Here is a 248112-nt window from a genome sequence, read left to right as displayed (position 1 = left end):
CTCCTTCCCATCACATAGCAGTCACTGCTGGTACAGACACACAAGCCTCAGCTCCTTCCCATCACACAGCAGTGACTGCTGGTACAGACACACAAGTCTCAGCTCCTTCCCATCACACAGCAGTCACTGCTGGTACAGACACACAAGTCTCAGCTCCTTCCCATCACACAGCATTCACTGCTGGTACAGACACACAAGTCTCAGCTCCTTCCCATCACACAGCAGTCACTGCTGGTACAGACACACAAGCCTCAGCTCCTTCCGTTCACACAGCAGTCACAGCTGGTACAGACACACAAGTCTCAGCTCCTTCCCATCACACAGCAGTCACTGCTGGTACAGACACACAAGCCTCAGCTCCTTCCCATCACACAGCAGTCACTGCTGCTACAGACACACAGGTCTCAGCTCCTTCCCATCACACAGCAGTCATTGCTGGTACAGATACACAAGCCTCAGCTCCTTCCCATCACACATCAGTCACTGCTGGTACAGACACACAAGTCTCGGCTCCTTCCCATCACACAGCAGTCACTGCTGGTACAGACACACAAGTCTCGGCTCCTTCCCATCACACAGCAGTCACTGCTGGTACAGACACAGAAGTCTGAGCTCCTTCCCATCACACAGCAGTCACTGCTGGTACAGACACACAAGCATCAGCTCCTTCCCATCCCATAGCAGTCACTGCTGGTACAGACACACAAGCCTCAGCTCCTTCCCATCACACAGCAGTCACTGCTGGTACAGACACACAAGCCTCAGCTTCTTCCCATCACACAGCAGTCACTGCTGGTACAGTCACACAAGCCTCAGCTCCTTCCCATCACATAGCAGTCACTGCTGGTACAGTCACACAAGTCTCAGCTCCTTCCCATCACACAGCAGTCACAGCTGGTACAGACACACAGGTCTCAGCTCCTTCCCATCACACAGCAGTCACTGCTGCTACAGACACACAAGTCTCAGCTCCTTCCCATCACACAGCAGTCACTGCTGGTACAGACACACAAGCCTCAGCTCCGTCCCATCACATAGCAATCACTGCTGGTACAGACACACAAGTCTGAGCTCCTTCCCATCACACAGCAGTCACTTCTGGTACAGACACACAAGTCTCAGCTCCTTCCCATCACATAACAGTCACTGCTGGTACAGACACACAAGTCTCAGCTCCATCCCATCACACAGCAGTCACTGCTGGTACAGACACACAAGCCTCAGCTCCTTCCCATCACACAGCAGTCACTGCTGGTACAGACACACAAGCCTCAGCTCCTTCCCATCACACAGCAGTGACTGCTGGTACAGACACACAAGTCTCAGCTCCTTCCCATCACACAGCAGTCACTGCTGGTACAGACACACAAGTCTCAGCTCCTTCCCATCACACATCAATCACAGCTGGTACAGACACACAAGTCTCAGCTCCTTCCCATCACACAGCAGTCACTGCTGGTACAGACACACACGTCTCGGCTCCTTCCCATCACACAGCAGTCACTGCTGGTACAGACACACAAGTCTCAGCTCCTTCCCATCACACAGCAGTCACAGCTGGTACAGACACACAAGCCTCAGCTCCTTCCTATCACACAGCATTCGCTGCTGGTACAGACACACAAGCCTCAGCTCCTTCCCATCACACAGCAGTCACTACTGGTACAGACACACAAGCCTCAGCTCCTTCCCATCACACAGCAGTCACTGCTGGTACAGACACACAAGCCTCAGCTCCTTCCCATCACACAGCAGTCACTGCTGGTACAGTCACACAAGCCTCAGCTCCTTCCGATCACACAGCAGTCACTGCAGGTATAGACACACTTGTCTCAGCTCCTTCCCATCACACAGCAGTCACTGCTGGTACAGACACACAAGCCTCAGCTCCTTCCCATCACACAGCAGTCACTGCAGGTATAGACACACTTGTCTCAGCTCCTTCCCATCACACAGCAGTCACTGCTGGTACAGACACACAAGCCTCAGCTCCTTCCTATCACACAGCAGTCACTGCTGGTACAGACACACAAGTCTCAGCTCCTTCCCATCACACAGCAGTCACTGCTGGTACAGACACACAAGCATCAGCTCCTTCCCATCCCATAGCAGTCACTGCTGGTACAGACACACAAGCACAAAATTATCCCTCTATGCTGAATCCCCATAATAAAACTTAACGTTTATTGATATATTATAAAATAATTCGGCTGATATATATCTTATAAAACTTGCAGTCATTGCTGGTACAGACACACAAGCCTCAGCTCCTTCCCATCACACAGCAGTCACTGCTGGTACAAACACACAAGTCTCAGCTCCATCCCATCACACAGCAGTCACTGCTGGTATAGACACACAAGTCTCAGCTCCTTCCCATCACACAGCAGTCACTGCTGGTACAGTCACACAAGCCTCAGCTCCTTCCGATCACACAGCAGTCACTGCAGGTATAGACACACTTGTCTCAGCTCCTTCCCATCACACAGCAGTCACTGCTGGTACAGACACACAAGCCTCAGCTCCTTCCTATCACACAGCAGTCACTGCTGGTACAGACACACAAGTCTCAGCTCCTTCCCATCACACAGCAGTCACTGCAGGTATAGACACACTTGTCTCAGCTCCTTCCCATCACACAGCAGTCACTGCTGGTACAGACACACAAGCCTCAGCTCCTTCCTATCACACAGCAGTCACTGCTGGTACAGACACACAAGTCTCAGCTCCTTCCCATCACACAGCAGTCACTGCTGGTACAGACACACAAGCATCAGCTCCTTCCCATCCCATAGCAGTCACTGCTGGTACAGACACACAAGCACAAAATTATCCCTCTATGCTGAATCCCCATAATAAAACTTAACGTTTATTGATATATTATAAAATAATTCGGCTGATATATATCTTATAAAACTTGCAGTCATTGCTGGTACAGACACACAAGCCTCAGCTCCTTCCCATCACACAGCAGTCACTGCTGGTACAAACACACAAGTCTCAGCTCCATCCCATCACACAGCAGTCACTGCTGGTATAGACACACAAGTCTCAGCTCCTTCCCATCACACAGCAGTCACTGCTGGTACAGACACACAAGTCTCAGCTCCGTCCCATCACACAGCAGTCAGCTGGTACAGACACACAAGCCTCAGCTCCTTCCCATCACACAGCAGTCACTACTGGTACAGACACACAAGTCTCAGCTCCTTCCCATCACACAGCAGTCACTGCTGGTACAGACACACAAGTCTCAGCTCCGTCCCATCACACAGCAGTCAGCTGGTACAGACACACAAGCCTCAGCTCCTTCCCATCACACAGCAGTCACTACTGGTACAGACACACAAGTCTCAGCTCCTTCCCATCACACAGCAGTCACTGCTGGCACAGACACACAAGTCTCAGCTCCTTCCCATCACACAGCAGTCACTGCTGGTACAAACACACAAGTCTCAGCTCCATCCCATCACACAGCAGTCACTGCTGGTATAGACACACAAGTCTCAGCTCCTTCCCATCACACAGCAGTCACTGCTGGTACAGACACACAAGTCTCAGCTCCGTCCCATCACACAGCAGTCAGCTGGTACAGACACACAAGCCTCAGCTCCTTCCCATCACACAGCAGTCACTACTGGTACAGACACATAAGCCTCAGCTCCTTCCCATCACACAGCAGTCACTGCTGGTACAGACACACAAGCCTCAGCTCCTTCCCATCACTCAGCAGTCACAGCTGGTACAGACACACAAGTCTCAGCTCCTTCCCATCACACAGCAGTCAGCTGGTACAGACACACAAGCCTCAGCTTCCTCCCATCACGCGGCAGTCACTGCTAGTACAGACACACAAGCCTCAGCTCCTTCCCATCACTCAGCAGTCACAGCTGGTACAGACACACAAGCCTCAGCTCCTTCCCATCACACAGCAGTCACTACTGGTACAGACACACAAGTCTCAGCTCCTTCCCATCACATAGCAGTCAGCTGGTACAGACACACAAGCCTCAGCTTCCTCCCATCACGCGGCAGTCACTGCTAGTACAGACACACAAGCCTCAGCTCCTTCCCATCATACAGCAGTCACAGCTGGTACAGACACAAAAGCCTCAGCTCTGTCCCATCACACAGCAGTCACTGCTGGTACAGACACACAAGTCTCAGCTCCTTCCCATCACACAGCAGTCACTGCTGGTACAGACACACAAGTCTCAGCTCTTCCCATCACACAGCAGTCACTGCTGGTACAGACACAAAAGCCTCAGCTCTGTCCCATCACACAGCAGTCACTGCTGGTACAGACACACAAGTCTCAACTCCTTCCCATCATACAACAGTCACTGCTGGTACAGACACACAAGTCTCAGCTCCTTCCCATCACACAGCAGTCACTGCTGGTACAGACACACAAGTCTCAGCTCCTTCCCATCACACAGCAGTCACAGCTGGTACAGACACACAAGTCTCAACTCCTTCCCATCATACAACAGTCACTGCTGGTACAGACACACAAGTCTCAGCTCCTTCCCATCACACAGCAGTCACTGCTGGTACAGACACACAAGTCTCAACTCCTTCCCATCATACAGCAGTCACTGCTGGTACAGACACACAAGTCTCAGCTCCTTCCCATCACACAGCAGTCACTGCTGGCACAGACACACAAGTCTCAGCTCCTTCCTATCACACAGCAGTCACTGCTGGTACAGACACACAAGTCTCAGCTCCTTCCCATCACACAGCAGTCACTGCTGGTACAGACACACAAGTCTCAGCTCCTTCCCATCACACAGCAGTCACTGCTGGTACAGACACACAAGTCTCAGCTCCTTCCCATCACACAGCAGTCACAGCTGGTACAGACACACAAGTCTCAACTCCTTCCCATCATACAGCAGTCACTGCTGGTACAGACACACAAGTCTCAGCTCCTTCCCATCACACAGCAGTCACTGCTGGCACAGACACACAAGTCTCAGCTCCTTCCCATCACACAGCAGTCACTGCTGGTACAGACACAGGTCTCAGCTCCTTCCCATCACACAGCAGTCACAGCTGGTACAGACACACAAGTCTCAACTCCTTCCCATCATACAGCAGTCACTGCTGGTACAGACACACAAGTCTCAGCTCCTTCCCATCACACAGCAGTCACTGCTGGTACAGACACACAAGTCTCAGCTCCTTCCCATCTCACAGCAGTCACTGCTGGTACAGACACACAAGCCTCAGCTCCATCACACAGCAGTCACTGCTGGCACAGACACACAAGTCTCAGCTCCTTCCCATCACACAGCAGTCACTGCTGGTACAGACACACAAGTCTCAGCTCCTTCCCATCACACAGCAGTCACTGCTGGTACAGACACACAAGTCTCAGCTCCTTCCCATCACACAGCAGTCACAGCTGGTACAGACACACAAGTCTCAACTCCTTCCCATCATACAGCAGTCACTGCTGGTACAGACACACAAGTCTCAGCTCCTTCCCATCACACAGCAGTCACTGCTGGTACAGACACACAAGTCTCAGCTCCTTCCCATCACACAGCAGTCACTGCTGGTACAGACACACAAGTCTCGGCTCCTTCCCATCACACAGCAGTCACTGCTGGTACAGAAACACAAGTCTCAACTCCTTCCCATCATACAGCAGTCACAGCTAGTAACTTTTCACAGAGTAATGGCACCTGTATTTACAGCCTCATGTGTTCAGAATGTTAGGTTTTACCTTGCATATGTATAGACAGAAGCTCATTCTGCTCTCACTAATTACTTCAGTCTAAAACCAGCCAATCAGCACCAGTGCTATATCAGCCAATAGGATTCTGGCAAGGAGGGGGATCCTTGATTAGCCATACAATGCCAGGACTGTGTGAGTCTATTGTAAGAAGGGCATGCTGGGAGTTGTTTTATAATGATACCCAGCTAAAGGAAGACCTGGGTCTTATGTTTTCCTGCTGAACTGCAAATCCCATCATACCTGTGTGTACCAGCATGGCAGCAGATGTGTAGAAGAAGAATATGGTGGCAGGATGATTATGACTGGTTGTGGACATGGGCATGCGTCTTACACATCCCTACTGAGAGCTGGTGGGTTTATGGGATGCAGCAGATGGGTGGGTATTTAGAATAGTTGATGGGTCATGGGGGTGCTGATTGAGGAGGCAATGAGAAGATTGAATGTAGGAAGGTTTGCCCAGCTGAAGAGTCCAGCTATAGACAGCCCACCTCATCCTCTGGCTGAAGCCCCGCCCACAGTCCTCCACATGCATCCAGCAGGAGTCACTCCTGAGCCAGCCTGGGTGGAGCAGAAATGACCACGCTTTGGGCAGCAGAGAGAGAGGTGGGCGTGGCAGAAGTAGTGAGAGGAAGTGGAGTGACACAGCAAACAGACTGGCCACAGCAACAGCTCTCAAGGGCCGGATGCAGCATGCGGGACACCATTTGGACAGCCCTGCCCTAACTGACAGTTGTTGGGTCTGAGCATGGTACATGGCACAGGTACAGAGGCATTTTACCAGGTAGAGGAGTCACCTGATAACTTTGTGCATTCAGCTCAAACCTCTTCATGTTTGCTGAATATAAAACAAAGACACAGAGAGAGGGAAATTTCCTTTCCTCAGATCAGTCTGGATGAATGGCAGCCTCTAATATCCCCACATCTGCAGCTCACAGCAGGAAAAGTCCCACCTGCCTGAAACATGGAGCTTCTAGAGGTTCTGGGGACGGATAATCATCCCTGCAGCCCATTATAGAACTGGGGTATTTCTGATTTATTCAGTGCCCCTTGTTGTGTCCTCCATGAATAGGTCTGTGTGAGATCTGATGTGACCCCAAATGTGATTTATGCTGCCACCATTTCCCACACTCTGCTCTTCCCTCCTCACTGGAGTAAATTCTCTTCTGTATAGAATATGAGATATTTGCTTGAAGGATGGCCAAGACATTTCCTGCAATCAGCACAAGTGTCAGACAGGGCATCTAGAACATTTCCCACACTCAGTAAATGAAAAAAGGCCTCTCATTTTTATCAACTGTATTTTTATTATTACATTTTTCACTTTACATTAAACAAAGCTCCATCAGAAAAAGACCACAAAAGAAAAGCTTAGCACCTGCTGTCAATACACATCATATGTAGACTATGCATTCGGTAATGCAGAAAACAGCTGATTTTACAAATCACCTTGCCAAATGCAAACTCACTAAACCTGTTACTGCACCGAAAAGTAAAATTACTAGTGAGGAAAATTACTGACTTACTGTGCGGTATTGTCAAGAAATTGCAATTCACAAAGATTAAAGCATTTGGTAAATCAAGTGAAATTGTTTGATATTAACCACTTGCCGACCGCCCCCAGCCGATGGACGGCGGCAAAGACTGGGCCCAAACGACCGCAATACGCCCATCGGCGGGGGCGGCTGCGGGAGTGGCTATGCGGCGATCGCGTCATTCGTGACGCGATCAGCCGCCGGGGACTGGCTCCGCCCACCGCTCGTAGTAACCCGCCGGCCGTTCGGAAGCGCCGGCGGGTTACTAGCACCCGGATCGCCGCATTTACATTGTATAATAGGCTTTGTAATGTATACAAAGCCTATTATACTGGCTGCCTCCTGCCCTGGTGGTCCCAGTGTCCGAGGGACCACCAGGGCAGGCTGCAGCCACCCTAGTCTGCACCCAAGCACACTGATTTTCCCCCCCCCCTGCCCCCTGATCGCCCACAGCACCCCTCAGACCCCCCCCTGCCCACCCCCCAGACCACTGTTTGCACCCAGTCACCCCCCTAATCACCCATCAATCACTCCCTGTCACTATCTGTCAACGCTATTTTTTTTTTATCCCCCCCCTGCCCACTGCCCCCTCCTGATCACCCCCCACCCCTCAGATTCTCCCCAGACCCCCCCCAGACCCCCCTTCCCCGTGTACTGTATGCATCTATCCCCCCTGATCACCTGTCAATCACCCGTCAATCACCCGTCAATCACCAGTCAATCACCCCCTGTCACTGCTACCCATCAATCAGCCCCTAACCTGCCCCTTGCGGGCAATCTGATCACCCACCCACACCAATAGATCGCCCGCAGATCCGACATCAGATCACCTCCCAAATCCATTGTTTACATCTATTCTCTCCTCTAAACACCCACTAATTACCCATCAATCACCTATCAATCACCCCCTATCACCACCTGTCACTGTTACCCATCAGATTAGACCCTAATCTACCCCTTGTGGGCACCCAATCACCCGCCCACACGCTCAGATTGCCCTCAGACCCCCCTTTATCAATTCGCCAGTGCAATATTTACATCTGTTATTCCCTGTAATAACCCACTGATCACCTGTCAATCACCTATCAATCACCCCCTGTCACTGCCACCCATCAATCACCCCCTGTCACTGCCACCCATCAATCAGCCCCTAACCTGCCCCTTGCGGGCAATCTAATCACCCACCCACACCAATAGATCGCCCGCAGATCCGACATCAGATCACCTCCCAAGTGCAGTGTTTACATCTCTTCTCTCCTCTAAACACCCACTAATTACCCATCAATCACCCCCTATCACCACCTGTCACTGTTACCCATCAGATTAGACCCTAATCTGCCCCTTGCGGGCACCCAATCACCCGCCCACACACTCAGATTGCCCTCAGACCCCCCCTTATCAATTCGCCAGTGCAATATTTACATCTGTTATTCCCTGTAATAACCCACTGATCACCTGTCAATCACCTATCAATCACCCCCTGTCACTGCCACCCATCAATCACCCCCTGTCACTGCCACCCATCAATCAGCCCCTAACTTGCCCCTTGCGGGCAATCTGATCACCCACCCACACCAATAGATCGCCCGCAGATCCGACATCAGATCACCTCCCAAGTGCAGTGTTTACATCTCTTCTCTCCTCTAAACACCCACTAATTACCCATCAATCACCCCCTATCACCACCTGTCACGGTTACCCATCAGATTAGACCCTAATCTGCCCCTTGCGGGCACCCAATCACCCGCCCACACCTCAGAACGTCCTCAGACCCCAGCCATGATCACCTCGCTAGTGCATTGCTTGCATCTATTTCCCCCCTCTAATCACACCTTGAGACACCCATCAATCACCTCCTGTCACCCCCTAGCACACCTACCCATCAGATCAGGCCCTAATTTGCCCCGTGTGGGCTCCTGATCACTCGGCCAAACCCTCAGGTCCCCCTCAGACCCCCTTCCGATCACCTCCCCAGTGCATTGATTGCATCTATTTTCCCCTCTAACCGCCCCCTGAGACACCCATCAATCACCTCCTGTCACCCCCCTAGCACTCCTATCCATCAGATCAGGCCCAAAACATCCTGTCATCTAAAAGGCCACCCTGCTTATGACCGGTTCCACAAAATTTGCCCCCTCATAGACCACCTGTCATCAAAATTTGCAGATGCTTATACCCCTGATCAGTCATTTTGAGAAATTTGGTTTCCAGACTACTCACAGTTTTGGGCCCGTAAAATGCCAGGGCAGTATAGGAACCCCACAAGTGACCCCATTTTAGAAAGAAGACACCCCAAGGTATTCTGTTAGGTGTATGATGAGTTCATAGAAGATTTTATTTTTTGTCAAAAGTTAGCGGAAATTAGATTTTTATTGTTTTTTTCACAAAGTGTCATTTTTCACTAACTTGTGACAAAAAATAAAATCTTCTATGAACTCACCATACCCCTAACGGAATACCTTGGGGTGTCTTCTTTCTAAAATGGGGTCACTTGTGGGGTTCCTATACTGCCCTGGCATTTTAGGGGCCCTAAACCGTGAGGAGTAGTCTAGAAAACAAATGCCTCAAAATGACCTGTGAATAGGACGTTGGGCCCCTTAGCGCACCTAGGCTGCAAAAAAGTGTCACACATGTGGTATCGCCATACTCAGGAGAAGTAGTATAATGTGTTTTGTGGTGTATTTTTACACATACCCATGCTGGGTGGGAGAAATCTCTCTGTAAATGGACAATTGTGTGTAAAAAAAAATCAAAAATGTGTCATTTACAGAGATATTTCTCCCACCCAGCATGGTTATATGTAAAAATACACCACAAAACACAATTTACTACTTCTGAGTACGGCGATACCACATGTGTGACACTTTTTTGCAGCCTAACTGTGCTAAGGGGCCCAAAGTCCAATGAGTACCTTTAGGATTTCACAGGTCATTTTGAGACATTTGGGTTCAAGACTACTCCTCACGGTTTAGGGCCCCTAAAATGCCAGGGCAGTATAGGAACCCCACAAGTGACCCCATTTTAGAAAGAAGACACCCCAAGGTATTCTGTTAGGTGTATGATGAGTTCATAGAAGATTTTATTTTTTGTCACAAGTTAGCGGAAATTGATATGTATTGTTGTTTTTTTTCACAAAGTGTCATTTTCCGCTAACTTGTGACAAAAAAAAAATCTTCTATGAACCCACCATACTCCTAACAGAATATCTTGGGGTGTCTTCTTTCTAAAATGGGGTCACTTGTGGGGTTCCTATACTGCCCTGGCATTTTAGGGGCCCTAAACCGTGAGCAGTAGTCTAGAATCCAAATGCCTCAAAATGACCTGTGAATAGGACGTTAGGCCCCTTAGCGCACCTAGGTTGCAAAAAAGTGTCACACACGTACTCAGAAGAAGTAGTATATTGTGTTTTGGGGTGTATTTTTACACATACCCATGCTGGGTGGGAGAAATATCTCTGTAAAAGGACAATTGTGTGTAAAAAAAATCAAACAATTGTCATTTACAGAGATATTTCTCCCACCCAGCATGGGTATGTGTAAAAATACACCCCAAAACACATTATACTACTTCTCCTGAGTACGGCGGTACCACATGTGTGGCACTTTTTTGCACCCTAAGTGCGCTAAGAGGCCCAAAGTCCAATGAGTACCAAGTTAGCGGAAAATGACACTTTGTGAAAAAAAACAATTAAAATCAATTTCCGCTAACTTGTGACCAAAAAAAAAAAATCTTCTATGAACTCACCATCCTCCTAACGGAATACCTTGGGGTGTCTTCTTTCTAAAATGGGGTAATTTGTGGGGTTCCTATACTGTCCTGGCATTTTAGGGGCCCTAAACCGTGAGGAGTAGTCTTGAAACGAAATTTCTCAAAATGACCTGTGAAATCCTAAAGGTACTCATTGAACTTTGGGCCCGTACTCAGGAGAAGTAGTATAGTATCGCCGTACTCAGGAGAAGTAGTATAATGTGTTTTGGGGTGTATTTTTCCACATACCCATGCTGAGTGGGAGAAATATCTCTATAAATAGACAATTGTGTGTAAAAAAAATAAAACAATTGTCATTTACGGAGATATTTCTCCCACCCAGCATGGGTATGTGTAAAAATACACCCCAAAACACATTATACTACTTCTCCTGAGTACGGCAATACCACATGTGTGGCACTTTTTTGCAGCCTAACTGCGCTAAGGGGCCAAAAGTCCAATGAGCATCTTTAGGCTTTACAGGGGTGCTTACAATTAGGCACCCCCAAAATGCCAGGACAGTGAACACACCCCACAAATGACCCCATTTTGGAAAGTAGACACTTCAAGGTATTCAGAGAGGAGCATAGTGAGTCCGTGGCAGATTTCTTTTTTTTTTGTCGCAAGTTAGAAGAAATGGAAACTTTTTTTTTTTTTTTGGTCAGAAAGTGTCATTTTCCGCTAACTTGTGACAAAAAATAAAATCTTCTATGAACTCACCATGCCTCTCACTGAATACTTTGGGATGTCTTCTTTCCAAAATGGGGTCATTTGGGGGGTATTTGTACTATCCTGGAATTTTAGCCCCTCGTGAAACCTGACAGGTGCGCAGAAAAGTCAGAGATGCTTGAAAATGGGAAAATTCACTTTTGGCACCATAGTTTGTAAACGCTATAACTTTTACCCAATCCAATAAATATACACTGTTTTTTTTTTTTTATCAAAGACATGTAGCAGAATAACTTTCGCGCTCAAATGTATAGGAAATTTTACTTTATTTGAAAAATGTCAGCACAGCAAGTTAAAAAAGTCATTTTTTTGCCAAAATTCATGTCTTTTTTGATGAATATAATAAAAACTAAAACTCGCAGCAGCAATCAAATAGCAGCAAAAGAAAGCTGTATTAGTGACAAGAAAAGGAGGTAAAATTCCTTTAGGTGGTAGGTTGTATGACCGAGCAATAAACCGTGAAAGCTGCAGTGGTCTGAATGGAGAAAAAGGCTCTGGTCCTTAAGGGGCGAAAAGACTGTGGTCCTCAAGTGGTTAACCTACAGCTCTGACCAGCCAGTAACTCACAATCTCCATGTGGTAACATTGTCAGGTGTAGCAGACAGCCAATAGGGAGAGCCACACAGCCCTGCTTCTCACCCCACTTGATCTTATACTCTGCAGGGTGGGACTTCAAGATGGCAGTGGAGGAAGAGACATTTTAAAAGGCTTTTGTGAGCTCCCTCTAGTGGAAGTCTGCATATAGAAAGGGATGCACTGGACAGAAAAGACTACCACATTTGGGAAATTTGAGTGAATTTGAAAAAAGGAGTGTAGAATGCCTTCTTAACTACTTACTGCACCAGGTGCAGTATAATTAAGTCCTGGGAAACTTCACTTGAAGTCCCAGGGCTGTAAATAGTCATCTTCAGCTGCGGGCAGGCGCCGCAGGTTCTCATCACCGCCCATTAGCAGGGAGATGAGTGAATGAGAACACATATGGAGTTAATAATAATAGAGTAGGTCCTGCCATTACACACCATTATATACCACGCACCAATGTTCTGGCTGGTTGTAATCTGGGCGCAGGGGGAAGCTAAGAGATGGCTGTCCCTGTGCTAGGTAAACTAGGGGAATACAACAAATATATTCCCCTACTGATTACCTGATTTGTCCCTTTGGCCCCATAATTTGGGGTCCTGCTATTGCCGGACCTGAATTAAAGTGATTTGGTAGCAGTTCCACCTGCGCCGCCATCGCCATAATTAAAGTGAATCTGAAGTTAAACGTAAAAGAAAAAAAACAGATACTTACCCAAGGAGAGGGAAGACTCTGGGTCCTATAGAGCCTTCCCCGTCCCCTCTTGGGCTCCTCCTTCCCCCGCAGGCTTCTCCGATTTAAAGCTCCAGCCACAGGATACTTTGGCAGTCTTCAGGACCCATCCCTGGAGTCCTGTACAATACTTTATGTGTGGGTATAAGTACAGCATGTGTGCATTGAGTGTGTATGTATGCTGGAGGTGTGTGTAAGAGTAAGTACACACGTGATGATTGCCACACATCAGGGTGTAATGTATGCTGGTGGTGTGTGTAAGAGTAAGTACACGCGTGATGATTGTCACACATCAGGGATCAGGAAATTATACCTTGGGTGACAATTCCATTCAGAGCCCGATGCTGTATAAACACATTGCCTGCACTAGCTTCTAGGCTATGGAGGGGGCGGAGGGAAAACATGTAGTGCACAACTGTTCAGCTTCCCGGGGTCAGGGGGTGTGGGGGAGAGAGGGGCGGAGTGAAAAACAATGCGATTGGGACTGCTCAGGTGTCATTAAGGGTCCGACATACCAGAGCAGTTGCTGTACTCACACTAGATGAGCAAATGATCATTGGACTAAGCAGTCATTATCAGCAGCTTCAGCCAAATTTTATGTAGTGTGTATGTAGCTTAAAGGGACCAAGGCTGAAAAATGATGTCTGTAAGAGCTCTTAATGCAAGGCTCTGTGTAAGTGCTGCGAGCATCAGCAGGTGCTAGGGTTTGATCACCGGTAAATAATTATTAGTCATAAATTTCACCCCTCTCGACTGGCTAAAGTGTTTCCAAGGCTCTGTGGCCACTCCTGCTTGCGTTACCAAGGCCCGCCCCCAGACACTTTATTAGGCTGCAACTGTGAGCTAGGGGCAGGCCATGGCAAGGCAGGTGACGCTCCAGAATACTGCAAGCAGGAACCGCCACCCCAGTTTTGCCAGTGGGGGGGGGGGGGGAGCTTCAGACATCTATTGGTTTATGGGCAGGCAGGTGAGGTATTAAAACTAGCATTCATCTTAATATTAACTTTCATGTTTTATCTTTTTAAACCATGGTATTCCTCACAAATGTAGAGAGCGTGCTGGAGACGCTGCATGGGACTCAGGAGGTGGGGCAAGCGGATTGGTCACTCTTGTACAATGTGGGGGGAGGTGGAATCTGGGAAGCAGGGACACCAGGAAACTTTCACAGGGGTCCCCCAAGGTTTGTAGTTATGTCCCTGCCTTGCATGTATATTTCATGTGGCTTGGAATTTGGTAAAGTAATGCATACAGCGTGTCATATGTAGTCTGGATACCTCTATCTGAGACTTGAAGGGTCATAGGCCGTGGATGGGAGGTATAAAGCTGGTGCAGTTGAGTAATCAGCAGCATCTAAGGGGTGTTCCCCAAGTCACCTAACAAAGGCCCAATTGGAGGGTGATATGCATCGTAAGAGTGTTATAGCAGAGCAGAGTGGTGAATGCAAATGTAAAACTTGGAAAAAGTAATAGATGTAGGGTACTCGGACTATGCAAAGACTTCTGATACAGTTCCCCTCAGTAGCCTAATGCAGAAGCTGAGGATCCAGGGACTAGGATCTGCATGCATAGAGAAATGGTTATAAAAGAAGGCAAAGAGTGGTAGTAAATTGATCATATTAGCAGTGGGGTCCTGCAAGGGTCAGTACTAGGTCCAATCATTTTCAATGTATTTAATACTGATCTAGCAGATAGAATACAGAGTAATGTTGCTATTTTAATACAAGATTATGCAGAACACTAAGCAGGGCAGTGACATTTTCCAACTGGATCAAGTTATTTGGGCACTAGGATCATCAGGTGCCAATATAAATTACTGGTAATCAGGTGCCAATATACATTATTGGTAACTGGGTGCCCATGACTAGGGCTTCTCAGCGGTGTGAATTCTCTCATGGGTGACGAGCTCTGATTTCTGGGCAAAACATTTCCCACACTCAGCACAAGAATAAGTCTTCTCACCAGTGTGACATCTCTTGTGTTTAACAAGCTCTGATTTCTGTACAAAAGATTTCCCACACTCAGTACATGAATAGGGTTTCTCACCAGTGTGACATCTCTTATGTACGATAAGGTTCCATTTCTGTGCAAAACATTTCCCACACTCAGCACATGAGTAAGGCTTCTCACCAGTGTGACATCTCTCGTGTTTAACAAGCTCGGATTTCTGTACAAAAGATTTCCCACACTCAGTACATGAATAGGGTTTCTCACCAGCATGGGATCTCATATGACTAACAAGAGATGATTTCCATGCAAAACATTTCTCACACTCAGTACATGAAAATGGCTTCTCACCAGTGTGAGATCTCTCATGTGTTTCTAGATGTGATTTAAGAACAAAACAGTTCCCACACTCAGCACATAAATAAGGCTTCTCACCAGTGTGATGTTTCTCATGTATGAAAAGATTTCGTTTCTCTGCAAAACATTTCCCACACTCTGCACATGAATATGGCTTCTCACCAGTGTGTGATCTCTCATGTACAACAAGTTGTCCTTTTTGTGTAAAACATTTCCCACATACAGCACATGAATAAGGCTTCTCACCAGTGTGAGATCTCTCATGTATAATGAGGTGTGCTTTAAGTCCAAAACATTTTCCACACTCAGCACATGAAAAGGATTTCTCACCAGTGTGAGATTTCTTATGTCTTACAAGGGTTCCCTTACGTCCAAAACATTTCCCACACTCAGTACATGAATAGGGCTTCTCACCAGTGTGAATTCTCTCATGTGCAACAAGATTTGATTTAGAAACAAAACATTTCCCACATGTAGAACAGGAATAAGCCCCTACAGCAGGGGGAGAGCTGTGCTGGGTATGAGGCCCCTCAGGGTTAGACAGGTGAGGGTAGTCTGGGGGACTATTTGGGGTAGCCAGGATATCTGCAGGAGACTCTTGTCCAATGTCATCATCATCCATTGTACAGTCTGTGGATACAGAGAGATGAGTCTCTGAGAGGTTCCTGATGCCGGGACTCCGCCCTGCAAATAGAGAAACATCATCACTTCCTGTTAGAGAATTCTGAGGGGAGAAACAATTATCATTAGGGATTGTCAGTGAGCTGCTGAGAATTCCAAGTTGACACATAGCGTTGCATATAATTAGCATACAATTAGCACCATCTTGGAGTTATTGGCATGTCACTGGCCATCGCTAGTTATCAGCCTGACAGAGAACTACAGAAGATTGGCTGCCTGTAATGAGCACAATCACATGACAATAACTTTGCCTTGCATCAATGGCATAACTATCGCCCCTGCAGCCCCTGTGACTGTGGGAGGGCCCGGAAGCAGGTAGGGCCCCCTGAAATAACGCCACACATCGATCAGAGCGGCCGGTGTGAGGAAACTGTAAAGCCGGTGTAGTGTTGCAGCTCTGTCCGGCTCTGTGGGGAAGTGGACCACACCATGTTTCATTAGCAGAGGGGTGACCTAGGGCAGGAAGAAATGAAGTTTATATACTGTACTTAGACCAGGCTATTGCCTCATCTAACCTGTCCTCCCGAGCATACTGTGCAGCAGCTCTGTGGCTGGCAACTAGCAGAGGAGGACATTCCTGTCATCCGTCCCCCCTAGTGTTGGTCACTCAGATGCAAATAATTTTCAGTGGATGCAAATTTACATACGTTTTTATGCAAATGCATTCAGCTTAAAAATGAACCAATCAAATCCTGCTGCAGTAAAATTCAACTGGCTCATTTTCAAGCTGCATTAAAATGTGCATATTCTTGCACCAACTTGAAATTATTTGCATCTCACTGACCATCTCTAATCAAAACCCTTGCCAGATCTGTCATTTGTCTATTCACTCCATGCCTGAAATTCCTGCAGTATTGGGGTAACCTCTTGCTCTTGTGAAATTTGAATACTTGCATAATTGTACTCGGCATAGTTGTTTTACCAGAGGGATTTTTTAGCTACTTTTAACTTCAGTCCCCCCTCCCCCCCATCATCACTCACATTCTTACAGCATCTCCTCCACTTACTAGCTTCATGTGATCTATACTGTGCCCAGCAGGGACACGTTTCTTATTCAGCTTCATATGTATTTTCCATCTCTAATGTTTATCACTCACCTGTGCTCATCCCTGTAATAATGTCTTCCTTCTTATATGTCTGCAACACGTCACCCTCCTCCACAGATTGCTGATCACTCCTCACATATGTCTCTTCTTCTTCCTTTTTAATTGTCCCCATCATGTCACTATCCTCCATAGACTGCTGATCACTCCTCACATATGTCTCTTCTTCCTCTTTAATTGTCCCCATCATGTCACCCTCCTCCATAGACTGCTGATCACTCCTCCCATACGTCTCCTCTTCTTCCTCCTTAATTGCCCTCATCATGTCACCCTCCTCCACAGACTGCTGATCACTCCTCACATATGTCTCTTCTTCCTCTTTAATTGTCATCATCATGTCACCCTCCTCCATAGACTGCTGATCACTCCTCCCATACGTCTCCTCTTCTTCCTCCTTAATTGCCCTCATCATGTCACCCTCCTCCACAGATTGCTGATCACTCCTCACATATGTCTCTTCTTCTTCCTTTTTAATTGTCCCCATCATGTCACTATCCTCCATAGACTGCTGATCACTCCTCACATATGTCTCTTCTTCCTCTTTAATTGTCCCCATCATGTCCCCCTCCTTCATAGACTGCTGATCACTCCTCACATATGTCTCTTCTTCCTCTTTAATTGTCATCATCATGTCACCCTCCTCCATAGACTGCTGATCACTCCTCCCATACGTCTCCTCTTCTTCCTCCTTAATTGCCCTCATCATGTCACCCTCCTCCACAGACTGCTGATCACTCCTCACATATGTCTCTTCTTCCTCTTTAATTGTCATCATCATGTCACCCTCCTCCATAGACTGCTGATCACTCCTCCCATACGTCTCCTCTTCTTCCTCCTTAATTGCCCTCATCATGTCACCCTCCTCCACAGATTGCTGATCACTCCTCACATATGTCTCTTCTTCTTCCTTTTTAATTGTCCCCATCATGTCACTATCCTCCATAGACTGCTGATCACTCCTCACATATGTCTCTTCTTCCTCTTTAATTGTCCCCATCATGTCCCCCTCCTTCATAGACTGCTGATCACTCCTCACATATGTCTCTTCTTCCTCTTTAATTGTCATCATCATGTCACCCTCCTCCATAGACTGCTGATCACTCCTCCCATACGTCTCCTCTTCTTCCTCCTTAATTGCCCTCATCATGTCACCCTCCTCCATAGACTGCTGATCACACCTCACATACGTCTCTTCTTCTTCCTCTTTATATGTCCTCATCATGTCACCCTCCTCCACAGACTGCTGATCACTCCTCACATATGTCTCTTCTTCTTCCTCTTTATATGTCCTCATCATGTCACCCTCCTCCACAGACTGCTGATCTCTCCTCACATATGTCTCGTCTTCCTCTTTAATTGCCCTCATCATGTCACCCTCCTCCATAGACTGCTGATCACTCTTCACATATGTCTTTTCTTCTTCCTCCTCCTCTTTAACCACAGTGTTAACATGTGTCGGTTCTCCACCCTAAATTCACAAAGTGAGATATAATTGAAAATGTGACCACAGATAACAGCATACACAAAGGGAAATAATGTGTCACAGTTTGCAGTCTTTGGGGACCCTCTGCTCCACTTACCTGATAATGGTCGGTGATGGTGTGAGCTTCTTGTGGACAATCCTGGGAATAAAGAGGACCTGTACATCTCTCTGGTGGGATTCTGTCACTGGGTCTACCTGTAGGAAACAAACATACTGACTAATTACATTGTCTATATATGTTGGTTAGATGATGGTGGCGATCTAGGAGGACCCTCCATACTGCTCTCTCCTTTACAAAAAATAAAAGTCTCCTCTTACCCAGTGATGTGGGGGGTGGCTGATTCTCCATCATGGTGTCCTTGTAGAGGTCCTTGTGTCCTTCTATATGCTGCCTCTCCTCCATGGAGAAATAGATTGTGACATCCTGAAACCTAATATGAACCTGAAAAATACAATGATACAGTCACCACCCAGACACACCCTTACCTGTAAATGGATAGTATCCCATAATTCCCAGCACTGCTCACCTCTCCTGTCAGCAGCTCCATCATCTTCTTGGTGATTTCTAGAATCTTCCACTTTCTCTCAGATACCAGGGAGTGAGGTGGGGGAATTGTAATGGTCACATGATCACCAGACTTCACTGGCGTATAACTCTGTTAAGAGAGACCAAAAATAATGGCATATCACCTCCCAGAACCCTCCTCACATCTCTAGTCAGGTGTCTGTTTTATTAAAAGAGATAAGAGCGATGTCATGTGACCTCCCAGAATCCTCCTCACCTCTCCAGACAGCAGACAGATGATCTCCAGGGTGAAGTTGAATATCCTCTCAGTCATGTGACTCTGGTCCTCATCCATCCTCAATGATGTGGTCATGTGATCCATACAGGATGCTGCTGCCTCTTGACGGGGAATAAGGGGAGGATAATTTAGTGCCAATAATTTATTGAACACCCCCCCCCCCCCAAAAAAAAAATCTACTGATTTACTGATTAAATACTTACAGCCAAACTACTATGCTATTACTAGGCTACAAGTCAATTGGCTAGTATTGCCTGGAAGTGGGTTGGAAGTACTAAGCGATGGGCTACTATCAAGCACCCACTTCAGTGCCATAAGACACATGCCTGCCAAAGCTGGCCCCAATTCACCTGCCTATCACTCCACATTGCTGTCATGGTAGGGCCATGCAGAGTATCACAGGAAAGCATAAAAATTTGGTTTATAGCTACCTGTGTACTATACTCACAGCGTGCTGCAGTCCTGTCCTCCCTCTGCCTCCTCTCCAGCTGGCCTCCTCTCCTCACACCCACCACCCATTGTTACCATTCCTGTGATGTTACAGCAGTGCTGGTAGTGGTAGAAGGATGAGGATATGAGGAGAGAAGAGGCAGAGTCTGTGTCTAATAGGAGCAGAGGACTGGAGCACACTGACAGCTAGCTATAAACCAATGTAATTCCTTCCTTATACTAATCTGCACGGAGGTGGGGGAAGAAATAGCATTACTGGGATAAGGGGACATTGCATACTGGAGGATAATGGAAATGCTGGGGGACACAGGGAGGATAAGGCTACACTGGGAAAGAAATGGCATCACTGGGATGGGGGACATTACATACTGGTGGATAATGGGCATCCATGGGCATTCAGGATCTTGCACTCTCCTGGTCTTTCCTCTTATCTCACAGATAGGACCTTCAGAGTCACCTACTCCGGCAACACCTCCTCTCCGCGACACCTCAATGTTGGAGTTCCCCAAGGCTCAGTCCTCGGACCTCTCCTTTTCTCTATCTACACTCATGGTCTTAGCCTGCTCCTTTCCTGTTCCTTTGGCTTCCAATATCACCTATACACTGATGATACAAATATATATGCGATTCATCCAACACCAATCCACTCCTACATGTATATAATTAACACCTATAAATATGACTCAGAGTGACTGGGTTGAAAGCAGCAAAGAAAAGGAAGCAGAACCCATCTGCAACCAGGTCTAACTTCAATGAGTCATAAACACCAAAGGATATATATGAATAAAAAATACCATTTATTAATATACTTAAAAAAGAAGTTAGACCTGGTTGCAGATGGGTTCTGCTTCCTTTTCTTTATACACGGATGATACCCAAATCTACATTTCAGCACCTGACTTAGGTACTTTAACAGCTCGTGCCCCGGACTGTCTCAATGCAATCACCTCCTTCATGTCCTCCTGTTTTTTAAAACTCAAAATGGACAAGACTGAAATGGTGATATTCCCACCTTACAATCTAAACGCCCCTGTCTGACATCACTATTTGTGTTGATGGCATTTCAAGATCACCTGTCTACCAGGCTCGCTGCCTAGGTGTAATAATGGACTCAATCCTCTCATTCAAACCACTCATAGACAAAACTATCTGCCTCTTGTTGCCTCCACCTTAAAAACATCTCCGCATCCGCCCTTTTCTCACACAGGATGCTACCAAACTTCTGGTGCATGCCTCGATTATTTCACGACTAGACTATGGCAACTCTCTGCTCTACAACCTCCCTGCCAACCATTTTGCCCCCCTACAGTCCCTCATGAACTCTGCTGCACGACTCATCCACCTCTCCTCCAACTTCTCTGGCCCATTTACCCTCTGTCAGTCCTTTCACTGGCTGCCTATCACACCTCATCCACCTCTCCTCCAGCTTCTCCAGCCCAATTCTCCTCTGTCAGTCCCTTCACTGGCTGCCAGTTACACCTCATCCACCTCTCTTCCAGCTTCTCCAGCCCAATTCCCCTCTGTCAGTCCCTTCACTGGCTGCCAGTTACACCTCATCCACCTCTCTTCCAGCTTCTCCAGCCCAATTCCCCTCTGTCAGTCCCTTAACTGGCTGCCAGTTACACAAAAGACACAATTTAAAATCCTTACTCTCGCCTACAAAGCTCTTCACAGCCTAGCTCCTTCCCATCTAAATCAACTTATTTCCAGATACCGTCCTACACGCAATCTCCGCTCTATTAACCATATCCTTCTGTCTTCTTCCCTGGTCACTACTTCTCACTCCCACTTACAATACTTCTCTCAGTCCTCTCCCCTCCTCTGGAATGCTCTCCCTCAACACATCCGCCACTCACCCACACTTACTCTTTTTAGGCACAATCTGAAAACTCACCTCTTCAGGCAAGCATACTCTCCTACCTAGGACACCGCCCACTGACCACCATTTCTACCATCTCATACACAACTTCTCCTTACCTACGGTCTCATTTCTTAAACCTTTAGACTAAAGCCTGGTACACACCATGCAATTTCCCACCAGATAGATGGGGCGAATAGGTAATTTCCAACAGGGCCAAACTGATTTCTGATCGTTTTTCTGATCGATTTGCAAAGAAGTGAACAGAAAATCGATCATAAATCCGATCAGATCTTTCAGAAATGATCTATCTGATGGGAAATTGCATCGTGTGTACCAGACTTAAGGCCTTCTGGCCAAGGCTCTCATCCCATTTAGTCTTACAATGTTGTGTAATGTGTGTGCACGCCTCCCACCTGTGTAATAATCTGTAGTTGATTTGTTCACTGCATCAGCGGTAATCCACCATTGTCTTGTATTAACTATTGTATTATTATACCCTGAATGCTGTTGTACAGCACCACGGAAGATGCTGGTGCTATATAAAATCAATTATATTAATAATAATGGCAATGCTGGGGGACACGGGGGAAGGGGGAATGGATATACTGAGAAATAAATGGTATTACTGGGGCGGGGAAGAAATTACATTACACTGGTGTGGGGGACATTACATACTGGAGGATAATGGCAATGCTGGGGGACACAGGGAGGACATGGCTATACTGTAAGGATTTGTAGTCTTGTCTCTGTGATGTGACTGTACTGAATTATTACTAGGAAGGTGAGATGCCGGCACTGGAGGGACATGGCTATATTCCATATACATCTTCTCTTGTCTCTGTGATGTGACTGAATTATTACTAGGAAGGTAAGATGCCGGCACTGGAGGGACATGGCTATATTCCATATACATCTTCTCCTGTCTCTGTGATGTGACTGCATTATTACTAGGAAGGTGAGATGCCAGCACTGGAGGGACATGGCAATATTCTATATACATCTCCTCTTGTCTCTGTGATGTGACTGAATTATTACTAGGAAGGTGAGATGCCAGCACTGGAGGGACGTAGCTATATTCCATATACATCTTCTCTTGTCTCTGTGACGTGACTGAATTATTACTAGGAAGGTAAGATGCCGGCACTGGAGGGACATGGCTATATTCCATATACATCTTCTCTAGTCTCTGAGATGTGACTGAACTGAATTATTACTAGGAAGGTGAGATGCCAGCACTGGAGGGACGTGGCTGTATTGCATATACATCTCCTCTTGTCTCTGTGATGTGACTGAATTATTACTAGGAAGGTAAGATGCCGGCACTAAAGGGACATGGCTATATTCCATATACATCTTCTCTTGTCTCTGTGATGTGACTGAACTGAATTATTACTAGGAAGGTGAGATGCCGGCACTGGAGGGACATGGCTATATTCCTTATACATCTTCTCTTGTCTCTGTGATGTGAATTATTACTAGGAAGGTGAGATGCCAGCACTGGAGGGACATGGCTATATATTCCATATACATCTCCTCTTGTCTATGTGATGTGACTGAACTGAATTATTACTAGGAAGGTGAATTGCCGGCACTGGAGGGACATGGCTATATTCCATATACACCTTCCCTTGTCTCTGTGATGTGACTGAATTATTACTAGGAAGGTGAGATGCCAGCACTGGAGGGACATGGCTATATTCCATATACATCTTCTCTTGTCTCTGTGATGTGAATTATTACTAGGAAGGTGAGATGCCGGCACTGGAGGGACATGGCTATATTCCATATACATCTTCTCTTGTCTCTGTGATGTGAGTTATTACTAGGAAGGTGAGATGCCGGCACTGGGGGGACATGGCTATATTCCATATACATCTTCTCTTGTCTCTGTGATGTGACTGAATTATTACTAGGAAGGTGAGATGCCATCACTGGAGGGACATGGCTATATTCCATATACATCTACTCTTGTCTCTGTGATGTGACTGAATTATTACTAGGAAGGTAAGATGCCAGCACTGGAAGGACATGGCTATATTCCATATACATCTTCCCTTGTCTCTGTGATGTGACTGAATTATTACTAAGAAGGTGAGATGCCAGCACTGGAGGGACATGGCTATATTCCATATACATCTTCTCTTGTCTCTGTGATGTGAATTATTACTAGGAAGGTGAGATGCCAGCACTGGAGGGACATGGCTATATTCCATATACATCTTCTCTTGTCTCTGTGATGTGAATTATTAATAGGAAGGTGAGATGCCAGCACTGGAGGGACATGGCTATATTCCATATACATCTTCCCTTGTCTCTGTGATGTGACTGAATTATTACTAGGAAGGTGAGATGCCGGCACTGGGGGGACATGGCTATATTCCATATACATCTTCTCTTGTCTCTGTGATGTGACTGAATTATTACTAGGAAGGTGAGATGCCAGCACTGGAGGGACATGGCTATATTCCATATACATCTTCTCTTGTCTCTGTGATGTGACTGAATTATTACTAGGAAGGTAAGATGCCAGCACTGGAAGGACATGGCTATATTCCATATACATCTTCTCTTGTCTCTGTGATGTGACTGAATTATTACTAGGAAGGTGAGATGCCGGCACTGGAAGGACATGGCTATATTCCATATACATCTTCTCTTGTCTCTGTGATGTGACTGAATTATTACTAGGAAGGTGAGATGCCAGCACTGAAAGGACATGGCTATATTCCATATACATCTTCTCTTGTCTCTGTGATGTGAATTATTACTAGGAAGGTGAGATGCCAGCACTGGAGGGACATGGCTATATTCCATATAACTCTTCTCTTGTCTCTGTGATGTGACTGAATTATTACTAGGAAGGTGAGATGCCAGCACTGGAGGGACATGGCTATATTCCATATACATCTTCTCTTGTCTCTGTGATGTGAATTATTACTAGGAAGGGGAGATGCCGGCACTGGAGGGACATGGCTATATTCCATATACATCTTCTCTTGTCTCTGTGATGTGAATTATTACTAGGAAGGGGAGATGCCGGCACTGGAGGGACATGGCTATATTCCATATAACTCTTCTCTTGTCTCTGTGATGTGACTGAATTATTACTAGGAAGTAGGGATGCTCATTCGGATTCCGCGGAAATGCAATTTCCGAAATTCCGATCGGAAATTGCATTTACGCATCGGAATGCGGAAATCGGTAATGCAAGTGCGGTAGGCGGATTTCCTCCGGAAATCGCGGAAATTCCACCCGACTTTAACATTGATTTTCTCAAAAACTATAATGTCTTTTTGAAAACTTTTTTTGCATCTTGTTCAGAAGATTCAGTGTAATAAACCCTGGAAATTTGGTGTTTCTAGGACTTAAGGGGGCTTTGCTATCAACCGCTAAAGTCGGCGGATATTTACTGTAATGAAAAATGCAGAAAATCTGCATCTACCTATTTTCTGCATTTTAATTACAGTAAAAATTCGCCGACTTTAGCGGTTAATAGCAAAGCCCCCGTAAGTCCTAGAAACACCAAATTTTCAGGGTTTATTAAACAGAATCTTCTGAACAAGATGCTAAAAAAAAGTTTTCAAAAAGACCCTATAGTTCTTGACAAAATCAATGTTAAAGTAGGGCGGAATTTCCGCGATTTCCGGCGGAAATTCTGCATTGGAATGCGGAAATTGGTAGCGGAAAGCGGAATCGGTAATTGGCAATGGCGGAATGCGGATTTACCGTGGAATCGGAAATTGGCATTTTCGACCATCCCTACTAGGAAGGTGAGATGCCAGCACTAGAGAGACATGGCTATATTCCATATACATCTTCTCTTGTCTCTGTGATGTGGCTGAATTATTACTAGGAAGGTGAGATGCCAGCACTGGAGGGACATGGCTATATTCCATATACATCTTCTCTTGTCTCTGTGATGTGAATTATTACTAGGAAGGTGAGATGCCGGCACTGGATGGACATGGCTATATTCCAATTACATCTTCTCTTGTCTCCGTGATGTGACTGAATTATTACTAGGAAGGTGAGATGCCGGCACTGGGGGGACATGGCTATATTCCATATACATCTTCTCTTGTCTCTGTGATGTGACTGAATTATTACTAGGAAGGTGAGATGCCAGCACTGGAGGGACATGGCTATATTCCATATACATCTTCTCTTGTCTCTGTGATGTGACTGCATTATTACTAGGAAGGTGAGATGCCGGCACTGGAGGGACATGGCTATATTCCATATACATCTTCTCTTGTCTCTGTGATGTGACTGAATTATTACTAGGAAGGTGAGATGCCAGCACTGGAGGGACATGGCTATATTCCATATACATCTTCTCTTGTCTCAGTGATGTGACTGAATTATTACTAGGAAGGTGAGATGCTGGCACTGGAGGGACATGGCTATATTCCATATACATCTTCTCTTGTCTCTGTGATGTGACTGCCTTATTACTAGGAAGGTGAGATGCCGGCACTGGAGGGACATGGCTATATTCCATATACATCTTCTCTTGTCTCTGTGATGTGACTGAATTATTACTAGGAAGGTGAGATGCCAGCACTGGAGGGACATGGCTATATTCCATATACATCTTCTCTTGTCTCAGTGATGTGACTGAATTATTACTAGGAAGGTGAGATGCTGGCACTGGAGGGACATGGCTATATTCCATATACATCTTCTCTTGTCTCTGTGATGTGACTGAATTATTACTAGGAAGGTGAGAGGCCGACACTGGAGGGACATGGCTATACTCCATATACATCTTCTCTTGTCTCTGTGATGTGAATTATTACTAGGAAGGTGAGATGCCGGCACTGGAGGGACATGGCTATATTCCATATACATCTTCTCTTGTCTCTGTGATATGAATTATTACTTGTAAAGGTGAGATGCCAGCACTGGGGGGACATGGCTATATTCCATATACATCTTCTCTTGTCTCTGTGATGTGAGTTATTACTAGTAAGGTGAGATTCCAGCACTGGGGGGACATGGCTATATTCCATATACATCTTCCCTTGTCTCTGTGATGTGACTTAATTATTACTAGGAAGGTGAGATGCCAGCACTGGAGGGACATGGCTATATTCCATATACATCTTCTCTTGTCTCTGTGATGTGACTGAATTATTACTAGTAAGGTGAGATGCCGGAACTGGAGGGACATGGCTATATATTCCATATACATCTTCTCTTGTCTCTGTGATGTGACTGAGTAATTACTAGGAAGGTGAGATGCCAGCACTGGAGGGACATGGCTATATTCCATATACATCTTCTCTTGTCTCTGTGATGTGACTTATTACTAGGAAGGTGAGATGCCAGCACTGGAGGGACATGGCTATATTCCATATACATCTTCTCTTGTCTCTGTGATGTGACTGAATTATTACTAGGAAGGTGAGATGCCGGCACTGGAGGGACATGGCTATATTCCATATACATCTTCTCTTGTCTCTGTGATGTGACTGAATTATTACTAGTAAGGTGAGATGCCAGCACAGGGGGGACATGGCTATATTCCATATACATCTTCTCTTGTCTCTGTGATGTGACTGAATTATTACTAGGAAGGTGAGATGCCGGCACTGGAGGGACATGGCTATATTCCATATACATCTTCTCTTGTCTCTGTGATGTGACTGAATTATTACTAGGAAGGTGAGATGCCAGCACTGGAGGGACATGGCTATATTCCATATACATCTTCTCTTGTCTCTGTGATGTGACTGAATTATTACTAGGAAGGTGAGATGCCGGCACTGGGGGAACATGGCTATATTCCATATACATCTTCTCTTGTCTCTGTGATGTGACTGAATTATTACTAGGAAGGTGAGATGCCAGCACTGGAGGGACATGGCTATATTCCATATACATCTACTCTTGTCTCTGTGATGTGACTGAATTATTACTAGTAAGGTGAGATGCCGGAACTGGAGGGACATGGCTATATATTCCATATACATCTTCTCTTGTCTCTGTGATGTGACTGAGTAATTACTAGGAAGGTGAGATGCCAGCACTGGAGGGACATGGCTATATTCCATATACATCTTCTCTTGTCTCTGTGATGTGACTTATTACTAGGAAGGTGAGATGCCAGCACTGGAGGGACATGGCTATATTCCATATACATCTTCTCTTGTCTCTGTGATGTGACTGAATTATTACTAGGAAGGTGAGATGCCGGCACTGGAGGGACATGGCTATATTCCATATACATCTTCTCTTGTCTCTGTGATGTGACTGAATTATTACTAGTAAGGTGAGATGCCAGCACTGGAGGGACATGGCTATATTCCATATACATCTTCTCTTGTCTCTGTGATGTGACTGAATTATTACTAGGAAGGTGAGATGCCAGCACTGGAGGGACATGGCTATATTCCATATACATCTACTCTTGTCTCTGTGATGTGACTGAATTATTACTAGTAAGGTGAGATGCCGGAACTGGAGGGACATGGCTATATATTCCATATACATCTTCTCTTGTCTCTGTGATGTGACTGAGTAATTACTAGGAAGGTGAGATGCCAGCACTGGAGGGACATGGCTATATTCCATATACATCTTCTCTTGTCTCTGTGATGTGACTGAATTATTACTAGGAAGGTGAGATGCCGGCACTGGAGGGACATGGCTATATTCCATATACATCTTCTCTTGTCTCTGTGATGTGACTGAATTATTACTAGTAAGGTGAGATGCCAGCACAGGGGGGACATGGCTATATTCCATATACATCTTCTTTTGTCTCTGTGATGTGACTGAATTATTACTAGGAAGGTGAGATGCCGGCACTGGAGGGACATGGCTATATTCCATATACATCTTCTCTTGTCTCTGTGATGTGACTGAATTATTACTAGGAAGGTGAGATGCCAGCACTGGAGGGACATGGCTATATTCCATATACATCTACTCTTGTCTCTGTGATGTGACTGAATTATTACTAGTAAGGTGAGATGCCGGAACTGGAGGGACATGGCTATATATTCCATATACATCTTCTCTTGTCTCTGTGATGTGACTGAGTAATTACTAGGAAGGTGAGATGCCAGCACTGGAGGGACATGGCTATATTCCATATACATCTTCTCTTGTCTCTGTGATGTGACTGAATTATTACTAGGAAGGTGAGATGCCGGCACTGGAGGGACATGGCTATATTCCATATACATCTTCTCTTGTCTCTGTGATGTGACTGAATTATTACTAGTAAGGTGAGATGCCAGCACAGGGGGGACATGGCTATATTCCATATACATCTTCTTTTGTCTCTGTGATGTGACTGAATTATTACTAGGAAGGTGAGATGCCGGCACTGGAGGGACATGGCTATATTCCATATACATCTTCTCTTGTCTCTGTGATGTGACTGAATTATTACTAGGAAGGTGAGATGCCGGCACTGGGGGGACATGGCTATATTCCATATACATCTTCTCTGGTCTCTGTGATGTGAGTTATTACTAGGAAGGTGAGATGCCAGCACTGGGGGGACATGGCTATATTCCATATACATCTTCTCTTGTCTCTGTGATGTGACTGAATTATTACTAGGAAGGTGAGATGCCAGCACTGGAGGGGCATGGCTATATTCCATATACATCTTCTCTTGTCTCTGTGATGTGACTGAATTATTACTAGGAAGGTGAGATGCCGGAACTGGAGGGACATGGCCATATTCCATATACATCTTCTCTGGTCTCTGTGATGTGAGTTATTACTAGGAAGGTGAGATTCCAGCACTGGGGGGACATGGCTATATTCCATATACATCTTCTCTTGTCTCTGTGATGTGACTGAATTATTACTAGGAAGGTGAGATGCCAGCACTGGAGGGGCATGGCTATATTCCATATACATCTTCTCTTGTCTCTGTGATGTGACTGAATTATTACTAGGAAGGTGAGATGCCAGCCATTATCTATGGCACATGTAGGGAGGGCACTAGAAAACTGGCAAACAAGTCATAGCAGCAGGTACAGGAAAAACTTGGAAGTTGGGGGGAGCAAAATAAGGATACACCTCCTTTGTATAAATGTTTCATCCACTGTGGGTATATATGCCCCAGCTGACACATCAATGTTGTCTAGGCCAAAAGAATCTGATGCTTAGCCAGCCACCGGTGTGGAAAAAACACATTTATTGATCAGAAATAATGGTGAGCATACAAACAATCAAAATCAATGCCTATTATGTAACTGTCAGCGCAAACAGACACCTACAGATAATGCACAACAATGTATACTCAATAAGTTCGCTCGTTACAATGCATTCACATCATTGGTGTATGCTGACATTAAAGGGAACCTGAGTTGGGGCCACAGTAAAAACAATATACATACCTGGGGCTTCCTCCAGCATGATTGCTCCCACACTGTCCTCTTCTAATTCTCCGTTCACCCACAATCGGTCCCAGAAGTCCTCCAGTCCCGCGCCAACTGCGCATGCACTGCCTGGCCACGCACACCACGTTCACATCACCGGGAGCGTTCTGCACCATACTACTGCGCAGGCACAGAACCCTCCTGGCGACTGGAGCGTGACGGGGGAGTGCGGCTGGCTAGACTGCGCCTGCGCCAACTGGAGGATTTCCAATACCAGTTGGGGGAAAACGGGGAGTCAGAAGAGGACGGTGTGGGAGCGATAAGACCGGAGGCGCTGAAGGAAGCCCAGGTATGTATATTTTTTTTGCTGTGGCCCCATCTCAGGTACACTTTAAATAAAAAAAAATCAAATGTAAGTAGGTGAATAAATTAATTAAAATAACAGCGCTGTTACACATTACCAAGTCAAACCTCCTCAACAATCACACATGCCGGCCAGTCATACAGATGGCCCCACCAAGGAACCAATGCAGTATACTGGAAAGCTGAATTTGTAAAGCTGCATCTAACTTCCCCGACTTTCCGCTTGGGAACGATTCTTATAAAAAGGCAACAGTTCTCCAGCTCAGATATTCCAATAAAGTTGAGCAGACCATATGGCTGTATAAGTACAAATTGCAGAGCAGCCAGGAACAAGGATGCATAAGCACACAAAGCTGTAACAGCAGCAGCAGCAGTCAGGCTCCACAAAGCAGCGTGGTGTCTGGCACATATACTAACAGACCAATCGGTTTCCAGGTCCTAAGCCACCTGTAGCTGTGTAAAGCTTACAGTGTCCTTTGGCTGGTCAATGTTGGTCTGATGGGTGGGGGGGACCCCTATATCACCTCTGTGGCCTTGTTCACCTCATCCTCCTGTATATCCCAGTTATTTGCTGCTGCTACCACTACAGCTGGCGGTTCCTGTAGCAAGTGACTGGCCCCAGGTTTGGTCAAACAGCTGCGGATGGAGGTCTCATAGTAGGCCTGAAAGATAAATCGAATTTAAATCGAAATCGCGATCACCAAGATCACAATTTCGGAATCGTCAAAGCGGCAATTATCGCGATCACGTCATTTCCACATGGGGGAAGTTTGAAGAAGTGTGCTTGGCAAAACTCCGGGTTCCTGTATGTCACATGACATACAGAAAGTATTCCGTGCATTAGAAGCTATGTCCAGAACTGATGCAGCTTGGGGGACAGAGGAGACACAGAGAGAAAGAGCGGGCACAGAGACACAAAGGGGGCAAGAGAGAGACCCAGAGGAGGCATAAAGAGGCAAAGGGGGCACAAAGAGACAGAGAGGGAACAAACAGGCAAAGAGGGGGAAAAAAGCTTGATTGGAAGGAAACCATGAATCGAATCGAAATCGCAATTTCAGACAGAAATCGCTCAATTCAATTTTTTCCTAAAATCGTTCAGGCCTATCTCATAGTCACGCTAGACAGCGTTGGTGGCAGGGAGACAAATGGGCAATCGCCGCACCGCTGTGAGTACAAGGGAACCACCACCATGGCTAGCAGTCTGTGTGCATAGTGAAGCTTGAGTGCAGCCAATCAGCAGTGGGGACAGATCAGAGGGAAGCGGCCGACCGAATGGATGGCAGGAGGACGGTGTGCAGACACCAGCTAGTTTATATACAGTAGAATCTCTTTATAGTAAACCTCTGGATATAGTAAACTACATTTCCTGGTCCTTTGGAGTTTACTATAAAGGGATTCTACTGTAAGAGTCTCTTGAATTCGCAGTTGTATAAAAGTCTCTTGTATGGCAATTACTGCAAGGGGGGTAATCAGGATAGTGACAGATGTACTATGACCTCTTCTGTTACAAAGTATGTCCACCTCGACCTCTGCTCTGCTCACTATATAACAACAATTACCTCTCCCAACCGTGTCTCCTCTCCACCTGGTACAACTTCTCCCCCTGCTGTTACATCATTTCCTTTCTAGGGGTTACTATCTTGTTATCCGTGCGTTCCACCTGGCTGAAGTGAGATCGCCATCTTGTGGTACATAGGCTAACTGCAAGCTCTGTTTGTGGAATATCCCGCACTTAGCTATCATCATCATCATCATCATCATTATTATTATCATTATTATTATCATTATTATTAGATTGATGCCTGTTGGGCACAGGCATGTCAGGAGAAAGTGTGTATTTACACTGGTTATGTGTAATAGGAGTAGTAGAGATTAGAAACAAGGTCTTGTAAGGATTACACAAACATGTAACCAATATCAGTGCAGTGACAGAGCAGACGATGGTTTTATAATGTATAGTTACTATACAATACTGTTGGACCAGTACACATGAGAGTAGGTTTGTAAAGGCGCCATTCATTACTCAGTTTGTGGTATCGATATCTGGCAGATTTGAACATAACGATGATACAACAAGATCTTACTCAAATGGGTGTGCAGTGGTAGATTTCCTGACAACTGAAGGACCTCCAGCTGGTCTCCTCCATGTAAAATGTGGTCACCTGGGCCGTGGTGAGTATTGCAGGCCCACCTGTCCACTGGCTTGCATCCTCCTGTGTACTGCATCTTTCTGCATTGCCAATGGGGGTGCCTGTACCACATGAACCACCACATGTGCTGATGTCCCGTAGCTGCAACGGTGTCACAGGTACAGGCACCCCAGTGGCAACGGAGAAAGACATGGGATATAACAGGAGGCACACAAGTGAACAGGTGAGCAGTGGCATATCTAGGTAAGACAGCGCCAATGGCAAATACTAAAATTGCCCCATCCCCCCCCCCCCCCCACACACACACACACCTACACCTACAATCAACAGCATCCTGTATAACCTTTTTGGACAGGGTAACCCCTTCATGCAAAAAGAACAAACACGCACACACAAATACCAGAATGTGACAGTCACTATGAAATAAATTGGGCTATCCTTCTGATCCTCTGCCTCTAATACTTTTAGGCAGGGAACATACTTGACTGTTTTCATATGCGTTTTCTGCACAGAAAAACTGAGAACTCATGTTAATCAAAGGGCTAGTTCACACTTAACCACTTCACCCCAAAGCGGTTTTTACCCTAACGGACAAGAACAATTTTCACCTTTTAGTGCTCATCCCTTTCATTTGCCAATAGCTTAATCACTACTAATCACAATGAAATGATCTACATCTTGTTTTTTTCACCACCAATTAGGCTTTTTCGGGTTGATATTTGTTTTCAGTAATTACTTTATTTTCTATGCATTTTAAAGGGAAAAACAAGGGAAAAAAATGAAAAAATACACCATTTTTCTAATTTTATCACCTATAGTTTTAATATAAACACTGCTACTGTACATAAAACTCACACATTTTATCTGCCTATTTGTCCTGGTTATCACATTTTAATAATGTCCCTAGTACAGCGTTGGCTATCCTATGGCACGCGTGCCACTTCCGGCACGCAAGGCCATCTCTGTGGGCACGCATGCTGCCCCGTCGCCAAGTCCCGGGCGGCAGTCAGTGTTGACAACCGCCCGTAACAGGAGGAGAGCTGCAGCGCAGTGGAGGGAGAGCAGTGGGCAGCGGTGGAGAAGGGGGGCCATCTCCCCCCCCCTTCCCTCACCTTAGGGCTCTCCCTCCCTCGCTCGTCCCTCCGGAACTAAGTGCTGTGGCGTTTGGCAGCGGGCGGAACTTACCTCCGTCTCGCTCCAGCACTGGAAGTTCTGGTGCCGCAGCCGCTGCTCTGGTCTGGATTAGACCAGACTAGCGGCAAATCATCCCGCACCTGCGACGAGACCAGACAGAGTCACGCAGGCAAGTTCCGCCCGCTGCCAAATGCCACAGCACTTAGTTCCGGAGGAGAGAGCGAGGGAGGGAGAGCCCTAAGGTGAGGGAAGGAGGGGGGGGGGAGATGGCCCCCCTTCTCCGCCGCTGCCCACTACTCTCCCTCCACTGCGCTGTTCTCCTCCTGCTGGGGGGACACCTGGCTACCTATTCTGGGGACATATACTAGGGATATATACACCTGGCTACATATACTGGGCACATTACATATACTGGGGACATATACCCCTGGCTACATATACTGGGGACATATACCCCCTGACTACATATACTGGGGACATATACCCCCTGACTACATACAGTGGGTTGCAAAAGTATTCGGCACCCTTGAAATTTTCCACATTTTGTCGTATTACTGCCACAAACATGAATCAATTTTATTGGAATTCCACATGAAAGACCAACACAAAGTGGTGTACACATGAGAAGTGGAACGAAAATCATACATGATTCCAAACATTTTTTTACAAATAAATAACTGCAAAGTGGTATGTGCATAATTATTCGTCCCCCTTTGATCTGAGTGCAGTCAGTTGCCTACAGACATTGCCTGATGAGTGCTAATGACTAAATAGAGTGCACCTGTGTGTAATCTAATGTCAGTACAAATACAGCTGCTCTGTGATGGCCTCAGAGGTTGCCTAAGAGAATATTGGGAGCAACAACACCGTGAAGTCCAAAGAACACACAAGACAGGTCAGGGATCAAGTTATTGAGAAATTTAAAGCAGGCTTAGGCTACAAAAAGATTTCCAAAGCCTTGAACATCCCACGAAGCACTGTTCAAGCGATCATTCAGAAATGGAAGGAGTATGGCACAACTGTAAACCTACCAAGACAAGGCTGTCCACTTAAACTCACAGGCCGAACAAGGAGAGCGCTGATCAGAAATGCAGTCAAGAGGCCCATGGTGACTCTGGACGAGCTGCAGAGATCTACAGCTCAGGTGGGAGACTCTGTCCATGGGACAACTATTAGTCATGCACTTTACAAAGTTGGCCTTTATGGAAGAGTGGCAAGAAGAAAGGCATTGTTAACAGAGAGCATAAGAAGTCCCGTTTGCAGTTTGCCACAAGCCATGTGGGGGACACAGCAACCATGTGGAAGAAGGTGCTCTGGTCAGATGAGACCAAAATGGAACTTTTTGGCCAAAATGCAAAACACTATGTGTGGCGGAAAACTAACACTGCACATCACTCTGAACACACCATCTCCACTATCAAATATGGTGGTGGCAGCATCATGCTCGGGGGGTGCATCTCTTCAGCAGGGACAGGGAAGCTGGTCAGAGTTGATGGGAAGATGGATGGAGCCAAATATAGGGCAAACTTGGAAGAAAACCTCTTGGAGACTGCAAAACACTTGAGACTGGGGCGGAGGTTCACCTTCCAGCAGGACAATGACCCTAAACATAAAGCCAGGGCAACAAAGGAATGGTTTAAAACAAAACATATCTATGTGTTAGAATGGCCCAGTCAAAGTCCAGATCTAAATCCAATCTGAATCTGTGGCAAGATCTGAAAACTGCTGTTCACAAACGCTGTCCATCTAATCTGACTGAGCTGGAGCTGTTTTGCAAAGAAGAATGGGCAAGGATTTCAGTCTCTAGATGTGCAAATCTGGTAGAGACATACCCTAAAAGACTGTCAGCTGTAATTGCAGAAAAAGGTGGTTCTACAAAGTATTGACTCAAAGGGCTGAATAATTACGCACACCCCACTTTGCAGTTACTGATTTGTAAAAAATGTTTGGAATGATGTATGATTTTCGATCCACTTCTCACGTGTACACCACTTTGTATTGGTCTTTCACGTGGAATTCCAATAAAATTGATGCATGTTTGTGGCAGTCATGTGACAAAATGTGGAAAACTTCAAGGGGGCCGAATACTTTTGCAACCCACTGTATACTGGGCACATTACATATACTGGGGACATATACCTCTGCCTACATATACTGGGACATATACCCCTGGCTACATATACTGGGGACACTGGCTGTTTGTCATTATGTGCATTTACTGCTGAAAAGCTGTCTCTTATTATGTGCATTTACTGGTGAAAAGCTGTCTCTTATTATGTGCATTTACTGCTGAAAAGCTGTCTCTTACTATTTCTCTACCCTCCATCTGGCTGACTATCCTCCCTCCAGCCCCCCGTGGCTGTCTCTGTCCCCCCTGGTGTGGCTGTGTCTCTCTCTCTCTGCGTGGGGCAGAGAGAGAGAGACACAGCCACACCAGGGGGGACAGAGACAGCCACGGGGGCTGGAGGGAGGATAGGGATAGTCAGCCTGGTGTGGCTGTCTCTCTGTCCCCCCCTGGTGTGGCTGTCTCTCTGCCCCCCCCCCCCCCCGGGTGTGGTTGTCTCTCTCTTTGTCCATTCTGGTGTGGCTGTCTCTCTCTCTCCCCCCCTTATGTGGCTGTCTCTCTCTCTCTCCCCCCCTTATGTGGCTGTCTCTCTCTATCCAACCTAGTGTGGCTGTCTCTCTATGTTCCCCCTGGTGTGGCTGTCTCTCGCTATTCTCCCTGGTGTGGCTGTCTCTCTCTCTGCCCCCCCCCCCCCCCCCCCCGTGGTGTGGCTGCCTCTCTTTCTGTCCTCCTTGGTGTGGCTGTCTCCTATTTTCTGGTGAAAAGCTGCACTCATTGCGTTTATTTTCTGGTGAAAAGCTGCACTCATTGCATTTATTTTCTGGAGAAATGTTGCCCACATTGCGTTATTTTCTGGTGAAATGTGGCCTACTGCAATAATTTTCTGGTAAAATGTGGCCCACTGCATTTATTTTCTGCTGAAATGTTGCCCACATTGCTTGATTTTTTGCTGAAATGTTGCCCACATTGCTTGATTTTCTGCTGAAATGTTGCCCACATTGCTTGATTTTCTGCTGAAATGTTGCCCACATTGCGTTTACTTTCTGGTGTCTGGGGTAACTGTTGCTGCATTTATTGTTTAATGGTCATAGTTGGCTATATTTGCTGCTTTGGGGTTACGGCGGGTATACTAATAAATAGCATCACACAGATTCTGCACACCCATGATGTGAATCCTCGTTTCACCACATCATGGAGGAAACACTGCTTTCTTATGCAGTTACATCATTACATTAGCTCCGCCCATACAATGTCATGACCACGCTCATTTTTTGGCGCGGTGCAACCCCCTCCACCCCCCCCTCCCCCATTGGCACTCGGTGATAAAGAAGTCGATGTTGGGTCGCAGTTTGCGCACTCGGCCTTTGAAAGGTTCGCCATCACTGGTATATAGTCTTTCTTATCTGTTCAGCCATTGGGGAAAATTCAAATGTGAACGTAATCCTACTTTTCTCCTCGTTTCCCTTTCTTTTTGGAGTCAATAACATTCTTCTCTCCTGCCTCCGGGCTCTGGGTTTAGCTCTCTCCAAACGCTCCTCATCATATCCTCTTTGTATAAATCTTGAGGTTAAGTCCTCAGCCTGGGTATCAAAATCAACATCCTTACTGTTATTTCGCCTTAAACGTAATTATTGGCCATAGGGTATGGCCTCGATCACATGTCCCAGATGAAAGCTGTGTGCGTGGAGAACCGAGTTGGTGACCGTGGCCTTCCTGTATCCCTTACTTATCAAGGTATTGTTCTCCACCCCCAGCTTAACGTCTAGGAAAGTGATCTCCTGTTCACTTAACTCCGAAGTAAACTGCATGTTTACTGTATTGGTATTCAAATATTGCATGAAAGATTCAAATTGATCATTTGACCCCGACCATACCACCAGGACGTCGTCCACATATCTCGACCATTGCCTGACATGCCTCCGGAAAGGAATAGAGTCCGAAAGCACGGCAGACTCCTCCCACACCCCCAAAAAGAGATTTGCATAGGAGCATGCCACCGGGGTCCCTATAGCTGTCCCCGAGATCTGCTGGTACCACCTGCGGTCAAACAAAAATGCATTATTCGTCAATAAGAATTCAAGACATTCTAAAATGAATTCCACATAATCCGCATCTTTATTAGTGCGAGACAGATAGTGTCTGACCGCTGCTATACCCAGTTGATGCGGGATACGGCTGTACAGACTGACCACGTCAATTGTAGTCAGTCTGTCACCAGGGACCCAGGTGGCATGCTCCACCAACCGCAACACCTCAAGGGTGTCCCTTAAATAAGAAGGGACCCCCTCCAATAGGGGGCGCAGGAGATGGTCGAGGTATCTGGACAGCCTTTCCGTGAGGAATCCACAACTGGACACTATAGGCCGTCCCGGGGGCATGGTCAGTGATTTGTGAAGTTTTGGAATATGATACCACACTGGTCAACGGAGAAAAGATGGTAAAAGATCGTTGGCCAATTTTTTGGGGAGGAAACCTTTTTCCACACCCTGATGTAGCAAAGTGCGTAACTTATTTTGGTAGCGAACCGTAGGGTCAGACAGTAATGGGAGATAGGTATCCCCGTCTCCCAACTGTCTTAATGCCTCATCTCGGTATTGTGCTACCGACATGATCACTAGGTTTCCTCCCTTATCTGCCTTTCTCAGGACTATTTCTTGATTATTCCTAAGCCATGTCAACACTTTCCACTCGTCTCGGGTTAAATTAGACTCTACCTCCTTATAAATTTCAGCCTTAATATCTCTCAAAAAAACGTTCAAGAGTAGATCCAGAGGTTGTCGGAAACGATTGGACAGATCTACAAGCTCTAAAGGATTTTACATCTCCTAGTTTGAGTTTTTGTGTCTCTACATTTGCTTGATCAAAAGTGGTATTGGACTCTTCTTCCAGATCTAGTAATATCTGCAAGATCTCCTCATCCGTGGGGTTCGATTGAATCTGTGAAAAAAATCCCAAGGTATCAGTGTCATTACCCCCTGTCATTTGAGGAACCCAGCAGAATTCATCGTTTGTGTTTGTCAGCTCCCCCTCATTGAATGTCTGCACTAGGGCAACATCACCCTGGTGAACATCAACACTCGTTATCATTGGGGGTGTATTTACATTTAATCGACTGAGATTAGCAAATTTGTGTGCAATGACCAATTTACGCACAGATTTGAAAAGGTCTATTGTGAAGGAAACAAAAATCAAATTCTTTTGTCGGACAAAAATTGAGTCCTTTCTTCAATAAGGTCTCACATTCTATGGGAATATCTATTCCTGAAATGTTTATGATCCGTAAATTGTCATCCTCATTGGCGCTACACACTTCCGATTTATGTTGTTGCGTATCCTTTATTATTAGTTCATTGTTTTCCGCTTCATTTTTACTGGTTTCATTGCACCGGATCCATCCCAGCTGACTGCTTTTAATCTTTTGGCCAGACTTTCTTCTTCCTCCTCGTCGGACTCTGCCCCTAGGGGCAGACACCCCTACACATTTTTGAGATTGGTCCTTCTTGGGGTCCTGTTCCTCCTCTTTCTTTTTCTTATCTTTGTTTTTAGAATTCTTTTTTGGATTCTGTTTTTTTGCTGGAATCTTTTTTCCTTTCGCTTTATCGTTATCACTATCTGATCCTGAGTCTGTGGTCCAGTATCCTTTAGCTCTGGGATTTCGTCTTACTGGTATAGAGGGCCCCGAATTAAAGATTTTATTTCTATCAAAGTCCTCTTTATCTCTGTAGAACTTCCTTAATTTTCTTGTTTTAATCTCATCTTGTATCCTCAGTATTTTTGTTTCAATCTTGGCATTCACTACATCGTATCTCTCTGATGTTACCAATATTTTATAGTTATTTTTAATATCCTGTAGTTCGTCCGATACTTTATTATACTCTTTGACTGTTCGGGCCAATACGATATCCTGTAATCTTTTTACATAGTCGAGATGAGCTGTAGTCCAATCTTCGACAAATTCAGGGTCTTCTCTATACTCGGAAGGCTCCTTATATGATCTGAACCCTCTAGCCACTATGCCTTCTCTTTTGTATCTTTTTAAGGTGGCCACGGTCCAAAATAACTTGGTTTCCTGTTCGCTCAATTTTCCCAGTCTCTGTTCCAAAACCTTCGCACCCACCTCCTTGTTTGCTTGTGTCGATTCAGCAGTATTAGAGAAGAATTTGTTCAAATCTTCTCGTCCTTCTGCTACTTTTTCGCTCACTAGGTTACATAAATCGAGATCAATCTCGAAATCTTCACTTGGTAATTCCTCATTCACAATGGTATCTTGCTCATTGCTAGCTGATGTCATTATGGGGTGCTCAACACACTAAAACACAGCAAAAGTATATACACATAGAATTTCACTTCAAGAGGAAGAAAAAAGTTTGTGTGTGGCACATCCCATCAATTATGAAACTTCATTGAGCAAAAAGGAATTGTCACAATGCAAAACAATCTTTCCAACGTCCTATGTAATGTGCTTGCTACTTAGTAGTCAATTCATGCCAACCAGACGTGTGCACAGCTTACCAAAGAAGAAACTCACAGCAATATCTGATTCCAAGAAGAAAGCAAAAAGCGTGCACCTTCCGTCAAAATAGTGAGGTTTAATGGCAGATAAGACAACCTATAAAATTGTGCAAGCACTTCATATGTCCCCAGTATATGTAGCCAGGGATATATGTGCCCAGTATATGTAGCCAGAGGTATATGTCCCCAGTATATGTAGTCAGGGGTATATGTGCCCAGTATATCTAGTCAGGGGGTATATGTCCCAGTAAATGTAGGCAGGGGTATATGTGCCCAGTATATGTAGCCAGGTGCATATGTCCAAGTATATATAGACAGGGGTATATGTGCCCAGTATATGTAGCCAGGGGTATATGTGCCCAGTATATGTAGCCAGGGGTATATGTGCCCAGTATATGTAGCCAGGGGGATATGTGCCCAGTATATGTAGCCAGGGGTATATGTGCCCAGTATATGTAGCCAGGGGGATATGTGCCCAGTATATGTAGCCAGGGGGATATTTGCCCAGTATAGGGGATATGTGTCCAGTATATGTAGCCAGGGGGATATGTGCCCAGTATATATAGCCAGGGGGATATGTGCCCAGTATATGTAGCCAGGGGGATATGTGCCCAGTATATGTAGTCAGGGGTATATGTGGCCAGTATATGTAGCCAGGGTGTATATGTCCCAGTATATAGGCAGGTGTATATGTAGCCAGTACATGTAGGCAGGGTTATATGTCCCAGTATATCTAAGCAGGTGTATATGTAGCCAGTATATGCAGGGAGGTGTATACGTGCCCGGAATAGGTAGCCAGGTGCCCCCCCCCCCCAGGAGGGAGCAGCGCAGAGAAGAGGGAGAGCCGTGGGCAGTGGTGGAGAAGGAGGGCAATCTCCCCCCCCCCCCTTCCATCACCTTAGGGTGCTCTCCCTCCCTCGCTGTCCCCTCCGGAACTAAGTGCGGTGGCTGGCAGAGGGGCGGAACTTACCTTTCCGTGTCTCTGTCCCGTCTGGTCTGGTCGCCGGCGCGGGATGATTTGCCACTACTCTGGTCTGATCCAGACCAGAGCAGCGGCCGCAGAACCAGAACTTCCGACCGGCGCTTGGAGCGACACAGAAGGTAAGTCCCGCCCGCTGCCAAGTGCCAAACACCGCCACACTTAGTTTTGGAGGGGAGAGCGAGGGAGGCAGAGCACCCTAAGGTGAGGGGGGGAGATGGCCCCCTTCTCCGCCGCTGCCCCCAGCTTTCCCTCCACTGCACTGCTCCCCTCCTGTTATGGGCGGCTGTCAATACTGACAGCCGCCCGGGACTTGGGGGGCTCATACCGGGATAGCGGGAGAGCCCCCCAAAATCGAGAGAATCCCGACAACCGTTGGGGACTATGACTCTGTTTTTCACTTCAGTGCACCCACCTACCTACGTAAGCGCACGCAGTGTCACTGTGCCTGTCCGGTGCCTGTCTGTGTGTGACAGGTGCACATTGTAATACCCATCACTGCATATACCTACTACTACCTGTTGTTCACTTCAGTGCACCCACCCACCTACGTGAGCGCACGCAGTGTCACTGTGCCTGTCCGATACCTGTCTGTGTGTGACAGGTGCACATGTAATGCCCATCACTGCATATACCTACGACCTCCTGTTGTTCACTTCAGTACACCCACCTACCTTGGTGAGCGCACGCAGTGTGATATACCACTCCATGCATACCTGTTAACTGCACCTGTGTGACTGACTGCACATTGTATTAGTCAAGTCAGTGCATACCTTTCACTTAATTCCCCCCAATATGGACAAAACAAAAGGCAGAGGCAGGCCACCTGGCAGGTCTGTTCAAGGTCGCGCTGTTGTGATTTGGTGCGGCCCGCGACCAAAGTACAGTGTTCATACAGTGTTCAGAAGAAGGCACGTGCCATCAACCCCCAATATTGTCAAGACATAGTTGACTATTTAACACAGAACACCTCATCTTTCTCAGCTTACGCACGGAAGCGTGACATTTCTTCCTCCTCCTGCTATGATTCTGGCACCCCACTTAACACTCAGTCGGCCGCCACCACCAAAGTGCCATCACCCCAGGGCTCAGCAGTGTGGAAATTTTTGTGTGTGTCTACCTCAGATGAGAGCAATGCCATCTGTACTCTCTGCCTCCAAAAATTGAGCCGTGGAAAGACCAAGACCCGCGTAGGGAAAACTACCTTACGAAAGCACATGATTACAAAGCACAAACTGCAATGGGATGACCACCTGAGGGAAAGCAGCACACAAAAGAAAATTCACACACCGCAGTGGAAGATATGCAATTATTTCTCAAAAAAGGTGATACCCAAACTGTACCATGATGTTGAAAGGCAAGTGGTGACATCTCTGGCACACAGCGTTGGGTCGAGCGTCCATCTGATCACGTGGTCTGCAAAGCACGGTCAGACCTGCCCGAAGACAATGTCAGTCCCCACACACAGCATCTCTGCCTGCACGCCATGTGACTGCCTGCCCGAAGACTAAGTTGCTCCCTACACAGCATCTCTGCCTGCACGCCGCTTGACTGCCTTCTCCGCCACCACCAACAGGGTCCAGGACTCCAAGCGGATTCCTGAATTTTTAAGGCCGCTGCTAGCAGCGGCCGCTATAATAATTATTCTGGTGCATGTACATGTCTGCCTAATTTTTCTGGCTTCACTGCAGATGCAACAAAAGAAAAGGCATGTACATGTGCCAATTCCCCTTCGTGATCATTACCTTGCCGTGGTGAAGAGGCTTGCGTATCACAATGAAGCAATGACCGCCGGCTATATGAGTGTCTGGGGGGGGGGCACACCCAAGATAATAAGGTCGTGGCTTCATTGTGGACAGACCAAATTTGATCAGCTGGACAGTCACTGTTCTGTCATTCAGCTACCTCAGCCCGGCGACCATATGGGCTTGAAAACCGCCACGGCCTGCACTCTGGCCATGGTGCGCACCAGTCTAGCATGGCCGTCACTACACAAACAGCTGTTTGCGGTGCATTACACAGTGAGTTTGGTGTGTCAGTGTGAAGCAGTACTCTAATTACACTCCCTGATAGACGTATACACATGGAAGATGTTTTAAAGCACTTTAGGCCTGCAATTTAGCATTCAATGTGATTTCTGCCCTTAAACTGCTGCTTTGCGTCAAATCCAGATTTTTCCCCGGGACTTTTGCTGAGTGTATCCCACTCCGCCATGCCCCCCTCCAGGTGTTAGATCCCTTGAAACATCTTTTCCATCACTTTTGTGGACAGCATACATTTTTCTAGTTTTCCAAGTTCACCTCCCCATTGAAGTCTAATGCAGTTTGCGGACCGAAAATCGGAGGTTCGGGCCATCCCTAGTACAGATGCACAAGCCTCAGCTCCTTCCCATCACACAGCAGTCACTGCTGGTACAGTCACACAAGCCTCAGCTCCTTCCCATCACACAGCAGTCACTACTGGTACAGACACACAAGTCTCAGCTCCATCACACAGCAGTCACAGCTGGTACAGTCACACAAGCCTCAGCTCCGTCCCATGACACAGTAGTCACTGCTGGTACAGACACACAAGTCTCAGCTCCTTCCCATCACACAGAAGTCACTGCTGGTACAGACACACAAGTCTCAGCTCCTTCCCATCACACAACAGTCACTGCTGGTATAGACACACAAGCCTCAGCTCCTTCACATCACACAGCAGTCACAGCTGGTACAGACACACAAGCCTCAGCTACTTCTCGTCACACAGCAGTCACTGCTGGTACAGTCACACAAGCCTCAGCTCCTTCCCATCACACAGCAGTCACTACTGGTACAGACACACAAGTCTCAGCTCCATCACACAGCAGTCACAGCTGGTACAGTCACACAAGCCTCAGCTCCGTCCCATGACACAGTAGTCACTGCTGGTACAGACACACAAGTCTCAGCTCCTTCCCATCACACAGAAGTCACTGCTGGTACAGACACACAAGTCTCAGCTCCTTCCCATCACACAACAGTCACTGCTGGTATAGACACACAAGCCTCAGCTCCTTCACATCACACAGCAGTCACAGCTGGTACAGACACACAAGCCTCAGCTACTTCTCGTCACACAGCAGTCACTGCTGGTACAGTCACACAAGCCTCAGCTCCTTCCCATCACACAGCAGTCACTACTGGTACAGACACACAAGCCTCAGCTACTTCCCATCACACAGCAGTCACTGCTGGTACAGTCACACAAGCCTCAGCTCCTTCCCATCACACAGCAGTCACTACTGGTACAGACACACAAGTCTCAGCTCCATCCAATCACACAACAGTCACTGCTGGTACAGACACACAAGCCTCAGCTCCTTCCAATCACACAGCAGTCACTGCTGGTACAGACACACAAGCCTCAGCACCTTCCCATCACACAGCAGTCACTGCTGGTACAGACACACAAGCCTCAGCTCCTTCCCATCACACAGCAGTCACTACTGGTACAGACACACAAGTCTCAGCTCCATCACACAGCAGTCACAGCTGGTACAGTCACACAAGCCTCAGCTCCATCCCATCACACAGCAGTCACTGCTGGTACAGACACACAAGTCTCAGCTCCTTCCCATCACACAGCAGTCACTGCTGGTACAGACACACAAGCCTGAGCTCCTTCCCCTTCCCATCACACAGCAGTCACAGCTGGTACAGACACACAAGTCTCAGCTCCTTCCCATCACACAGCAGTCACTGCTGGTAATGACACACAAGTCTCAGCTCCTTCCCATCACACAGCAGTCACTGCTAGTACAGACACACAAGTCTCAGCTCCTTCCCATCACACAGCAGTCACTGCTGGTACAGACACACAAGTCTCAGCTCCTTCCCATCACACAGCAGTCACTGCTGGTACAGACACACAAGTCTCAGCTCCTTCCCATCACACAACAGTCACTGCTGGTACAGACACACAAGCCTCAGCTCCTTCCCATCACACAGCAGTCACTGCTGGTACAAACACACAAGTCTCAGCTCCTTCCCATCACACAGCAGTCACTGCTGGTACAGTCACACAAGCCTCAGCTCCTTCCCATCACACAGCAGTCACTGCTGGTACAGTCACACAAGCCTCAGCTCCTTCCCATCACACAGCAGTCACTGCTGGTACAGACACACAAGTCTCAGCTCCTTCCCATCACACAGCAGTCACTGCTGGTACAGACACACAAGTCTCAGCTCCTTCCCATCACACAACAGTCACTGCTGGTACAGACACACAAGCCTCAGCTCCTTCCCATCACACAGCAGTCACTGCTGGTACAAACACACAAGTCTCAGCTCCTTCCCATCACACAGCAGTCACTGCTGGTACAGTCACACAAGCCTCAGCTCCTTCCCATCACACAGCAGTCACTGCTGGTACAGTCACACAAGCCTCAGCTACATCTTATCACACAGCAGTCACTGCTGGTACAGACACACAAGCCTCAGCTCCTTCCCATCACACAGCAGTCACTGCTGGTACAGTCACACAAGCCTCAGCTCCTTCCCATCACACAGCAGTCACTACTGGTACAGACACACAAGTCTCAGCTCCATCACACAGCAGTCACTGCTGGTACAGTCACAAAAGCCTCAGCTCCATCCCATCACACATCAGTGACTGCTGGTACAGACACACAAGCCTCAGCTCCTTCCCATCACACAGCAGTCACTGCTGGTACAGACACACAAGTCTCAGCTCCTTCCCATCACACAGAAGTCACTGCTGGTACAGACACACAAGTCTCAGCTCCTTCCCATCACACAACAGTCCCTGCTGGTACAGACACACAAGCCTCAGCTCCTTCACATCACACAGCAGTCACAGCTGGTACAGACACACAAGCCTCAGCTACTTCTCGTCACACAGCAGTCACTGCTGGTACAGTCACACAAGCCTCAGCTCCTTCCCATCACACAGCAGTCACTACTGGTACAGACACACAAGTCTCAGCTCCATCCAATCACACAACAGTCACTGCTGGTACAGACACACAAGCCTCAGCTCCTTCCAATCACACAGCAGTCACTGCTGGTACAGACACACAAGCCTCAGCACCTTCCCATCACACAGCAGTCACTGCTGGTACAGTCACACAAGCCTCAGCTACTTCTCATCACACAGCAGTCACTGCTGGTACAGACACACAAGCCTCAGCTCCTTCCCAGCACACAGCAGTCACTACTGGTACAGACACACAAGTCTCAGCTCCATCACACAGCAGTCACAGCTGGTACAGTCACACAAGCCTCAGCTCCATCCCATCACACAGCAGTCACTGCTGGTACAGACACACAAGTCTCAGCTCCTTCCCATCACACAGCAGTCACTGCTGGTACAGACACACAAGCCTCAGCTCCTTCCCCCTTCCCATCACACAGCAGTCACAGCTGGTACAGACACACAAGTCTCAGCTCCTTCCCATCACACGGCAGTCACTGCTGGTAATGACACACAAGTCTCAGCTTCTTCCTATCACACAGCAGTCACTGCTAGTACAGACACACAAGCCTCAGCTCCTTCCCATCACACAGCAGTCACTGCTGGTACAGACACACAAGTCTCAGCTCCTTCCCATCACATAGCAGTCACTGCTGCTGGTACAGACACACAAGCCTCAGCTCCTTCCCATCACACAGCAGTCACTGCTGGTATAGACACACAAGCCTCAGCTCCTTCCCATCACACAGCAGTCACTGCTGGTATAGACACACAAGCCTCAGCTCCTTCCCATCACACAGAAGTCACTGCTGGTACAGACACACAAGCCTCAGCTTCCTCCCATCACACAGCAGTCACTGCTGGTACAGACACACAAGCCTCAGCTCCTTCCCATCACACAGCAGTCACTGCTGGTATAGACACACAAGCCTCAGCTCCTTCCCATCACACAGCAGTCACTGCTGGTATAGACACACAAGCCTCAGCTCCTTCCCATCACACAGAAGTCACTGCTGGTACAGACACACAAGCCTCAGCTTCCTCCCATCACACAGCAGTCACTGCTGGTACAGACACACAAGCCTCAGCTCCTTCCAATCACACAGCAGTCACTGCTGGTACAGACACACAAGCCTCAGCTCCTTCCCATCACACAGCAGTCACTGCTGGTACAGACACACAAGCCTCAGCTCCTTTCCATCACACAGCAGTCACTGCTGGTACTGACACACAAGTCTCAGCTCCTTCCCATCACACAGCAGTCACTGCTGGTACAGACACACAAGCCTCAGCTCCTTCCAATCACACAGCAGTCACTGCTGGTACAGACACACAAGCCTCAGCTCCTTCCCATCACACAGCAGTCACTGCTGGTACTGACACACAAGTCTCAGCTCCTTCCCATCACACAGCAGTCACTGCTGGTACAGACACACAAGCCTCAGCTCCTTCCAATCACACAGCAGTCACTGCTGGTACTGACACACACATCTCAGCTCCTTCCCATCACACAGCAGTCACTTCTGGTACAGACACACAAGCCTCAGCACCTTCCCATCACACAGCAGTCACTGCTGGTACAGACACACAAGCCTCAGCTCCTTCCTATCACACAGCAGTCACTACTGGTACATACACACAAGTCTCAGCTCCATCACACAGCAGTCACAGCTGGTACAGTCACACAAGCCTCAGCTCCGTCCCATCACACAGCAGTCACTGCTGGTACAGACACACAAGTCTCAGCACCTTCCCATCACACAGCAGTCACTGCTGGTACAGACACACAAGTCTCAGCTCCTTCCCATCACACAACAGTCACTGCTGGTACAGACACACAAGCCTCAGCTCCTTCCCATCACACAGCAGTCACAGCTGGTACAGACACACAAGCCTCAGCTACTTCTCATCACACAGCAGTCACTGCTGGTACAGTCACACAAGCCTCAGCTCCTTCCCATCACACAGCAGTCACTACTGGTACAGACACACAAGTCTCAGCTCCATCCCATCACACAGCAGTCACTACTGGTACAGACACACAAGTCTCAGCTCCTTCTCATCACACAACAGTCACTGCTGGTACAGACACACAAGCCTCAGCTCCTTCCCATCACACAACAGTCACTGCTGGTACAGACACACAAGTCTCAGCTCCTTCTCATCACACAACAGTCACTGCTGGTACAGTCACACAAGCCTCAGCTACATCTTATCACACAGCAGTCACTGCTGGTACAGTCACACAAGCCTCAGTTCCTTCCCATCACTCAGCAGTCACTACTGGTACAGACACACAAGTCTCAGCTCCATCACACAGCAGTCACAGCTGGAAGAGTCACACAAGCCTCAGCTCCGTCCCATCACACAGCAGTCACTGCTGGTACAGACACACAAGTCTCAGCTCCTTCCCATCACACAGCAGTCACTGCTGGAACAGACACACAAGTCTCAGCTCCTTCCCATCACACAACAGTCACTGCTGGTACAGACACACAAGCCTCAGCTCCTTCCGATCACACAGCAGTCACAGCTGGTACAGACACACAAGTCTCAGCCCCTTCCCATCACACAGCAGTCACTGCTGGTACAGACACACAAGTCTCAGCTCCTTCTCATCACACAACAGTCACTGCTGGTACAGACACACAAGCCTCAGCTCCTTCCCATCACACAGCAGTCACAGCTGGTACAGACACACAAGCCTCAGCTACTACTCATTACACAGCAGTCACTGCTGGTACGGACACACAAGCCTCAGCTCCTTCCCATCACACAGCAGTCACTACTGGTACAGACACACAAGTCTCAGCTCCTTCCCATCACACAGCAGTCACTGCTGGTACAGACACACAAGTCTCAGCTCCTTCTCATCACACAGCAGTCACTGCTGGTACAGACACACAAGCCTCAGCTCCTTCCCATCACATAGCAGTCACTGCTGGTACAGTCACAAAAGCCTCAGCTCCTTCCCATCACACAGCAGTCACTACTGGTACAGACACACAATTCTCAGCTCCATCCCATCACACAACAGTCACTGCTGGTACAGACACACAAGCCTCAGCTCCTTCCCATCACACAGCAGTCACTGCTGGTACAGACACACAAGTCTCAGCTCCATCACACAGCAGTCACAGCTGGAACAGTCACACAAGCCTCAGCTCCGTCCCATCACACAGCAGTCACTGCTGGTACAGACACACAAGTCTCAGCTCCTTCCCATCACACAACAGTCACTGCTGGTACAGACACACAAGCCTCAGCTCCTTCCGATCACCCAGCAGTCACAGCTGGTACAGACACACAGGTCTCAGCTCCTTCCCATCACACAGCAGTCACTGCTGGTACAGATAAACAAGCCTCAGCTCCTTCCCATCACACAGCAGTCACTGCTGGTACAGACACACAAGCCTCAGCTCTTTCCCCCTTCCCATCACACAGCAGTCACAGCTGGTACAGACACACAAGCCCCAGCTCCTTCCCATCACACAGCAGTAAGCTGGTACAGACACACAAGCCTCAGCTCCTTCCCATCACACAGTAGTCACTGCTGGTACAGACACACAAGCCTCAGCTCCTTCCCATCACACAGCAGTCACTACTGGTACAGACACACAAGTCTCAGCTCCATCCCATCACACAACAGTCACTGCTGGTACAGACACACAAGCCTCAGCTCCTTCCAGTCACACAGCAGTCACTGCTGGTACAGTCACACAAGCCTCAGCTACATCTTATCACACAGCAGTCACTGCTGGTACAGTCACACAAGCCTCAGCTCCATCCCATCACACAGCAGTCACTACTGGTACAGACACACAAGTCTCAGCTCAATCACACAGCAGTCACAGCTGGTACAGTCACACAAGCCTCAGCTCCGTCCCATCACACAGCAGTCACTGCTGGTACAGACACACAAGTCTCAGCTCCTTCCCATCACAAAACAGTCACTGCTGGTACAGACACACAAGCCTCAGCTCCTTCCGATCACACAGCAGTCACAGCTGGTACAGACACACAAGTCTCAGCTCCTTCCCATCACACAGCAGTCACTGCTGGTACAGATACACAAGCCTCAGCTCCTTCCCATCACACAGCAGTCACTGCTGGTACAGACACACAAGTCTCAGCTCCTTCCCATCACACAGCAGTCACTGCTGGTACAAACACACAAACCTCAGCTCCTTCCTCCTTCCCATCACACAGCAGTCACAGCTGGTACAGACAAACAAGCCCCAGATCCTTCCCATCACACAGCAGTAAGCTAGTACAGACACACAAGCCTCAGCTTCTTCCCATCACACAGTAGTCACTGCTGGTACAGACACACAAGCCCCAGCTCCTTCCCATCACACAGCAGTCACTGCTGGTTCAGACACGCAAGCCTCAGCTCTTCCCATCACACAGCAGTCACAGCTGGTACAGACACACAAGCCTCAGCTCCGTCCCATCACACAACAGTCACAGCTGGTACAGACACACAAGCCTCAGCTCCTTCCCATCACACAGCAGTCACTGTTGGTACAGAAACACAAGCCCCAGCTCCTTCCCATCACACAGCAGTCACTGCTGGTACAGTCACACAAGCCTCAGCTCCTTCCCATCACACAGTAGTCACTGCTGGTACAGACACACAAGCCCCAGCTCCTTCCTATCACACAGCAGTTACTGCTTGTACAGACACACAAGCCTCAGCTCCTTCCCATCACACAGCAGTCATTGCTGGTACAGACACACAAGTCTCAGCTCCTTCCCATCACACAGTAGTCACTGCTGGTACAGACACACAAGCCTCAGCTTCCTCCCATCACACAGCAGTCACTGCTGGTACAGACACACAAGTTTCAGCTCCTTCCCATCACACAGCAGTCACTGCTGGTACAGAAACACAAGCCTCAGCTCCTTCCCCCTTCCCATCACACAGCAGTCACAGCTGGTACAGACACACAAGTCTCAGCTCCTTCCCATCACACAGCAGTCACTGCTGGTAATGACACACAAGTCTCTGGTCCTTCCCATCACACAGCAGTCACTGCTGGTACAGACACACAAGTCTCAGCTCCTTCCCATCACACAGCAGTCACTGCTGGTACAGACATACAAGCCTCAGCGCCTTCCTGTCACACAGCAGTCACTGCTGGTACAAACACACAAGTCAAAACTCCTTCCCATCACACAGCAGTCACTGCTGGTACAAACACACAAGTCTCAGCTCCTTCCCATCACACAGCAGTCACTGCTGGTACAGACACACAAGCCTCAGCTCCTTCCCATCACACAGCAGTCACTGCTGGTACAGACACACAAGCCTCAGCTTCCTCCCATCACACAGCAGTCACTGCTAGTACAGACACAAGTCTCAGCTCCTTCCCATCACACAGCAGTCACTGCTGGTACAGACACACAAGCCTCAGCTCCTTCCTGTCACACAGCAGTCACTGCTGGTACAGACACACAAGTCTCATCTCCTTCCCATCACACAGCAGTCACTGCTGGTACAGACACACAAGTCTCAGCTCCTTCCCATCACACAGCAGTCACTGCTGGTACAGACACACAAGTCTCAGCTCCTTCCCATCACACAGCAGTCACTGCTGGTACAGACACACAAGCCTCAGCACCTTCCCATCACACAGCAGTCACTGCTGGTACAGACACACAAGCCTCAGCTCCTTTCCATCACACAGCAGTCACTGCTGGTACAGACACACAAGCCTCAGCTCCTTCCCATCACACAGCAGTCACTGCTGGTACAGACACACAAATATCAGCTCCTTCCCATCACACAGCAGTCACAGCTGGTACAGACACACAAGCCTCAGCTCCGTCCCATCACACAGCAGTCACTGTTGGTACAGAAACACAAGCCCCAGCTCCTTCCCATCACACAGGAGTCACTGCTGGTACAGTCACACAAGCCTCAGCTCCTTCCCATCACACAGCAGTCACTGCTGGTACTGACACACAAGTCTCAGCTCCTTCCCATCACACAGCAGTCACTGCTGGTACAGACACACAAGCCTCAGCTCCTTCCCATCACACAGCAGTCACTGCTGGTACAGACACACAAGTCTCAGCTCCTTCCCATCACACAGCAGTCACTGCTGGTACAGACACACAAGCCTCAGCTCCTTCCCATCACACAGCAGTCACTGCTGGTACAGACACACAAATATCAGCTCCTTCCCATCACACAGCAGTCACAGCTGGTACAGACACACAAGCCTCAGCTCCGTCCCATCACACAGCAGTCACTGTTGGTACAGAAACACAAGCCCCAGCTCCTTCCCATCACACAGCAGTCACTGCTGGTACAGACACACAAGCCTCAGCTTCCTCCCATCACACAGCAGTCACTGCTGGTACAGACACACAAGTTTCAGCTCCTTCCCATCACACAGCAGTCACTGCTGGTACAGAAACACAAGCCTCAGCTCCTTCCCCCTTCCCATCACACAGCAGTCACAGCTGGTACAGACACACAAGTCTCAGCTCCTTCCCATCACACAGCAGTCACTGCTGGTAATGACACACAAGTCTCTGGTCCTTCCCATCACACAGCAGTCACTGCTGGTACAGACACACAAGTCTCAGCTCCTTCCCATCACACAGCAGTCACTGCTGGTACAGACATACAAGCCTCAGCGCCTTCCTGTCACACAGCAGTCACTGCTGGTACAAACACACAAGTCAAAACTCCTTCCCATCACACAGCAGTCACTGCTGGTACAAACACACAAGTCTCAGCTCCTTCCCATCACATAGCAGTCACTGCTGGTACAGACACACAAGTCTCAGCTCCTTCCCATCACACAGCAGTCACTGCTGGTACAGACACACAAGTCTCAGCTCCTTCCCATCACACATCAGTCACTGCTGGTACAGACACACAAGTCTCAGCTCCTTCCCATCACACAGCAGTCACTGCTGGTACAGACACACAAGCCTCAGCTCCTTCTCATCACACAGCAGTCACTGCTGGTGCAGACACACAAGTCTCAGCTCCTTCCCATCACACAGCAGTCACTGCTGGTACAGACACACAAGTCTCAGCTCCTTCCCATCACACAGCAGTCACTGCTGGTACAGACACACAAGCCTCAGCTCCTTCTCATCACACAGCAGTCACTGCTGGTGCAGACACACAAGTCTCAGCTCCTTCCCATCACACAGCAGTCACTGCTGGTACAGACACACAAGTCTCAGCTCCTTCCCATCACTTAGCAGTCAGCAGGTACAGACACACAAGTCTCAGCTCCTTCCCATCACACAGCAGTCACTGCTGGTACAGACACACTTGTCTCAGCTGGTACAGACACACAAGTCTCAGCTCCTTCCCATCACACAGCAGTCACTGCTGGTACAGACACACAAGTCTGAGCTCCTTCCCATCACACAGCAGTCACTTCTGGTACAGACACACAAGTCTCAGCTCCTTCCCATCACACAACAGTCACTGCTGGTACAGACACACAAGCCTCAGCTCCTTCCGATCACACAGCAGTCACAGCTGGTACAGACACACAAGTCTCAGCTCCTTCCCATCACACAACAGTCACTGCTGGTACAGACACACAAGCCTCAGCTCCTTCCCATCACACAGCAGTCACTGCTGGTACAGATACACAAGCCTCAGCTCCTTCCCATCACACAGCAGTCACTGCTGGTACAGACACACAAGTCTCAGCTCCTTCCCATCACACAGCAGTCACTGCTGGTAGAAACACACAAACCTCAGCTCCTTCCCATCACACAACAGTCACTGCTGGTACAGACACACAAGCCTCAGCTCCTTCCCATCACACAGCAGTCACAGCTGGTACAGACACACAAGCCTCAGCTACTTCTCATCACACAGCAGTCACTGCTGGTACAGACACACAAGTCTCAGCACCTTCCCATCACACAGCAGTCACTGCTGGTACAGACACACAAGCCTCAGCTCCTTCCCATCACACAGCAGTCACTACTGGTACAGACACACAAGTCTCAGCTCCATCCCATCACACAACAGTCACTGCTGGTACAGACACACAACCCTCAGCTCCTTCCCATCACACAGCAGTCACTGCTGGTACAGTCACACAAGCCTCAGCTACATCTTATCACACAGCAGTCACTGCTGGTACAGTCACACAAGCCTCAGTTCCTTCCCATCACTCAGCAGTCACTACTGGTACAGACACACAAGTCTCAGCTCCATCACACAGCAGTCACAGCTGGAAGAGTCACACAAGCCTCAGCTCCGTCCCATCACACAGCAGTCACTGCTGGTACAGACACACAAGTCTCAGCTCCTTCCCATCACACAGCAGTCACTGCTGGTACAGACACACAAGTCTCAGCTCCTTCCCATCACACAACAGTCACAGCTGGTACAGACACACAAGCCTCAGCTCCTTCCGATCACACAGCAGTCACAGCTGGTACAGACACACAAGTCTCAGCTCCTTCCCATCACACAGCAGTCACTGCTGGTACAGACACACAAGTCTCAGCTCCTTCTCATCACACAACAGTCACTGCTGGTACAGACACACAAGCCTCAGCTCCTTCCCATCACACAGCAGTCACAGCTGGTACAGACACACAAGCCTCAGCTACTTCTCATTACACAGCAGTCACTGCTGGTACAGTCACACAAGCCTCAGCTCCTTCCCATCACACAGCAGTCACTACTGGTACAGACACACAAGTCTCAGCTCCATCCCATCACACAACAGTCACTGCTGGTACAGACACACAAGCCTCAGCTTCTTCCCATCACACAGTAGTCACTGCTGGTACAGACACACAAGCCCCAGCTCCTTCCCATCACACAGCAGTCACTGCTGGTTCAGACACGCAAGCCTCAGCTCTTCCCATCACACAGCAGTCACAGCTGGTACAGACACACAAGCCTCAGCTCCGTCCCATCACACAACAGTCACAGCTGGTACAGACACACAAGCCTCAGCTCCTTCCCATCACACAGCAGTCACTGTTGGTACAGAAACACAAGCCCCAGCTCCTTCCCATCACACAGCAGTCACTGCTGGTACAGTCACACAAGCCTCAGCTCCTTCCCATCACACAGTAGTCACTGCTGGTACAGACACACAAGCCCCAGCTCCTTCCTATCACACAGCAGTTACTGCTTGTACAGACACACAAGCCTCAGCTCCTTCCCATCACACAGCAGTCATTGCTGGTACAGACACACAAGTCTCAGCTCCTTCCCATCACACAGTAGTCACTGCTGGTACAGACACACAAGCCTCAGCTTCCTCCCATCACACAGCAGTCACTGCTGGTACAGACACACAAGTTTCAGCTCCTTCCCATCACACAGCAGTCACTGCTGGTACAGAAACACAAGCCTCAGCTCCTTCCCCCTTCCCATCACACAGCAGTCACAGCTGGTACAGACACACAAGTCTCAGCTCCTTCCCATCACACAGCAGTCACTGCTGGTAATGACACACAAGTCTCTGGTCCTTCCCATCACACAGCAGTCACTGCTGGTACAGACACACAAGTCTCAGCTCCTTCCCATCACACAGCAGTCACTGCTGGTACAGACATACAAGCCTCAGCGCCTTCCTGTCACACAGCAGTCACTGCTGGTACAAACACACAAGTCAAAACTCCTTCCCATCACACAGCAGTCACTGCTGGTACAAACACACAAGTCTCAGCTCCTTCCCATCACACAGCAGTCACTGCTGGTACAGACACACAAGCCTCAGCTCCTTCCCATCACACAGCAGTCACTGCTGGTACAGACACACAAGCCTCAGCTTCCTCCCATCACACAGCAGTCACTGCTAGTACAGACACAAGTCTCAGCTCCTTCCCATCACACAGCAGTCACTGCTGGTACAGACACACAAGCCTCAGCTCCTTCCTGTCACACAGCAGTCACTGCTGGTACAGACACACAAGTCTCATCTCCTTCCCATCACACAGCAGTCACTGCTGGTACAGACACACAAGTCTCAGCTCCTTCCCATCACACAGCAGTCACTGCTGGTACAGACACACAAGTCTCAGCTCCTTCCCATCACACAGCAGTCACTGCTGGTACAGACACACAAGCCTCAGCACCTTCCCATCACACAGCAGTCACTGCTGGTACAGACACACAAGCCTCAGCTCCTTTCCATCACACAGCAGTCACTGCTGGTACAGACACACAAGCCTCAGCTCCTTCCCATCACACAGCAGTCACTGCTGGTACAGACACACAAATATCAGCTCCTTCCCATCACACAGCAGTCACAGCTGGTACAGACACACAAGCCTCAGCTCCGTCCCATCACACAGCAGTCACTGTTGGTACAGAAACACAAGCCCCAGCTCCTTCCCATCACACAGGAGTCACTGCTGGTACAGTCACACAAGCCTCAGCTCCTTCCCATCACACAGCAGTCACTGCTGGTACTGACACACAAGTCTCAGCTCCTTCCCATCACACAGCAGTCACTGCTGGTACAGACACACAAGCCTCAGCTCCTTCCCATCACACAGCAGTCACTGCTGGTACAGACACACAAGTCTCAGCTCCTTCCCATCACACAGCAGTCACTGCTGGTACAGACACACAAGCCTCAGCTCCTTCCCATCACACAGCAGTCACTGCTGGTACAGACACACAAATATCAGCTCCTTCCCATCACACAGCAGTCACAGCTGGTACAGACACACAAGCCTCAGCTCCGTCCCATCACACAGCAGTCACTGTTGGTACAGAAACACAAGCCCCAGCTCCTTCCCATCACACAGCAGTCACTGCTGGTACAGACACACAAGCCTCAGCTTCCTCCCATCACACAGCAGTCACTGCTGGTACAGACACACAAGTTTCAGCTCCTTCCCATCACACAGCAGTCACTGCTGGTACAGAAACACAAGCCTCAGCTCCTTCCCCCTTCCCATCACACAGCAGTCACAGCTGGTACAGACACACAAGTCTCAGCTCCTTCCCATCACACAGCAGTCACTGCTGGTAATGACACACAAGTCTCTGGTCCTTCCCATCACACAGCAGTCACTGCTGGTACAGACACACAAGTCTCAGCTCCTTCCCATCACACAGCAGTCACTGCTGGTACAGACATACAAGCCTCAGCGCCTTCCTGTCACACAGCAGTCACTGCTGGTACAAACACACAAGTCAAAACTCCTTCCCATCACACAGCAGTCACTGCTGGTACAAACACACAAGTCTCAGCTCCTTCCCATCACATAGCAGTCACTGCTGGTACAGACACACAAGTCTCAGCTCCTTCCCATCACACAGCAGTCACTGCTGGTACAGACACACAAGTCTCAGCTCCTTCCCATCACACATCAGTCACTGCTGGTACAGACACACAAGTCTCAGCTCCTTCCCATCACACAGCAGTCACTGCTGGTACAGACACACAAGCCTCAGCTCCTTCTCATCACACAGCAGTCACTGCTGGTGCAGACACACAAGTCTCAGCTCCTTCCCATCACACAGCAGTCACTGCTGGTACAGACACACAAGTCTCAGCTCCTTCCCATCACACAGCAGTCACTGCTGGTACAGACACACAAGCCTCAGCTCCTTCTCATCACACAGCAGTCACTGCTGGTGCAGACACACAAGTCTCAGCTCCTTCCCATCACACAGCAGTCACTGCTGGTACAGACACACAAGTCTCAGCTCCTTCCCATCACTTAGCAGTCAGCAGGTACAGACACACAAGTCTCAGCTCCTTCCCATCACACAGCAGTCACTGCTGGTACAGACACACTTGTCTCAGCTGGTACAGACACACAAGTCTCAGCTCCTTCCCATCACACAGCAGTCACTGCTGGTACAGACACACAAGTCTGAGCTCCTTCCCATCACACAGCAGTCACTTCTGGTACAGACACACAAGTCTCAGCTCCTTCCCATCACACAACAGTCACTGCTGGTACAGACACACAAGCCTCAGCTCCTTCCGATCACACAGCAGTCACAGCTGGTACAGACACACAAGTCTCAGCTCCTTCCCATCACACAACAGTCACTGCTGGTACAGACACACAAGCCTCAGCTCCTTCCCATCACACAGCAGTCACTGCTGGTACAGATACACAAGCCTCAGCTCCTTCCCATCACACAGCAGTCACTGCTGGTACAGACACACAAGTCTCAGCTCCTTCCCATCACACAGCAGTCACTGCTGGTAGAAACACACAAACCTCAGCTCCTTCCCATCACACAACAGTCACTGCTGGTACAGACACACAAGCCTCAGCTCCTTCCCATCACACAGCAGTCACAGCTGGTACAGACACACAAGCCTCAGCTACTTCTCATCACACAGCAGTCACTGCTGGTACAGACACACAAGTCTCAGCACCTTCCCATCACACAGCAGTCACTGCTGGTACAGACACACAAGCCTCAGCTCCTTCCCATCACACAGCAGTCACTACTGGTACAGACACACAAGTCTCAGCTCCATCCCATCACACAACAGTCACTGCTGGTACAGACACACAACCCTCAGCTCCTTCCCATCACACAGCAGTCACTGCTGGTACAGTCACACAAGCCTCAGCTACATCTTATCACACAGCAGTCACTGCTGGTACAGTCACACAAGCCTCAGTTCCTTCCCATCACTCAGCAGTCACTACTGGTACAGACACACAAGTCTCAGCTCCATCACACAGCAGTCACAGCTGGAAGAGTCACACAAGCCTCAGCTCCGTCCCATCACACAGCAGTCACTGCTGGTACAGACACACAAGTCTCAGCTCCTTCCCATCACACAGCAGTCACTGCTGGTACAGACACACAAGTCTCAGCTCCTTCCCATCACACAACAGTCACAGCTGGTACAGACACACAAGCCTCAGCTCCTTCCGATCACACAGCAGTCACAGCTGGTACAGACACACAAGTCTCAGCTCCTTCCCATCACACAGCAGTCACTGCTGGTACAGACACACAAGTCTCAGCTCCTTCTCATCACACAACAGTCACTGCTGGTACAGACACACAAGCCTCAGCTCCTTCCCATCACACAGCAGTCACAGCTGGTACAGACACACAAGCCTCAGCTACTTCTCATTACACAGCAGTCACTGCTGGTACAGTCACACAAGCCTCAGCTCCTTCCCATCACACAGCAGTCACTACTGGTACAGACACACAAGTCTCAGCTCCATCCCATCACACAACAGTCACTGCTGGTACAGACACACAAGCCTCAGCTCCTTCCCATCACACAGCAGTCACTGCTGGTACAGTCACACAAGCCTCAGCTACATCTTATCACACAGCAGTCACTGCTGGTACAGTCACACAAGCCTCAGTTTCTTCCTATCACACAGCAGTCACTACTGGTACAGACACACAAGTCTCAGCTCCATCACACAGCAGTCACAGCTGGAACAGTCACACAAGCTTCAGCTCCGTCCCATCACACAGCAGTCACTGCTGGTACAGACACACAAGTCTCAGCTCCTTCCCATCACACAACAGTCACTGCTGGTACAGACACACAAGCCTCAGCTCCTTCCGATCACCCAGCAGTCACAGCTGGTACAGACACACAGGTCTCAGCTCCTTCCCATCACACAGCAGTCACTGCTGGTACAGATAAACAAGCCTCAGCTCCTTCCCATCACACAGCAGTCACTGCTGGTACAGACACACAAGCCTCAGCTCCTTCCCCCTTCCCATCACACAGCAGTCACAGCTGGTACAGACACACAAGCCCCAGCTCCTTCCCATCACACAGCAGTAAGCTGGTACAGACACACAAGCCTCAGCTCCTTCCTATCACACAGTAGTCACTGCTGGTACAGACACACAAGCCTCAGCTCCTTCCCATCACACAGCAGTCACTACTGGTACAGACACACAAGTCTCAGCTCCTTCCCCCTTCCCATCACACAGCAGTCACAGCTGGTACAGACACACAAGCCCCAGCTCCTTCCCATCACACAGCAGTAAGCTGGTACAGACACACAAGCCTCAGCTCCTTCCCATCACACAGTAGTCACTGCTGGTACAGACACACAAGCCTCAGCTCCTTCCCATCACACAACAGTCACTGCTGGTACAGACACACAAGCCTCAGCTCCTTCCGGTCACACAGCAGTCACTGCTGGTACAGTCACACAAGCCTCAGCTACATCTTATCACACAGCAGTCACTGCTGGTACAGTCACACAAGCCTCAGCTCCTTCCCATCACACAGCAGTCACTACTGGTACAGACACACAAGTCTCAGCTCAATCACACAGCAGTCACAGCTGGTACAGTCACACAAGCCTCAGCTCCGTCCCATCACACAGCAGTCACTGCTGGTACAGACACACAAGTCTCAGCTCCTTCCAATCACACAGCAGTCACTGCTGGTACAGACACACAAGTCTCAGCTCCGTCCCATCACACAGCAGTCACTGCTGGTACAGACACACAAGTCTCAGCTCCTTCCCATCACACAACAGTCACTGCTGGTACAGACACACAAGCCCCAGCGCCTTCCTGTCACACAGCAGTCACAGCTGGTACAGACACACAGGTCTCAGCTCCTTCCCATCACACAGCAGTCACTGCTGGTACAGACACACAAGCCTCAGCTCCTTCCGATCACACAGCAGTCACAGCTGGTACAGACACACAAGTCTCAGCTCCTTCCCATCACACAGCAGTCACTGCTGGTACAGATACACAAGCCTCAGCTCCTTCCCATCACACAGCAGTCACTGCTGGTACAGACACACAAGTCTCAGCTCCTTCCCATCACACAGCAGTCACTGCTGGTACAAACACACAAACCTCAGCTCCTTCCCCCTTCCCATCACACAGCAGTCACAGCTGGTACAGACAAACAAGCCCCAGATCCTTCCCATCACACAGCAGTAAGCTAGTACAGACACACAAGCCTCAGCTTCTTCCCATCACACAGTAGTCACTGCTGGTACAGACACACAAGCCCCAGCTCCTTCCCATCACACAGCAGTCACTGCTGGTTCAGACACGCAAGCCTCAGATCTTCCCATCACACAGCAGTCACAGCTGGTACAGACACACAAGCCTCAGCTACTTCCCATCACACAGTAGTCACTGCTGGTACAGACACACAAGCCTCAGCTCCTTCCCATCACACAGCAGTCACAGCTGGTACAGACACACAAGCCTCAGCTCCGTCCCATCACACAGCAGTCACTGTTGGTACAGAAACACAAGCCTCAGCTCCTTCCCATCACACAGTAGTCACTGCTGGTACAGACACACAAGCCTCAGCTCCTTCCCATCACACAGCAGTCACTGCTGGTACAGACACACAAGCCTCAGCTTCCTCCCATCACACAGCAGTCACTGCTGGTACAGACACACAAGTTTCAGCTCCTTCCCATCACACAGCAGTCACTGCTGGTACAGAAACACAAGCCTTAGCTCCTTCCCCCTTCCCATCACACAGCAGTCACAGCTGGTACAGACACACAAGTCTCAGCTCCTTCCCATCACACAGCAGTCACTGCTGGTAATGACACACAAGTCTCTGGTCCTTCCCATCACACAGCAGTCACTGCTGGTACAGACACACAAGTCTCAGCTCCTTCCCATCACACAGCAGTCACTGCTGGTAGAGACACACAAGTCTCAGCTCCTTCCCATCACACAGCAGTCACTGCTGGTACAGACACACAAGCCCCAGCGCCTTCCTGTCACACAGCAGTCACTGCTGGTACAAACACACAAGTCAAAACTCCTTCCCATCACACAGCAGTCACTGCTGGTACAGACACACAAGCCTCAGCTCCTTCCCATCACACAGCAGTCACTGCTGGTACAGACACACAAGTCTCAGCTCCTTCCCATCACACAGCAGTCACTGCTGGTACAGACACACAAGCCCCAGCGCCTTCCTGTCACACAGCAGTCACTGCTGGTACAAACACACAAGTCAAAACTCCTTCCCATCACACAGCAGTCACTGCTGGTACAGACACACAAGCCTCAGCTCCTTCCCATCACACAGCAGTCACTGCTGGTACAGACACACAAGCCTCAGCTCCTTCCCATCACACAGCAGTCACTGCTGGTACAGACACACAAGCCTCAGCTTCCTCCCATCACACAGCAGTCACAGCTGGTACAGTCACACAAGCCTCAGCTTCTTCCCATCACACATCAGTCACTGCTGGTACAGACAGACAAGCCTCAGCTCCTTCCCATCACACAGCAGTCACAGCTAGTACAGACACAAGTCTCAGCTCCTTCCCATCACACAGCAGTCACTGCTGGTACAGACACACAAGCCCCAGCTCCTTCCCATCTCACAGCAGTCACTGCTGGTACAGACGCACAAGCCCCAGCTCCTTCCTGTCACACAGCAGTCACTGCTGGTACAGACACACAAGTCTCAGCTCCTTCCCATCACACAGCAGTCACTGCTGGTACAGACACACAAGCCTCAGCTCCTTCCCATCACATAGCAATCACTGCAGGTACAGACACACAAGTCTCAGCTCCTTCCCATCACATAGCAGTCACTGCTGGTACAGACACACAAGCATCAGCTTCTTCCCATCACACAGCAGTCACTGCTGGTACAGACACACAAGTCTCAGCTTCTTCCCATCACACAGCAGTCACTGCTGGTACAGTCACACAAGCCTCAGCTCCTTCCCATCACACATCAGTCACAGCTGGTACAGACACACAAGTCTCGGCTCCTTCCCATCACACAGCAGTCACTGCTGGTACAGTCACACAAGCCTCAGCTCCTTCCCATCACACAGCAGTCACTGCTGGTACAAACACACAAGTCAAAACTCCTTCCCATCACATAGCAGTCACTGCTGGTACAGACACACAAGTCTGAGCTCCTTCCCATCACACAGCAGTCACTGCTGGTACAGACACACTTGTCTCAGCTACTTCCAATCACACAGCAGTCACTGCTGGTACAGACACACAAGTCTCAGCTCCTTCCCATCACACAGCAGTCACTGCTGGTACAGACACACAAGCCTCAGCTCCTTCCAATCACACAGCAGTCACTACTGGTACAGACACACAAGTCTCAGCTCCATCCCATCACACAACAGTCACTGCTGGTACAGACACACAAGCCTCAGCTCCTTCCCGTCACACAGCAGTCACTGCTGGTACAGTCACACAAGCCTCAGCTACATCTTATCACACAGCAGTCACTGCTGGTACAGTCACACAAGCCTCAGCTCCTTCCCATCACACAGCAGTCACTACTGGTACAGACACACAAGTCTCAGCTCAATCACACAGCAGTCACAGCTGGTACAGTCACACAAGCCTCAGCTCCGTCCCATCACACAGCAGTCACTGCTGGTACAGACACACAAGTCTCAGCTCCTTCCCATCACACAACAGTCACTGCTGGTACAGACACACAAGCCTCAGCTCCTTCCGATCACACAGCAGTCACAGCTGGTACAGACACACAAGTCTCAGCTCCTTCTTATCACACAGCAGTCACTGCTGGTACAAACACACAAGCCTCAGCTCCGTCCCATCACACAGCAGTCACTGCTGGTACAGAAACACAAGCCTCAGCTCCTTCACATCACACAGTAGTCACTGCTGGTACAGACACACAAGCCCCAGCTCCTTCCTATCACACAGCAGTCACTGCTGGTACAGACACACAAGCCTCAGCTCCTTCCCATCACACTACAGTCACTGCTGGTACAGACACACAAGTCTCAGCTCCTTCCCATCACACAGTAGTCACTGCTGGTACAGACACACAAGCCTCAGCTTCCTCCCATCACACAGCAGTCACTGCTGGTACAGACACACAAGTTTCAGCTCCTTGCAATCACACAGCAGTCACTGCTGCTACAGACACACAAGTCTCAGCTCCTTCCCATCACACAGCAGTCACTGCTGGTAATGACACACAAGTCTCTGGTCCTTCCCATCACACAGCAGTCACTGCTGGTACAGACACACAAGTCTCAGCTCCTTCCCATCACACAGCAGTCACTGCTGGTATAGACACACAAGTCTCAGCTCCTTCCCATCACACAGCAGTCACTGCTGGTACAGACACACAAGCCCCAGCGCCTTCCTGTCACACAGCAGTCACTGCTGGTACAAACACACAAGTCAAAACTCCTTCCCGTCACACAGCAGTCACTGCTGGTACAAACACACAAGTCTCAGCTCCTTCCCATCATATAGCAGTCACTGCTGGTACAGACACACAAGCCTCAGCTCCTTCCCATCACACAGCAGTCACTGCTGGTACAGACACACAAGCCTCAGCTTCCTCCCATCACACAGCAGTCACTGCTAGTACAGACACAAGTCTCAGCTCCTTCCCATCACACAGCAGTCACTGCTGGTACAGACACACAAGCCCCAGCTCCTTCCCATCACACAGCAGTCACTGCTGGTACAGACACACAAGTCTCAGCTCCTTCCCATCACACAGCAGTCACTGCTGGTATAGACACACAAGTCTCAGCTCCTTCCCATCACACAGCAGTCACTGCTGGTACAGACACACAAGCCCCAGCGCCTTCCTGTCACACAGCAGTCACTGCTGGTACAAACACACAAGTCAAAACTCCTTCCCGTCACACAGCAGTCACTGCTGGTACAAACACACAAGTCTCAGCTCCTTCCCATCATATAGCAGTCACTGCTGGTACAGACACACAAGCCTCAGCTCCTTCCCATCACACAGCAGTCACTGCTGGTACAGACACACAAGCCTCAGCTTCCTCCCATCACACAGCAGTCACTGCTAGTACAGACACAAGTCTCAGCTCATTCCCATCACACAGCAGTCACTGCTGGTACAGGCACACAAGCCCCAGCTCCTTCCTGTCACACAGCAGTCACTGCTGGTACAGACACACAAATATCAGCTCCTTCCCATCACACAGCAGTCACTGCCGGTACAGACACACAAGCCTCAGCTCCTTTCCATCACACAGCAGTCACTGCTGGTACTGACACACAAGTCTCAGCTCCTTCCCATCACACAGCAGTCACTGCTGGTACAGACACACAAGCCTCAGCTCCTTCCCATCACACAGCAGTCACTGCTGGTACGGACACACAAGTCTCAGCTCCTTCCCATCACACAGCAGTAACTGCTGGTACAGACACACAAGCCTCAGCACCTTTCCATCACACAGCAGTCACTGCTGGTACGGACACACAAGTCTCAGCTCCTTCCCATCACACAGCAGTAACTGCTGGTACAGACACACAAGCCTCAGCTCCTTCCCATCACACAGCAGTCACTGCTGGTACAGACACACAAGTCTCAGCTCCTTCCCATCTCACAGCAGTCACTGCTGGTACAGACACACAAGTCTCAGCTCCTTCCCATCACACAGCAGTCACTGCTGGTACAGACACACACGTCTCAACTCCTTCCCGTCACACAGCAGTCACTGCTGGTACAGACACACAAACCTCAGCTCCGTCCCATCACACAGCAGTCACTGCTGGTACAGACACACAAGCCTCATCTCCTTCCCATTACACAGCAGTCACTGCTGGTACAGACACACAAGTCTCAGCTCCTTCCCATCACTCAGCAGTCACTGCTGGTACAGACACACAAGTCTGAGCTCTTTCCCATCACACAGCAGTCACTGCTGGTACAGACACACAAGCCTCAGCTCCTTGCAATCACACAGCAGTCACTGCTGGTACAGACACACAAGCCTCAGCACCTTTCCATCACACAACAGTCACTGCTGGTACGGACACACAAGTCTCAGCTCCTTCCCATCACACAGCAGTCACTGCTGGTACGGACACACAAGTCTCAGCTCCTTCCCATCACACAGCAGTCACTGCTGGTACAGACACACAAGCCTCAGCTCCTTCCCATCACACAGCAGTCACTGCTGGTACAGACACACAAGCCTCAGCTCCTTCCCATCACACAGCAGTCACTGCTGGTACAGACACACAAGTCTCAGCTCCTTCCCATCTCACAGCAGTCACTGCTGGTACAGACACACAAACCTCAGCTCGGTCCCATCACACAGCAGTCACTGCTGGTACAGACACACAAGCCTCATCTCCTTCCCATTACACAGCAGTCACTGCTGGTACAGACACACAAGCCTCATCTCCTTCCCATTACACAGCAGTCACTGCTGGTACAGACACACAAGCCTCAGCTCCTTCCAATCACACAGCAGTCACTGCTGGTACAGACACACAAGCCTCAGCACCTTTCCATCACACAACAGTCACTGCTGGTACGGACACACAAGTCTCACCTCCTTCCCATCACACAGCAGTCACTGCTGGTACAGACACACAAGCCTCAGCTCCTTCCCATCACACAGCAGTCACTGCTGGTACAGACACACAAGTCTCAGCTCCTTCCCATCTCACAGCAGTCACTGCTGGTACAGACACACAAACCTCAGCTCGGTCCCATCACACAGCAGTCACTGCTGGTACAGACACACAAGCCTCATCTCCTTCCCATTACACAGCAGTCACTGCTGGTACAGACACACATGTCTCAGCTCCTTCCCATCACACAGCAGTCACTGCTGGTACAGACACACAAGCCTCATCTCCTTCCCATTACACAGCAGTCACTGCTGGTACAGACACACAAGCCTCAGCTCCTTCCCATCACACAGCAGTAACTGCTGGTACAGACACACAAGTCTCAGCTCCTTCCCATCACTCAGCAGTCACTGCTGGTACAGACACACAAGTCTGAGCTCTTTCCCATCACACAGCAGTCACTGCTGGTACAGACACACAAGCCTCAGCTCCTTCCCATCACACATCAGTGACTGCTGGTACAGATACACAAGTCTCAGCTCCTTCCCATCATACAGCAGTCACTGCTGGTACAGACACACAAACCTCAGCTCGTTCCCATCACACAGAAGTCACTGCTGGTACAGACACACAAGTCTCAGCTCCTTCCCATCTCACAGCAGTCACTGCTGGTACAGACACACAAACCTCAGCTCGGTCCCATCACACAGCAGTCACTGCTGGTACAGACACACAAGCCTCATCTCCTTCCCATTACACAGCAGTCACTGCTGGTACAGACACACAAGCCTCATCTCCTTCCCATTACACAGCAGTCACTGCTGGTACAGACACACAAGCCTTAGCTCCTTCCAATCACATAGCAGTCACTGCTGGTACAGACACACAAGCCTCAGCACCTTTCCATCACACAGCAGTCACTGCTGGTACGGACACACAAGTTTCACCTCCTTCCCATCACACAGCAGTCACTGCTGGTACAGACACACAAGCCTCAGCTCCTTCCAATCACACAGCAGTCACTGCTGGTACAGACACACAAGCCTCAGCACCTTTCCATCACACAGCAGTCACTGCTGGTACGGACACACAAGTTTCACCTCCTTCCCATCTCACAGCAGTCACTGCTGGTACAGACACACAAGCCTCATCTCCTTCCCATCACACAGCAGTCACTGCTGGTACAGACACACAAGTCTCTGGTCCTTCCCATCACACAGCAGTCACTGCTGGTACAGACACACAAGTCTCAGCTCCTTCCCATCACACAGCAGTCACTGCTGGTACAGACACACAAGTCTCAGCTCCTTCCCATCACACAGCAGTCACTGCTGGTACAGACACACAAGCCCCAGCGACTTCCTGTCACACAGCAGTCACTGCTGGTACAAACACACAAGTCTCAGCTCCTTCCCATCATATAGCAGTCACTGCTGGTACAGACACACAAGCCTCAGCTCCTTCCCATCACACAGCAGTCACTGCTGGTACAGACACACAAGTCTCAGCTCCTTCCCATCACACAGCAGTCACTGCTAGTACAGACACACAAGCCTCAGCTCCTTCCCATCACACAGCAGTCACTGCTAGTACAGACACACAAGTCTCAGCTCCTTCCCATCACACAGCAGTCACTGCTAGTACAGACACACAAGCCTCAGATCCTTCCCATCACACAGCAGTCGCTGCTGGTACAGACACACAAGCCTCAGCTTCCTCCCATCACACAGCAGTCACTGCTGGTACAGACACACAAGCCTCAGCTCCTTTTCATCACACAGCAGTAACTGCTGGTACAGACACACAAGTCTCAGCTCCTTCCCATCACTCAGCAGTCACTGCTGGTACAGACACACAAGTCTGAGCTCTTTCCCATCACACAGCAGTCACTGCTGGTACAGACACACAAGCCTCATCTCCTTGCAATCACACAGCAGTCACTGCTGGTACAGACACACAAGCCTCAGCACCTTTCCATCACACAGCAGTCACTGCTGGTACGGACACACAAGTCTCAGCTCCTTCCCATCACACAGCAGTCACTGCTGGTACAGACACACAAGCCTCAGCTCCTTCCCATCACACAGCAGTCACTACTGGTACAGACACACAAGTCTCAGCTCCTTCCCATCTCACAGCAGTCACTGCTGGTACAGACACACAAGCCTCAGCACCTTTCCATCACACAGCAGTCACTGCTGGTACGGACACACAAGTCTCAGCTCCTTCCCATCACACAGCAGTCACTGCTGGTACAGACACACAAGCCTCATCTCCTTCCCATTACACAGCAGTCACTGCTGGTACAGACACACAAGCCTCAGCTCCTTCCAATCACATAGCAGTCACTGCTGGTACAGACACACAAGCCTCAGCACCTTTCCATCACACAGCAGTCACTGCTGGTACGGACACACAAGTCTCACCTCCTTCCCATCACACAGCAGTCACTGCTGGTACAGACACACAAGCCTCAGCTCCTTCCCATCACACAGCAGTCACTGCTGGTACAGACACACAAGTCTCAGCTCCTTCCCATCTCACAGCAGTCACTGCTGGTACAGACACACAAACCTCAGCTCGGTCCTATCACACAGCAGTCACTGCTGGTACAGACACACAAGCCTCATCTCCTTCCCATTACACAGCAGTCACTGCTGGTACTGACACACATGTCTCAGCTCCTTCCCATCACACAGCAGTCACTGCTGGTACAGACACACAAGCCTCATCTCCTTCCCATTACACAGCAGTCACTGCTGGTACAGACACACAAGCCTCAGCTCCTTCCCATCACACAGCAGTAACTGCTGGTACAGACACACAAGTCTCAGCTCCTTCCCATCACTCAGCAGTCACTGCTGGTACAGACACACAAGTCTGAGCTCTTTCCCATCACACAGCAGTCACTGCTGGTACAGACACACAAGCCTCAGCTCCTTGCAATCACACAGCAGTCACTGCTGGTACAGACACACAAGCCTCAGCACCTTTCCATCACACAGCAGTCACTGCTGGTACGGACACAGAAGTCTCAGCTCCTTCCCATCACACAGCAGTCACTGCTGGTACAGACACACAAGCCTCAGCTCCTTCCCATCACACAGCAGTCACTGCTGGTACAGACACACAAGTCTCAGCTCCTTCCCATCTCACAGCAGTCACTGCTGGTACAGACACACAAACCTCAGCTCGGTCCCATCACACAGCAGTCACTGCTGGTACAGACACACAAGTCTCAGCTCCTTCCCATCTCACAGCAGTCACTGCTGGTACAGACACACAAACCTCAGCTCGGTCCCATCACACAGCAGTCACTGCTGGTACAGACACACAAGCCTCATCTCCTTCCCATTACACAGCAGTCACTGCTGGTACAGACACACAAGCCTCATCTCCTTCCCATTACACAGCAGTCACTGCTGGTACAGACACACAAGCCTCAGCACCTTTCCATCACACAGCAGTCACTGCTGGTACGGACACACAAGTTTCACCTCCTTCCCATCACACAGCAGTCACTGCTGGTACAGACACACAAGCCTCAGCTCCTTCCCATCACACAGCAGTCACTGCTGGTACAGACACACAAGTCTCAGCTCCTTCCCATCTCACAGCAGTCACTGCTGGTACAGACACACAAACCTCAGCTCCGTCCCATCACACAGCAGTTACTGCTGGTACAGACACACAAGCCTCATCTCCTTCCCATTACACAGCAGTCACTGCTGGTACTGACACACATGTCTCAGCTCCTTCCCATCACACAGCAGTCACTGCTGGTACAGACATTCAAGTCTCAGCTCCTTCCCGTCACACAACAGTCACTGCTGGTACAGACACACAAGTCTCAGCTCCTTCCCATCTCTCAGCAGTCACTGCTGGCACAGACACACAAGCCTCAGCTCCATCCCATCACACAGCAGTCACTGCTGGTACACACACAAGCCTCAGCTCCTTCCCATCACACAGCAGTCACAGCTGGTACAGACACACAAGTCTCAGCTCCTTCCCATCACACAGCAGTCACAGCTAGTAACTTTTCACAGAGTAATGGCACCTGTATTTACAGCCTCAGGTGTTCAGAATGTTAGGTTTTACCTTGCATATGTATAGACAGAAGCTCATTCTGCGCTCACTAATTACTTCAGTCTAAAACCAGCCAATCAGCACCAGTGCTATATCAGCCAATAGGATTCTGGCAAGGAGGGGGATCCTTGATTAGCCATACACTGCCCGGACTGTGTGAGTCTATTGTAAGAAGGGCATGCTGGGAGTTGTTTTATAATGATACCCAGCTAAAGGAAGACCTGGGTCTTATGTTTTCCTGCTGAACTGCAAATCCCATCATACTTCCAGGCGCCATCATAACTGTGTGTACCAGCATGGTAGCAGATGTGTAGAATAATATGGCGGCAGGATAATTATGACTGGTTGTGGACATGGGCATGCGTCTTACACATCCCTACTGAGAGCTGGTGGGTTTATGGGATGCAACAGATGGGTGGGTATTTAGAATAGTTGATGGGTCATGGGTGGAGCTGATTGAGGAGGCAATGAGAGGAGTGAGTGCAGGAAGGTTTGCCCAGCTGAAGAGTCCAGCTATAGACAGCCCACCTCATCCTCTGGCTGAAGCCCCGCCCACAGTCCTCCACATGCATCCAGCAGGAGTCACTCCTGAGCCAGCCTAGGTGGAGCAGAAACGTCCAGGCTTTGGGCGGCAGAGAGAGGTGGGCGTGGCAGAAGTAGTGAGAGGAAGCGGAGTGACACAGCAAACAGACTGGCCACAGCAACAGCCCTCAAGGGCTGGATGCAGCCTGCGGGCCACCATTTGGACAGCCCTGCCCTAACTGACAGTTGTTTGGTCTGAGCATGGCACATTGCACAGGTACAGAGGCATTTTACCAGGTAGAGGAGTCACCTGATAACTTTGTGCATTCAGCTCAAACTTCTTCATGTTTGCTGAATACAAAACAAAGACACAGAGAGAGGGAAATCTCCTTTCCTCAGATCAGTCTGGATGAATGGCAGCTTCTAATATCCCCACATCTGCAGCTCACAGCAGGAAAAGTCCCACCTGCCTGAAATATGGAGCTTCTAGAGGTTTTGGGGACTGATAATCCTCCCTGCAGCACATTATAGAACTGGGGTATTTCTGATCTATTCAGCGCCCCCTGTTGTGTCCTCCATGAATAGGTCTGTGTGAGATCTCTGATGTGACCCCAAATGTGATTTATGTTGCCACCATTTCCCATACTCTGCTCATCACTCCTCACTTGAGTAAATTCTCTTTTGCATAGAATATGAGATATCTACCTGAAGGATGACCAAGCTATTTCCCACAATCAGCACAAGTGTCAGACGGGACACCTAGAACATTTCCCACACTCAGTAAATGAAAAAAGGCCTCTCTTTTTTTATCAACTGTATTTTTATTATTACATTTTTCACTTTACATTAAACAAAGCTCCATCAGAAAAAGACCACAAATGAAAAGCTTTAGCACTTGCTGTCATTACACATCATATGTAGACTATGTATTCGGTAATGCAGAAAAAAGCTGATTTTGCAAATCACCTTGCCAGATGCAAACTCACTAAACCTGTTACTGCACCGAAAAGTAAAATTACAGACTACTGAGGAAAATTACTGACTTACTGTGCAGTATTGTCAAGAAATTGCAATTCACAAAGATTAAAACATTTGGTAAATCAAGTAAAATTGTTTGATATTAATCTACAGCTCTGACCAGCCAGTAACTCACAAACCCCATGTGGTAACATTTTCAGGTGTAGCAGACAGCCAATAGGGAGAGCCACACAGCCCTGCTTCTCACCTCATTTGATCTGATACTCTGCAGGGTGGGACTTCAGGATGGCAGAGGAGGAAGAGACATTTTAAAAGGCGTTTCTGAGCTCCCTCTAGTGGAAGTATGCATATAGAAAGGGATGCCGGGGATGCACTGGGCAGAAAACCCCCCGACTTACAGTTTCCTGCCTGACCTACTCCACAGCTGGGGAGACTTGCCAAGCAGGGCTTGGTGAATTAAAGCATGTCTTTTATTGTCAAACTTCTACCGCATTTGGGAAATTTGAGTGAATTTGGAAAAAGAAGTGAAGTACGCCTTCTTCACTACTTACTGCACCAGGTACAGTATAATTATGTCCTGGGAAACTTAACTTGAAGTCCCAGGGCTGTAAATAGTCATCTTCAGCTGCGGGCAGGCGCCGCGGGTTCTCGTCTCCACCCATTAGCAGGGAGATGATTGAATGAGAACACAGATGGGGGTTAATAATAATAGAGTAGGCCCTGCCATTACACACCATAATATACCATGCACCTATGTTCTGGCTGGTTGTAATCTGGGCGCAGGGGGAAGCTGAGAGATGGCTGTCCCAGTGCTAGGTAAACTAGGGGAATACAACAAATATATTCCCCTACTGATTACCTGATTTGTCCTTTGGCCCCATATTTTCGGGTCCTGCTATTGCCGGAACCTGAATTAAAGTGATTTGGTAGCAGTTCCACCTTCGCCACTATCGCCATAATTAAAGTTAATCTGCAGTGGAATGTAAAAGAAAAAAAACAGATACAGGGAAGACTCTGGGTCCTATAGAGCCTTCCCTGTCCCCTCTTGTGCTCCTCCCTTCCCTGCAGGCTTCTCCGATTTAAAGCTCCTGCCACAGGATACTTTGGCAGTCTTCAGGACCCATCCCTGGAATCCTGTACAATACTTTAAGTGTGGGTATAAGTACAGCATGTGTGCATTGTGTGTGTAATGTATGCTGGTGGTGTGTGTAAGAGTAAATACACACGTGATGATTGCCACACATCAGGGATCAGGAAATTACACCTTGGGTGACAATTCCATTCAGAGCCCGATGCTGTATAAACACATTGCCTGCACTAGCCTCTAGGCTATGGAGGGGGCGGAGGGACAACAAGTAGTGCACAACTGTTCAGCTTCCTGAGGTTGGGGGGGGGGGGGGAGGAGTGGAAAACAATGTGATTGGGACTGCTCAGGTGTCATTAAGGGTCCGACATACCAGAGCAGTTGCTGTACTCACACTAGATGAGCAAATGATCATTGGACTAAGCAGTCATTATCGGCAGCTTCAGCCAAATTTTATGTAGTGTGTATGTAGCTTAAAGGGACCAAGGCTGAAAAATGATGTCTGGAAGAGCCCTTAATGCAAGGCTCTGTGTAAGTGCTGCAAGCATCAGCAGGTGCTAGGGTTTGATCACCTATAAATCATATGTCAGAAACTTCACCCCTCTCGACTGGATAAAGTGTTTCCAAAGCTCTGTGGCCATTCCTGCTTGCATTACCAAGGCCCCCCCCCCCCCCCAGCTACTTTATTAGGCTGCAGCTGTGAGCTAGGGGCGGGCCATGGCAAGGCAGGTTGCATTTCAGAATACTGCAAGCAGGAACAGCCACCCCAATTTTGCCAGGCGGGGGGGGGGGGGGGGGCAAAGTTTCAGACACCAAACGGTTTATGGGCAGGCAGGTGAGTTATTAAACCTAGCACTCTTCCTAATGTTAACTTTAATGTTTTACCTTTTTAAACCATGTTATTCCTCACAAGTTTAGAGAGCACACTGCAGACCCTGCATGGGACTCAGGAGGTGGAGCAAGGGGATTGGTCATTCTTGTACAATGTGAGGGGAGGTGGAATCAGGGAAGCAGGGACCCCAGGAAATTTTCACAGGGGTCTCCCAAGGTTTGTAGTTATGCCCCTGCCTTGCATGTATATTTCATGTGGCTTAAAACTTTATAAAGTAATGCATGCAACGTGTCATATGTAGTCTGAATACCTCTGAGACTTGAGGGGTCGTAGGCCGTGGATGGGTGTTACAAAGCTGGTGTGGTTGAGTCATCAGCAGTATCTAAGGGGTGTTCTCCAAGTCACCTAACAAAGGCCTGATTGGAGGGCGATATGCATCATAATAGTGTGTTATAGCAGAGGCAGAGCAGAGTAGTGAATGCAAATGTAAAACTTGCAAAAAGTAATAGATGTAGGGTACTTGGACTTTGCAAAGACTTCTGATACGGTTCCCCTCAGTAGCCTGATGCAGAAGCGGAGGACCAGGGACTAGGATCTGCATGCATAAAGAAATGGTTATAAAAGAAGGCAAAGAGTGGTGGTAAATTGATCATATTAGCAGTGGGGTCCTGCAAGGGTCAGTACTAGGTCCAATCATTTTCAATCTATTTATTAATGATCTAGCAGATAGAATACAGAGTAATGTTGCTATTTTCAATACAAGATTATGCAGAACACTAAGCAGGACAGTGACATCTTCCAACTGGATCAAGTTATTTGGGCGCTTGGATCATCAGGTGCCAATATAAATTATTGGTAATCAGGTGCCAATATACATTATCGGTAATCGGGTGCCCATGACTAGGGCCTCTCAGCAGTGTGAATTCTCTCATGGGTGACAAGCTCTGATTTCAGGGCAAAACATTTCCCACACTCAGCACAAGAATAAGTCTTCTCACCAGTGTGATATCTTGTGTTTAACAAGCTCTGATTTCTGTACAAAAGATTTCCCACACTCAGTACATGAATAGGGTTTCTCACCAGCATGGGATCTCATATGACTGACAAGAGATGATTGCCATGCAAAACATTTTCCACACTCAGAACATTAATAGGGCTTCTCTCCAGTTTGAGATCTCTCATGTCCAGCAAGTTGTCTTCTCTTAATAAAACATTTCCCACATGCAGCACATGAATAAGGCTTTTCACCACTGTGAGATCTCTCATGTACAACAAGTTGTCCTTTTTGTGTAAAACATTTCCCACATACAGCACATGAATAAGGCTTCTCACTAGTGTGAAATCTCTCATGTCTTATGAGGTGTGATTTAAATCCAAAACATTTTCCACACTCAGCACATGAAAAAGATTTCTCACCAGTGTGAGATTTCTTATGTCTTACAAGGGTTCCCTTACATCCAAAACATTTCCTACACTCAGTACATGAATAGGGCTTCTCACCAGTGTGAGTTTTCTCATGTCTTACAAGGTTTCCTTTACATCCAAAACATTTCCCACACTCAGTACATGAAAAGGGCTTCTCACCGGTGTGAGATCTCTCATGTGTTTCTAGATGTGATTTAAGAACAAAACAGTTCCCACACTCAGCACATGAATAAGGCTTTTCACCACTGTGATGTTTCTCATGTATGACAAGATTTCGTTTCTCTGCAAAACATTTCCCACACTCTGCACATGAATATGGCTTCTCACCAGTGTGAGATCTCGCATGTACAACAAGTTGTCCTTTTTGTGTAAAACATTTCCCACATACAGCACATGAATAAGGCTTCTCACCAGTGTGAGATCTCTCATGTATAATGAGGTGTGCTTTAAGTCCAAAACATTTCCCACACTCAGCACATGAAAAGGATTTCTCACCAGTGTGAGATTTCTTATGTCTTACAAGGGTTCCTTTCTGTCCAAAACATTTCCCACACTCAGTACAGGAATAGGGCTTCTCACCAGTGTGAGATCTCTCATGTGCAACAAGATTTGATTTAGAAACAAAACATTTCCCACATGTAGAACAGGAATAAGCCCCTACAGCAGGGGGAGAGCTGTGCTGGGTATGGGGTCCCTCTGGGTTAGACAGGTGAGGGGAGTCTGGGGGACTATTTGGGATAGCCAGGATATCTGCAGGAGGCTCTTGTCCAGTGACATCATCATCCGTTGTACAGTCTGTGGAAACAGAGAGATGAGTCTCTGAGAGGTTCCTGATGCCGGGATTCTGCGCTGGAAATAGAGAAACATCATCACTTCCTGTTAGAGAATTCTGAGGGGAGGAACAATTATCATTAGGGATGGTCAGTGAGCTGCTGAGAATTCCAAGTTAACGCATAGCGTTGCATATAATTAGCATACAATTAGCACCATCTTCTAGTTATTGGCATGTCACTGGCCATTACTAGATATCAGCCTGACAGAGAACTACAGAAGATTGGCTGCCTGTAATGAGCACAATCACATGACAATAACTTTGCTTCAATAGCATAACCTTGCATCAATGGCATAACTATCGCCCCTGCAGCCCCTGTGGCTGTGGGAGGGCCCGGAAGCAGGTAGGGGCCCCTGAAATAACTCCACATGTCGATCAGAGCGGCCGGTGTGAGGAAACTGTAAAGCCTGTGTAGTGTTGCAGCTCTGTCCGGCTCTGTGGGGATGTGGACCACACCATGTTTCATTTGCAGAAGGGTGACCTAGGGCAGGTAGAGATAAAGTTTATATACTGTACTTAGACCAGGCTATTGCCTCATCTAACCTGTCCTCCCGAGCATACTGTGCAGCAGGTCTGTGGCTGGCAACTAGCAGAGGAGGACATTCCTTTCACCAGCCCCCCCCCTAGTGTTGGTCACTCAGATGCAAATAATTTTCAGTGGATGCAAATTTACATACCGTACATTTTTATGCAAACGCATTTAGCTTGAAAATGAAACAATCAAATCCTGCTGTGGTAAATTTCAACTGGCTCGTTTTCAAGCTGCATTAAAATTTGCATAATCTTGCACCAACTTGAAATTATTTGCATCTCACTGACCATCTCTAATCAAAACTCTTGCCAGATCAGTCATTTGTCTATTCACTCCATGCCTGAACTTCCTGCAGTATTGGGGTAACCTCTTGCTCTTGTGAAATTTGAATACTTGCATAATTGTACTCAGCATAGTTGTTTTACCAGAGGGACTTTTTAGCTACTTGTCACTTCAGTCCCCCCTCCCCATAATCATCACTCACATTCTTACAGCCCCTCCCCCACTTACTAGCTTCATGTGATCTATACTGTGCCCAGCAGGGACATGTTTCTTATTCAGCTTAATATGTATTTTCCATCTCGAATGTTTATCACTCACCTGTGCCCATCCCTGTAATAATATCTTCCTTCTTATATGTCCTCATCATGTCACCCTCCTCCATAGACTGCTGATCACCCCTCACATATGCCTCTTCTTCTTCTTCTTTACTTGTCCTCATCATGTCACCCTCCTTCATAGACTGCTGATCACCCCTCACATATGTCTCTTCTTCTTCCTCTTTATATATCCTCATCATGTCACCCTCCTCCATAGACTGCTGATCACTCCTCACATATGTCTCTTCTTCTTCCTCTTTATATATCCTCATCATGTCACCCTCCTCCATAGACTGCTGATCACTCCTCCCATACGTCTCCTCTTCTTCTTCTTCACCTGTCCTCATCATGTCCCCCTTCTCCATAGACTGCTGATCACTCCTCACATATGTCTCTTCTTCTTCCTCTTTATTTGTCCTCATTATGTCACCCTCCACCACAGACTGCTGATCACTCCTCACATACGTCTCCTCTTCTTCCTCTTTACTTATCCTCATCATGTCACCCTCCTCCATAGACTGCTGATCACTCTTCACATAGGTCTCTTCTTCCTCTTTACTTGTCCTCATCATGTCACCCTCCTCCATAGACTGCTGATCACTCTTCACATATGTCTCTTCTTCCTCTTTACTTGTCCTCATCATGTCACCCTCCTCCACAGACTGCTGATCACTCCTCACATATGTCTCCTCTTCTTCCTCCTCTTTAACCACAGTGTTAACATGTCTCGGTTCTCCACCCTAATTTCACAAAGTGAGAGATGATGTAAAATGTGACCACAGATAACAGCATACACAGAGGGAAAGAATGTGTCACAGTTTTGAGTCTTTGGGGACCCTCAGCTCCACCTACCTGATAATGGTGGGGGATGGTGTGATCTTCTTGTGGACAATCCTGGGAATAAAGAGGACCTGTATATCTCTCTGGTGGGATTCTGTTACTGGGTCCACCTGTAGGAAACAAACACACTGACTAAATACATTGTCTATATACAGTATGTTGGTCAGATGATAGGGGATCTAGGTGGACCCTCCATACTGCTCTCTCCTTTACAAGAAATAAAAGTCTCCTCTTACACATTGATGTGAGGGGTGGCTGATTCTCCATCATGGTGTCCTTGTAGAGGTCCATGTGTCCTTCTATATACAGCCACTCCTCCATGGAGAAATAGATTGTGACATCCTGAAACCTAATATGAACCTGAAAAATACAATGATACAGTCACCACCCAGACACATCCTTACCTGTAAATTGATAGTATCCCATAATTCCCAGCACTTCTCACCTCTCCTGTCAGCAGCTCCATCATCTTCTTGGTGATTTCTAGAATCTTCCACTTACTCTCAGATACCAGGGAGTGAGGTGGGGGAATTGTAATGGTCACATGATCACCAGACTTCACTGGCGTATAACTCTGTTAAGAAAGACCAAAAATAATGTCATATCACCTCCCAGAATCCTCCTCACATCTCTAGTCAGGTGTCTGTTTTATTAATAGAGATAAGAGTGATGTCATGTGACCTCCCAGAATCCTCCTCACCTCTCCAGACAGCAGACAGATGATCTTCAGGGTGAGGTTGAATATCCTCTCGGTCATGTGACTCTGGTCCTCATCCATCCTCAGTGATGTGGTCATGTGATCCATACAGGATGCTGCTGCCTTTTGAAGGGGAATAAGGGGAGGATAATTTAGTACCAATAATTTACTGAAAACATACCCCCCCCCCCCCCCCCACACACACACACACCCCTCCCCCCAATCTACTGATTTACTGATTGGATACTTACAGCCAAACTACTAGGCTATTACTAGGCTACAAGTCAATTGGCTAGTATTTCCTGGAAGTGGGTTGGAAGTACTAAGCGATGGGCTACTTTCAAGCACTCAAAACCACCACTTCAGTGCCATAAGACACATGCCTGCCAAAGCTGGCCCCAATTCACCTGCCTATCACTCCACATTGCTGTCATAGTAGGGCCATGCAGAGTATCACAGGAAAGCATAATAAGTTGGTTTATAGCTACCTGTGCACTATACTCACAGCGTGCTGCAGTCCTGTCCTCCCTCTGCCTCCTCTCCAGCTGGCCTCCTCTCCTCACACCCACCTCCCACTGTTACCATTCCTGTGATGTTACAGCAATGCTGGTAGTGGTAGATGGATGAGAATATGAGGAGAGAAGAGGCAGAGTCTGAGGCTAATGGGAGCAGAGGCCTGGAGCACACTGACAGCTAGCTATAAACCAATGTAATATCTTCCTTATACTAACCTGCATGGAGGCGGGGAAGAAATAGCATTACTGGGATAAGGGGACATTGCATACTGGAGGATAATGGCAATGCTGGGGGACACAGGGAGGATAAGGCTACACTGGGAAAGAAATGGCATCACTGGGATGGGGGACATTACATACTGGTGGATAATGGGCATCCATGGGCATTCAGGGTCTTGCTCTCTCCTGGCTTTCCTCTTATCTCACAGATAGGACCTTCAGAGTCACCTACTCCGGCAACACCTCCTCTCCGCGACACCTCAATGTTGGAGTTCCCCAATGCTCAGTCTTCGGACCTCTCCTTTTCTCTATCTACACTTATGGTCTTAGCCTGCTCCTTTCCTGTTCCTTTGGCTTCCAATATCACCTATACACTGATGATACCCAAATCTACATTTCAGCACCTGACTTGAGTACTTTAACAGCTCATGTCCCTGAATGTCTCAATGCAATCGCCTCCTTCATGTCCTCCTGTTTTCTAAAACTCAAAATGGACAAGACTGAAATGGTGATATTTCCACCTCATGATGGATCGCCCCTGCCTGACATCACTATTTGTGTTGATGGCATTTCAAGATCACCTGTCTACCAGGCTCGCTGCCTAGGAGTAATAATGAACTCAACCCTCTCATTCAAACCACTCATAGACAAAACTATCTGCCTCTTGTTGCCTCCACCTTAAAAACATCTCCGCATCCGCCCTTTTCTCACACAGGATGCAACAAAACTTCTGGTGCATGCCTCGATTATTTCACGACTAGACTATTGCAACTCTCTGCTTTGCAACCTCCCTGCCAACCATTTAGCCCCGCTACAGTCCATCATGAACTCTGCTGCACGACTCATCCACCTCTCCTCCCACTTCTCCAGCCCATTTAGCCTCTGTCAGTCCCTTCACTGGCTGCCAGTTACACCTCATCCACCTCTCCTCCAGCTTCTTTAGCCCAATTCCTCTCTGTCAGTCCCTTAACTGGTTGCCAGTTACACAAAGGACACCATTTAAAATCCTTACTCTCGCCTACAAAGCTCTTCATAGCCTAGCTCCTTCCCATCTAAATCAACTTATTTCCAGATACCATCCTACACGCAATCTCCGCTCTATTAACAATATCCTTCTGTCTTCTTCCCTGGTCACCTCTTCTCACTCCCGCTTACACTACTTTTAGGCACAACCTGAAAACTCACCTCTTCAGGCAAGCATACTCTCCTACCTAGGACACTTCGCCCACTGACTGCCATTTCTACCATCTCATACACAACTTCCCCTTACCTGCTGTCTTATTTCTTAAACCTTTAGACTAAAGCCTGGTACACACCATGCAATTTCCCACCAGATAGATGGGGCGAATGGATTATTTCCGACAGGTCCGAACTGATTTCCGATCGTTTTTCTGATCGATTTGCATAGAAGTGATCAGAAAATCGATCAGAAAAATGACCAAAAATCCGATCAGATCTTTCAGAAATGATCTATCTGATGGGAAATTGCATGGTGTGTACCAGACTCAAGGCCTTCTGGGCAGGGCTCTCATCCCATTTAGTCTCACAATGCTGTGTAATGTGTGTGCATGCCTCCCACCTGTGTAATAATCTGTAGTTGATTTGTTCACTGCATCAGCGGTAATCCACCATTGTCTTTTACTAACTAAAGTATTATTATACCCTGAATGCTGTTGTACAGCACCAAGGAAGATGCTGGCGCTATATAAATTAATAATAATGGCAATGCTGGGGGACACAAGGGGGGGGGGGGGGAGGGAGGAGGAGGGCATGGCTACACTGGGAAAGAAATGGCATTACTGGGGTGGGGGACATTATATACTGGAGGATAATGGCATTGCTGGGGGGAAACAGGGAGGACATGGCTCTAGTGGGAAAGAAATGACAATAACAGGGTGGGTGACATTACATACTGGAGAATAATTGCAATGCTGGAGAATAATGGCAATGCTGGTGGACTCAGGGGAGATATGGCTATACAGTACTGGAAAAGAAACGGCATTACTGAGGTGGGAAACATTACATACTGGAGGATAATGGCAATGTGGGGGACACAGGAAGGACATGGCTATACTGGATGGACATGTAGACTTGACTGAATTATTACTAGGAAGGTGAGATGCCGGCACTGGAGGGACATGGCTATATTCGATATACATCTTCTTTTGTCTCTGTGATGTGACTTATTACTAGGAAGGTGAGATGCTAGTACTGGAGGGACATGGCTATATTCCATATACATCTTCTCTTGCCTCTGTGATGTGACTGAATTATTACTAGGAAGGTGAGATGCTGGCACTGGAGGGACATGGCTATATTCCATATACATCTTCTCTTGTCTCTGTGATGTGACTGAATTATTACTAGGAAGGTGAGATGCCGGCACTGGAGGGACATGGCTATATTCCATATACATCTTCTCTTGTCTCTGTGATGTGACTGAATTATTACTAGGAAGGTGAGATGCCGGCACTGGAGGGACATGGCTATATTCCATACACATCTTCTCTTGTCTCTGTGATGTGACTGAGTTATTACTAGGAAGGTGAGATGCTGGCACTGGAGGGACATGGCCATATTCCATATACATCTTCTCTTGTCTCTGTGATGTGAGTTATTACTAGGAAGGTGAGATGCCAGCACTGGAGGGACATGGCTATATTCCATATACATCTTCTCTTGTCTTTGTGATGTGACTGAATTATTACTAGAAAGGTGAGATGCCGGCACGGGAGGGACATGGCTATATTCCATATACATCTTCTCTTGTCTCTGTGATGTGAATTATTACTAGGAAGGTGAGATGCCGGCACTGGAGGGACATGGCTATATTCCATATACATCTTCTCTCGTCTTTGTGATGTGACTGAATTATTACTAGGAAGGTGAGATGCCGGCACTGGAGGGACATGGCTATATTCCATATACATCTTCTCTTGTCTCTGTGATGTGAATTATTACTAGGAAGGTGAGATGCCGGCACTGGAGGGACATGGCTATATTCCATATACATCTTCTCTTGTCTCTGTGATGTGACTGAATTATTACTAGGAAGGTGAGATGCCGGCACTGGAGGGACATGGCTATATTCCATATACATATTTTTTTGTCCCTGTGATGTGAATTATTACTAGGAAGGTGAGATGCCAGCACTGGAGGGACATGGCTATATTCCATATACATCTTCTCTTGTCTCTGTGATGTGACTGAATTATTACTAGGAAGGTGAGATGCCAACACTGGGGGGACATGGCTATATTCCATTTACATCTTCTCTTGTCTATGTGATGTGAATTATTACTAGGAAGGTGAGTTGACAGCCATAATCTATGGCACATGTAGGGGGGCCACTTGAAAACTGGCAAAAAAGTCTCAGCATAGCAGCAGGAACACGGAAAACTTGGAAGTTGGGAGAGCAAAATAAGGATAGACCTCCTTTGTATAAGTGTTTCATCCACTGTGGGTATATATGCCCCGGCTGACACATCAATGTCGTCTAGGCCAAAAGAATCTGATGCTTAGCCAGCCACCGGTGTGTAAAAACAAAACACATTTATTGATCAGAAATAATGGCGAACATACAAACAATCAAAATCAATTGCTATTATATAACTGATAGCGCAACCTCCCACCTCCCTCCTACCCTTCTACTTATTCCCTCCTCCCTCCTACCGGAGGGAGGAGAGTCTCTTCTGCCAGGGAATTATACTATTTTAAAAACAGTATACATCATACCATAGCTGGGAATCAAACCCAGATCTCACTGTGTGGTGGGCAAGTCACCCTAAGCACTGTACCACTACAGTAGTAAGTGAAGCTGGCCTAAAATTTACAATTTATGCTCAATGCAATAGAACCATTAGGTTGCTTAAAGGAGAACTGTAGTGAGAGGTATATGGAGGCTGCCATATTGATTTCCTTTTAAGCTATACCAGTTGCCTGGCAGCCCTGCTGATCTATTTGGCTGCAGTAGTGTGAATCACACCAGAAACAAGCATGCAGCTAATCTTGTCAGATCTTACAAAAATGTCAAACACCAGATCTGCTGCATGCTTGTTCAGGGTCTAGGGCTAAAAGTATTGGAGGCAGAGGATCTGCAGGATAGCCAGGTAACTGGTATTGCTTAAAAGGAAATCAATATGGTAGCCTCCATATACCTTTCACTACAGTTCTCCTTTAAAGGGAACCTTAAGGGCCCATTCACACTTGAGTGGGAATCGCACGATTCTCGCTCACGGCAAACCGCTAGCGGTTCTGCAAGAACCGCTACACAATGTAGCGAATGGCAGTGTTCTCACTGCCGCGGTTGCGGTTAGCGATAACCGCAACCGCGCTGCATGCAGCGGTTTGCCGGCGACGAGCGTTCCGCGATTTGTGATCGTGATTAGCGTGCAAAGCACGCTAATCGCGATCGCTCCAAAACCGCTGCAGTGTCCAGTGATTTTTCTGCGATAATCGCGGGAAAAATCACTCCCGCATGTTCTGCGGTTCTAAGTGTGAATGGGCCCTAACTGAGAGTGATATGGATGTTTCCTGTAAACAATACCAGTTGCCTGGCAGTCCAGCTGATCTTTGTGACTGCAATAGTGGCTGAATCACACCCTGAAACAAGCATGCAGCTAATCCAGTCTGACTTCAGTCAGAGCACCTGAACTGCATGCTTGTTCAGGGACTGTGGCTAAAAGTATTAGAGACACAGGATCAGCAGGCGATTCAGGCAACTGGTATTATTTTAAAAGGAAAAATCCATATCCTTCTCCGTTTAGGTTCCCTTTAAGGATTTGTAGTATAAAAGCCAACTCACATTGGCTGGGATTTGAACCTGGGTCTCACTGTATGGTGGGCAAGCACACTAACCACTATACCAACTGAAGCTGGCCTAAAATTTACTATTTATGCTCAATACAAGAGAAAAAGTAGACAAGACAAATAACATTTATATCACACTTTTCTCCGGGTGGACTCAAAGGACCAGAGCTGCAGCCACTAGGGCATGCTCTATAGGCAGTAGCAGTGTTAGGAAAAGAGAGATATGAATCTACCTGGCTATCTGGGGTTCTCTTTGGACAACTGTTGAACACAAAAGTGAAGGCCATGTCTGGCTAAATATCTGTAAGCAGTGGCTGCATGGTGTAATGGATAAGGGCGCTGCTTCTGACAAAGGAGACCAGAGTTCAAATCTCAGCTTTGTCTGTTCAGTAAACCAGCACCTATTCAGTAGGAGACCTTAGGCAAGTCTTCCTAACACTGCTATCTTGTCTAATTTTTCTCTTGACAACTGTTGAACACAAAAGAGAAGGCCATGTCTGGCTAAATATCTGTAAGCAGTGGCTGCATGGTGTAATGGATAAGGGCGCTGCCTCTGACAAAGGAGACCAGAGTTCAAATCTCAGCTCTGTCTGCTCAGTAAGTCAGCACCTATTCAGTAGGAGACCTTAGGCAAGTCTTCCTAACACTGCTATCTTGTCTAATTTTTCTCTTGACAACTGTTGAACACAAAAGAGAAGGCCATGTCTGGCTAAATATCTGTAAGCAGTGGCTGCATGGTGTAATGGATAAGGGCGCTGCCTCTGACAAAGGAGACCAGAGTTCAAATCTCAGCTCTGTCTGTTCAGTAAGCCAGCATCTATTCAGTAGGAGACATTAGGCAAGTCTTCCTAACACTGCTACTGCCTATAGAGCATGCCCTAGTGGCTGCAGCTCTGGTGCTTTGAGTCCGCCAGGAGAAAAGTGTGATATAAATGTTATTTGTCTTGTCTACTTTTTCTCTTGTATTGAGCATAAATGGTAAATTTTAGGCCAGCTTCATATGGTACAGTGGTTAGTGTGCTTGTCCACCACACAGTGAGACCCAGGTTCAAATCCCAGCCAATGTGAGTTGGCTTTTATGCTACAAATCCTTAAAGGGAACCTAAACGGAGAAAGATATGGATTTTTCCTTTTAAAATAATACCAGTTGCCTGAATCGCCTGCTGATCCTGTGTCTTTAATACTTTTAGCCACAGCCCCTGAACAAGCATGCAGATCAGGTGCTCTGACTGAAGTCAGACTGGATTAGCTGCGTGATTCAGCCACTATTGCAGTCACAAAGATCAGCTGGACTGCCAGGAAACTGGTATTGTTTACAGGAAACAGCCATATCACTCTCAGTTAAGGTTCCCTTTAAAGGAGAACTGTAGTGAAAGGTATATGGAGGCTACCATATTGATTTCCTTTTAAGCAATACCAGTTACCTGGCTATCCTGCAGATCCTCTGCCTCCAATACTTTTAGCCCTAGACCCTGAACAAGCATGCAGCAGATCTGGTGTTTGACATTTTCGTAAGATCTGACAAGATTAGCTGCATGCTTGTTTCTGGTGTGATTCACACTACTGCAGCCAAATAGATCAGCAGGGCTGCCAGGCAACTGGTATAGCTTAAAAGGAAATCAATATGGCAGCCTCCATATACCTCTCACTACAGTTCTCCTTTAAGCAACCTAATGGTTCTATTGCATTGAGCACAAATGGTACATTTTAAGCTAGCTTCACTTACTACTGTAGTGGTACAGTGCTTAGGGTGACTTGCCCACCACACAGTGAGATCTGGGTTTGATTCCCAGCTATGGTATGATGTATACTGGTTTTTAAAATAGTATAATTCCCTGGCAGAAGAGACCCTCCTACCTCTGGTAGGAGGGAGGAGGGAATAGGTAGAAGGGTAGTGAGCAATTAAAATCTCCCTAGCAGAGTGTGTACCAGCTGTCCCATAATTAATTAGTGTAGGCAGACAACTGAGTCAAATGGTATAAAGGACCTAGCTTGGAGGGTGGGTGGGTTCTCGAGCAGTGTGTTTGACAATAACATGTCTGGTGATATGGAGGGTCAAAATTTTGCTCAATAGAGCATTATGGGGCGAATCGAACTTTCGCAAAAGTTCGCCTGATGCAGGCGAACGCGAACCCCCAAAGTTCGCCTGGAACCGTTCGGCCCAACTCTACTGCTGAGGCTCTTCTGCCCCTGCTGCCTCCAGCATGTCTCGGCTGTTACAGGGACAGTGTGTGCTGCTGAGGCTCTGCACTTCTGCTATCCCAGCCATCTGCCCCTGCTGCCTCCAGCATGTCCCAGCTGTTACAGGCACAGTGTGTTCTGGTGAGGCTCTGCACTTCTGCTATCCCAGCCATCTGCCCCTGCTGCCTCCAGCATGTCCCGGCTGTTACAGGCACAGTGTGTGCTCCTGAGGCTCTGAACTTCTGCTATTCCAGCCATCTGTTATGGTGAAAGACCCCTTGTTGTGTCACACCTGTCCCCCCAGAGCTCTCCAGTCTTTACAGATGGGTCTTGTGTTCTCCCTGGCCTTGTGGCTGCTCTGCTGAGTTCCTCTGTACTCTATACCTACACAAGGGCACCACCCCACCCCCTGCAGTATCACCCATCACATTGTGGCCATACTGAAGGGTATCCCTGCTCCCTGCTGCTTCCTGTGACTCAGCTCTACAGTCCGGGTAGTGTGAAGGTCAGCAACGGCATCTGGTATTTGTGGCAGAAGCTTGTGGAGTGGATGGGGGTGAAGGGAGGTCACCCTCTGTTGGGATGGGGAACAAGCCTGTGTCTTCATGTCCCTCTCACCCCCTGCTCCACCCGGGGGAGGTCTCCTGGCTGCCCACAGGCTGCTCTGTCAGGTGCTCACAGGGAGCCATATACTGACATATAACCATGTTTGTATGACCACATTATATTACAACTAGTATTCCAGATTAAGCTGTCAGCTGCCTCTGCATAAGTACATGGATTGTCCATAGTCTTGTTAAAAACCAGGGATTCCTAGTTACATACTGCAGAAACTTGGTAACCTAATTAGCTGCTCATCAGCGTAATACTGTATCTGGCCAATCCTACACTAGCTGGCAGCATGCCTTTGTACTATGCCCAGAGATTAAAGGTCCACACCAACCTCCTGTCATGCCCTAAACCAGGGGTAGGGAACCTTGGCTCTCCAGCTGTTAAGGAACTACAAGTCCCACAATGCATTGCAGGATTCTGACAGCCACAGTCATGATTAATAAAGGCAAATGCATGCTGGGATTTGTAGTTTTATCACAGCTGGAGAGCCAAGGTTCCCTACCCCTGCCCTAAACAGTGCTGTCCAACTTTGTGGACTTGCTGTGGAGAGGGTGGAGCAGCAATGTAAAGGCTTCGGGCGGCAGCGAGAGGTGGGTGTGGCAGAAGTAGTGAGAGGAGTGATACAGCAAACAGACCGGCCACAGCATTACCTCTCATGGGCTGGATGCAGCCTGCGGGCCACCATTTGGAGAGCCCTGCCCTAACTGACAGTTGTTTGGTCTGAGCATGGAACATGGCACAGGTACAGAGGCAAGTAGAGGAGTAACCAGATAACTTTGTGCATTCAGCTCAAACCTCTTCATGTTTGCTGAATATAAAACAAAGACAGAGAGAGACAGAGAGAGGGAAATCTCCTTTCCTCAGATCAGTCTGAATGAATGAATGGGAGCTTCTGTGACGCCGTCGATATGACATATCAAATGCGTCATGGAGTTACGAACGCTAGTTTCTTCGCAAACCAACCAAACTGACATTTGTTGGTTTAAAATCCCCTTTTTTTCTCTTACTCTATGGCTGCTAACAAACCCTGGCTCTTTGGTAGCTTCTAATTACAAAATCTTTCACCTACATGGGACCGGGTGTTTCCTGGCCTTATGTGGCCCCCTAGAGAGTTTATAAGCTCATCCACCAGATGAAGGGTAGATATCAGTTGACAGAAGCTCATAAATGGCAGCTTTCTCCAGTCTGATCGGCCCCAGTCTCAGCAGGAGATCTGACACCTAGGCTGCTGCCTGAGCTTCAAAAAACTTCTGACCTTAGGAAAACCTTTCTGTGATCTCACAAATATGAAATCCATCTTTTGTCATAAAGATGACTTTCCAAATAGGCAACGGCCTTTAGAACCCGCTTATTATGAAATTCGGAACCAACCACACAATTGGATGTTTCTGAACTCAAGGTAAGCCCTGCCAAAGCAGAGATATGCATTTTGGGGTCACCGTTCACTCTAAACCACCCAAGTTTGATATCATTGTTATCGTTAAATTCTGATCAACCTGAAAATGTTATTAGATTTACCCTTACCTGTATGGTTTGAAGATTAGCACACCTATCATGACTCAGCCATATTTTGGTGTTCATGCGAGGGGCGGGTAGATCCCCTATTCCAAAGAGGTGTGTGATCCACGCCCCCTAACCCCTCCTTGCTGGACTGGGGGCTATAACCAGAGAGAGCCCAGAAAGCTCTGGGTCCTTTACTTTGAATCTGACGCCTAGGAACATCCTGGCAACCCGCAAGGACACGGGCCAAAACCTCCATCTTGGAACTTTTTCACAAAGGCCTAAGGCCGCATGGCAATCGGCCATTCTGGACTTTGATTGCCTCATGGACTACCAATAACGGTATTTGAACTGTATATTCGGACATTCTGTTTCTTTTCATCTCTTCTCTCTGTCAAATCAATCTGTTCTAAAATAAGCTGTGTGTATGTAGTTTAGAAATAAACTAACGATTTTTATCATTCAGTTGTGTGCCTTTTCTGGTCATCTGATTGCTGCTATAACGAAAATCAATTAACCCTTCGCACTCTCACATGCAAATGCTCAAACAAATGCATTCACAGATTCACTCATCCAGGCACAACTGTTCTCCCTACAGCTAAATTAAAAGCCGGGGTTTTAGTTCACAGAAGAATGCATTCTTATGCTTAGTCACCTATACTGCGTTGAAGTACCCAGGTAAACATAGGTGTCCTAACTCTGGCCCTGTAACATGCATAGTGCAGACATGCAAACACATTCATTGCATCAAACCTATCAATGGATTAGGAGCACACATCCTGACGTCCTCTCCTGGGACAGACAGTGCATCTTACCAATCGCACAAGGGAGCTAACGTTATGTGTCCATGTGCACCATGCGCATACACCAGCATAAGCTGTGTGCATGCTGACAAACATACAGGGGAAGGAGGGAGTGCACTGAATTAGACCCTAGCCACAGGGGTCAATGATAAGAATAAAAATACATATATCCAGGCACATCGCCTCTAGTTAGGACATTAAATAAATTATTAGGGAAAGGGAGGTGCTGAAGGGGGTGTGGCTAGAAACAGCAAAAATCAATTAACCCTTCGCACTCTCACATGCAAATGCTCAAACAATATATAGTATATGTGACTAAGCATAAGAATGCATTCTTCTGTGAACTAAAACCCCGGCTTTTAATTTAGCTGTAGGGAGAACAGTTGTGCCTGGATGAGTGAATCTGTGAATGCATTTGTTTGAGCATTTGCATGTGAGAGTGCGAAGGGTTAATTGATTTTTGCTGTTTCTAGCCACACCCCCTTCAGCACCTCCCTTTCCCTAATAATTTATTTAATGTCCTAACTAAAGGCGATGTGCTTGGATATATGTATTTTTATTTTTGCTGCTATAACGAGTCTGCCCTCTGAAGAGTCTGTCATACTACCGCATTGTTTTATGATTTGCTTATAATTGTTGATTTGCTAGCTAGGTTGCAAATAACCGTTTCTTCCTTCTAGGATTAGCTAGTACCAGATTTCCTGTGCGAAATCGATAACTTTAGTTTCTCGATTGTATCCAATCGAGATTGCATCATAAATGGACCCAGTAACCTTTCTTTAACGTCACATTGCTCACAGTCCATAAGCCGTCGGAAGTGACTATTCCCCGAACGGTGACTGGAGCATGTCGAACGTGATTGGGCTGGCTACCGTATTATGATAGCGGGAGTCTCTTTCCTCCCTACAGAACGCGAGAGAGTGGTGGCAGTGTATTTACCCGATTTCCAGCGCGAAATCGATATTTTTAGTTTACCGATTGTATATACAATCAGAATTGTACATGTATGGGCACCTCCAACCAATCGTAACCGTTTACTACGCACACAGTGAATTTGCCTCCAGCAGTCTCTAGTGCATGAGACCTGCATGGCAACAGTGGCCTAGTAATACGGGATTGGTGGATGTTTGTCCCATTACATATTGTCGGCAGCTGCGCGACCAATCTTTGTCAGTCTGTTCACCGTATTTCCTGCGCATGCTAACGGGAGCAGATTAGACGGGATTGGCACGCTCCGTCGCCTTTTCTTTCTTCCCTCTGACGATCCAGCAACTGGTCTCGTTGTCCGTCTGCGCCGTGCTTCCTGCGTACGCTAACGGGAGCAGATCTCGACGGGATCGCGGGGCTGGATTGTCACATTGGTTGGCAGTGGTGGTGATAGCACACCCCAAAACCAGGCATAGCCAGCTTTTGGGAAATCAGAGCGCAAAGATCTGACAAACTCAGTCTTTTCAACCAGAATAATAAGACAGTGGTCACTAAGTATCCTGTCTTGCAGAACCGAATTTCTAAGCACAAAACGGTACACATTGATAGCGAATAGATTGGTCTACATTTCCTAACCTTTTCTTTTGCTATATCCTACTCTTTCTTGTACTCTTCTCTTCTGAATGTCTGATTCAGTTCAGGTTCACCAGAATTGGTTTGTTCCTGACTTGCATGCCCTCTGCGAATCGCACAGCATTGCTGCTTGCAGCACAAACAAGGCTGAGCTGGTGGCATAACCCCAGAGATGGAATCCTTGTCGCCACCTTGCTTAATGCCTCTATTCGCTGCAATCCTGATACCCCCGGAGTGGTTGGCAAACCTGACCAGTGAGGATCTGCGCATATACCAGGAGCAGGAGGCAGAGGAGCTCCAGCGTGAAGCAGAGCACCAAGAGTGGCTGCGCCAGTTTGATCTCCAGGCCAAAGAGCGACGGCTCCAGCGTGAATTGGAGTTGGCCCAGCTAACCCAATCGAATCAGCACTCTTCACTATGTGTTTCGGTGGAGCGATGCGAACCTCTACCCGTGTCCCCCACAGCGGAACTTCCTGTCATGGAAGAGGACACAGAATGAGACTTTCCTGTATGCACCTCTGAGAGGGCGTACCATCAGGTTCCTGTACCGGACAGCCAGATAACCCTGGTGCTGGACAGTCACAGAACACTGTCCCAGGACTTGGAAGGAGGTAAGCCTACTGCATTCGCTCCTCCTGGTCCGGTGGGCTTTGTGCCACCGAAACCTGCAGCTGCTGCTATTGCTGCATCCCAGTCTGACACACCTGCCATTCGCACGTGTAATCTTTGTGGCTCGACTGGCCACCTACAGTTCTTCTGTCCCAAGAGGGAGAGAACGACCGTCCCTAGCCCGAAGATGGCTAGCAACCCTGATCCGTCACCTGCATCACCCTCTGCACTGCCTGTCAGCGTGTCAGAGATGCTCTACGGTTCCGGAAATCGTCGCAGTGCTCCCGTGGACAACCAGATCATCTTTTGCTCCGGTAGCAGATATTTCCTTGGTCTGTTCCGACTTTGCCACAGAGGAAGATATTCTCCCCCACAAGCTGCTCACCCTGACTGGAGTCAGGCCCAACCGACACAACCCTGTTATTCCAGGCCCCGAGAAGGCCGGATGGTGGGTGGGTTTTCCAGTGTGGGCTGTTGCTGAGTTTCCCTCTCCTCCTGTGCTTGGCACTGATCTAGGCACGCTTGTGTGCCCTTCGGAATTTTCTACTGATATGCAGGAGTTCCCAGCAGGACTCCCTGACCACCAGGTACTGTACAAGCCTTTGGGAAACCAGGGAGATGCCAACCCCTTACCTGCTATTGCTACTGTACCTAACGCCGCTGGGCGGGAGGTACCCTCAGATTTACATGTACCAGCAACTGACTGTCTTTTATCTCTTTCTGCACCTGTTATTGCTAATGAAATTGCATGTGTCAGTGATAATTGTGATAGAAACGCTGTACATTCTTTAGCCATTACATGCTCTATGGCCAGCTGCATGAACTCAAAACTGACAGCAGGGATTCCCTCTGACAATTCTGACTTTCAAGCGGGTGACACTCATGCTAAAAATGACATGACATGTTATGCAAATGCTCTTGATAATGTTGTGCATGTTTGTGAGAGTACGCTGGATGACGCTTTCAGTGTCACCGTTAGTCTGGACTCAGGACTATCTGGAGAAGTCTCGACTTCCCCTGATAGCTCTGATCCCCAGACCAATGTCAATATTGATGTGATTTTGATTTACCCAAAAGGTGATGTTTATTGTGGTGTACCTGTGCAAACAGTCACACACAGTACTGCTGGTAACCTGAGCTCAGAGCCTGCAGGCATTCCTGTCAGCTCTGACCCCAGAGAGTTTGGTTTTCAGCAGCTGACCTCAGATCGCTCTAGGCAGCTGGCTGAGATTTGTAGTCCCACCTCCGTGAGGATACTACAGAGAGACTCCAACCTGCAGGCGCTTAGTGGCCAGACAGCTAAGACGCCCGCAGTGGAAGCTCCACTACAGGTGTACAGGGAGAATAGTAACTACCCCAGTGAACCCATTCCCCATATAACTGACACCCCAGGTAAAAGCACGGTCCATGTGGATCTGTTGGAAGCCCAGTCAGACAGAACGCAGTTAGTTCTGGGAGAGCACGGCCAATTAGAACAGGAAGACACAGGTCCCCTGTCAGGCTTGATAGCTCCCACACGAGAATTGGCGGATGATGTGAAAGTCACCCCCCACCTCTCGTACTCCCAGAAGGCCTTGCTGAAGCGCACTGCGCCCCCACAGCGAAATCTTCGCAGCAACCCTGGGCATGATACAGCAGTTCACAGAAGGGACCCGGGGACTCCCAAGCCCTTATGGCAGATCCCCTACAGCGCCTCTCCGGAGGTGCAAGCAAAAGTAAAGATGAAGTATGAGGAGATGTTACAGATGGCTGTCCTCCGCAAATCCTCTAGCTCACAGACCACCAGGTTCTGTGAGGCCTATAGGATGCCGGACGACATCCCAAGAACCATTGCGTATCCCATGACTCCCCTCGGTGATCTGTTCGATTGGCTGGCATCCGCCAACTACCTAACGATCACAGATCGGAGCTACGGATACTGGCAGATTCCAACCGTGCCCGAGGCACGCCTGGAATCCACATGCACCCTGCCCTTGGACTTAAAAGCCTCGATGCGGATGTCTTTGGTAGGAGGAATGCCCCAGCCACCTTCCAACAGGCCTGGAACGACCTGTTGAAGGGCAAGCACGGTTGTACAGTCACATACCCGGATGAAATCCCTGTGTTCCACCCGACATGGGAGCAACACTGTGATCACTCGTCCCTGGTACTAGGACAGCTGTCGGCTGACAATCTGACCGTTGAACCAGACGCAGATCAGATTGTCATGACAGAGGTACAGGCCTCTCTGGGAACAGCGGGATACTATAGGACGTTTGCGAAGCCCTGTAGCCTCCTGGCTAAACCACTGACCAACCGGAAAAGGGCAACCCCCAAGGTCATGTGGAACACGGGCTTTCCCGCTGTAATGAGCCCAAGCAGCAAGTTGGTATTGCTTCAGTCAAGGTCCTGCTAACCTATCCTTCCCCAATCTTGGAAGGGGGAGAGATGTGAACGCCGTCGATATTATATATCGAATGCGTCATGGAGTTACGAACGCTAGTTTCTTCGCAAACCAACCAAACTGACATTTGTTGGTTTAAATTCCCCTTTTTTTTCTCTTACTCTATGGCTGCTAACAAACCCTGGCTCTTTGGTAGCTTCTAATTACAAAATCTTTCACCTACATGGGACCGGGTGTTTCCTGGCCTTATGTGGCCCCCTAGAGAGTTTATAAGCTCATCCATCAGATGAAGGGTAGATATCAGTTGACAGAAGCTCATAAATGGCAGCTTTCTCCAGTCTGATCGGCCCCAGTCTCAGCAGGAGATCTGACACCTAGGCTGCTGCCTGAGCTTCAAAAGACTTCTGACCTTAGGAAAACCTTTCTGTGATCTCACAAATATAAAAATCCATCTTTTGTCATAAAGATGACTTTCCAAATAGGCAACGGCCTTTAGAACCCGCTTATTATGAAATTCGGAACCAACCACACAATTGGATGTTTCTGAATTCAGGGTAGCACACCTATCATGACTCAGCCATATTTTGGTGTTCATGCGAGGGGCGGGTAGATCTCCTATTCCAAAGAGGTGTGTGATCCACGCCCCCTAACCCCTCCTTGCTGGACTGGGGGCTATAACCAGAGAGAGCCCAGAAAGCTCTGGGTCCTTTACTTTGAATCTGACGCCTAGGAACATCCTGGCAGCCCGCAAGGACACGGGCCAAAAACCTCCATCTTGGAACTTTTTCACAAAGGCCTAAGGCCGCATGGCAATCGGCCATTTTGGACTTTGATTGCCTCATGGACTACCAATAACGGTATTCGAACTGTATATTCGGACATTCTGTTTAATTTCATCTCTTCTCTCTGTCAAATCAATCTGTTCTAAAATAAGCTGTGTGTATGTAGTTTAGAAATAAACTAACGATTTTTATCGTTCAGTCGTGTGCCTTTTCTGGTCATCTGATTGCTGCTATAACGAAAATCAATTAACCCTTTGCACTCTCACATGCAAATGCTCAAACAAATGCATTCACAGATTCACTCATCCAGGCACAACTGTTATCCCTACAGCTAAATTAAAAGCCGGGGTTTTAGTTCACAGAAGAATGCATTCTTATGCTTAGTCACCTATACTGCGTAGAAGTACCCAGGTAAACATAGGTGTCCTAACTCTGGCCCTGTAACATGCATAGTGCAGACATGCAAACACATTCATTTTTACCCTTACCTGTATGGTTTGAAGATTAGCACACCTATCATGACTCATTGTTCATGCGAGGGACGGGTAGATCTCCTATTCCAAAGAGGTGTGTGATCCACGCCCCCTAACCCCTCCTTGCTGGAGTGGGGGCTATAACCAGAGAGAGCCCAGAAAGCTCTGGGTCTTTTACTTTGAATCTGACGCCTAGGAACATCCTGGCAGCCTGCAAGGACACGGGCCAAAACCTCCATCTTGGAACTGTTTCACAAAGGTCTAAGGCCGCATGGCAATCGGCCATTCTGGACTTTGATTGCCTCATGGACTACCAATAACGGTATTTGAACTGTATATTCGGACATTCTATTTCTTTTAATCTCTTCTCTGTCTCAAATCAATCTGTTCTAAAATAAGCTGTGTGTATGTAGTTTAGAAATAAACTAAGGATTTTTATCGTTCAGTCGTGTGCCTTTTCTGGACATCTGATTGCTGCCATAACGAGTCTGCCCTCTGAAGAGTCAGTCATACTACCGCATTGTTTTATGATTTGCTTATAATTGTTGATTTGCTAGCTAGGTTGCAAATAACCGTTTCTTCCTTCTAGAATTAGCTAGTACCAGATTTCCTGTGCGAAATCAATAACGTTAGTTTCTCGATTGTATCCAATCGAGATTGCATCATAAATGGACCCAGTAACCTTTCTTTAACGTCACATTGCTCACAGTCCATTAGCCGTCGGAAGTGACTATTCCCCGAACGGTGACTGAAGCATGTCGAACGTGATTGGGCTGGCTACCGTATTATGATAGCGGGAGTCTCTTTCCTCCCTACAGAACGCGAGAGAGTGGTGGCAGTGTATTTACCCGATTTCCAGTGCGAAATCGATATTTTTAGTTTACCGATTGTATATACAATCAGAATTGAACATGTATGGGCACCTCCAACCAATCGTAACCGTTTACTACGCACACAGTGAATTTGCCTCCAGCAGTCTCTAGTGCATGAGACCTGCATGGCAACAGTGGCCTAGTAATACGGGATTGGTGGATGTTTGTCCCATTACATATTGTCGGCAGCTGCGCGACCAATCTTTGTCAGTCTGTTCACCGTACTTCCTGCGTATGCTAACGGGAGCAGATTAGACGGGATTGGCACGCTCTGTCGCCTTTTCTTTCTTCCCTCTGACGATCCAGCAACAGGTCTCGTTGTCCGACTGCGCCCGTACTTCCTGCGTACGCTAACGGGAGCAGATCTCGACGGGATCGCGGGGCTGGATTGTCACATTCTAACATCCCCACATCTGCAGCTCACAGCAGGTAAAATCCCACCTGCCTGAAATATGGAGCTTCTAGAGGTTTTGGGGACTAATAATCATCCCTGCAGCCCATTATAGAACTGGGGTATTTCTGATTTATTCAGCGCCCCCTGTTGTGTCCTCCATGAATAGGTCTGTGTGAGATCTCTGATGTGACCCCAAATGTGATTTATGCTGCCACCATTTCCCTCACTCTGCTCATCACTCCTCACTTGAGTAAATTCTCTTCTGCATAGAATATGAGATATCTGTCTGAAGGATGGCCAAGACATTTCCTGCAATCAGCACAAGTGTCAGACGGGACACCTAGAACATTTCCCACACTCAGTAAATGAAAAAAGGCCTCTCTTTTTTTTAGCAACTGTATTTTTATTTTTACATTTTTCACTTTACATTAAACAAAGCTCCTTCAGAAAAAGACCACAAAAGAAAAGCTTCAGCACTTGCTGTCAATACACATCATATGTAGACTATGCATTCGGTAATGCAGAAAACAACTGATTTTACAAATCACCTTGCCAGATGCAAACTCACTAAACCTGTTACTGCACCGAAAAGTAAAATTACCGACTAGTGAGGAAAACTACTGACTTGTGCGGTAATGTAAATAAATTGTAATTCACAAAGATTAAAGCATTTGGTAAAACAAGTAAAATTGTTTAACATTAACATACAGCTCTGACCAGCCAGTAACTCACAATCGCCATGTGGGAAGATTTTCAGGTGTAGCAGACAGCCAATAGGGAGAGCCACACAGTCCTGCTTCTCACCCCATTTGATCCGATACTCTGCAACGTGGGACTTCAGGGCGGCAGAGGAAGAAACATTTCAAAAGGCTTTTCTGAGCTCACTGTAGTGGAAGTATGCATATCGAAAAGGGATGCCGGGGATGCATTGGACAGAAAAGACCCCGACTCAGTTTCCCTCCTGACCTACTCCACAGCTGGGGAGACTTGCCGAGCAGGGCTTAGTGAATTGAAGCATGACTTTAATTATGAAACTTCTACCGCATTTGAGAAATTTTAGTGGATTTGGAAAAAGAAGTGTAGTACGCCTTCTTAACTACTTATTGCACCAGGTGCAGTATATTTACGTCCTGGAAAACTTCACTTGAAGTTCCAGGGCCACAAATAGTCGTCTTCAGCTGCAGGCAGCCACCGCGGGTTCCCACGTGTGTACTCCTTACTGCCCGTTAGCAGGGAGATGAATGAATGGAAACTGCAGGCCGGTTTTGCCAGGGGGGGTGGGGGGGTGAAGCTTCAGACATCTAATGGTTTATGGGCAGACAGGTGAGTATTAAACCTAGCACTCATCTTAACCTTAATATTAACCTTAATGTTTTACCTTTTTAAACAATGGTATTCTTCAGGAGTGTAGAGAGCACACTGGAGAAGCTCCATGGGACTCAGGGGGTAGAGCAAGGGGATTGGTCACTCTTGTACAATGGGCAGGGAGGAGGTGGAATCTAGGAAGCAGGGGCCCCAGGAAATTTTCACAGGGGTCCCCCAAGGTTTGAAGTTACGCCCCTGCCTTGCATGTATATTTCATGTGGCTTGGAACTTTATAAAGTAATGCATGCAGCGTGTCATACGTAGTCTGGATACCTCTATCTGAGACGTGAGGGGTCATAGGCCGTGGATGGGTGTTACAAAGCTGGTGTGGTTGAGTCATTAGCAGCATCTAAGGGGTTTTCCCCAAGTCACCTAACAAAGGCCTGATTAGAGGGTGATATGCTTAAACAGACAGAAGGTGAGCAGACATATTAATGCAAAAAATATTTGCTAATATAGACACAAGTGTGTTTTGGAAAGGGGGGGCAAGGTCCTCGACCTGGTGAATAACTATAAATAGATATGCAATAAGAATATTAGGCGTAGACAAATGACTGGCGTGTGAGACCAAAAAGTATATGCAAAAAAAACTCACTTTATTGAACCAATGTCAAAACAATAAAAACAAATAAAAGCAAGGCAGGACCATGCCCAGCCCAAACGCCCCTAATATAATGTGATAATTGCCATAAGCCCCCCAATAAGGCAATATAAACTGCACAATAAAATTGTTTATGCGGTTAGCGTATAGAGAATATTGCGTATGCCTGCTGAGGGGCAGCGATACAATATTAACAGCATCCAAATAATTAGGTAATGCAAATAAGTAAAGACTGGTGCTGCACTGTCACAGCTCCACAGGAGCAAACGCAATTGAAATGAACTGATTAGATAATAATCAAACAATGCCTCCTGAACTAAGCATCCATAATAGGTGCAAAAAGTTAGACTACTAATAAAATATGTGAATAACAATAAGACCTCCTAGAGGATGGTGATAAACGTTTGATACAAACAATGCTTGATAATGCAAATGCTGTGAATAATCCGCCAAATTGATAAAAAGTGAAAGTGAGATAACACGAGGAGAGGCAAAGAGCAGGAAAAAAGCGGCAGGGCTTACCAAGTACAAGAGTGTAAGTAGGACTGGGGACGGCTGTGAGGGCGCAGGAGTTATTCACATATTTTATTAGTAGTCTAACTTTTTGCACCTATTATGGATGCTTAGTTCAGCACCAGTCTTTATTTATTTGCATTACCTAATTATTTGGATGCTGTTAATATTGTATCGCTGCCCCTCAGCAGGCATATGCAATATTCTCTATACGCTAACCGCATAAACAATTTTATTGTGCAGTTTATATTGCCTTATTGGGGGGCTTATGGCAATTATCACATTATATTAGGGGCGTTTGGGCTGGGCATGGTACTGCCTTGCTTTTAATTGTTTTGATTGTTTTGACATTGGTTCAATAAAGTGAGTTTTTTTGCATATACTTTTTGGTCTCACGCACCAGTCATTTGTCTACGCCTAATATTCTTATTGCATATAGGGGGGTGCTCTTTTTTCTTCTTTTATATATTTATAGAGGGTGATATGCATCATAATAGTGTGTTATAGCAGAGGCAGAACAGAGTGGTGAATGCAAATTTAAAAATTGGAAAAGCAATAGATGCACTTGGACCATGCAAAGACTTTTGATATTGTTCCCTTCAATAGCCTGATGCAGAAGCTGAGGATCCAGGGACTAGGAGAAAATATTATTACATGGATAGAGAAATGGTTATAACAGAAGGCAAAGAGTGGTGGTCAATGGATCATATTTAAAATGGGAAACTGCTAGCAGTGGGGTCCCACAAGGGTTAGTACTAGGTCCAATCCTTTTCAATCTATTTATTAAATGATCTAGCAGATAGAACACAGAGTGTCAATACAAGATTATGCAGAACACTAAGCAGGGCAGTGACATTTTCCAACAGGATCAAGTCATTTGGGCGCTAGGATCATCAGATGTCTACTAGATGTCAATATAAATAATCGGTAATCGGGTGCCCATGAATAGGCCTTCTCACCAGTATGAAATCTCTCATGTGTGACCATCTCTGATTTCTGGGCAAAACATTTCCCACACTCAGCACAAGAATAAGTCTTCTCACTAGTGTGAGATCCATCATGTTTGAGAAGACTTTGTTTATGTACAAAGTATTTCCCACAATCACTATATGAATAGGGCTTTTCACTTTTGGGAGATCTCATGTATGACAAGGTCCGATTTCCGTACAAAACATTTCCCACACTCAGCACATGAATAGGTTTTCTCGCCAGTATAAATTCTGTTATGTATGAAAAGTTTTGATTTCTGTGCAAAAACATTTTCAAATTTCCCACACTCAGTACATGAATAGGGTTTCTCATCAGCAGGATATCTCATATGACTGACAAGAGATGATTTCCATGCAAAAACATTTCCCACACTATGCACATGAATAAGGCTTCTCACCAGTGAGATCTCTCGTGTCTGAGGAGGTGCCCTTTAATTTCAAAACATTTCCCACACTCAGCACATGAAAAGGGTTTCTCACCAGTGTGAGATTTTTTATGTGTTACAAGGGTTCCTTTCCGTCCAAAACATTTCCCACACTCAGCACATGAAAAGGGCTTTTCACCAGTGTGAGATTTCTTATGTCTTACAAGAGTTTCTCTATGACCAAAACATTTCCCACACTCAGTACATGAATATGGCTTCTCACCAGTGTGAGTTCTGTCATGCATGACAAGGTGTCCTTTCTGTCTAAAACATTTCCCACATTCAGCACATGAATAAGGCTTTTCACCAGTGTGAGATCTCTCATGTTTGACAAGGCTTCCTTTCGCTCCAAAACATTTCCCACACTCAGCACATGAATAGGGCTTCTCACCAGTGTGAGTTCTCTCATGTGTGACAAGGTTTCCTTTCTGCCCAAAACATTTCCCACACTCAGCACAGGAATAGGGCTTCTCACCAGTGTGAGATCTCTCATGTGTGACAAGCTTTGCTTTCTGCCCAAAACATTTCCCACACTCAGTACAGGAATAGGGCTTCTCACCAGTGTGAATTCTCTCATGTGCATCAAGATGTAGTTTAGAAACAAAACATTTCCCACATGTGGAACAGGAATAAGACCTTCCAGCAGGGGGAGAGCTGTGCTGGGTATGAGGCCCCTCTGGGTTAGACAGGTGAGGGGAGTCTGGGGGAATATTTGGGGTAACCAGGATATCTGCAGGAGACGCTTGTCCAGTGTCATCATCATCCGATGTACAGTCTGTGGACACAGAGAGGCGAGTCTCTGAGAGGTTCCTGATGCCGGGACTCCGCACTGCAAATAGAGAAACATCATCACTTCCTGTTAGAGAATTCTGAGGGGAGGAACAATTATTAGTAGGGATGGTGACAACTCCAGTTGATGCATAAAATTAGCATACAATTAGCACCATCTTGGAGTTATTGGCATGTCACTGGCCATCACTAGTTATCAGCCTGACAGAGAACTGCAGAAGATTGGCTGCCTGTAATGAGCACAATCACATGACAATAACTTTGCCTTGCATCAATGGCATAACTATCGCCCCTGCAGCCCCTGTGACTGTGGGAGGGTCCGGAAGCAGGTAGAGGCCCCTGAAATAACGCCACACATCGATCAGAGCGGCCGCTGTGAGGAAACTGTAAAGCCGGTGTAGTGTTGCAGCTCTGTCCGGCTCTGTGGGGATGTGGACCACACCATGTTTCATTAGCAGAGGGGTGACCTAGGGCAGGTAGAGATGACGTTTATATACTGTACTTAGACCAGGCTAGTGCCTCATCTAACCTGTCCTCCCGAGCATACTGCAATCAAAACCAGCGTTGTTGCACCAATGGGTTTGGCGTGCAGAGACCACCCCTGGAGTCACAGGGAATCCACAGCAATCATCAAAGGTCCGCACCATCCAATATTCAAGTTTCAAGTTTCTTTATTTATAGCTCTTGTAAAAAGACATGATTAAAAACAAATCTGCATGATGATGACGCACAGGCGTTTCGATACTTCTTTCTCAAATCATTGCAGCATCTGACAATACATTGCACACCACACACATCTTATATAGGTCTCAAGTGGACCTGATGGAAGACTTACAATTTGCATATTCATGAGTGAACTCTATCATAGACTGTGAACACTGTCTTTGGATTTTCACAAACAATTCATTATGCATAATTAAAAACCCAATTTCCAACTTTAATTCACATTTCAAACATTAAAAACCCCTCTCCAATGTCTTATTTGCTGTTTTTTAGCTCCACGGGAGAAAATTGTCATAATGTGGGACATTCAGCCAATCAACAATCCGCCTACAACGTCCGCCTAAGACTGCATAACTACGCAATAAAATACGCGTATACACGTACATCATGTCCAATCGTAATCCTGCCTACAACGTCCGCATAAAGACTGTGGACGCGTCACATGCGTACATATGTACGCGTCCAGTCACAAAAGGCATAAAAGCCGTCCGCACAACGACATGAAAACGCGTAAAAGACGCGTAAAAAATGCAAAGGAACACGCAAAAAACGCGAAAAAAGCGCATCAAAAAACCGTAAAGTTCTAAAAAACGGCACATTGACTGAAAATTGTCTCCACACATAACAACCATCTCTCAACTAAACCTCCATCTATTCAACTCAAGATACGTTATATAATAAGTTTACAAATATCGTATTCACGATTTAACCCCTTGGGTTCCAAAGTATCAAGTCTTTTTATCCCAAAATACTCCCTTTTTAACAACTCCTTTAGTCTGTCACCTCCCCTCCTCTGTGGTGGTACCCCCTCCAAAACCTGTACCCTCAATTGGGACACACTGTGTCCAAATTTACAAAAATGTTCGGAAACAGTCAGTTCCAAATTCTTAGTCCTAATATTCGACTTGTGCGAAGCAATTCTGTCCCTGAGGCACTGGGTGGTTTGACCCACATACCCAGTGCCGCAGGGACATTTCAGCAAATAGACTACATATCTCGATTCACATGTATAGTATCCATTAATTTTAAAATTTGACCCTCTACTTGGATGTGTGAATGTGTCCCCTTTAACAATGTGACCACAGAGGTGACACCCAAGACAGGGAAACGTTCCCTTTCTGGCAGTCACCCCTGCAGTCTCCGTACCAATATCCCCTCTAACCATCCTATCCCTCAAAGATGGTGCTCTCTTGAAGGACAGGAATGGATGCACATGAAATTCACGTATTGTGGGCAATCCTTGTTTTAACATTGGCCAGTGTCTATTGATTATAGCACCTATTTTCTCAGACAATACATTGTAGGTAGTAACCAATGGGATTCTTTCCCTAATATCTGCCCTTTCGTTTCTCAGTGTGGTTTTCTGTACCCCAAATCTTCCTCTGCAAGCTCTCATATCAAAATCTTTTTCCAAACATATGGCTGGATAACCCCTGGCCAGAAATTTATATTTCATTTCTTTCACCCTTTGTTCTCTCAACTCCGGGTTACTTACGATTCTTTCCACTCTCTGGAATTGACCCTTGGGGATATTTAATTTAACCTGAGGGGTATGAAAGCTGGCAAAGTGAAGAATTGAGTTCCTATCTGTCGGTTTCACAAAAAGATCTGTCTCTAATCTACCCTCCTTTTTGACCACCCAAGTGTCCAGGAAGCTAACTCTCTCATAATCACAATGAACTGTCAGGACAATTTCGGGACATTTTACATGCAACTCTTCAACGAAGGAGTCTAGGCTCGAACGTGGCCCCGCCCACAAACAGAAAATATCGTCAATATATCGACGCCAAAAAAGGGCATGTTTACAAAAAACGTTACTCGAAAAAACAAAAGCCTCCTCAAATAAACCCATAAATAAATTAGCATAGGATGGGGCCACGTTCGAGCCCATTGCCGTACCCCTTCATTGTACATAAAAAGAATCTCCAAAAAGAAAATAATTTTTTCTCAATACAATTTCCAACAAAGTAATCAAAAACTTTCTTTCAGCAACAGAGAAATCAGTATAAACCTCTAAATAGTATCTAATTGCCTCCACACCCCCTTCATGGGGTATGGACGTATACAAAGCACCAACATCCATAGTTACAAGTAATACTTCCTGTTCTACATTCTCGATTTGTCTAATATCCTGCAAAAAATGTCCCGTATCCCTAATATAGGAATCTAGTGTAAGAACAATTGGCCTCAATATCTTATCTAAGAATATGGAGATGTTAGAAAAAACAGAATCTATACTAGACACTATGGGCCTCCCAGGGGGATCTTTCAACCTTTTGTGAATCTTGGGCAAAATATATATAATTGGGACCCTTGGAAATTTCTTAATCAAAAACTTTTTCAAATCACTGTCAATCAGACCCTGACCTTCTGCCGACATAACAGTTTCTTCAACTAATTTCTGAATGTCTCTAGTGGGATCACATGATAATTTTTCATATACATCACCATCCTGTAGTTGTCGGATAATTTCTTTCTTGTAGTCCTGAGTGTCCATTATAACGACTGCTCCACCCTTATCAGCTGGCTTTATTGTGATTAATTTATTCTTAGATAGTGAATTTAAGGCAACTTTTTCATCCCTTGTCATGTTCCATGGAATATTCTTGATCTTTTTAGATTCAAAAAGTTCCTGTAATTCTTTCACATCCTGATTCACCTTGTTAGCGAAACTATCAATTACGCCATGTGATGTAGGAAGAAAGGCACTGTTGTTCCTTAGGCCCCATTCCTTCAATTTAATACACTCGCCAGAGAATGATGATGAATAGGACAAAAATTGGTTGACTCCAAAGAAATACTTTAACTTTAACGCTCTGTAAAATCTAGCTAGTTCCACGTCGAGTAGGAAAAAAATCGGGATAATTGGTCGGACAGAAGGACAGTCCGTAGTTCAACACCTTGTGTTCCACTTCGGTCAGGCAGTGAGAGGATATGTTCACCACTAGGTCTACAGGGATTATTTCCGATTTCTCAATTCCATTTTCGAATTGTTTTTCTTTTTTTCTTTGCTTTTGCCTTTGGTATCTTTTTCCTCCCCTCCGCTTGCACTGTCCGACTGCAGTGACTGTTCGTCTGTCGTGGTTAAAAAATCAGTCGAGGAATGTCCTGTATTATCACCCGGAGGACGGGGAACTGGGGTTTTTTTAGGTTTCTGTGGTTTTACAGGCCGTGGGCGTCTAGGATAAACACCTTCCCCACTCCTTTGCCTCCTCAAATAAACCCATAAATAAATTAGCATAGGATGGGGCCACGTTCGAGCCCATTGCCGTACCCCTTCGTTGTACATAAAAAGAATCTCCAAAAAGAAAATAATTTTTCTCAATACAATTTCCAACAAAGTAATCAAAAACTTTCTTTCAGCAACAGAGAAATCAGTATAAACCTCTAAATAGTATCTAATTGCCTCCACACCCCCTTCATGGGGTATGGACGTATACAAAGCACCAACATCCATAGTTACAACAGACCTTGGATGGAACATTAAAGGAATATGAAAAATCAGTGGAGGAGGTAAAGAGGAGTAAATTCCATCGAGATATCCAAGATTATCTGACGGGTTATGTATACAGATGGCAAAGGAGTGGGGGAGGTGTTTATCCTAGACGCCCACGGCCTGTAAAACCACAGAAACCTAAAAAAAACCCAGTTCCCCGTCCTCCGGGTGATAATACAGGACATTCCTCGACTGATTTTTTAACCACGACAGACGAACAGTCACTGCAGTCGGACAGTGCAAGCGGAGGGGAGGAAAAAGATACCAAAGGCAAAAGCAAAGAAAAAAAGAAAAACAATTCGAAAATGGAATTGAGAAATCGGAAATAATCCCTGTAGACCTAGTGGTGAACATATCCTCTCACTGCCTGACCGAAGTGGAACACAAGGTGTTGAACTACGGACTGTCCTTCTGCCCGACCAATTATCCCGATTTTTTCCTACTCGACCTGGAACTAGCTAGATTTTACAGAGCGTTAAAGTTAAAGTATTTCTTTGGAGTCAACCAATTTTTGTCCTATTCATCATCATTCTCTGGCGAGTGTATTAAATTGAAGGAATGGGGCCTAAGGAACAACAGTGCCTTTCTTCCTACATCACATGGCGTAATTGATAGTTTCGCTAACAAGGTGAATCAGGATGTGAAAGAATTACAGGAACTTTTTGAATCTAAAAAGATCAAGAATATTCCATGGAACATGACAAGGGATGAAAAAGTTGCCTTAAATTCACTATCTAAGAATAAATTAATCACAATAAAGCCAGCTGATAAGGGTGGAGCAGTCGTTATAATGGACACTCAGGACTACAAGAAAGAAATTATCCGACAACTACAGGATGGTGATGTATATGAAAAATTATCATGTGATCCCACTAGAGACATTCAGAAATTAGTTGAAGAAACTGTTATGTCGGCAGAAGGTCAGGGTCTGATTGACAGTGATTTGAAAAAGTTTTTGATTAAGAAATTTCCAAGGGTCCCAATTATATATATTTTGCCCAAGATTCACAAAAGGTTGAAAGATCCCCCTGGGAGGCCCATAGTGTCTAGTATAGATTCTGTTTTTTCTAACATCTCCATATTCTTAGATAAGATATTGAGGTCAATTGTTCTTACACTAGATTCCTATATTAGGGATACGGGACATTTTTTGCAGGATATTAGACAAATCGAGAATGTAGAACAGGAAGTATTACTTGTAACTATGGATGTTGGTGCTTTGTATACGTCCATACCCCATGAAGGGGGTGTGGAGGCAATTAGATACTATTTAGAGGTTTATACTGATTTCTCTGTTGCTGAAAGAAAGTTTTTGATTACTTTGTTGGAAATTGTATTGAGAAAAAATTATTTTCTTTTTGGAGATTCTTTTTATGTACAACGAAGGGGTACGGCAATGGGCTCGAACGTGGCCCCATCCTATGCTAATTTATTTATGGGTTTATTTGAGGAGGCTTTTGTTTTTTCGAGTAACGTTTTTTGTAAACATGCCCTTTTTTGGCGTCGATATATTGACGATATTTTCTGTTTGTGGGCGGGGCCACGTTCGAGCCTAGACTCCTTCGTTGAAGAGTTGCATGTAAAATGTCCCGAAATTGTCCTGACAGTTCATTGTGATTATGAGAGAGTTAGCTTCCTGGACACTTGGGTGGTCAAAAAGGAGGGTAGATTAGAGACAGATCTTTTTGTGAAACCGACAGATAGGAACTCAATTCTTCACTTTGCCAGCTTTCATACCCCTCAGGTTAAATTAAATATCCCCAAGGGTCAATTCCAGAGAGTGGAAAGAATCGTAAGTAACCCGGAGTTGAGAGAACAAAGGGTGAAAGAAATGAAATATAAATTTCTGGCCAGGGGTTATCCAGCCATATGTTTGGAAAAAGATTTTGATATGAGAGCTTGCAGAGGAAGATTTGGGGTACAGAAAACCACACTGAGAAACGAAAGGGCAGATATTAGGGAAAGAATCCCATTGGTTACTACCTACAATGTATTGTCTGAGAAAATAGGTGCTATAATCAATAGACACTGGCCAATGTTAAAACAAGGATTGCCCACAATACGTGAATTTCATGTGCATCCATTCCTGTCCTTCAAGAGAGCACCATCTTTGAGGGATAGGATGGTTAGAGGGGATATTGGTACGGAGACTGCAGGGGTGACTGCCAGAAAGGGAACGTTTCCCTGTCTTGGGTGTCACCTCTGTGGTCACATTGTTAAAGGGGACACATTCACACATCCAAGTAGAGGGTCAAAATTTAAAATTAATGGATACTATACATGTGAATCGAGATATGTAGTCTATTTGCTGAAATGTCCCTGCGGCACTGGGTATGTGGGTCAAACCACCCAGTGCCTCAGGGACAGAATTGCTTCGCACAAGTCGAATATTAGGACTAAGAATTTGGAACTGACTGTTTCCGAACATTTTTGTAAATTTGGACACAGTGTGTCCCAATTGAGGGTACAGGTTTTGGAGGGGGTACCACCACAGAGGAGGGGAGGTGACAGACTAAAGGAGTTGTTAAAAAGGGAGTATTTTTGGATAAAAAGACTTGATACTTTGGAACCCAAGGGGTTAAATCGTGAATACGATATTTGTAAACTTATTATATAACGTATCTTGAGTTGAATAGATGGAGGTTTAGTTGGGAGATGGTTGTTATGTGTGGAGACAATTTTCAGTCAATGTGCCGTTTTTTAGAACTTTACGGTTTTTTGATGCGCTTTTTTCGCGTATTTTGCGTGTTCCTTTGCATTTTTTACGCGTCTTTTACGCGTTTTCATGTCGTTGTGCGGACGTCTTTTATGCCTTTTGTGACTGGACGCGTACATATGTACGCATGTGACGCGTCCACAGTCTTTATGCGGACGTTGTAGGCAGGATTACGATTGGACATGATGTACGCGTATACGCGTATTTTATTGCGTAGTTATGCAGTCTTAGGCGGACGTTGTAGGCGGATTGTTGATTGGCTGAATGTCCCACATTATGACAATTTTCTCCCGTGGAGCTAAAAAACAGCAAATAAGACATTGGAGAGGGGTTTTTAATGTTTGAAATGTGAATTAAAGTTGGAAATTGGGTTTTTAATTATGCATAATGAATTGTTTGTGAAAATCCAAAGACAGTGTTCACAGTCTATGATAGAGTTCACTCATGAATATGCAAATTGTAAGTCTTCCATCAGGTCCACTTGAGACCTATATAAGATGTGTGTGGTGTGCAATGTATTGTCAGATGCTGCAATGATTTGAGAAAGAAGTATCGAAACGCCTGTGCGTCATCATCATGCAGATTTGTTTTTAATCATGTCTTTTTACAAGAGCTATAAATAAAGAAACTTGAAACTTGAATATTGGATGGTGCGGACCTTTGATGATTGCTCCCGAGCATACTGTGCAGCAGCTCTGTGGCTGGCAACTAGCAGAGGAGGACATTCTTTTCATCCACCCCCCCTAGTGTTGGTCACTCAGATGCAAATAATTTTGAGTTGATGCAAATTTACATACATTTTTATTAACCATTCAAATCCTGCTGAGGTAAAATGTGACTGGTTCATTTTTAAGCTGCATTAAAATTTGCATAATCTTGCATCAACTTGAAATTATTTGCATCTCACTGACCATCAAAATTCTTGCCAGATCAGTCATTTGTCTATTCACCCCATGCCTGAAATTCCTGCAGTATTGGGGTAACCTCTTGCTCTTGTAAAATTGGAATATTTGCATAATTGCACTTGGCATAGTTGTTTTACCAGAGGGACTTTTTAGCTACTTTTAACTTCAGTCCCCACTCCCCCTCCCCCCAATCATCACTCACATTCTTACAGCCCCTCCCCCACTTACTAGCTTCATGTGATCTATACTGTGCCCAGCAGGGACATGTTTCTTATTAAGCTTAATATGTATTTCCTAATGTTTATCACTCACCTGTGCCCATCCCTGTAATAATATCTTCCTTCTTAGATGTCTCCAAAACGTCACCCTCCTCCATAGACTGCTGATCACTCCTCACATACATCTCTTCTTCTTCCTCTTTAATTGTCCCCATCATGAGAACCTCCTCCATAGACTGCTGATCACTCTTCACATATGTCTCTTCTTCTTCCTTTTTAATTGTCCCCATCATGAGAACCTCCTCCATAGACTGCTGATCACTCCTCACATATGTCTCTTCTTCTTCCTTTTTAATTGTCCCCATCATGAGAACCTCCTCCATAGACTGCTGATCACCCCTCACATATGTCTCTTCTTCTTCCTCTTTAATTGCCCTCATGATGTCACCCTCCTCCATAGACTGCTGAATACTCCTCACATATGTCTCTTCTTCCTCTTTATATGTCCTCATCATGTCACTCTGCTCCATAGACTGCTGATCACTCCTCACATACGTCTCTTCTTCCTCCTCTTTAACCACAGTGTTAACAAGTCTCGTTTCTCCACCCTAATTTCACAAAGTAAAAGAGATCATTTAAAATGTGACCACAGATAACAGCATACACAGAGGGAAATAATGTGTCACAGTTTGCAGTCTTTGGGGATCCTCTACTCCACCTACCTGATAATGGTCGGGAATGGTGGGATCTTCTTGTGGACAATCCTGGGAATAAAGAGGACCTGTACATCTCTCTGGTGGGATTCTGTCACTAGGTCCATCTGTAGGAAACAAACACACTGACTAATTACATTGTCTATATATGTTGGTTAGATGATGGGGGATCTAGGTGGACTATCCATACTGCTCCTTCCTTTACAAGAAATAAAAGTCTCCTCTTACCCAGTGATGTGAGGGGTGTCTGATTCTCCATTATGGTGTCCATGTAGAGGTCCTTGTGTCCTTCTATATGCTGCCTCTCCTCCATGGAGAAATAGATTGTGACATCCTGAAACCTAATATGAACCTGAAAAATACAATGATACAGTCACCACCCAGACACACCCTTACCTGTAATTGGATAGAATCCCATAATTCCCAGGACTGCTCACCTCTCCTATCAACAGCCCCATCATCTTCTTGGTGATTTCTAGAATCTTCCGCTTACGCTCAGATACCAGGAAGTGAGGTGGGGGAATTGTAATGGTCACATGATCACCAGACTTCACTGGCGTATAACTCTGTTAAGAGAGACCAAAAATAATGTCATATCACCTCCCAGAATCCTCATCACCTCTCTAGTCAGGTGTGTGTTTTATTAATAGAGATAACAGCGATGTCATGTGACCTCCCAGAATCCTCCTCACCTCTCCAGACAGCAGACAGGTGATCTCCAGGGTGAGGTTGAATATCCTCTCGGTCATGTGACTCTGGTCCTCATCCATCCTCAGTGACGTGGTCATGTGATCCATACAGGATGCTGCTGCCTTTTGACGGGGAATAAGGGGAGGATAATTTAGTACCAATAATTTACTGAAAACATCCCCCCTCCCCTCAATCTACTGATTGGATACTTACAGCCAAACTACTAGGCTATTACTAGGCTACAAGTCAATTGGCTAGCATTGCCTGGAAATGGGTTAGAAGTACTAAGCGATGGGCTACTTTCAAGCGCCCAAAATCACCACTTCAGTGCCATAAGACACATACCTTCCAAAGCTGGCCCCAACTCACCTGCCTATCACTCCACATTGCTGTCATGGTAGGGCCATGCAGAGTATCACAGGAAAGCATAAACATTTGGTTAATAGCTACCTGTGTACTATATTCACAGCGTGCTGCAGTCCTGTCCTCCCTCTGCCTGCTCTCCAGCTGGCCTTCTCTCCCCACATCCACCTCCCACTGTTACCATTCCTGTGATGGTACAGCAGTGCTGGTAGTGGTAGATGGATGAGGATATGAGGAGAGGCAGAGACTGAGGCTAATGGGAGCAGAGGACTAGAGCACACTGTGACAGCTAGCTATAAACCAATGTAATTCCTTCCTTATACTAATCTGCATGGAGGTGGGGGAAGAAATAACATTACTGGGATAGGGGGACATTACATACTGGAGGATAATGGCAATGCTGGGGGACACAGGGAGGATAAGGCTACACTGGAAAAGAAATGGCATCACTGGGATGGGGGACATTACATACTGGTGGATAATGGGCATCCATGGGCATTCAGGGTCTTGCTCTCTCTTGGCTTTCCTCCTATCCCACAGATAGGACCTTCAGAGTCACCTACTCTGGCAACACCTCCTCTCCGCGACACCTCAATGTTGGAGTTCCCCAAGGCTCAGTCCTCGGACCTCTCATTTTCTCTATCTAAACTTATGGTCTTAGCCTGCTCCTTTCCTGTTCGATTGGCTTCCAATATCACCTATACACTGATGATACCCAAATTGACATTTCAGCACCTGACTTACAGTAGGTACTTTAACAGCTCGTGTCCCTGACTGTCTCAATGCAATCGCCTCCTTCATGTCCTCAAGTTTTCTAAAACTCAAAATGGACAAGATTGAAATGGCAATCTTCCCACCTGACAATTCAATGCCCCTGCCTGACATTACTATATCTGTTGATGGCATTTCAAGATCACCTGTCTACCAGGCTCATGGCCTAGGTCTAATAATGAACTCAACCCTCTCATTCAAACCACTCATAGACAAAAGTATCTTCCTCTTGTTGACTCCACCTGATAAACATCTCCACATCCGCCCTTTTCTCACACAGGATGCTACCAAACTTCTGGTGCATGCCCCGATTATTTCACGACTAGACTACTGCAACTCTCTGCTTTGCAACCTCCCTGCCAACCATTTAGCCCCCCCTACAGTCCATCATGAACTCTGCTGCATGACTCATCCACCTCTCCTCCCACTTCCCGATGCCAAAACCCCTCTGTCAGACCCTTCACTGGCTGCCAGTTACACAAAGGATACAATTTAAAATTCTTACCCTCGCCTACAAAGCTCTTCACAGCCTAGCTCCCTCCCATCTAAATCAACTTATTTCCAGATACCAACCTACACGCAATCTCCGCTCTATTAACGATATCCTTCTGTCTTTTTCCCTGGTCACTACTTCTCACTCCCGCTTACAAGACTTCTCTCGATCCTCTCCCCTCCTCTGGAAAGCTTTCCCTCAACACATCCACCACTCATCCACACTTACTCTTTTTAGGCACAATCTGAAAACTCACCTCTTCAGGCAAGCATACTCTCCTACCTAGGACACCACCAGCAGATCACCATCTCATACAAAACTTCCCCTTACCTACTGTATTATTTCTTAAGCCTTTAGACCAGGCATGGGCAAACTTGGCCCTCCAGCTGTTATGGAACTACAAGTCCCACAATGCATTTGCCTTTATGAGTCATGACTGTGGCTGTCAGACTCCTGCAATGCATTGTGGGACTTGTAGTTCCGTAACAGCGGGAGGGCCAAGTTTGCTCATGCCTGCTTTAGACTGTAAAGCCTGGTACACACCATGCAATTTCCCGCCAGATAGATGGGTCGAATAGATAATGTCCTGATTGATTTTTCTGATTGATTTGCAAAGAAGTGAACAGAAAATCGATCAGAAAAATGATCAGATCTTACGGAAACTATCGACTCATCTATCTGATGCGAAATTGCATGGTGTGTACCAGACTTAAAGGGAACCAAAACTGAGAGGGATATGGATGTTTCCTTTTAAACAATACCAGCTGCCTGTCAGTCCTGCTGATCTCTTTGGCTGCAGTAGTGACTGAATCACACACCTGAAACAAGCATGCAGCTAATCCAGTCTGGCTTCAGTCAGAGCACCTGATCTGCATGCCTGTTCATGGGCTGTGGCTAAAAGTATGAGAGACACATGATCAGCAGGAGAGTCAGGCCACTGGTATTATTTTAAAAGGAAAAATCCATATCTTTCTCAGTTTAGGTTCCCTTTAAGGCCTTCTGGCCAAGGCTCTCATTACATTTAGTCTCACAAAGCTGTGTAATGTGTGTATCCCTCCCACCTGTGTAATAATCTGTAGTTGATTTGTTCACTGCATCAGCGGTAATCCATCACTGTCTTGTATTAACTATTGTATTATTATACCCTGAATGCTGTTGTACAGCACCACGGAAGATGCTGGTGCTATATAAATCAATAATAATAATGGCAATGCTGGGGGACACGGGAAGGGGGGACATGGCTATACTGGGAAAGAGATGGCATTACCGGGGTGCGGGACATTACAAACTGGAGGATAATGGCAATGCTGGGGGACACAACTATACTGGGGAAAAATGGTATTGCTGAGGTGGGGATATTATATACTGGATGATAATGGCAATGCTGGGGGATACAGGGGGGGACATGGCTATACTGGATGGATTTGTAGTCTTGTCTCTGTGATGTGACTGAATAATTACTAGGAAGGTGAGATGCCGGCACTGGAGGGACATGGCTATATTCCATATACATCTTCTCTTGTCTCTGTGATGTGACTGAATTATTACTAGGAAGGTGAGATGCCAGCACTGGAGGGACATGGCTATATTCCATATACATCTTCTCTGGTCTCTGTGATGTGACTGAATTATTACTAGGAAGGTGAGATGCCAGCACTGGGGGGACATGGCTATATTCCATATACATCTTCTCTTGTCTCTGTGATGTGACTGAATTATTACTAGGAAGGTGAGATGCCAGCACTGGAGGGACATGACTATATTCCATATACATCTTCTCTTGTCTCTGTGATGTGAATTATTACTAGGAAGGTGAGATGCCAGCACTGGAGGGACATGGCTATTTCCATATACATCTTCTCTTGTCTCTGTGATGTGACTGAATTATTACTAGGAAGGTGAGATGCCAGCACTGGAGGGACATGACTATATTCCATATACATCTTCTCTTGTCTCTGTGATGTGACTGAATTATTACTAGGAAGGTGAGATGCCAGCACTGGAGGGACATGACTATATTCCATATACATCTTCTCTTGTCTCTGTGATGTGACTGAATTATTACTAGGAAGGTGAGATGCCAGCACTGGAGGGACATGGCTATATTCCATATACATCTTCTCTTGTCTCTGTGATGTGAATTATTACTAGGAAGGTGAGATGCCAGCACTGGAGGGACATGGCTATACTCCATATACATCTTCTCTTGTCTTTGTGATGTGACTGAATAATTACTAGGAAGGTGAGATGCCAGTACTGGAAGGACATGGCTTTATTCTATTTACATCTTCTTTTGTCTCTGTGATGTGACTGAATTATTACTAGAAGGTGAGATGCCGGCACTGGAGGGACATGGCTATACTCCATATACAACTTCTCTTGTCTCCGTGATGTGACTGAATTATTACTAGGAAGGTGAGATGCCAGCACTGGAGGGACATGGCTATATTCCATATACATCTTCTCTTGTCTCTGTGATGTGAGTTATTACTAGGAAGGTGAGATGCCGGCACTGGAGGGACATGGCTATATTCCATATACATCTTCTCTTGTCTCTGTGATGTGACTGAATTATTACTAGGAAGGTGAGATGCCAGCACTGGAGGGACATGACTATATTCCATATACATCTTCTCTTGTCTCTGTGATGTGAATTATTACTAGGAAGGTGAGATGCCAGCACTGGAGGGACATGGCTATTTCCATATACATCTTCTCTTGTCTCTGTGATGTGACTGAATTATTACTAGGAAGGTGAGATGCCAGCACTGGAGGGACATGACTATATTCCATATACATCTTCTCTTGTCTCTGTGATGTGACTGAATTATTACTAGGAAGGTGAGATGCCAGCACTGGAGGGACATGACTATATTCCATATACATCTTCTCTTGTCTCTGTGATGTGACTGAATTATTACTAGGAAGGTGAGATGCCAGCACTGGAGGGACATGGCTATATTCCATATACATCTTCTCTTGTCTCTGTGATGTGAATTATTACTAGGAAGGTGAGATGCCAGCACTGGAGGGACATGGCTATACTCCATATACATCTTCTCTTGTCTTTGTGATGTGACTGAATAATTACTAGGAAGGTGAGATGCCAGTACTGGAAGGACATGGCTTTATTCTATTTACATCTTCTTTTGTCTCTGTGATGTGACTGAATTATTACTAGAAGGTGAGATGCCGGCACTGGAGGGACATGGCTATACTCCATATACAACTTCTCTTGTCTCCGTGATGTGACTGAATTATTACTAGGAAGGTGAGATGCCAGCACTGGAGGGACATGGCTATATTCCATATACATCTTCTCTTGTCTCTGTGATGTGAGTTATTACTAGGAAGGTGAGATGCCGGCACTGGAGGAACATGGCTATACTCCATATACATCTTCTCTTGTCTCTGTGATGTGACTGAATTATTACTAGGAAGGTGAGATGCCGGCACTGGAGGGACATGACTATATTCCATATACATCTTCTCTTGTCTCTGTGATGTGAGTTATTACTAGGAAGGTGAGATGCCGGCACTGGAGGGACATGGCTATATTCCATATACATCTTCTCTTGTCTCTGTGATGTGACTGAATTATTACTAGGAAGGTGAGATGCCAGCACTGGAGGGACATGACTATATTCCATATACATCTTCTCTTGTCTCTGTGATGTGAATTATTACTAGGAAGGTGAGAGATGCCAGCACTGGAGAGACATGGCTATATTCCATATACATTGTCTCTTATCTCTGTGATGTGAATTATTACTAGGAAGGTGAGAGATGCCAGCACTGGAGAGACATGGCTATACTCCATATACATCTTCTCTCGTCTCTGTCATGTGACTGAATTATTACTAGGAAGGTGAGATGCCGGCACTGGAGGGACATGGCTACACTCCATATACATCTTCTCTCGTCTCTGTGATGTGACTGAATTATTACTAGGAAGGTGAGATGCGGCTAGAGGAAGCCCCAGGTATGTTTATTTTTTGTTGTGGCCCCATTTCAGGTACAGTTTAATTCAGTCAAAATCAATTGTAAGTAGGTGAACAAATTAATGAAAGTAATAGTGCTGTTACACATAAACATGCCAACCTCATCAACAATCACACATGCCAGTCATACAGATGGGCCCACCAAGGCACCAATGCAGTATACTGGAAATCTGAAACTGTAAAGCTGCATCTAACTTCCCCGACTTTCCGCTTGGAAACGTTTCTTTTAAAAAAGCAACATTTCTCCAGCTCAGATATTCCAATAAAGTTGAGCAGACCATATGGCCGTATAAGTACAAATTGCAGAGCAGCCAGGAACAAGGATGCATAAGCACACAAAGCTGCAACAGCAGCAGCAGTAGCAGCCAGGCTCCACAAAGCAGCGTGGTGTCTGGCACATATACTGACGGACCAATCGGTTTCTAGGTCCTAAGCCACCTGTAGATGTGTGTAAAGCTCACAGTGTCCTTTGGCTGGTCAATGTTGGTCTGATGAGGGGCCTCCTATATCGCCTCTGTGTCCTCCTTCACCTCATCCTCCTGTATATCCCAGTTATTTGCTGCTGCTGCCACTACGGCTGGCGGTTTCTGTAGCAAGTGACTGGCCCCAGGTGCGGTCAAACAGCTGCAGATGGAGGTCTCAGAGTCACGCTAGACAGCGTTGGTGGCAGGGAGACAAATGGGCAATCATCACACCACTGTGAGACCAAGGGAACCACCACCATGGCTAGCAGTCTGTGTGCATAGCGTAGCTTGAGTTCAGTCAATCAGCAGTGGGGACAGATCAGAGGGAAGCGGCCAGCAGTGTGGATGGCAGGAGGATGGTGTACAGACGGCAGCTAGTTTATATACAGTAGAATCTCGTTATAGTAATCATCTGGATATAGTAAACTACATTTCCTGGTCCTTTGGAATTTACTATAAAGGAATACTACTGTAAAAGTCTCTTGAAGTCGCAGTAGTTATATAAAAGTCTCTTGTACGGCAATTACTGCAAGGGGGATGATCAGGATAGTGACAGGTATACCATGACCTCCTCTGTAACAAAGTATGTCCACCCCGACCTCTGCTCTGCTCTGCTCTGCTCTGCTCACAATATAACAATAATCACACAATTACCTCTTCCAACATGTCTCCTCTTCTCCTCGTGCAACTTATCCTCCTGCTGTTACATCATTTCCTGTCTAGGGGATAATAGCTTGTTGTCCGTGCGTTCCACCTGGGAGAAGTGAGATCGCCATCTTGTGGTAAATAGGCTAACTGCAACCTCTGTTTGTGGAATATCCCGCACTTAGCTATTATTATTTTATTATTATTATCATCAGATTGATACCTATTGGGTACGGGTATGTCGGGAGAAAGTGTGTCTATACACTGGGAAAGTTTAATAGGGGTAGTAGACAAGGGGCTTGATTCACAAAAGGGTGCTAACATAGTTCGCACGCCTAAAAGCTTTGCACATGCTAACTAGGGTGCTAAGTAGTTAGCACGTGCAAACTTACCACTGTAGTTAGCACATGCAAACTACTTAGCAGCACCATAGTTAGTACATGCAAACTACTTAGCACCGTAGTTAGTACATGCAAACTACCTAGCACCGTAGTTAGCACATGCAAACTACCTAGCACCGTAGTTAGCACATGCAAACTACTTAGCACCGTAGTAAGTACATACAAACTACTTAGCACCGCACTAACTAGGGTGCTAAGTAGTTTGCATGTGCTAACTATGGTGCTAAGTACATAACTCCCAACTGTCCCTCTTTTTGAGGGACAGTCCCTCTTTGGGAACCCTGTCCCTCTGTCCTCCTCATTTATCTCTCTTTCAGGACTCAAATATGTAAATATACAGTGGGTTGCAAAAGTATTCGGCCCCTTTGAAGTTTTCCACATTTTGTCATATTACTGCCACAAACATGCATCAATTTTATTGGAATTCCAAATGAAAGACCAATACAAAGTGGTATACATGTGAGAAGTGGATCGAAAATCATACATCATTCCAAACATTTTTTTACAAATAAATAACTGCAAAGTGGGGTGTGCGTAATTATTCGGCCCCCTGAGTCAATACTTTGTAGAACCACCTTTTGCTGCAATTACAGCTGCCAGTCTTTTAGGGTATGTCTCTACCAGCTTTGCACATCTAGAGACTGAAACCCTTGCCCATTCTTCTTTGCAAAACAGCTCCAGCTCAGTCAGATTAGATGGACAGCGTTTGTGAACAGCAGCTTTCAGATCTTGCCACAGATTCTCGATTGGATTTAGATCTGGACTTTGACTGGGCGATTCAGATATGTTTTGTTTTAAACCATTCCATTGTTGCCCTGGCTTTATGTTTAGGGTCATTGTCCTGCTGGAAGGTGAACGTCCGCCCCAGTCTCAAGTCTTTTGCAGTCTCCAAGAGGTTTTCTTCCAAGTTTGCCCTGTATTTGGCTCCATCCATCTTCCCATCAACTCTGACCAGCTTCCCTGAGCATGATGCTGCCACCACCATATTTGACAGTGGGGACGGTGTGTTCTGAGTGATGTGCAGTGTTAGTTTTCCGCCACACATAGCGTTTTGCATTTTGGCCAAAAAGTTCCACTTTGGTCTCATCTGACCAGAGCACCTTCTTCCACATGGTTGCTGTGTCCCCCACATGGCTTGTGGCAAACTGCAAATGGGACTTCTTATGCTTTCTGTTAACAATGCCTTTCTTCTTGCCACTCTTCCATAAAGGCCAACTTTGTACAGTGCATGACTAATAGTTGTCCTATGGACAGAGTCTCCCACCTGAGCTATAGATCTCTGCAGCTCGTCCAAAGTCACCATGGGCCTCTTGACTGCATTTCTGATCAGCGCTCTCATTGTTCGGCCTGAGTTTAGGTGGATGGCCTTGTCTTGGTAGGTTTACAGCTGTGCCATACTCCTTCCATTTCTGAATGATCACTTGAACAGTGCTCCGTTGGGTGTTCAAGGCTTTGGCAATCTTTTTGTAGCCTAAGCCTGCTTTAAATTTCTCAATAACTTGATCCCTGACCTGTCTTGTGTGTTCTTTGCACTTCACGGTGTTTTTGCTCCCAATACAACCTCTGAGCCCCTCACAGAGCAGCTGTATTTGTACTGACATTAGATTACACACAGGTGCACTCTTTTTAGTCATTAGCACTCATCAGGCAATGTCTATAGGCAACTGACTGCACTCCGATCAAAGTGGGCCGAATAATTATGCACACACCACTTTGCAGTTATTTATTTGTAAAAAATGTTTGAAATCATGTATGATTTTCGTTCCACTTCTCATGTGTACACGACTTTGTGTTGGTCTTTCACGTGGACTTCCAATAAAATTGATTCATGTTTGTGGCAGTAATGTGACAAAATGTGGAAAACTTCAAGGGGGCTGAATACTTTTGCAACGCACTGTATGTATTTTTCTACTGAAAAACTGTCTTTAATATACTCAAAATCTTATCTAGATCCTTTAAGTTGATATAGTTCTTATTTTCTAATGTTAGTAGAGGAAAATGAACCAGGATAGAAAGAGCAAGTGTGGTTTGAATAATAAAATAACATATTTTTCCTATGAAAACGTTGTTATGCGTGACTAGGGGTGTGCCTGTGGCGGGGGCATGATCAGGGGTGTGCTAGAGCTAGTGTTGGGCGAACAGTGTTCGCCACTGTTCGGGTTCTGCAGAACATCACCCTGTTCGGGTGATGTTCGAGTTCGGCCGAACACCTGACGGTGCTCGGCCAAACCGTTCGGCCACATGGCCGAACTAAGAGCGCATGGCCGAACGTTCCCCGAACGTTCGGCTAGCGCTGTGATTGGCCGAACGGGTCACGTGGTTCGGACCCGAACGCGCTCTGATTGGCCGAACGGTCACGTGGTTCGGGTAAATAAATACCCGAACCACGTCATATCTCCGCCATTTGTCTGTGGGTTTAGCTTTGGGTAGGCAGGCAGGGTAGTTCGTGCTCCAGCCACGCTAGCCAGGGTCCCCCCCAGTCATTGTGTGTCGCAGCTGGGAACAGTAGTACACCGCTCGCTCAGCCACACTATATATAGCATTGTTTACTGCCACTGTGTACCTCGCTCAGCCACACTATATAGCATTCTGTGTACTGTTCTGTGTCTGCTGGGAACAGTAGTACACCGCTCGTTCAGCCACACTATATAGCATTCTGTGTACTGTTCTGTGTCTGCTGGGAACAGTAGTACACCGCTCGTTCAGCCACACTATATAGCATTCTGTGTACTGTTCTGTGTCTGCTGGGAACAGTAGTACACCGCTCGTTCAGCCACACTATATAGCATTCTGTGTACTGTTCTGTGTCTGCTGGGAACAGTAGTACACCGCTCGTTCAGCCACACTATATAGCATTCTGTGTACTGTTCTGTGTCTGCTGGGAATAGTGGTACACCGCTCGTTCAGCCACACTATATAGCATTCTGTGTACTGTTCTGTGTCTGCTGGGAACAGTAGTACACCGCTCGTTCAGCCACACTATATAGCATTCTGTGTACTGTTCTGTGTCTGCTGGGAACAGTAGTACACCGCTCGTTCAGCCACACTATATAGCATTCTGTGTACTGTTCTGTGTCTGCTGGGAATAGTGGTACACCGCTCGTTCAGCCACACTATATAGCATTCTGTGTACTGTTCTGTGTCTGCTGGGAACAGTAGTACACCGCTCGTTCAGCCACACTATATAGCATTCTGTGTACTGTTCTGTGTCTGCTGGGAATAGTGGTACACCGCTCGTTCAGCCACACTATATAGCATTCTGTGTACTGTTCTGTGTCTGCTGGGAACAGTAGTACACCGCTCGTTCAGCCACACTATATAGCATTCTGTGTACTGTTCTGTGTCTGCTGGGAATAGTGGTACACCGCTCGTTCAGCCACACTATATAGCATTCTGTGTACTGTTCTGTGTCTGCTGGGAACAGTAGTACACCGCTCGTTCAGCCACACTATATAGCATTCTGTGTACTGTTCTGTGTCTGCTGGGAACAGTAGTACACCGCTCGTTCAGCCACACTATATAGCATTCTGTGTACTGTTCTGTGTCTGCTGGGAACAGTAGTACACCGCTCGTTCAGCCACACTATATAGCATTCTGTGTACTGTTCTGTGTCTGCTGGGAATAGTGGTACACCGCTCGTTCAGCCACACTATATAGCATTCTGTGTACTGTTCTGTGTCTGCTGGGAACAGTAGTACACCGCTCGTTCAGCCACACTATATAGCATTCTGTGTACTGTTCTGTGTCTGCTGGGAACAGTAGTACACCGCTCGTTCAGCCACACTATATAGCATTCTGTGTACTGTTCTGTGTCTGCTGGGAACAGTAGTACACCGCTCGTTCAGCCACACTATATAGCATTCTGTGTACTGTTCTGTGTCTGCTGGGAATAGTGGTACACCGCTCGTTCAGCCACACTATATAGCATTCTGTGTACTGTTCTGTGTCTGCTGGGAACAGTAGTACACCGCTCGTTCAGCCACACTATATAGCATTCTGTGTACTGTTCTGTGTCTGCTGGGAATAGTGGTACACCGCTCGTTCAGCCACACTATATAGCATTCTGTGTACTGTTCTGTGTCTGCTGGGAACAGTAGTACACCGCTCGTTCAGCCACACTATATAGCATTCTGTGTACTGTTCTGTGTCTGCTGGGAACAGTAGTACACCGCTCGTTCAGCCACACTATATAGCATTCTGTGTACTGTTCTGTGTCTGCTGGGAACAGTAGTACACCGCTCGTTCAGCCACACTATATAGCATTCTGTGTACTGTTCTGTGTCTGCTGGGAACAGTAGTACACCGCTCGTTCAGCCACACTATATAGCATTCTGTGTACTGTTCTGTGTCTGCTGGGAATAGTGGTACACCGCTCACCCGCCACTGTATAGCATTGTGCTCTGTGTCGCTGCTGGGAATAGTGGTACACCGCTCACCCGTCACTGTATAGCATTGTGCTCTGTGTCGCTGCTGGGAATAGTGGTACTGTATAGCATTTCTGTACTGCCACTGTACTGCTGCCAGTCAGCGTGTACTGTAAGGATAAGTGAAATGAGGAAGAAATCCGGTGAAAGAGGGAGGGGCAAGGGAAGAGGTGTTTCCCCTGACGGTTCACGTACAGGCCACAGGGGAGCACCCAAGAAAACCCACTCAATACCGCCCATGTTGTCCAGGACAACAACCCTCACAAATCCAAAAGAACAGGACCAGATAATTACTTGGATGACCTCTCAAGCGTCCAGCAGTGGGTTAAGCAGCACCAGCACATCACGCACGAGGTCCGAGTCCTCAGCCAGTTACAAGGAGCCAGTGGGCACAAAGCTGACACAACCGGCAGCGACACCACGCACACAACTGCCAGATAACCAGTCCGATGAATTACCTCAGGACACAATGGGGTATTCGCAGGAGCTATTCCCAGCCCAACAAACTTCCACCTTTCAAAGGTCAATGGAGGAACAGCCAGAAATGTTGTGCCTGGATTCACAACCGTTAACTGTGGGAAATGCACCGCGCACTGAAATACAAGGCGAGTCCGAAGAGGACTCGGAAACCCAAATCCCAGAGCAATTTGGGCAGGAGGGGTTGCAATTGCAGGAGGTCGGCCGACAAGATCTGGAAGACGACGTTGGAGTGTGCTGCGCAGAGGTTGTTGTGGGGAGCTCTACTCCACGGCGGCGGCCCACAATGACATATGACGAGTTTGAGGAGATGGAAGAGGAGGGTATGGACAATGTGGACAGAGACCCAGATTTTGTTTGTGAACGAGAACATCGCCGTCGTAGCAGCAGCACAGATGAGTCTGTTGAAGAACCCACTGCTGCACGAGCTCGCCTTGTGCCACAAGGTAGGCGGCGCGCAATTTCAGGCACCACAAGCGTGGAAGTTCAAGTGAGAGGCAAAAGAGGAGCAAACAGAAATCGCCAGCAAGGAGGCAGGTGCTCCAAAGTCTGGGCTTTCTTTGAAGACTGCACTGAGGATGTTACCATGGCGATTTGCAAGGTGTGCAAGACCCGCCTGAGCAGGGGGAAAAGTATTAACAACCTCTCCACCACCAGCATGAGCCGTCACATGCTATCCAAACATCCCACTCTTTGGGCAAACGCGTCAGGACAGGGTACCAGAAACAACACTGCCTCCCTTGGGTTCACCAGACCCGCCTCAGCAGCAGCAGTAGCCCAGCCATTGCGTGGTTCACAACATTCACAAACATCAGACGACGCTGACACTGTCACTTTCCGGAGTAGTGCTCTTGAGGTCTCCCAGTGTTCTTCAAACACAACAACCAACAGCCCTTCCGTGTGCAGCGCTACGGTTCAGTTGTCTGTGTCGGAGATGTTTGAGCGCAAGAGGAAATTGCCAGCAAATGACCCCCGGGCCGTGGCAGTAACAGCCAGCATAGCCAAGCTTCTGGCCTGCGAAATGCTGCCATATCGATTGGTGGAGACAAACAGCTTCAAGGGCATGATGTCAGTGGCCATCCCACGTTACGTGGTTCCCAGCCGCTACCACTTTGCACGCTCTGCAGTGCCTGAGTTGCATGAGCACGTGGTCAGCAAAATAACCCGAAGCTTGAAGAATGCCGTTGCCTGCAAGGTTCACCTCACCACTGACACCTGGACGAGTGCGTTCGACCAGGGTCGATACATCTCCCTTACCGCGCACTGGATGAACCTTGTGGAGCCTGGCAGCGATTCCTCACCTGCTACGGCACGGGTGTTGCCCACGCCACAAACAGCTGCACCGCCGTCCCTCACACTGGATAACAGCAGCACCTACCTCTCTGACTCCTTCTCCTCCAACGCATCTCAAAGCTGTACCTCATCCGGAAACGCTAACCCAGCAGCAGTAGGATCGTGGAAGCAGTGCAGCACAGCTGTTGGCATGCGTCAGCAAGCGTTGCTGAAGCTAATCTGCCTTGGGGATAAGCAGCACACAGGGGAGGAAATTTGGAAGGGAATAAAGGAACAGACGGATTTGTGGCTGGCACCGCTGGACCTGAAACCGGGCATGGTTGTGTGTGATAATGGGAGTAATCTCATTCGCGCTTTAAGGTTGGCTAAGCTGACACACATCCCTTGCCTGGCGCACGTGATGAACCTAGTAGTTCAGCGGTTCCTGAGGACATACCCAGGCGTGGCCGATCTTCTGTTGAAGGTGCGTCGAGTGGCCAAACATTGTAGAACTTCCAGTACTGCTTCGGGGGCACTCGCCAAGATGCAGGAGCGCTTCAATCTCCCCCACCATCGCTTGCTGTGTGATGTCCCTACGCGCTGGAATTCTACGCTGCACATGCTAGCCCGCTTTTGCGAGCAGAAGAGTGCAGTGGTCCAGTACATGACGGCGCAGTACCGAGGCGCATCCGGCCAGCTGCCAAGCTTCTGTGGATCCGATTGGGCCAACATGTTGGACCTCTGCCAAGTCCTCCAAAATTTTGAGCAATCCACGTTGCTTGTGAGCAGTGACAACTCTTCAGTCAGCATTACCATACCACTGCTGTGTTTACTGAAGAGGTCGATGTTAAAAATCAAGGAAACAGCTGTCATGATGCAACTGGGGGAATCTGAAGGAGAAAACGATCAGCGTGATGGTACCAACATCAGGCCATCCGCCTCAGGGAACGCTGGCCCCAGCAGCTATGACGAAGAAGAGGAGGAGGAACAGCTGGAGTTGGAGCAGGAGTTTCATGCCACCACTGACGAGGGCCAGAGCGGTGCACGTTGGACTTCCACAATTCAACGCGAATGGTCAGCAGAAGCAGACCAGGAGGAAGGTGACGACTATGATGCATCACAACAACTATCACAACGCTCACAAGAGGATGATGAGGATTCTGGTGGGACTCTGGCACACATGGCTCAATTCATGCTAGACTGCATTGAACGTGACCCACGCATTGTGCGCATTCTGGACAACACCAATTACTGGGTTTATACCCTTCTGGATCCACGGTACAAACACAATGTTCCAAAACTGCTTGAAGACAGAGTCAGACAGGTCAAAATGGAAGAATACCAGCAGGCCCTTGTGGAGACTTTAGAGAGGAGATTGACATCCTCCCCCTCCTCTAGCCAGTTGTACGCAGACAGACTGACTTCCGCAAACCCAGGACGACCAGGAGGGCAGCAAACAACGCAAGCCGCAGCTAGTACCCAAAAGGGAATGGTATCGGCAGTGTCCTTGGAGTGGGAAAATTTTCTGACACCCATGCAGCAGCAGCCCACTGAACAGCAAGCGTGCAGATCCACCTCCAACACCGATCGCCTGGAGAAGATGGTCAAGGACTACATGTCAGATGACGTAGCTGTGTCTAACAATCCATCTGCACCCTTCAACTATTGGGTATCGAAGCTAGACACCTGGCACGAACTGGCAATGTACGCAATAGAGGTGCTGGCTTGCCCGGCAGCGAGCGTTATGTCGGAACGCTGTTTCAGTGCTGCCGGAGGCATCGTCACAGATCGGCGTATCCGCCTCTCCACAGAAAATGCAGACCGTCTGACTCAAATTAAAATGAATCAATCCTGGATTGGAAACGACTACGCAACACTCCAGGACCCCAACCAAGTAACATGACCAATGAACATCTGGGATGGTTTAGCGTTTCCGGTCCCTGTTTATTGAACCTCTCATCTGTATTACACTTATGACTGCATGGCGGCAAAAGCATTGCTATATCCGCACGCTTTTTGTCCTCATGCAAGGCCTGTGTTGTTGTGTCTCAAAAAGCTTGGCCTTCTCCTCCTGCGCCTGCTCCTGTTCCATCACGTCTGCTGCTGCTGGGTTAGCATTTCCAGTCCCTGTTTATTGAACCTCTCATCTGTATTACATTTATGACTGCATGGCGGCAAAAAGCATTGCTATATCCGCACGCTTTTTGTCCTCATGCAAGGCCTGGGTTGCGTCTCAAAAAGCGTGGCCTTCTCCTCCTGCGCCTCCTCCTGTTCCATCATGTGTGCTGCTGCTGGGTTAGCGTTTCCAGTCTCTGTTTATTGAACCTCTCATCTGTATTACATTTATGACTGCATGGCGGCAAAAAGCATTGCTATATCCGCACGCTTTTTGTCCTCATGCAAGGCCTGTGTTGTTGTGTCTCAAAAAGCTTGGCCTTCTCCTCCTGCGCCTGCTCCTGTTCCATCACGTCTGCTGCTGCTGGGTTAGCATTTCCAGTCCCTGTTTATTGAACCTCTCATCTGTATTACATTTATGACTGCATGGCGGCAAAAAGCATTGCTATATCCGCACGCTTTTTGTCCTCATGCAAGGCCTGGGTTGCGTCTCAAAAAGCGTGGCCTTCTCCTCCTGCGCCTCCTCCTGTTCCATCATGTGTGCTGCTGCTGGGTTAGCGTTTCCAGTCTCTGTTTATTGAACCTCTCATCTGTATTACATTTATGACTGCATGGCGGCAAAAAGCATTGCTATATCCGCACGCTTTTTGTCCTCATGCAAGGCCTGGGTTGTTGTGTCTCAAAGCGTGGCCTTCTCCTCCTGCGCCTCCTCCTGTTCCATCACGTGTGCTCTGTGCTGCTGCTGGGTTAGCGTTACCGGTCCCTGTTTATGGAACCTCTTCTCTTTATTACATTTATGACTGCATGGCGGCAAAAAGCATTGCTATATCCGCACGCTTTTTGTCCTCATGCAAGGCCTGGGTTGTTGTGTCTCAAAGCGTGGCCTTCTCCTCCTGCGCCTCCTCCTGTTCCATCACGTGTGCTCTGTGCTGCTGCTGGGTTAGCGTTACCGGTCCCTGTTTATGGAACCTCTTCTCTTTATTACATTTATGACTGCATGGCGGCAAAAAGCATTGCTGCTATATCCGCACGCTTCTTGTCCTCATGCAAGGCCTGGGTTGTTGTGTCTCAAAAAGCGTGGCCTTCTCCTCCTGCGCCTCCTCCTGTTCCATCACGTGTGCTCTGTGCTGCTGCTGGGTTAGCGTTACCGGTCCCTGTTTATTGAACCTCTTATCTTTATTACATTTATGACTGCATGGCGGTAAAAAGCATGCTATCCGCACGCTTCTTGTCCTCATGCAAGGCCTGGGTTGTTGTGTCTCAAAAAGCGTGGCCTTCTCCTCCTGCGCCTCCTCCTGTTCCATCACGTGTGCTGCTGCTGCTGCTGGGTTAGCGTTACCGGTCCCTGTTTATTGAACCTCTTATCTTTATTACATTTATGACTGCCTGGCGGTAAAAACCATGTTACCTGTGCAAAGAAACATGACATTTTCAGCATTTAAAAGACAATTTTTCCTTTGAAACTTTACAATCAATTTTCTCAAAAACTATAAGCTCTTTTTGCTAAATTTTTTTTTCCTCTTGTACCCACTCCCAAGGTGCACATACCCTGTAAATTTGGGGTATGTAGCATGTAAGGAGGCTTTACAAAGCACAAAAGTTCGGGTCCCCATTGACTTCCATTATGTTCGGAGTTCGGGTCGAACACCCGAACATCGCGGCCATGTTCGGCCTGTTCGGCCCGAACCCGAACATCTAGATGTTCGCCCAACACTAGCTAGAGCGTGATTAGGGGTGTTTCAAGAGTGTGGCCTAAGTGTCCCTCTTTCTTATCTCAAAATGTTGGGAGATATGGCTAAGTAGTTTGCATGTGCTAACCACGGTGCTAAGTAGTTTGCATGTGCTAACTACTTAGCACCCTAGTTACCACATGCAAAGCATGTTAGCACATGCAAAGTGCCTTTTCACTGGCGTGCTAACACTTAGCACCCTTTAGTGAATGGAGGCCAAGGTCTTGTAAGGATTACACAAAAAATTATCCAATTAACCAATATCAGTGCAGTGACAGAGCAGACAATGGTTTTATAATGTAAAAACAATAATGTTGGACCAGTACACAGGAGAGTATTCTTGTAAAGGTGCCATACATTACTCGATTTGTGGCATTGATATCTGGCAGATTTGATCAGAACGGTGATGCAACATGCCGGCTGATCATCATTTTGATTGATTTGTGGCATACTGGAAAGATCTTGCTCAAAAGGGTGTTCAGTGGTAGATTTCCTGACAAGTAGCACCTCCAGCTGGTCTCATCCATGTAAGTCTGTGGTGAGAAAAAAAAGGGAAATCTTGTGCTGCTGACACAGAGGCACATTTGGAGAGTAAATGTGCGTACCCACTGGCAGCTCCTAAATGCCTGGATGATTGGCAGACTTGAAAAGGAGACAAAAAGGGAAAGGAGCGCTCAGTACTGTGATATCACTTCAATGTAAAAACACGCAAATAAAATTACACTTACAAAGTGTTAGATGGTAATCGCCTGTAGTAGGGCAAAAGCCCTGAGATGGTCCCAGGGGGCAGCCTCCCTCTCGCTGTGGTGGTGGACATTTGTCAAATGGTGGTGGAACGTGTGTCTGGGCCCCTCGCTGGACTTCCTGATGAAGACGTCCAGATCTGACAAAGACGTGGACACGTCGAATTGCATAGTGACATCACTGCTACTCGGAAGTCCAGTGGGGGTCCCAGGCTCGCGGTCCACCACCATCTGACGAATGTCCGCCTAAGCAGGCCACAGCAAAAGGAAGGCTGCCCCTCAGGGACTATCTCAGGGCTTTAACTCTACTGCAGGTGATTACCATGGTGAGTATTGCAGGCCCACCTGTCCACTAGCTTGCATCTTCCTATGTCCTGCATCCTTCTGCATTGCCAATGGGGGCGCCTGCACAATGTGAAACCACCACATGCACTGATGTCATGTAGCCCAGCAAAAAAGATGATGACCAGCACCGGCTGTTTTTTAAAAATGCAGGATTTTATTCACGTTAACAACTGTGAATAAACATAGCTCTGGACATCCGGCAACTTCCAGGATGTAACTATAGCTCTGAGTATTATAAGCTCTTTGATGCATGCAGGTATTCAAGGACCTAAAACAGCAGTAGGATGGGTCCCCATTGCAGCCAGGTCTGCCCACATAAACGGACGCCGTTTCGAACGGTTGCACTGTTCTTTGTCAAGTGAATCACATGCTATTCACTTGACAAAGAACGGTGCAACCGTTCAAAATGGCGTTTTTTGGTTGCACGGGAAGAGGAGACGGGAGCAGAGGAGACCACTGAGGAGGACTGGCTGCCTGAACAGGCCTCAGTGTCGGCAGGAGTGGCACTGGCAAAGGGGGTTCTGGTGGTGCTTTTAGTCAGAACACTGCAAGCGCCAGCTTCCTTCAGCTTCTTGAACGCCTCATGCTCGTGAAGTTGGCCAGGTGGTTGATGAAGCTGGAGGTGCCATAGTTGGAGGGGTTGCAACCTCTGCTCAGCTTCACCTGGCACACGTTACAAATGACGAACTTGCTGTCCACTGAGGGCAGATAAAAAAAACTGCCAGATTGGGGATTGTAATTTTCCCTTACGCCCTGATTGGGCTGATGCTGCTTTTTTTTATCCCTGCGGTGGTTTGGCCTGGGGTTGAGTGCAGGGATGGTCGCTGGATTCCACGGAATTAGGATTTCCGAGATTCAGTACGGCATTCGGTGATCCCGGTTCCGTTGCGTCGGAACAGAATTGCTATAGCGCTATGGTGGAATTTCCGCTGAAAAATATGAAATTCCGCGGAATGCAAAAACTTTTTCTGCCAGCAAACGGATTTCTGCCTAAAAATAAGAATTTCTGCTCGCCAGACTTAGAATTTCCACACAAACCTCCCCTCCTTCCTCCTTTCCTCCTCCTCCAGAGGGGGAGGATCTTGTCTTCCAGGGAATTGTAGGATGTCAAAAGCCAGCTCACATACATTGGCCAGGAATCGAACCCAGGCCTACCGCTTGGAAGGCAGCTATCCTCACCATTATACCACCAACACTACACACTACAATGCTGCATGCTGAAGCCAGCCTAGCATGTACCATTGTGATATACCCAAGAGAAAAATGAGCTTACTTAGGGAATTGTAGCATGTCAAAAGCCAGCTCACATACATTGGCCACGAATCGAACCCAGGCCTACTGCTTGGAAGGCAGCTATCCTCACCATTATAACACCAACACTACACACTACAATGCTACATGCTGAAGCCAGCCTAGCATGTACCTGTAACGATTGTGGAACTTCCTCCGTGATCAGCGCACAATGCGTGCGCTGATACGGCGGAAATCCTCCACAAGCGTATAATTGCAGGAACCCAGCAAAAGGTGCTACGCACCCGTAGAGGGAAATTCCTGTCGGCAGATGGCGTTGTGGAGTGCAGAGGAACCAATCCTCTGTACCTCCACAAATGCCAGACAGGAAATGTACGAAGTGCAGAACGCAATCGCAAGAGGAGCGATTGCGAATGAGAACGAGCAAAGGGACAGGTTGTATGTGTGTGCACCAAACTAGTCGCCAACCCGTGACGGTGCACACACCACAGCAGATATGAAGTAGGAACGCGATCGCGAGAGGTGCGATCGCCAGACGTGACACAAGGTTATAGCAAGGCAGAGCACGAGAGTAGCAAAGGCACAGCAAATCATACAATGAGGAGATATGGAAAATAACAAACGCTAGCTAAACGCGAACACCGCACTCATTCGCAACAGTGTGCGCGTTTATGCGCGGTCTCCACGTGATAAGCACAATAGAGACAAGCACGCCTAACTAACCATCGACAGACAAACATGAAACAGAGGACGCGAGCGCTTGCTTAACGGTTACCTCACCGAGCCTCCAGCAAGCGTTCGTAGCAGACAAGACAGACACACGAAAACAGGGACAAGCGAGAGATAGGATCCACAGCACTAGCGAAAGTTGCTAGCGCGATCCAGGAAGACAGAACAGAAGGATCCACAGCACCAGCGCAGGATGCCAGTGCGATCCAGGTAGACAGAACAGAAGGATCCACAGCACTAGCACGAAGCGAGTGCGATCCAGGCAGACAGAACAGAGTAGCAGACTAGAAGGATCCACAGCACTAGCGCAAGGCGAGTGCGATCCAGGAAGGCAGAACAGAAGGATCCACAGCACTAGCGCAAGGCGAGTGCGATCCCGGAAGATAGAACAGAAGGATCCACAGCACTAGTGCAGGATGCTAGTGCGATCCAGGTACAGATCAGAAGGGGCTACCAGTAACAACCGCTGTTCCGGTTTGCACCCAGACACACAGAACGATTTCCTGTCGACCACCGCTGGGACAGGACAATCGCAACAAACAAAACAGATAAGCAATCCTAACTGCACTAAGGAAACATGCCCAGTGCAGTTTCCAGGGATTACTATAAGCTGATCTTCAAACAAAGAGCAAGGCTGACACTCCTTCAGGAGTGTTACACAGGAAGGAATCCTTGTGACCAGCCAAGCATTGTGGGAAACACATAGTACTTATAGTACACGCCTCTAATGAATGTGGCCAGGCAATTTGCATGACAACGTATGCAAATTCCATAGCAAGCACAAGCTGCAAAACTGACAGAAGCTCTCCTTTCCAGAGTCCTGCAGCATGCAAACCAAAACAATGGTCAAAAAGCTGCCTGCCTGCACAGGCAGCTGAGCAGATCATTACAGTACCATTGTGATATACCCAAGAGAAAAATGTGCTTACTTAGGGAATTGTAGGATGTCAAAAGCCAGCTCACATACATTGGGCAGGGATCGAACCCAGGCCTACCGCTTGGAAGGCAGTTATCCTCAACATTATACCACCAACACTACATGCTGAAACTTCTTCCTCCCTCCAAAAGACACACATACATCCCCATAAAATCATTCAACAGCAACTGCGTGCACAGTCTTTGTAGCACACAGTCTCTTTGGCACAATCGGTTAGCACATTCAGCTGTTAACCGAAAGGTTGGTGGTTCAAGCCCACCCAGGCATGGTGTTGCCTTCTGTGTTCAACAGTTGTCCGAAGAGAACCCCAGATAGCCATGTAGATTCATCTCTCTCGCTCTCTCTAGTAGGGATGGTCACCGCTTTCTGCGGAATTGTATTTTCCACAATTTTGGGCGGAAATTGGTCATTCCGTTCTGTTTGGTCGGAACGGAATTGCTTTTTCAAACCCGCGGAATTCCGAAATTGCCTGTGAAATTCTGCCGGTATCCATTGATGGTTTTAAGCTGAAAATAAAAGTTCAATGGGAGAGAGGGGGGGAGAGAGAGAGAGAGAGAGAGAGAGAGAGAGAGAGAATTTTTCTCTTGGGTATATCACAACGGTACATGCTAGGCTGGCTTCAGCATGTAGCATTGTAGTGTGTAGTGTTGGTGGTATAGTGGTGTGGATAGCTGCCTTCCAAGCGGTAGACCTGGGTTCGATTCCTGGCCAATAAATGTGAGTTAGCTTTTGACATCCTACAAATCCCTAAGCAAGCTCATTTTTCTCTTGGATATATCACAATGGTACATGCTAGGCTGGCTTCAGCATGTAGTGTTGGTGGTGGTGTAGCCGTGAGGAGAGCTGCCTTCCAAGCACTAGACCTGGGTTCGATCCCTGGCCAATGTATGTGAGCTGGCTTTTGACATCCTACAATTCCCTGGACGACAAGATCCTCCTCCGGAGGAGAAGGAGGGAAGGAGGAAGAAGAAAAAGGACCAGGGGAATAGCCAACAGGTGCTATGGGCTACCAGTTAGCATAAACAAGGTTTTATTTGCGATTACTTTATTTTTTCCACCAGAATGCGGAATTCTGTGGAATTTTGCAAAATTCCGGCAGAAATGTCATAGCGACGGAATTTAGCTCTGGCGGAATCCGCAAATTCCGGCGGAACGGAATTTGCTCTTTACGATCATCCCTAGTTGAGTGGTGCAGCTGGTGGTAGTGGTAGAAGATTCCATGCCCACTGCTGCTCCTGCCAATGTCAGCGATGCTGATCCTCCGTGCCAGACCCACAGATGCCTCCTCCTCTTCAGACTCAGAGCCAACATCCCCCTCCTGTGGATGGTAGTCACGGTCCTTCATCTAGTCATCATAATTATCACCAGTATTATACTCCCCCTCCTCAAACAATTGCTGGGATGTTGATGACCCCCCAAACTCCTCTTCTACTGACACCTCAGCCCCCCCTCCCAACAATAACCATCACCATCTTTGACTCCTCCGCAAACCCCAGTGTGGGCAGAATGTCCTTGTCAAAGTCAGTGGTGGTAACAGCCCTGATTGCACTCACGGTGTCTGGACTACAGAGTGCGCTGACTGAGCCTAGACTGTCCGCTGGGGTCGACATGATGACCGACACAAGTTTGTGTGATGATGATGATGTCACCAGATGGATGTGGGGCACTTTATTGAAATCGGGGTAATTGGTGTTAGACTTGAATGAATCTGCAACACAGTGTGCACACTAAAGGTCTGTCACACACACTGACACTGAGTCAGCAGCACAGCAGAACTGCAGTAATCTGTACTAGTAAGCTAACACAGACACTGTACTACTCTAACAACTAGCACTGCAGTACTAAATAACTTCACAATTATACAGTTATCCTATTCCCTAAACTACACTGTAGCTAAGGCAATAGCACAGGCCTGGCCTGTGTGCACAAACAGCACACACACAGACACAGACACCTAACTAGCAGAGCTGCTGCAGGCTGCAGCAGAGACTGTCACAGACTAGTGTTGGGCGAACACCTAGATGTTCGGGTTCGCGAACGTTCGCCGAACATCGCCGCGATGTTCGGGTGTTCGCGCTGAACTCCGAACATAATGGAAGTCAATGGGGACCCGAACTTTCGTGCTTTGTAAAGCTTCCTTACATGCTACATACCCCAAATTTGCAGGGAATGTGCACCTTGGGAGTGGGTACAAGAGGAAAAAAAATATTTGAAAAAGAGCTTATAGTTTTTGAGAAAATTGATTGTAAAGTTTCAAAGGAAAAACTGTCTTTTAAATGTGGAAAATGTCATGTTTCTTTGCACAGGTAACATGCTTTTTGTCGCCATGCAGTCATAAATGTAATACAGAGAAGAGGTTCCAGGAAAAGGGACCGGTAACGCTAACCCAGCACCAGCAGCAGCACACGTGATGGAACAGGAGGAGGCGCAGGAGGAGAAGGCCACGCTTTTTGAGACGCAACCCAGGCCTTGCATGAGGACAAAAAGCGTGCGGATATAGTAATGCTTTTTGCCGCCATGCAGTCATAAATGTAATACAGATGAGAGGTTCCATAAACAGGGACCGGAAACGCTAACCCAGCAGCAGCACACGTGATGTAACAGGAGGAGGCGCAGGAGGAGAAGGCCACGCTTTGAGACACAACAACCCAGGCCTTGCATGAGGACAAGAAGCGTGCGGATAGCATGCTTTTTACCGCCATGCAGTCATAAATGTAATAAAGATGAGAGGTTACATAAACAGGGACCGGCAACGCTAACCCAGCGGCAGCAGCAGCACACGTGATGGAACAGGAGGAGGCGCAGGAGGAGAAGGCCACGCTTTGAGACACAACAACCCAGGCCTTGCATGAGGACAAGAAGCGTGCGGATAGCATGCTTTTTACCGCCATGCAGTCATAAATGTAATAAAGATGAGAGCGAGGTACACAGAGTGGCAGTAAACAGAATGCTATATAGTGTGGCTGAGCGAGCGGTGTACTACTATTCCCAGCAGACACAGAGTGGCAGTAAACAGAATGCTATATAGTGTGGCTGAGCGAGGTACACAGAGTGGCAGTAAACACAATGCTATATAGTGTGGCTGAGCGAGCGGTGTACTACTATTCCCAGCAGCGACACAATGACTGGGGGGACCCTGGCTAGCGTGGCTGGAGCGCGAACTACCCTGCCTGCCTACCCAAAGCTAAACCCACAGACAAATGGTGGAGATATGACGTGGTTCGGGTATTTATTTACCCGAACCACGTGACAGTTCGGCCAATCAGAGCGCGTTCGGGTCCGAACCACGTGACCCGTTCGGCCAATCACATCGCTAGCCGAACGTTCAATGCGCTCTTAGTTCGGCCATGTGGCTGAACGGTTTGGCCGAACACCATCAGGTGTTCGGCCGAACTCGAACATCACCCGAACAGGGTGATGTTCTGCAGAACCCGAACAGTGGCGAACACTGTTCGCCCAACACTATCACAGACACACACACACACTAACAAACTAAAATCACAATACAACAAACTAGCTAAACAACGACAGAGTGTTATAGTACAGGTGTGAATGTGCAAAAACGCTGGGTTTAACACAATACAATGCACTTGCTTTAACCAAACAGCACTGGAGTGTCTCTCTCAGTGTGCAGTCAGCAAGGACGAGTTCCCTCAACATGGCCGTCTCTTTATACATGCATGTATTTGTATTGTATGTCCTGTTCTTTTTCACACTCGCCCTGTACTTGCCAACCCCAATTCCGGGCACGGCCCAATTGTGCTTGGCGAACTAAAAGATTCTGATTCAATTGGCAATGGGGGTTAGGTGAGGCCTGACAGCCGTTTCGCGTGCTAACGCGTCATCAGAGGCACTAACTGTGGCCTCACCTAACCCCCACTGCACGCTGCTGTTTGTGATGTCCATTGGAACCAAATAAAGGTGTGTTTAAGGGCACAGTGCCTCTCTTTCTTTTCCTGAAACATTGTCACTTGCATTATATACAGCCCTATCAGTCAGTGTCACTGTTCCTGTCTGTGTGTGACAGGTGCACATGTAATACCCATCACTGCATATACCTACTACCTGTTGTTCACTTCAGTGCACCCACCTACCTACGTAAGTGCACACAGTGTCACTGTGCCTGTCCGGTTCCTGTTTGTGTGTGACAGGTGCACATTGTAATACCCATCACTGCATATATATACTACTACCTGTTGTTCACGTCAGTGCACCCACCCACCTACGTGAGCGCACGCAGTGTCACTGTGCCTGTCCGATACCTGTCTGTGTGTGACAGGTGCACATGTAATGCCCATCACTGCATATACCTACTACCTGTTGTTCACTTCAGTGCACCCACCCACCTACGTGAGCGCACTCAGTGTGATATACCACTCCGTGCATACCTGTTAACTGCACCTGTGTGACTGACTGCACATTGTATTAGTCAAGTCAGTGCATACCTTTCACTTCATCCCCCCCAATATGGACAAAACAAAAGGCAGAGGCAGGCCACCTGCAGGTCTGTTCAAGGTCGTGCTGTCGTAATTTGGTGCAGCCCACGACCAACATACAGTGTTTAGAAGAAGGCACGTGCCATCAACCCCCAATATTGTCAGGACATAGTTGACTATTTAACACAGAACACCTCATCTTTCTCAGCTTCCGCACGGAAAAGTGACATTTATTCCTCCTCCTGCTCCGATTCTGGCACCCCACTTAACACTCAGTCGGCTGCCACTACCAAAGTGCCATCACCCCAGGGCTCAGCGGTGTGGACATTTTTTTGTGTGTCTACCTCAGATGAGAGCAATGTCATCTGTACTCTCTGTCATCGAAAATTGAGCCGTGAAAAGACCAAGACCCGCATAGGGACAACTACCTTATGAAGGCACATGATTACAAAGCACAAACTGCAATGGGATGACCACCTGAGGGAAAGCAGCACACAAAAGCAAATCCACACACCGCAGTGGAAGATATTATTATTATTATTTAGTATTTATATAGCGCCGACATATTACGCAGCGCTGTACAGTGTATATATATATGGTCTTGTCACTAGCTGTCCCTCAAAGGAGCTCACAATCTAATCCCTACCATTGCCATATGTCTATATTATGCAGTGTAAGTACTGTAGTCTAGGGCCAATTTTAGGGGAAGCCAATTAACTTATCCGTATGTTTTTGGAATGTGGGAGGAAACCGGAGTGCCCAGAGAAAACCCACGCAGACACGGAGAGAAGATACAAACTCTTTGCAGATAGTGCCCTGGCTGGGATTCGAACCAGGGACCCAGCGCAATTATTTCTCAAAAAAGGCGATACCCAAACTGTACCGTGATGTTGAAAGGCAAGTAGTGACATCTCTGGCACACAGCGTTGGGTTAAGGGTCCATCTGACCACATGGTCTGCAAAGCACAATCAGGCCTGCCCGAAGACTAAGTCAGTCCCCACACACAGCATCTCTGCCTGCACGCCGTGTGACTGCCTGCCCCAAGACTAAGTTGCTTCCCACACAGCATCTCTGCCCGCAGGCCACTTGACTGCCTTCTCCGCCACCACCAACAGGGTCCAGGACTCCAAGCGGATTCCTGAATTTTTAAGAGGCCGCTGCACTGCAGATGCAACAAAACAAAAGGCATGTACATGTGCCAATTCCCCTTCGTCATCATTACCTTGCTGCGGTGAAGGGACTTGTGTATCACAATAAAGCAGTGACCGCCGGCTATATGAGTGTCGGGGGGGGGAGGGGGGGGGGGGGTGGTACACCCAAGATAATAAGGTCATTGCCTCATTATGGACAGACCAAATTTGATCAGCTGGACAGTTACTGTTCTGTCATTCAGCTACCTCAGCCCGGCGACCATATGGGCTTGAAACTGCCACGGCCTGCACTCTGGCCATGGTGCGCACTAGTCCAGCATGGCCGTCACTACAGAAACAGCTGTTTGCGGTGTATTACACAGTGAGTTTGATGTGTAAGTGTGAAGCAGTATTCTAATTACACTCCCTGATTGATGTATACACATGCAAGGTGTTTTAAAGCACTTTAGGCCTGCAATTTAGCATTCAATATGATTTAAGCCCTTAAAACACTGCTTTGCGTCAAATCCAGATTTTTGCCCCGGGACTTTTGGCATGTATCCCACCCTGCCATGCCCCCCTCCACATGTTAGACCCCTTGAAACATCTTTTCCATCACTTTTGTGGCCAGCATCAATTTTTCTAGTTTTCCAAGTTTGCCTCACCATTGAAGTCTAATGCGGTTTGTGGACCGAAAATCTGAGGTTCGGGCCATCCCTAGTACAGACGCACAAGCCTCAGCTCCTTCCCATCACACAGCAGTCGCTGCTGGTACAGTCACACAAGCCTCAGCTCCTTCCCATCACACAGCAGTCACTGCTGGTACAGTCACACAAGCCTCAGCTCCTTCCCATCACACAGCAGTAACTGCTGGTACAGACACACAAGCCTCATCTCCTTCCCATCACATAGCAGTCAGCTGGTACAGACACACAAGTCTCAGCTCCATCCCATCACACAGCGGTCACTGCTGGTACAGACACACAAGTCTCAGCTCCTTCCCATCACACAGCAGTCACTGCTGGTACAGACACACAAGTCTCAGCTCCTTCCCATCACACAGCAGTCACTGCTGGTACAGACACACAAGTCTCAGCTCCTTCCCATCACACAGCAGTCACTGCTGGTACAGACACACAAGCCTCAGCTCCTTCCCATCACACAGCAGTCACTGCTGGTACAGACACACAAGCCTCAGCTCCTTCCCATCACATAGCAGTCAGCTGGTACAGACACACAAGCCTCAGCTCCTTCCCATCACACAGCAGTCACTGCTGGTACAGACACACAAGTCTCAGCTCCTTCCCATCACACAGCAGTCACTGCTGGTACAGACACACAAGCCTCAGCTCCTTCCCATCACACAGCAGTAACTGCTGGTTCAGACACACAAGCCTCAGCTCCTTCCCATCACACAGCAGTCACTGCTGGTAGTCACACAAGCCTCAGCTCCTTCCCATCACACAGCAGTCACTGCTGGTACAGACACACAAGTCTCAGCTCCTTCCCATCATACAGCAGTCACTGCTGGTAGTCACACAAGCCTCAGCTCCTTCCCATCACACAGCAGTAACTGCTGGTACAGACACACAAGCCTCATCTCCTTCCCTTCACACAGCAGTCACTGCTGGTACAGACACACAAGTCTCAGCTCCTTCCCATCACATAGCAGTCAGCTGGTACAGACAAACAAGCCTCATCTCCTTCCCATCACACAGCAGTCACTGCTGGTACAGACACACAAGTCTCAGCTCCATCCCATCACACAGCAGTCACTGCTGGTACAGACACACAAGCCTCATCTCCTTCCCATCACATAGCAGTCAGCTGGTACAGACACACAAGCCTCAGCTCCTTCCCATCACACAGCAGTAACTGCTGGTACAGACACACAAGCCTCAGCTCCTTCCCATCACACAGCAGTCACTGCTGGTACAGACACACAAGTCTCAGCTCCTTCCCATCACACAGCAGTCACTGCTGGTACAGACACAGAAGCCTCAGCTCCTTCCCATCACACAGCAGTCACTGCTGGTACAGACACACAAGCCTCATCTCCTTCCCATCACATAGCAGTCAGCTGGTACAGACACACAAGCCTCAGCTCCTTCCCATCACACAGCAGTCACTGCTGGTACAGACACACAAGTCTCAGCTCCTTCCCATCACATAGCAGTCAGCTGGTACAGACACACAAGTCTCAGCTCCATCCCATCACACAGCAGTCACTGCTGGTACAGACACACAAGCCTCATCTCCTTCCCATCACACAGCAGTCACTGCTGGTACAGACACACAAGCCTCATCTCCTTCCCATCACACAGCAGTCACTGCTGGTACAGACACACAAGCATCAGCTCCTTCCCATCACACAGCAGTCAGCTGGTACAGACACACAAGCCTCAGCTCCTTCCCATCACACAGCAGTAACTGCTGGTTCAGACACACAAGCCTCAGCTCCTTCCCATCACACAGCAGTCACTGCTGGTAGTCACACAAGCCTCAGCTCCTTCCCATCACACAGCAGTCACTGCTGGTACAGACACACAAGTCTCAGCTCCATCCCATCACACAGCAGTCACTGCTGGTAGTCACACAAGCCTCAGCTCCTTCCCATCACACAGCAGTCACTGCTGGTACAGACACACAAGTCTCAGCTCCATCCCATCACACAGCAGTCACTGCTGGTAGTCACACAAGTCTCAGCTCCATCCCATCACACAGCAGTCACTGCTGGTAGTCACACAAGCCTCAGCTCCTTCCCATCACACAGCAGTCACAGCTGGTACAGACACACAAGTCTCAGCTCCTTCCCATCATACAGCAGTCACTGCTGGTAGTCACACAAGCCTCAGCTCCTTCCCATCACACAGCAGTCACAGCTGGTACAGACACACAAGCCTCATCTCCTTCCCATCACACAGCAGTGACTGCTGGTACAGACACACAGGTCTCAGCTCCTTGTCATCACACAGCAGTTACTGCTGATACAGTCACACAAGCACAAATGCTTACTACCAGTTCAGGCATTTTCTTACCTCTATCTGGCCAGCAGGCGCCAGTCAGCCAATCAGGTGTACTGTCATACACCCTTTGCCTGCCATACCGATCTAGCAGGATCTGCACAAATTAGCATTCAGGTGGGAGGCTTGGTTGGAAGCAATCATTGATTACATCTTTTACAGGGACCACCGCGTGTAGGCATCTCTCACACAGTCCCCTCCCTAACCACTCACCTGTCAACCGCATCCTGGTAGCTGCAAAAACAGAAATTTAAAATCACAAACACTGGTTCGCACAACAGCCGGGGGCCCCAGCCTCTCTCACTTGCTGGGGCCCCCAAACCACCATGCAATACCCAGAGGGAAATGTGGGCGAGCCCTGGCTCTCTCACCTCCAAGGACTTCACCCCCATCACCTCCAAACTGAATGCAAACTGCAACACGCACAAATGCTTACTACCAGTTCATGCATTTTCCTACCTCTATCTGGCCAGCAGGCGCCAGTCAGCCAATCAGGTGCACTGTCATACACCCTTTGCCTGCAGGCATTATGCAGCTCTCAAAGCAGCCGTTCCAGGTTAGTGATAGGAAGTCCGGATCTTTTTAAGGATTCGGATCATTTGAATCGGATCATTGAAAAGATCCGGATCTTTGACCCAAATCATTTTACTAGGGAAGCAGACTGGGTGAAATGACTAGCAGGACAGGACTTTCCCTGCACTGTACATTCTGTATGTTCCTGTTTCTTCCAGACAGACATCCACTATGAACCGAATATTTCATTGTGATGATCCGGATGATTCGACTCACAAAAAAGATCCGGATCAAATGAACGATTCCTTCATGATCCGGACAACACTACAGTCCCACCAGGAGTCTCTGCAGTGCAGTGAATATTAATTAGCCATGTGGCTGGCCGCAGAGGAGGAGGGGAGACCTCCTCCTCCAACATTACTGAGCATGTGCAAGCAGTCTAACGCTGCTTAGCTCAGTATTACGTACAGCATGCAGCACTTTGTTTAAATGTGCTGCGTTACAATGTAACGCAACGTGGGCACTGTGAACAGCACAATTGATTTTACAGTGCTGTGAGTTAGGCTGCGTTACTGGCTGCTGTAACGTGGGACTTTAACGTCCCACTGTGAAACCAGCCTAAAAATCAGTTTTGATTATTTTTAATCAAAACTCAGTGACCACAGCTTTCTACTTCATAAGTACTCCCTTTTAGTAGGTAGGTGCTCTTTTTCCTGGGTAGTCTCAGAGGAACACCCCCCTAAATTTAGCAGTCCACCATGGCAAAAAATGGGTATTCCGCTGAAGAGGCCGCCGAGATTCTGGCCCAGTGGGGCGAGTGCGACTGGGAAGCCTTATCCGACGAAACATCCGGGTCAGAATACTAACCAGTGAACAGCAGTGGCTCTCTGACCGATAGCAATGATGAGGTTGAGGTCCCAGCTAGAGCCAGGCGTACCACTCCCCATATCACTGGACCGCAGGTGGTGCAGGATCAGACTCAAGGGCAGCAGAGTGGTGCTAGCGCTGATCCGAGATTCCTTGGTGAGGCATGCACCAGCAGCGTAGCATCTCCTGGACCTAGCACCAGTACTACCATAGACCCTGGTGAAGTGGCGAGCACCAGCATGGTAGTAGAAACTGGTTTGGTGGCACGTGCATTACGACCTGAGTCACAGCCACCAGCAAAACGGGTCCGTACTACCCATAGTCTGCCAGAGGTGCTGGCAAACCCCCAATTGGCAATCCCCTGGTTCCGCCGCACTCGTACTGCCCCCTTTCACAGCCCAGTCTGGAGTCCAGGTGGAGACAGATAATCTAGGATCGGCCCTAGATTTTCTCATCTGTTCTGCACCGTGGATCTCTACGACTTAATTGTGGCTGAGACCAACCATTATGCCACACAATACGCAACCGCCAATCCGAGAAGCTACCATGCCCAACCTTTTCGGTGGAAAGCACTCCAAGTTTCCAAACGTAACACTTTTTGGGCCTTCACCTTAACATGGGTCTAGTCAAAAAGAATGTATTGCGGTCTTATTGGTCTACGCACCCAGTACATCACATGCCAATGTTCTCTGCTGCCATGTCCAGGTCACAATTTGAAAACATCCTGCGCTTCCTGCACTTCAGTGCCAATACAACCTGTCATCTAAGAGGCCACCCTGCTTATGACCAGTTCCACAAAATTCATAGACCACCTGTCATCAAAATTTGCAGATGCTTATACCCCTGAACAGTCATTTTGAGGCATTTGGTTTCCAGGCTACTCCTCATGGTTTAGGGCCCCTAAAATGCCAGGACAGTTTAGGAACCCCACAAGTGACCCCATTTTAGAAAGACAACACCCCAAGGTATTCCGTTAGGAGTATGGTGAGTTCATAGAAGATTTTATTTTTTTGTCACAAGTTAGCGGAAATTGTTTTTTTTTTCACAAAGTGTCATTTTCCATTAACTTGTGACAAAAAATAATATTTTCTATGAACTCACCATACTCCTAACGGAATACCTTGGGGTGTCTTTCTAAAATGGGGTCACTTGTGGGGTTCCTATACTGCCCTGGCATTTTAGGGGCCCTAAACCGTGAGAAGTAGTCTGGAAATCAAATGCTTCAAAATAACCTGTGAAATCCTAAAGGTAGTCATTGCTTGTTGGGCCCCTTAGCCCACCTAGGCTGCAAAAAAGTGTCACACATGTGGTATCGCCATACTCAGGAGAAGTAGTATAATGTGTTTTGGGGTGTATTTTTACACATACCCATGCTGGGTGGGAGAAATATCTCTGTAAATGGATAATTGTGTGTAAAAAAAAAAAAATATTTGTCATTTACAGAGATATTTCTCCCACCCAGCATGGGTATGTGTAAAAATACACCCCAAAACACATTATATTACTTCTCCTGAGTATGGCGATACCACATGTGTGACACTTTTTTGCAGCCTAGGTGGGCTAAGGGGCCGAACGTCCTATGAGTACCTTTAGGATTTTAGAGGTCATTTTGAGGCATTTGGTTTCCAGACTACTCCTCACTGTTTAGGGCCCCTAAAATGCCAGGGCAGTATAGGAACCCCACAAGTCACCCCATTTTAGAAAGAAGACACCCCAAGGTATTCCGTTAGGTGTATGATGAGTTCATAGAAGATTTTATTTTTTGTCACAAGTTAGTGGAAAATGACACTTTGTGAAAAAAAAAAACAATAAAAATCAATTTCCGCTAACTTGTGACAAAAAAAAAAATCTTCTATGAACTCACCATACTCCTAACGGAATACCTTGGGGTGTTGTCTTTATAAAATGGGGTCGATTGTGGGGTTGCTATACTGCCCTGGCATTTTAGGGGCCCTAAACCGTGAGGAGTAGTCTGGAAATCAAATGCTTTAAAATGACCTGTGAAATTCTAAAGGTGCACATAGGACATTGGGCCCCTTAGCGCACCTAGGCTGCAAAAAAGTGTCACACATGTGGTATCGCCGTACTCAGGAGAAGTAGTATAATGTGTTTTGGGGTGTATTTTTACACATACCCATGCTGGGTGGGAGAAATATCTCTGTAAATGGACAACATTGCGTAAAAAAAAAAAAAAATCAAAAAATTGTCATTTACAGAGATATTTCTCCCACCCAGCATGGGTATGTGTAAAGATACACCCCAAAACACATTATACTATTTCTCCTGAGTACAGCGATACCACATGTGTGACAGTTTTTTGCTGCCTAGGTGCGCTAAGGGGCCCAAAGTCCTATGAGCACCTTTAGGCTATACAGGTGTGCTTACAATTTAGCACCCCCCAAAATGTCAGGACAGTAAACACACCCCACAAATGACTCCATTTTGGAAAGAAGACACCCGAAAGTATTCAGAGAGGGGCATGGTGAGTCCATGTGCAGATTTCTTTTTTTTTTTTTGTCACAAAGTGTCATTTTCTATGAACTCACCATGCCTCTTAGTGAATACTTTGGGATGTCTTCTTTCCAAAATGGGGTCATTTGGGGGGTATTTATACTATCCTGGAATTTTAGCGCCTCATGAAACATGACAGGTGCTCAGAAAAGTCAGAGATGCTTTAAAATGGGGAAATTCACTTTTTGCACCATAGTTTGTAAACGCTATAACTTTTACCCAAACAAAAAAAAAATCCAATAAGTGTGTATTTATTGATCAAAGACATGTAGCACAATACATTTGGACAATAATGTACATAGAAATGTTACTTTATTTGAAAAATGTCAGCACGGAAAGTTAAAAAAAATCATTTTTTTGACAAAATTCATGTCTTTTTTGATGAATATAATAAAAACTAAAAATGACAGCAGCAATCAAATAGCACCAAAAGAAAGCTGTATTAATGAAAAGAAAAGGAGGTAAAATTAATTTAGAAAGTAGGTTGTATGACCGAGCAATAAACTTAAACTGCAGTGGTCTGAATGGGAAAAAAAGTGTTTGGTCCTTAAGGGGTTTTAAGGCTGCAGTCCTTAAGTGGTTAAAGCTTCAGCCGCAGGATACTTTGGCAGTCTTCAGGACCCATCCCTGGAATCCTGTACAATACTTTATGTGTGGGTATAAGTACAGCATGTGTGCATTGTGTGTGTAATGTATGCTAGTGGTGTGTGTAAGAGTAAGTACACATGTGAAGATTGTCACACATCAGGGATCAGGAAATTATACCTTGGGTGACAATTCCATTCAGAGCCCGATGCTGTATAAACACATTGCCTGCACTAGCCTCTAGGCTATGGAGGGGCGGAGGGACAACAAGTAGTGCACAACTGTTCAGCTTCCTGGGGTTGGGGGGGGGGGGGGGCGGAGTGAAAAACGATGCGATTGGGACTGCTCAGGTGTCATTAAGGGTCCGACATACCAGAGCAGTTGCTGTACTCACACTAGATGAGCAAATGATCATTTGACTAAGCAGTCATTATCGGCAGCTTCAGCCAAATTTTATGTAGTGTGTATGTAGCTTAAAGGGACCAAGGCTGAGAAATGATGTCTGGAAGAGCCCTTAATGCAGCCCTTAATGCAAGGCTCTGTGTAAGTGCTGCAAGCATCAGCAGGTGCTGGGGTTTGATCACCTGTAAATCATATGTCAGAAACTTCACCCCGCTCGACTGTCTAAAGTGTTTTCAAAGCTCTGTGGCCACTCCTGCTTGCATTACCGAGGCCTGCCCCCAGCCACTTTATTAGGCTGCAGCTGTGAGCTAGGGGCGGGCCATGGCAAGGCAGGTGGTGCTTCAGAATACTGCAAGCAGGAACCGCCACCCCAGTTTTGCCAGTGGGAGGGGTGGAGCTTCAGACACCAAACGGTTTATGGGCAGGTAGGGGAGTTATTAAACCTAGCACTCTCAATCTTAAATATTAACTTTCATGTTTTATCTTTTGAAACCATGGTATTCCTCACAAGTGTAGAGAGCAAGCTGGAGACGCTGCATGGGACTCAGGAGGTGGAGCAAGCAGATTGGTCACTCTTGTACAATGGGTGGGGAGGTGGAATCTGGGAAGCAGGGATGCCAGGAAATTTTCACAGGGGTCCCCCAAGGTTTGTAGTTATGCCCCTGCCTTGCAGGTGTATTTCATGTGGCTTGGAATTTGGTAAAAAATGCATGCAGTGTGTCATATGTAGTCTGGATACCTCTATCTGAGACTTGAAGGGTCATAGGCCGTGGATGGGAGGTACAAAGCTGGTGCGGTTGAGTAATCAGCAGCATCTAAGGGGTGTTCCCCAAGTCACCTAACAAAGGCCTGATTGGAGGGTGATATGCATCATAAGAGTGTTATAGCAGAGTGGTGAATGCAAATGTAAAACTTGGAAAAGTAATAGATGGACTATGCAAAGACTTCTGATACAGTTCCCCTCAATAGCCTGATGCAGAAGCAGAGGATCCAGGGACTAGGATCTGCATGCATAGAGAAATGGTTATAAAAGAAGGCAAAGAGTGGCGGTAAATTGATCATATTAGCAGCGGGGTCCTGCAAGGGTCAGTACTAGGTCCAATCATTTTCCATCTATTTATTAATGATCTAGCACAGTGCTGTCCAACTTCATGGGCATGGAGGACAATTTTTTTTTCAGACCCCATGGTGGAGGGCCAAAGGTTCTTGCTGGAGCCCCCCCAAGTTAGATAGTGACAGGTGCCCCCCCAAGTTAGATAGTGACAGGTGCTCCCCCCCCCCAAGTTAGATAGTGACAGGTGCCCCCCCCCCCCAAGTTAGATAGTGACAGGTGCCCCCCAAGTTAGTGACAGGTGCCCCCCAAGTTAGATAGTGACAGGTGCCCCCCAAGTTAGATAGCGAGGTGTCCAGTACCCGTTACCTTAGATCACCGCTGTCCTCTCCCGTGTCCCCGCTGGCGCTGCCTCAGCTCAGACCTCACAGATCACGGCGACTGAAGCAGGCAGAGTGCACATGGCACCCACACGGAGGAACTTCACATGCGGAAGTGACTAATGATGTCACTTCAGCATGTGACGTACTCCGTGTATGCGGGTACTACCATGCGCACTCTACTCTCTTCAGTCGCCGCGATCTGTGAGGTCTGAGCTAAGGCAGCGCCAGCCGGGGGACACAGAAGAGTGCACCATATGAGGTTGCAGGCATGGCGCCTGCCTGCAGCTCAGGGAGACGAGCAGGCCGCAGCAGGAGGCCTGGAGGGCCGGATGCGGCCCGCGGGCCGCCAGTTGGACAGCGCTGATCTAGCAGATAGAATACAGAGTAATGTTGCTATTTTCAATACAAGATTATGCAGAACACTAAGCAGGGCAGTGACATTTTCAAACTGGATCAAGTTATTTGGGCTCTAGGATCATCAAGTGCCAATATAACTTATTGGTAATCAGGTGCCAATATACATTATCGGTAATTGGGTGCCAATGACTAGAACTTCTCAGCAGTGTGAATTCTCTCATGGGTGACAAGCTCTGATTTCTGGGCAAAACATTTCCCACACTCAGCACAAGAATAAGTCTTCTCACCAGTGTGACATCCCTCGTGTTTAACAAGCTCTGATTTCTGTACAAAAGATTTCCCACACTCAGTACATGAATAAGGTTTCTCACCAGCATGGGATCTCATATGAATGACAAGAGATGATTGCCATGCAAAACATTTTCCACACTCAGAACATGAAAAGGGCTTCTCTCCAGTGTGAGATCTCTCATGTCCAACAAGTTGTCCTTTTTGTGTAAAACATTTCCCACATACAGCACATGACAAGGATTTCTCACCAGTGTGAGATCTCACATGTCTTACAAGGTTTCCTTTACATCCAAAACATTTCCCACACTCAGTACATGAAAAGGGCTTCTCACCAGTATGAGATCTCTCATGTGTTTCTAGATGTGATTTAAGAACAAAACATTTCCCACACTCAGCACATGAATAAGGCTTCTCACCAGTGTGAGATCTCTCATGTCTTATGAGGTTTGCTTTAAGTCCAAAACATTTTCCACACTCAGCACATGAAAAGGATTTCTCACCAGCGTGAGATATCTCATGTCTTACAAGGGTTCCTTTATGTCCAAAACATTTCCCACACTCAGCACATGAATAGGGCTTCTCACCAGCGTGAATTCTCTCATGTGCAACAAGATTTGATTTAGAAACAAAACATTTCCCACATGTAGAACAGGAATAAGCCCCTCCAGCAGGGGGAGAGCTGTGCTGGGTATGGGGTTCCTCAGGGTTAGACAGGTGAGAGGAGTCTGGGGGAATATTTGGGGTAGCCAGGATATCTGCAGGAGACTCTTGTCCAGTGTCATCATCATCCATTGTACAGTCTGTGGAAACAGAGAGACGAGTCTCTGAGAGGTTCCTGATGCCGGGACTCTGCGCTGCAAATAGAGAAACATCATCACTTCCTGTTAGAGAATTCTGAGGGGAGGAACAATTATCATTAGGGATGGTCAGTGAGCTGCTGCGAATTCCAAGTTGATGCATATAATTAGCATACAATTAGCACCATCTTGGAGTTATTGGCATGTCACTGGCCATCGCTAGTTATCAGCCTGACAGAGGACTGCACAAGAATGGCTGCCTGTAATGAGCACAATCACATGACAATAACTTTGCCTTGCATCAATGGCATAACTATCGCCCCTGCAGTCCCTGTGACTGTGGGAGGGCCCGGAAGCAGGTAGGGGCCCCTGAAATAACGCCCCACATCGATCAGAGCGGCCGGTGTGAGGAAACTGTAAAGTCGGTGTAGTGTTGCAGCTCTGTCCGGCTCTGTGGGGATGTGGACCACACCATGTTTCATTTGCAGAGGGGTGACCTAGGGCAGGTAGAGATGAAGTTTATATACTGTACTTAGACCAGGCTATTGCCTCATCTAACTTGTCCTCCCGAGCATACTGTGCAGCAGCTCTGTGGCTGGAAACTAGCAGAGGAGGACATTACTGTCATCCGCCCCTTAGTGTTGGTCACTCCAATGCAAATAGTTTTCAGTGGATGCAAATTTACATACATTTGTATGCAAATTTATGCAGCTTGAAAATGAACCAATCAAATCCTGCTGGGGTAAAAATCAACTGGTGCGTTTTCAAGCTGCATTAAAATTTGCATAATCTTGCATCAACTTGAAATTATTTCCATCTCACTGACCATCTCTAATCATGCTTGCATAATTGTACTTGGCATAGTTGTTTTAGCAGAGGGACTTTTAGCTACTTTTCACTTCAGTCCCCCCCCTCCCCCAATCATCACTCACATTCTTACAGCCCCTCCCCCTCTTACTAGCTTCATGTGATCTATACTGTGCCCAGCAGGGACATGTTTCTTATTCAGCTTATTATGTATTTTCCAACTCTAATGTTTATCACTCACCTGTGCTTATCCCTGTAATAATGTCTTCCTTCTTATATGTCCCCATCATGTTACCCTCCTCCATAGACTGCTGATCACTCTTCACGTACGTCTCTTCTTCTTCCTCTTTAATTGTCCTTATCATGTCACCCTCCTCCACAGACTGCTGATCACTCCTCACATACGTCTCTTCTTCTTCCTCCTCTTTAACCACAGTGTTAACATGCCTCGGTTCTCCACCCTAATTTCACAAAGTGAGATATAATGTAAAATGTGACCACAGATAACAGCATACACAGAGGGAAAGAATGTGTCACAGTCTGGAGTCTTTGGGGATCCTCTGCTCCACCTACCTGATAATGGTCGGGAATGGTGAGATCTTCTTGTGGACAATCCTGGGAATAAAGAGGACCTGTACATCTCTCTGGTGGGATTCTGTCACTGGGTCTATCTGTAGGAAACAAACACACTGACTAAATACATTGTCTATATATGTTGGTCAGATGATGGGGGATCTAGGTGGACTATCCATACTGCTCTCTCCTTTACAAGACATGAAAGTCTCCTCTTACACAGTGATGTGAGAGGCGGCTGATTCTCCATCATGGTGTCCTTGTAGAGGTCCTTGTGTCCTTCTATATACAGCCACTCCTCCATGGAGAAATTGATTGTGACATCCTTAAACCTAATATGAACCTGAAAAAAATTATGATACAGTCACAACCCAGATACACCCTTACCTGTTAATGGATAGTATCCCATAATTCCCAGCACTACCCACCTCTCCTTTCAGCAGCTCCATCATCTTCTTGGTGATTTCTATAATCTTCCACTTACTCTCAGATACCAGGGAGTGAGGTGGGGGAATTGTAATAGTCACATGATCACCAGACCTCACTGGAGAATAACTCTAAGAGAGACCAAAAATAATGTCATATGACCTCCATGAATCCTCCTCACCTCTCTAGTCAGGTGTGTTTTATAAATAGAGATAAGAGCGATGTCATGTGACCTCCCAGCATCCTCCTCACCTCTCCAGTCAGCACAGAGATGATCTCTAGGGTGAGGTTAAATATCCTCTCAGCCATTTGACTCTGGTCCTCATCCATCCTCAGTGATGTGGTCATGTGATCCATACAGGATGCTGCTGCCTTTTGATGGGGAATAAGGGGAGGATATTTTAGTACCAATAATTTACTGAACCCCTCCCCCCCCCCCCTTCCCCATCTACTGATTTACTGATTGGATACTTACAGCCAAACTACTAGGCTATTACTAGGCTACTACTGGTCAATTGACTAGTATTGCCTGGAAGTGGGTTGGAAGTTCTAACCGATGGGTTACTTTCAAGCACCCCTAATCACCCCTTCAGTGCCATAAGACAGCAATTTCACATTGCGGTCTATCACATGCCTGCCAAAGCTGGCGCCCAATTCACCTGCCCTGCCCATCACTCCGCATTGTTGTCATGGTAGGTGTGACAATATCAGTTAATGTGGAACTTTTTAGTGACTGCTCGCATATTGTGACTTGCTGTGAGATGGAAAGTTCTGGATGGTCTATTTAAACTTCTTGATGTCAGGGCCAGATTACCTGAGAATGGTCCAGAGTTTTCCCCATTGTTTTCTTATCTGTGTTGGCTGCCAGACAACAGCTGTGTACACAACTAGCCCACCCAGTTACTCCTACCCTCTTCCCAGAGGCTCATATTGCAGTTTATGCTGGGAATACACCATAAGATTATTTTGGCAGATAGATGGTTCGATAGATAATTTCCGACAGGTCCGATCTGATTTCGATCGTTTTTCTCATGGAAGAGAATGGAAATAGAATGGAAATTCGATTGGAAAATCGATCAGACACTAAATCTGCTGAAAAATCTCATTGTGTATTCCCAGCACAACAGACTAGCACACCTGAGAATGTTCCAGAGGTTTCCAATTGCCTGAAATTGGATGAATCTTCTGGAAGCACAGCTGGCCTAGCCAGTCCCTCCTATTCTCCACCCACAGGCCTCTGGTGTAGCATGGTGAATATAAGGACTGCAGTGCTGGAGGAGGGTGAGGAAGAATGCGTATGAACAGGAGAAGCATCTGAGTTGCTGGTGGACCTTGTCGGGAGAGGCAAGCTGCGGCGCCCTTCTGACCACACTGCGGAGACAGTGAGAATGGATATGAGCAGGAGAAGAGTCTGATTTGCTGGTGGATGGTGTAAGGAGCGGTAAGCTGTGGCGCCCTTATGACCACATCGCAAAGGAGAAGCAGCAGGAGGCTGTTATTGGAGGACATTCCCTGGATTGCTTTGGTTGGAGGGTAATTTCTGACCCTGGATGGAACAACTTCACCTTTCCCTCAGACAGCCCTGGAAGACTCTTGTCATTTTAGCTGCCCTGTGGCTTGGACTGGACTGCTGACATAATTAAAATACTTCCCTGCTGAAGCACATGGGATTTTCTTGCCATTGAAGGTACTGTGGACTTTGTTAGGTTGCAGAGTTTAGATTCCTCTTTTACTATATAATTTTACTACGTTGTTCACCTTGCTGTGTTATAGTCATCCTGTAGCTGAATAAACCGCTTAACCTGAAAACTACCAGCATGTGCTCAGTGCTGATCAACCTCTCACAGCCCTTGCTGTGACAGTAGGGCCATGTAGAGTATTGCAGGAAAGCATAATAAGTTGGTTTATAGCTACCTGTGCACTATACTCACAGCGTGCTGCAGTCCTGTCCTCCCTCTGCCTCCTCTCCAGCTGGCCTTCTCTCCTCACATCCACCTCCCACTGTTACCATTCCTGTGATGTTACAGCAGTGTTGGTAGTGGTAGATGGATGAGGATTTGAGGAGAGAAGAGGCCGGGACTGAGGCTAATGGGAGCAGAGGACTGGAGCACACTGTGACAGCTAGCTATAAAGCAATGTAATATCTTCCTTATACTAACCTGCATGGAGGTGGGGGAAGAAATAGCATTACTAGGATAGGGGGACATTTCATTCTGGAGGATAATGGCAATGATGGGGACTGGGATGGGGGACATTACATACTGGTGGATAATGGGCATCCATGTGCATTCAGGGTCTTGCACTCTCCTGGGCTTTCCTCGTATCTCACAGATAGGACCTTCAGAGTCACCTACTCCGGCAACACCTCCTCTCCGCCACACCTCAATGTTGGAGTTCCCCAAGGCTCAGTCCTCGGACCTCTCATTTTCTCTATCTAAACTTATGGTCTTAGCCTGCTCCTTTCCTGTTCCTTTGGCTTCCAATATCACCTATACACCGATACACCGATGATACCCAAATCTACATTTCAGCACCTGACTTGAGTACTTTAACAGCTCATGTCCCAGATTGTCTCAATGCAATCGCCTCCTTCATGTCCTCCTGTTTTCTAAAACTCAAAATGGACAAGACTGAAATGGTGATATTCCCACCTCACAATTTGAATGCCCCTGCCTGACATCACTATTTGTGTTGATGGCATTTCAAGATCACCTGTCTACCAGGCTCGCTGCCTAGGAGTAATAATGGACACAAACCTCTCATTCAAACCACTCATAGACAAAACTATCTGCCTCTTGTTGCCTCCACCTTAAAAACATCTCCCGCAGGCGCCCTTTTCTCACACAGGATGCAACAAAACTTCTGGTGCATGCCCCGATTATTTCACGACTAGACTATTGCAACTCTCTGCTCTACAACCTCTCTGCCAACCATTTAGCCCCGCCCCAGTCCATCATGAACTCTGCTGCACGACTCATCCACCTCTCCTCCCACTTCTCCAGCCCATTTACCCTCTGTCAGTCCTTTCACTGGCTGCTGGACACACCTTATCCACCTCGCCTCCCACTTCTACAGCCCAATATGCCTCTGTCAGTCCCTTTGTTGGCTGCCAATCACACCTCATCCACCTCTCCTCCAGCTTCTCCAGCCCAACTCCCCTGTGTCAGTCCCTTAACCGGTTGCCAGTTACACAAAAGACACAATTTAAAATCCTTACTCTCGCCTACAAAGCTCTTCACAGCCTAGCTCCTTCCCATCTAAATCAACTTATTTCCAGATACCATCCTACACGCAATCTCCGCTCTATTAACAATATCCTTCTGTCTTTTTCCCTGGTCACGTCTTCTCACTCCCACTTACAATACTTCTCTCAGTCCTCTCCCCTCCTCTGGAACACCCTCCTTCAACACATCCGCCACTCACCCACACTTACTCTTTTTAGGCACAACCTGAAAACTCACCTCTTCAGGCAAGCATACTCTCCTACCTAGGACACCACCAGCGGACCACCATTTCTACCATCTGATACACAACTTCTCCTTACCTACTGTCTTATTTCTTAAACCTTTAGACTAAAGCCTGGTACACAACATGCAATTTCCCACCAGATAGATGGGGCAAATAGGTAATTTCCAACAGGTCCAAACTGATTGTTTTTCTGATCGATTTGCAAAGAAGTGAACAGAAAATCGATCAGAAATCCGATCAGATCTTTCAGAAATGATCTATCTGATGGGAAATTGCATGGTGTGTACCAGACTTAAGGCCTTCTGGCCAAGGCTCTCATCCCATTTGGTCTCGCAATGCTGTGTAATGTGTGTGCATGCCTCCCACCTGTGTAATGTGTAGTTGATTTGTTCACTGCATCAGCGGTAATCCACCATTGTCTTGTGTTAACTATATGTAACGATTGGTGTCAGCACACAGAGAGAATCTGATCATTGATGATCTGCAGAATCATCAACGATACAGATGTGTACCTGATTATGGATGATCTGCAGAATAACCAATAATACAAGTATGACTAACCTCTGGACACCTAATGAAGTGTAAGTGTTTGGTGTAACTGTAGGCTATCTCCCGTAAGGCGGGAGACACAGGCAGCGCGGCCAGGAACCACCTGAGGAGCAGATGGCCCTTGGCTGTGCAGGAACTATCTCCTAAGAGAGGAAATAGAGATAATCTGGCAGCCAGGGATTCCCTGGTAAACTGGGAATCAGACTGTACTGCAGCCACAGGACTCCTATGGGATAGAGCCCCTGGCTGTACTGCAGGAAGGACTCTCTGAGGAGCAGGAGGTCCTTGCAGCTAACTGACACTTGGTGGAATAGTGTCACGGGTAGTACAGACAGACTGAACACTCAAGGGATGAGTGACAGCCTGAAAGGTCGGTTGGGCAGGCCAGGTCGGCAACACACGAGCAGATAAGGTACAGAGACAGAAGGCTGATTCGGTAACCGGGTACAGGCAGGGTTTGGCAACAGGTAGGCAGATATGCAGAGGTACCGAATCAGAAAGCAAGAGAGAGGTCGACAGAGCAAATAGTCATAACAGATATAAAGCACAGTCCTAGTCTGGGGTGTGAGGTCCATGGTCTCGACACCCAGGAACTAATCTAAATTATAACACAGCAATGACACAGTGATCCTAAGCTTGGGTGTGAGGTCCTTGGTCACAACACCCCGGAACTGTTCTGAAGTATAACACAGTAATGACACAGTGATCCTAAGCTTGGGTGTGAGGTCCTTGGTCACAACACCCCGGAACTGGTCTAAAGTATAACACAGTAATGACACAGTGATCCTAAGCTTGGGTGTGAGGTCCTTGGTCACAACACCCCGGAACTAGTCTGAAGTATAACACAGTAATGACACAGTGATCCTAAGCTTGGGTGTGAGGTCCTTGGTCACAACACCCCAGAACTGGTCTAAAGTATAACACAGTAATGACACAGTGATCCTAAGCTTGGGTGTGAGGTCCTTGGTCACAACACCCCGGAACTGGTCTAAAGTATAACACAGTAATGACACAGTGATCCTAAGCTTGGGTGTGAGGTCCTTGGTCACAACACCCCGGAACTGGTCTAAAGTATAACACAGTAATGACACAGTAATCCTAAGCTTGGGTGTGAGGTCCTTGGTCACAACACCTGGAACTGGTCTAAAGTATAACACAGTAGTAATCTGGCTAAGTGTGAATTCCCAGGTCCACCTGGTTCTAACACACTGTCTGATCTGACTGAGGTCTGAGTGCTCACACGTAAGTATTCGCAACGGCAGACAACCAGAGACTGACCAGCAAGATCTATATATACTGGAGCGATCCTCCGCGCTGCCCTGCGCCACTCAGCCAATCAGTAACCACGCTGGGATCAGCTGATCGACCTGATCAGCTGATTGCTCTCCTACTGGCATAAAGGGCTTGCCTTCTAGCGCGCGCGTGCGTAGCTCTCCATCTGTGTGCACTAGAAGGGCTAGGCAAACCAGCCGCATGCTGCTGTGCGGAAACCGCCGGTCTGAACGCGGAGACAGATCGCGCGGCGGCACCTCCGCAATCCATTACACTATAGTATTATTATACCCTGAATGCTGTTGTACAGCACCACTGAAGATGCTGGTGCTATATAAAATCAATTATATTAATAATAATGGCAATGCTGGGGACACAGGGGGGAATGGCTATACTGAGAAATAAATGGTATTACTGGGGCGGGGAAACATTACATTACACTGGTGTGAGGGACATTACATACTGGAGAATAATAGCAATGCTGGGGACACAGGGAGGACATGGCTATACTGTAAGGATTTGTAGTCTTGTCTCTGTGATGTGACTGAACTGAATTATTACTAGGAAGGTGAGATGCCGGCACTGGAGGGACATGGCTATATTCCATATACATCTTCTCTTGTCTCTGTGATGTGACTGAATTATTACTAGGAAGGTGAGATGCCGGCACTGGAGGGACATGGCTATATTCCATATACATTTTCTCTTGTCTCTGTGATGTGACTGAATTATTACTAGGAAGGTGAGATGCCAGCACTGGAGGGACATGGCTATATTCCATATACATCTTCTCTTGTCTCTGTGATGTGAATTATTACTAGGAAGGTGAGATGCCAGCACTGGAGGGACATGGCTATATTCCATATACATCTTCTCTTGTCTCTGTGATGTGACTGAATTATTACTAGGAAGGTGAGATGCCAGCACTGGAGGGACATGGCTATATTCCATATACATCTCCTCTTGTCTCTGTGATGTGAATTATTACTAGGAAGGTGAGATGCCAGCACTGGAGGGACATGGCTATATTCCATATACATCTTCTCTTGTCTCTGTGATGTGAATTATTACTAGGAAGGTGAGATGCCAGCACTGGAGGGACATGGCTATATTCCATATACATCTTCTCTTGTCTCTGTGATGTGACTGAATTATTACAAGGATGGTGAGATGCCAGCACTGGAGGGACATGGCTATATTCCATATACATCTTCTCTTGTCCCTGTGATGTGACTGAATTATTACTAGGAAGGTGAGATGCCGGCACTGGGGGGGACATGGCTATATTCCATATACATCTTCTCTTGTCTCTGTGATGTGACTGAATTATTACTAGCAAGGTGAGATGCCAGCACTGGAGGGACATGGCTATATTCCATATACATCTTCTCTTGTCTCTGTGATGTGACTGAATTATTACTAGGAAGGTGAGATGCCGGCACTGGGGGGGACATGGCTATATTCCATATACATCTTCTCTTGTCTCTGTGATGTGACTGAATTATTACTAGGAAGGTGAGATGCCAGCACTGGAGGGACATGACTATATTCCATATACATCTTCTCTTGTCTCTGTGATGTGACAGAGTTATTACTAGGAAGGTGAGATGCCAGCACTGGAGGGACATGGCTATATTCCATATACAGCTTCTCTTGTCTCTGTGATGTGACTGAATAATTATTAGGAAGGTAAGATGCCGGCACTGAAGGTACATGGCTATATTCCATATACATCTTTTCTTGTCTCTGTGATGTGATTGAATTATTACTAGGAAGGTGAGATGCCGGCACTGGAGGGACATGGCTATATTCCATATACATCTTTTCTTGTCTCTGTGATGTGACTGAATTATTACTAGGAAGGTGAGATGCCAGCACTGGAGGGACATGGCAATATTCCATATACATCTTCTCTTGTCTCTGTGATGTGACTGAATTATTACTAGGAAGGTGAGATGCCGGCACTGGAGGGACATGGCTATATTCCATATACATCTTCTCTTGTCTCTGTGATGTGACTGAATTATTACTAGGAAGGTGAGATGCCAGCACTGGAGGGACATGGCTATATTCCATATACATCTTCTCTTGTCTCTGTGATGTGAATTATTACTAGGAAGGTGAGATGCCAGCACTGGAGGGACATGGCTATATTCCATATACGTCTTCTCTTGTCTCTGTGATGTGAATTATTACTAGGAAGGTGAGATGCCAGCACTGGAGGGACATGGCTATATTCCATATACATCTTCTCTTGTCTCTGTGATGTGAATTATTACTAGGAAGGTGAGATGCCAGCACTGGAGGGACATGGCTATATTCCATATACATCTTCTCGTCTCTGTGATGTGACTGAATTATTACTAGGAAGGTGAGATGCCAGCACTGGAGGGACATGACTATATTCCATATACATCTTCTCTTGTCTCTGTGATGTGACTGAATTATTACTAGGAAGGTGAGATGCCAGCACTGGAGGGACATGGCTATATTCCATATACATCTTCTCTTGTCTCTGTGATGTGACTGAATTATTACTAGGAAGGTGAGATGCCGGCACTGGAGGGACATGGCTATATTCTATATACATCTTCTCTGGTCTCTGTGATGTGAATTATTACTAGGAAGGTGAGATGCCAGCACTGGAGGGACATGGCTATATTCCATATACATCTTCTCTTGTCTCTGTGATGTGACTGAATTATTACTAGGAAGGTGAGATGCCAGCACTGGGGGGACATGGCTATATTCCATATACATCTTCTCTTGTCTTTGTGATGTGACTGAATTATTACTAGGAAGGTGAGATGCCAGCACTGGAGGGACATGGCTATATTCCATATACATCTTCTCTTGTCTTTGTGATGTGACTGAATTATTACTAGGAAGGTGAGATGCCAGCACTGGAGGGACATGGCTATATTCCATATACATCTTCTCGTGTCTCTGTGATGTGAATTATTACTAGGAAGGTGAGATGCCAGCACTGGAGGGACATGGCTATATTCCATATACGTCTTCTCTTGTCTCTGTGATGTGAATTATTACTAGGAAGGTGAGATGCCAGCACTGGAGGGACATGGCTATATTCCATATACATCTTCTCTTGTCTCTGTGATGTGAATTATTACTAGGAAGGTGAGATGCCAGCACTGGAGGGACATGGCTATATTCCATATACATCTTCTCGTCTCTGTGATGTGACTGAATTATTACTAGGAAGGTGAGATGCCGGCACTGGGGGGACATGGCTATATTCCATATACATCTTCTCTTGTCTCTGTGATGTGACTGAATTATTACTAGGAAGGTGAGATGCCGGCACTGGAGGGACATGGCTATATTCCATATACATCTTCTCTTGTCTTTGTGATGTGACTGAATTATTACTAGGAAGGTGAGATGCCAGCACTGGAGGGACATGGCTATATTCCATATACATCTTCTCGTGTCTCTGTGATGTGAATTATTACTAGGAAGGTGAGATGCCAGCACTGGAGGGACATGGCTATATTCCATATACATCTTCTCTTGTCTCTGTGATGTGACTGAATTATTACTAGGAAGGTGAGATGCCAGCACTGGAGGGACATGGCTATATTCCATATACATCTTCTCTTGTCTCTGTGATGTGAATTATTACTAGGAAGGTGAGATGCCAGCACTGGAGGGACATGGCTATATTCCATATACATCTTCTCTTGTCTCTGTGATGTGAATTATTACTAGGAAGGTGAGATGCCAGCACTGGAGGGACATGGCTATATTCCATATACATCTTCTCGTCTCTGTGATGTGACTTATTACTAGAAAGGTGAGATGCCAGCACTGGAGGGACATGGCTATATTCCATATACATCTTCTCTTGTCTGTGTGATGTGAATTATTACTAGGAAGGTGAGATGCCAGCACTAGAGGGACATGGCTATATTCCATATACATCTTCTCTTGTCTCTGTGATGTGACTGAATTATTACTAGGAAGGTGAGATGCTGGCACTGGAGGGACATGGCTATATTCCATATACATCTTCTCTTGTCTCTGTGATGTGACGGAATTATTACTAGGAAGGTGAGATGCCGGCACTGGAGGGACATGGCTATATTCCATATACATCTTCTCTTGTCTCTGTGATGTGACTGAATTATTACTAGGAAGGTGAGATGCCAGCCATAATCTATTGCACATGTAGGGGGGCCACAGGGTACAGGGTACAGGGAAAACTTGGAAGTTGGGGGAGAAAAATAAGGATAGACCCCCTTTGTATAAATGTTTCATCCACTGTGGGGATATGCCCCGGCTGACACATCAATGTTGTCTAGGCCAAAAGAATCTAATGCTTAGCCAGCCACCGGTGTGGAAAAAATCCACATTTATTGATCAGAAATAATGGTAAGCATACAAACAATCAAAAGCAATGCCCATTACATAACTGATAGCGCAAACAGACACCTATAGATAATGCACAACAATGTATACTCAATAAGCTTACTCGTTAAAACACATTCACATCATTGGTGTATGCTGACATTAAAGGAAACCTGAGTTGGGGCCACAGACAAACAATATACATACCTGGGGCTTCCTCCAGCATGATTGCTTCCACGCTGTCCTCTTCTAATTCTCCGTTCATCCACAATCGGCCCCAGAAGTCCTCCAGTCCCATGCTAACTGCGCATGTGCTGCCTGGCCACGCGCACCACGTTCACATCACCGGGAGCGTTCTGCGCCATACTATTGCGCAGGCACAGAACGCTCCAGGCGACTGGAGCGTGATGGGGGAGTACGGCTGGCTAGACTGCGCCTGCACCAACTGGAGGATTTCCAAGGCCAATTGGGGGAAAACGGGGAGTCAGAAGAGGGCGGTGTGGGAGCGATAAGACCGAAGGCGCTGAAGGAAGCCCCAAGTATGTATATTTTTTTGTTGTGGCCCCATCTCAGGTACACTTTAAATCAATCAAAATCAAATGTAAGTAGGTGAATAAATTATTTAAAATAACAGCGCTGTTACACATAAACATGCCAACCTCCTCAACAATCACACATGCCGGCCAGTCATACAGATGGGCCCACCAAGGAACCAATGCAGAATACTGGAAAGCTGAATTTGTAAAGCTGCATCTAACTTCCCCGACTTTCCGCTTGGAAACGATTCTTATAAAAAGGCAACAGATCTCCAGCTCAGATATTCCAATAAAGTTGAGCAGACCATATGGCCATATAAGTACAAATTAGTACAAATTGAAAAGCAGCCTGGAACAAGGATGCATAAGCACACAAAGCTGTAACGACCGCAGCAGTAGCAGCCAGGCTCCACAAAGCAGCATGGTGTCTGGCACATATACTGACGGGCGAATCGGTTTCCAGGCCCTAAGCTACCTGTAGATGTGTGTAAAGCTCACATTGTCCTTTGGCAGGTCATTGTTGGTCTGATGAGGGGCCCCCTATATCACCTCTGTGTCCTCGTTCACCTCATCCTCCTGCATATCCCAGTTATTTGCTGCTGCCACTACAGCTGGCGGTTTCTGTAGCAAGTGACTGGCCCCAGGTGCGGTCAAACAGCTGCGGATGGAAGTGTCAGAGTCACGCTAGACAGCGTTGGTGGCAGGGAGACAAATAGGCAATCACCACACCACTGTGAGACCAAGGGAACCACCACCATGGCTAGCAGTCTGTGTGCATAGCAAAGCCTGAGTGCAGCCAATCAGCAGTCGGGACAGATCAGAGGGAAGCGGCCAGCAGTGTGGATGGCAGGAGGACTAAGTGGCAGACGCCAGCTAGTTTATATACAGTAGAATCTTGTTATAGTAAACACTGATATAGTAAACCTCTGGATATAGTAAACTACATTTCCTGGTCCTTTAGAGTTTACTATAAAGGAATTCTACTGTAAGAGTCTCTTGAATTCGCAGTTGTATAAAAGTCTCTTGTATGGCAATTACTTCAAGGGGGATGATCAGGATAGTGACAGGTGTACTATGACCTCCTCTGTAACAAAGTATGTCCATCCCGACCTCTGCTCTGCTCACAATATAACAACAATCACACAATTACCTCTCCCAACCGTGTCTCCTCTCCACCTGGTACAACTTCTACCCTTGCTGTTACATCATTTCCTGTCTAGGGGTTAACAGCTTGTTATCCGTGCGTTCCACCTGGGAGAAGTGAGATCGCCATCTTGTGGTAAATAGGCTAACTGCAACCTCTGTTTGTGGAATATTCCCCACTTAGCTATCATCAACATCATCATCAATATTATTAGATTTATGCCTGTTGGGCACGGGCATGTCAGGAGAAAGTGTGTATTTACACTGGGGAAGTGTAATAGGAGTAGTAGAGGTTAGGGAGAAGGTCTTGTAAGGATTACACAAAAATGTAACCAATATCAGTGCAGTGACAGAGCAGACAATGGTTTTATAATGTATACTATACAATACCGTTGGACCAGTACACAGGAGGAGAGTAGGTTTGTAAAGGTGCCATTCATTACTCAGTTTGTGGTATCGATATCTGGCAGATTTGAGCATAACGATGATACAACAAGATCTTACTCAAATGAGTGTGCAGTGGTAGAATTCCTGACAACTGAAGGACCTCCAGCTTGTCTCCTCCATGTAAAATGTGGTCACCCAGGCCGTGGTGAGTATTGCAGGCCCACCTGTCCACTGGCTTGCATCCTCCTGTGTACTGCATCTTTCTGCATTGCCAATGGGGGTGTGGGGGTGCCTGTACCACATGAACCAACACATGTGCTGATGTCCCGTAGCTGCAACGGTGTCACAGGTACAGGCACCCGATTGGCAACGGAGAAAGACATGGGACATAACAGTAGGCACACAAGTGAACAGGTGAGCAGTTGCATATCTAGGTAAGACAGCGCCAATGGCAAATACTAAAATTGCCACACACACACACACACACACACACACACACACACACACACACACACACACACACACACACACACACACACACACACACACACACACACACACACACACACACACATCCTGTTTAACCTTTTTGTACAGGGTAACCCCTTCATGCAAAAAGAACACACACGCACACACAAATACCAGAATGTGACAGTCACTATGAAATAAATTGGACTATCCTTTGGATCCTCTGCCTCTAATACTTTTTCATATGCGTTTTCTGCACAGAAGAACTGAGAACTCCTGTTAATCAAAGGGCTAGTTCACACTTAACCACTTCACCCCAAAACGTTTTTACCCTAACGGACAAGAACAATTTCCCCCTTTCAGTGCTCATCCCTTTCATTTGCCAATAGCTTAATCACTACTGATCACAATGAAATGATCTATATATCTTGTTTTTTTTCACCACCAATTAGGCTTTTTGGGGTTGATATTTTCAGTAATTACTTTATTTTCTATGCATTTTCAAGTGAAAAACAAGGAAAAAATAAAAAAAATACACTATTTTTCCAATTTCATCCCCTATAATATTATTATTATTATTATTATTTAGTATTTATATAGCGCCAACATATTACGCAGCGCTGTACAGTGTATATATATCTTGTCACTAACTGTCCCTCAAAGGAGCTCACAATCTGATGGAACGTTACGTTTATTACAATACGATGAGGCACTTAATCAAAGAGACCAAATCCCATATCTTCATCGGATTCCTCAGACTCCTCCTTAACTTCCTCTTTCTTTTCAGCTGCTGGAGCAGCTCCACCACCTGCAGCTGGAGCTGGTGCAGAACCAGCAGCAGACACAGCACCCCCAGATGGTACTGAGCACAATTTGGAAAGACCTGCACTGATAAGGTCGTCTACGTTTTTTCCACCAAATTCAGACACCACCTTCTTCATGCGCTCATCATCGGCATCAATTCCTACGCTGGACAGAATTTTCTTGATGTCTTTTTCTGAGGGGTTGCCATTACCACCAAGGGTGGCAAGCAGGTAAGCGGCCACGTAACGCATTTTTAAGTCTATGACAGACACGAAACGTTGTGCACGCTACTCTTCTTAGATTCCGAGAGGGTTTTAATACAAACACTGCTACTGTACATAAAACCCACACATTTTATCTGTCTATTTGTCCTGGTTATCACAACATTTTAATTATGCCCCTAGTACAAAGTATGGTGACAATATAGTATTTGGAAATAAAGGTGTATTTTTTTTTTGGTGTTTTTCCCCCCTTTTTTCATGTGCTCATGTACAGGAATGCACGTGCACGTGCACAGCGGCAGCAGCACTGTCCGACTTATAAAAATGTCCTGGAGCCATTAAGAGGCTCTAGCAGGACGTTTTTATAAGTCAGCTTGTCATTAAGTGGTTATTGTGTTTTTCTAGCACGGAAAAAAACCTGACATTCTGCATGATAATTCTGCACATTTTGTTTTCTGTATCACACAGTTTTCTGTATCAATTACATTAGCTGTTGTGAAAAAAATGCACACGTTTTTCTGCATAGAAACACACTTGGGGCTTGATTCACAAAGCGGTGCTAACTGTTAGCACGCCTGTGAAAACCCCCTTAGCACGTCTAAACGAGCTTTTCGTGCGTAAAACTTTACGCGCACAAAACTTTATGCGCGTAAAACTTTACGCGCGCACTGCACAGAGCGCAGGGCGCTCCGCGCGAACTGCCCATTAAAGACTATGGGACTTAGCGCACGTAAAGTTTTGCGCGCGCAAAGTTAGCGCGCGATCTGATTGAGAAATCCGGTGCTAACCTACTTAGCACCCTGGTTAGCACGTCTAATGACTTTAGACGTGCTAAGTAGGTTAGCAGTAGCACCGCTTTGTGAATCAAGCCCTTGGTGTGCAGAAAAAGGCGAGCTGAAAACTGAAAGACAAGTGCGACTCCTGCCTAAGCCATAGACCCTGAACAAGTATGTAGATCAAATATCTCTGATAGAGATGGCCTGAACCTCCGATTTTCGGTTCGCGAACCTCCGCGAAAGTTCGGTTCGCGTAAACATTAGCATGATGGAAAACATGTTTCAAGGGGTCAAAAATCTGAGTTTTTGCACGGATGAGAGGGATAGATGCCATAAGTCCCGGGGAAAAATTTGGATTTGACGCAAAGCAGCATTTTAGGGGCTGAAATCACATTGAATCCTAAATTGCAGGCCTAAAGTGCTTTAAAACAGCTGTTTGTGTAGTGACGGCCGTGCTGGACTGGTGCGCACCATGGCCAGAGTGCAGGCCGTGGCGGTTTTCAAGCCCATATGGTCGCCGGGCTGTGGTAGCTCAATGATAGAACAACAGGGATATTTATTTATGTTTGTATATTATGTTACTACTACTTCTACTTTAGGGTAGAGATCATTATCTTCCCAATTGACGCTGTCCCACAGCTTTGAGGCATTTTTTACATATTTGATAGTGGGGTCTTAGCCCCGGGGTATGCGATCAAGGGGATTTCATTGAGAGGTGTACAGGGATATTTATATATGTTTGTATATTATGTTACTACTACTTCTACTTTAGGGTAGAGATCATTATCTTCCCAATTGACGCTGTCCCACAGCTTTGAGGCATTTTTTACATATTTGATAGAACAACAGTGACTGTCCAGCTGATCAAATTTGGTCTGTCCACAATGAAGCAACAACCTTATCATGGGTGTGCCCCAGCCCACTACTAATAATCAAAAAGACACTATGCTGCCGCTCTGGGTATACAAAAGTTTAAACACCTTTATTCCTGTCACATAACAGTATCAGAAACGTACAAAAAGCATCACACCTGCCCTAAAAACACTTCTAAAACTGGTGCGGAGCGCTCCTTGCAAGCACCAATTGCAACCAACCACATACATACCATACACTCTGGTACCGGTACCACATATCCGTTATCTTCAGAGTGTGGAAACAGGTGTTGCTGCCTTAGAGTGTTGCAGAAAGGCCTCAAGCCGGGCCAGCACTGGCATAAACAAACATTCAGTTACACAGACCGCTGTAATGACAGACACGCTGTCTCCTGTGTCTTACCACCCGATCACCTGGCGCATATCCTCCAGTCATCAGTGGTCTTTTCCTGAGTGTGCTGTGTCCTTTCTCATCACGTTACTGGACTGTTAGCCCGAGGTCCCGCTGCAGGCAGCCTGCCACGCTGCTCATCCGCCTCCTAACTCTCCAGGTTCCATCAGAGGAAATCACTTCCGTGTGCTCCACAGCTCTACCCACCACACAAAGGGCCTGATTCACAAAGCGGTGCTAACAGTTAGCACGCTGGTGAAAAGCCCTTTATCACGCCTAAACTCAGTTTAGGCATGATAAGTTTAGGTGTGATAAGTTTAGGCATGATAAGTTTAGGTGTGATAAGTTTAAGCGCCAACTGGGTTAGCACCGCAGTGCATAGCTGATCAAAAGTTTTGCGCTAGCAAAGTCTGGTGCGCTTCGCCAAGAGTTTAATGGCGCTGCTTTGCGTGCGGGACTTTGCGCGCGATCTAAACGTATCTAAACTTATCATGCCTAAACTTATCACGCCTAAACTGGGTTTTCACTAGCGTGGTGTAATGGTTATCACGCCTAAAGTCTCTAACTGGGTTAGCACCGCTTTGTGAATCGAGCCCAAACTGTCAAGGGGAGCTGGGTGGTTACAATGCCGCGCGGCCGGCCAGTTGAGCGCTCAGAACGCATGGGGTGTAGCCCCGCCCACCGACGCATTGCGCCCGCCCACTGCGAGCTTCGTCAGGATGCGTGGCGTGCCGAGCAGGGAGAAGCTTTATGCGTACGTTTGTACGTCTCTCCTTTAAGGATTTCACAAAAATGTTCTGCAACAGCACTCCTGTATTCCCCATTAGGTTTCTTGCCACAGTTTATGTTACTCAGATGTTCGATGATCCTCTTTTTTAGTTTTCGAGTCGTCATGCCGACATATAGTAGAGGACAGGAACATCGGATAATGTATACTGTCCACTCGGTATTACAAGTTTGGGCGAGAGCCAGTCAGGCTTCTTTCCTCTGCTATAGAGGATATAATTATAAATGAGAATCTCACAAAAGCTCTCTCAACAATCTACCAAAGCATAATTTTAATTACTGAACCTCACGTTACAGTTTATAAGCAACCCTGGCTCACAATGATACCCACGTTAGACGATGAGGATTGGGAAGATACGTTAATAAAGCCTTTTGAGTATTTGATATCAACCAGAGACAAATTAATTCAATTTAAAATCATCCATCAGGCTTATCTGACCCCATATAAATTAAGCAAGTTTAACAGGGAGGGCTCCAGCTCATGCTGGCGCTGCGGGCTTGATAGAGCTGAATTTTCTCACGTATTCTGGGATTGTCCCCCGATTGCCGATACTTGGAGGGAAGTATGTGATTTTGTAAGCTCCATCACAAAGACTCATATTACACCCGAACCCATGACCTGTTTGTTAGGTAATGTGCAAATTCTTGCCACCTCTAGACCTCAGAGAAATCTGATTGGCCTACTGCTATTTTATTATAGGAAAGCAATTGTCCTGAAATGGAAGCAACCGGCCCCTCCATCCTGCCACTATTGGAAACAACTGGTCAATAATTCCCTTCATCTATACAAGGCCGCCTATACAGCAAGGGGTTGCCCATCAAAGTTTATAAAGGTGTGGGGGCTCTGGACCTCTAACAGAGACACTGCATAATTATACATGAATACCTTCTCTTCCATTTCTGTGATAGTTCTTATTTTTTAGTCTGCTAATAGATACAGAATTTAATCGCTGTGTTAGGATATAATACCTTACTCCTGCCATGAGCGTCTTATGTAAAAAGGGTTATGTCTCCGACTCCTGTCAAACCCACAATGTACATAAAAAATCGGTCACCAGATTTTTTTTGCTCCCTAATGATGTTCTTTATGTAAATATGTGACAAATGGAATTACTGTACATTCCTTCTTGTGGATTTACCCTGTCTCCTCACCTGCGTGTGCTGGAGGTCAGGGCTGTTTTTGTAAAGTTTGTTAACTTTTGTTTTATCTTGAAAATTTCAATAAAAAGAATTATAAAAAAAAAAAAATAAAACTGCGGATGACCCATTGTTTATTTTTATGTGGTGCTTGGAACGTTTTTCCCGTTTCCACAAACTCACATACCAAACATCCACCACATCTGTACATACCCTTGCCTGTGAACTCTCTCAGCCACGTCCCCTGTGGCAAGATATCAGAATGCATTAAGTGGTCCCACAGATTAGGTGCCCTCCGGGCCACCATCTGCGGTCTCTGTCCCACCAAGGGGCCCACTGTTAGGTCCACCTGTAGAATCGGCCAATGCTTGACCAGGACCTCTCGTATCTGAGACCAATTAGAACTAAATGGGGAAATAAATTTGGGACATGTCTCCCTCTCCCATGTATCTCTTTCTCGTCTCCCCCCCCCCCCCTGTAGTAAGTCGCTACGCGGGGTCTCCAGGGCCCTCTCAGCACCGAAGCACAACACCTCATGCCCATAACCCCGATCCTTGAACCGATTGTACATTTGTGTGGCCTCCCGTCTAAAATCCGCATCATTGTAGCAGTTTCTTCGGATCCGAAGAAACTGCCCTGTAGGTATACCCTTTATCAGATGTTTCGGGTGATGGCTGGTGGCGTCGAGGAGAGTATTACCAGCTCTTGGCTTGCGGAACGTAGTGGTCTGCAATCCAGTTCCATCCTTCACTATCCACAGATCAAGGAAGGAAATCTCCTCCCCGCTGACAGTATATGTGAGGTGGATGTTTCTCTGGTTCAAATTGAGCTGATTAAGAAATGTTTCCAACTCAGATACACCTCCCCTCCACACCACCAGCACATCATTAATAAAATGGAGCCACACTTTCACATCGAATTCCGGGCGTGTGTATACATCCATCCGTTCCCACATGCCAAGATGTAAGCAGGCATAGGCAGTTGCGCACGACGCTCCCATTGACATACCGCGCACCTGCCTACAGTGGGTGTCATTGAACAAGAAGCAGTTGTGCTCCAGCACATATCTCATTGCATCAACTACAAACTGATTGTCAGGGTACACATCTCCAAGAAAGAATTCTATTGCCCCTAAACCTACCTCATGGGGAATAGACGTATAAAGGCTTACTATGTCTATCCCCACCAAGATGTCATCAGGTGCAATTATCAGGTCATTCAGAAGGCGTAGGACATCATTTGAGTCCTGTACATATGAGGGGAGGGATGTAACTAATCTCCTGATCTTTCCATCAATCCAGATAGATATTTTTTCAGTTGGCCCATTGATTGCACTCACTATTGGCCTTCCAGGGGGTCTATTGAAGTTCTTGTGAACCTTCAGGATCAAGTAAAATACTGGGACCCTATAGATATCCACCTTCAAGTAATTTTTCTCCTGGCTGTTAAGCACCCCTTCTTCTCCCGCATCATCGACCCAATCGTTCACCCCAGCTGCTATTCTTTCATATGGGGGACCACGTAGTGCCTGATACGTATTTGTATCTGAGAGCTGACGATTAGCTTCTTGCATATTCAATTCTCAGGACCATAGGACCACATTGGCCCTCTTGAGCTTATCGAGTGCCACTCTTTCGCCCTTTGTAAGATTATCTCTTACTGATTTTTTCCAAGACAATTTTTTCAAATCACATGATGCCAGCTCCAGTAATATTCCCAGAGCTGGTACTGATTGAATTGAGGGCATATAGTTAGACCTGGAGCGACACTCCACATGCTCAATTTGGCCTTCCTCAGAAGTTCCCTGACTCCGATATTTTATGACCTCAGGTTGAGTCTCATCTTTCAACACCTCCAAAATCCGCAATGTCTCTAGATCTCTTAGACTCCGTTGTAACGTCCCATTAGATCTAACCCCTGATGGATTATTGGTGGAAGTGATGTTTTCATTTCCATCCCCCTCCCCTCTATCCCTACCAAGGGTATCCTTTAAACAGATCTTTCGTACGAAAAGCTGTAGGTCCTTTTGGACCAGAAAATAATCTCCCCCTTGAACCGGGGAAAACGAAAATCCCTTCCTAAGGAGGGAAATGTGGTCCGGGCCGAGAGGAAAATCTGAAAGGTTGATAACATTTAAGGCAGTCTCAGTGATCGGGTCTTCAGACAATGTTTGGTTAGGGTGATACATCACCTCCCCGACATTGGCCGATTGATCCCAGACCATCTTGTTTCCTATTTGCGTTTGCCCTGTCTCGGTGGTTGAACACGCAATATAGGATTCAAAGGCTGCCCTTTCTTCCTGTTTCTGCCTTTCCTGTTTCCTTTTCCTTGTTTCCTTTTTATTTCTTCGTCGCTTTCTACATCGCTTCCGTCTAAAAAAACAACAGATTTTCCTGAGGTCGATGATTCGGGTGAGTCCGGGCGCTCTCCAGCCCCTCCAGTTCTCCCCGGTGTTCTAGGTCTACTACCAGATCGAGATCTCGGTTTCCCTGGTAGATATAGAAAATACTCTCCCTCCTTCCACTCCTGTATATCGTTCAAATATTTTGCCTGTTTGTCTTTTTTAATCTTTTTCTGTGTACGTTCAACTTCCCTTTCCAGCAGTTCATTCAGTTTTACAAAAACAGGATTTTCTATGTGTGCGTCTAACCCCTTTATGCTGGTGTCAACCGCATCTTTGATTTCCTGCAACTGAAGTTTCTCTTCCTCAATGATCAAGCCTAATACCACAAAACCATGCGCTATACTTGCGGCTTTCCATTTTGAAAGGAAACGGTCATTGCGCAGATGCTCTGCGTGGATAATTCTGCACAATGCCCCAGCCCCCCGAGACACTCATATAGCCAGCGGTCATTGCTTCATTGTGATACGCAAGCCCCTTCACCGTGGCAAGGTAACGATCACGAAGGGGAATTGTACATGTACATGCCTTTTGTTTTGTTGTTGCAGCTGCAGTGCAGCCAGAAAAATTAGGCAGGCATGTACATCCACCAGAAAAAATATTATAGCGGCCTTAAAAATTCAGGAATCCGCCTGGAGTCCTGGACCCCATTGGTGGAGGAGAAGGCAGTCAAGCGGCCTGCAGGCAGAGATGCTGTGTGTGGGGACTGACTTAGTCTTCGGTCGTGCAGTAGCCCTCCGTGATCCATTCCTCATTCATTTTGATAAAGGTCAGGTACTGAACACTGTCGTGACTTAGGCGACTTCTCTTCTCAGAGATGCTGTGTGGGGACTGGGAGCGACTTAGTCTTGGGGCAGGCAGTCACATGGCGTGCAGGCAGAGATGCTGTGTGTGGGGACTGACTTAGTCTTTGGGCAGGCCTGACCGTGCTTTGAAGATCACGTGGTCAAATGGACCCTTGATCCAACGCTGCGTGCCAGAGATGACATCACTTGCCTTTCAACATCATGGTACAGTTTGGGTATCGCCTTTTTTGAGAAATAATTGCATATCTTCCACTGCGGTGTGTGGATTTGCTTTTGTGTGCTGCTTTCCCTCAGGTTGTCATCCCATTGCAGTTTGTGCTTTGTCATCATGTGCCTTCATAAGGAAGTTGTCCCTAAGTGGGTCTTGGTCTTTCCACAGCTCAATTTTTGGTGGCAGAGAGTACAGATGGCATTGCTCTCATCTGAGGCAGACACACCAAGAAAATGTTTACACCGCTGAGCCCTGGGGTGATGGCACTTTGGTGGTGGCAGCCGACTGAGTGTTAAGTGGGGTGCCAGAATCAGAGCAGGAGGAGGAAGATATGTCACGCTTCCGTGCGGAAGTTGAGTAAGATGAGGTGTTCTGTGTTAAATAGTCAACTACGTCCTGACAATCTTGGGGGTTGATGGCACGCGCCTTCTGAACACTGTACTTTGGTCCAGGGCTGCACAAAATCACGACAGCACGACCTCGGACAGACCTGCCGGGTGGCCTGCCTCTGGCTCTGCGTGTTTTCCCATATTAGGGGGGATGAAGTGAAAAGTATGCACTGACTTGACTAATACAATGTGCAGTCACACAGGTGAGTGAACAGGTATGCAGTGACTGGTATCAATACAATGTGCAGCTGTCACACACACACAGGTAGCGTGAACAGGTGAAGTGACACTGAGTGCTAGGTAGGTGGGTGCACTGTGAACAACAGGTAGGTATATGCAGTGATGGGTCTTACAAATGTGCAGCTGCCTGGGTACCGTGAACAGGTACAGTGACTGGTGGTATTAAATATGCGTGCGCTCACGTAGGTAGGTGGGTGCACTGAACAGGTAGGTATATGCAGTGACGGGTATTACAAGTGTGCACCTGTCACACACACAGGTACAGCCGTGAACAGGTGCAATGACAGGTGGTATTAACAATGCGTGCGCTCACGTAGGTAGGTAGGTAGGTGCACTGAACAGTGAACAGGTGCAGTGACAATTATAACACAATAAAAGCCTGACAAACTATTAAATATCTATAGATACTGAGCTACAAATATAATGCATTTTAACTATTGAGGTATACTGTACAAGAGAGACGTTGTTAAAACTGGCAACAGATGCCAGCAGGATAATGGTTAAAGTGTAGAGTGTCATAAATAAAAGTAAGTAAACACAGCACACTGAGATGAGGCTGAGGAATGTGTGAATGCCAAAGAGGAGAATGAATGGGAGATCCTGTAACCTCCAGACCAAAAGCATCTGCTGCTATCTCAGGGGACTGAGACATGATCCGTGGTAGGGAGAGAGGGAAAAATTTGGAGCACAATTCTCAATATCTTTGAATGTACAGGATCTTCTTAAAAAATTAGCATATTGTGATAAAGTTCATTAGTTTCTGTAATGTACTGATAAACATTAGACTTTCATATATTTTAGATTCATTACACTACAACTGAAGTAGTTCAAGCCATTTATTGTTTTAATATTGATGATTTTGGCATACAGCTCATGAAAACTCAAAATTCCTATCTCAAAAAATTAGCATATTTCATCCGACCAATAAAAGAAAAGTGTTTTTAAAACAAAAAAAGTCAACCTTCAAATAATCATGTTCAGTTATGCACTCAATACTTGGTCGGGAATCCTTTTGCAGAAATGACTGCTTCAATGCGGCGTGGCATGGAGGCAATCAGCCTGTGGCACTGCTCAGGTGTTATGGAGGCCCAGGATGCTTCGATAGCGGCCTTACGCTCATCCAGAGTGTTGGGTCTTGCGTCTCTCAACTGTTTCTTCACAATATCCCACAGATTCTCTATGGGGTTCAGGTCAGGAGAGTTGGCAGGCCAATTGAGCACAGTAATACCATGGTCAGTAAACCATTTACCAGTGGTTTTGGCACTGTGAGCAGGTGCCAGGTCGTGCTGAAAAATGAAATCTTCATCTCCATAAAGCTTTTCAGCAGATGGAAGCATGAACCCACTTTTGAACCAGAAACAGCGGCAGAGGCGCCTGACCTTGGCTACAGAGAAGCATCACTGGACTGTTGCTCAGTGGTCCAAAGTACTTTTTTCGGATGAAAGTAACTTTTACATGTCATTCGGAAATCAAGGTGCCAGAGTCTGGAGGAAGACTGGGGAGAGGGAAATGCCAAAATGCCTGAAGTCCAGTGTCAAGTACTCACAGTCAGTGATGGTCTGGGGTGCCATGTCAGCTGCTGGTGTTGGTCCACTGTGTTTTATCAAGGGCAGGGTCAATGCAGCTACCTATGAGGAGATTTTGGAGCACTTCATGCATCCATCTGCTGAAAAGCTTAATGGAGATGAAGATTTTATTTTTCAGCACGACCTGGCACCTGCTCACAGTGTCAAAACCACTGGTAAATGGTTTACTGACCATGGTATTACTGTGCTCAATTGGCCTGCCAACTCTCCTGACCTGAACCCCATAGAGAATCTGTGGGATATTGTGAAGAGAAAGTTGAGAGACGCAAGACCCAACACTCTGGATGAGCTTAAGGCCGCTATGGAAGCATCCTGGGCCTCCATAACACCTGAGCAGTGCCACAGGCTGATTGCCTCCATGACACGCCGCATTGAATCATTTCTGCAAAAGGATTCCCGACCAAGTATTGAGTGCGTAACTGAACATAATTATTTGAAGGTTGACTTTTTTTGTTTTAAAAACACTTTTCTTTTATTGGTCAGATGAAATATGCTAATTTTTTGAGATAGGAATTTTGAGTTTTCATGAGCTGTAAAACAATAAAAGGCTTGAACTACGTCAGTTGTACTATAATGAATCTAAAATATATGAAAATCTAATGTTTATCAGTACATTACAGAAACTAATGAACTTTATCACAATATGCTAATTTTTTTAGAAGATCCTGTAGATATATGACAAAGACTGAGACAGCCAGGTTGCTGGATGATTGTTACTCCCTTAGACTCAGGAATGCTGTCAGAAGCACTGCCCCCCCCCCCCCCCCCCGTTGTTTGAAGAGGGAGAGCACCTGGGGCACGGGCCATGCCTGCACCCTTCCAGATATGCGTCTGCAGGTGAGACTGCAATACTCACCACAGCCTCCCTGTATAGTTGGCATGCCCGTTTCTTGGGCGTGCGTGGCGTGCCGCCGCCCGGGGCGCTGTTGGGAAGGTGGCGCTGTAATGGAGGGGGGAGCCGGAGCCGCGGGGAGGGCAGCCCGACCTCTCCCTTCCTCTCCTGGGCTGCTCTCCGTGCTCCCCCCTCAGATGCATACTCAGGCAGGAAGCGCCGCTGTTTACAACTCACCTCCCTGGCTCCAAGCGCTGCTCTCTCGTCGCAGGTCTCCTCTCTGTATACACGCTGATACACACGCTGCTGGAAGCAGCGTGTGTATCAGAGTGTAGGCAGAGAGGAAAAGACCGGCGGCGAGAGACGAGCAGCGCTTGGAGCCAGGGAGGTGAGTTGTAAACAGCGGCGCTTCCTGCCTGAGTATGTGTCTGAGGGGGGAGCACGGAGGGCGGCCCAGGAGAGGAAGGGTCGGGCTGCCCTCCCCGCGGCTCCGGCTCCCTCCTCCATTATGGGGGACAGCTACCTATCTAACCTATCCTGGGGGCACCTACCTAATCTAACCTACGCTGGGGGGCAGCTACCTAATCTAACCTATGCTGGGGGGGCACCTACCTAATCTAACCTACACTGGGGGCAGCTACCTATCTAACCTATACTGGGGGGGGCACCTACCTACCTAATCTAACCTACGCTGGGGGGCAGCTACCTAATCTAACCTATACTGGGGGGCAGCTACCTAATCTAACCTACACTGGGGGGCAGCTACCTATCTAACCAACACTGTGGGGCAGCTACCTATCTAACCTATACTGGGGGGCACCTACCTAATCTAACCTACACTGGGGGGCAGCTACCTATCTAACCTATACTGGAGGGGGCACCTACCTAATCTAACCTATACTGGGGGGCAGCTACCTAATCTAACCTACTCTGGGGGGCACCTGCCTAATCTAACCTACACTGGGGGGCAGCTACCTATCTAACCAACACTGTGGGGCAGCTACCTATCTAACCTATACTGGGGGGCACCTACCTAATCTATCCTACACTGGGGGGCAGCTACCTACCTTATCTAACCTATACTGGGGGGCAGCTACCTATCTAACCTATACTGGGGGGCACCTGTCTGATCTAGCCTATACTGGGGGGGGGGAGCTACCTAATCTAACCTATACTGTGGGGCAGCTACCTATCTAACCTATACTGAGGGGCACCTACCTATCTAACCTATACTGGGGGGCAGCTACCTATCTAACCTATACTGGGGGGGGGGGGCAGCTACCTATCTAACCTATACTGGGGGGCACCTGTCTAATCTAGCCTATACTGGGGGGGAGCTATCTAATCTAACCTATACTAGGGGCACCTACCTATCTAACCTATGCTGGGGGCAACTATTCTGGCTACCTATATTAGAGGCACCCACCTAGCTAACCTGTACTGGGGCACCTACCTATCTAACTTATACCGAGGGCGCCTGTCTATCTAACCTATACTGGGGCAACTATACTGGCTACCTATACTGGAGGCACCTACCTGGCTAACCTATAGCGGGGGCAACTATATTGGCTCACCTATGCCTGGCTACCTATACTGGGGGACCTATAGCTGGCTACCTATACTGGGGTACCTATTCTTGGCTACCTATACTGGGGGGACCTATACTAAGTGCAACTAGACCTGGCAAACCTATACTGCGAGCACCCATACCTTGCTCCGGGGGGAGGGATCCGGGGGGGGGGGGCGCAATTTTTACACCTTCGCCCTGGGTGCATTTTAGCCTAGAAACTGCACTGATAGTTGGAGAGACCTGGGGGCCTTGCAGGCATAGGTGGCTCCACAGATTTCCAATAGATTTTATGCTGAAATCTGTTGGAAATCTGTTTGTAGTGTGTGGCAGGTAACAGAACCCTGAAAACAATACTATTGGAAAGTACACAGGAGGGTGGATGTGTGAAGATTTTATTATTATTTAGTATTTATATAGCGCCAACATCTTCCGCAGCGCTATACAGAGTATATTGTCTTGTCACTTATGTTTCCCTCAGGGGCTCGCAATCTAATTCCTACCATAACCCTATGTCCATGTACAGTATGTATCATGTAGTATATGTATCATAGTCTAGGTCCAATTTGGGGGGGGGGGGGAAGTAATTAACTTATCTGTATGGCAGGTGGCTGGACAGTGTAATGGTTAAGGGCTCTTCCTCTGACACGGGAAACCAGGGTTCGAATCTCGGCTCTGCCTGTTTAGTAAGCCAGCACCTATTCAGCAGGAGACCTTGGGCAAGTCTCCCTAACACTGCTACTGCCTATAGAGCGCGTCCTAGTGGCTGCAGCTCTGGTGCTTTGAGTCCGCCAGGAGAAAAGCGCTATATAAGTGTTTGTCTTTGTCTTTTGTATGTTTTTGGAATGTGGGAGGAAACTCGAGTGCCCAAGGGAAACCCACACAGGCACAGGGAAAGCATACAAACCTGTGAGAAAACGCGGAAACACCGCCGCATGCACCTCTAGCAGGGAGGCAGGTTCTGCGTCCAGCACGGCAGCTGATGCAGCTGCTCACTCGTCTTTGTGTCTGCCTGAACGCGGAGGAACCGCCGCATGCGCTGGTGGCATGGCGGCGGATTCCGCGTGCAGCGCAGCGGGCATTTCACAACAAAGTTCTGGTATGGCTGGGAGCTGTAGTCCACATAGGTTTAGGTGGACGCGCGTGCATGCGCTGGGAGGAAGAGCTTTATGTCAGTCAGTGGGGGATCAGCTGACCAGGCTGGTCAGCTGACGCCAGAAACGGTTGCCATTGGTCCAGCACTTGGGGGAGGCGCTGGAGAGCGCTGAACTATATATACTGGTGGCTGGGCATTTGCTGGTTGTCTGCCGTTGCGATCACTACGTGGTAGCACTCAGACCTTTTGTCAGTATCTGTGTTATTTGCTAGACCAGTTTCCAAGGTGTTGATGACCAAGGAGCTCACACCTTAGTCTAGGAATCCTGTTATTAACTGTGTTATTATCTAGACCAGTTTCCAAGGTGTTGATGACCAAGGAGCTCACACCTTAGTCTAGGAATCCTGTTACCATCTGTATTATTATCTAGTCCAGTTCCGGGGTGTTGATGATCTAGGAGCTCACACCCAAGTCTAGGCTCTTCTGATCTCTGATTAGGTACTTCGCTATATCTGATACTCTGTTGCCAAACTCTGCTAGTCTTAGGATTCCGCATCTGTCTCCTGTCTCTGTACTTTATCTGTCTGTGTGTTAACGACCTGGCCTGTCCGACCTCGAGAACTATCTTCCCTGCTGGGAGATAGTTCCCAGTCCTGTCAGTGACACTTCACCTTTGGTGTCACTCACTCTCTGATCCTTCCCACTTTCAGCCTGGCTCCGCCCCTTGGGGAGCATCAGACCAGTGGAAGGAACCTGTTCTCTAAGCAGTATCTAGTACTGCCTAGCACCCTCTACGCGGGTGCTCTCCTCAAAGTATACGGTTGCACCAAACACTCATACTACTCAGGTGTCCAGAGGTTAGAGATATATCTGATTATCAGTGATACTGCAGATCATCAATAATCGGGTATATATCTGCATTCTCGGTGATACTGCAGATCACCGGTAATCAGATCCTCTCTGTGTTACACCGATCGTTACAAAACCCTTTGTAGATTGTGCCCTGGCTGGGATTTGAACTGGGGACTGCAAGACGAAAGTTCTAACCATAAGCTGTGGAGTCAGAGTCGAGGAATAAAAACAATTTTGGCTACCTGGAGTCAGAGGTTTCATAAACTGAGGAGTCGGAGTCAGTTTTGGATGATTTTTGTACCAACTCCACAGCCCTGGTAAGTATTAGACTAAGGAGTTAGAGTTGAGGAGGAGTCGGTCAGGGGTTTCATAAACGGAGGCGTCGGAGTTGGATGATTTTTGTACCGCCTCCACAGCCCTCTTCCTAACCACTACGCCACCAGGCTGCCATACACTTTACAATTGTTTTGCCCAATTAGAAATTCAATTAGGCAAAAACATGTTTTTTGGGAAAAAAGGGGTTATCTTGCTTGAACTTTGCTTGAAATTCCACACTTCTGAAAGCACTTATCATGCTATGCTGCAGACCGTGTTGTGTGTACACATTGGCCTTGAAATGCTATAATTCCTCTCCGATGTAGACATGCTAATGTGCTGCTAGTAGTAAAATGACAGCTGCTGTGATATCTGGTAACTGGAAAAACATCCTTCCAACATCCTAAGGAGAAGCAAGTTTGTTTACAAGCCTGAAATGACATTATCTTCAGTTTATGCGATGAATCAGGATAGGCAGTGGCAGAAGGAGTTCAAGGTGACCGTCGCGTGTGGTGAAATCTGCGAGTGAGGTGAAAGCAGGTGGCGGCCCGATGTCGCAAGTTATTCTTTTTTAAATGATTTTATGATGTCTGGATTAAGTGGCTTATTGCTTATAGGTATGTACCAAAATGCAGTAATGTATAAATTGAGGCTTGCCTGTTTTTGGGCAAAAAATAGTGGATTTTTGTGTTTATGATCGACATTACGATCAATATCCTTATCAAAATACAGAACCACAATGTGTGTCTCAGGGATGTTGATTGTAATGTCAAAGTTGTATAATGTATGACTGGCTTAAAAGTAGGGGGTGGGGGTTGTAGCAGATTCAAGGTTAGGACTTGTTTAGTAAGTATATGAAAGACATAAAAGACCTATTGCACAAATGGCAACAGAATTACGGCAAGAGCAGGGAATTAGCAGACACACAAGTCTCAGGTTCTTCCAATCACACGGCAGTCACTGCTAGTACAGACACTAGTCTCAGCGCCTTCCAATCACACACAGCTGTCACCTGATACAGATACACAAGTCTCAGCTACTTCCCATCACACAGCAGTCACTGCTGGTACAAACACACACGTCTCAGCTCCTTCCCATCACACAGCAGTCACTGCTGGTACAGACACAGAAGTCTCAGCTCCATCCCATCACACAGCAGTCACTGCTGGTACAGACACACAAGTCTCAGCTCCTTCCCATCACACAGCAGTCACTGCTGGTACTGACACACAAGTCTCAGCTCCTTCCCATCATACAGCAGTCACAGCTGGTACAGACACACAAGTCTCAGCTCCTTCCCATCACACAGCAGTCACTGCTGGTACAGACACACAAGTCTCAGCACCTTCCCATCACACAGCAGTCACTGCTGGTACAGACACACAAGTCTCAGCACCTTCCCATCACACAGCAGTCACTGCTGGTACAGACACACAAGTCTCAGCACCTTCCCATCACACAACAGTCACTGCTGGTACAGACACACAAGTCTCAGCTCCTTCCCATCACACAGCAGTCACTGCTGGTACAGACACACAAGTCTCAGCACCTTCCCATCACACAGCAGTCACTGCTGGTACAGACACACAAGCCTCAGCTCCTTCCAATCACACAGCAGTCACTGCTAGTACAGACACACAAGCCTCAGCTCCTTCCCATCACACAGCAGTCACTGCTAGTACAGACACACAAGCCTCAGCTCCTTCCCATCACACAGCAGTCACTGCTAGTACAGACACACAAGCCTCAGCTCCTTCCCATCACACAGCAGTCACAGCTGGTACAGTCACACAAGTCTCAGCTCCTTCCCATCACACAGCAGTCACTGCTGGTACAAACACACACGTCTCAGCTCCTTCCCATCACACAGCAGTCACTGCTGGTACAGACACACAAGTCTCAGCTCCTTCCCATCACACAGCAGTCACTGCTGGTACAGACACACAAGCCTCAGCTCCTTCCCATCACACAGCAGTCACAGCTGGTACAGTCACACAAGTCTCAGCTTCTCCCCGTCACACAGCAGTCACTGCTGGTACAGACGCACAAGTCTCAGCTCCTTCCCATCACACAGCAGTCACTGCTGGTACAGACACACAAGTCTCAGCTCCTTCCCATCACACAGCAGTCACTGCTAGTACAGACACACAAGCCTCAGCTCCTTCCCATCACACAGCAGTCACAGCTGGTACAGGCACACAGGTCTCAGCTCCTTCCCATCACACAGCAGTCACTGCTAGTACAGACACACAAGCCTCAGCTCCTTCCCATCACACAGCAGTCACAGCTGGTACAGGCACACAGGTCTCAGCTCCTTCCCATCACACAGCAGTCACTGCTAGTACAGACACACAAGCCTCAGCTCCTTCCCATCACACAGCAGTCACTGCTAGTACAGACACACAAGCCTCAGCTCCTTCCCATCACACAGCAGTCACTGCTGGTACAGGCACACTAGTCTCAGCTCCTTCCCATCACACAGCAGTCACTGCTGGTACAGACACACAAGCCTCAGCTCCTTCCCATCACACAGCAGTCACTGCTGGTACAGACACACAGGTCTCAGCTCCTTCCCATCACACAGCAGTCACTGCTGGTACAGGCACACTAGTCTCAGCTCCTTCCCATCACACAGCAGTCACTGCTGGTACAGACACACAAGTCTCAGCTCCTTCCCATCACACAGCAGTCACTGCTGGTACAGACACACAAGCCCCAGCTCCTTCCCATCACACAGCAGTCACTGCTGGTACAGACACACAAGTCTCAGCTCCTTCCCATCACACAGAAGTCACTGCTGGTACAGACACACAAGTCTCAGCTCCTTCCCATCACTCAGCAGTCACTGCTGGTACAGACACACAGGTCTCAGCTCCTTCCCATCACACAGCAGTCACTGCTGGTACAGACACACACGTCTCAGCTCCTTCCCATCACACAGCAGTCACTGCTGGTACAGACACACAAGCCTCAGCTCCATCCCATCACACAGCAGTCACTGCTGGTACAGACACACAGGTCTCAGCTCCTTCCCATCACACAGCAGTCACTGCTGGTACAGACACACAGGTCTCAGCTCCTTCCCATTACACAGCAGTCACTGCTGGTACAGACACACAAGCCTCAGCTCCTTCCCATCACACATCAGTCACAGCTGGTACAGACACACAAGCCTCAGCTCCTTCCCATCATACAGCAGTCACTGCTGGTACAGACACACAAGTCTCAGCTCTTCCCATCACACAGCAGTCACTGCTGGTACAGACACACAAGCCTCAGCTCCATTACACAGCAGTCACTGCTAGTACAGACACACAAGTCTCAGCTCCTTCCCATCACACAGCAGTCACTGCTGGTACAGACACACAAGTCTCAGCTCCTTCCCATCACACAGCAGTCACTGCTGGTACAGACACACAAGCCTCAGCTCCTTCCCATCACACAGCAGTCACTGCTGGTACAGACACACAAGCCTCAGCTCCTTCCCATCACACAGCAGTCACTGCTGGTACAAACACACAAGTCTCAGCTCCTTCCCATCACACAGCAGTCACTGATGGTACAGACACACAGGTTTCAGCTCCTTCCCATCACACAGCAGTCACTGCTGGTACAGACACACAGGTCTCAGCTCCTTCCCATCACACAGCAGTCACTGCTGGTACAGACACACAAGCCTCAGCTCCTTCCCATCACACAGCAGTCACTGATGGTACAGACACACAGGTTTCAGCTCCTTCCCATCACACAGCAGTCACTGCTGGTACAGACACACAGGTCTCAGCTCCTTCCCATCACACAGCAGTCACTGCTGGTACAGACACACAAGTCTCAGCTCCTTCCCATCACACAGCAGTCACTGCTGGTACAGACACACAGGTCTCAGCTCCTTCCCATCACACAGCAGTCACTGCTGGTACAGACACAGGTCTCAGCTCCTTCCCATCACACAGCAGTCACTGCTGGTACAGACACACAAGCCTCAGCTCCTTCCCATCACACAGCAGTCACTGCTGGTACAGACACACAAGCCCCAGCTCCTTCCCATCACACAGCAGTCACTGCTGGTACAGACACAGGTCTCAGCTCCTTCCCATCACACAGCAGTCACTGCTGGTACAGACACACAAGCCTCAGCTCCTTCCCATCACACAGCAGTCACTGCTGGTACAGACACACAAGTCTCAGCTCTTCCCATCACACAGCAGTCACTGCTGGTACAGACACAGGTCTCAGCTCCTTCCCATCACACAGCAGTCACTGCTGGTACAGACACACAAGTCTCAGCTCCTTCCCATCACACAGCAGTCACTGCTGGTACAGACACACAGGTCTCAGCTCCTTCCCATCACACAGCAGTCACTGCTGGTACAGACACACAAGTCTCAGCTCTTTCCCATCACACAGCAGTCACAGCTAGTAACTTTTCACAGAGTAATGGCACCTATATTTACAGCCTCAGGTGTCCAGAATGTTAGGTTTTACCTTGCATATGTATAGACAGAAGCTCATTCTGCTCTCACTAATTACTTCTATCTAAAACCAGCCAATCAGCACCAGTGCTATATCAGCCAATAGGATTCTGGCAAGGAGGGGGATCCTTGATTAGCCATACAATGCCAGGACTGTGTGAGTCTATTGTAAGAAGGGCATGCTGGGAGTTGTTTTATAATGATACCCAGCTAAAGGAAGACCTGGGTCTTATGTTTTCCTGCTGAACTGCAAATCCCATCATACTTCCAGGCGCCATCATAACTGGGTGTACCAGCATGGCAGAAGATGTGTAGAAGAATATGGTGGCAGGATGATTATGACTGGTTGTGGACATGGCCATGCGTCTTACACATCCCTACTGAGAGCTGGTGAGTTTATGGGATGCAGCAGATGGGTGGGTATTTAGAATAGTTGATGGGTCATGGGTGGAGCTGATTGAGGCGGCAATGAGAGGAGTGAGTGCAGGAAGGTTTGCCCAGCTGAAGAGTCCAGCTATAGACAGCCCACCTCATCCTCTGGCTGAAGCCCCGCCCACAGTCCTCCACATGCATCCAGCAGGAGTCACTCCTGAGCCAGCCTGGGTGGAGCAGAAACGTCCAGGCTTTGGGCGGCAGTGAGAGAGGTGGGCGTGGCAGAAGTAGTGAGAGGAAGCGGAGTCACACAGCAAACAGACTGGCCACAGCTCTCAAGGGCCGGATGCAGCATGCGGGCCACCATTTGGACAGCCCTGCCCTAACTGACAGTTGTTTGGTCTGAGCATGGCACATGGCACAGGTACAGAGGCATTTTACCAGGTAGAGGAGTCACCAGATAAACTTTGTGCATTCAGCTCAAACCTCTTCATGTTTGCTGAATACAAAACAAAGACACAGAGAGAGGGAAATCTCCGTTCCTCAGATCAGTCTGGGTGAATGAGAGCTTTGAATATCCCCACATCAGCAGCTCACAGCAGGAAAAGTCCCACCTGCCTGAAACATGGAGCTTCTAGAGGTTCTGGGGACTGATAATCATCCCTGCAGCCCATTATAGAACTGGGGTATTTCTGATTTATTCAGCGCCCCCTGTTGTGTCCTCCATGAATAGGTCTGTGTGAGATCTGATGTGACCCCAAATGTGATTTATGCTGCCACCATTTCCCACACTCTGCTCTTCACTCTTCACTGGAGTACATTCTCTTCTGCATAGAATATGAGATATCTGCCTGAAGGATGGCCAAGACATTTCCTGCAATCAGCACAAGTGTCAGACGGGACACCTAGAACATTTCCCACACTCAGTAAATGAAAAAAGGCCTCTCTTTTTTATCAACTTCATTTTTATTATTACATTTTTCACTTTACATTAAACAAAGCTCCATCAGAAAAATACCACAAAAAAAAAGCTTTAGCACTTGCTGTCAATGCACATCATATGTAGACTAGGCATTCGGTAATGAAGAAAACAGCTGATTTTACAAGTCACCTTGCCAGATACAAAGTCACTAAACCTGTTACTGCACCGAAAAGTAAATTTACCAACTAGTGAGGAAAATTACTGACTTGTGCGGTAATGCCAAGAAATTGCAAGTCACAAAGATTAAAGCATTTGGTAAATCAAGTAAAATTGTTTGATATTAATCTACAGCTCCGACCAGCCAGTAATTCACAAACTCCATGTGGTAACATTTTCAGGTGTAGCAGACAGCCAATAGGGAGAGCCACACAGCCCTGCTTCTCACCTCATTTGATCTGATACTCTGCAGGGTGGGACTTCAGGATGGCAGAGGAGGAAGAGACATTTTAAAAGGCTTTTCTGAGCTCCCTCTAGTGGAAGTATGCATATAGAAAGGGATGCCGGGGATGCACTGGGCAGAAAACCCCCCGACTTACAGTTTCCTGCCTGACCTACTCCACAGCTGGGGAGACTTGCTGAGCAGGGCTTGGTGAATTGAAGCATGTCTTTTATTATCAAACTTCTACCGCATTTGGGAAATTTTAGTGAATTTGGAAAAAGAAGTGTAGTATGCCTTCTTAATTACTTACTGCACCAGGTACAGTATAATTAAGTCCTGGGAAACTTCACTTGAAGTCCCAGGGCTGTAAATAGTCGTCTTCAGCTGCGGGCGGGCGCCGCGGGTTCTCGTCTCCGCCCATTAATAGGGAGATGATTGAATGAGAACACAGATGGGGGTTAATAATAATAATAATAGAGTAGACCCTGCCATTACACACCATAATATACCACGCACCTATGTTCTGGCTGGTTGTAATCTGGGTGCAGGGGGAAGCTGAGAGATGGCTGTCCCTGTGCTAGATACACTAGGGGAATACAACAAATATATTCTCCTACTGATTACCTGATTTGTCCTTTTGGCCCCATATTTGGGGTCCTGCTATTGCCGGCACCTGAATTAAAGTGATTTGGTAGCAGTTCCACCTGCGCCACTATCGCCATAATTAAAGTGAATCTGAAGTTAAACGTAAAAGAAAAAAAACAGATACTTACCCAAGGAGAGGAAAGGCTCTGGGTCCTATAGAGCAGGGGTCCCCAACCACCGGGCCGCGGGTCTGGCCTCTCGCCCCTCCTCCCCCCGCGGCCGCCGCTCCTGTCACCTTATGAGCTGGCGGCCGCTTCCTGTCACAGATTCGCCGTAGCTGCTCTTCTCTGTGTGCATCTCCTATTACAGCAGCGCTTCCGGTGCGGCTGCTGTAAGGAGGGAAGGAGGCGGGGCAGCGGCTTCCTGTAGTGGCGATTGCCGTTACCATGGGAACCGCTGCCCCGCCTCCTTCCCTCCTTACAGCAGCCGTGCGACGCGCTGCTGTAAATAGAAGATGCTGCACGGAGGAGAGCGGCTACGGGAATCTGTGACCGGAAGCGGCCGCCAGCTCATAAGGTAACAGGAGAGGCGGCCGCTGGGGGAGTGGGCTACACTGGGGCACTATACTAGCTATAATGGGGCACTATACTAGCTATACTGGGGCACACTGGGCACTATACTAGCTATACTGGGGCACTATACTAGCTATCCTGGGACACTATACTAGCTATACTGGGGCACTATACTAGCTATACTGGGGCACATGGGGCACTATACTAGCTATACTGGGGCACACGGGGCACTATACTAGCTATACTGGGGCACTATACTAGCTATACTGGGGCACATGGGGCACTATACTAGCTATACTGGGGCACTATACTAGCTATACTGGGGCACATGGGGCACTATACTAGCTATACTGGGGCACACGGGGCACTATACTAGCTATACTGGGGCACTATACTAGCTATACTGGGGCACATGGGGCACTATACTAGCTATCCTGGGGCACATGGGGCACTATACTAGCTATACTGGGGCACACTGGGCACTATACTAGCTATCCTGGCGCACTATACTACCTATACTGGGGCACATTGGGGCACTATACTAGCTATCCTGGGGCACTATACTAGCTATCCTGGGGCACTATACTAGCTATCCTGGGGCACTATACTAGCTATACTGGGGCACATTGGGGCACTATACTAGCTATACTGGGGCACATGGGGCACTATACTAGCTATCCTGGGGCACACTGGGCACTATACTAGCTATCCTGGGGCACTATACTAGCTATACTGGGGCACATTGGGGCACTATACTAGCTATACTGGGGCACTATACTAGCTATGCTGGGGCACACTGGGCACTATACTCGCTATACTGGGGCACTCACTATATTAGCTATGCTGGGGCACTATACTAGCTATACTGGGTCACTATACTAGCTATACTGGGGCAACTATACTTGGTCACTTTGATACGAATTATACTGGGGCACTATACTAGCTGTACCGGGGTAACTAGACTCCCTATACTGGGGCAACTGTGCTTGCTGTGCTGCCGCGAATACCCCCCCCCCCTCCCCCCACAGAAAATTTTGGCCGGTTACCGGTCCCCGGGCCGAAAAAGGTTGGGGACCCCTGCTATAGAGCCTTCCCTGTCCCCTCTTGGGCTCCTCCCTCCCCCGCAGGCTTCTTTGTTAAAGCTCCAGCCGCAGAATACTTTGGCAGTCTTCAGGACCCATCCCTGGAATCCTGTACAATACTTTATGTGTGGGTATAAGTACAGCATGTGTGCATTGTGTGTGTAATGTATGCTGGTGGTGTGTGTAAGAGTAAGTACACACGTGATGATTGCCACACATCAGGGATCAGGAAATTATACCTTGGGTGACAATTCCATTCAGAGCCCGATGCTGTATAAACACATTGCCTGCACTAGCTTCTAGGCTATGGAGGGGCGGAGGGACAACAAGTAGTGCACAACTGTTCAGCTTCCCGGGGTCAGGGGGTGTGGGGAGGGGCGGAGTGAAAAGCAATGCGATTGGGACTGCTCAGGTGTCATTAAGGGTCCGACATACCAGAGCAGTTGCTGTACTCACACTAGATGAGCAAATGATCATTGGACTAAGCTGTCATTATCGGCAGCTTCAGCCAAATGTTATGTAGTGTGTATGTAGCTTAAAGGGACCAAGGCTGAAAAAGGATGTCTGGAAGAGCCCTTAAAGAGACACTGAAGCAAAAAAAAAATTATGATATTATGATTTGTATGTGTAGCACAGCTAAGAAATAAAACATTAAGATCAGATACATAGATACATCAGTGTAATTGTTTCCAGTACAGGAAGAGTTAAGAAACTCCAGTTGTTATCTTTATGCAAAAAAGCCATTAATCTCTACGACTTTCAAAGTCGTGGAGAGGGCTGTCTTCTGACTTTTATTATCCCAACTGTAAGTGAACAGTTTTCTTTTTATCTGCTAGAGAAGAGGTCATTAGTTCACAGACTGCTCTGAAAGAATCATTTTGAATGCTAAATGTTGTGTAATCTGCACATATTATAGAATGATGCAATGTTAGAAAAAACACTATATACCTGAAAACCAGGGTCTCTTTAATGCAAGGCTCTGTGTAAGTGCTGCAAGCATCAGCAGGTGCTAGGGTTTGATCACCCGTAAATCATTATAAGTCATAAACTTCACCCCTCTCGACTGGCTAAAGTGTTTCCAAGGCTCTGTGGCCACTCCTGCTTGCGTTACCAAGGCCCCCCCCCCCCCAAACCCCCCCCCCCCCCCCCGGCTACTTTATTAGGCTGCAGCTGTGAGCTAGGGGCGGGCCATGGCAAGGCAGGTGGCGCTTCAGAATACTGCAAGCAGGAACTGCCACCCCAGTTTTGCCAGTGGGGGGCGGAGCTTCAGACATCTAATGGTTTATGGGCAGGCAGGTGAGTTATTAAACCTAGCATTCATCTTAATGTTAACTTTCATGTTTTATCTTTTTAAACCATGGTATTCCTCACAAGTGTAGAGAGCGTGCTGGAGACGCTGCATGGGACTCAGGAGGTGGAACAAGCAGATTGGTCACTCTTGTACAATGTGGGGGGAGGTGGAATCTGGGAAGCAGGGGCCCCAGGAAATTTTCACAGGGGTCCCCCAAGGTTTGTAGTTATGCCCCTGCCTTGCATGTATATTTCATGTGGCTTGGAATTTGGTAAAGTAATGCATGCAGCGTGTCATATGTAGTCTGGATACCTCTATCTGAGACTGGAAGGGTCACAGGCCGTGGATGGGAGGTACAAAGCTGGTGCGGTTGAGTAATCAGCAGCATCTAAGGGGTGTTCCCCAAGTCACCTAACAAAGGCCTGATTGGAGGGTGATATGCATCATAAGAGTGTTATAGCAGAGCAGAGTGGTGAATGCAAATGTTAAACTTGGAAAAGTAATAGATGTACTCGGACTATGCAAAGACTTCTGATACAGTTCCCCTCAATAGCCTGATGCAGAAGCGGAGGATCCAGGGACTAAGATCTGCATGCATAGAGAAATGGTTATAAAAGAAGGCAAAGAGTGGTGGTAAATTGATCATATTAGCAGTAGGGTCCTGCAAGGGTCAGTGCTAGGTCCAATCATTTTCCATCTATTTATTAATGATCTTGCAGATAGAATACAGAGTAATGTTGCTATTTTCAATACAAGATTATGCAGAACACTAAGCAGGACAGTGACATTTTCCAAATGGATCAAGTTATTTGGTGGCAATATAAATTATTGGTAAACAGGTGCCAATATACATTATCGGTAATTGGGTGCCCATGACTAAGGCTTCTCAGCAGTGTGACATCTCTCATGGGTGACAAGCTCTGATTTCTGTACAAAAGATTTCCCACACTCAGTACGTGAAGAGGGCTTCTCACTAGCATGGGATCTCATATGACTGACAAGAGATGATTGCCATGCAAAACATTTTCCACACTCAAAACATGAATAGGGTTTCTCACTAGTATGGGATCGCATATGACTGACAAGAGATGATTTCCATGCAAAAGATTTTCCACACTCAGAACATGAAAAGGGCTTCTCTCCAGTGTGAGATCGCTCATGTCCAGCAAGTTGTCCTTTTTGTGTAAACCATTTCCCACATACAACACATGAATAAGGCTTCTCGCCAGTGTGAGATCTCTCATGTGTTTTTAGATGTGATTTAAAAACAAAACATTTCCCACATACAGCACATGAATAAGGCTTCTCACCAGTGTGAGATCTCTCATGTGTTTTTAGCTGTGATTTAAGAACAAAACATTTCCCACACTCAGCACATGAATAAGGCTTTTCACCAGTGTGATATTTCTGATGTATGACAAGATTTTGTTTCTCTGCAAAACATTTCCCACACTCTGCACATGAATATGGCTTCTCACCAGTGTGAGATCTCTCATGTATAACAAGTTGTCCTTTTTGTGTAAAACATTTCCCACATACAGCACATGAATACGGCTTCTCACCAGTGTGAGATCTCTCATGTAGAATGAGGTGTGCTTTAAGTCCAAAACATTTTCCACACTCAGCACATGAAAAGGATTTCTCACCAGTGTGAGATATCTTATGTCTTACAAGGGTTCCTTTACATCCAAAACATTTCCCACACTCAGTACAGGAATAGGGCTTCTCACCAGTGTGAATTCTCTCATGTGCAACAAGATTTGATTTAGAAACACAACATTTCCCACATGTAGAACAGGAATAAGATCCTCCAGCAGGGGGAGAGCTGTGCTGGGTATGGGGCCCCTCTGGGTTAGACAGGTGAGGGGAGTCTGGGGGAATATTTGGGGTAGCCAGGATATCTGCAGGAGACTCTTGTCTAGTGTTTTCATCATCCGTTGTACAGTCTGTGGATACAGAGGGACGAGTCTCTGAGAGGTTCCTGATGCCGAGACTCCGCGCTGCAAATAGAGAAACATCATCACTTCCTGTTAGAGAATTCTGAGGGGAGGAACAATTATCATTAGGGATGGTCAGTGAGCTGCTGAGAATTCCAAGTTGACGCATAGCGTTGCATATAATTAGCATACAATTAGCACCATCTTGGAGTTATTGGCATGTCACTGGCCATCACTAGTTATCAGCCTGACAGAGAACTGCAGAAGATTGGCTGCCTGTAATGAGCACAATCACATGATAAAAACTTTGCTTTAATAGCATAACCTTTCATCAGTGGCATAACTATCGCCCCTGCAGCCCCCGTGACTGTGGGAGGGCCCGGAAGCAGGTAGAGGCCCCTGAAATAACGCCACACATCGATCAGAGCGGCCAGTGTGAGGAAACTGTAAAGTCGGTGTAGTGTTGCAGCTCTGTCCGGCTCTGTGGGGATGTGGACCACACCATGTTTCATTTGCAGAGGGGTGACCTAGGGCAGGTAGAGATGAAGTTTATATACTGTACTTAGACCAGGCTAGTTCCTCATCTAACCTGTCCTCCCGAGCATACTGTGCAGCAGCTCTGTGGCTGGCAACTAGCAGAGGAGGACATTCCTTTCATCCACCCCCCCTAGTGTTGGTCACTCAGAAATAATTTTCAGTGGATGCAAATTTACATACATTTGTATGCAAATGTATGCAGCTTAAAAATGAACCAATCAAATCCTGCTGGGGTGAAATGCAACTGGTTCGTTTTCAAGCTGCATTAAAATTTGCATAATCTTGCACCAACTTGAAATTATTTGCATCTCACTGACCATCTCCAATCAAAACTCTTGCCAGATCAGTCATTTGTCTATTCACTCCATGCCTGAAATTCCTGCAGTATTGGGGTAACCTCTTCCCCTTGTGAAATTGGAATACTTGCATAATTGTACTCGGCATAGTTGTTTTACCAGAGAGACTTTTAACCACTTTTCACTTCAGTCCCCCCTCCCCCCCCCCCCCCATCATCACTCACATTCTTACAGCCCCTCCCTTACTTACTAGCTTCATGTGATCTATACTGTGCCCAGCAGGGACATGTTTCTTATTCAGCTGAATATGTATTTTCCATCTCTTATGTTTATGTATGGTTCGTTTTCAAGCTGCATTAAAATTTGCATAATCTTGGGGGGCGTGGCCTGGATGGCAGACTGAGAAGACGCATGGTGTAGAGCTCCGCTGCCCTGCTCGGCTAATATTCAAAAGTTACCTAGCAAACCCCTTGCCCTTCCCAAGGTGGCCACTAATGATCCAATCTTTTTCATCCAATCTTACCATTTCTATGTAATATAAGGTAACTGCCTGAAGTATCCATTCAGTATAGTCACTCAGTTTACCCTTATACTACATAGATTTGGTAAGATTGGATGAAAAAGATTGGATCATTAATGGCCACCATTACTAAAACTTTCCTCACAGCTTATACTCAGCCCAGAGAAGAAGCTTGCTGACTGGTGTGACCCTCCGACAACGGATTCAGCAGTAAACTGCTTCAGCACGTCTGACTGGGACGACACACCGGGCCCATCCCGTGGGAGACCCTCCTCACCGCGCTTTGCTCCATACAGCATACCAATGTCGCAGAGAAATAAATCAAACAAGGACAAAGAGAAGAACAAAGCTGCAGATCCCCCTTCTGCTGCTTCGACCACACAAAGGGCTAAACCTAAACAACATATGGAAGACATTACTGAGGAAGATATGGAGGAACAGGAGGGGACACCAGAAGCTACACCGCCTTACATTGCGACGCTGATGGAGGCGATTCAAACTTGTCAAACTGCACTGACAATGAAGATTGATCATGTAGACACTGGTCTGAGTCTTCTTAGACAAGATATGAGCAAAATGAGAGAGAGTTGCTGAAGTGGAGAGACGTACCTCTGAAAATGAGGATCGGGTCAACGAACATCACCGCGCCATCCCCGCTGTACAGAAGCGTCTTACAGCTCTAGAAGACAGATCTGAAGATGCAGAGAACAGGAACAGAAGGAACAATCTCCGTCTGCTGGGCCTCCCGGAGGGCACAGAAGGGAATGATGTCCCAGCCTTCATAGAATCTCTCCTCAGACAGCTTCTCCCTCAAAAATAACTTTTCACCGTTCTTCGTTGTTGAGAGAGCCCATAGAATGCCCGGGAAGATGGGTCCCCCTGGAGCTTTACCAAGGGTCCTGATATTTCGAGTTATGAACTTCAGGGACAGAGATGCCATTCTGACTGCAGCCCGGCCTTTTTCTTATGGTTAGGTGCTCAGATGTATTTATATTTATAGATGACTTTAATCGATAGTGAAGAAGCAGTAGAATACTGGACTAACTACACTGCAGCTCCGGTATGCACAAAGAAATAACTCTTGTTTTCAACATGCACCGTGTGCTGAAGGGTCTATATAACTCTACTGTTAAATGTGTGGGGGAGTTGGGAATAAACTGTGGGCTCTTCATTAATAACTCAGACTGTACTCAACACTATAAAATGGCGCCCCGTGCTACCAGAACTTCGTCACCGCCCCTTCTTTTGGCGCCCTCACATAGCGGGGACAACTGGATGCTTTCTCTCTACAATATGCCTTCATTCCCCAAGCACTCACTCGGAAGCGCACTGGATCATATAACTCATGTTCTGCAGATGGTGTTACAGCCTGTTATGTGTACGAGCTCCTTCACTGCGCCATCGATGCGGTTTTCTTATACTATGCAAATGTATATTTAGTACCTACACATTATTTCATATTGGTCATATAAATGAGCTGATGAATGTGAAATAGATTCTTATGTTTTGCTACTGGTCCGTGGTGTGCAGCTGAGCAGATTGAGTTATAACTGTCCCCGTGTGGGAGGAGGGGGAAACTTCCCTATGTGACTAGCTCTGCTTAGCTGCTTCAGCGCGGGTCTACTTAAAATAGAAAGAATCAGGGGGGCATGTCCGGCGGCCATCTCGCATAGATGCATAACTTGAGAGCTCCTCTCTCCCAGCTCAAAGAAACGGCTCAAAGCGGCAGCCCACGGCGAAACCAGTACCCCACACGAGCAGACAACATGGAGGTCGATCCGGAGACCTCAAAAAAGAGGAAGAAGGGGATTAAGAAACCCCAGAAGCTGACCGAGTATTTCCCTCAGCGGGGATCGCGCTCAGTCACACACAGCCAAGATGGCGGCGGCGCTCAGAGCACAGCGGAGACGCGAGCAGCAGCAGGGGCAGCGGCTTCACCGTTTAATCAGGACGAGTTTCCTCCGCTCTCAAACCCATCTCTACCAGCCTCCCGAGGTGACTCTTCACCAGAGATCCACTCACCTTCTACCAGCAGCCCGCAAAAATCGAGGCCCAGGCTCTCAGACCCACAGGCCAGCTTGCAGGTATGTGACACAGAGGGAGGGGAGGAAGCTAACCCAGCAGACCCAGCGCACCAGATAGCCAGCATCCCTTCAACTGAACAAATAGTCACACAAACATACCTAAAAGACATGCTTCTCTCACTACAACAATCCCTGATCATAAGTATGAATCACTTCTCCACAAACCTGCAGAGATCCGTTGATTCCTTAGGGGAAAGAGTCTCACTGAATGAAGACAGGTTGAGTGCATTAACAACAGAGCACAATAAGATGGTGGACACTATGGAAACCCAGGAATCAGAGAATAAATGGGTCCAAATGAAACTGGCCGACCTAGAGGACCGCAGCAGACGCTGCAACATCAAGTTCAGAGGGATCCCTGAAAATGTGGGCTCATCTGAACTGAAACCGTATCTGATTAAAATGATGAAAATGATCGCGCCTGACCTAAACGATCACGCGACTATCCTAGAACGAGCACACAGGATCCCCAAACCAAAATCCCTACCCGACTCTATCCCGAGAGATGTTTTGGCAAAAATTCATAATTATGAGACTAAAGATATAATCCTTGATGCTCTAAGGAAAACCAGAGCGCTACCTGAACCCTTCACTAAAGTACAACTCTTTCCAGATCTTTCACAATATACCCTCCAATTCCGCAAAGCTCTACAGCCAATCACCAGAGCCTTCAGAAGCCACCTAATCCAATATAAATGGGGCTTCCCCACTAAACTGATCGTCAACAGAGGAGGTTCCACACACATCATTACATCCCCAGAAGCAGGGCTGCGTCTCCTAAACCAATGGAACATCAGACCTGAAGATAAACCTGCTGAAAGATCTACACCTAAACTTTAAAAGTCAAGCAAATTGCCGATGGGCAGGCAACCAGCTACTTAGCTGGGAAAGACCCTGCTCTCCAGACCCCATACGGACAAAACTGTCTGACCTTTACTTAAATGATTGGAGGCTATCCCCAAGAGAGGAACTTAGCCTCCCTGCCTCCGCTATTATTGCGGTTATTGTTCTTAGAGCAATAAGGAAAAAAAGACAGACTGGCACTAGTTGCGGGTAGGGAGGTCAAGGGTTAACCTGGATGATGTACTTCATCTTGCAGCGTGCTCCCGAGAACAAACAATGATGTATGGGATGAAGAGAGAAAACGAGGCACTGAAGCAATTAAAAGTGTACCTTTAATCCTAGGTTGCAGACACAGCGGGGTGTACAGTGGGGGTGAGGGGGAGGCCCCCTCACCCCCACTGTACACCCCGCTGTGTCTGCAACCTAGGATTAAAGGTACACTTTTCATTGCTTCAGTGCCTCGTTTTCTCTCTTCATCCCATACACGGTTATTGTTCTTAGTTTTTCAAGTTATTGCATGCTAATTGCACAATGTCTAAGTTTGTTTATTCTGTTACCAGTTGATGTTTCGGCATATCTCGATATACTCTATATCTTAAAGCTGCAGTCTTGGCTAAATAACAACTTGCCATTATGGATCATTTCTGGAACGTAATCAATGAGCATTAAAATCTGTTCGATTAACACCAAGGGACTAAACTCGCCACAAAAGAGACACGCTCTGTGGAAAGAGACGACCAGAAGCAAAGCAGATATCCTCTTTGCACAAGAAACTCACTTTGCAGAAGGCAGAGCTCCGCACTGTTCCCACAGAGACTTTCCCCAAATTATTCAATGCAATTTTAAAAAGAAAAAAAGAGGTGTCTTAGTAGCATTGCATAAACGTCTTTCTGCTACAATTTTAGACTCCATCTCTGATCCCCAGGGTAGATTCTTGATTGTGATTTGTACAATTGATGCTGAAAATTTAACACTGGTTAATGTTTACGCACCAAATACAGGCCAATTATCCTTTATACGTTCCGTATTAAGAACAGTAAAAAAAACCCAAAGAGGTACGCTAGTGATTGGAGGCGACTTTAACATATGTGCATCTTCCACCTTAGATCATGTCTCAGGTAAGACCTATAAACCTAAAACTATCCAAAACCTCCTTCATCAAGAGCAACTGTTTGACCCATGGAGAGCCTTACATAGTACAGAAAAAGATTTCACATTTCATCACCAGTACATGGCTCCCTCTCGAGAATTGATTATTTTCTCCTAAACAAATTTGCCCTTCAGAGAATTATCAAAGCAGATATTGGAGTGATATCATGGTCCGACCATGCCCCAACCTTCATAACTCTCAAATTACATTCACCACTCTCAGGGAAAGGGTTATGGCGACTAAACAATTCGCTTCTAACCTCTCCTGAAAATATATCTCTAATTAATGAACAATTAAACTACTACTTTCGAGAAAACGAAACAGAAGATATAGATATTACTTACATTTGGGGCGCCCACAAAGCAGTAGTAAGGGGCATGTTAATCAAAATGGGAGCAATTCAAAAAAGGAAAAGAAACGAAAAATTAGATGACCTGTGTAATAAGATACAAGCTCTGGAAAAACAGTTGCTCTTACCGCAACCAGCAACCCATTTGGCAAAGGATCTTTTCACCCTGAGACATGATCTAAGACTACTTCTATCTCAAGAATATGCTTTTAAGATACGTCAATCTAAGAGGATATTCTACTCACAGAGTAACAAAGCTAGCCCCTTACTAGCAAAATTATTAAAAAATAGACAAGTTAAGAGTCAAATCCATAACATTACACATCCTACCAATCACAAAAGCTACACCAACCCACAGCAGATAGCAGATGTTTTTAGTGAATTTTATCAAACACTCTATAACCTAAAGGATGATCCCCTAACCTCCCAACCTAATAATGATATTATTTCTGCTTTTCTTGACAAAATAGCCCTACCCAAACTCTCCAAATCAGATCTCGCCAACCTCAACCTCCCAATAACTAACTCAGAAATAAATAAGTACATTATGTCCTCCAAATTGAATAAAGCCCCAGGACCAAACGGACTAACTAATGAATATTATAGAACCTTCAGAAACTCCCTAACACCCAGAATGCAGACCCTTTTCAATACATTTATTCAAAGAGGCACACTTCCCCAAGAACAACTTCAGGCTACAATATCAGTCATTCACAAACCAGGGAAAGACCCTACTAACCCAGCCAACTATTGCCCAATCTCCCTATTAAATAACGATACTAAACTTTACGCAAAAATTATAGCAGCAAGGCTAACAGAAATTATGCCCTCCCTCATAAATCCGGACCAAGTAGGCTTTGTGAAAGACCGCCAAGCCTCAGATGGAACGAGACGTATGATAGATCTGATATATCATATGGACAGATCCCTAGGACCTTCTCTGTGTCTAGCTTTAGACTCAGAGAAGGCCTTTGATAGGGTCCATTGGGGCTTTCTAGATGCTGTCCTCTCAAAGTTTGGTATAGAGGAAAATATCAAATCTGCCATAATGGCTCTATATTCACACCCCTCTGCCCAGGTGAATGTGTCTAACTTCCTATCAAAACCTTTTGCAATTACTAACGGTACGAGACAGGGGTGCCCGCTATCCCCCCTGATCTTTGTGCTAGTGATGGAAACATTTGCAGAAACCACTCGCTCCAACTCACGTATCAAAGGAATAGACATTGGCAGACAAGCGTATAAAATAGCACTATTCGCAGATGATGTGATAATATCAGTCTCAAACCCAGAACAATCCCTTAAAGAGATAACATCTGCCATACTGCAATTTTCCAAGGCTTCCATGTATAAGATCAACGAAAACAAATCTACAATATTAGGCATCCACATACCCACACACACTCAGAAAAGATTAGAGGAGAAATTCCCATTCACCTGGGCAAAAACACATATACCCTATCTAGGAATAAATCTCCCGTCCAACCCTAAGGACCTTTATAAACTTAACTACCTACCCTTCCTAAAAAAACTCCCAGATGACCTCTCAAAAATCTCACAATACGAAATATCCTGGGCCGGCAGAGTTGCGGCCTTAAAAATGCAAATCCTTCCCAAAATCCTGTATTTATTCCGAACTATAAACATTCCAATTCGGAAAAAATTCTTCCATAACATAAAAACCATAATAGCAAAATTTGTCTGGAAAGGCCGTAAACATAGAATTTCCTCTGAAACACTTCAAATACCAAAATCGCTTGGAGGATTTGGCCTCCCTTGCCTTGAATCATACTTCTACGCTACCCTATTAGAAGTTTCTAAATCCTGGTGGTCTGAGATTCCAACTAAATCCTGGATACAAATTGAAAAACTCTTAACCGGCACCCCCATAGAATGGGCTATACCTTCGATACTTTTAGACTATAAAATCCCTAAACAATCCTGCCCAACGATCCAAAGCTCCATCTTAGCATGGGAACTCTTTAAAAAATACGTACCACTCGACCCCGACTCTATCACTATTAAGCTCAACATAAAAATACTATCTCTCATGATAACAGACCTCAACCTCTCAAAATGGATACCAGCAGGAATAAAAAATATAAACGACCTCTTTATCTCAAAAAAACTGCTTAGTTTTACAGACCTTCAAAAAAAATACAACATTCCAGACTCAGAAAAATTCACATATATGCAAATTTCCCACCTAATCAAAACCAAGAACATTACTCCAATTCAACTTCCTAGACAAATAGCCGTTCAGCTGCAATCCAAATCCCAATCAAAAGGAGCAACCAAAATATGGTATAAAATATTAACCACCCTGGCGTTCTATTAAGATCGCCAGGGCGGCTGCGGGAGGGTTTTTTTTAAATAAAAAAAAAACTATTTCATGCAGCCAACTGAAAGTTGGCTGCATGAAAGCCCACTAGAGGGCGCTCCGGAGGCGTTCTTCCGATCGCCTCCGGCGCCCAGAATAAACAAAGAAGGCCGCAATGAGCGGCCTTCCTTGTTTTGCTTAGATCGTCCCTATAGCGACGAGCGGAGTGACGTCATGGACGTCAGCCGACGTCCTGACGTCAGCCGCCTCCGATCCAGCCCTTAGCGCTGGCCGGAACTTTTTGTTCCGGCTACGCTGGGCTCAGGCGGCTGGGGGGACCCTCTTTCGCCGCTGCTCGCGGCGGATCGCCGCAGAGCGGCGGCGATCAGGCAGCACACGCGGCTGGCAAAGTGCCGGCTTCGTGTGCTGCTCTTTATTTGATGAAAATCGGCCCAGCAGGGCCTGAGCGGCAGCCTCCGGCGGTGATGGACGAGCTGAGCTCGTCCATACCGCTAAGATGGTTAATAGCAAAAAGAGTCCCCTTAATAAATACATACATTAGCAGTTGGACTTTGGATTGTAACTCTCCTATCACACATCAACAAATAATAGAAGCTTTCACATATATAAAAACCCATACTAAATGTATCACTTACTGGGAAACTTTGCAAAAATTAATAATGAAATGGTACTACACTCCGGTACGCTTAGCACACTTTTCTCCAGAGAAATCCCCACTCTGCTGGAGAGGTTGCCACCAACAGGCGACCCTACTCCACATAATGTGGGAATGCCCCCGAGTCCAATCCCTCTGGAATCTTGCTACACAATTAATTCAAGAAACCACCTCACTCCAATTGGATCTCAAACCTCAAATGGCAGTCCTTCATATTGCGATTAGCCAACTCCCAACCCAATATAGAAGCACAATCTCACAAATTCTACTCGTCACTAGACAAGCAATAGTCAGTAACTGGGGCACCAGCGACCTTCCAAATTACTTAAAACTCAAAATGAACTTGGAATATTTACAAGAAATGGAAGCCCATCTCCATAAGATCTAACCAATTTTAAAATAAATAGCCCCTATTGGTGTTAAATCTTATATTCCTCTCAAATGTTCCCAGCCGAGACCTCCCCCCCCCCCACCATCCAGCTCCTTACCCGAGATATCGAGAAAATGCCAGCCCTTTATTCTCTCTACACTCTTTTCCTTCTCTTTAGTAGTTTTAGTATCTCACTCCACCTGACTAGGAGATAGGACATGTTCAGCTGTACGAGATATCCATATAAGTGACAGCTCTGCCTAATTTATCCCCACATAGGAACACCTGCCCTATGGGCTCTGCTGGTGATTCCTCTTTAACCAAACTATTCCACCATTGGTCTAATACTCAATTCTCCACCCTCTGACTTATTAGTTCTGAACCAATCGACATATGATGGCCCTGCCTGTCGATGGTACAGACTAGATACTGAACTAGACCCACTCAAGAGGCCTCCTTAATACCAAACCTAACAATGTCCCCTACAGCTGAACAATCTCAAAATCTGATGTAACAGGAAAGGAAGGTATTCCTTATTTAGTCAACCTCACTTCCATATCAGCACAGACCCCCCCTTGGGAGTCAGCTAAAGCTAAACAATCCGATCAAGACAAGTTATAACCACACCTCCTTTCACAGAAAGACAAAAGTTCCGTCCTATAGCACATGTTCTATGCTATGTACTATCTTTTGTATCTTATATGAAGCACATATTTTGTAAAGCATAATGTTCATTATATATGCTGTACTTCTTACAAAATGTTTCAATACATTTTTAAATTGGAAAAAAAAAAAATAGAAAGAATCAGTGTGCTGAGAGGTTTATAAAATAGATGCTATGTACATGTTTTATTTTGTCCAGATTGTTGGATGGAGGGTAATAATCTATATAGATATTATGCAGTGTTTCTATAAGGCTTGGTGCCAATCTCTATCTCTGTGCCTTTTCCTCCCTAGAAAGATTGAATATCTCAGCTACATCCTACTCACAACCCCTGCTTCCCACTAACATGCACTCATTTATATATCGGTGTGTCTGTGGCAATGTGGCATCCCTCTGAAAATGTAGGCTGTACGTTAACTTTTATGTATAAAAACTCTTGTATATACCGCTACACGGCCACTAGGTGGCAGCATAAGCCCACCTATAAGCTGTCACAATCTAACATTTATATAATCTTCGGATCTCTGTGTTTCTGGAGGGAGAGCCACGGACAGACGTGCAAAATAACACTGTGCTAACCTCTCCTTCAGGTACCCAAGCCTCATCAGCTAATTGGTCAAAAGTCTTATATAGCAATATACCTATATACATGTAGGAAGAGTCTCTCTTTGATTAGTATTATCAGGCTACTGAAGCTGAAATGTCAGTACTCTCCAAAGGCCTGTCATTCTGCCCTGCGAGACCCATAGACAGGATTGCACTCTGTGGAGATATGGAGGAATTTTTCAGAAAGCTGCGACTCAAGGAACACTACCATGATAAGGAAGCCTGTGATACAATGGATAATGGACCAAAACGCACCAGATCTAAAAAGAAAAAAAAGAAAAAAAGATGGACCCCCAAAGAAGGAAAAAACCCGGCCCTGGATAAATACATAAACAAATTCAGACGCAGAATCTCTGACAGGATCCTGAGTAAAAGAAAGACACTGGCCCAGAACGTAACACCACAGGAGCGACAGGCCATTAGATCCCTTAAGGAGAATAAGGACATTATTATTAAACCAGCGGATAAAGGTGGTGCCATAGTCATAATGAACACCAGTGACTACATCCAGGAGGCACAAAGACAATTATCCAACACCGCTCACTATGCCAAATTACAGGGGGACCCCACAAAAGGCTACAGGATGGCACTTAATAGGATGGTTAACAGATTGCCTGCAAACATCAGACTACATGTAAGGACCCTTATCCCTGAAGAGCCTAGAACAGCCTGCTTTTACATGCTTCCCAAGATCCACAAAGAGGGAAACCCTGGCAGGCCCATAATCTCAGGGAGCGGAACTCTTACAGAGAACATCTCAGGGTGGCTGGAAAACATTTTGAAACCTCTTGTCTGTAAAAGACCCAGCTACTTACAGGATACCACCCACCTCCTGAACAAACTGTCAGCCATCGGCCCAGTACCTGAGGGAACCATACTGGCCACGATGGACGTGGAGTCCCTGTACACGAACATTCCCCATGATGATGGTATTGCGGCCTGCCGTAAATATCTTCAGGGTCAGGGCATACCTGTAAAGCCTATTACTGGACTGATCAAATTCATTCTCACTCATAATTATTTCACTTTTGGACAGGACCTCTATTTACAGCAGATGGGCGTGGCAATGGGTTCGCGATTCGCTCCACAGTATGCAAATCTATTCATGGCCAAAATCGAAGAGGAATACCTCAATGCATGTGGCATAAAACCCTTGGCCTACTTCCGCTTCATTGATGATATTTTCATCATCTGGTCCGCAAGTGAGGATGATCTTCTCCAGTTCCACAGGAACTTCAATGCCTTCCATCCTACAATCAAATTGAAACTTACCTACTCTCACACAGAGATTAACTTTCTGGACACCACCATATACATCAGGGGTAACAACATACAAACCTCTGTGTATCGCAAACCTACAGACCGTCCCACATACCTAAGATATGACAGTTTTCATCCCAAGCACATTAAGAACTCTATAATTTACAGCCAAGCTATAAGGTACAACCGGATTTGTTCTGACAGGATGGACAGAGACAAGCACCTGGATCACCTTAAGAACACTTTCATTAAACAAGGTTACAGTCCTCCCATGGCTGAGGCCCAAATCAGGAAAGCCAGCAACATCCCCAGGACTGAACTCCTGAAATATAAGCAAAACCAGAAAGAGGAACGTGTCCCTTTGGTTGTCACCTACAACCCACACCTGGAAATCTTAAGGAGGATTGCTAAGGAACTTCATCCCATTTTACACAAGGATCACAGACTGAGAACGATATTCCCTAAACCTCCACTCTTGTCATATCGGCAACCACACAATCTAAAACAGATGATTGTCAGGAGCTCTTTGAATAGGCCTCAACAAAATGGAACATCACCCTGCCGACAAAAAATATATGGGACCTGCAGACACATTTACTCCACTGACAGGGTAACGATACCAGGTTCACAACAGGAGTACAGAATACAAGGTAAATTTTCTTGTGGGTCCACCAATCTGGTATATCTGATCATGTGTGCTAAATGCCCCAATGTTATGTACGTGGGAGAAACTGGACAAACTCTGCGCAAACGTATGAATGGACACAGGCACACTATTAATGATACCAAATCTGGACTCCCAGTTGCTACGCACTTTCGGTCCAACGGACACAGCATGGATGATCTTCGTGTCACTGCCCTGAAGGGTGGCTTCAAAACGACAAATGACCGATTAATAGCAGAAACAAAATTTATAAATTGTTTCAAAGCTGTGCAGAAGGGTCTGAATAAGGACAACAACTTTCTATATTGGTATGAGACTGATGATATATGAACTGTCTCAGCCACCCTAGCTGAACTTGTGAACTAAGAATTTACGATACCTCTGGGTCAATCCTAATACCAGGTCTGTGAGCAATAAAGTAAACAAGGATCCTTATCTTACCCCATTTAGATGCAAGACAGTAGAAAAGTAGATCCGGGCACCAATACAATGCGAATTCCACTTTTATTTCATCCCACACACAGACAGATACAAGAGCATGGGGCTGGTCTAACAGCCGTTTCACAAGCTCAACAGCTTGCTTCCTCAGAGCTTGCTTCCTCAGAGCCGTTTCACAAGCTCAACACTGCTGTTGAGCTTGTGAAACGGCTGTTAGACCAGCCCCATGCTCTTGTATCTGTCTGTGTGTGGGATGAAATAAAAGTGGAATTCGCATTGTATTGGTGCCCGGATCTACTTTTCTACTGTCTTGGATATATGCCCTATTTGCCGGAGGCACATACTAGCCTTGACCACTGACCCCCGCAAAGGTGCCATTCAGCAACTAGTGCCGCCTCCTGCTTCTTTCTACTGACTGACACCCATTTAGATGGTCTGTTTGTATTAAGGCATCTTCATGATGTATTTATGCTTGAAAAAAATATCTGTTTTTCCTTTTGATGTTGCATGTATATAAGCTGTCTGTACCAACAGCTTGCAAACTAACAGGATATAAACCTGACGAAGGCTGCAAGGCCGAAAGCTTGTTTATTCTTATTCATTTGTAGTTAGCCAATAAATGGTATCATCCTGATTTAAAACTTCTTGCTTTGATTAGTATCTAATACATAATTCCAAGACTCCTGTCTATAGCGTTCCATGTTGGCAAGACGTTATGCCTTTTGTTTATGTTGGTAACGTTAAAGTATACATACCCCAACTTGTTGGGTGATTCGGGCAGCGGAGCCCTCGCCCGAGCTGTCCATCCAACTGAAGAGTGATCTGTTTAATTACATCGTTTAAGGTTTAACGTAGTAGTTAAGGGTATAAATATCCCTTGTTGGGCTATAGGGTGGGTGTAAACGGGATGTCTTTTTGGGTGGGTTTCTCTCGCAGTCCTTGCCTGCTTACCAGTGTCTATTGAGATTCTATAATTGACATCATATACTATTCACAACAACCATGGGAACCGTAGCAGACTTGAGGGTTCTTTCCTGGAATATTAGGGGACGAAATGATAAATTTAAGAGAGCACTGACGCATAATTATCTAAAGCGACACCGACCAGATATATGTATCCTCCAGGAGACACACCTTACAGGTAGTAAAGTCCTAGCCCTTAAAAGACCCTGGGTTGGCAGTTGTTACCATGCCACCTTCTCCTCTTATTCTAGAGGTGTTAGTGTTCTGGTGAGAAGAACTCTCCCATTTCAGCTTCTCAACCTCAAATTAGACACATCAGGCAGGTATGTTGCTATGAACGCATTAATTCATATGCAGAATGTTCTTATTATTATTATTGGGATCTATATTCCTCCACCTGCAATAACAGATATTCTTATGAGCCTAGCTCCCCTAATAGCAAAGTGGTCTCCTGATAAAACGGTAATAATGGGGGACTTCAACATGGTACTTTACCCTGAGGACAGACAAAAACCCAATATACGGGAGTCTAAAGAGCTGTTGTTGTGGGTGGAGAGTATGGGCCTCACGGATGTCTGGAGGTGAAAACATCCAGGTGCACCCGGGTATACATGCCATTCTGCCTCTCATCGCACATTATCGCGAATAGACCTAGTACTTGCCTAAAGTTCCTTTTTGCCTAATATATACTCGATTGAACGCCTACCATGGGCTCTATCTGACCATGCTCCTCTGCTAACTACGTTTAATTTACGACAAAACCCTCACAACAAACCATGGAGACTATCGGGGTACTGGGTAAAAGATACTGACATACATGAAGGGATCTCTGGCAGTATCACTGAATTTTGGGACTTCAATAGAAATTCCACAACCCATTCTAATAGAATGGATACTTTTAACCTGCTGAGCGGTCTGGACGAGCTCAGCTCGTCCAGTACCGCCGGAGCCTGCCGCTCAGGCCCTGCTGGGCCGATTTGGCTCAAATAAAAAGCAGCACACGCAGCCGGCACTTTGCCAGCTGCGTGTGCTACCTGATCGCCGCTGCAGCGCGGCGATCCACCGCATGCAGCAGCGAAAGAGGGTCCCCCCAGCCGCCTGAGCCCAGCGTAGCCGGAAAAAAAAGTTCCGGCCAGCGCTAAGGGCTGGATCGGAGGCGGCTGACGTCAGGACGTCGGCTGACGTCCATGACGTCACTCCGCTCGTCGCCATGGCGACGAGGTAAGCGAAACACGGAAGGCCGCTCATTGCGGCCTTCCGTGTTACTTCTGGCCGCCGGAGGCGATCAGAAGAACGCCTCCGGAGCGCCCTCTAGTGGGCTTTCATGCAGCCAACTTTCAGTTGGCTGCATGAAATAGTTTTTTTTTTAATTAAAAAAAACCCCTCCCGCAGCCTCCCTGGCGATCTTAATAGAACGCCAGGGAGGTTAAAGCATATATGAGGGGGGGGGGGGGGGGGAATACCTGTCAAAGATTAAAAGATGCAAACAGAATAGGCTGATAGAGTACCGGACGGCTGAAAACCGAGCCAAGGATACTAAAATTTTATACCTAGATCAACCAGATAGAGCCACTTACTCGGCCTGGCAGATAGTTATAATCTCAAACTCCTTAACACTACTGTTACAAAAAAGGCTGAGCTATCTACACGGCAGAGAATCTTTGAGTATGGAGACAAATGTGGGAGGATGCTGGCGTGGCTTGCCAGGGAGCACTTGCCCACAGTGAATGTACAGGCTTTGGTCTCATCCAAAGGCGATACTCTTACTACTTCTGAAGAGAATTGCTCAGAATTTGCTGCCTACTATAAAAACGTATACTCTACAAAATCTAAATCCACAGTAGCTCAGATCCGTGACTACTTATCAACAGTTCCTTTACCAAAACGGTCTTCAGAGCAGTGTCAGGCTCTTGAAGAAGATGTCACTGAAGATGAGATAACCCTGGCAATTGCTTCCTTACAATCTAACAAGGCCCCTGGGCTAGATGGCATACCTGCCAAGTTTTATAAGCAATATATAGACGTAATATCCCCACATCTTCTGAAGCTCTTTAACAACCCTGAAGGCTTTACCTCTCTACCAGAGTTTATGCAGGAGGCGTTGATAGTGGTTGTCCCCAAGAAGGGAAGGTATCCTCATCTGTGTTCTTCCTATCGTCCTATCTCATTAATCAATATGGACGCAAAAATCTTTGCAAAAATTCTCGCCAACCGGCTTAAACCATTCTTGTGTACTATGATACACCCGGACCAGACAGGTTTTATGCCTGGCAGGGGAACTGACATAAATCTTAGACGGCTGTATGTCAATCTCTGTGCTAATCACGATAACCCTGGTCAACGGGCAGTGGCTTCCCTCGACTCGGAGAAAGCCTTTGACTCTGTGGAGTGGACTTATCTATGGACAGTATTGGAATCTTTCGGTATTGGTCCCAAATTTCTAAGAAGGATCCAACTACTCTACTCCACTCCCAGAGCCAAAGTACTTATTAATGGCGTAACTTCTGCTTCCTTTGAATTACAGAGGGGCACAAGACAGGGGTGTCCGCTGTCTCCCTTTCTTTTCTCCTTGGCCATTGAGCCCATAGCGGCCCAGATCAGATCCGATGACTCGGTGCGGGGACTACAGACTCAGTGAGAAAATCGCGCTTTACGCGGATGATCTCCTTTTTCATGGGGACACCAATGGCTCTTTGCTAAATCTGCTCTCTCTAATAGATACTTTCGGAAGTCATTCAGGTCTTAAAATAAATTGGGACAAATCCTCCTTATTCCCTATAGATCAAGCTGCAAAATCTAATGCTGTATCCACTCCCTTACAATGGGTTACCAAATTTAAATATTTAGGTATAGTAATTGAATTCCCACTTAACCAATACATTAAAACCAATATTACTCCCATCATAACCTCTTTAGAAAAACATTGCCAAACGCTGTAAAAATGCTGTACTTACCAAGATTTAATTACGTCTTCCGTCATACTCCAATATGGATCCCTATGCCTGTTTTTAAAAAAAATGTATAAGATACTGACAACCTTTCTCTGGGCAGGAGGAATTCCACGGATAGCTCTTTCTACTCTCCAGCTTCCTAGTACGTTAGGGGGTATGGCGCTTCCTAACTTCAAAATTTACTTTTGGGCTTCAGCTCTTGTTACCCTGAGGTGGTGGTTTGCCCAGGATGACAGAAATACAGCCTCCACTCTTGAGGCTGCAGTAGTGGGATCTTATGAGGGACTTTCACTCCTACCATTCCGAGGCCATAAAGCATACTCAAATCTCCCCTCACCAATGATCCTTACTATTAAGGTTTGGGAAACAGCTAAGAAGAAGTATAAACAAGCAAATGTCCACTCCCCCTTTACCCCATTGTGGTGTAACCCCCGATTACCCCACTTCTTTAACATCCCTGATCCCATCTTATGGGCATCATATGGTATTAAGTGGCTGCAGCACATAATTACTGATGGACATTTGACGACATTTAATTCACTTAAATCTGATTTTGCCTTAAATAATAAAATGTTCTTCAGATACATTCAAATTCGGCACGCGGCACAAGCTCAATTTCCGAATCCTATTACTTTAAAGTCTGATCCTTTGGAGTCCCTCCTGCTACAGAAACACCTAGATTCTCCTTTATCAGCGATACATGCAACTCTGATAGGCACGTCGACTCCTAGAGTGGATAAGGCCTTTCAGGCTTGGAAAACAGATATACCTACCCTAGAGGAACAGGAGTGGCAGGACTTGTTGGAAAACCCAGGGGAATACTTAATATCCTGTAGAGATAGGCTTATCCAAATTAAGTTTATATTCCGTATATATTACACTCCAGCCAGGTTAGTAAATATGTACCCTGACAAATCTGATGAATGTCCTAGGTGTAGGCAGTCCCCTGGAGACTTTATGCATATGGTCTGGAATTGTCCAAACATTCGGCTATATTGGCAACAGATTAACGAATTGCTACAAAAAATATTTCAAGGACCTATTTCTTTGGATCCTAAAACGCATCTACTGGGGATTTCAAGGCGACATTACACCCGCTAGGAGATTAGTTCTGCTTTGGGACATACTTTCATATTTTGCCAGGAAAACCATTGTCCTGCATTGGATACAGTCAGAGGCCCCATCCGTGGCAGCCTGGATCAAAATAGTCAATGTAACCATACCCATGTACAAATTAACTTATATTCAGAGGAATTGTCCCCTAAAATTCGACAGTATCTGAATTCCGTGATTAGAACACCTTAAGAAACATGGCGTTGCCTATGACACTGATGTGTAAGCTCACAAATGATTCTGTGTGGTTGGGGACTGCGAGAGGAAATAAGGTTGGGGGAAGGGGTGGAATTTCAGGTTGGGATAGGGTGGGGGGAGTGGTGTTGATGTTATCAATGTAATGTATGTTTGTATACGAAAAACTTTTTCAATAAAACTTATTTGAAAAAAAAATAATTTGCATAATCTTGCATCAACTTGAAATTATTCGCATCTCACTGACCATCTCTAATCAAAACCCTTGTCAGATCTGTCATTTGTCTATTCACTCCATGCCTGAAATTCCTGCAGTATGAGGGTAACCTCTTGCTCTTGTGAAATTTGAATACTTGCAAAATTGTACTTGGCATAGCTGTTTTACCAGAGGGACTTTTTAGCTACTTTTCATTTCAGTCCCCCCTCCCCCTCCCCCCAATCATCACTCACATTCTTACAGCATCTCCCCCTCTTACTAGCTTCATGTGATCTATACTGTGCCCAGCAGGGACATGTTTCTTATTCAGCTTAATATGTATTTTCCATCTCTAATGTTTATCACTCACCTGTGCTCATCCCTGTGATAATGTCTTCCTTCTTATATGTCTCCAACACGTCACCCTCCTCCATAGACTGCTGGTCACTCCTCACATATGTCTCTTCTTCTTCCTCTTTAATTGTCCTCAACACGTCACCCTCCTCCATAGACTGCTGGTCACTCCTCACATATGTCTCTTCTTCTTCCTCTTTACTTGTCCTCATCATGTCACCCTCCTCCATAGACTGCTGATCACTCCTCACATATGTCTCCTCTTCTTCCTCTTTAATTGTCCCCATCATGTCACTCTCCTCCATAGACTGCTGGTCACTCCTCACATATGTCTCTTCTTCTTCCTCTTTACTTGTCCTCATCATGTCACCCTCCTCCATAGACTGCTGATCACTCCTCACATATGTCTCTTCTTCTTCCTCTTTAATTGTCCCCATCATGTCACTCTCCTCCATAGACTGCTGATCACTCCTCACATATGTCTCTTCTTCTTCCTCTTTATATGTCCTCATCATGTCACCCTCCTCCATAGACTGCTGATCACCCCTCACATATGTCTCTTCTTCCTCCTTTTTAACCACAGTGTTAACATGTCTCGGTTCTCCACCCTAATTTCACAAAGTGAGATATAATGGAAAATGTGACCACAGATAACAGCATACACAGAGGGAAAGAATGTGTCACAGTTTGGAGTCTTTGGGGATCCTCTACTCCACCTACCTGATAATGGTCGGGGGTGTGGGGATTTTCTTGTGGACAATCCTGGGAATAAAGAGGACCTGTACATCTTTCTGGTGGGATTCTGTCACTGGGTCTACCTGTAGTAAACAAACACACTGACTAAATACATTGTCTATATATGTTGGTCAGATGATAGGGGGATCTAGGTGGACTATCCATACTGCTCTCTCCTTTACAAGAAATAAATGTCTCCTCTTACCCAGTGATGTGAGGGGTGTCTGATTCTCCATCATGGTGTCCTTGTAGAGGTCCTTGTGTCCTTCTATATGCTGCCTCTCCTCCTTGGAGAAATAGATGGTGACATCCTGAAACCTAACATGAACCTGAAAAATACAATGATACAGTCACCACCCAGACACACCCTTACCTGTAAATGGATAGTATCCCATAATTACCAGCACTGCTCACCTCTCCTGTCAGCAGCTCCATCATCTTCTTGGTGATTTCTAGAATCTTCCACTTACTCTCAGATACCAGGAAGTGAGGTGGGGGAATTGTAAAGGTCACATGATCACCAGACTTCACTGGCGTATAACTCTGTTAAGAGAGACCAAAAATAATGTCATATGACCTCTCAGAACCCTCCTCACATCTCTAGTCAGGTGTCTGTTTTATTAACCCTCCTGGCGGTCTATTAAAAACCGCCAGGGGGCAGCACAGCAGGTTTTTTTTATTTTATTTTTTTTTAAATCATGTAGTGAGCCCAGGGCTCGCTACATAATAGCCGCTGTGCAGAGGCATCCCCCCACCCGCTTCGATCGCGTCCGGCGATCTCCGATCAGGAAATCCCGCTCAAAGAACGGGATTTCCTGGAGGGCTTCCCCCGACTTCATCGACGTCGTGACGCCATTGGGAGTCCTGATCCACCCCTCAGCGCTGCCTGGCACTGATTGGCCAGGCAGCGCACGGGGTCTGGGGGGGGGGGGGGGGGCTGCGATTGGAGGGCACACGCAGCTAGCAAAGTGCTAGCTGCGTGTTGCAAAAAAAAAAAAAATTATGCAAATCGGCCCAGCAGGGCCTGAGAAATCCTCCTGCGCGGCATAGCCCGAGCTCAGCTCGGGCTTACCACCAGGAAGGTTAATAGAGATAAGAGCGATGTCATGTGACCTCCCAGAATCCTCCTCACCTCTCCAGACAGCAGACAGATGATCTCCAGGGTGAGGTTGAATATCCTCTCAGTCATGTGACTCTGGTCCTCATCCATCCTCAGTGATGTGGTCATGTGATCCGTACAGGATGCTGCTGCCTTTTGACGGGGAATAAGGGGAGGATAATTTAGTACCAATAATTTACTGAAAACATCCCCCCAATCTACTGATTGGATACTTACAGCCAAACTACTAGGCTATTACTAGGCTACAAGTCAATTGGCTAGCATTGCCTGGAAGTGGGTTGGAAGTACTAAGCGATGGGCTACTTTCAAGCGCCCAAAATCACCACTTCAGTGCCATAAGACACATGCCTGCCAAAGCTGGCCCCAATTCACCTGCCTATCACTCCACATTGCTGTCATGGTAGGGCCATGCAGAGTATCACAGGAAAGCATAAAAATGTGGTTTATAGCTACCTGTGTACTATACTCACAGCGTGCTGCAGTCCTGTCCTCCCTCTGCTTCCTCTCCAGCTGGCCTTCTCTCCTCACACCCACCTCCCACTGTTACCATTCCTGTGATGTTACAGCAGTGCTGGTAGAGGTAGATGGATGAGGATATGAGGAGAGAAGAGGCAGAGACTGAGGCTAATGGGAGCAGAGGACTGGAGCACACTGTGACAGCTAGCTATAAACCAATGTAATTCCTTCCTTATACTAATCTGCACGGAGGTGGGAAAGAAATAGCATTCCTGGAATAAGGGGACATTACATACTGGAGGATAATGGAAATGCTGGGGGACACCGGGAGGATAAGGCTACACTGGGAAAGAAATGGCATCACTGGGATGGGGGACATTACATACTGGTGGATAATGGGCATCCATGGGCATTCAGGGTCTTGCACTCTCCTGGGCTTTCCTCCTACCCCACAGATAGGACCTTCAGAGTCACCTACTCCGGCAACACCTCCTCTCCGCGACACCTCAATGTTGGAGTTCCCCAAGGCTATACAGGGTAAGAAATGGCATTACCAGGGTGGGGGACATTACAAACTGGAGGATAATGGGACTGCTGGGGGATACAGGGGGGGACATGTAGTCTAGTCTCTGTGATGTGACTGAGTTATTACTAGGAAGGTGAGATGCCAGCACTGGAGGGACATGGCTGTATTCCATATACATCTTCTCTTGTCTCTGTGATGTGACTGAATTATTACTAGGAAGGTGCGATGCCAGCCATTATCTATGGCACATGTAGGGGAGCCACTAGAAAACTGGCAAACAAGTCATAGCATAGCAGCAGGTACAGGGAAAACTTGGAAGTTGGGGGAGTAAAATAAGGACACACCTCCTTTGTATAAATGTTTCACCCACTGTGGGTATATGCCCCGGCTGACACATCAATGTCGTCTAGGCCAAAAGAATCCGATGCTTAGCCAGCCACCGGTGTGGAAAAAACACATTTATTGATCAGAAATAATGGTGAGCATACAAACAATCAAAATCAATGACTATAACATAACTGATAGCGCAAACAGACACCTACAGATAATGCACAACAATGTATAGTCAATAAGCTCGCTGGTTACAATGCATTCACATCATTGGTGTATGCGGACATTAAAGGGAACCCTGAGATGGGGCCACAGACAAACAATATACATACCTGGGGCTTCCTCCAGCCCCTCCGGCCTGACCCCTTCCACGCTGTCCTCTTCTGATTCCCCGTTCACCCGCAATTGGCCCCAGAAGTCCTCCAGTCCCGCGCCAACTGCGCATGCACTGCCTGGCCACGCATGCCACGTTCACGTCACCGGGAGCGTTCTGCACCATACTATTGCGCAGGCACAGAAAGCTCCTGGCGACTGGAGCGAGACGGAGGAGTGCGGCTGGCTAGACTGCGCCTGCGCCAACTGGAGGATTTCCAAGGCCATTTCGGGCAAACGGGGAGTCAGAAGAGGACGGCATGGGAGCGCTCAGGCCGGAGGGGTTGGAGGAAGCCCCAGGTATGTATAATTTATCCATGTGGCCCCATCTCAGGTACACTTTAAATCAATAAAAAATCAAATGTAAGTAGGTGAATAAATTAATTAAAATAACAGCGCTGTTACACAAACATGCCAACCTCCTCAACAATCACACATGCCGGCCAGTCATACAGATGGGCCCCACCAAGGAACCAATGCAGTATACTGGAACGCTGAGTTTGTAAAGCTGCATCTAACTTCCCCGACTTTCCACTTTGTAACGATTCTTTTAAAAAGGCAACAGTTCTCCAGCTCAGATATTCCAATAAAGCTGAGCAGACCATATGGCCATATAAGTACAAATTGCAGAGCAGCCAGGAACAAGGATGCATAAGCACACAAAGCTGTAACGACAGCAGGAACAGTAGCAGCCAGGCTCCACAAAGCAGCGTGTTGTCTGGCACATGTACACACGGGCCAATCGGTTTCCAGGTCCTAAGCCACCTGTAGATGTGTGTAAAGCTCACATTGTCCTTTGGCTGGTCAGCAGGGCTGTGGAGTCGGTACAAAAATCCACCGACTCCGACTCTGACTCCACAGTTTAGGATTCCACCGACTCCGACTCCTCTAATTTGCATATTACAATCTTGTTGACTGAGAGTATGTAACATGAACTTCGTCTCTTAACTGCCAACGCTTAGGAATTTTAAAAGACAACTGAAGTGAGAAGGATATGGAGACTGCCATATTTATTCCCTTTAGTCATAGACTAAAACTAGTCCTTGGTAAGAGTACTTGTAAAAGGTACAGGCCGGAACAAAGAACATCTATCAGGCCCTAGGCAATGTAACTGTGGGTACATGTACGAGTGATGTGCAGGTACTCTGCAGGGGAATAAGGAGATTCTTCCTCTATTACACATTCTTCATGCACAATCTGAACCAGGTTTATGGGTGATAGACAACACCTCTGTGTTCAATGTGCACAACATTCTCAGTGGATTCCCTGCAGCTCTGTGGAGAGTGCATATGTAGAGTATAGTACTACTGTGTAACAAAGTCAACCTGAGACAGATGAAATTAAAGTTTTATACATACCTGGGGCTTCCTCCAGCCCCCTTCAGGCTAATCAGTCCCTCGCTGTCCTCCTTCGCCACCTGGATCTTCTGCTATGAGTCCAGGTACTTGAGCCAGTCGGGCGTAGTGCGCATGCAAACACTCCGCCGCCGGGAACGTACTACACCTGTGCAGCACTATTGCGCATGTGCAGAATGCTCCTGGCTGTGGAAGCGGCATGCGGCCGGACTGCGCCGACTGGCTGAATTACCAGGACTCATAGCAGAAGATCCAGCGAGGACTGATTAGCCTGAAGGGGGCTGGAGGAAGTCCCAGGTATGTATAAAACTTTTCCTTTCATCCTTCTCAGGTACCATTTAATTTGTAGTCCCCAAACCAAATTTTAACAACATATCAAATTATTTGATTTCATGAGCAAAGAGAGTGCAAAGAGAGTGCGACGCAGAATTATTTCCATCTCATTGACCATCTCTATTAGTGACACGGCTACACATCAGGCTTTATTCTTACAGCATAGATGTTATTTCGTATATATAAGAGATTCCTGTGTACACATCATATATACAGTCACAATCAGATATGTTTATCTGACTTTAAAAATATGGGGACTGCTTTATTGAAGCAGCACAAGTAACTAATTTTGATTGGTTTATTTCATTTTTGTGGACTGAGCACAGCTATTACTGTATGTATAAATTATTTATGATGACTATTATCTAAGAAATAGAACATTTTATCATGTTTTCTATTTTAATTACAGTTTAAATTCATTAGGAGTCGGAGTCGGTGCATTTTTTCCCGACTCTGACTCCAGGCACCCAAAATTGCCCCGACTCCGACTCCACAGCCCTGCTGGTCAGTGTTGGTCTGATGAGGGGCCCCCTATATCACCTCTGTGTCCTCCTTCACCTCATCCTCCTGCATATCCCAGTTAATCGCTGCTGCCACTACGGCTGGCGGTTTCTGTAGCAAGTGACTGTTCCCAGGTGCGGTCAAACAGCTGCGGATGGAAGTATCAGAGTCACACTAGACAGCATTGGTGGCAGGGAGACAAATGGGTAATCACTGCACCGCTGTGAGAAGGGAACTGCCACCGCGGCTAGCAGTCTGTGTGCATAGCAAAGCCTGAGTGCAGCCAATCAGCAGTGGGGATAGATCAGAGGGAAGCGGCCAGCAGCATGGATGGTGGGAGGATGGCATGCAGATACTAGCTAGTTTATATACAGCAGAATCTCGTTATAGTAAACTCTGATATAGTAAACTCTATCCTCAGGTCTTGACCATGAGCCTTTATGAATATACAATGTATGACCGATCCTGATATAGGTCCTTTGGAGTTTACAATAAAGGGATTCTACTGTAAAAGTCTATTGTATGGCAAGTTCTTCAAGGGGGATTATCAGGATAGTGACAGGTGTATTATCACCTCCTCATGCCTCCCAACTTTTTGATATAAGAGGGACACTCAAGCCACGCCCCTGCCACACCCCTAGTCATGCCCCCTGCACACGCCTAGTCATGAATACCATGACGATTTCAAAAGATAAATATGTTGTTTTATATTTCAAACCACACTGGTCCATACTATTCTGGTTCATTTTCCTTCATATTAACGTTTAAAAGGAGTAATATATCAATTTAAAGAATGGGAATAAAGTTTATCGTCAATAAAACACTTTTTCCCCTTAGAAAAATACACATATTTACACAGATCTGTCCATCAGTCCTGAAAGAGGGTCACATGAGGAAGGAAGAGTGACAGAGGGACAGGGATTCCAAAGAGGGACTGTCCCTCCAAAAGAGGGACAGTTTGAAGCTATGACCTCTTCTGTAACAAAGTATGTCCACCCCGACCTCTGCTCTGCTCTGCTCAAGATATAACAACAATCACACAATTACCTCTCCCAACTGTTTCTGCCCTCTACCTCGTGCAACTTCTCCTCCTTATGTTACATCACATCCTGTCTATGGATTAACATCTTCTTGGCCATGCGTTCCAACTTAGGAGAAGTGAGATCGCCATCTTGTGGGAAATAGGCTAACTGCAACCTCTGTTTGTGGAATCATTCAGTCAATAATGACCTGTTTAGCACGGGCATGTCGGGAAAAAGTGTGTATATACACTGGGACAGTATAGTAGTAGTAGTAGTAATTAGGTCGTGTAAGGATTACACAAAAATGTAACCAATTGACCAATATCAGTGCAGTGACAGAGCAGACAATGGTTTTATAATCTAAACAATACTGTTGGCCAGTACACAGGTAAGTAGAATTGTAAAGGTGCCATATGTGACGAGAAGAGTATCTGTATATCACGAGCAGATCAATAGTTCGAAGATATCTCCTTTATTCCATCTCCAGCAGTAGAAAACACTCCATCTCATGCAATAGTACAAATCCAACACTCCATCGATAAATACACAGCAACAACTGTTCACTCACAAGTCCAGCACAATTCTGCCTCTAAACACAGCCACCTGGTTCTTATAGGCATTACACAGAAGCTTCCAGCAAAGCCAATATCACAATAGGAGTCTCCAGAAGCTTCCAGCAAGGCTATTGTTTCAGTCCATAGACAACTCAGCAGGTGTCACCGGCAGGTATCTAATGCTGGAAATACACCATACAATTTTCTGTTAGATATTGTTTCAGTAAATAAACAAGTCCATAGACAACTCAGCAGGTGTCACCGGCAGGTATCTAATGCTGGAAATACACCATACAATTTTCTGTTAGATTTACCTGCCAGATAAAGTTCAACATGTTGGAAATTTATCTATCTTACCATCTATCTGCTGAGCAATTAGGCATTGTTCTACTCAGCAGGAGATAAACAGAAGACAATGCACCAGAGATAATGATCAGTCTCTACAGAAAATAATCTAATTATGCATTCTAACTGAAAAATCTAACAGAAGGATCTAACAGAAAATTGTATGTTGTATTCCCAGCATAAGGCAGCAACAATAGAAGCTCTTAATTCAATTAGCTGGCCTCTAAGCAGAGTACACAATACACATGATACAGAAACATTACATTTTACAATACACAGCATAGCAATATTATAGGTTTTGCCACACCATACATGGGACCGTAGGAGAGAACTCACCCCCCTTCAAGCAATCAAAGAGTACATAGCTCCAACAATAAATAGAGAATGAACAACAGGACTTTAGTGCATAAATATCGGCCGCGGCCTTTTCTTTATTGGGGTTGTAAGAAAAATTATTTTTTATTGATTGTTTTGGAAACAAACAAAGAGTAAACAAACAAACCAACAATAACGAAAGCCGTCCCGGCAGGAAAGGCCCAGGGAGGCAAACCATACTTAAATAACGAAACAATAGTCCCAAAACAATCTAGCGGGGATGACACCCCCACACGCCGGTCCTAAAAGGCCGTCAAACCCCCCATCACCGCGGCCCTCTCAATCGCGGACTGGAGACCCAAGTTAAAAATATCAAGGCCGATCTCATTTAAATGCACTAAATCATGGCGGTAAAGGCCCGGGTGACCCTCTTCCAGCTCCAAATGCCTGAAAGAAAACCCCCCTAGGGTAGGAAGGAAAGAAGCTAATGCTTTGTTGATGCGTTTTCTCACCCGGAAGAGGAAAGTTTCCTGGGGGAAAGCCAGACCCGACGCGGGATGACCTTGGAGAATACCAAAATTACTCCGGGGAACATGCTTTTTAAACGGAGAGCATAGTATTTAATTCAGTGCAAGAGTTCAATTGCACTGATAGAGCCAACGTCATTGCCACCTGCGTGAATGATGATACACAGGGGCGTAGCAATAGAGGTCGCAGCGGTCGCATGCGCGACTGGGCCCGCCCGCCTGAAGCCTCGAGGGGGGGCCCGGCCGCCGGGCCCCCCATCCCTGTTTGCATACTGTAATGATTTGTGTTTGCGAGGAGGACGGGAGCGTGTGGGTGCTGCCGGGCCGGGCGGCATCCTTACTAATTGCGCAGCAGCGGCTCAGGCAGACAATCTCGTGGTGGTCATCTCTCCCTCGGCTCCGCCTCCGTCCTCCCCATCGTCAGCAGCAGACAGTCAGAGTCAGCGGTGGAGCCAGGCGAGATGAGATGACTCATGTCATGTCACTACTGCTATCCATACCTCCCAACATTTTAAGTGTCGAAAGCGGGACACTTAGGCCACGCCCCGGGCCACGCCCCCAACCCCCATAGCCACGCCCACTAATTTATTATTATTATTTTTTTAAATTTATTTTTTATTAAAAAATTTTAATTAATTAGTCCCGAAAGGGAGGGTGCCAGTGGGAGGGGGAGGAGGGTGGTGAGGGTGGCCGAGGGGGGGGAAAGAAAACCCGATCGAGGCACCAGCCCGGGGATGCGGATGCGGCATGGATGCCGCATGGACGCTATTAAGCTTCTCCCTCCCTCCCTCCTAATGTGCCCCCAGTGTCCCCTTATGTGATTAATTAGGGGGGTTGTCAGTGGAGGGGGGGAGAATGCCCGTCACCGTGGGTGGGGAGGAGGGTGCCACTTTTAGGTGGGGGGGGGGGGCGCCTGGGCAGAGAATGGAGGCGGAAAAACTGATCGAGGCTCCAGCCGCGGTAATGAGGGATGCGGGAGCCCGGCTTCAATACTTCCTCCCTCCCTCCCTCTGTGAATGCCCCCAAATGTATGTCCGTGTGCCCCCCTCTCCTCCCCTCCCTATAGGCAGAGTGAGCGCAGCGGAGCGGGCAGTCGGGTCCTCTTACCGCTGGCTGATGCACGCGTACTGTCTCTGGCATCCGACCTCCATGTGCTTCCTGTGACGTCATAGTAAACAGGAAGCACATGGAGGCCGGATGCCAGAGACAGTACGCGTGCATCAGCCAGCGGTAAGAGGACCCGACTGCCCGCTCCGCTGCGCTCACTCTGCCTATAGGGAGGGGAGGAGAGGGGGGCACACGGACACACATTAGGGGGCATTCACAGAGGGAGGGAGGGAGGGAGGAAGTATTGAAGCCGGGCTCCCGCATCCCTCAGTACCGCGGCTGGAGCCTCGATCAGTTTTTCCGCCTCTATTCTCTGCCAGCCGCCGGGATTCGAGAGGGGGGGCCCGGGATAGCGGGAGGGCCCCCCCAAATCGGGAGAATCCCGACGAAAACGGGACGGTTGGGGGGTATGCTGCTATCTGTGACTATGACATCACTCGCTCTCTCCCCTGGTGCTGGCTGGGCTGGCCTGGCTGTAGCAGGCTCTCTATCTATAACTGCGGTGAGTGTCAGACACATCACTCTCCGCAGCCTGTACTGCCCCCTCACTCACTGATCTCTCCTAGCTCCTCCCATCTACCTAGAGCAGAGCTGTGTGCCTTTGACTGTTGAGAGAGCTGCCAGAGCCAGAGAGAATACATTCCTACAGGAGAGGAGACCAGCAGGACTTTGTTACACAGACTTCTCCCCAAACTGTGATTTCTAGTGTTATAAAATATAATCCTGTATACATGTGATCACATGACCTGAGTTAGCTGCAGAAGGATCATCCACAAGGCGGACCTGAACTCAGAACTTCCTCTCTGCTCTAAGAGATAAGCAACAGCATAATCGCCTTTACAGAAAAATGTCTTTGTTACAGCTTACAGAACTCCTGCAATACATCTGCAGTGTGTCTACTTCCTGCTTTCATAGAAGCAGACAAAGGGTTAACATCCTGTGTTTATATATTAGCTGTGTTTGCAGAGACTGATGAATTTCTGTGCTGACACAGCTGAGAGATCAAATTACAGTTGTGATGACTTGAAGATGAGGAGGCAGTGGCATAGCAATAGGGGGTGCAGAGGTTGCGACCGCATGGGGGTCGTTGGGCCAGAGGGGTCCCATAGGGTCCTCCCTTAACCACAGAAATAGCTCTCTATTGGTCTTGTGCTCATAATAATCACTTCTATAAATACTTTGAATATTGGTAATCAGTAACAAGCTGTTCCCCACCCCCTTCTTGCTCCTCTGACACTGTAGTTGTCCTTGGCAGGTTTTGGTGCGCCGTATCAATTGTTATGTATAGAGTGCTTGGGGGGGCCCTATTGTAAAACTTGCATCGGGGCCCACAGCTCCTTAGCTACGCCACTGATGATACAGTCTGTTGAGGGGAATGAACTGCGCATTTGGATAGATTTCTCACATACCGCATCCCATTGCTGGCCACGAACACCACCCCAAGTGATGTTGGCTCGGGACAGGGGTAGGCCTAGGTTAGACCCGTAAGGCCTAATCAAAGCACGTCTGTTAGCCCAAAATACGAACGAATGTCCGATGATCCAGACCTGGAATATATGATCTGAAAAAGAAATCGTTAATTTAGTGGGAAACCAAATTAGGACGGATATACAATTTAAATCGAGAAGAATCCCATCTGCCAATAGCCTTGATGGAATCTTCCGTAAGGCCCCGAGACGACGCTTCCGTTGCTGCGCCGATGCGGAAGGAGTGTGAAGTGATGTTCAAATTGTCCCACCCCAATTTTTTCTTTGCTAGGCCAAGAACCGCATTAAATTGAAAGATGGTGAGGGGGGACAAGTCCTCGTGGCATAAAAAAACGCCACCTTGCGGACGTAAGGATGCAAATTTCCTGGCGAGCCCGACCGGGCAAGCTACCGAACCGTGAAGGGCATGCAACGAGATCCAACTACCAAAACCTTGCTGATCGGTTTTGGACCTTTGGAGGAAAAGCCGTAATTCGTCATGGGCAATTTGAACCGTCTCGATACCCGTCTGCGCATGCCTGGACCTGGAGACCAGTTCCGATATGCGGAATGCTCCGAAAAAGGCAAGAGCAAAGGCTGTTTGAAACAGAAGGGATTCATATGCATTTAAACAAACCAGTGGCACAGTGTGCAATAGTTTAAGCAACATTTCAAAGGAGATCGGCCTTCTGGAATCCTGAGTTGGAGATGATCTCCGCACCCCTTTCAGTACTTGTTTCACCATAAAGAAAGATGAAAATGGGCAAGCACCCTTCAATTTTCTGAAGAATGAGATACCTGATATTGTTCTAGACAGTGTGAAAAAGGACCGTTTTTGAGTAATTAAAACCGCCAAGAACTGAGTTATTAAACTTACTTCATCGGACCAATGGGAAACATGTTTATATTTACAAAAGACATACCATTCATTGAATGCAGCCAAGTAGGCTGTCCAAGTTTTAGAAGCGACAGAAGCTCTTAAAGGTACCTCAAGAGGACTCAAACCAACTTCCATAAGCAGCTCGGACATTGGGTCCCAAAGGGGCTCGCTTCTGGCCACAGGGCACGGAATCTGTGGAATTGCTGACGCGATAAAGCTACAGCGACTATGTTTAATTTACCAGGAACATATTGAGCTTTTACCCAGATGTTGTATTCCAAGCAGAATAACACAATGAAACGTAATAATGTAATAACCGCAAGGGATTTGGAAGCCAAGCAATTGATGGCATATACTACTCCTTTGTTATCAGAGTGGAATAGGATTTGCCTATTGCAAAACAGGGGGCCCCAGCATGCCAATGCTACCGCCACTGGGAACAATTCACAAAGCACAATACTCTTTGTGAGGCCGGATGTGACCCATTCTTCAGGCCATGTGTCCGCTGACCAATTAGGCCCCCAAACAACCCCGTAACCAATGGAACCTGCTGCATCAGTATGCAACTGGAGGGCGGATGCGGCCGCAAAAGGTTGCTGCCACATAGTCCTCCCGTTGTCCCGCTGCAAGAAATCTGCCCAAACAAGTAAATCTTGCTTAACTTCACTATGAAGTCGGACGTGACGAAATTTGGATTTGAGGCCTGCTATAGATAAAGATAGCCTGCGGGAAAACACGTGGCCCATAGGCATAATCCTGGTAGTAAAAGCCAACAGGCCCAAAAGTGACTGAATCTGTCCTACCGTGGCTTTTCTTGCCCCGAGCATTTTATTAATAGATAACTGGAGTTTAGAGATCTTTTCCTGGGGGAGTCTAAATTCCCTGGCCATAGTGTCTATAGTAATGCCTAAGAAAATTAGGGAGGTGGAGGGGGTTACGGTTTTCTCTTGGGCCAAAGGAACACCAAAATGTTCCATAAGAGACTGGAAATTATTTAAAAGCCTGCCACAACACTCCGAAGCTGGGGGGCCAACCATTAGAAAGTCATCCAAATAGTGAAGTATTTTCCCGTGGAGACCCTGGTTAGCCGCCCAGCTCAAGAATGTGGTGAAGCATTCAAAATATCGGCAGGACAAGGAGCAACCCATGGGAAGGGCTTTGTCAAAATAAAAATGGCCATTGAACTGGAAACCCTGGGAACTGAAACTAAGGGGGGGAAATAGGCAAGAGTCTAAACGCTGCTTTAATATCAGCTTTCGCTAACAGTGCCCCTGGACCGAATCTACTTATAGTACTGATAGCTCCATCAAATGATAGATAGGAAATTGTAGCCTCCGACGGGGAGATGCTATCATTTACTGATAAATCTTGTGGGAAGGAAAGATTATGAATTAGATGGTATTCCCGGGGCTCCTTCTTGGGTACTAATCCAATAGGAGATAGTCGGAAATTTTCAAAAGGAGGGGAAACAAAAGGGCCAGCCACCCTGCCCGCCTCTATTTCTTTGTCCAATTTCTGCTGCACTATAGATTGGAGATGGGCTATGGTTTTAATATTTTCCGCCCGCCACAAACCTAAACCTTCAAAGGGGGGGATAGAAAAACCATTAGTAAAATCTTCATTCAGCAATTTGCGGCTCATAGGATTTGGGTAAGCTTCTAGCCACGGGAGTACCCTTGACCAGATCACTGGTGTCTGGTACTTTAAGAAATGGCTCTTTCTGCTGAGCTTGAGGTCGCTGCTGGAGTTTTTTTAAAACAACGCAGCATAGGATGTTTACCCCCGCAAAATGCACACTCGTGCTTATATTTGCAATTAGCTGCAAAACGGCACTGGGATTCATTAAATAAAAAACAAGTACCTTTTTTGTAGGTACTGTTGTTGTTCGAGACAAAAGGCCATTTTTTTTGCGGTTGTGTTTTTTGCGGGAGGGTCATAATTAACCAAAGTCCTACATCTTTCAGACCCCATTTTAAATCAGGGTAAACCGACAGCTTCTGTCTAAAACCCTCGTCATAGTTTAACCAGCCAAAACCCCCGAAATTACGATAAGCTTCAAAAACAATATCAAGATGCTGGAAAAGGGATGAACAGAGCTCCGGTTTCTTCTCCCCCATGACCCCGGCATAAATAGAGAAAGCCTGCAGCCAGTTATTAAAAGAGCGTGGAACAGTCCTTTTACGCTCATCATCCCCATCCTTTTTCTCTTTGGAGTAATCTTTTGCAAATGGGAGAAGAAAGAGAATGTCAATGTATTCTCCCTTCCAGATTTTTTCCTTAACTGCCGGGGATAAATGGTAGCCCAAAGGAGAGATGGGACAACACAAAGCTTCTTTATAAACTTGCTCAGAGATCCCTGATCTGATATTGGGCTGAGATAGCTGCAGTTCCTGTGTAGCAGGCTGCCACACACTTGTAGGAGTAATAATGGGAACCTGAGAGGGGGACGAAGAAGGAGAGGGAGCCGGAGAAGGAGAGGGTAAAACAGCAGGGGGTAGCCGATCTAACACTTTTTCTAACAACCCAGCAATACTTTCAAAATGAGCAGAAAAATTATTCTTACCGATGCCTGTGTCAGGAGCAGGAACCACCACGTCTGGCACAGCACAGCTAGGAGGGACCAAAGGAGCAGGAGAACTCACAGGTGCAGGAGGGGTAACACCTGGGGCACTCAGCAGCTCGACGCTAGCTCTTTTAAAAGCGGAGCCGCGAGCAGCCTGCGCAGGTTTACCCCCAGGGCGCCGTCGGGACCCGGCCGATACCGGCCCTAGGCTCCTCCCCTTCTGTCGAGGTAGGGTAGTAGGATCGCCCATACTTCCGCCTTGCGTAGCAGAAGAATACAGCCTTCTCGGCTTCCTGGAGCGCTTGGCCAGAGGTGCCTCCTCAGCAGGGCGCATCCTGGAAATCCGTCCCCTCTTCAATGGCGGAAGTGCCGGAGGTTCCGCTTCGCTGGCGGGGACAGGCGGGCCAGCAGCAACAGCATCTTCATCGTCGGATAGGATATCTGCAACCGCAGAGAGGAGCGATCCAGGGGGGGGGGGGCACATCCAGGCGATGAGAGGACATCCATAGGGGACCGGGAGGCAGGTGACTGGAGACAAGCCCGGATCCACTCTTGCCCATCCTCAGCTTGGACCCGGCGCAGCAGCTCAGTAAGCAGGCTGAAAATCTTCACAGAGGCTCAGACAGATCTTCGGCTCCTGAAAGGGTGAGCTCAGCCAGGGGATCCGTCCAGCATATATAGCCCCAGCCGAGAGCTGATTGGGTATGACACTATAAACAACCAGGGAGTCCCAGCCAGTGAGAGTTCTTAAATCCAGATGACCTGCAAATAGAAAAATCCAGAGCAGTATCTCATTCAAATTTTAAAACTTGGAGGGAAAACATCCCTCCAAAATTAACAGTTTGGTTCAGGGGGGTTCCCTCCACAGTCCCAAGGGATGCTTACCCTTAAAGGGTGCCTCCATTCATTAGTCGATTTGTGGCATTGACATCTGGCCCTCAAAAGGGCATGCCGTGGCAGAGTTCCCGACAACTGAAGGACCTCCAGCTTTTCTCCTCCATTTAAAATGTGTTCACGTGGGCTGTGGTGAGTACTGCAGACCAAACAGTCCACTGGCTTGCATCCTCCTGTGTCCTGCATCTTTCTACGTTGCCAATGTGGGTGAGTGCACCATGTGACACCACCACATGTACTGATGTCATGTAGCTGCGATGGGGTCACGGGTACAGGTAAAGGCACCCCACTGGCAATAGAGAAAGACATGGGACATAACAGGAAGCACACAATTGAACAAGGTGAGCCTGCAATACTCACCACGGCCTCCACATATAGATGGGGAGATCTGGGGGCCTTGCAGGCAGAGGTGGATCCACAAATTTCCAATAGCTTTTATGCTGAAATCTGTTTGTAGTGTGTGGCAGGTAACAGAACCCTGAAAACAATACTATTGGAAAGTACACAGTTGGGTAGATGTGTGAAGATTTTATTATTATTTAGCAGTGTTCTCCCCAGGATCAATCAGCCAGGCAGAGCGCTCAGGTAAAATAAATTACGGCCCGGCTGATGAGACTGCCTGCCCTGCTGTCACTACATGCCCGGCTCTGTACTGTTCTCCAGCTGTCAGTTAAGCCATGTTTGGTCAACCAGCTTGCCCTTGCAGGGGTGGCCTAGTGGGAGGAATCCGCAGGGCACCTTATTGTTCGCGCCTGTCAGCCAATCTGCAGCCACGGGCAGATTCTGTGTAGCCCTCGATGCGCAGGGTGACGTCAGCTGGCACGCCGAGCTTAACTTGCGACGTACTGTCGGTGGTGGTTGCTTCTGTGGCTCCGCAGGGAGTGCAGAGGTGAATGTGTACGGAGCGTAGCCAGGTTGGGGGGCAGATTCCGGGAATGCTCCGGAGTGGAGGAGGGAGCTGGGGATTGTGTAGGGGACGGAGGAGCCTCATCTCCATTATGGGATTCTGAGCCCAGACATGGGGAGGGCAGCTGTGTAGAGATGGCCCACACGGTTCGCCGGTGAACTTTGGTGGTTCGCGTTCGTGGGGAACCAGGAACTTTTCCGGAAGTTCGGTTCTCCCCCATAGTGCATCATTAGGGTCAACTTTGACCCTCTACATCATAGGTTCTCAACGTGTGGTACACGTACCCCAGGGGGTACTTCTGATGGTTCCAGGGGGTACTCGGGCTTGATATACTTAACCAAGAATAAAAAATGTAGAGTTTTAGAAAATGATATATCTTATTTAAACAACACCAAATTAGTATTTTAGCTAATTAAAAGCAATAGTAAATACTTGGAAATGGTTTAGAACCAATTATCATGTACTAGGATTAAATATATATTTGTCAAGGGGTACTTGTGAAAATGTTTACTATGCTTGGTGAGTACAGGGTTTCTAAAGGGGTACATACCAATACAATGTTGAGAAACACTGCTCTACATCACAGTCAGCAGGCACATTGTAGCCAATTATGCTACACTCCCTCCTGGAACCCCACCCCCTCTTATAAAAGGCGGGCAGTGTCAAGCTTTTCACTCGCGCGTGTGCCTGCAGTAATTAGTGAAGGGACTGGTGCTGCTGCTGCTGCTACAGTCAGACTCTCATAGGGAAAGCTTAGTTAGGCTTCTTAGCTTGCTCATTCCTGATTCTTATTGCTAAAAAAGCACCCCACAACAGCGCTTTTGAGAGCTAATCTTGTTCTTGTGATCTATTTTTTTTTTGTCTTTTTGTGTGTCCCACTGACACTTATGTTGCATAGACCGCCTTGGTAATTCCTACTGTGTGTGCCTCTGCCAGCCAGGCCCAGCACATTCAGTGACTACCTGTGTGTTTGACAGGTGCACATTGTAATACCCATCACTGCATATACCTACCTACCTGTTGTTCACTGTGCACCCACCTATCTACATGAGTGCACACAGTGTCACTGTGCCTGTCCGGTACCTGTCTGTGTTTGGCAGGTGCACATTGCAATACCCACCATCACTGCATATACCTACCTACCTGTTGTTCACTGTGCACCCACCTATCTACGTGAGTGCACACAGTGTCACTGTGCCTGTCCGGTACTTGTCTGTGTTTGACAGGTGCACATTGTAATACCCGCCATCACTGCATATACCTACCTACCTGTTGTTCACTGTACACCCGCCCACCTACATGAGCGCACGCAGTGTGAAATACCACTCCGTGCATACTTGTTAACTGCTGTCCAGCCTGTTGAGGGACCCCCGTATAAAAAAACTCAAGGGGAATGAGCTGTACTGGGTGGCCACGCTACTAGACCCTCGGTATAGGCACAAAGTGGCGGACATGTTACCAACTCACCTGAAGGCAGAAAGGATGCAGCACATGTAGAACAAGCTGGCAACTATGCTTTACAATGTGTTTAAGGGTGATGTCACAGCACATCGCAATAAAGGTACCACTGCCAGTAATCATTCTTCCATGTCCACGCAGGCAAGGACAGGACACTCCAGCGATCTCATGGTGATGTCGGACATGTGGACATTCTATAGTCAAACGCCTCGCCTTAGCGCTTCCGGTACCACCCTCCACCAATGCCTGGAGTGGCAGGTAGCCAACTACCTGGCCTTAAGTGTGGATGTAGACACTGTGAGCAGCGATGAACCCTTGGATTACTGGGTCTGCAGTCTTGACCTGTGGCCAGAGCTGTCCCAATTTGCCATCCAACTTCTGTCTTGCCCTGCCTCAAGCATCCTGTCAGAAAGGACCTGCAGCGCAGCTGGAGGCATTGCCACTGAGAAGAGAAGTCGCCTAAATCACAAAAGTGTTCAGTACCTCACCTTTATCAAAATGAATGAGGCATGGATCCCGTAGGGTTACTGCCCGCCCAAAGACTAAGTCAGACCCCACACAGCATCTCTGCCTGCAGTCCGCTTGACTGCCCTCTCCACCACCACCAACAGGGTCCAGGACTCCAGGCGGATTCCTGAATTTTTAAGGCCGCTGCTTGCAGCGGCCGCTATAATAATTTTTCTGGTTGGTGTACATGCCTGCCTAATTTTTCTGGCTGCATTGCAGCTGCAACAACATAACAAAAGGCATGTACATGTGCCAATTCCCCTTCGTGATCATTACCTTGCTGCGGTGAAGGGGCTTGCGTATCACAATGAAGCAATGACCGGCGGCTATATGAGTGTCTCGGGTGGGGGGGGAGGGGGTGGGGGGGCACATCCGAGATAATAAGGTCGTTGATTATTTGTGGACAGACCAAATTTGATCAGCTGGACAGTCACTGTTGTTCTATAATTGAGATACTACAGCCCGGTGACCATACAGGCTTAAAAACCGCCATGGCCTGCACTATTGCCATGGTGCGCACCAGTCCTGCATGGCCGTCACAACGCAAACAGCTGTTTGCGGTGCGTTACACAGTGAGTTTGGTGTGTCAGTGTGAAGCAGTACTCTAATTACACTCCCTGATTGATGTATACACATGCAAGATGTTTGAAAGCACTTTAGGCCTACAATTTAGCATTCAATGTGATTTCTGCCCTTAAAACGCTGTTTTCCGTCACATCCAGATTTTTCCCCGGGAGTTTTGGCGTCTATCCCACTCCGCCATGCCCCCCTCCAGGTGTTAGACTCCTTGAAACATCTTTTCCATCACTTTCCTGGCCAGCATAAGTGTTTCTAGTTTTCCAAGTTCGCTACCTCATTGAAGTCTATTGTGGTTCGCAAAAGTTTGCGCAAACCGAACGTTTCACGTAAGTTTGCGAACCAAAAATCGGAAGTTTGGGCCATCTCTACGGCTGTGTTGTGGGGGAAGCGAGGCCTCTGCCTGTAATGTGTCACTCGTCACTAGCCCAGCTTCAGCTAGGCTATTAGCAGGCCAGCCAATCACAGCCTCTGCCTGCTGACTGTGTGTAAAGGGGCACTCAACATAGGTGTGTATCTCCAGTCACAGGAGTAGGACTGTATTGTCTCTGTGTCACTAGCCCAGCTCCAGCCATCAGTAGGCCAGCCAATCACAACCTCTGCAGTGTTCTCCCCAGACTCGTGAGCACCCAGTTGTCATCTGCTTGCCGCCTCATCCTCCACCTATGCTGTAAGCAGAGTTCATCTGACCTGCATTCCCCCCGTCGCACCCCACCCGGCTACTTTTTCATGCCACACGGCTGGAAAAAAAATTCTGGGGAGAACACTGTTTAGTGTTTATATAGCGCCAACTTCTTCCGCAGTGCTGTACTGAGTATATTGTCTTTCACTTACATGTCCCTTAGAGAGGCTCACGATCTAATCCCTACCTTAGTCCTATATCCACGTATGTATCACAGTCTTGGGCCAATTTAGGGGGAAGCCAGCAGGGATGCTCGGATGTGCCTCATCCACGAATTCGGCAATCCGCGTGGTTGCAAAAAAAAAATCCGCATTCGGCCCCGCCGCATGCGGATTTTCGTCCGCGTCCACGCAACCACGCGGATTTTCTGCCGTGAATGGCGTAATCACGCGTGGATTCCCGCCCGGAGGCGGATTTTCATTTAACGTTAATAACAAAGCCCCCATACATGCTACAATCCCCCAAATTGCATGGATTATCGAGGTGATAAGGGGCAACATAACTTCAACATAAAAAATTCCCCCAAATTTTTTTTTCTAGAGAAAATGGATTTTAAAGTGAAATCAACACTTTAAATGGGGCTATTAATTGGTAATAAGTGGTTTTAAAAAGGGATATACGCGTTAAGCAGTCAAAGAGGTGAAGGCGAGTTCCAATGGCACTTGGTGGCGAAGGTACCGCTGGAGGAGGATGAGTGGCTGACGCCAAAAAGGCCCCAGAGAGGTTTTTGTAATTTTTTGTTGTTGTTTTTTTTGCAGCAATTAGCAATGACATCACAGCAGAGTTGTCAGTGGACACGGGCAGTGTGAACGCAGAGTGCAGTGGTGGTAGCGACTGAGTCAGGAGAAGGACTATGCGGGCGGTCAGTTCAGCAGCACAGAAGGACCACGGCAACATACTGGTGGTAGTAGTAGCAGCACAGCGTCATAGTGCTGGCCAAAAAATTAAATGCACCCGGTGACCCGGGCAGTGTGAACGCAGACAGAGTACATTGGTGGAAGCGAGTGAGTCAGGAGGAGGAGGACAATGCAGGCGGTCAATTCAGCAGCACAGAAGGACCATGGCAACATACTGGTGGTAGTAGTAGCAGCACAGCGTCATAGTGCTGGCCAAAAAATTAAATGCACCCGGTGACCCGGGCAGTGATAACGCAGACAGAGTGCAGGTTCCATTTGCTCAACCACCACACGGGGACCAGAAACTTTAAAATATTTGGACAATGGCGTCCGCTGACTCGGCCCAGGCTTTGCTGCCCCCCTTTCTGCTGCATCACGACCACGTACAGCTGGGCGTCCTCTCCCTGGACGTGGAGCAGTCCCAGAAGTGGCTGAGGCAATTGAACTCCCTTTCCTCTCACCCCGCGAAACCCTGCCAGACATGTTGCTAGTAATGAATCACTGGATGCAGTGGGCACAGTACAAGGTCACTGAAGGATGCACCAGGCACAGTACAATGGCACTGAAGGATGCAGTGGGCACAGTACAAGGTCACTGAAGGATGCAGTGGGCACAGCAGTGGGCACTGGATATACAACTAGGTCACTGAAGGATGCAGTGGGCACAGTACAAGGTCACTGAAGGATGCAGTGGGCACAGCAGTGGGCACTGGATATACAACTAGGTCACTGAAGGATGCAGTGGGCACAGTACAAGGTCACTGAAGGATGCAGTGGGCACAGTACAAGGTCACTGAAGGATGCAATGGGCACAGCAGTGGGCACTGGATATACAACTAGGTCACTGAAGGTGGCAGTGGGCACAGTACAAGGTCACTGAAGGATGCAGTGGGCACAGTACAAGGTCACTGAAGGATGCAGTGGGCACAGCAGTGGGCACTGGAAATACAACTAGGTCACTGAAGGATGCAGTGGGCACAGTACAAGGTCACTGAAGGATGCAGTTGGCACAGCTGTGGGCACTGGATATACAACTAGGTCACTGAAGGATGCAGTGGGCACAGTACAAGGTCACTGAAGGATGCAGTGGGCACAGCAGTGGGCACTGGATATACAACTAGGTCACTGAAGGATGCAGTGGGCACAGTACAAGGTCACTGAAGGATGCAGTGGGCACAGTACAAGGTCACTGAAGGATGCAGTGGGCACAGCAGTGGGCACTGGATATACAACTAGGTCACTGAAGGATGCAGTGGGCACAGTACAAGGTCACTGAAGGATGCAGTTGGCACAGCAGTGGGAACTGGATATACAACTAGGTCACTGAAGGATGCAGTGGGCACAGTACAGGGTCACTGAAGGATGCAGTGGACACAGCAGTGGGCACTGGATATACAACTAGATCACTGAAGGATGCAGTGGGCACAGTACAAGGTCACTGAAGGATGCAGTGGGCACAGTACAAGGTCACTGAAGGATGCAGTGGGCACAGCAGTGGGCACTGGATATACAACTAGGTCACTGAAGGATGCAGTGGGCACAGTACAAGGTCACTGAAGGATGCAGTGGGCACAGCAGTGGGAACTGGATATACAACTAGGTCACTGAAGGATGCAGTGGGCACAGTACAGGGTCACTGAAGGATGCAGTGGACACAGCAGTGGGCACTGGATATACAACTAGATCACTGAAGGATGCAGTGGGCACAGTACAAGGTCACTGAAGGATGCAGTGGGCACAGTACAAGGTCACTGAAGGATGCAGTGGGCACAGCAGTGGGCACTGGATATACAACTAGGTCACTGAAGGATGCAGTGGGCACAGTACAAGGTCACTGAAGGATGCAGTGGGCACAGTACAAGGTCACTGAAGGATGCAGTGGGCACAGCAGTGGGCACTGGATATACAACTAGGTCACTGAAGGATGCAGTGGGCACAGTACAAGGTCACTGAAGGATGCAGTTGGCACAGTACAAGGTCACTGAAGGATGCAGTGGGCACAGCAGTGGGCACTGGATATACAACTAGGTCACTGAAGGATGCAGTGGGCACATTACAAGGTCACTGAAGGATGCAGTTGGCACAGCAGTGGGCACTGGATATACAACTAGGTCACTGAAGGGTGCAGTGGGCACAGTACAAGGTCACTGAAGGATGCAGTGGGCACAGCAGTGGGCACTGGAAATACAACTAGGTCACTGAAGGATGCAGTGGGCACAGTACAAGGTCACTGAAGGATGCAGTGGGCACAGTACAAGGTCACTGAAGGATGCAGTGGGCACAGCAGTGGGCACTGGATATACAACTAGGTCACTGAAGGATGCAGTGGGCACAGTACAAGGTCACTGAAGGATGCAGTGGGCACAGTACAAGGTCACTGAAGGATGCAGTGGGCACAGCAGTGGGCACTGGATATACAACTAGGTCACTGAAGGATGCAGTGGGCACAGTACAAGGTCACTGAAGGATGCAGTGGGCACAGTACAAGGTCACTGAAGGATGCAGTGGGCACAGCAGTGGGCACTGGATATACAACTAGGTCACTGAAGGATGCAGTGGGCACAGTACAAGGTCACTGAAGGATGCAGTGGGCACAGCAGTGGGCACTGGATATACAACTAGGTCACTGAAGGATGCAGTGGGCACACAAGGATGTCACACTGTGTAATGAGATGCTCATATGCCAGCGAGCGAGCAGTGGGCACTGGGCACGGCACAAGGTCACTGACAGAATGAATGAACAGTGCTGGCAGAGAGTGGCGGCGCCGGCGGTGTGACTGGCTGCCTGCAAATAGTACAAGTGTATAACTGTCACTGGAATATGCAAGTGAACACTGCAGCTGCACTAACCTGCCTGCCTGCACTACACACAGATAATCCCCACTCCCACTACACTGACTACACTGCAGCACTGAACCTGCCTGCACTACACACAGTTAAATAATCACTAGACTCCCACACTCCCACTACACTACACTGACTACAACTAACTACAGCAATCACTCACTGACTAGCTAACTGTGTACAGTATAAGAGCAGTGTTAGCAAAAAAAAAACGTTTTGTTTTTAACACAATAAATGCACTTGCTCAAACAACAATGGCCTGGAGAGAATCCTCTCAGCACCACAGTCTAGCAAGGACAGAGCTTTTCCATCATGGCTGCCGCTTTATATTCAGGAGGGGAGGGCATAGCTCCCCTCCTGTGATTGGTTGCTAGGGCCTTGCTGGGGCCCTCTGATTGGCCTGCAATGTGTCACTTCCGCATAGTTTGACGCATTTCCGCTAACCACGACTTCAGCGCCGGGTTTCACGAGCGTGAATGCGGATTTCTGTCCGCATTCACGCGAAGCCGAAGTAGATTTTCGTGGTTGAAAATCTATTCACGGCTTAGCGTGTCCGAGGCGGAATGCGTCAAAATGGTTGTGAATCCACCCGTAAGCGTGATCACGACCTGGCGGTGAGCACCACTGGAAGCCAAAAGGTGGATCAGCGCAACACCAGGCCGCCTCCGAATGGCCTCCATCAGAGATGCGCTGAGCCCCCCCAGGAACTACAAACGCACCTTGAACCCAAACAGAAGCTCTGCATATACACCAAAAGCATGGCTGTTAAGTGGGAGCAGCTGACCAAAAACGAATTACATTAGTACATAGCAAGGAAATGAGCAGCGCTACTTAAAAACAGACTAGTGCCTACCTGCAAAAGAGTGCAAGCCCCACTTGTGGGGTCGAATACACACCGAGCATACACATGACCTGTCTACCACTAGAGGAGGATGTTGGTTTCCATTAACAGCTTGCATGCAACCTATTAAGTACTCGTCCCTCCCACTGCGAAGAAGTCAATCCTCCATGGGAGGGGCCTAACACTAACTAAATCCTAACCTATGTATATGCATAGCCTGGGTGCGGCTAATCAAATAAAATCGAAAATTGAAAATTGCGCAAAAGGTGGATCAGCGCAACACCAGGCCGCCTCCGAATGGCCTCCATCAGAGATGCGCTGAGCCCCCCCAGGAACTACAAACGCACCTTGAACCCAAACAGAAGCTCTGCATATACACCAAAAGCATGGCTGTTAAGTGGGAGCAGCTGACCAAAAACAAATTACATTAGTACATAGCAAGGAAATGAGCAGCGCTACTTAAAAACAGACTAGTGCCTACCTGCAAAAGAGTGCAAGCCCCACTTGTGGGGTCGAATACACACCGAGCATACACATGACCTGTCTACCACTAGAGGAGGATGTTGGTTTCCATTAACAGCTTGCATGCAACCTATTAAGTACTCGTCCCTCCCACTGCGAAGAAGTCAATCCTCCATGGGAGGGGCCTAACACTAACTAAATCCTAAACTATGTATATGCATAGCCTGGGTGCGGCTAATCAAATAAAATCGAAAATTGAAAATTGCGCAAAAGGTGGATCAGCGCAACACCAGGCCGCCTCCGAATGGCCTCCATCAGAGATGCGCTGAGCCCCCCCAGGAACTACAAACGCACCTTGAACCCAAACAGAAGCTCTGCATATACACCAAAAGCATGGCTGTTAAGTGGGAGCAGCTGACCAAAAACGAATTACATTAGTACATAGCAAGGAAATGAGCAGCGCTACTGCTGCGTTTGTAGTTCCTGGGGGGGCTCAGCGCATCTCTGATGGAGGCCATTCGGAGGCGGCCTGGTGTTGCGCTGATCCACCTTTTGCGCAATTTTCAATTTTATTTGATTAGCCGCACCCAGGCTATGCATATACATAGGTTAGGATTTAGTTAGTGTTAGTCCCCTCCCATGGAGGATTGACTTCTTCACAGTGGGAGGGACGAGTACTTAATAGGTTGCATGCAAGCTGTTAATGGAAACCAACATCCTCCTCTAGTGGTAGACAGGTCATGTGTATGCTCGGTGTGTATTCGACCCCACAAGTGGGGCTTGCACTCTTTTGCAGGTAGGCACTAGTCTGTTTTTAAGTAGCGCTGCTCATTTCCTTGCTATGTACTAATGTAATTCGTTTTTGGTCAGCTGCTCCCACTTAACAGCCATGCTTTTGGTGTATATGCAGAGCTTCTGTTTGGGTTCAAGGTGCGTTTGTAGTTCCTGGGGGGGCTCAGCACATCTCTGATGGAGGCCATTCGGAGGCGGCCTGGTGTTGCGCTGATCCACCTTTTGCGCAATTTTCAATTTTATTTGATTAGCCGCACCCAGGCTATGCATATACATAGGTTAGGAATTAGTTAGTGTTAGTCCCCTCCCATGGAGGATTGACTTCTTCGCAGTTGGAGGGACGAGTACTTAATAGGTTGCATGCAAGCTGTTAATGGAAACCAACATCCTCCTCTAGTGGTAGACAGGTCATGTGTATGCTCGGTGTGTATTCGACCCCACAAGTGGGGCTTGCACTCTTTTGCAGGTAGGCACTAGTCTGTTTTTAAGTAGCGCTGCTCATTTCCTTGCTATGTACTAATGTAATTCGTTTTTGGTCAGCTGCTCCCACTTAAAACCATGCTTTTGGTGTATATGCAGAGCTTCTGTTTGGGTTCAAGGTGCGTTTGTAGTTCCTGGGGGGGCTCAGCGCATCTCTGAAGGAGGCCATTCGGAGGCGGCCTGGTGTTGCGCTGATCCACCTTTTGCGCAATTTTCAATTTTCGATTTTATTTGATTAGCCGCACCCAGGCTATGCATATACATAGGTTAGGATTTAGTTAGTGTTAGGCCCCTCTCATGGAGGATTGACTTCTTCGCAGTGGGAGGGACGAGTACTTAATAGGTTGCATGCAAGCTGTTAATGGAAACCAACATCCTCCTCTAGTGGTAGACAGGTCATGTGTATGCTCGGTGTGTATTCGACCCCACAAGTGGGGCTTGCACTCTTTTGCAGGTAGGCACTAGTCTGTTTTTAAGTAGCGCTGCTCATTTCCTTGCTATGTACCACTGGAAGCCAGTTGACTTATCTGTATGTTTTTGAAATATGGGAGCAACCCGGAATGCTTGAGGAATGCTCTATATTTGTTAAGGCTTTTTTTTTAATATAATTTATTTTTTAATCTGCAATCTCAGTGTAAGAGATTTCACTATGCTATGATCAAATAACCACTAAAACAAACCCAACCCCCGCCCCCACCAAGAGTACATGTGCCACATGCTGAGCCTTAACAGATGGCTAACAGCTGGGGAGTCCCTGGAGTAACAGCCACCCCCAGACATCGGCCTCTGCTGCCTCCAGCATGTCCTGGCTGTTACAGGCACAGTGTGTGCTGCTGAGGCTCTGCACTTCTGCTATCCCAGCTATCTGCCCCTGCTGCCTCCAGCATGTCCCAGCTGTTACAGGCACAGTGTGTGCTGCTGAGGCTCTGCACTTCTGCTATCCCAGCCATCTGCCCCTGCTGCCTCCAGCATGTCCCAGCTGTTACAGGCACAGTGTGTGCTGCTGAGGCTCTGCACTTCTGCTATCCCTGCCATCTGCCCCTGCTGCCCCCAGCATGTCCCAGCTGTTACAGGCACAGTGTGTGCTGCTGAGGCTCTGCACTTCTGCTATCCCAGCCATCTCTGCCCCTGCTGCCTCCAGCATGTCCCAGCTGTTACAGGCACAGTGTGTGCTGCTGAGGCTCTGCACATATGCTATCCCAGCCATCTGCCCCTGCTGCCTCCAGCATGTCCCAGCTGTTACAGGCACAGTGTGTGCTGCTGAGGCTCTGCACTTCTGCTATCCCAGCTATCTGCCCCTGCTGCCTCCAGCATGTCCCAGCTGTTACAGGCACAGTGTGTGCTGCTGAGGCTCTGCACTTCTGCTATCCCAGCCATCTGCCCCTGCTGCCTCCAGCATGTCCCAGCTGTTACAGGCACAGTGTGTGCTGCTGAGGCTCTGCACTTCTGCTATCCCTGCCATCTGCCCCTGCTGCCCCCAGCATGTCCCAGCTGTTACAGGCACAGTGTGTGCTGCTGAGGCTCTGCACTTCTGCTATCCCAGCCATCTCTGCCCCTGCTGCCTCCAGCATGTCCCAGCTGTTACAGGCACAGTGTGTGCTGCTGAGGCTCTGCACATATGCTATCCCAGCCATCTGCCCCTGCTGCCTCCAGCATGTCCCAGCTGTTACAGGCACAGTGTGTGCTGCTGAGGCTCTGCACTTCTGCTATCCCTGCCATCTGCCCCTGCTGCCCCCAGCATGTCCCAGCTGTTACAGGCACAGTGTGTGCTGCTGAGGCTCTGCACTTCTGCTATCCCAGCCATCTGCCCCTGCTGCCTCCAGCATGTCCCAGCTGTTACAGGCACAGTGTGTGCTGCTGAGGCTCTGCACTTCTGCTATCCCTGCCATCTGCCCCTGCTGCCCCCAGCATGTCCCAGCTGTTACAGGCACAGTGTGTGCTGCTGAGGCTCTGCACTTCTGCTATCCCAGACATCTGCCCCTGCAGCCTCCAGCATGTCCCGGCTGTTACAGGCACAGTGTGTGCTGCTGAGGCTCTGCACTTCTGCTATCCCTGCCATCTGCCCCTGCAGCCTCCAGCATGTCCCGGCTGTTACAGTCACAGTGTGTGCTGCTGAGGCTCTGCACTTCTGCTATCCCAGCCATCTGCCCCTGCTGCCTCCAGCATGTCCCGGCTGTTACAGGCACAGTGTGTGCTGCTGAGGCTCTGCACTTCTGCTATTCCAGCCATCTGCCCCCGCTGCCTCCAGCATGCCCCGGCTGTTACAGGCACAGTGTGTGCTGCTGAGGCTCTGCACTTCTGCTATTCCAGCCATCTGCCCCCAGCATGTCCCGGCAGTTACAGGCACAGTGTGTGCCGCTGAGGCACTTCTGCTATCCCAGCCATCTGCCTCTGCTGCCTCCAGCATGTTCTGGCTGTTACAGGCACAGTGTGTGCTGCTGAGGCTCTGCACTTCTGCTATCCCAGACATCTGCCCCTGTGGCCCCCAGCATGTGCCGGTTGTTACAGGCACAGTGTGTGCTGCTGAAGCTCTGCACTTCTGCTATCCCAGCCATCTGCCCCTGCTGTCTCCAGCATGTCCCGGCTGTTACAGGCACAGTGTGTGCTGCTGAGGCTCTGCACTTCTGCTATCCCAGCCATCTGCCAGTGCTGCCACCAGCATGTCCCGGCTGATACAGGCACAGTGTGTGCTGCTAAGGCTCTGCACTTCTACTATCCCAGCCATCTGCCAGTGCTGCCACCAGCATGCCCCGGCTGTTACAGGCACAGTGTGTGCTGCTGAGGCTCTGCACTTCTGCTATCTCAGCCATCTGCCCCTGCTGCCTCCAGCATGTCCTGGCTGTTACAGGCACAGTGTGTGCTGCTGACTGAGGCTCTGCACTTCTGCTATCCCAGCCATCTGCCCCAGCTGCCTCCAGCATGTCCCGGCTGTTACAAGCAGTGTGTGCTGCTGAGGCTCTGCACTTCTGCTATCCCAGCCATCTGTAATGGTGAGAGGCCCTTTGTTGTGTCACACCTGTCCCCCCGGAGCTCTCCAGTCCTCACAGGTGGGACTTGTGTTCTCTCTGTCTTTGTGGCAGCTCTGCTGAGTTCCTCTGTACTCTATACCTACACAAGGGCAGCACCCTATCCCCCTGCAGTGTCGCCCATCACAGTGTGGCCATACTGAAGGGTATCCCTGCTCCCTGCTGCTTCCGGCTCCTGTGACTCAGCTCTGCAGTCCGGGTAGTGTGAAGGTCAGCAATGGCATCTGGTATTTTGTGGCAGAATCTTGTGGAGTGGATGGAGGTGAAGGGAAGTCACCCTGTTGGGATGGGGAACAAGCCTGTGTCTTCTGCTGCCTATCACTCCCTCCTCCACCCGGTGGAGGTCTCCTGGCTGCACACAGGCTGCTCTGACAGGTCCTCACAGGGAGCCATGTGTGACATATAGTGGGTTGCAAAAGTATTACTGCCACAAACATGAATCAATTGTATTGGAATTCCATGTGACAGACCAATACAAAGTGGTGTACACGTGAGAAGTGGAATTAAAATCATACATGATTCCAAACATTTTTTACACATCAATAAGTGCAAAGTGGGGTGTGCATAATTATTCAGCCCCGAGTCAATACTTTGTAGAACCACACCTTTTGCTGCAATTACAGCTGCCAGTCTTATAGGATATGTCTCTACCAGCTTTGCACATCTAGAGACTGAAATCCTTGCCCAGTCTTCTTTGCAAAACAGCTCCAGCTCAGTCAGATTAGATGGACAGCGTTTGTGAACAGCAGTTTTCAGATCTTGCCACAGATTCTCAATTGGATTTAGATCTGGACTTTGACTGGGCCATTCTAACACATGGATATGTTTTGTTTTAAACCATTCCATTGTTGCCTTGGCTTTATGTTTAGGGTCGTTGTTCTGCTGGAAGGTGAACCTCCACCTCAGTCTCAAGTCTTTTGCAGACTCCAAGTGGTTTTCTTCCAAGATTGCCCTGTAATTGGCTCCATACTAGAGGTGGGCCGAACGGTTCCAGGCGAACCTCGGGTGGTTCGCCTTCGCCGGCGAAGGCGAACTTTCCCGGAAGTTCGATTCGCCCCATAATGCTCTATGAGGGTCAACTTTGACCCTCTGCATCACAGTCAGCAGGCGCATTGTAGCCAATCTGGCTATACTAAGACCTGGAGCCCCACCCCCCCTTATATAAGGCAGGCTCCGGCGGCCATTAGCCTCACTCGTGTGCCTGCTAGAGAAAGACTAGGGACAGCTGCTGCAGACTTGTTCTCCTAGGGACAGATTAGTCAGGCTCTTGCCTTCTTAGCTTGCTCCTAGCTGAATCTTATTGCTATAATAGCGCCCCAGAACAGCTCTTTTCAGAGCTCATCCTGCTCGTGTGATCAATTTTTTTTTCTGTGTTTGAAACTGACACTTGTGTTGTTTAGACAGCATTGCTAATTCATACTGTGTGTCCCACTGCCAGCAGCAGCAGCAGCACATTCAATGACTACCTGTGTGTGTGACTGGTCGACTCCCTGGTCTGAAGCAAGTACTTGGGTTGTAGTATTAAGGTAATCTGTTTTACTTTTTATTTTTTACCTGTGTGTGTGAGACACTTGTGTTGCTTAGACAGCATTGCTAATTCATAATGTGTGTGTCCCACTGCCAGCAGCCCACCAGCATTCAGCAGCACATTCAGTGACTACCTGTGTGTGTGACAGGGTGCTGCACATTGTACTACCCACCCAGTACTGCATTTACCTACTACTAGTACCTGTTGTGTTTAGTTAACCCACCTCATCACTGCATACACCTACGTTTGTGTTGAGTGAACCCACCTCGCTGCACATAACTACCTTTTGTGTTGAGTGAACTTGCCTCACTGCATATAACTACCTTTTAAGTTGAGTGAACTCACCTCACTGCATATCTACCTTTTCTGTTGAGTGGACTCACCTCACTGCATATAACTACCTTTGTGTTGAGTGAACTCAGCTGACTGCATCTAACTACCTCTTGTGTTCAGTGAACACACCTCACTGCATATATAACTACCTTTGGGTTGAGTGAACTCACCTCACTGCATATAGCTACCTTTTGTGTTCAGTAAACTCACCTCTCTGCATATACCTAGCTTCCCCCCGAGATGGACAAAATGGACAAACCAGGTAGAGGAAGAGGTAGAGGCAGACCCAGAGGAAGGCCACCTGGCACTGGCAGGTCTGTGCGAGGTGGTGTTGCTGTGATTTCGTGCGGACCTGGCCCAAAGTACAGTGCTCAGAAGAAGGCACGTGCCATCACTTCCCAAAATTGTGAGGACGTGCTTGAGTATTTAACACAGAACACCTCATCTCCTGCAGCCACCAGCGCTACAACAAGCACCACATCCACTGCATTTGACACTTCGCAGGAGTTATTTGGTGGTGGTGGTGAAATCACTGTTTCACAGCCACTACTGCAACAACAAGAAGAAGGCGCAGGTACACCACCTCATACGTCTGACTGAGGCAAGTGGTGTCATCTATTGCGAAGAGCGTTGGGTCAAGGGTCCACCTGACCACAGATGCCTGGTCTGCCAAGCACGGGCATGGCCGCTACATTACGTACACAGCCCATTGGGTCAACCAGGTGACCGATGGCAGCAAGCAGGGAGTACGTGGCTGCGCAGCGGACCGACTTGTGACACCTCCACGGCTTGCAGGCAGGCCTCCTGCCACCTCCTCTCCTTCTCCTCCAGCTACATCCTCTTCGCTGTCAACCTCCTCCTCCTCCTTGGCTGAGTGGCAGTTGAACTCTAGCGGTGCTGCCATCTCCTTTTCCTCTCCAGCTACACAGCCCAAGCTCCCCAGAGCCTACGCTGCATGCCAGGTACGACGGTGTCACGCAATTTTAGACATGTCTTGCCTCAAAGCGGAGAGTCACACTGGAACAGCTCTCCTGGCTGCTCTTAACAAACAGGTGGAGCAATGGCTGACCCCGCACCAGCTGGAGATCGGCAACGTGGTGTGTGACAACGGCAGCAATCTCCTTTCCGCTTTGAATTTGGGAAAGCTGACACATGTACCCTGCATGGCACGTGCTGAATCTGGTCGTGCAAAGATTTGTCTCAAAGTACCCAGGCTTAGAGGACGTCCTGAAGCAGACCAGGAAGTTGTGTGGGCATTTCAGGTGGTCTTATATGGCCATGGCACGCTTTGCGGACATTCAGCGGAAAAACAACTTGCCGGTGAGACGCTTGATATGCGATAGCCCAACTCGCTGGAATTCCACCCTGCTCATGTTCTCTCGCCTACTAGACCAGGGGAAAGCCGTCACCCAGTACCTGTACAACTACAGTAGAAGGACACAATCTGGGAAGATGGGGATGTTGTGGCCCAACAGCTGGACACTGATGCGAAATGCATGCAGGACCATGTGGCAGTTTGAGGAGGTGACCAACCTGGTGAGTCGCGCTGAAGGCACCATCAGCTACTTGATCCCCTACGCTTACTTCCTGGAGCGTGTCGTGCGCAGAGTGGTGGATGAAGCTGTGGAGGAGCGGGAACAGGAACAGCTACGGCAGGAGGATTCGTGGGAGCGATTTACATCCGAACCACATGTTTCCTCGACACCTGCGGCACCACAGAGGGGGGAGGAGGAGGAAGAAGAGGAGTCGTGTGGGGAAGGAGAGGAGTCAGACTCGGATGACGATTATGAGGAAGGTGTTTCTGTGGAGGAGGAAGAGGCGGCGGCAGAAGAACCACCGCAGCAGCCATCACAGGGGGCTTCTGCTGCTCCACGTTCCCATGGTATTGTTCGTGGCTGGGGGGAGGAAGAGGAGTTGCGTGACGTCACTGTGGAAGAGCAAGAGGAGATGGAGAGTACGTCTGGATCTGACTTTGTGCAGATGGCCTCTTTCATGTTGTCCAGCCTGTTGAGGGACCCTCGTATCAAAAAACTCAAGGGGAATGACCTGTGCTGGGTGACCACGCTACTAGACCCTCGGTACAGGCACAAAGTGGCAGACCTGTTACCAACTCAACAGAAGGCGGAAAGGATGCAGCACTTGCAGAACAAGCTGTCAATGATGCTTTACAATGCATTTAAGGGTGATGTGACAGTACAACGCAATAAAGGTACCACTGGAAGTAATCCTCCTCCTCCTCCCCAGTCCAGGCAGGCAAGGACAGGACGCTCCAGCGATCTCGGGGTGATGTCGGACATGCGGACATTCTTTAGTCCAACGTCTCGCAGTAGCCCTTCGGGATCCACCCTCCACCAACGCCTGGACCGGCAGGTAGCCGACTACCTAGTGTGGATGTACACACTGCGACTGCTTGCAGCGAGGATGAACCCTTGCTCTACTGGTTGCGCATGCTTGACCTGTGGCCAGAGCTGTCCCAATTTGCCATACAACTTCTCTCTTGCCCTGCCGCAAGAAAGGACCTTCAGTGCAGCTGGAGGCATTGTCACTGAGAAGAGAAGTCGCCTAAGTCATGACAGTGTTCAGTACCTGACCTTTATCAAAATGAATGAGGCATGGATCCCTGAGGGCTATTGCACGACCGAAGACTAAGTCAGTCCCCACACACAGCATCTCTGCCTGCAGGCCGCTTGACTGCCTTCTCCGCCACCACCACCAGGGTCCAGGACTCTAGGCGGATTCCAGAATTTTTAAGGCCGCTGCTAGCAGCGGCCGCTATACTCATTTTTCTGGGGCGTGCACATGCCTGCCTAGTTTTTCTGGCTGAACTGCAGGCGGCTGCAACAAAAAAACAAAAGGCATGTACATGTGCCCATCCCCCTTCGTGATCATTACCTTGCCGTGGTGAAGGGGCTTGCGCATCACAATGAAGCAATGACCGCTGGCTATATTAGTGTCTCGGGTGGGGGTGGCACACCAAAGATAATAAGGTCGTTGTTTCATTGTGGTCAGACCACATTTGATCAGCTGGACAGTCACTGTTCTGTCATTCAGCTACATCAGCCGGGTGACCATATGGGCTGAAAAGCCACCATCACCTGCACTCTCGTCATGGTGTGCACCAGTATCACGATCTGTTCCTGCTGGTGACGTTTGTGAACTGTATGGACTTCCTCTGTTCACCAGCAGATGTCCCCTCTCATTTCAAGAACATTGTACATTCCTCCTGAAGTTCCCTCTGCCCACCAGCAGAGGTCTCTGTATCTCTGCAGCCTTGGAAGAGGTCACATGACCACCCTGCAGAGTATATAAGTCCAGCTACAACAGAACACTGTTGCTAGTTCATTGATGTGGATAGCCCTAGAGCCTGTGTTCTGGTCATTGCTCCTGTTACCTGCTTCCTGATACCTGTTTCCTGTTACCTGTAACCTGTCTGCCTGTTACCTGATTGCTTGATTCCCTGGTTTATGATATTGGCTTTGTCTGACTATTCTTCTGCTCACTGATTGTATTGCTTGATGTCCTGGTATCTGATCTCGGCTTGTTGACTAACCTATTGCCTGCTGCATATGTCCTGCGCTTGATTGTATATTATCCTGTGTATATATTAGTTAGTTAGCTTAGTTAGACAGGGTTCGGGGTTCACTGTGTGCACACTGTATATATTATTATTGGTTTGTGTATGTCTGATCGCAAGACAATTGCCTGCAATCATATTGCTAGTTGTACAATTCATTTGTATTTATGTTCATGCACCAATTGCAGCATCACTTGTGTATATATCCTGTCCTTGTAAATAAATCATTACTTTATTTCACATTTACCCTGGTTTTGGTCTTCAGTATTTCCACATTAAGTGACATTCTGCATTCAGTGCAAATCTGCATGCACTGCTCGTTACAGAATGAACTAGCCAAAACAGTCACTAGGAAATACTGAAGGTTCATTTGTTCCAGCCATGGGGTTAAACTGGACTCCGCAGGACATAGATTACTTTGCCATATTTGCAGAGGAGGATAGAAAACACTGTTATAAAGAGTTTTTAGATTACTCTTATGATGAATTGCAGCAATTAATTTCACAAATTAATTATTTTGTGCAGCAAAATATTTTTTCAGTGTCTGATGTACAAGCCCTGCTGCAAATTCTGCAAAGTCTCTTGGTAGCTAAAAATCCAGCTACAACAACCTATTATCAGCCTAATCAACAGATTAAACCAATTAACCCTTTAAGCTATGTTCAGAGTAATCTATCTGCTCCCATTAAAAGTGACTGGGACCCTCCGTTTGGAAAATGGGAAATTGAGTGTCTGTTTAATGATTTGAATGATGATTGGAGGTCTTTTATTAGCTATTATGCTCAAAAAGATGAACAATTTGTTTCCGCATGTATAAAATCTGCAAAAACTTTGGTTGATTTGGGTGTGTGCATGCAAAGGTCTGTTTCTCCTTTAATTGATGCATGGGAGAGAGTTCTGTCCACTTACTTTCCTTCTGCTAATATTTCTAATGACCAGCTCACACAGTGCTCAGTGGCTAAACCTGCTTCTAATCACAAGTCAGTTCCCCTTCAGACTGCAAAAAGATCTACACCTTGGTTAAAGCAGTATCCAGTTACATACCAAGAGCCTGTTCTCGCTTTGAGAACTGTCAAGAAAGCAAAGCATAAACGGAAATACTTCCCAACTTCATCTATTCACCATTCACTACCTGTTGCACCAGATGCAGGTGGAATCACCTTACAAACTTTGACACCAAAGCCTGCAGAACCTTGCTTCCAGCCACCTGCAGACTCTTGCTTCCAGCCGTCTGCAGAACCTCTCGTCCAGCCGTCTGCAGAACCTCTCGTCCAGCCTGCTGCAGAACCTCTCGTCCAGCCGTCTGCAGAACCTCTCGTCCAGCCTGCTGCAGAACCTCTCGTCCAGCCGTCTGCAGAACCTCTCGTCCAGCCTGCTGCAGAACCTCTCGTCCAGCCTGCTGCAGAACCTCTCGTCCAGCCTGCTGCAGAACCTCTCGTCCAGCCTGCTGCAGAACCTCTCGTCCAGCCTGCTGCAGAACCTCTCGTCCAGCCTGCTGCAGAACCTCTCGTCCAGCCTGCTGCAGAACCTCTCGTCCAGCCTGCTGCAGAACCTCTCGTCCAGCCTGCTGCAGAACCTCTCGTCCAGCCTGCTGCAGAACCTCTCGTCCAGCCTGCTGCAGAACCTCTCGTCCAGCCTGCTGCAGAACCTCTCGTCCAGCCTGCTGCAGAACCTCTCGTCCAGCCTGCTGCAGAACCTCTCGTCCAGCCTGCTGCAGAACCTCTCGTCCAGCCTGCTGCAGAACCTCTCGTCCAGCCTGCTGCAGAACCTCTCGTCCAGCCGCCTGCAGACTCTTGCACCAAGCCGCCTGCAGAACCTTTCATCCAGCCACCTGCAGAACCTCTCATCCAGCCTCCTGCAGACTGTTGCACCCAGCCTCCTGATGAACTTTGCATACAGCCATCTGCAGAACCTTGTCTCCAGCTTCCTGCAGACTCTTGCTTCCAGCCGCCTGCAGACTCTTGCTTCCAGCTGCCTGCAGAAACTCTCATCCAGCAGCCTGCAGAAACTCTCATCCAGCCGCCTGCAGAAACTCTCATCCAGCCGCCTGCAGAAACTCTCATCCAGCCGCCTGCAGAAACTCTCATCCAGCCGCCTGCAGAAACTCTCATCCAGCCGCCTGCAGAAACTCTCATCCAGCCGCCTGCAGCACCTCTCATCCAGCCACTTGCAGAACCTCTCATCCAGCCTCCTGCAGACTGTTGCACCCAGCCGCCTGATGAACTTTGCATACAGCCATCTGCAGAACCTTGTCTCCAGCTGCCTGCACACTCTTGCATCCTGCCAGCAGAACTTTGCATCCAGCTTGCAGAAACCTGTATTCAGCTCACAGTCTTCTTACTTTCGGTACAGCAGTGGTTAACTTCATCTCTTCCTGCCAGATCTTTGCAAACTACAATTTCTGACATGTCTACACAGCCTACAGCTCCTGCCAAGTCTGCAAGGGACAGCACTTCACTCCAGCCACTGTCAACCAGTTTACCAGCCTGTCCAGGTGCATCTTTGCCAACCAGTCCAGCTGCATCTCTGTCACCAGGTCCAGCTGAAAGTTTGCTATCCTGCCCAGCTACATCTTTACCATCTTGTGCAGCTGCATCTTTGCCAACCAGTCCAGCAGTAAGTTTGCCAGCCCGTCCAGCTGCATCTCTGCCCTCCTGTCCAGCTGCATCTCTGCCCTCCTGTCCAGCTGCATCTCTGCCCTCCTGTCCAGCTGCATCTCTGCCCTCCTGTCCAGCTGCATCTCAGCCATCCTGTCCAGCTGCATCTCTGCCAACAGGTACAGCGGAAGTTTTGCGTCAGCCCGCACAGGCTTTGCTTCAGCCCGCACAGACTTTGCTTCAGCCCGCACAGACTTTGCTTCAGCCCGCACAGACTTTGCTTCAGCCCGCACAGACTTTGCTTCAGCCCGCACAGACTTTGCTTCAGCCCGCACAGACTTTGCTTCAGCCCGCACAGACTTTGCTTCAGCCCGCACAGACTTTGCTTCAGCCCGCACAGGTTTTGTTTCAGCCCGCACAGGTTTTGCTCCAGCCCGCACAGACTTTGCTCCAGCCCGCACAGGTTTTGCTCCAGCCCGCACAGACTTTGCTCCAGCCCGCACAGGATATGTTTCAGCTTGCACAGACTGTATTGGGGTGTCTACCAACGGTCCAGCCAGGTGCTCAGCCAACGGCCCAGCAAGGTGCTCAGCCAACGGCCCAGCCAAGCGCTCAGCTAATGGTCCAGACCCCTGAAGCCAGCCAGCCTGTTGCCACCCTGCCTGAAGCCAGCCAGCCTGTTGCCACCCTGCCTGAAGCCAGCCAGCCTGTTGCCACCCTGCCTGAAGCCAGCCAGCCTGTTGCCACCCTGCCTGAAGCCAGCCAGCCTGTTGCCACCCTGCCTGAAGCCAGCCAGCCTGTTGCCACCCTGCCTGAAGCCAGCCAGCCTGTTGCCACCCTGCCTAAAGCCAGCCAGCCTGTTGCCACCCTGCCTGAAGCTTTCCAGCCTGTTGCCACCCTGCCTGAAGCTAGCCAGCCTGTTGCCACCCTGCCTGAAGCTAGCCAGCCTGTTGCCACCCTGCCTGAAGCTAGCCAGCCTGTTGCCACCCTGCCTGAAGCTAGCCAGCCTGTTGCTACCTTGTTTGATGCCCACCCTCTAAAGACTTTTGTTGATGCCCACCCTCAGACTTTTGTTGTTCCTCAGCTCCTACAGACTTCTGACAACAAAGCCCAGTTTTGCAGACCTCTGCTAAAGCCAAATCGGTTGTCCTGGTGGAGGTATACTATTGAACTGTTTGGCTGGAGACTTGTTTACATGCTGTCCTTCCTGCTGGTGTCTAGTCCACTGCCCTGCTTGATGACATCTGCTTCCTGGTTCTGCCTGCTGCCTTTCCTGATATCTGGTTCCTGGTCCTGCCTGCTTCCGTTTCTGATGACATCTGGTTCCTGGTTCTGCTTGCTGCCTTTCCTGATGACATCCAGTTCCTGGTTCTGCCTGCTGCCTTTCCTGATGACATCTGGTTCCTGGTCCTGCCTGCTGTCTTTCCTGATGACATCTGGTTCCTGGTTCTGCCTGCTGCCCTGCTTGATGACATCTGCTTCCTGGTTCTGCCTGCTGCCTTTCCTGATATCTGGTTCCTGGTTCTGCCTGCTGCCGTTCCTGATGACATCTGATTCCTGGTCCTTCCTGATGTTCTTCAGACTGCTGTGCATCTTGCCTTGTTGCCTGACGGTCTCCAGTCTGCTGTCTGCCTTTTCGCCCAATGTTTCTTGGGACCCAGGTGGATGTGAATTGGTAGTCTGGTGGAGCGTCCTGAGGCCGCTCCTCAAGGGGGGGGTACTATCACGATCTGTTCCTGCTGGTGACGTTTGTGAACTGTATGGACTTCCTCTGTTCACCAGCAGATGTCCCCTCTCATTTCAAGAACATTGTACATTCCTCCTGAAGTTCCCTCTGCCCACCAGCAGAGGTCTCTGTATTCAAGAACTGTGTCTCTGCAGCCTTGGAAGAGGTCACATGACCACCCTGCAGAGTATATAAGTCCAGCTACAACAGAACACTGTTGCTAGTTCATTGATGTGGATAGCCCTAGAGCCTGTGTTCTGGTCATTGCTCCTGTTACCTGCTTCCTGATACCTGTTTCCTGTTACCTGTAACCTGTCTGCCTGTTACCTGATTGCTTGATTCCCTGGTTTATGATATTGGCTTTGTCTGACTATTCTTCTGCTCACTGATTGTATTGCTTGATGTCCTGGTATCTGATCTCGGCTTGTTGACTAACCTATTGCCTGCTGCATATGTCCTGCGCTTGATTGTATATTATCCTGTGTATATATTAGTTAGTTAGCTTAGTTAGACAGGGTTCGGGGTTCACTGTGTGCACACTGTATATATTATTATTGGTTTGTGTATGTCTGATCGCAAGACAATTGCCTGCAATCATATTGCTAGTTGTACAATTCATTTGTATTTATGTTCATGCACCAATTGCAGCATCACTTGTGTATATATCCTGTCCTTGTAAATAAATCATTACTTTATTTCACATTTACCCTGGTTTTGGTCTTCAGTATTTCCACATTAAGTGACATTCTGCATTCAGTGCAAATCTGCATGCACTGCTCGTTACAACCAGTCCAGCACGGCCGTCACTACACAAACGGCTGTTTGCACTCACTGCATACCTTTCACTACATCTGTGACTGCACATTGTATTATACCTGGCAGTCAGTGCAGAACTTGCACTTGAATGGATGGCAGACTTGCCCTCCATAAACGGATTGCCGTTAAAAGATTTAAAGTTGATTAATTACAATTAGGGCGTCAAAAGTCCTCCTGAGTCCTGTATTGTTATTTTTGGTCACTACCTCGGGGCGGGCATGCCTGCCTGCAGCCCTCCTTGCCTGGATGTGTGGTGGTAGCCGTTTCTTAGGCTCCAACTCTGGACGTAATACAACCATCTACAGTTTCAAACAATTGAAAAATACAACCATCTACAGTTTCAAACAATTGAAAAATACAACCATCTACAGTTTCAAACAATTGAAAAATACAACCATCTACAGTTTCAAACAATTGAAAAAAATGGCAAAAAACTTGCCCTCCGTAAAACATTCTTGGCAAATGATTTCGACTTGGTTTGTCTTCCGCTGGGTCAAGGGTCCATCTGACCACAGATGCCTGGTCTGCAAAGCACGGTCAGGGCAGCTACAGCATGGGTCTCAGCAGGCTCCCACTTCGGGCCAGAATCCAACCTTCATTCCCCGCCCATTACGCGTGGTGACAATGGCAGACTTGCCCTCCATAACGGATTCCCGTTAAAGGATTTAAAGTTGATTCATTACCATTAGGGCCTCGAAAGTCCTCCTTCTGTATTGTTATTTTTGGTCACTACCTCGGGGCGGGCGTGTATGCCTGCCTGCTGCCCTCCTTGCCTGTGTAGTGGTAGCCGTTGCTCAGGCTCCACACCGGATTCCATCCCTCATTCCCCGGCCATTACCCGGG

At 47.4% G+C, this 248112-nt stretch overlaps 3 protein-coding genes across 3 annotated transcripts; all 3 read right to left on the bottom strand.

Moving 5' to 3' along the window:
• Positions 1-12114: 12114 nt before the first annotated feature.
• LOC137537118 (uncharacterized) lies at positions 12115-117612 on the bottom strand. Its single transcript, XM_068259252.1, has 28 exons — positions 117563-117612; positions 110819-110938; positions 110564-110692; positions 110355-110478; positions 110136-110233; positions 109508-110021; positions 100540-101395; positions 100280-100474; positions 100112-100194; positions 96920-96982; positions 88044-88105; positions 78965-79084; positions 78710-78838; positions 78501-78624; positions 78277-78374; positions 78074-78164; positions 75194-76310; positions 74976-75069; positions 39044-40112; positions 38048-38219; positions 37678-37840; positions 37251-37383; positions 19415-19536; positions 19160-19288; positions 18951-19074; positions 18730-18827; positions 17144-18617; positions 12115-16049 (listed from the first exon to the last, which is right to left on the bottom strand). The coding sequence occupies exons 1-28, from the start codon at positions 117572-117574 to the stop codon at positions 14926-14928; spliced, it is 8637 nt and encodes a 2878-aa protein (XP_068115353.1). The 5' UTR covers positions 117575-117612; the 3' UTR covers positions 12115-14925.
• A 29455-nt stretch (positions 117613-147067) lies between these two features.
• Positions 147068-214635, bottom strand: LOC137537117 (oocyte zinc finger protein XlCOF7.1-like). The gene is made up of 14 exons (XM_068259251.1): positions 214600-214635; positions 209692-209811; positions 208974-209102; positions 208765-208888; positions 208545-208642; positions 207841-208432; positions 188216-189338; positions 160873-160981; positions 150383-150502; positions 150133-150261; positions 149924-150047; positions 149705-149802; positions 149373-149592; positions 147068-148381 (listed from the first exon to the last, which is right to left on the bottom strand). The coding sequence occupies exons 2-14, from the start codon at positions 209785-209787 to the stop codon at positions 147426-147428; spliced, it is 3918 nt and encodes a 1305-aa protein (XP_068115352.1). The 5' UTR covers positions 209788-209811; positions 214600-214635; the 3' UTR covers positions 147068-147425.
• On the bottom strand, positions 162997-163431 carry LOC137535328 (large ribosomal subunit protein P2-like). The gene has a single exon (XM_068257160.1). The coding sequence runs from the start codon at positions 163374-163376 to the stop codon at positions 163035-163037; it is 342 nt and encodes a 113-aa protein (XP_068113261.1). The 5' UTR covers positions 163377-163431; the 3' UTR covers positions 162997-163034.
• Positions 214636-248112: the final 33477 nt, after the last annotated feature.

The sequence above is a fragment of the Hyperolius riggenbachi genome, chromosome 10, assembly GCF_040937935.1.
Source record: "Hyperolius riggenbachi isolate aHypRig1 chromosome 10, aHypRig1.pri, whole genome shotgun sequence".
NCBI classification, from domain to species: Eukaryota; Metazoa; Chordata; class Amphibia; order Anura; family Hyperoliidae; genus Hyperolius; species Hyperolius riggenbachi.
Note: the sequence above shows the minus strand (reverse complement) of the source record. Positions and strands in the feature narration are given on the sequence as shown.

Bases quoted from the DNA above. Each gene is read 5' to 3' on its own strand.
- LOC137537118 (XM_068259252.1), bottom strand. The intron at 88,106-96,919 runs GTGAGGAGTGAT...TTTTATATTCAG, and splicing joins GCAGAAGAGAATTTACTCAA to CAAACATGAAGAGGTTTGAG. The intron at 38,220-39,043 runs GTGAGACCTTAT...TCCGTTGACCAG, and splicing joins AATAGATATTCCCATAGAAT to TGTGGTATCATATTCCAAAA.
- LOC137535328 (XM_068257160.1), bottom strand. From the start codon at position 163,376: ATGCGTTACGTGGCCGCTTACCTGCTTGCCACCCTTGGTGGTAATGGC.
- LOC137537117 (XM_068259251.1), bottom strand. From the start codon at position 209,787: ATGACCACATCACTGAGGATGGATGAGGACCAGAGTCACATGACTGAG. The intron at 189,339-207,840 runs GTGAGTGATAAA...CTCTATTTGCAG, and splicing joins TATCACAGGGATGAGCACAG to CGCGGAGTCTCGGCATCAGG. The intron at 148,382-149,372 runs GTGAGTGATAAA...CTCTATTTGCAG, and splicing joins TATTACAGGGATAAGCACAG to CGCAGAGTCCCGGCATCAGG.